We start from the raw sequence: 214,203 nt of genomic DNA on the forward strand, positions 1-214,203 counted from the left end.
ATTCTGTGATTCTGTGATTCTGTGATTCTGTGACTTTGGAGAGCTCAGTGTGATCCCAGCAGGAATCTTCCCCAGCTGACCCTTGTCCTCTCCTCTGTCCCCAGTTATCTGATGCCTTGGCCAACAGCAACAACCCAGCCCCCTGTGCCCCCCCAGCCCAGGGCTGGCCCTCCTGGGGCAACCAGCCAGCAGCTCCTGGTGCCTTCCCAGGGTATCCTGGAGCACCTGGAGCCTACCCTGGAGCACCTGGAGCCTATCCTGGAGCACCTGGAGCATACCCTGGAGCCCCAGGAACCTGTAATCCAGGACCTGGAGCATACCCTGCAGCACCAGGAGCTTATCCTGGAGCACCTGGAGCTTATCCTGGAGGACCAGCAGGACCAGGAGCATATCCAGGAGCACCTGGAGCATTCCCTGGAGCTCCACCAGCAACAGGGCCATATCCTACCCCAGGACAACCATCCAGTGGCCCTGGCTTTGGGCCTTCTGCTCCTCAGGGAGGACCAACAGCTCCCCAGGGAGGACCAACAGCTCCGCAGGGAGGACCAACCCCTCCAATGGTAATGGCTCCATCATGATGAGGGTTTCTGTGCCCTCAGTGGCTGATTTTGCTTGGCCATGGGAAGGGACTGGGCTGGCTGTCCCCAGGGGTGGCACTGGGCTTTTGACGTGGTTTCTTGCTGACACCAAATGCCTGTTGTCTCCCAGAAAGTCCCCTTTGAGCTGCCCCTGCAGGCAGGACTCGTCCCTCGGCTGCTCATCACCATCACTGGGACTGTGAACCCCAACCCAAACAGGTACTGGGGGGTCCAGCTCCGAGGGTGGGGGGATTCCATGGGCACTGCTGGGTGGAGCAGGGGGGCTGGAATTTGTTTTCTATTCCTGAATAACCCCTGCCTGGTGTGACACCAAATATTACACCAAATAAACGTGAAAATGCCCTGTTGCCCTATGGGGTCTGTGGGGTTTTATCTCTGCTATTTTTGGGAAGCCCTGTAACAGATTTCAGGGCTTTTGTGGCAAAAGCAGAAACTCCATTACTGTTTTTGCAGGTTTTCACTGGATTTCAAGAGAGGGAATGATGTTGCCTTCCACTTCAACCCCCGCTTCAACGAAGACAACAGGAAAGTCATCGTCTGCAATTCCATGTTCCAAAATACCTGGGGGAAGGAGGAGAGGACAGCTCCCAGGTTTCCATTTGAAGCTGGAAAACCCTTCAAGGTACCAGAAAAACCCATCCCAGCTCAGTCTCAGTGCAGCAAAAGCACTGAGAGGGTTTGGGCAGCAACGCCTGTGTAAGGACAATGATGCTTTTGCACAGGAATCTGCTCCCAGGGCTGTTTCTGGGGCAGCCACCCCATGTGCTGTCCCTACAGCTCTTCTGACCCCCTCCTGCAGCTCCAGCTGCCCAGGGCATAACTTCTCCCCCGTTCTGGTATCCCCATGGATTATGAAACCCTCTTTATTTACACTGTTGCTCTGCACAGTGGTTGGACAGGTTTCTGTAACGTGTTTTCCCTACTGGCACCTCGTCACGAGGTGTTTTTACCTGCAAAGGAGGTACACAATGTGGAGTCTTGCTTTGAGGGACTGGCACAGGGATGAGGAGGCAGAAACTGGGCTGAAACACGGAGGAGGGAGAGCAAGGAGAGTTTTGGGAAGGCAAAGGTCGCTGGTGTTGCAGCTGAGCTGCTGCAGCAGCTCCTCCACATGCCCCAGGGCTGGACTCAGCTGGCAGCAGCCTCCAGCCAGTGCCAGCCTGCTCGGGGTGTGTGGCTTAAAACTTCTCCTAGGACAAATCCAGCTGGGTTTTGGGGCTGATCTGGGGTTTTTATTTCAGCTCCAGGTCCTTTGTGAGACGGATCACTTCAAGGTGGCCGTGAATGATGCACACCTGCTGCAGTACAACTTCCGTGAGAAGAGGCTGAACGAGGTCACCAAGCTCTGCATCGGGGGGGACATCGCCCTCACCAGCGTGGTGCCCACCATGATATAACTGGGGGGGCTCTGGGCAAACCCTGCTCTTTTATGGTGTAACACAAGTGCCTTCTCACCAGCTCACTGTGAGGTAATAAAACATTTAACCTGTAAAATTGGGTTTAATCATATCTTAAAAGGCACGACACGCTCCAGGCGAGCTGAGTTTTGATGTGGAAGGAGCTGAACTCCTGCTGTAGAGGCAGCAACAAGGAGTTGGATTTCTGTGGAGAGGAACTTGGGAAAGCAGCCTGTGGCATTCTGCCCCTGCTCCTGTGAACAGGGGCAGCAATCCTCTAGGAAGCACAGAGAAAACCTGACAGCCTCCAAGCCTGCCCAGGATGAGGCATTTCAGGAGAGGGTTCAGAGCTGGAGGAAGCAAAATCTCTCTGCTGGACCGTGGCTGGAGAAGCCATCCCTGTCCTTCATTTTTGGGGGCCCAAACCAGCGTGTCCCAGGAACATTTCCCACCCCAGGGAGATCCCATCCCTACAAGTGTTACGTGCTCCATGAACGGGTCACGAGGCTTGTGCTGCTCCCCACTCATCACCCCTGTGTGAGTCAAGAGCAGTTTCAAGGGTGGGGACGTTTATTGGCAACTTCACCCCGTGAGTCAGGCTGGTAAAAAAAGAAAACAGAAGTATGTTCCCTTTGCTGTGAGTCACTGCAGTCTTGTCTGGAAAACAAGAACAGTGCAACAGCCACCACTGAAGTTTCCAAAGCTTTCTCTGACGTGGCTCATGCTGTTTTATAACAGTGACTCCTTTTATGCTTTGAGTGCCAAGTTACAAGCAGAGTCCTTAAAATTTCCAGCAGATGCAGAAATCTAGAGCAGCACGACATTGCTACCACCAGCATGGAGAAGCTGTGGCTGCCCCAGCCCTGGAAGTGTTCCAGACCAGGTTGGATGGGACTTGGAGCAACCTGGTCTGTGGAAGGTGTCCCTGCCCATGGCAGGGGCTGGAACTGGGTGGGCTTTGAGTTCCCTCCCAACCCAAACCATTCTTCAGCAGGAAAGTCATTAAAAGGATCCCTAGAACTGGAGTTAGAAATGAAGAAAATGGATTCCAGCACACATCAGCTTCCTCTCTTTATTCAGTGTAATCAGTACACAGCTTCCAGGTTAAAACTTAACCCCTGGCAGTGGCAGCAACACTTCCTGCTGAGGGACTGAAATCTCTGCTTGGTTTGGGATCAAGGCTGGTGGAAGGATGTGTGTGTTACACTCAGGTCACTGGTACAAGAAGCAGCCCAGTGAGGTATTTGTTAAAAATATAACAAATGGTGGTACTGTAATGCTACTCCTCAAATCCACAGTCTATAGAACTGGCATGATCCTTGTGCACAAATATGTTACAGTCTGGATGGGGAATGCACAAGGAACAAGATGAGAGAAGAGACTGAGCACAAACATGTCAAAAACGAGTAGAAAACATGGGTCTATTAAGATACTGAATAGAAAACTGCATCCTTAAAGGAAATAATATCAATGCCTATTTCAATACATCACCAAGAAAAGGTATTATCTGACTTAGAAATTCTTGTTCTGAGTTAGTTTCTGCTATTACAAATCCAATGGTTACACACCAGGAAAACTTTCCCAGGAAAGAACTGCATGCATCCAACCCTGCCAGAGCTGGTGCTGAGGCAGGTGTTAACACACAGGTACCCCCAGAGCATGGCAGAGTGTTCTGGGGAGGGAACAGGCTGGGTCTCACCCCAGCAGATACAGGGTACAGGCACAGCTGGAGGGGTGGGCACCTTGTAATAACAACAAGTCATGAGGTCAGTCAGATCAGGGTAGAAAAGCTTAAAGGTGAACAGTTTTACAACCTGGAGGAGACAGGAGATACATTAAATGATACCAACATAAAAATGCTTCAGGTTGCAGTCAGAGTTTACAGCCAGATACAGCAGGGATCACCAGAACACAGCCCACTACTGCTGTACAGCAGAGCTTGGTGCATCACAACTGCACCATCAAATGATACACACCCCATTATCACATCCATTACCACGGGTACTCTTCCTCTCTCAACACAGTTCCAGGGTAGCAGACTGTGTTCCAGATACCCTCTGTGGGCTTCCTGTTCATAGAATTTACATATTTTGCACTTAAAGTCACTTTTTAATGATCCCCAGAGGGACCAACAGGAGAAAACACGATGAGGTCACTGAATACTTCAGCTGCTGCAAACTTCTGGGCTTTGGTCTTGACTGGAGTGAAGGGAAGCTCAGCATCCAGCATTGGCTGTGGGAGGAGCCAGAGAGTGGAGTCAGGGTTTGAGGAACACAAACCACAGAGCACTGGAAGGACTCTGATTTCCCCAAGGGTAATTTTGCAATTTGCCTTATTTCCCAGGCATAAAATAAAAAGTGATTACACATGGTCCGTGCTGAAGACAGACACTCCTTACTCAAGTCAGTAATCCATATTTTAAAGAGGATTTTTCACAAGAAAACCTACACCCAAATCCTATTAATTGTGTTAAATGTGAAAGCTTTTGCACACCTGCTTTTCCCTGCTAGAATGTTACTTCCAGCTCTAAATGCTGAGGTGATTAAAAAAGATTTGGGGTAGACTTAAAAAATTCCAAAAGAAAAAAAAAAGGCTGTTAGTGAATATCTGCAAGGAAATTTGCAAGAAACACAATTTAAAGGCTCAATCTGACAAGAATCAGACATTGTCCTGCTACAAATATCTTGATTCATCCTACACTCATTGTGTGCAATAAGAAACACCACTGTGAGCCCAGCAAGGAAACAGCTGGAATGTGGTTTGTATTTGAAGTTATATCAACTGGCTTGATAACATCTTTAAGAGTTTAATTTTCTTTGTGCAGTAACTGAGTCTGCAGCAAAGGTGAACAGTCCTGCAACATGCAGCTTGCCTTAGTCAAATAAACTTGAAGGTCAGCTTACCATATCAAAAGGATTTCTGTCAATGAGTGCCAAATCAGTGCATGAAACATCTGAAAAATCAGTACATAATTAAAAAAAAAAAAGTTAGTCTGATGCTGCCAAAGCTGAAAAAACAGTATTGTTTTCTGTATTCATTAAAAGAAGAAATCCAAACTCTAAACTGTATTTATTTCTTTATATTAGCTTTCTCCCTCACATATCCCTCAGAAACTGTTCAGAGAAATCCAGGGGCACTGTTTGCTCATGTGCAACGTGTGTTTGAGTCACACCAGCTAAGGGAGGCTTTTCTAAGAGCACCCACAAACCAATCTGATTTCAAAGAGTAATACTCAGGTTATCATAAATCCTTAGGATAGCAGAAGGGCCCAGCAATGCCCCCCAAGCTGCACCATGCAGCTCTAAGATAAGCACCTGTCTGATGTGTTTGTGGCTCTCCAGACTGAGCAGAGTTTGTCTCCTTCTCCGGGCTGCACATGATGATGTCTTGTTCCTGTTCTGCAGCAGACAGTTCCATCTCTTCCATGCTATCCACTGCTTTTGATTCACTGCTAGAACTTCCCAGGACCTGAAAAACAGGGATTTTCTCTGTTCCCAGCCATGTTCTTGTTATGTCACACCAAGCCCACATATCTAACCCACAGATTTTATGGAGAGTTCAGGAGAGATGGAGTTTTAACTCCAGGCACTGTGCAAGGCACAGGCAGGCCAAGGCTCAGGGTTAAGGCTGTGACTCCAAACCCAAACACCCTTTAAAGCCTAAAAATCCCTCTGACAGTATAAGGGAAGTTTTTCCACAGGAAAGAAGGTTTTGAACTTCAAGTATTATCTGGTGACTTTTCCTACAGAAAAACCCATCAGCAACACCAAAAGCTTTCCCCAGAGAGTGAAATCACCAACTCTCATTTTAATAGAGAAAGGATGAAGTAAAAGCACTAAGAAAAAATTAGTAACCAGGATTAAAAATAAATTATATATGTAGGGGGATAGAGGGGAAATGACTGCTGCAGTCATGCACAGATCCAAGCAGTAACAAATAAAATTTAAAGACTCCATTTCCAATGAAAGTTACTAAAGGATGATTGACTCCAAAGCACTGACTTTCACTGGTAGCACAGTATCATCTAAATTAGAGGCCACATTCCTGCTTTTTTAAGGCTACTCTAACACAGGCAATGTCACCAAGTCTTCAGAAATTTCAGGACATGGATTTCTGACACTTGGATTAGCTCTTGCTGTACCTTTAAGGAGATTAAGAGCCCAGTGCTCTGCTGTGGAGGATGCTGAGGACTGAGTGCTGTTGCTTTCAGTCAGGGTCCATAAATGCACATAATGCATTATTATATTACAATTATATTGCATTATTATTGTATTACATAATGCATTATTATACTTTAAATGCATTTTAAAAATCCCCACCAGAAAACAGGAGGTGGTGGACTTCTAGGAACATTGCTTCTCCAAGTGACAAGTGTCCCCCTGGAGCAGCCAGGACCTCCAAAACACAGCTCTAAAGAGCAAGGCAAGGTCCCCAAACTGCAGCAGTCCCTACTTTTGTCCACCCAGAGGTAAAAAGCACTGCCCTGAGGAATACATGAGATTTGTAAATGAGGATTTGATCAGAAGTCCAAGTGTCTGGGGTAATCAAAAGAATTTTTCCTTTGCTAGTAATAACAGAGCATGTAAAGCACATCCATGAACAATGCATGACTTACCTTATTTCCCTCTGCTGTGCCAGCAACCAGGCACATTTCTTCTGCAACCACAGAAGTGCTGGAAGAGAAACCAAAACGTTTTCATTCTTCTCAATCATCTTCATCAATCACCTTCTGACTTGTCGAACTAATCTTACAACTTGTTCTGCAGTTTTGCTGCCTTGGTTGGCACTGGTGAGCTACATTAAACTCAAACTTCCTGGGCAAACAAACTTCTACCCCAGCAGCAAAATTACATTTGGGCAAGGCTCTTAATATTTGCTTAAGGGAAGGAAAAGTCACAAGTACTTTGCAAACTTTATCACTGCCAAATCGAAAGGTAACATTTAATGGGTTTTAACATCATGTCTTTCAGTTCCAACTCTAAAATGATTTGTACAAGGTTAATTAAAAGCTGCTTTAGCATGCCTACCTTTGTTCAAGACCTTCAGGGAGTTTATCCAATGGGGGAGTTTGTTCAGTGGGAAGTTGGTCCATTTTCAAACTCTGTGCTGGGTGGAAGCCTTTGAGGGCTGAGGGGGTTTTCTTTGCAGGTGCATCCTCAGGGTTACAGAGAGGAGAAGAAAGCAAAGATCTGGATGATCTTGGATTTGCCAGTTTTCCAGGGGTCCTTGGAAGCAAACCTGGAAAATGTGTTCCATATTTCATTCCTACAGCAGTTTCCAGAAGCTGAAATGAACTGATCATTATGATTCTAACCAGGGACAGACACAATTGTTTTCTGCTTGCTGAATCATCTTATACAAACATTAGATGGAAATCTCATATACACTTGCAAAGAGAAATTGAAATTATTAACTTCCACCTTTCAAATTAGGCAATTTTAATAGAGTTTAAAAGACACAGATTCAGAACTGATGCTTATAACAGATTCTCTGCTGGAGTTGGCTTAAACCAGTGTTGCTCAAAGCTCTTCAGAACTCCCCTACTAACAAGAGGCACATGAAAAGAATTGTTAGTTTTGTCACGAGAAGAGAGATCTGCACACAAAAAAAGGGAATTTAAAATCAAATTATGAACTAGAAATGTGAGAGAAGCAGAAGTACTGGAAATACTGGCTGCATATAGATGTCAATATGATAAGTTGCTGAAATTGAAGTTATATTTTGAGCACCTGTTAAAAAAATAGAACTATTAAACAGCTTTTATAGCAAATGTTACAATCTTGTTAACCACAAGCACAGATTATGAGTGGACATTATTTGCAGCTTTGAAGTCAGCACTGTAAGAGGTTCAGTTAAACAAACAAAAAAAAAAATCCCAATTCCTGTCCTACAATTAGAGGATGTGAGCTGGTATTGACTTTGGTGAAGAGGCTCATCAGCTGAATCTGGGAATGCTCAGATTAGGATTTCATTATTAAATTTATGCTGGAAAAACACAAACCAGCTATTTCACCTCTGTCTAAGCAGGGATTTCATGCTGCCACAACCACTCAAATCAGCACATTCATGTACAGCAGTTTACTTTGGAGCCCTGATGTAATCAGTCACTGGTTGAAACACTGTTCAGTCCTGGATTTGTAGCCAGAACAAATTGTAGCACAATTCCTCTCCCCAGTGAAATGAATTAAACTGTTTGGTACTTTCAGATCACAGAAATCACTATTAAGCTTCACCTACCTGAAAAGTTTTTCACAGGGCTTTCAATCCTGAAAAATCCTGCTTCAAAAACCACTTTTTCTACCTCTGGCAGCCTCTCCTGCTGGGTACCCTCAGCAGCTTCCCCCTGCTTCATTCTGTCTCTCATGGCTGCTTTGACAGACGCCAGGCGGCTCCGGGCAGCAGCTCTGGCAGCTGCTTCCAGCTCAGCCTTGGGCACTCCACTTGGCACTGCCTTCTTCTGGAATGAAAGAAAGCTGGGTCACACCTGGAAATTCTGGAGAGGAGCAATTACACATCAATCTCTACATAGGTGCTGCTGCCACAGACACAGCAAGGAGCAAAAGGAGGCTCAGGGGGGACCTTGTGGCTCTGTCAGGTGGGATTCAGGCTCTGCTCCCAGGGAACAGGGACAGGAGGAGAGGAATTGGATTAATTTGCACCAGAGGAGGTTTGGATTGGATATCAGGAAAAATATTTTCACTGAAAGGGTTGTCCAGCCCTGGCACAGTTGCCCAGGGAAGGGTGGAGTCCCCATCCCTGGAGGGATTTAAAAGCCATGTGATGTGGCACTTGGGGACAGGAATTGGTGGTGGCATTACCAGTGCTGGGGAATGGTTGGATTTGGTGACTTCTCCAACCTCAACAATTCTACAATTTTATGCATCAAGGCCTCTGCCCATCCTCAGCATTCTCTTGTGCTGCCATCCAGTTGTTAAGGTACATGTGTGATGACAACATTAATAATTTTTTTCAAATGAATCTGCAGTTCAAAAATCCTCAATATAACTTTTTTCCCCTAATAAATTCAGTAAGATTTTGGATGCACTGGGATGCAGGGACTCCTAGTGGCAGGGACACAGTGTAACCACAGGACAGACTTCAGGCAGTCAGTGAAGCCTCTCTTGGCATTCAGTTTTCCAAGAGAAGTTTTGTTTTGTACCACCTGAAGAGTTCTGGCATTTATGGGCAGCTCCCACAGACCACAATCCCTCTGTTTTCCCATGCCTGGAGTTTCTTATCCACCTTCATCTCAATGATATGAAGCAGTCTCAAGGAACTGCACAGAATTGAGGCAATGCAAAGACAACTCAATACTCAGTCAGAAGCAATTATATATTTCAAACCAAAGAGTAGATAAAACAACTCACAGCTTATTTTGCAATAAGCACTAACTTATTTTGGAGAGTGTCAGATCCATTTGTGCTTAGAGAAGCAGCAGTTTAAAGCCACCCATGGTGTTGGCTTAACGGGACAACAGTACACTTGATCACTCCCTGCTCAAAACTGGCAGTCATTCCCAAATTCCTGGGTGGTTTACTTCCCAGTTAAGTCAGTGGCCCAGATAAATAGTTTTACATCTGAAGAGTAAGTTTATATCCTAAATTTAAGAGATTTGTTTTACTAGCGTAGACTCCAATGACTCCAAAAAATGCATTGTTAATTCTTAGTTCTAATCTTAGCAGCCAAAAGGGGCAACTAGGACTAAACCCACCAAATAATACAAGAGAGGTGAGGGAGAGGGGTGCACCCTGAGAGGAATTTCACTTAATATTCAATATATCTAAAGAAGCCATGCAAGATGTGCTTTAGGGGCTATTCATACCTTCACAACTGCTTTGCTTGGGACATCAAGTGGCTGCCACTCATTGTCTTGAAGCTTCACCAGATTATCAAATTTTTTATTCACATCTTCAATCTGTTGGTCACATTTAAGGAAAGCAAAAGAATACATTGTAAAATAAACTTTATTCAAACAAGCACAGTCTTCCATCCTGCAGGAAACATCTCTCAAATACTTTTGAAGAAGCAGATCAAACTCTTATGCTCTCTGCAGAGAAGTCAAAACCTGTGACTAGGACAATAACAAATCCATCTCTGCATTTAATTTGACTACTTACAAACTCCTTGGTTGAGTGCTGATTTACAAATACTGTTGAGAGCTCTTTAGAGAATTCAGATTATATTTCATTCTGAAACTAAAGAAAGCATCAAAGGAGAAGAGGAAGGTTCTCTACCACCTAAGCTCAGCCCTAAATAGAGTTATGTAGTTCCTGCATTATTCTCACACTGAAGCATGGAACCTCTACTTTTCAGTGAGCTTCAGGAATTTTCCAAACACTGGGAAGTAGACATTGTGACTGTATCCTCACTCCAAAACAGAGTAAGATTTGGCCACACATATTCATTCCAGAGACACACAAGGCACACGGGCCACAGGAACACACAATAGAAGAACTGGTCCATGAATTTTAAGTCATAGTATCCCAACTGCAACTATTCACTGTCACAGTGTTAAAACAAGGACCTGCATTTTTTACATTAAAGATAATAAATTGAACCAAAGAAGTTTCAATACTTGGTTCATAAATAACCACCAGTTTTATCCTACTAAGTTAACAAGCAAGTACATACCTGAAAATTAATCATATCCCAAAATCCATCCAGGTCTGTACACGTTGTTTTTTTTTCACCTCGTTTAAATTCACAATTGTCAACCAATCCTTCAAACTGTTTGAACCTTTCTCCTATGAGCAGCCTTGTCTGACCAACTGTGGAGCGAATCTGGTCTTTAGCTGGTAGCAAGAAGACAAAAAATACAGGATATCTTGGATTAATAAGTGTTTGAGGAGTCTGGAATTTGTTGTCCCACCTTCTGCAAACTTGAAATTCAATTCAGATGGAGCTTTCCTGTCCAGTGAAATGCTCTGAAGTTGTTTCTTTCAAAAAAAAATTACTCTCTCAAGTCTTAAAGATAAGCATTGCTGGAGTCTATATTTTCCCAGACAAGGGCACTTATTCCACATTAAAAACTAATCTTATTTTTAAAAACCAGCTTGGTTAAAGTTCCTACATTTAAACACTGACTGGCAATAGAACAACTATTTTGGTGTGCACTTTGTTCACTTTATCAATCACCATCACTGCAAAATGCTACACAAATTTTAGGAATAGGAGACTGTATTTTGGGGCAGATCCAACTCTAAACTTTCTCTAGTACAGCTTTGCAGATTTTTTTTGCTGTTTTGCAAAATGTCCTTCTCTCTGTCCCATTCAGTGCCCAGAACCCCCCTTCTGGTGCCTACTGCAGCTGTTTTTTTGCTGTTTTGCAAACAGCACATACATGTCCTCCTCTCTGTCCCATTCAGTGCCCAGAACCCCCCTTCTGGTGCCTATTGCAGCTCACTCTTACCATCCTCTGGAATGTCCAGCTCAAGGTTTCCTTCCCACTGCAGGCACTGAGACAGCAGCCTCTCTGTCTCAGTCCGAAGAATGTTTCTGAAAATACAAGGATAGAAAAAAAATAAGGATTTGGAGAATTTCCTGACTTGTGGTGGCTGTTAATGGTTATTATCCTTTTGCTCTCAGAGAATCCACTGACTCTGAGCTGAAGATTAGATTGTTTTATTTTGCTGAGTGGCTGAGGTGCAATTTCTTTTCTACTGCTTTCAAGCTCATGATCCTTAGGACAAGGTGTTAGTCTCCAGAATTTTATGTTGTTTCTTTGCACTTCAGGTACAAAAAGGAAAACAGGAATGTCTGCCTGCTCAGGTCACAGCTGTCAGACACCAATCACCATTAAATTAAGCTGACCTTTGGTAGAAGTCTCATTATTCATATTAAGAGTTTTCAAATGGACATCAGGGAAGCGAAACAAGTGAACCCAAACCTGAAATAGGGCACATCATGCTCTTGCTCTCTTGTATCATCTGCCTTCACTGCAACTGCTGTTGAGACAGGAGTTGTTTTGTTTGATCTCTGAGTGGAAGTTCTCTCATCTGATTCACCTGCTGAAAAGCATGAAAGGAGCTTGTTCAGAATCTGGTGATAATTAAAAGCATTAGAATAAACTAAATGTGAACTTCCTACCTCCTCCTTTCAAACTTGTGGTCTTTTGCTGTTCTTGAATGCCTTCAACAGGTGAAATTTGGATTTTTAAATTAGGCTTTTGTGCTTTAGTTTCACTGGATTTTTCAAATATTTTGCTGGAAACAAACAAAAGTACATTTAGTTAAGACACATTGAGAAAGTGACATCAAATATGGCTAATTTCACAGAAATGCATAGTTTAGAAGGCAAACCTCCACAGAACACTAGAGAACTCAAATAAATAAATCACTGCAGATAGATGCAGGGCAGAGTCCTTGACAGCTGCTCCTCAAGCATGGACAGAATACTGAATTATATCCATATCTGCTGTTGTGTTAAGTCCACATTTAAGCAATGATAGAAACCATGAGGATCAGGTGTTAAAACACCACAACACTTTGTTACAAAGTGAATCTTTCTATAGAAAAATGGTTTTTTTGCATCCCCACAGAGGTTCACTTGCATTTTAGGCCCCATTAGAAGGAAGACTCTTACACTGGAGATTTTGAAAAATTCCAGACAGCAGTGGGTGTCAAAAAAGCATTTGCCCTTGAAGGAGACATGGGTGTCACAGTGTAGGTTGCCAATCCACTCAGAGGCTGAAACACAAAGTTTTGAGGTGCAAAGGAGCGTGTTCTGGGTCTCCTTGGAGAAAAACTGTTGTTTTCCACTGAGGTTTGTTCTTGCTGAAGTTCTAATGGCACTGAGTGTTTGGAATCAGCTGCAGAACTTTTCACCCCTGGATCCACTCCAGAATTTGTCTCCACTTCATGTTTAGAAGAAATTATCTGTAACAGCATAGAAAGACAAATCAAATCATCAATCAGTCATGTGTTTGCAATAGGCATGGGCTCAATTATAACATGAGTGTCTGAAAGCCATCAGGAAGGGAATAGCTTAAGGTAAATCAGCTCCTAAACCAGCACACCTGGACAGAAGTGATGAGTTACCAGTAAGTCCAACCTTTTTTGATACCTGCAAATCATTCTAGAGACAGAAGTCAACACTTCACTACAAAAAATCCAACAATCCACTCCAGGGGCTAAAGCAGAACACCTTACCAACCAAAACAATAATTAAAAATGACAAATGTATGCTCCCACTGCTAGTAATAAAAGCTTTAAGAAGATAAAATCCTCAAGAGCAGAATTACTGGCTCCTAATCCAGCTAGGACTGTTGAATAATCATAGTTTATGCACATGCTCCAATCCAAAAACTGAAAAACAAGCTGGAATAGGCTGATAGCTGAGGAATGCAACCCAAGACAAGTGCAGTTACCACCACAGAATGTCATTAAAAGAGGAGAAAAAAATTAAACACTAATTCACATTCTTATGAGATGAGTGAGCAGATAGTCACACAGAACACATTTCTGAGATATCTAACTGGGATTGTTAGCTCAAGCCAGCCAGAAAAACTTTGGGTGTTTTTCAAGAAAATATGCATCTTCAATCCACTGAAAGGCTTGTTATACTTCAGTCACCTCTGCTAGGAATGTAAACCCTGAATTTTGCTTTTAGCCAACCTTTCCAAATGAGCTGCCTGTGGTTACCAGCTGGCAGGGACTCCTGCCTGTGAAGAGGTGCTTGTCCAAGGAATATAAAAGTGCTCTCACCACCTGCTTGGGTGTGATTGCACAATCTCAAACACTCTAAAGCACAGCTCCAGTTACAGGAGCAAGGTGGAGATGAGAAGTGTGAGAAGGAAGAGTGAAGCAAAAGACGGAAAAAATCATGGATAGCTCTTGCACAGAAATGCATGAATGCATAAAAAATTGTGGAAGTGATGACACCAAGAACCACAATGACTGCCTTCAGCTGTAAATCATGCACAGAATAGTATTCTACTTTGCAGAGAACAGCATTTTCAGCTCTATTTCTTGGTGGTTCAAAACCTAAAAATGTGTTTATTTCTTAGCTTCTAGAGGCTTATACTGTTACCTGAGCAGGAAAATGATCCATTCAAAATACACTTCAAAAAGGAATGAACTGCACAAATTTACAGCTGCTAGATTAAACCAGCAAATTTTTTTGACTAGTTAAAACATCAGATATGTCATGCAAGAACTTCTTGTCTATTTTAAATCACTGTCCAAATCCTGATTAGTAACCACATCATTCATCAGCCATGTCCATATCCAGGGTGGGATTCTTGGGGTTGTCCTTTGAGGGGCCAGGAGTTGGACTGGGATGATCCTTGTGAGTCTCTTCCAAGTCACAGTATTCTGTGATTCTATATGAGCACTAAATTTGATCTTAATTTTTAAAATATGGCAGTATAAATACATACAAGTCCTTCCCAAATTCTAGCTTATTACTGAAATTACTTTTATGTTCGAGCACTTCAGCTACAATGACACAGTTATTGGCTCTTAAATTAGTTTAACTGCTTTTCCATTTCAACTATAACATGACCTACCTTTATGGGATCAGGTTTGACAGCTTTCTTCTGCTTTCCTACATTTGCTGCCTTTCTCTGTGACTGGTTACCTACAAAAAGAGACACTCCCAGAGGTCAAAAAGGCATCTGATTCATGTAATCTTTCACCAAAACACTGCCATAAAAATCAGTTGCTAAAGATAGAGAGAGAATGTTTTATTTCTTGGGTGGGAGGTGGCTAGAGGGAAGAAATAGCATTGCAAAATTTCATTCAAAAGAAAACCTGGCCTAAGATTTAACAGCCTAGTAACAGATGTATCACCAAGAAAACAAATTCATAAAGCCATCAATCTTCAGATCTTGCCATATAGTAAAAGTCACCTTATTTCCTAACAGATTGGAGAGAGTGTCAAGCCAATTTGAGTTTAGATTTTTAATTTCTATATGGCATAGGAATTCTTTTGGTGGACTGAATTCTAGTAAACAGGCAAACACAAAGAGAAATTCCTCACCTGAAGAACAAAGGCTCTCATCTCTTCCAGAGATATTCCTGCTCACACATTTAATAATTATATGGCCATAAACAGCCAAAGTGCCAATCTCTACCAGTTCTGGCTTTGTTCCTTGACTTTGTAATTACCATGTGGACATGGATGCTCCACACTGATGGCTTTTGTAGGAAGTGTTGGTTTCAACATGTTGATGTTCGAGCTCCAGCCAAGAGTCTGAGAGATGCAGCATTTAGCCCTTTTCTTAGATGATAATTTGGCATGATTTAAATGCAGTCTAAGGTACAGCTGAGTTACACAGCTCTGCCTCACTTACCAGCAGTAGCAGCAGTTGGTTTCAGCACCTGCCTGGCTGCAGAGGCAGCTGCTCTGGTGACTCTCCCACTTGGGGCTGGTTGGGCTGCAGTCTGCAACACTGCAAGAGAGATTAATCCCAGAGATTCCAAGTTTAATAAGGAGCTGCACTCAAGTGATAACTGAAAGTTTCCATTTTGTAGAAATCAGAGAAATGCACCAGCAGTTATCAGCTGCTTGGGTTTGCCAGAATGAACAGGGTTGGGTGGGTTGGGTCAGTTCAGAGCACAGCTTGGCCCTGGCATCCAGGCAATGCACTGAGGGGTCCTGACTCAGTGTGGTTTTACTGCACAGGTCCATCAGTGTGTTTGATGCCATGCACAAAGCTAAGGAATGCTTCCCACTGCCCCCTGCAAGCAGGGTCAAAGCACTCCCTGTTTTACAGATGAAGTTTTTTAGATTAATATCTTTGCCATGGTTATTTGCACAGCTGGAAGCTAAAGCAAACCATTGGTGTAACAAAGTGATGCCCTGGCCATTATATGAAAGATTTCCAAGGTCAGAATTTAATGCAATCTAACAAAGTACTCTTAAGACTAATTGGCTCTGAAATATTTTATAAAACATGACAAGTTCATGCACTGTATTACCCATCTTCATCATTTTCATCTTTGTATTTTAGCACTGTTTCTAACAGGCTTTTAAAATGACAGCACTTTCCTGCACAGACAAATTTCATGGGAGCTCCTTATTCCATTCCCTGCCTGTCTGAAATCCCCACTTGGTTACTGTTAATGCTATTCCTGCCTTTATTGTCAAGCTGGGATTCTGTACAAGCTAGAATGAAAAGTTGGGGAAAAAATCACTGGGTAAATAACTACAACATTGGGTTTATCAAACATTCACTTCCCAAACATTTTTATATTGGTGTTTCAAAGAATCACAGAATGGTTTGGGTTGGAAGGGACCTTAAAGATCACCTCATTCCCATCTCCTTGTCATGGGCAGGGAAGTTTAAGCACATATAATGCATATCCTTGATTCAGTACAAAAGAAATAATCAATTTTAGAAAGAAATAACCAATGGGTGACCATTTTGCAAAAATTAAACAATTTGTTATATCAAACACCAATAATACATCTTTTTTCAGTATTCACCAAGGGCACTACTGAAATTAAATAAAGGTATGCAGCTTGCTGATTTGATTAGATTAATGACGTGAAAGTCATTTCACTCTGAATTACTGAATATCTAGCATTAACATCAACATTCCACATGACTTGGTTATATCTACTTAAGGATATCACTGAGCTATGAAGAGTTTCTGATCCAAAGTAGTCCAATCCCTTAAAGGTGGCACAGGTTGTTTATTTTTAATTGCTGTTTTCTTAAGAAATATCTGTAATTGTGGCACAAAGTGACAGACACAGAAGGCACTTGCTCTTTTCTAACAACAGTCACTACCTGTGATATTCTTCTTGAGGCAAACAGAAACCTCTGCACAGCTCCAGGAGCAGAGGCATCTGGCAGTTGTGCAATTTGCCTACTGACCTGTTTCTTTTCCCTCTCCCAGGGGGAATAATCAGTAACCAGGACTGTCAGGACCCTGCATTCCATTTCCCCCAGCCTATGGAGGCAACAAACTCACGTGATCCCTGGAGCCACACACTTGATAGTCCCCCACCTGCTGCCCTTGGTAGGAATGGCCATCTTAAAATCTCCTCCTTCCTTCCTACACCCAAACACGTGCTGTGGATCTTTCCCCCCAAAAAATACCCAACTTTCAGGTTCAGCTGTATTTCCATACCTTTCTCTTTTTCAGCCACTTTGGCTGTACTCATCTGTTTATGTCCTGCCTGGGTAGAGCGCACACTCTGCCCGTGGGCACTGACCTAGGAGAAAAAAAACAGGCTTTTTGTGAAGCATCAGATTTCCAGAAAATCAGCAGCCCAGTTTCTTTCCTCATCTATCTATCCTAGATTACAGTAAAGGAAAAAGTAAAATAAATTGGTAGAGGGGGCTTTAAAAAGTAGAGAGACATGAAGGATAACTTAAAATAGATTGGCTTAGGATATGTTATTGAGCATTACCCAACTAGTTAATAAATTGTCAGAAAAAGAATGAAGAAAAATATTTAAGCAACAGTTAAAATATCTTAAAAAACTTGACTGACAAACACATCCAGAAAACCTGTGCTCTTTTCTGCTTGTACTGATCTAATCAAACTTGTAAAGGTACTATCCTGAGTCTGAAATTGCATCCCTTTCTCTAAATTTATTCACTGAAACTGTATATATATATATAAACTGTACATATATATATATATATAAAAAACAAACCGTGGAGGACTTAGATGCAGTTGGTATCAGAGTTGGTATCATAGTTTTTCCTTCTTGCATCTTGGCTTTTGACCGAGTCATCCTTCCAGAGAAAGCAGGAGCTGCCTGGAAACATCCCCAAGAAAATGAGAGTTAATAAACTCCTTTTTCCCTTTGTTACAGAGACTGAGCAAGAAGCATAAATGTGAAAAACATGTCTGTGCAAAATGGGTCAAGTGTGAAAGCTTTCAAAGCTGAGTTGACTAAATATGAACAAGTTACTAGTTCTAAAATAATGCAGCTCTTTCATTTGTGGATGAATCATTCCAGTTTTTGAACTGAACATAGTCACAAATACAAAAATCCACATATCATTAGTACTGTTTCCAGCTTTGTTTAGAAAAAAGAATGAGCCAAATTACTCCCTTATCATAACACCAATACAGCATTTGCAAAATAAGCAGTTTATTTGAAATAACACACACATTTGTACACAAACATCAATTTAAACGGAGCACACGGATGAAGCTAATTTAGATATGAAATATTACCACTGTTACCTTCTCTCTTGGCTTTGCTACTGCAGGTTCCTCAGCAGCAAGAGCAAGAAACCCAGGTGCAGCTGGTCTGTAGAGCCCAACCTTGAACACCCCTTTCTTGGCTCTCTCTCTCTGCTCCTGCAGTTTGCGCAGCTCCTTCTCCTCCTTGTAGCGCTGCAGCATCTCCCTGCGCTCGTTCATCCTCTTGGTGGCTGCATTTGGGGCTGTCTCTGCAGCAGACATGCAAGGCAGATGTGTTATAAAATCATGAAGATGGTTTTTGAGCCAACAAGAAGTCAGAAATTTCCAATAAACTTTGCCAGGCTAGAAGAGGAACGTAAGTCAAAGAGCAGAACTGACTGGAATCTCTAAAGTGTTTTAACCCTTCCCACTAAAAGGGAATTAAATTTCAACTTACAAATAGACTTCCCCAAATATCCACCTGAGGACTACTAGAAACTCACTCCCACTTCACAGATTTGCAAGGTTACTGGTAGAAAAATTAACACCTCATCTTCTTATTTGGTTTATTTGTAACAGTTTCTCTATTCAAACACTTGCAATGTCATTGAAAACTCAACTTTAGATACCAAAGTCTGACTCAGGCTGAGAATAAATGAGGCAGAAGTCATATGAAAGAATAAAACCTTAAGATGTTGCCAAATTTGAATAATATCTACCTGAAAAATTAATATCCACTTAAAAGTTGAAATTTATGAAAGATAATCAAAGATAATCAAGACAAATTTATTACATTTTATATTTGATATTATTACATACAGACTGCACTCCAATAATCTTCAAAAAATTACTATCCTCCAATTATCTTCTGCTATCAAAATACTAAAGGTGAAAGTATTTCTAAAAAAACCTGTTGACATTTTAAAATATTAACTTTATTTCTTAGACCATAAACATCCAGGAGAGCCAGGGGGCAGAATTCAGCATATATGCAAGCTCTATTTTCTGAGAGGAAAATAAGTTGTCAAAAACTAGTAATTTTCAAAATAAAATCATACTATGCATTTACCCATTAATAATTTCATATATCATATAAAAATGCCCATTTGCTAAGCATAGTTTAAGTACATGACAGGCTAGAAGGTATTTTAGATTGGAGTTTTTCACATCTTAAAGGACAAATCATAAAGGCACTTCCTATTGAATATTAATAACAAAATACATTCTTTCTTTAGCTGCTGAGACAAACCAGAGCAAAGCTTCATTCACACCACTGGAGCTGGAGCAGTGAGGAGGGTACAGCTGTATTAAGATTTTATTGTCCTGATTTTTAACACTTGACAGGGTTTTAAATCTTCAACTTTTTTGTCAAATTAAAACGTTGACTGCTATTAGGTTTCTGTGATAATGCTACTAAACCTACTTACCATTTTTAACACTTAAAAAAAAGGTCTATAGCAATTCTTTACTTACTCTGTTTCACACTGCTGTTCTCTTGAGAGCACAACTCCCTGGTTTCCTTGAGCTCAGAAATTCCCCTCTCCTTGGAGAGCTGAACATTGACATCTGCCAGCCCCAGCTGCCGGCCCTTTTCGAAGAGCTTGTGCCTGTTCTCCTTCTGAAGGATGGATTTCCTGCGGGCAACCTTGGTCCTGAGGGCTTCTGTACTCAAATCCTTCTTGTATCTACTGGCAAACTGGGAAGTGGCAGCCATCCTGATGACCTTAGACAACAATCACAGTGATTAGGAAAACACTGTCATGATTTGTTTTCCAGTTTTGTTCAAGTTTGTTAATGTTATTACCGATGTCCTGAATTTTTTATTTCTGTATGTGACCAGAGAAAACTCAAATGACAATTTCAGCGATGACACTTTCAGCAATTTCCCATTATTTTTATTCATTGCAGGGATCAGTTTGGGTGTTGAGTGGTCACCAAGTCTGGCACAGAATTAGGAGGGGACACTGCACCCATGCCTGGGATTGGCTGGGCTGCTTTATCCACAGCTGTTTTCCACATTAAGGAGATGAGCAAGTAAATGGCAGGGCTGTAGGACAATACTTGGAAACAACATTCCATTTAGATTAGACCTATCTGATAGCAAGGAATTTTGACATCAGAACCAGGATGTTTCCAGGATGCAACTGCAATACAATAGTGGTTATTTCAAGCAGAATTTTTCCCATCTTTTTTAACCTGAGGAAGCCTTAAGCCAGCTGTCAGCTGGTTTGCACTTGCTGTGCTAACAGTACCTAAAGGAGCTCCAGGAGAGGTGCAGAGGGCCTGGAATGACAGGACAAGGGGGAATGGGTGTAAACAGACAAAGGGCAGGGATAGATGGGATATTGGGAAGAAATTCTTGTCTGTGAGGGTGGTGATGCTCTGGCACAGGGTGCCCAGAGAAGCTGTGGCTGCCCCTGGATTGCTGGAAATGTTCAAGGGCAGGTTGGATGGGGTTTGGAGCACCCTGGGATAGTGGGAGGTGTCCCTGCTCGTGGCAGGGGATGGGAACAAGATGGGCTTTGGGGTCCCTTCCTACCCAAGCCATTCTGGGATTCTGTTATCTCCTGCATCCCCACTGAAACCCATCTTATCAAGGGTTTTCCACCTCAGCCATCACACATCTCATCTTCCACCACTTACAGAAAAAAGCTTTACAGCAAGCAGGGTGACAGAGCTAAACTAAACACACAACAGTTATTAATTAATTGGTAATTGAGTCGTTTACTGAGGCTCTTCATTTCAGGACAGCATGCTCTGATCAAACTGAAGGAACCATCAGTGAACTGAACTGAAAAGCCTTGACAATGGGTATACAGGATTTATTAAATCCATCCCCTTCCCATCTATGTGCCACCAAAAGCCAAAAATTCAACCAGCAGCCTAGCTGGAAAACCCATATGTTAGAAGAAAAAAAAAGCAGCAAAATAGAAATAAAGCAGAAATGAAGTGGATATATTTATGGGAAAAGCAGTCAAGGAAGAAGGAATACAGCCCAAGCCTGCTCAGGTGCCATCAGTGCTGGCAGTGCAAGCTCCCTGTTCCCCACTCCATGAAAGTGTTCATGGAGGGGGAAACTTGCACAGCACCTGCACAACCTCCTGGAATTGCTTAGAACAAACACTGGACAGAAACCAAAATCAGTGCATTGTGCTCCTTTTCTCAGGAGAGAAAAACAGTCAGTGGAAGTTAAAAAGCAAAACTCAGATCAGGGGCTGGATCTCCTCCACACAATCCTGCAAGAGCTGGTCCACTCCAGCACCACCTGAACTGTGAATATCTTGGGCTTCACCCTGCATCTTGCATTCCAGCTTTCAGAAATTGATTAAAAATGCCAGTTAATGATGAGTGCAAAAAACTCCACTGCAGTTCATAGGTCATATTTGCCCTGCTTTACATTTGTGTGATTAAGGGAGGTTAATTAATGAGCATCTCCAAGAATCATATTTGAACTGATTCTGCTAGCAACTACAGAATTAGTTATTACAGAATTGTTAGTAATGACATGGCATTACAGAAAGCCATAAAGAAAACAGTGGGAATACATCTCTAATATCTGTGCCCTAGAAGTAGCAAGCTTTTGAGCTCAGTGGTTGATAAATATTCCTTAAAGCTGCAGTTTAGTGTCTACACTCATCTTTTCTCACTACAAAGTTCCTAAATTTACCCTTAACCATGTTCTTTAAGTACAGCAAGGTTACAGTGAAGTCTGTGGGCTCATTAAAAATGGATGTCATGCTCAATATCCCAAAGATGTGTTCAGAACAAAAATACCTGTCTCCTCTTCTTCCCAGGTCACTGTTCCCGTGGATTATCTTGCCCAAACAGGAGCCTAGAAGATTAATTTGTATTTAAACTGACAAAAACTCAAGTAAAGACTATTAGCAAGAAAGGGACAGAGGGCTTACACAAAGGATTTGTGACAGGCTATTGTACAGTACCAAAAATTAAAACTGACCATTTATTTTGATAAATAACAACAAAGTAAAAGAGACACTTGACCAACAACACCCTAAGCCTCAAAGAGCAATATGAGCATGAAAACATTTAGTGCTCTTTTAGGCTGAATAGTGAGAAAACAGAGCAGGACATGACTATGAGCAAGAAATGAACAGGAATTACACAAAGGATCTGTGACTGGATAACGTACAGTACCAAAACTTAAAGCTGACCATTTATTTTGATAAATAACAACAAAGTAAGAGAGACTCTTTTGACCAACAACAAGCACCATAGAGCAATAGGAGCATGAAAACATTTAGTGCTCTTTTAGGCTGAATAGTGAGAAAACAGAGCAGGACATGATTATTAGCAAGAAATAAACAAGGGCTTACACAAAGGATTTGTGACTGGCTAATGTACAGTACCAAAAATTAAAGCTGACCATTTATTTTGATAAATAACAACAAAGTAAAAGAGACACTTTTGACCAACAACAAGCACCAAAGAGCAGTATGAGCACGAAAACGTTTTAGGCTGAACAGTGAGAAAGCAGAGCAGGAAGAGCAAACATCGCTACTCTAAAAGCGGCAGAGGCTGAGTAAAGCCCGGGCTCAACGGTTTCCAGAGGGACCCCGGGGGTCGGAGCGGGCTGTGGGGCACAGCCAGACCCGGCCGTGAGGGGCCAGCCCAGCACTGTCCCCTCAGCCCCGTCCCCGCCAGCGCCTCCGGGTGTTCCCATCACAGCTTGCAGAAGCACCGCTGCCAGCTCACCGCCAAGCCAGACCCCCGCGCCGGGACCCTTTACGGAGCACATATCCGGGGAGCCACGGTTCTCCGGAGCCCTCAAAGCCCGTCCAGGCTCCCAAAGCCCGCCGCGGGACCCCCGATCCCCCCGGGCCCGCCATTACCTGCCCCGGCCCCGCGCGCCGCGCAGCCCCCGCCGCGTGCCGCCCCGCCTCGCTTTCAAATCTCACCCGCCAACGCTCATTGGCCAGCCCGGACCGCCCGCTCTCATTGGCCTCACCGCGGGAGCTGATTGGCAGCGCCGGAACGCCACAGCGGGATGCTTATTGGTCGTCTGATGGCCACTCTTAATTTCTATTGGCTGCATGAGGAAATTCCCCGCCCAATCTTGCCGCTCATTGGCTAGCGGGGTGAGGGAGGTGAAGCCGCTGAGGGCGCGGGGGCGAGGCCTGCCCTTGGCGTCCCGCGGGGTGCAGGGGGCGCTAAGATGGCGGCGGGGGTCGCCTGTGCCTGAGGGGTACCTGACACCGGTTTGGGCTTGCAAAGCCCTCGCTGCCACCGGGACTCAGGACACTGATGAGCCCTCCCACCACGCGCAGAATCCCAGAACGGACAGAGCTGGAAGGGACTGCAGTGGCTCATCTGGTCCAGTCTCCCTGCTGCAGCAGGGATGTCCCAGGGGACAGGATTGGGTCCGGACAGCTCTGGAATGTCCCCGGTGAGGGAGGCTCCACACCCTGTCTGGTGTCTGTCCAGGGCTCGGTCACTGCACAGGGAGGTTCTTCCTCATGTTCAGGTGGAACTCGTGGGCATTGGTTCCTGCTTGTTCCCCTGCTGCCATTGCTGGGCCCCTGGAGCAGAGCCTGCTCTGTCTCTGAGCCCTCAGGGCTGAGGCCCCTCTCAGCTGGACAGCCCCAGCTCCCTCAGCCTTTCCTGGGCAGGGAGATGCTCCAGTCCCGCTGCCCGGAGGAGCTCCACGTCTCTCCTGAACCGAGGAGCCCAGCAGGTCTGCGTCCACAGCTGAATACCCGCACTGGGTACAATACCCGCATTGTGCCGCCTCCTGAGGAGCCAAACCCGGTCTCACAGGTCTGAAAGGACCACAAACACATTATTAATATGGTTTTCATTAACAACCCTTTATTTCCTGCCATACCCGCCGTTTGCTGGGGTGGGCTGCGTTTAACACAATTCTCAGCTACCGGAGAGCTCTGTGTTTGTTTGGAAGTGGTAACCTGGAAAATTCAAATGCTGGCGGAGGAAACATCCGCTTGGTGGCACTGCAAAAATGGGGACGACGCTTGGAGAGGGGAAAAAAAAGTGTTCGGAGAAGGGAAACTGCTGAGTAGCAGGAGCTGCGGTCAGCGGCAGAGAGCCGTGCCCTTCCAGCAGCCTGAAAATGCGGGATCCCCTCTGGCGTTACACAAATATATCAGTAATTTTGTATGAAAAGGCGATTTTAGGACAGGAATAAATGGATTAAGCACCACAGAAAGAGGACAGAGCTGTTCCCCACAGCAATGATCAGAGTGAGTGGCTCTGGACATTCCAGACTGGAGCAGTTGGGGAAAAGTCACCCCATTTCTGCACAGACTGACAAAGGTTACAGCAAAGGTCACAAATATTGACCATCCAGCCTAATCCTTCGGTCATTTATTTGCTAGAGGTAATAAAATACCAGCATGGAGGTTATTGAGTGCTGCCAAAGTGATGGTTTGAAAAAGATCCAATTAAACAGAACCACAGGAGCTCAGATCTGTGCAGTGCACAGAGCCCAGTGCAATGCAGTCCTCGGCGTTTGCTGGTTTTTCTTACTCCACTTTTTCTCCTATGGCAGTGGAATTTGAGGACATCAGCAATTCTACCTTCTATCAGGGTATAGTCCAGTGATGTGAGCCATGCTGAAACACAAGTTTTAGGGAGAAAGTGAGTTTAGGAGTGTCATAATTTCAACCAAAAATTAGTTGGTTTTTTTTTTTTTTCTTACTGCATACCTGAATGTGCTGAAACAAGACTTTGCTCTTTGGAGCATCTGGACTGGCACCTTTGCTCATTTGCACTCTTGTGGGTGTCCATACAGAATTTGGGAAGCTTTGCTACAGCCTGGGCTTAATCTCAGGAGCTCAAGTAACAACAGAAGTGATAACACAGACGTGGGCCCTTGAGGAACCTGAGTATCTGCCCTGGGTTTGCTGCTCCTCTGCAGGTGTTACCTGAGCCAGGTAAATTGTAGCCAGAATGGGTTTCCTTAAGGTGCTGCAGAAACACCTTCCACTGGCAGTATTTAGGTCACCACAAGGGCCTCAGTGTGTTTGAATAATGCCAAGATTTTAAAGTGTTGCAATATTGCTTAAGATAAAACACTCAGATCAGGTGTTTTCCAGCCAAATTCCTGATTGCTACTGATTTTATTGTGCTAAGAGAAATAAATATATTACCATTTGATAGAAATAAACAAGGGATGTGAATTTCTAAACTCATTATCCTGTGCACATATTAGCCATGCCTGAAAGGCTGAACTCCTTGTTCTCATACAGACCTGATGATTTTATGATAATATCTCATTTTAGCCATAGAGCTTTGAGAGCAAATTTGAATTTCTTTATTTCTTGGCAATATAACTGTCATTATCCCATGCATTTTGTACTGAGGAAATCATCATGTAGCAATCTGCTAACTTGCTCTTTCTGCTCTTCATTCCTTCACATGGAATATTGTTCTTTGTGAAGGTGATTCTCCCCACCCTTGCACAAATCAAGTGCAATATGGAGCATGGAGGGAAATCTATCCTCAAATTTAGCCCTGAAATAATTACATTTTCTGATCATGTTTTTTGGTGGGAGTACAGGTAAATGGAGTTATAAAGCTGTACCCCACACCCACTTGCCTGCAGTCAAAGAAAATCCTCTGTAGGCAAAATAAGACACTGCAGAGGGCACAGGTTGCCAAATTCAACTGATAACCTCCCAATCAGGTATTGAACAGCAAATTGATTATGATGCATTGGCTGCTGTTCCCACTTCTGCTCAGGCTTTTCACCTGAGTGGTTGCTAGGTTAAAAACCAGAACAAATTCTAGGAGCAGAAAATAGAAGTGAAATTCCTGTCTTTGAGCAATGAGGGAACACAGTTAAGCCTCTGGCTCTGTTCTGTGTGGTTTATTTTGCTCTGCAGCCCATTTTTACCAAGAATGGGAAGAATCCACCCCCCAGTGCCTCAGCCTGTCACCTGGGAGGATGCCATGGTCCAAGGTAGAGAGAGATATCTGGACTCTCACCTGGATGAGCCTGGAGAGTGTTTTCTCTTTCCTGGGTATTTCTCCACCACCCAGATCAGCACATACAACAAATAACATCAAATGCAACCTTGACACCCACGGTGTTAAACAGAAATTGTTATTGCTCCAATCCTTCAAAGAGCTCTGACAGACTCCTAAACCCCAACCTGTGGGTCTGGGATCCTGAGCTGATGGAAACACCTACACTGGCTATGCAAAGTGATCTCCTACAGCCCTCATTTGATGTTTCCTTCTCCCTGCTCTCTGCTCCCAGGTGGGAGTTTCCACTTGCCCTTGGGAAGTGTCTCTCTCTGGACTATAAATAGAAGGACAAGGTACCTGACTCTGGAGATTCTGTTGCACTGTGGCAGCTGATACCCAAAAGCTGGATGTTGTAGCACATTTAGAAGCTCCCAGCTTTCACAAAAATGCAAACTAGCAGTGTCAGCATGCAGAGTGCACTTGGGAACACAGCCTGAGTGGTTTTATCTCAGCATATCTGTACATCCTCTGTTATTTAGGGGGTGTTTACACCAAATGTTCCCTGCTGCTACAGATTTCACTCACAAACCTGCTCCAGCACTGCAGGTGAAAGCATCCTCAGCTGGCTTCTTTCTTCAAAGCCCAAGGCCACATTCTTAAGCATATCACACTTCTTTCCAAACAGACTCAACCCTTCTTAGTTTTCTTCCAGAGGCAAAAGGGAGAGTGGGAATGAACCCCAGAAGAAATGCTGGATTGAACCATAAGCCAACCATAAGCTGAACTGAGACCAAACTTTTTTTGTTTCTAGAGACTTTGAGTGGGTTGCTTTGGGGAAATTGTGTTTTTTATCATAACCCTTGAGCAAAAGCAGAGGAAGAAACCACTTAGTGGGGTGGGATTAGATGAAGTCTCAGCAGCAAGAAGTAGGTTTCTGAGTAAGGCCAAGACCATTTTCCTCTGTAAAGAGCATCCTTTTCCCTACATGCACAATAATTCCAGTTTGGTTTTTGTTTTTGTTTTTTTTTTTTTAGTTTTGGCTAAAAACCTGTATCTTTTTCTGGCATGTGACTCCATTGTGTCTCCACTGCCCAGGCACAGAACACCTCCTGTGGAAGCTGAATGGAACTGCTGGAGTTGTGTCTCGTGGTTAAAATTAATACAGCCAGTAAGGGACAGTTTCTTCTCTTGGTTTAGGGAGTACAACACAAGCTGTGAGGAATATGACTGCTAATCAAGATGGAAACAATAGAAGAGCTGTAAGGACTTGGTTAATCCTCTTTGCTGTGACAGAGTTAAACTTCTCCAGGTCTCTGATAAGATAGGACTGGTTTACTTTATCTATTTTTTTTTTTTAATGTTCAAGGCTACTGAAATGCAGAAGGGCCAGATGGCCATTTAAGCTAAACAATGTGCAAAATATTTCTTATATTATCACTAACTGCCCCGAGGGGGTGGGAGGAGAAAGGTTGTTTAATCATTAGAAGTCACTTAGCAGCAAATGGCAGTTCACTGTCTTTATCAATTTACAAAAAAAGATTGGGGCCATATCTTTGTGAGGCCTTTTTCTAATATGACAGGGCACATATTTCATTCCCCTCTAAGTCATCTGGGGATGTCTTGCATCTCACTGCATGTCACCAAACTGTGGGACCATGCTAGTAAATAGGGGTTTTTTTTCCATATGCATTTGATCCTATATCAAAACACAGAATTTTTCCCTGGAACACAGGAAACTACTGTGTCAGCAGCAGCTAAATCCCGTTGTTGTTCTGTGGTTTGTTACAGTTCACAGGAGAAAGTACTGGAGGGGTGAGAACACTAGGGTCTGTTTTCTGTCCTGTCCTCGTCTAGTATTTGACCTTCAGCAACTCATCTCACCTCTATCTTCCCTCCCACCCTCGGTTTGTATATCATGGCCATAGTCAATAGGGGCTCCAGAGACTTTGGGAGGTTCATCTCAGCCATCTGAGACACCATGTAAATGTGATCCTGGGCCTTGGCTAATTAGCTCTGCCCCTCGTCAGGGCTGTCATGGCACAGCACTGTGCTGACACACTTACACTGCTTTTTACCTTGACAACAGTCTCAAGGATCTCCTCTCAGTACTGTATACAGACAGTAAGTAGTGCTACCCTCCAGCAGGTCAGGGAATCATAGAGTCAGAGAATATCCTGAGTGGAAAAGCACCCACAAAGTCCATCCAGTCCAACTCCTGGCCCTGCACAGACACCCCAACAATCCCACCCTGTGCCTGAGAGCATTGTCCAAACACTCCTGGAGCTCTGGCAGCCTTGGAGCTGGGACTATTCCATTGGGAGCCTGTTCAGTGCCCCACCACCCTCTGGGGGAAGAACCTTTTCCTGATATCCAAGCAAAACGTCCTCTGAACAGCTTCCTGCTGTTCCCTGGGGTGGAAAGAAACCAGGCCTTTTCAGCTTGCTGCCTGCTTCCATCATCTAACTGGAAATAATTTGCCTAAATCTTTTAAGGAAAGGGAAAGCTCCTTCTTGTAGAAACCCTTTTAAGTTTAAACTACCATCTGATGCCACCACTTAATTTCCCAATGCCTTCTCTTTGTGTTTCTCTCTTGTTGTCAATACCGTTGGTTTCAGAGGATTTCTGCAGTGCCCTTCTTTTTCTCTCTGCAGGCTGAGACATCTAGAGCACTGCACAGAGAAGAAGGCTGGGGTGGCACTTGCATGACAAATCACTGTGGATACATCTACAGAAGGAACAGCAGTTCTTGTTTGCCTCTGCCAAGGACAGATGACAGCAAAGGGTATTTAGTGATTGTGCTGGGGAGGAAACGTTAGCAAAACAAGCTGGCAAGGCTGGCACCACGCTGGTGGGGTTCCAGCAGGGAGGGACACTCCCAGTGACCTTCGGGGATGGACTGCCCAGGGAGATGGTGGAGTCACCATCCCTGGAGGTGTTTAAGGAAAAAATAGATGTGGCACTCAGTGCCATGATCTGATTGTCAGGGTTGGACTCTGTGATCTCAGAGGTCGTTTCCAACCTAATTGATTCTGTGATACTTCTGGCCCTGCAGTCGGGAGTTCAGTAGGTTTCAAAGCTAGGAGGTTTATCGAACGACTTGTTACCTTCCGTACAGGACCTTACAGATTTTTAGCCCACACTAAATTTACTGGTAAGTTGCCGGTGTCCCCTCAGCGGGCTGGGAACTGGCACCCCAGCGGCTTCCAGTGCCACGTTGGTCGCTAAACCTCGTCGGTGAGCTACAAGGCACACCGGGGAGAGCGGGCAACCACAGGGTCGCCAGCGCCTGCCTTGGGACTGGCTGGCCTCGAACAGGCACTTGCAAGGAGCGAGGAGCCCGGGAAGCGCCCCGAGCCGAGCCCCCGGTGCCTGGCGCGGCGGGGCGGCCGGTGCCTGGCGCGGCGCGGGGGCGGCTCCGCGTCCCTCCCCGGCGGCTCCGCGTCCCGCCCCGCTCCGCCCCGGATTGGCGCGGCCGCCCGGCTCCTCCCGCCGCCGCCGGGCGCAGGGGGGATCCGGCCGAGCCGAGCCGAGCTGAGCCGATCCTGGCGGCTCCGCCACGGCCCGTCCTCTGGCCCCGCTCCCGGTAGGCTCCCGCGGGCGCGGCACGGGTGGGTGGACGCTGGGTTCGGCGCGGTGCGGGCAGGTGGGCGGCGAGCGGCGAGCGGGGCCCGCCCGCAGCGCCCGCGCTCCGCCGGCCATGGCGGCTGCGGGGCCGCCGAGGGGCCGCTGCCGCCCGCAGGACGGGGCCGCGCCGAGGGCACCGCGCTCTGCCCGCGCTCCGCTTGGCTTTATTTTACCCTCTCGCTTTATTCTGTCTGCTGTGATCCCCCCATCGCCCGCGCCTCGCTCCCGGCCTCCCCGGGGGTTTTGTGGTGCTCCTTCCCTGGAGCGCTGCCGCGGCTCTCCCGGCCCGGCGGGTCGGGCAGCGGCAGCCCGGGAGCGGTGCCGTGTCCCCCGCAGCGCCCGCTCACCGTGCGGGGCGCGGAGCATCCCCGCTCCCCCGCGGTTGCGTAACGCGCCCGTCCCACGCGTGGCCGCGGGGACGGAGCCCCCCTGTTTTCTTTTCGCGGATCTTCTTTTAAAAGCTATCCCCTTCCCAAACCGCGTGTTTTCCCCCCAAATTTTGATCTCCTGAGTTGCGGTCACTTCCTGGTGGTGTTTTTTCTGCGCGGCTTCCCCCGTGGTTCACGCATCGATCAGCCGCCCTTCAGAAGGGAGGGGTTGTGAACTCGCTAAACATAAACAGCCATCCGAAAAGAGCTTTAATGGTTATTAGATATTGTGGTAATTCTTGAATGACGCCTTCACGTGGGGATGGCGTAAGAACCTAAGGAAAGGTTAAAAGTACAATTACAGTGGAAGTGATTTCTTCTCGGAATTACTTCCTCCAAGGCCTTACTCGAAACAATAAGCGTAGCTTTTAATTTCTTCAGTAAACCGAGATTATTGACTTGTGCCATGCGGCTCCTAGTTGGAAAAATCTGCTGGGATCAGCCGGACAAGTGGGTCTAAGGCTCGTCCTGCGAGCTGCTTTCGTACAACGCCCAGCAGCCGCGTGTGTCTCTGCTCTGTTTTTAAATAACCGGCTTGGATGGGGCTGCAAAGCCCATCCCCAGCAGCCCGGAGCGTGTTGCGGGCTGTAAAACCCGCCTGCGAGGCCGTGTAAGTACTCCAGGGCTGGCCCTGCCCTGCTGGGCGCTGTCCTGGCCGTGCCACAGCGCTCGGCATCCAGTTTTGGTGGCTGGAGATATCCAGGGGAGCTGTGGAACAGGCGAACGTGCGGCGCAGGCTCCAGAGTCTTAATGAGTGTTTGCGTAGTGCTTCGTGTTTTCTCGGATGAAAGGTTTTACATAATTGACCATTATAATTGTCTGTCACCCCTAGATAAGAGCCAGAAAAAAAAACCCTAAAAAACAAACGTGGAGGTAGGTAGTTGTCTTAAAAGTCCAAAGTCTAAATGCCTGTAGGTTGTGAATGCTGTTACTTCTGGGTGTGGAGACAGCAAAATGACTGAGTAAAAAAAAAAAAAAAAATTATCTAATTCTGTCCTCCTTTTGAGTCATTTGATCAGCATCATCGGGACAGATGACATCCTGCTTGCGTTTGAGCTGCTTGTTCTTCGGTGCCCAGAAGAATTCCTAATGTGACTCTGGTTCTACCGGTGTTAATGTTTTTGTATTTTTTTTTTCCTCTTGAAATCTTAACTGGAAACCTTTTACAGTGTTTTGATTCCTTTTTAATAAATGGCTAATCCCTTGCTGCAGGGGATGGGAGTGTTTTGAACGCAGCATTTTTGGGTCCTGAGGGGAGGGGGAAGGGAGCGCCTTGTGTTGCTTTCCAGCAGCCACCCGCCTTCCCCCAGCCGGAGTGAAAGGGCCTTATTGACTGATTTTGAAGGTAACCTGCCCAATTCTCCTCTTACATGCTAAAACCCATAAATTTGCTGTAGAGCAGAGCCTTTGAGGGGAAGAAATGGAATGTCAAGAAGCCTGGGCTTCATCACGAGCAGCCTGGTAACAAAGGCACTGTCTGTTAATTGCATCGTGCTTATCAAAATCTCCCCTCCTAATGACAGAGTAACAATTTAATAGGTGTGAAAAGTTGTGGGATTTGATTTAATGCCACTGTCTTAAAATCATCCTGCATACTCAGTATGACTAAGTTGTCGCTTTCATATTTAATTGGAGAGTGACCAGAGGCTGAGGAGAAAGCTGGGGATGTTTCACTTGCACTAAATGCTCTTTAAAATCTTTTCCCCATTTGGAGAAGGATTGTGAAGAATTGTGAGTGGCTTGTTAAGTGCTAAGCTGCAGCTGAGTGACTTAGAGGTTATAAAACATCTTTCTGTGTCTCTTAAATTTGGAAGCTCATCTTGAAGCTTGTGCTGCGGGTGTTTATCACAGGCTGGTCTGCAGCTCCAGGAAGGACTGTGGTTTTGGGGTGTGGAGGTAGCTGGTTAGGTTTGGGTGATGTGAAGGTGAGTGCTGTGTGGTGGATGCAGGACACAGCCTGGGTAATAACACTCCCTGAGGTTCCAGGTGTCAACACCTTCATCACGATGTGTTGTTTTCACTTCTCGGTGCCCTGTAGCATAACCCAACCAGCACTTTGGTATAATCCTCACACACACAGAGGTTGTTGTATTCCCAGCAGCTAGGGCATATTTCAGTATTCCTGTTGCAGGTTTCATACCAGGTTTCAGAGAAGAGAGCAGCTTTTCTTGGATCTGATGGTTGAGCCTATAAGGAAAACACAGGACTGATTCTAAACCTATCATGAAAGAGAATATAGCCTGAGAAGCATCTCTCTTGCTCTTGTCTGCTGGGATTTTTTGTCTCTTGTGGATTATTTGGTTACTGGATTTATCACTGGGTGTTCCAATCCACAGATTTGAGCTTTTGAAGGAAATACTGGTTTAGTGAAAGTTGTGGGATCCTCTTCTGTAAGCTCTGCAGGAAGGAGGGCACAGGAATGCTGCTTTGGTATGTGTGGCTGCTCCATTTTTATTTGTACCATATTTTACTGGCTTGTTTTCTAAGCTATTTTCATTCTATTAACTTATTAAACTTTGAGTCTGTTAAAGTCAGTGTGACAGTCTTCCTTTAATGTAGGAGTGTTGTCCTTTTTTTTTTTCAAGTGTCCTTTTTTCACCCCTAAAATACGAAATGGACTAATTGTCCATAGTTCAGATTCTGCCTGTAATTGTGGGATTTGTATTTGGAATTCACATTGTAGTCGTGGATTTAGTGTTTATTCCCCAAATAACTTTTTTTTTGGACTTTGTTGTGGAAGGGGGATATGTGCTGTTTCACTTGCTAATCCTACTGTTGCAGTTTTATGCCTAGAGCATAACTGGAGCTGTGTTTACCACTCTAGGCACTGTGGTTGGTTTATTTAACTATTTTGGGTATCAAACACAGAGAAATCACAGCAGGACTGTCTGGTGTAGGTACAGGATGAGCATCAGTGGTACCATGACCTGGCTTTCCAAATTTGGGTGTCTGCAGCGTCATTGCAATGGGTGTCAGGGAGAGATGGATTAAATATAGCTCAGGTGTGTCCCAACATGTTGCAGCTGCTCCTCCTGTTGCAGTACAGGGCTAATAGGAATGTTTACATAGATCACCTTCCTACACATCCCACGTTCAACCACCTCTTTAGTAGCAAGTTGCTGCTGGGCAGCCACATGACTGCTTCAAGCTGTTTGGAGAGTAGAAATAAACTACAGAGGGACGCATAAATGGCTGTTAATAAAGTGTCAGCTTTAAAAAAAAAACTAGAAATGGCTGACTGGTATCTTGGGGAGCAGAAAATAGTGCTGGTTCTTTTTTTTTTTCCTGTGTGATTAAAAAATAATCCTGCTTTAGAAGCTGCTCTGTCTGCAGTTCACAGTGAAGTGATGGCATTTGGGTAGCAGGGAGGCAGAATTCCTGCCAGTTAAAATCTTGCTGTCCTAATGTGCCATTCCGTGCAGTGCTTGGAAGCTGATATACAGTGTTCTTCTGCCTTGCAGCAAAACAACTAGTGATTAAAAATTCAGCAGATGCTGTGGTTCACTTAACTACTTGTTCTTGCATCATTCAGGTCATATCACACAATTAATGTTGCTAATGTTCGATCTAGCTTTTTTTTTTTTGCTCTAAGAATGGAAATTATCTGAACTACCATGGGATTTACAGAACTGTTTTGGCAGGAATTGGGCTATGCAAAGTAAGTTATTCAGGACTGGTTTTGCCCTTCCCCTAACTTGGAGAATCTTCTTTTGATTTCAGAAATAGATTTGTTCGTGCCAGACAGGGCTGTAATTTCTGCAACTTTTCTGACTTTAAAAACCAAAGTGTTTTCTTTAGATTGCTTTGAGATAAATGAGACTCCCTAGATGAGAAGTAAGAGGGGGAGAGCACGATAGGTGTAAGTGCTTGCTTTCTTACTTAAACTCAGTGTTTCATTTGGCCACAAAAGTGTTTTTGTAAGAGAATTCTCATTTTGTTGCGGGCAGGGTTTCTGCTGCTTTCAGTACATCCACTTTTAACTTGCACAGTTTTGGTTAATAGTATTCAATCCAGGGTGTCACTTACTTGACTTGGAAATTAGCATTAAATTTTACCTTCCCCTCCCTATGTTCCTTTAATTATGTAAGTTTTGGGTTCTTTTTGTAACACACACAGGTTCTAGAAATCTTTTCTGTGCTGCCTGAAAGTAATATTCATGTAGGAAGAGACTTGTAGTTTGTTTTTACTTCTTTTACCAATTTTCTGCTTGGAAGCTGGTGTTTAAGAAGAAGCATATCCACTTTCTTTGTGATCAATGCAGTAACTTGGTTTTGGTTGCCCTCCCTGCACCTTCTCAAGACTCTCCTGCTGTTGCTGGGTGGTGCTCTCTAAACTGGATGGATGTGTTGATATGAGCCTTCATGGCTTGTGCTGTTCTAAGAAAGATAAAATGCAGCCTAAAATTAAAATTGCTGGGTCTTTCAGTATCTTTGAGAGGAACTTGCTGTGGTGGGGCAGCCCTGGGCTGCAGGGCTGGAGAAATTAAATTGAGAATATGGAACACAGGTTGAGTATTTTGGTGAAGAGCACACACGAGGTTCAGCCCTCACTGGAGAGCTGCAGGCTGAGGGGAAGGTTGTGTCTTTTGAAGTGTGAAGGAAGGGGCAAATCCATCACAGGAATGGAAAAGGTGAATTTATATCACATTATATGATGGGTATGCCTGTGAACCAGGTTTTGGAGAAGGAATGGGCAAACCCAGGAGCCTTTGCAGACACATGTTGTTTGGACTTGCAGTTTGGGTGACTTTTTGTGATCTGTCAATTAGCACATCAAGAGGATGTATTTTCAGTCAAGGAAGACATTTTTCTTTGGAAAAACCTGTTTGGACTATTAACTGTGAATGTGCTTTGAGAGAACTTGTCTCAACCAAGTTGTCAGCAATCAGTTTGAAAAATGAAGTCTTAAATATGTAAACTTCCCCCCAGCCTCTGCAGTGTCCTGCTCAGAATGATGGAAAAGGAGGATTTAGGCTGGCTTTTGTGTATTCCTGCTTCCATGAATGTATATATCCAATGTGCTGGACTTCCAGAATTCATATTCAGGATAATATGTTTAATCTTCGATTGCAAAAAAATAGCTTCACACATAGCTAATTCCATCTGCTGGAGAAATATGAGCGAGGCTAACTTCACTTATTTGGGACCTGCTTTTTGCTGTGCTAATTACTATGTATGAACTTTGGAAATTTGCATAATTTTTTGGCAAACTTAAGCTGCAGCCATTTAATTTAGAATTTTTATTAACTTTAAACATCCCTAGCAACTCCTAAGCTACTTCTGGTTCATTTTGTGGTTTTGGTGTTTTACAGGGTTTGATTTTGAAAGCTTCAGTAGCTTCTTTTTGTCTTTTCCTTGCAATGACTGTATATAAGCAACAGCAGCTTGCTGCCATTACCAGTAACTTTCAGCCTCCAGTGTGACACAAAATTCCTTCTATCATTCAGATAAAAAAATTGTTGAAGTTAGGTTCTTGTAAAAAAAAAAATTCTAAAAAAGTAAGCTTAGAAGGTAGGTTTTGGTTGCTCTTCTGCAGTGTGAGAAGAGCACTTGAAATATTTTAAGAGTATATGCATTTCCAAAAGTAACCTTGGGGAAATTGGGGCATATCAAGTCTGGTCCTAATTCTGGTAAAAGCTGGTCTTATGATGTGAATTTTTAAGCTCCAAAGAGTTTGGATGTAAATTCATTGTTGCAGATAGCTACTAAATGTTCTTTCTTACTCAAAGTCTGTATTTTGACACATTTTCAGCTTCCCAAGTTGTCTAGCCATGCCTTTTCCACTTGGTTTGCTTTTGTTTTTGTGACCTCCACCTTTCACTGATTTTGCTGGTTGGCAGTCAGTGGAGGTGGATAATCTGTAAAATACTGAAGCAGTTGGAATTTTATAGCAAAAAATACTGTCTGCTTTATTGGAATGCTGTCATTTGAAGTCAGCTGTTACATGCTGATTTTCTTTTGGAGGCAATAGACTGGATTAATTTTAAAATTTGAATTATTTGTGCCCACTTTCTGCCTCAGTACCATCAGAAACTTCCTATGCTGCTCTGTGCAGTTGCACTCCTGAGCCTTTGTCCCTCTTTTCTCATCCCTCTTGCTCTGTTGACCACTTAAAAATGCAGTTTCTTCCTTGGGATGAACGGGGTTATATTGCCAGACTCTTTAATTCCTCTCTAACTGGCAGAAAGCCAAGCATAAAATCTTCTTCATAAGTCACCCTAGAGGTTTCTTTGTATGTGCTATTATTTTCTTTGCGTGCTAACATCACTGAAAATACTTTTTCATTTTTTCCCTCCCCCCAAGTCTAGACCAGGCATAATTATGTTCGTGTGTATGTGTAGGCTTGAGTGTTGCCACGCTGCAACACCCAATTTGAAGTCCTTGGGCAGTTTAAGACCAAAATTTCTTTTAGCATCAAAGGCAGCGCTATCCCCTGTGCATCTAGGGAGGTGAAGTAATTTTCTGGTGTATCTGAACTTCAAAGACAGGCTCATGGTTTGTGCCTGTGGTCTGCCTTTCTGAGATGTGTCATACTGGAGGCTATATTTTAAAAAAGAGTTTGGACCCTGGGTTCAAGCAGGACTTGTGCATCAGTGATAGTGGCTAGTGTTGGATTGAGGATTAATTATGTTCATGTGCTTCCAGAGCACCCCAGTTCTCTTTTCATTTATGAAATTCTTCATTGAGGTCTTTGTTCTGAGCTTCACCTTTATTGCAAAGTCTAAAAATCCTTTCCATAGTGAAGCCTTTGCTCTTGTGTTTGGCCTCTTAAAGTTTTTGTGTCTTCAGAGCTTCTGTGCTTCCTCTCACCCTGACTGCTGAGGTTGAGACAAGCTCCCTGTAAATGTACATGCAGAACTGCCCCTTTTTCTCCTGCTGAAAGGCAGCTCTTGCTTTGCCATGATGTCTACAGTGATATTTTTCTATTCATTTCCCTTCCTGACCTCCTGTACGTGTCCTGGTGCTGGGGAGAGCACCATAGAGAGGAGGATCCACTGCTGAGCAATGAGGGCATGCAGGGCATGGTGCCTTGAGACAGGTGCCAGCCACTTGGGAAGGGAATTCTAGAAGAAACCTCACCCTTAAGGAAATCTTGTTGCCTGAAAATGGGTTTTTACACCTCAATTTGACCATCAGGGCACCAGAGCTTGCCAGCAGGTGTGGGACAGACTATTAGTTCCTTGCATTTTTTCACTTAATTTCCTCTTTAAAGAAGAAGGATAACACTCTACCATTTTTTTTTCGTTTTTTGTTTTTTGGTTTGTTTTTTTTTTAGGAGATAACTTTATCTTAATAAACAGATGAATGAAATGATGCAGAGTGCTTGTTTTTGTGGGTGCAATCTCTGTGAATCTGCAGCTCCTTCTGAAACTGGGGCTGTGGGAGGATTACTGATAGCAATGAATCCATCTCCTATGGTGTTGAGGAAAAAAAAAAAAGTGGCTGTATTTCTCTTAAAGTGCTTATGGATTTTTTTAGATGCAGTAGGACTGCAGATGTAGTCATATTAAAATATAAAACATCTCACTTGGAGTTGGTCTCTCAGCAGAAGGAGTTGGAGACGTGACTTTGGTAGAAGTTACTGGGAATTCTCTTTTTAATGCAGCTTTGCAGCCTGTGCTGTGGATGGGAGCCCAGAGCAGTCTGAGTCATGCTTCCTCCATGGAGAGGACATGGGATGCCACCAGCAGTGGACTAAACCAGTTTTCCTAATGATTGCTTTGTTCAGCTTTAGCTACTTATGGGGTTGTTAAGATGGTGTCAGCTGATGTGTCAGCTGGAGGCCATGGGGTAAATTGTAGGATAAAGAGCAGTAGTTTACATACCTTTGTAGCAAATGTCTCTGCAGAATTCTGCACAAAAGTGGGTTTTTTTTAGCCCTTTTTCCTCGTTTGGATCAGTGGATGTATGGAGCAAGGAAAGGGATGTGTATGGATTTTGTGGGGTTAACACGGCTTCATCCCTGACCTGACTGACTCCTACAAAGTGAAGGAACCAGTGCATCCTGTAGGGATGGTCCATTTTCTTTGGGAAAATGTTTTAAAGAAATTGGGAAGAACTTAGGGAAATGTCGAGGAACAAGTAAAAATTGAGTGAAATTCACTCAATTGAGTGAGTTCACTGAGCGAAAATTGCTGCATCTCTAGTGGACCTATACAGAGCAAGTTCGTTGATGTTGCTTTAATGGTGGTTTTAAGGTTATTTTAATATTTTTATTTAAAGATTTGGGGAATGCCCCCTATCCCCAGCTCTCCCCTGTGCTCCTTGGGTTACAGATAGAGACTTTACTGGGATATATGTAAGGCAGAGGCTGCTGAGAGAAGCCTTCTCTTTAATTAGACCAACTGGGGTGGAGGGGAAGAGATGAGTGAGCTTTTGAGCCTGAATAAATGTCAGATTGTATTTTATCAGAATTACAGTTTGGAATCAGGGGTTCACTGAGTTTCCATTTGGCTGTGGGCTGTCTGGGGCCTTTTTGCATCTTCCATCTCTTAGCTGCAGTTGTGGGAAAGTTGCATATACCACTTTACAGACAAAGCAGAGCTCTTTAGGGGAAGGAAGAGTAAATGACCCAGGTAAAATGAGCCAGGCTGGAGTCAGTAAAACTACCCAGAATGCCAGCAAGTGATACCTGTGTCTTGAGTTTAATCTATTCTCTTCCCAGTGGTCATGCCCAGGAGGATTAATAAGAGATGCTTTAACCTAAAGCTACTTGGAACAGCAGTGCTTTTTTATTCTCCCCTCTCAAAAGTGGTTTGCTTTTACTAAAATAGCTAAATGCAGGCATGTTAAGCTTAATATATATGTGTGTGTGGGTACCTGAGAAAGCATCCCATTAGAATATCACCTTTGCTGCCAGTCAGGGCCAAGCCAGGCTTGTTAGCAGCTTGTAAGTGACAGCCCTACTTTGCTTTGTGGGTATTTTAAGTGATGAGGGTAGCAGAGCTCCAGGGAGAGGTGATAACGTCTGTGCTGGTTTTCTTCTCGATAGGGAGGTGGCAGAGGAGGAGGAGATAGGACTAATTGCATACCTTCCAATTCCAGTTACTTCATTACAGAATAATCATTGGAGCAGCCCTGCAATCTGCTCTGATAGCAGATAAGTGGCGTGGCTTGAAGCACTTCAATCTAAACAAAACTTAAGTGCTTTTTCCTTTTTCCCTGGAGTGAAACTGTAATTTCGTTATGTGAATGTTAGCCAGGACAGAGTTGTTTTTGCAGCTGTCATGATGATTCTCTGGGCTTTGTGTTAGAGGTATGTCCCCAGTGTATGTAGCAAAAATATCCTAAAATACTGCATTCCCATACCTGGAAGCTTCAGTTGAACGCTCTCCAAATGTTTGCCAGGTGAAGATCTGTTTAGCTTTGACGTTAGATGTCTCAGAGGGTTTAGATATAAACCAGTGAAGGTTTGGATTATATTCCTTTCCATAGCAATACATGTTAATTAGCTTCTCTGTCTGCATTAGGCCCTGAAATAGTCAAGTGAAAGAGCCTGAGCACATCTCTGCTGCTTCAGAATATGAGTCCCTGTGGTGAGGGTGGTCACGTTGAAGCATTGCCTCATTTTGGTTCTCTGGTGTAGAAATGGTGTTAAATGCAACCCATGCGATGCAAAAGAGAAGTATCAGGCAGAGCTGCTTGGGAGAGAGATTTTGCCTTTCTTTGCAATGGGGTAAAAGTGAATTTGTACTCCAGGCTGACCCCTGGGAAATCATAAAATCCCAGAATGTTTAGGTTGGGAGGGACCTTCAAGCCCATCTCATTCCAGCCCCCTCCCATGGACAGGGACACCTTCCACTATCCCAGGTTTCTCCAAGCCCTGTCCAGCCTGGCTTTGGACACTTCCAGGGATCCAGGGGCAGCCACAGTTCTCTGGGCACCCTGTGCCAGGGCCTCATAAAATACCTGGAACTGCTGTTGATGATGATGATGACTTCAAGGTACCTATTTAAGGCCACAAGATCACCCCAGACAAGTGCCTGGACTTTGCAGAGTGCAGTACCGGCCAAACCTTAAACTCTCTTCAGGCTCATTTTTTCTGGACTGCCACAGAACCATTAAATCTGATCCGTTCCTAAAAAGACAGCTGACTGTGCAATCTGAGCCACATAAAATTCTTTGTCTCTGCTTTGGACTTGAATGGAAAAGTAGTTTGTTTTCCCATTAAATTGACCTCAACTGTCGCTGCCCCAAAGGGGGTCTGTTCTTGCAGGCTCTGCTTGGCCGGGAGGCAGAGCGTGCTTGGCTCTCCCTGTGTTTTGCTGCTAACTCACTCCAGGACAACGGGAGGATGGTAATGCACTAAGGCAGGTATTTGTTAGCAGGTTAAATGTTTTGGGAAAGAAAATGTAATATACTTTGTGAAGGTTGATAGTTTTGTAAGTTTTGGTTGTGTTGGTCATAACTTGGCTGATGGGGTTGGTGGTGTAGATCCAACTGCAGCATTAAACTCTGGGAATAAATGAGGTGAAGTTGTGGTGAGTTTCAAAGGAACAAAGAATACAAGGCCTCCTTAATTGAATCTTAGGTTTTTAGGGTGCCTTTCAGAGGGAAAAGCCCAAACATGCTTTGCAAACCAACCTGTGCATTGTGTACTGTAGTGGATCCGTGCTTTGATAGGAACAGTGTGACTTTTTAATGAGATGAACTGCATCATGTTCTTTTTTAAAAGTGATATTTAGTTATTTGTATTGGGGAAAAATACATTTTTGCTGATAGTCTGTAGCTGATCAGACTCCTGCATCCCTTTCTAGCCACTGATGTTGCAGGGACAGGAGGCTGGCAGGTTGGATTGGGTACTGCCTAAATAAAAATGAGGTTCAAACCTGGAGTGTTACCTGGCAGGGCTGCCTGACCCCCACCTGCTGGAAACTCACAGTGCTCTTTGCTCATGGTTTGTTTGGGAGAAGGTTTTAGGATGTGAGTCTCGTGTGGGAGCACAGGTGCCACGCTGCCTTTTTAAGAGTTTGGAGCCTTGACTTTGTAGGGAAAAGAAGCCAAAAAATGGGCTGTGATATATTTCATGCTGGCCAAGCTGCTCCAAGGGTAATCCAGGTGGGAAGGGACTCACCTATGGACAGGAGGTTCAGCTGGGTAGTCAGGAAGCATCAGCAAAGCACAGCTCCTTCCTAAGGGTGAGCAAAATTCCTCCACCTGTAAACACCATCACATACACCCAGCCTTGGCTCTTCTCTGGCTTCTGTTTGTCTTTTAATGGCCATGGAGTGCCTCAGTGTTTCCTTCCTGTCTTCCTGGTGTTTGGCTCAGGGGTTTGATGGCCCCTCTGATGTTGGAATCAGCACATGGGAGCAGGTGGGTACTTGGTGAATGTCCATGGCATTACACTGGTGTGTTTATGGCCTGGGATGGCTGCACTGGGACTTCTCACGTGCTTCCATATCCAGTACTTAGTCACCATCCATCTTCACTGCAGAAAATGAATGGAAGGCAAATTGTTACTGGAGACTTTTCTAGGGAAAAAGTTTTTAATGAGTACCTGAAGGGCCACAATCCTACGGATTGTGTGTGGTGTCATGTAGCTGTGAGCAGGTTTTCCTTATTGCAGAAGCTGGATTGATTCCTCAAGGCTGGATAGCATCTGATTTTTATATGAGGGAGGGGGAAAAGTTGTCTGACTTTAATCTGAATTTACTAGGTACTTAATAAGAAAGACCTCTGCCCTGAGTGACTTGCTCAGCCTATGTTGTGTTGCAGGAGCTCCATGGAGATGAAGCCTGCTGGCTTTATTTTGCTCTGAAATCCGTTTGGCTCAAAATTGCTTCCAGAATCTCATCCTCCCTGGTACTTCAGACTTGTGACTGGGTAACCCTGCTGAGTGTTAAGGGTTGTGGCAAAGCCTGGGTGCTGTGGTGGCTGAGAGATGACACCAGCACATGGAACTTGTCCTTCAGGTGACAGTCAGGGGCACATTTCTGAGAGCTGTCTGCTTCTGCCTGTCTCATCCCTTCATAATCTGCAATTTATATTTAAAAGCAGAGGGATTTAAGTTGTTTTCTGTGCAGTTGTGGCCCGTGGGAGCAGTTGGCTGTCGTGCTGTTTGGCCCTGGAGCTGCCTTGGTGGCCGATTGCGTAAGCGAGCGAAGGTATTTGCAGCAGTCACTTGGAAACAGGGATAATTCAAGTCTCTGATCAAGCTCAGGCTCAAACAGGTTGTGGAATTTATTTATACAACACCACTGGGGTGTGTGACACTGCAGAGCCAAACAAACAGAGGTTCCCAGCCCCAAGGCTTGTGCTGGGTATTAGATAACGAGGGATGGGGTAATTACAGCCAGGGACATGGGTGGAGGGGTTCGAAGTGGGTGAGGGCTGCATCCACGTGGAGAACATGAAAATGTGCCTCATTAATGGCAGCGTGAAGAAACTGAGGGTGTGTCTGGGGTTATGGCAAGGCTGGAGGTCAGCTCTGCAGAAGGAAGTGTTGTCTGAGCTATTGGAGACACGTGGATTAATAAGGGAAAGCGGAAGGAGGCAAAATGAAACCAGCCAGGCGTACGGGGAGGGGCTGCGTTACGTGGAAGCTGACGTGCAACAGCAGTGGCACTCCAGGGGCTTGGGGAATTTGGGTGTCACAGCAGCCACTGGGAATCCACACCCAGATCCCAAAACACGTGTGCTTGATGGGAACAGGGGAACAGGTAAAGAAAGGGGTCCACTGTGGCTTCTGGAGGCTTGTTGGTCCCTCCTCTCTGCTATCTGTGCTCCCTGGGCTCTGGTGGTGCCAGATTGGCTTCTGGCCAGCCACTGGGCTGGTTTTGGGGTGTACTTCATCAGTCAGCACTGAAGACCTTGAATTGGTGGTTCTCCACGTCAGCAATGCATGGGTTTTTGTTCCCATGTGCCCTTTGCTCTGGGCAAACCGGATCTTTTGGGTTTTAGGAGCTGGGTAGTGGTTGTTAATACCTTTACTGTGTCACTAATTTCCTTTTTCCTTCCCTTTTGCTCTTCAGAAATGCCATTCTCGTGAGTGTGTAAGGAGCCTACAGAACTGTAATGTCTAACCCTACATGGAATAACAACTCTTGGAAGGTACCACCCTTTTTTAACTGCATTGCTTTGTTAGAGGTTGGTTTAATGATGTGCTGATCTTTGCTTCAAAGCTTGAAATTGAAGAACTGTGTCTTATGTAATGCTGTCCCTTTGAAAGGGCTGACAGTGCTGTGATCCTCCAGCTTTTGATTTCCAGAAAAACTGGGTGCAACCTAACACTTGGTTTGGGATGCTGAGGGACCATCCCTGTTTCTCTGTGGATGGTGATGTCTTTAGGCAGCTCTGGTGTTGCCTTAGGAACAGATGGTGGTTTCTATTCAGAGAGCTGAACTGAGCTTTCTTCATACTTGGTGGCCATCCTTGGAAACATATTGCCCTTCTTTTTAGTGATGCATGATGGTTTACCCGTTTCTTCAGTTCAGTGACCTTCTGGATTGTCTTTCTTGAGGCTTCTAGGCATATTTATAAAGAATTTTGTGATGAAGTGCAGTTACACTTTAACATTTAGATTGAAATGTCTTGGCTGTTCGTGCTGCATTAACCAGCTCTCAGGCGTTGGCTTGTTCTGCTGTCTGATCCCGCAGTGATGCCATAATACTGAATTTTGGACTGCCCTGTGCATTGCCATGGCAACAGACTGATGTCACACGCTCAAGGACATGACTTCAGTGCACGATCATGCAGAGGCACAATCAGATTTGTGGAGGAGAAAGCTGACTAATGCACATCTCAAAAGCAAACAAGGGGAATGCAGGTTACAGCTGACCAACCAAGGTGCCTCAGTGTGAAAATTCCCCACTTAGAGGAGGGGCTGATTCTGTCTCTAAGACAGGAACAGTTGTCTTGATGGGCTTCTCTTCACCATGGAGAAGCAGAGGACTTGCAGGTCTCCTATATCTTTAAAACAGGTGCTGGAAGAGATCATAATTTCTGGGGTGGGGAAATGCTCTCTGGTTTCAGAACTTTGAAAGGGCACTGCTTTGTTTTAAAATTAAAGAACCTCTCAGTGGTCTTGTAAGCACCCTGAGAATACTTTGACTTGCTTAATGTTGTTCAAACAGTTTAATTGGTTTTCCAAAGCTTTTATTTTATCCATAACATTGGAAGGTGAAAGGGGAACTCCGCATCTGCATTATGGTCACATTTTCCTATATCCTATTAGCAGATTCCAAGATTGTTTAATGTGATCTCCACCCATTTCATTTGGCTGCAACCTTTGCTCCCATGAAAACAAGGCTGATTGTTCTGAATTGCTGTGTGTATGTGCTTTGGCACGGCATGAAGGTACCTATAATAACACAACCATTGTCTGGAAAAAAAGGCAGTTTGCAGTAATAACTACAAATAAAAGGGTGCAGTCCAGGGGCAAGACAGATAATGGTCGTTTTCCCACCCACTGCACAGGGCAGATTCTTAAACATGGTCACCCCTCAGCATGACAGGGCTATGGGCTTTAGCCTGGGATGTGAATACTGGGAATAAGGGACTGAAATATTTGCACGTTGTTCCAAGTTTCTCTTTCCTGGCCCCGGTTCCATTGCTCATATCTACGGATGGGGAGACTGAATGACTTTTGCACAATGCAGTGTTTTATTTGCATGCTGTGAGCAGTTTAACAAGTGTGTGTGTGTGCTAAATGAAGCATTCCCACTTTCAGTGAGCAGCTGATGCATCCTTAAAAAAAAAAAAATTAAAAAAATGCCTTTAGGTTGAACAGTGGGGTTTTGAGGGGTGACATTGTGCTGTGTGCCTGAGCGGATGGTGGGTTGTGCCAAGGCTGAATGTTAACTAGGAATGCTGTGAGATGCAGCAAATAACCAACTCACACTTCTTGGTGCTAAAGTAATTTTTGCTCATCTTTGCACTTTGTGGGATTAAAAAGCTGTTGTAGTGCAAGGTTTGGAGGCAGTGTAATTGTTTGAAATGCTCAGTGTCACAGGAATTGAGACCATTTAACAGAAACTGGCATTTCTTGTTGCAGTTTGGTTGCCTCCCAGGACAGGAAACTGAAGTGGTAAAAAAGAGTTAGAGAAGGAGTTTAACAACCCTCTCTGTAAATCATGATGCTTGAATTCAGATCCTGGCCTTGAGCTGAAAGGACTGGAAGCTCTGCAGGACCCAGTGATTCAAGCTGCTCTGCAGAGAACAAGAAGATAATGGTGATGGACTATCAGGAAGGCAGCCTTGCTGAAAAGAGAGGCTTTGTGATACAGTCAAGGGGAAGGAAGTCTGGAGAACTCAGAAAAGGAACAGATGTTTTTGGTGGTGGGGAAAAACTTAACTATCCCTGTAGTTTGCTCTTGCAGCAGAGCCAGCAGGAGGAACTTGATACCAAACAAAAGTAGGCACACCCAGGATTTAGCAGAGGGATCCTGGAAAGCTGAAAATCAGTGCTTTGGTGCTTTTCTGTTTGACAAATACCTTATATAGTGGCATCTGGCAGATCTAGTAATATATGTGTGTGCAAAGGTGTGTGTAAAACAGCTTGAAGGTGTTAGATGTCTGTCTTTAACAGCAATAAAAGAAATATTGATATATGAAGTGATACTCAGAGTTGGGAGCCAAGAGAGATGCTGTTCTCTGAGAAGGAAATAATGACAGAAGATGCATTAAAAAAGAGGGTGAGGTTTTTTTCTAGGGTGTGTTTATGGATGGTGATGACTTGAAGTGTGATAAAACAGATTGCTGATCCTGTGTATCAAAGTACCAGTGGCAATGATTTTTCAAGCTGTTGAAACTTGCATCCACCAAAAAATATATATCTATTTCATTCTTCCTAATAGGTTAATCCACTGTAATTGGCTGTGAAATCAACCTGGGGGAATTTTCCCATCTGTAAGTGATGCACAGCCTCTTTGCTGTCTACTTGGCAACCCTACCTTCAGATAATTAAAAGCTGTTTTTGAAATCCACTTTTCTTTCAACTCTTGTTTTTCTGCATCTTGCTACTTCTCTGAGAGTTGTCAGTCACTCATCTGGCCAAGGTGTAAAAACCAAGATAATGTGCTTTTAGGAAAGGAAAACTGCAGATGATCTTTTTACTTTAGCTAAAAAAAAAAACCCATAAAAACTACAAAACTAGGTGAATGTGAGGAGCCTTTTAGCATGCACGTCACTGCTGCATTTCTAAAAGTAACTAAACTTTCCCAGTCCATTATGGAAAACTTTGACTTTCAGAGCTCTGGTGCCACTTGCCCTGCTAAAATCAATAACCAGGCTTCCATGGTTCACTTAGGAAGCAGTTCCAGTTACCCAGAAATTACAGGAGTGTTCAGCACAGGGATCCTCTGGTTTCAGCACATACTTTCATTGCTCTGTAGTGTTTTGAGAGGCCGAAGGGTGGGATGCAGCTCCAGTGAATTTCCAGATTCCTAACAGTGTGAGGGACTGTTTTTAATAGTGATGATAAAAACAGCTATTCCCAGTTGGAGGTTTAGTCAGTGGTATAATTATCAGAGCTATGAAATAGTGCAGGGATGGCTTGGGATGGAAAAAACTAAGGCTTGAAACTGATTTTCTTGAGGGAGCTGTTTGAAATTATTTCCTGCAAGCTCATAGAGAATTGGTGAGAGATGTCAAAGGGTGAGGGCTCAAGATGGGTGATTGCTTTGGTAATTCAGGGCTTGGGCTGGCAAGCTGCAGCTGGCTTTTGGGAGAGAATTGGTTGTTGAAAGCCATGGGGATGAGTGGGAACTCTGGAGTGGCACATTTGGTTTGTAAAGTGCTGAGGATTTCCACAGCAGGGTCACAATCCCCAGCTCCAACGCTGGCTCATTTAAACCATCCCTTCTAAACCACAGCTGTGGGCTCCTTATTTTCTGCTTCACTTCTTAGAGATTTGGTGGGGTTTATTCATATTTTCTCATTTTGTCCAAGAAGGGAAACTCTGAGAAGAAAATACTGTTTGTGCTGGAGGGTGCAGTGGGAATATTGGGTTAGAGAGCAATGTAGGTATTTTTTTCCTTTTTCTGTCATGATTATAAAGCTAATTTTTTGGAGCTGTTAGAGCAGAGACCACAAAGATGCTCTGAGGACTGGAGCACCTCTGCTCTGGAGCCAGGCTGGTAGGGCTGGGAATGTTCACCTGGAGAAGAGAAGGCTCTGGGGAGACCTTGGAGACCCTTCCAGTGCCTAAGGGGTCTTGGGAAAAAGAGTGTGACTTTTTCTGTGAGCAGATAGGGATGGGACAAAGGGGAACAGTTTTAAAATAAAAGGAGAGGTTTAGATTAGATATTGGGAAGAAATTCTTTTCTGTGAGGATGGTGAGGCCCTGGCACAGGGTGCCCAGAGAAGCTGTGGCTGCCCCATCTCTGGAAGTGTCCAAGGTCTGGTTGGACAGGGTTTGGAGCAGCCTGGGACAGTGGAAGGTGTCCCTGCCATGGCAGGGCATTAGAACAAGGTGATCATGAAGGTCCCTTCCAACCCAAACCATTCTAGGATTTTATGTTTTCTGTGTTTTTTCATTAAAAAAAAGTTTCAAGTCTTGTAAAACAAACCTGATTCTGGTGTTTCCAGTGGACTTTAGGAAAGTTTGTACTTCCAAAGTGGTTATTAACATGGAAAGGATTGCACCAGAATTATTTCTGGTGTCGTCTTATAGGTCTGTGCGACTGAATTTTGAAGAGGAAATGTGAAAAGGGAAAGGCAGAAGCAGAAAGCAAAAGTTGTCACAGTTCATAAGCGTGCAGAAGTTGTCCTTTACTGAAATTTCAATGCTATTTTGGGGCCTTTCTTTTTTCCTTAAGAATGAATTACAGTGGAATTCGTGCTATGCTTAGGATTTCTGAAACTTTAATTGTGTCAGTTGCTAGGTGTATTGACTACAAAGCTCTGAAAATATCAAACTATTTTTTACTTCAGTAATTCTTGAGTTATTAATAGGGAAAAAAAATCTTTAAAAACAGAGCTGAAAAAAGATTAAAGATCTGTGGAATTGGTAGGTTTCCAGATTAGCTGAGATTTTAAACAGTCCTTTGAAATAATCATGCAATAAGATTTTGGTCTCTCCTGCAGTTTACCAGTCAAAACCCCTGAGTTTATGTGAAGCTGAGTTGGTTCAGCAGATGTTTTGTGCATAATGTTCTCTTGAGAATTTCTGTAAACCCAGGTGATGCTTTGTCGGGGAAGGATTTGTAGCGTGTCCTCTTGGCTGCCTTCTGTCTTCCTCTTGAGCCCTTTGGCCATGGCGTGTCACATCTCTGTGCTTTGGCTGCTCAAAGTCTTTTCTGGTCCCTTTAAACGGGTTCTGTGCTTTTTTACAAGCTGCAAAGCAGTTTAGGGTGGGAAATACCCTGATGCTGCTTTGGGATCGTTCACCTGCATTTGTGTGAGCCCAGCTCTGCTCACCCGTGCCCTGTTCCCTCCCTGTTCTGCTCCTGCTGCTCTGTCTGTAGGATGAGCTCTGCAGGTGCCTGGTTCTGGCTGATGGATATCAGGGCTCCTCTTGGGTCGTGGTGTCATGCCAAGCGCTGTTTTGAGTCTCCTCTGCCTTGCTGTGCTGTTCCTCCTGTCACTGGTGAGGGTTCCAGCTTTGTGTTGCTGGCTGTCACACCCTGGTGTCCTGTTTCTTTCCCTTTCCTTGCGTGACTTCACGCTGCAGGCCTGGAGCTGTAGGAGGGGGGAGCTCATTCCTGGCAGCCCCAAGGATGTCAGAGGGTCCCTCCCAAAGAGGCCTGGTGGCAGCAGAGCTCTGGAGACCTCTGGTTGTAAAGAGTGGCTGCTCCCTGTCCAGGAAATTGGGGCTGAGAGTCATCTCTCCAGAAGGTGTGTCCCCATTGAGGAGCTGTGTCACCAGGTCCAGGAGCTGTATGAGAATGTAAGAAGGTTGTGTGGCCTTAATGGGAATGAGAAACCTCATCAAGTTCAGCAAGTCCAGGTGCAAGGTGCTGCTCCTGGGTCAGGGCAGTCCCAGGTGTGAGTGCAGACTGGGAGAAGTCACTGAGGACAGCCCTGCGGAGGAGGACTTGGGAGTTGTGGTGGATGAAGAGAGGGCTGTGAGCCAGCCGTGTGTGCTCACAGTCCAGAGGGACAGCTGAGTCCAGGGCTGCTTCAAAACTGGTCAAGGGATGTGATTCTCCCCCCACAAAGTGCCCAGAGCAGCTGTGCCTGCCCCATCCTTGGAAATGTCCAAAGCCAGGTTGGGTGGGGCTGGGAGCAACCTGGGATAGAGGAAGGTGTCCCTGTCCTTGACCAGGGGTTGAAACTGGATGGACTTTGTGGTCCCTTCCAACCTGAACCTCTCAAGGGTTCTGTGGAATAGCATGTTTTCAGAGAGCTCACAAGTGTGAATTCCCCCCTGCATCAGAGATCCCAGTGGGGTCTGCACCACCTCTCACAAGAAGTCAGAAGTGAATAAAAGAGGGACACGGGGAAGTGGCCACTCTGCATACAAGGAGGAATATTCCTGCCCCTCCTGAAGACTTGACATTAATAAAAAGCTGTGAGTGATTGTAGTGGGTGACTCCCTGCTGCAGGGACAGACACATCCACCTGGCAGGCTGGCCAGAAGAGGTTGTTGCCTCCCAGGGACTGGATTTGGAGATGTCACAGAAGCGCTGCCAAGAGAGCTTAAAGGTCAAGATAAAGTTCATGAGATTCCTGATTACTGTTGTGGACAAAACAGAAAAATAACATTTATTGATGGCTAGAATAGTAAAATAATAGTAAGAAATAAGCATAAAACCAAAATATTCTCTCTCCATGTGGGGCATGACCTGCTCTGCCGTGGAGCACCCTTTATCCTTCTCTGGCATTGGTGGGGTTTTCCTCATTGTCTCTCTGTCAGGTGTTTTTCACCCTTTAAATGTTTCTCCAGTGGAACCAGTTGATTCAGTGATGGGCTCAGACACATCCTGTGGTGGGACATGAGGAGCAGGCTGGAAAGGGCCTGGGGTAGCCCTGACCTTCTCCAATTAGAACCTCACATTAATTAGTGTTTGGTTGGGGTTTTTTTTTTCTGTTTTCTTTTGGTTGGTTGGTGTTTGTTTTTTTTTTTGTTTTTTGTTGTTTTTTTTTTTGGGTCTTAGATTGTAACCTGTTCTTTTTATGCTTTGTTTTTAAGACAGCTGGAAAGCCCAGTGAATCCCAAACTTATTCAGAGGGTGTGGGTGGTGGTGTGTCCTGTTTGTTTGTGGGTGGGTGGGTTGTTTTTAGATGTTCCTAAGGAATCTATTCTGGTGGAAGTTTGCAGATGTAATGAGGCACTTTGTTCCAAAATGTGCTGTGAAAAATAGTTTGAACTTGTTTCTGCATGAAATCTGTCCTGAAGTTGGGTGTACTTGGATAGCTCTTTCCCTAAGTGCAGAGCAGACTTTTTTTTGTAAACTGCTGACCTGTAAATTTGAGGTTTCTGAGTTCAGCATTTTTACATTGTCCTTCCAAGGTGGAAGATAGTTCTGTGTGAAAGTGTGACATTGGGGCACCAGCAGTGACCTACTTTAGACAAAAGTTTGAGAAGATTTAAGGTTTTTTGACAATTCATGAGACATTGGTACTCAAAATAGCAGAAAATGCTTCTATGTGAGAATAGAGTGGATTCAGGAATATGATAGGAAAAACTTGGGCATTTGTGACAGAAATCATGGAATCATAGAATGTTAAGGGGTTGGAAGGAACCTTAAAGATCATCTCATCCCAACCTCCTGCCATGGGCAGGAACTTCTCCCACTGGACCAGGTTGCTTAAGGCCTTTTCCAGCCTATCCAAATATTTGCAAGTAATGGCACAGTTACTTCTAAAGCTCTTTTTTGGTTCTATTATATTTAATCCAGTGTTCATGCTGCTGAGTAAGGTTTGCTGAATTTGGATTTGGAGACTTTTAAGAAAAATCTGGACGCTTTAGAGATGCCTAATGGATATTGGAACCTCTCAGCCCTGCAGTGGACTGGCAGAATAATCCACGTGGAGGAAACTGCATCGTTTTGCTTTGAGTCTTTCGTGTGTCTGTGTGGGTTTGGTTTGCTTGGGATTTTTTGGGGAGTATTTTTAGGGGGGTCTTTTGTGCCTCTGTCTCTGTTGAAAAAGTATCCACAGTGGTATAGGACAGAGAGATGGACAAAATAACCTTTTTGTGAAGGGGTAGGACTCCACAGAAGTAAATAAAAATGAATTGTCCCTTGTTCTGCTGCACTGTGCAGGTCTGGACCTGTGATCTGGGAGCATGAGGTGGTCTCAGAAAGGAGAATTAGCAACCCAAGGGCTGCCCAAACCAGGTAGAGCCATAGAAACCTGTTAAAGCCCTGTTTTGTCAATGAATTGAGTTTTAAAGCTGATGAAATCAGTGCTTAACATTGAGTCACCTGCTGTGGGGTTTTCCTTGTTTTAGAGTTCTAAAGAAGGAACTGTAGTTATTTATTTGCTGGATATTTACAAGTCAGCTGTAAGTTTTTTTCTGCTGTTTTAGAAGCCATTTCATATCCCATGGGAAGATGTGCAGGAGCAATTATTCCTGTGCATTTTGTGCCACGATGCATGGAGCCTTTTTCCCTATGTAGTGTCCTGTGTGAGATTTTTGCTGTCCTGGTGACATTTTACTTTGTTACTATTGCCAATCAAAAGGCCAGTCCTATGCTGGAGTACACAGATGCAGAGATACACAAAGATACACTTTGTAATCACTTTTGCAACTGAGTTTATTTCTGTTGTGTTACAAGATCCGCCCTGAAACAAGAGAAGGAAACTTTGGGAATTAAAATGGGTCACTAACAAACTGTTCCTGGTGAACTGGTGAGGAATTTCTGTCAGGCAGGGCATGTGATGGTCGCTTTATGAGCTGTCACAACAAAAACAAATCCACCCTCTGCGTGCCAGAGTGAGTCAAGTGCAGTGATCCTTTCCAGCCAGGAGCCCTGCTACCACAAAAAACAGGGTGATGAAATGATTGTTGGCAATCCTAATCTGCCACGTTGGGGTTGTAATAATAATAATAATAATGGTCAGGATTTTTTTTTTAGCAAGCTTATGTTGTGTTCTTGAAAAAGACGGGATTTTTCTTGCAGGTTTTTGACTGGCTTTCTCTAAAGTGGGGCAGGTTGGCTCTCTCCTGGTGCTCAGGCTGATCTTTCATGGAGGCAGTCTGGGTTTCTGCCTCTGGTGTTTGTCCTGAAACTCCCTTTTCACGTCAGTTCTGCATCTTGCAGTCCTTTGCACCCATCTTTGCATGTGCAGGAGCAATCCAGCGAGACCTCAACCTCACAAAACCAGGGCACGACGTCTCCAGAGCTCTGGGAGTGCTGCTCTACTATATTTGGAACCAGCTCTATTGCTTCTATAATAGGAAGGCTTCTGGAAGCTTTCTCCTTCCTCTCGCCCCAAGAAAGTGGCCTTTCAGCTGAGCTTTCATTAATTCACAATCTGCATGGCCAAACAGATGGAGTTTTATAGGCTAAATAATTCAGATGTGCCTCGTGGGTCGTGTGGCCTCGAGTGTGGGGAGTTCAGGGAGGATTTCTGTCCGTGCCCCGTGAGCTGAAGGTGCAGCAGCCACAGCCCCACTCACAGGGGCTCTGCCACCCCCAGTTTGTCATTCGGGGCATGTGACAATGCCAAGGGGTGCCAAGGCAGCTTTCTAGAAAGCAGAGTGATGTGTGAGCCCCGTGTGTTTGTCACCAGAGCTGCAGCAGCACTGCCCACTGAGGGATTTAGTGGTTTTGTTTTCCTCTTGGAGGAGGCAGAACAAATCTAATGAGCCAGTTCTTAACTTCTTCCCAGCTGAGCAGCGAGTGATGTTCTTACCCAATTTGTGCAAGGCAGCTGAAACCTTTCAGGAATAGCTGAACAAGGGAAACACTTGTAATATTATTTTTCCCAATACTCATGCAGGGCTAAGAGGGTGCAGCAGAGCTTGTCTTTATTTTCTTTTTCCCTTCTGAGATTTTCCTTTTGAGAGGACAACTTAGTCCTTCCAACTCTTACCCCACCTAGAGAGAAAGCATGTGAACCACAAATGTGGAGCCTTTCATTCTTTCTTGACGTGGTCTTGGAAGGAAAACAGGTTCTCCCTGTAGTGCTTCATTGGAATAAGCATTTCACATGCTTATCAGTACAGCAAGTAGTGCTGTTTGACAGCCCTGAGGAGTCAGATGTTGCCTTGGAGCCCTACATGCTCATTTCCCTGCTTCTGAAACGCTCTGCACTTTGCCCACGGTGCATTCAGAAGTGTTCCTTTCCACTGAAAGGACCTAAAACCCACTTTGTAGCAAACACATTTTCCAGCATGATTCCAGGTGTGGATTGGAGATGGCTGAGTGCAGTCTGAGTTTCTGAGAACCTTGTCTTGCTGGGCTTTGTGAGTTCCTGCCAGGCCAGGGGTAAATGGGTTCAGGGAGCTGACCACTTTGGGTTAATTCTGCCTGGTCCAGCTCCTTGGGAGGCTTCAGGTGAGAAATCAGACAGGGAGGCAGTGCTGAGAAAGGGGAAGGTGTGAAAGAATAAACAGGCTCAGCTCCTGGAGTCTTTCCTCATCAAAGAGGTGCTGCAGACCCCTCACTGTCTTTGTGGCCTCTGCTGGTTCTGCTTACATGGGAATCTTTGTTTTCATTTGAATTGCTGCTCTGTCTGGTGGGATCCAAGGATGGGAGCTTGGAGGAGCTCTGGGAGGGAAGGGCTGGAGTGAATTTGGTGGGGAAACGAAACCAGGTCCTGCTGCTCTGCCAGCTCTGGGTCCTGGTGCTTGGCAGAAGTGCCATCAGCTGCTTTTGGTGTGGGAGTAGACACAGGAAACTCCCCCACGCTAATTCCAGCTGGAGCCCCTGTGGCAGTTCCATTGCCTTTAGATCAGATCATACCAGATCTGATGGACCATCACAGGGGAAGCTGAGCACACGAGGTTTCACGAGGCAAATGATGCCTGTGATGGCTCCTTTAGGGTTAAAAGGCAGTTCTTTAGGTGTTTCAAATATGTAAATATTACCTGAAGAGTGGTTAAAAAAGAAATGGTGTGTTCCTGTAGGTTTTTGAGGGGCTGAGGACCTGGTGTGTCAATCACCTCATTTCAGACCTAGCCTGGGAGCTGCTGGGGATCCTTCCCAGTGGGAGTGCTGGGATGGGAAAAGACTTTGTGGCAAAGCCTCTTGCTTAGGAGAGTCTGGTGCTGTTAGAGGTGTCCTGAGGGTTGTTTGGAGAGGGAGGGATGACTTGGCTGGGGGATGGCAGAATTGCATGTCTGGTGAATTAACTCTTTTGGAGACAAGGGTCATGTAACAACCTAAGATTGAGCTCCGTTGTGGAAGAATGGACATGGAACATGGCTCTTGCAAGAAAACAAATACCCATATCATATTATAAAGCCTTACCACTGACTTTTTCCACCCTAATGACTGTTTTTGTTGTTAACTCCTCTGAGTTCTGCTCTGAAACACTTGCTGCTGCTTCCTTCTGCATCCTGAGCCTGCTGATGCTTTTGCCCAGCTGATCCAGAGTGACATCCCTATGGAACATCCCAAAGCTTGCCCTGCATGGAGGTGGGGTGGTCAAATGTGTTTTTACACATGTTTTTACCAACAGGGCAGTTGTTGCTCAGATCCAGTCCCGAGGCCATGGCCTCCTTTCAAGAAAGTAAATTTTTTGAGAGGATGTGCCCACCCTTTGAACTGGTTTGTTGATCAGTTACTGTTGCTACAGCTAAAACACACTTGCACTTGCACTAATCAAAATATCAAAAGCTGTGGTGAATTGCTACACAGATGGGGAGACCTTGACTGCAGCCTGGTTGGGTTGATACATTTGTTTTTCTAGGCTGCAGCAGTGCTCAAACCTGGTGATAAGACAGGGAATTTTGTGGGCTCGTTCCCTGAGTCCGTCAGCGGCTGAGAGGATGTGATGCTTTCTGCTGCCAAAACCAGAGTCCTTCCCACATCTTGTGCAGAAAGGCATATGTTTGGGGGTGGTTTCAGAGAGGGAGAAGAACATGATTAGGGTTTTAACTTCCTCTTCTGTTTTGTTTCTCTGTGCATCTGTATTTCAGTTTTTTGGGCTGTACCTGACTCTGTGCAAAACTTAAATCGGCTGCAGCTCCTTCTGCTAAGGATCAGCCTTGGTACAGAAACAGTGGTAGTTAAAAGGCAGTAAGTATATCTGCTAGCTTAAATGCTGGGTTGGGTTTTTTTTCCCTCTCTTTTCCTTTTTTTTTAATTCACAAGCACAGCTTTTTACTCCTCACACAGTAGGAATTTGTCAGGAGCTTGCCTGGCATTAATAGTCTATTTCAACTCTTTTCTATAGCCCAGCAGCTACAGAGGGGGGGAAAAAGCATGCTTTGTATGGAGCTGTGGTTGGGTCTGTGCTGCAGTGCCCATCTGAACTTGGCTGTGTCTATTTTGTCAGCTTCTGCTTCCCTCTGGTAGTTGCTGGTCCCTTCCTAAACTCACGAAATCCCACCAGACAATGCCTGTGCTTGGATCAGGGTTCTGGCTGCTCCTGACCTGAACCACTTCTCTTGATGGTTTTGCTTCTCGAGCTCTTTACTGCAAACAAGATATCTTTGAGTTTCAATTCTTTGTATGGCTTTTTATCTTTTACTTCTCAATTGATCTCCAAAGGAGTGGGACTAGGACAAAACATGTGGTATTCTTAACCAGGGATCCATGGCGAGGGTGTAAGCTGTTGGAAAAGTGAGTGGCATTCTTGAAATGATGTGGTTGCGTTTATTTGGGTGTGGATATAATCATGCTTCTGTGATACAGTTCCTGCTGAGTTTGAAATGCTAGTGTTAGTAAAGCCAGAAGGAGAGCCAGACAAAAGCTTGGAGAAAAGTCAGGATTTCAGTGCCTTTTAGTGATGGCTCATGGGAAAGTAATGATTTTGTGTTTGATTTTCCTAAAGCACCGGGCATATGCTTTTTCTTCTCTGTGAATTATTGTTTGTGAATATATATCTTTACAGCATGAGAACATCAGAAACACCTGGTTTTGTGCCTAGGTTTCACTCATAGAGGTAGGTCCTTGTTAGAGACTCTGGGTAGTCTGATGAAAATGGTGTTTAACTACAAAGCTTCAATTTCTGCTGTTGCTGATCGTGGCAGCCTAATTCCTGGTCTGCCTGAATCCCTGGAGCAGAGGACATGCTCTCCTCCTCCTGCTCTGCCACTGCCCTGCCTCCGTCTCCTCCACCCCACACGTTTCTTAGCCTTGTGTAGAGCTCAGCAGAGATTTCTTCATGAAGACTGGAATGTGTTTATATAATATTTTATATATTATTTTAGGCTCCTGCTACTCAAATATAGGCAAACGCTTAACCTCTTATTCGCCATCGTTAGATGAACTGTGGAATTGCTGTAGGAGACATCAAGTCAGGTGGATCTAAACCAGCTTCTGTTTTTCCTGCCTGGAAGGTTCATCCTTCATCATTTCCCTGGCAAGTGTGGCTACCAAGAGCAGGTTTTCCAGGCCAGGAGTGTTTAGTGGGAGCGTTGTTTGTGACCCACACTGGTGAAGCAGTGCTGGGCTGGGCACAGTGTGGGCTCTTCTGTGTGGGAGGCATTGGGAAGGGGGTGATGTGAGCGGGCTCAGTCTCTGCAAAAGCAGGGGTAGGACAGCAGTAGGAACACTGGGCAGAGCTGCTGAAAAGGAGAGAACAACCTGCTGCACTAAATCACAGCTCCCCTGGGGACACAGCTCCATAGTTAGCATCCTCAAACGGCATTCCTTTATTACGGCATCATTGTGCACAGCCCTCTAGAGAGGAAGCAAACGGTCTCTAAAACAATCTGCTGGCAGCTCAGGCTGGAGTGTTTGAGGTTTTCCAGGGCTCTTTTGCTGTGTCACTCTTCCCTTTAATGTTCCAGCTTGAAGGTTGTTGTTCTTTCTCTATCAAAGTGCGTTAAAGTGCCGGTAAGGGTGTCTGCTCCAAGGACAAGGTGGAGAAGGCAGCAGCCCAGAGAGAACAAGAGATACTGCAGAACAGCTTTGTTCTGGTGTAATCTGTCTTATCTGCATGTGATGCAAAGACAGGGCAGTTTTCACAAGGCTTGGAGGCTGCGTGGTGACATGTTTTCTGTCCTTTTATAAAATCCACCACGTTATTTTGATTAGAGCGCTAACGTAACTCCTGGCAGCCTCAAATCTCACTGCTAGCAGCTACTTCCCTCCAAAAGGCTGATGTGGTGCTAACAAGCAGAGAGATCTTGTGCGTCCTGTTTACATGGAGCTGGGAAGACAGCGTGTTCCGTGGGAGGTGCCAAGGTAGAGCTGCAGTGGATATAAGGTGAAAAAACTCTGTGTGTGTAGACAGGCTGTGGTGGGGCGTGTTCATTTGTGTTTGGTGGTGTTCAGGAACTCCAGGTGCAACACTGGCATGATGATGTTAAGTTCTTTTATATCTGAATATGTATCTTTTATATCTATGCATGTGTAGCATGTTTGTGTTTGTATATATTTATATTTATATCTATTCTCTCTCATGGGAAAGTCCATGTCCCGATCATCTGCTCTTGTGATCTGCTCATGTAGCTCTCTGTTGTTCAGTTTTTAGGTGGCAGAGACACGGTGAAGCTGAGTGTGGGGCAGGCAGAGCTGATGGGGGAGCCTGGGGTGTAGCCCAGGATGGACTGGCTGTGACGACGACGTGCCTTAGCCGGAGAGGTCGTTACCATGAAGAGTTCCTGCAGAGCTGGCCTCCACAGGGAACCGCTCAATTCCACATCCTCCACCTTCCATCAAGTCAAACGGTACGGACACGCTGCCTGCTCTGCCTGCAGCTGAGGGTTCTGCACTGATTTTAGCCTTCTCCTTGTTCTCTCCTGTTGTCTTGTGCTGTCACTCAAATGTTTGATCGAAATTCTGACTTTCGGGTGGTGTTTAAGCAAAACGTTGTAATGGCTTAAGGGCAGAAATGTTCTTTGACGTTTTTATTTGATAATGACAACTGCAGAGTCACTGCAGCTGGTAGTGTACTTGCAGAAATCCTTGGGTTTTCTAGCAACAGCTGTAAATTGGTTTGGGAAACATGACTTTGAAGTAAAACTTAATTGGCGAAAGGCTCATCGGAGTAGGCTTTAAAACATGCAGGCAGCTTAAAGAGAGTGGAAATGCTGGCAGTCATTGTTGTGGTTTGTCTTACTATGGACTAAGTAATTAGATTAGTTTAAGCTCAGATTTTGCATTGCTCACTCTCCTGTGTCTCTTATTAAGGAGAAATGCACGATTGATTTCAAACACTTGTGCTTATGTGACAATTAAGTGAACGCCTCTCACTGTGTCTCCTTATAGGAACACCATGCAGAACAACTTGTCCTCATGCAAATGCGAGGACATGCCAGTTTGTTGGAGTTCAAGCTACTTCAAAATGTGTATTTTTTTAAAAATCCTTTTTCTGAAACCAAGGCTCTTAAACTTCCTCAGTCTGGAGGAAGAGTGCCAGCTTTTTGGTTTCCAAAGGCTGTGTGGGTTTAAAGCAAACTTTTAACCTTTGTTCTTTGTGGTTATGTAGACAGCATATACTTGCTATGTTAGTCTCATGGTAATTTAGTGCTGGAAAAGACTTCCTGGGTCACACAGCTCCTTGCTTTCCCAAGCAGGCTCTCATAATCCCTTTTGTGAACTTAGTCCAGCCTAAAAACATTTACATCTTGCATCTTTTCTTCTTTCCTCCTGTAGATCAAGCCATTACTGAAGATGACAGATCTTGCTGTGCAATTAGGAACCTTCTTTTCATTCCCAGGCTGAACATTCATGACAGTTTATAGACTCATTTGAGTTTATCTTCCTTTATTTGCCTTCTGCCTCAGGACTGCTGCTTATTTTCAGTGGTTTACCTCTTCTTCTGCATTCTGTAAGAAGGGGTTGTACCCTCACCTGTGGTTTTGCTAAGTGACCCAAGTGTTCTCTAGTAGCTTCCTGAGCAGCAATTGCTGCTGTTCTCAGTGTGATGCCCCTCACAGAATATTCTCAGCCCTGGCTAAAAGTGTGTGCTGTGCTCTGGAGCTGCTCTGGCTGCAGGGCTTCTTACAGCATCACCTCCACTTCTTATTTCATGGATGTCTCTGTGGTAGCCAGTTCACCTCAGTTACTTCCAAAATTTGTTGGTGTTCCTCTTGCTGATGCATCACTGCCTGCGTTTCAAAACCCTCCTCAGTTTCTGTTACTTGGAGCTTTGTGCCTCTGCTGTTTTGGAGCTGCCTCTGTTTCTGTGGGTGCAGAGTTAGTGCTGAGGTCATTCCTAACAAAGTCAGATGTTCCCAGGGCTGATTCTTGAGGCATGTCTTCGGTTTCCAGGCTGGTATTTTCTTATTCAGCATCACCTGGGGCTGTCTGCTGCTAAGCCAGCTCCTTTGTCTGTTTTCCCATTCCTCTGCCAATCTGTCTTAACCAGTAAATCTCTTTGTGCTCTCTGAAGTCCATGTGAGGAAGATATAGTAGATTGCTCTAAAAAGATGGCTTTTTTTGAGAACCTTGAGGTTAGTCTGGCATATTGAACTATTCCCTCTTCCCCCTTTTTCTCTGTGTCACATTAATCCTCTTTGCTTGCAAAGCACCTTTATATTGGAGTCAGAATACGAGCCCTGGAGAGGCTGTGATCATTCTCCTTCTCTTTCTCCCCTGCAGTGCCCCCTCCAATGTGCCACATGTTTATTATCTCCTATTGTTGCCTTTCAAGAGGTTTATAAATCCTGTTTCTTGGCCTGCAGTGCATGAGCCTATCTGGTTTGGATTCTAAAACTGGGATGAGCCAATCCTCACAATTTTTATGAAGCTCTCTAATCCTCCCCCTGCCAATGCTCTTGTTCAGATTAACGCCTGGGCTTTTGCCCTCCTCATCACCCTTACCTCCCCTCTTTAAAATTGGTGCAAAGTCAAATTTGGTATTTTGTGTTGTACTCTTGATCTCTGCCCTGCCCTTGCTTGCAGCCCTGTTTCTCTTTTCTATCACAAACTGAAAAAAACCCTTTCACCATTTCTTTGTTGTTAAATATCTCTGCAGTGACTTAACACTGCTCCAGTTCTCATGTTTATTCCTGGACTTTTTGGTCTCTAGACAGAAGTTTCCAAGTGATGTGACCTGAAACTTGTGTCTGCTTCTGGTATCCTTCATAAAGAAGGATCACATCCAGTTGGAGTTGCTTTGAATCTTTTGTTTGGGATGTGGTCTTAATAATGCAAACACCTTCTGACTCCTGGAGAATGCAGTGTGCAGTGGGATCCTCCCCAGCACAGCTGAATTCATGAACCACTTTCTTTCAGTCTCGAGTTTCAAAAGGGCAGCCTGATAACTTGCCTTCAGCTCTACTTTTGCTTGTTTTTATTTTGAATGCTGAGTCTGTTACTGATCGTGTGGTCCAAGGTTAATTTCTGCAACCTCTGATGTGTTCTCATTAGATATGCACCAAAATGAAGGCTATAAATAGCATCACTCTGTGGTGGTTCGTTAACACAAGAAATTTGTTGCACTGTGGTATGAAGAAAGGTCTTCTTGCACTTTATAAATCAGGAAACAAATGAATAAAGGTAAAACACTTCCAGAAGGACACTTGGTACTTACCTGTGCTGCTCTGGGCAGCTTTCAGCAGACACTGTGATATGAAGAAAGGTCCTCTTTATAAATCAGGAAACAAATTAATAAAGGTAAAACACTTCCAGAAGGACACTTGGTACTTACCTGTGCTGCTCTGGGCAGCTTTCAGCAGAAGCTCTATAAAAGCACCATTTTTTGTCTTGCTGTCCCTCTGTGATTTCCCCTCATCCTGTCCCACCACAGCCATCCCATCATCTCTGAGCTACACATTTCTGGAGAGGCTGATAACCTTGAATTCCAAATTTTTCAGTTAATTTTGTTCCCTTCTGCTTTGTCATCTCTGTGTCATGTCTGGTGTGGTTGGGAAGCAGGGCTTTGAGCTTCCTGAGGCTCAGCACAGAATTGCTGCTACATCTCTTCCTTCATGGTGAGTGCTTTTATACAAAAGCCTGGCAAAGCTGTGGCACTTCTTCCTGTACAGAATTTAGGAAGTAGCCAAGGCAACTGTGCTTTACTGAAGGGTGTGGGTGTGTGTTTAGTGTAAAACATGTTCAAAACATTGATGGGTGGGAGCCCTCAAAGTGGAGTGGTCTGTGTTGGGCTTGGGGGTGCATTCTGTCACCCAGAACCTCTGTGCTGCAGATGCTGGGCTTTGTGGGATGGATTTTCTGGCTGTGCTGGGTGCAGCTGTGTTTGGGTGTTGTCTTCCCAGAGTCAGGTTATCTGAGCACCTGATGCAGGTGAACAAGCTGGGGAGGGAGCCAGCATTAGGAATTTGGTTCTTACACAGTGCATTTAGCTCCTCAGCTCTGCTGGGCCAGCTCTACCCCACGGTTTTGGCATTCTTCCACTTGCCCCAGGCTGGCCACTGGAGCAGAGAGCTCTCCTTCAGCAGCCACATGCCTTCTGTTTGCCTTCAAATCCCTCTCTAATCCTTGCTGGCTCTCCCTTTGCTGCAAGAAGCACTTTGGAGGTGTTGGGAGGTGGATCAGGAGCAGTTGCTGCTCCAAGGGGAGTGGGTTTTCAGGAAATCAGATGCTTCCACAGCTGCCAGAGTCAAACCCACCCCTGCTCTGGAGCTTCCCAGCCCTCCTTTCTGTGAGCTTGGAGCCTTGCCATGCTCCAGAACAAACTCCATGAGTGCAGAGTGCCTTCCATCCCGGGACTTTCCCCAGCAGAATCCCTGGAATGCTTTTGAAGCAGATCTCTGTCTGCTTTGCCTTGCCCTGGCAGTGCAAAGGGGATGGAAATGGTACTGGAGATGGAGCCCAAAGGACCCACCAAGCCCTTCCAGAAATAACAAGTGGTTGGCTGTGGTTAACTCCCACTCAGTGCTCAGTCCTTGCTAATTGTCAGTGTCCTTTACAGAGGAGGAAAACTCTATGGACAGAGAGCTGGGATGCCAGGGAAGAGGAATGCTTTGCCAGAGGTGTGGGGTTTTTATTGTTGTTGATTTTTTTCCTTTTGTTTTTTTCTTTTTTTTTGGCTTCTGCCTTGTGTTAGTATGTCCTGAGGGGTTTTTCAGAGTTGTAGTTGGCACTGGGTGTGCAGTCAGCAACGTGAGGAGCTTGTGTCGACTGGAGTTGGTGTTTACAAGGAGAAATCCATAGGAAACTTGGGGGTTTTGATGGAAATTTTCCCCTTAATAAAACCTTCCGGTGCTTTGCCCAGAAAACTTGCAGTGTGAACATTGCTGTTTGTGAAGATCAGGCTTTTTTGTTCCTTGTTCTTCTTGCTGGCCAGAGGAAATCTTTTGGCTTCACAGGGCATCATCAGCGTCCCTGAGCTGGGAGCTGCAAGGGGAATTGAGGCTCTCTGTGGACCTAACAAAGGAGTTGTGAAAACTGAGTCTTTTCTAACAGTTTTGCCTCCAACTCTGGAGTTTCCACTAAAGCAAATATATTATTGTTTTAGGCTGCTGTGATTTAGAACATACATAAACACAAAAGGATGCTGGAGGATTCTTGGCAAGTAGAATCATGGAATGATTTGGGTTGGAAAAGACCTTAAAGCCCATCTCATTCCAAACCATTGCCATGGGCAGGGACATTTCCCACTAGACCAGGTTGCTCCAAGCCCCATCCAGCCTGGATTTGGACACTTTCAGGGATGGGGAGTCCACCAGTGGGTTATGGGTCTTCCCTGGGGTGGGGAGAGGAGGGGTGTGTGAGTGTCTGAGCTCATATAAAGGAATATATTTCTGTATCAACAGTGTGTAGTTACCAGCTTGATAAAACTGCAGTGGAAACAAGCTGTAGTTAGGACTTACAAAAACAGCAGTCTCATTCCAGCAGTGCAAGTATCCTGTTTTTCAGACATGGCTGATTAGAAATAGCAAAACTGGCCCCTTTTTCATCAGCTTAAGGATGGAATAACAGTATAAAGGCAGCACTGCTCGTTGTTTCAGTGCTGATCATTCCTGGCAGAATTCTCTCTTATCAGCAATTTAAAACCGCACATTTGGGATTGAAAACCTTTTATGTTTGCTCCCGTGGACTTCTGAAGAGTTGTCGTCTCTAAAGATAAAATTAGAGAGCTTGATAACTTAAAGGGTGGAGGAAAACAAACAGAATTATTCTGGAATGAAGTGTCATAGGGAATATGTGACTTCACCTTTTAACAACTATTTTTGGTGGTTTTAAATATTTAAAAGCTTACCTGCAGCTGCCACAGCTCTGTGCTTGCCAGCCCTGAGAAACAGGGGAGTCTGTGGGTGGGGACTGGGCTCTGGTTCATCTTCAAAGCAATTTCTGCTGGGAAGCCTTGTTCTAATTGTAGGAGCTAGAGATGAAATGTGCTGCTGATGTGCAGGGAAGAAGCTGTGATTGCCTAAAAGCTCATTCTCAATGTCCACAGCAAAGGGCGTGTGAGGTGGGGGCTCGTTTTTTCCAAGTGACACTTTCAGGTAAGGTCCATTGCTAAGATGGCTTTTAAAATGAAGGTTCTCTTCCCTGCTGCTGGAAAACTGTGAGGCAGGTGGCAGCTGGTGCTGTGGAGTTTGCAGAGCTCTTTATAGCTGTCTGAAGTTATTAGATGAAGGTTTTCTTTAAATCCAGATCCATTAAAACATGTGCAATGAACTGAATGCTGAATTCAAATGAGGCAATTATTCTGGCAGTAAAACTTCTGACTAAGGCATAATTTTGTTATGTAAATTATAACTTTTCAACCTTAAATGGTATTGTTGGCTTAGCCAGGGACTAACTGAAACATAGGAAATATAACCTTAAACAAGAAATCTGTAATAGGTGAGGCAGAACTTTACCCTTTGTCTTTCTCCATAGACCAGAAATAGCTGGGAGCAGCTGAACCAACTCTGCTGGCTGAACATGTCCCCTGAGCCTGTTGGGGTAACCAGTTTGGTTCTGGTTTTGTTCACATAATTCCTGCTCTCACCTCCATGTGCAGCTTCTCTTAATGAAGGGTGTTGAGCTGATTGTCCTGCTGGATTCCTGAAAACTGCTTGAAGAAAGCCTTTTAAAAACAAGCTCAGCTCATCTTTCAAACACCTTGGCACAAAACTCATGAATGAAATTTGATCTCCTGCTCCTGGCTCAGGAGATTGCAGCATGCAAAGTCGTGTTTTAATTGTATTCACCTCTTCTCCCCAGGGTACGGTGGCGAGCAGCCACCAGAGTTTTTCTCTCCCAAGTCTGGGAAATGTCCTTCTGGAAGGGAAGGGAGGGGAAGGCTGCAGGCACTGTTCTCTGCAGCAGTTTGCTGCAGTGCTTCACCTGCTGCTCTTCTGGGCTGGGCTTTGGCCAGGTCACCTCAGTGGCCTGACCTTGCTTCACTGTGAAGTAGAACCAGAGTGAGGCAGCCCCTGTGAAAAATGAGGCCAAAGCAAACTCCAGCAGCCTCGATTTCCCATTTTTCTCTCCATGCATCTATTTCAACGCCCTGAAGTTCTATTTTTATGAGATCATTTTAGTTTTTAGCATCCGACGGAGGAGGCAAACAAAGTAGCTCAGTTGCATTTTGCAGAGGAGACTAAACTGGGAGGTGACCCAATTCCAGCTGCTGGAATTGGCAGGCAGGAGGCACAGGAAGAGAATTAACCCAGGGGCTGGGTAGGTGTGTCTGCAGCACTGGGATCTCTTACCCCACAGTCTCTAGGTGAGATGCAGGTGGTTTTGGCATTATCTGGTTGCAAGAAATTATGATCTCCCTAAAAATCCAGAGGGAAGGAACATGACATCTGCCTTTCCAGCAGCTGCTTCCTGGCCTTCAAAGCCCTGCTTGGACCAAAGAGATGTAGAAAGGTGAACTAAGCCCTTCCTCCTGATGTACCTCCCCAAAATCTGTGCCTGTCCTCCCCTCTTGTCACTAGAGCCAGAAGGAGGAACCAGAGAAAGCAGCACAGCTGCTTCTAGTCCTGGAGGCTTCCTCTGCTTGGGACAACATGACTTATAAATTTGTTGGACTTTATAGACCAACAAATTGAGGTTTTTAGTTAAAAGCTGGTTTTAGGCGAGTAAACCTACAAAGTTGCCACACTTAACTCTCTTGGTGTTGGCTCTCAAGGGGAACATGCTCAGTGCCTGAATGTGTCTGTGTCAGCTCATGATGAACATGGCATTGAACCTGCTGCTCTCCACTCCTGAGCACGGATCATCCCTGAAGAGGAGGCCTTTGAGTGCAACAACTCAAAGATTACCATGGAAACACAACCTGTAGTTAGTTCTGTAATGTGCTTGTGAGATGCTCCTGGGAGAAGAGCCTGGAGTCTCCTGGTGGTTGCATTCCTGAGCTTTGAAGGGAAGGGGACTGTGGAGGTGTGACAGGACAGAGGATGCAGTGTCAGCAGCATCCAAGGGGTCCTTCACAGCTCAGGAATTCCTGAGTGTAAAATCCCCTCCTTGAGAGTGGGTGTCCTCAGCTGGATGTCACACTGCTGTCACTTTGGGAGGGGCATTGATGGGTGCATAAGGACCCTTATGGGAAAGTCACCAAATTTGCCTTTGCCAGTATGCTAAAGGAAAGGTTTCATTGCCCAGAGAAGCTGCGGCTGCTTCATCCCTGGAAGTGTCTAAGGATGGGTTGGATGGGACTTGGAGCAACCTGAGACAGTGGAAGATGTCCTGCCCGTGGAAGGAAGCGGAACAAAATGAGCTTTAAGGTCCCTTCCAGCCCAAACCACTGTGTGTTTTGGGTGATAGGAGGAGATTAGATATCCCCTGGGATCTCTGATTAATATAATTACTCTTGCTAATTTTCCTTTTGAGCTTTAACCACATTTTATCTACTGAAAAGAGTGTGTGTGGTAGGTGATGTCCAGATAAAGCCTGTGACCCACGTGTGCCTTGCAACTGGATCAAGGAATGAACAGGCAGAAGGATGGCTCTAGCTCAAGAATGAGCCACTAGCTATGTTTTCACAACTGATACAACTTAAACTGTAGGATTTCTCCTTGCAAGTGCCTGGAAACAGATTTCTCTAACGGGAAGTTCTCTCCTGCTGCAGGAAGTTCTTCAAGGGTGGATATTGCAGCCTTGGTGGCTCTTTTCCTTTCTCATGTGGTTCCTCTTGAGGTGTGGGCTGGTGCCTGCTCTGGACCACCTTCTCTAATTCCAGACAGGCATATTTTGCAACTATAACTTCTTCCCTCTCTGTTTTTCCAGGGTTTCTGGTATGCACTTAAAGCCATATCTCAAGTTACAGAAGAAAGAGCGATCCCCAGAAATAAGCCAGGATTCCCTGCGAGGCCACCAGGGACCAGCACAAGGAGAAAAATACACCAACTGCACCAAACTGAGCGTTTTCCCAAAACCCTCTCTCGTGACTCCATCTCAAAAGCTTCTGGGGATTATTTATCCAAATACTATGTGCAATATGAACGGGAAAGGCCCGGCGGACGGTCCGAGTGCAAGGGAGAAGAAGAACGCCCTGTCTGCCACGATCCACCAGGGAGAAGAAGGGGAAGGGCCGCTGGATGTCTGGGCTGTGGTGAAACCTGGCAACACCAAGGAGAAAATCGCCTTCTTCGCAGCCCAGCAGTGCAGCAGCAGCACCCGCACGGGCTCCATGAAAATCAAGAGCACGTGGGACATCGACGGGAGAACGGCCAAACGCAGGAAAAAATCGGTGGATCTTAAAAAAGCCAAAATCCAACTGGAAAGAATGAGGGAGGCCAACTCCAGGTGCTCCCAGCCGGAGCCTTTCGCCTGCGGCATCGAGCACTGCTCGGTGCACTTCGGGAGCGACGGCGGGGACGGCGCCTTCCCGGGCCGCTCGCTGTCGGTCATCGAGATGGTGGCTTTCCTGGAGCAGCGGGCCAGCGCCCTGCTGGTGGACTGTGCCAAGACCTGCACGGCCGCCCCTGCCACCAGGCCGGGCGCCCAGCCCAAGGCCCTGCCCGGCCCCGAGCCCTTCTCCTCGGCCGCGGCGTGCGAGGCGCCGGCGGAGCGGGGTCCCGGCGAGCCGCAGGGCGAGCCCGTGCGCGTGCTGGACATGGTGGCCAGGCTGGAGTCCGAGTGCCTGCGGCGGCAGAGCGAGCGCGAGGCCGGGAGCCTCTCCCGCAACAACAGCTTCCGCAGGAACGTGGGCAGGGTGCTCCTGGCCAGCGGCACCCAGCCCGAGGGAGAGGTGGGGAAGGGGGTCCCGGCTCAGGGGGACGGCCTGGGGGAGGCAGGGGTGGCCGAGGCTGGGTATGGAGGTCGCTGTGGCCCTCTGGGTGACACCGAGCTGTGGGATGGCGGCGCCTCTGCCCAGCAGCCGTTTCCTTCGGGGCTGGATAGCCGGGTGGGGAATGTGAGTTCGGGACTTGCCCACGCGGTGTTGGCCATGACAGCTGGCAGGAATGACGCTGAAACACGGATGGAGCCCCCCAGGGCTCTGCTGTCCCTGTGTCCCCCTGCTGCCAGGCTGCCACCGGATCCCTTGCAGAGCAAGAACGCGACTGTTGATTGTACGTCGAAAGAGCCTGTAATTTTCCCAAAGCATCCTGCTAGGAAGGAGCCCTTGTGCATCAGTATATCAGTCACCAAGACAGAGGAAGGGTGCAGGAAGGAGAAGCTCTCCAGTTCTGGTGAGGATTCACTCCCAGGGAGGCTGTTTTTCCTCCAGCGTGAGCAGCCTGCTGCTCACGAGCTGCAGCCACGGCGGGAGGGTCCCCAGGAGAAGCCGGGGGAAGTGGCCCAAAACGAGGATGAAGATGCTCTGGCATCTGGTAGATCGTGTGTCAGAAGCAGTGTCCCTACAGAGCCATCGGCCCCTTCTGTCCCTCCCACAGAAGGGGCTTTGCAAGTACTTGATCCTTCCTGCCTAAAGCGGCAGGTTTCACATGACTTTCTGGAGACCAGGTTTAAAATCCAGCAGCTTTTGGAGCCTCAGCAGTACATGGCCTTCTTGCCTCACCACATCATCGTGAAGATCTTCGGGTTGCTTCCCACCAGGAGCCTGGTTGCCCTAAAATGCACTTGCTACTACTTCAAGTTCATCATTGAGTATTACAACATCAGGCCGGCCGACTCGCGCTGGGTGCGCGACCCTCGCTACCGGGAAGACCCTTGCAAGCAGTGCAAGAAGAAATACGTGAAGGGGGACGTGTCCCTGTGCCGGTGGCACCCCAAGCCCTACTGCCAGGCTCTGCCCTACGGGCCTGGCTACTGGATGTGCTGCCACCGCTCCCAGAAGGGCATCCCGGGCTGTAAGCTGGGTCTCCATGACAATCACTGGGTCCCCGCCTGCCACAGCTTTAACCGCGCCATCCATAAGAAAACCCGAGGAGCGGGAGCAGAGGTGGAAGAGGAATATTAGTGCACAAACACTTTCCTGCAAGATTGTTTGGGAGAGGAGGAGGAGGAGGAGATTCTCATGCCTTGTGCTGTTTACAGTGTATATAATTGTCGTGATTTTTTTTTTTTCCCCCCACAGGGCTATGAAACTGCACATACTCAAACACAAGAGCCTTTACCTTTTAGATTAAAAGAGAGCTTTTAGTCCATCTCTGTAAATAACACTATAAAAACTAATTGTACATACAGAGTCTACAGCTGGCTGAACAAGGTAACCCCTACAATGCAGCTATCCCAGTGTTGCGGCTATAGGTGTGTGTGTTTTTAAGTGTCATGTTTCAAAATCTGTATATCCTGTATAATATATGAATGTTTCTGAGAAGAAACTCTAAATAGGTAAAGGTCAACTTGTTTAAAGAAGCTGCAGACAACTTAACTGGACAACCTGAAGCTTAGACTATAGAACAGATCCATTATAGTAGCGTGGCAGTGGATTAAAAAAAGAAAGAGAGGAATATTATTGTATAGTCAAAATATAAAAAAAGTTCTTGTCTACCTTACCCATGTTGTCTGGTTGGGTTTTTTGGTTTTTTTGGTTTTTTTTTTTTTTTTTACATAAATAAAATGTGCATTCTAGATCTGCCTTACCAGACTTTCTCTTGTAAGACTTTTGCCCCACAATAAAAATGCTGTAAAACACGTGGCAGAAACTTGGTGCTGTGCTGTAGTTCAGACGTGCAATGTGCTTTCTCTAGGAAACCTCTCCTCCTACTAACAAAGGAACAAAACCCCCCCAGATCTCTAGTACTTGGAGAACTCCCTGCTGTAACAATCACAGATTCCAGCTTTTCCTTTCCTTCCTGCCAGCCCTGCGTGCAGCAGAGGCTCCTTTCATTGGGAATTCTGGTGCTAGGTGCACTTTCTGCTCCCCCTGCTCCTTGGCTGTTGTCTGGGCACCTGCCCTGTTCCCTGGATGCTCGAGGACGGAATGTGGGTCCAGCAGGATGAGTGTGGAGTTGCCTTGGCTCTGTGATGTGCTGGAAACTTTGCTACCTTCTCTGTATGGGATTTATTCCTTGTAGAAGACTCCTTGCAGTCCGTTCCTGCTCTGCTGCAGCCCTGGCCTCTCCCAGTGCCGCGGGTCAGCGCTCTGCTCTCCGGGGAAGCTGCGGAGGTTCGTGTCGGATGAACGGCGATTCCTCACGCTCAGAACGGGAGCAGAGCATGGCATCCGTGGCAGAATTTCCCTGGATCCTTTCCTGTCCTGCAGTGCTGTGAGCCAGACCTCAGCCTCCTGTTCCAGCCCTCGCAGGGTGGATGGTTTGGAAGCCTGGGAATGGACCCCGGCCAGCGCAGCAGCCGGGGGAGCAGCAGCCGCGTTCCAGGGAGCGCAGCAGAGCGTGGCAGCCGTGCCTTTGCCCTGGCCACGTCCCTCCTCTCCCCAACTTGGTGCTGTTGCTGTTCCTCTGCCCCTTCTCAGGGCACAGATGGACTCCTGGCTCTCACCATTCCAAATATCTGTCCTGGTGCAAGAAGAGCTGGTGCCACCTTCCCTTGGGGCTCACCTCTGTCCTGCAGACCCCACGGAGCTGCTGGAAAGGGCAGGGATGGGGTGGCCCTGCACCTGCCTCGTCCTTTGGTGATTCATTCTTTATCCTTTGGTGCTGGATCAAGGTGTGGAGAACTGCTGGCTGTGGGGGCCAGGCTGAGCCACCCACCTCCAGCTGCCCTGGGCTCACAGGGAGTGACTCGCCTGCTTTCGGAGCACAAGGAGGACAAAAGGGTTTGAAGGCTTTTGTTCTTTCCTTTAACAGTGGGAGAAGGAAAATCAAGCCCTGACAGCCTGAAATGTGGGTTTGGTGAGCTCAGGCTTTTCAGGGAAGTTTAAAGGATGTGCTGGTTTTATATTTTGCCTTCACCTGCTCCTGCCACCCACCGGGTGTCATCCGCCTCCCCCCCGGAGCTGCTCAGCCTCCCTGCACTGCAGACATGATGACAACCAGGAGGAATGAAATTAGGAATCTAAAAGAAGGGTGTGGCAGCCTTGTAACCGGCTGGGAAGAGGGAGAGGAAGAGCAGGATCCCTCCTCAACCCCTGACTTCATCCCCTAACGGGGCTCAGGCTTCACCCAAACTTCCATCTGCTCCCTCAGCTGCACCTGGACCAGCAGCACAACAACCTCCAGGCTGTTGTTTTGCCAAAGCCATGGGCATCAAAAGCCTCCAGCTTAATTCTGATGAGGGGAAAAGGGAAAGAAGCTGCTTTCCTGCTCCCCCACCCAAGACTCTGGAAAACTTGAGGCTGACAGCAGCGAGGAAAGTCCCTGCGAGGCTGGAATGGAGTGGCAGAGGAAAGTATTTTGTAATTAGATAAGGGGCCAGTGAGGTCATTTTATTTGGAACAGGGTGTGAGATTTTGGTCACCTTTGTTGAACAAGGGGAAAAATGAGGATAAAATAATATCATGAGGCTATTTTGTTCTTGGAGCAGGTAAAGCCAGAGGACAACTTGCTGTCTCCCCTGCCCCATCCCTGCCCTCCCCCCAGGCTGGCTGGGGAGCGTGGGCTGGTTTATACATCATTTATTACATTGTCTGCTGGAACTGTCCCTCCTGCACAGCATTGCTGTTAAAAATTGTTCCACAGAGCAAGCTCTCCATCCAGAAGTGGGTTGGTTCTGAGTGTGAGCTCAGCCATGCTGAGCTGCCTGCAGGCTTTTTTTTTTTTTTTCTGTAACTTTGTAAAATGCAGATTTCTGTTTCCTTAAGGGATGGTTCAGGGAGAAGCCAAGGTCTGATGAATGTTGGGTTTTTTTCCTAAGAAGCAATTAAAAAAAATAAAAATACAGTGTTGGATTTACAAAGTTCAGTGTTTAGAACTGAGGATGAAGGACTGCACCATGTGCTTGACTTCCCTGCCTGGGAGCATTTGGAGTGTCTGGACTGAATTTCCAGATAGGCCTGCAAAGAAGTTGTAATAACATTTCCATTGTCCATAAGCTTCCAGTTTTCATCAAGCTCTGGGGCTCTCCTGGCAGGGGCAGCACTGCGAGAGCTGCCTGTGGCTGAGCCTTGTGGTTGGGCTCTTGCTCCATCCTGGCTGTTCCTGCAGCAGCTTTTCCCTTTGCTGGGCCCTGTTCCCTGTGGAGAAATCCTGGGATGCTGCAGCAGAGCTCAGTTCCCTGTGTTGGACCCAGGTCCTGCAGTGACTGCCCCGTGCCAGCCCCTGGAGCTGTTGGGAAGGCCATGGAAAAGCTCCCAGGGCTGGAGCCCCTCTGCTCTGAGCCAGGCTGGGAGAGCTGGGAATGTTCCCCTGGAGAGGAGAAGGCTCCAGGGAGAGCTCAGAGCCCCTGGCAGGGCCTGAAGGGGCTCCAGGAGAGCTGGAGAGGGACTGGGGACAAGGGATGGAGGGACAGGACACAGGGAATGGCTCCCTTCTGTCAGAGGGCAGGGATGGATGGGAGATTGAGAAAAAGTGGCAGGCCCTGGCCCAGGGTGCCCAGAGCAGCTGTGGCTGCCCCTGGATCCCTGGAAGTGTCCAAGGCCAGGCTGGACAGGGCTTGGAGCCACCTGGACTAGGGGAAGGTGTCCCTGCCCATGGCAGGGGGTGGAATGAGGTGATCTTTAAGGTCTCTTCCAACCCAAACCAGTCTGGGATTTCACATCTGCACAAAACTGCGCTGGCAGATCCGACCTGAGGCTCAGCTCCCACTTCTTGCACGGTGGAAATGGTGCTGAAACCTCACCTGGGGCTGTTTCCCCTTCCCACCTGCCTTTGGCTGGTCCAGGCAGTGCTGGTGTAGGGACAGGCAAGGCAATTTTGTGGCTCTCCTGCCACAAACCAAAGTGGGCAGAGGACAAAAGCTGCTGCTGCTGCTGCTCCTGCTGAAGCAGAAGTGGCCTGAGCATTGTCTGCAGGAGCTGAGCTACGGCCAGGCTTGGCTTTGCCCTGGCCATGACCTGTGCTGGGACTGCCCAGCTCTGTGTGCAGGACCCCCAGCTGGTGCTGCTGCCACTCCTGAGTGTCCAGCAGCCAGGAATCACAGGGCCATCGGTCCTCCCCATCCCATGTCACAAAAAATGGAGTGGGGGGGGTTCTTTCTCCTCTGCTCTCTGTTCACAGCAGCCTGTGAACCACCAGGGCCCTTTCCCATCCCTGTCACTCTGACACTGCTTCACTTTAGTGACTCCATCCTTCAAAAGACACCTTCCTGCATCCTGAAATGAGCTCGTGACGAGGAGCCTTTGCAGGCAGAAGGAATCCATGACCTGCAGAAACATCTCCCAGCACAGGAGCAGGCTCACCCAAGAGGTTTATCCGTTTACATGTACATGGAGGGATGTGTGTGTGTGTGTGTGTGTTGTGCAGGACTCCACCCCCTGCTCCCACGGAGATGCAGTTATTTTATGTAAGAGTATTTTTTTAGAATGGGTATTGCTTATTCCACCGCTGTATGACTGATTGCACTGTAACAGGTCTGGTCCCTGTGATGCTTTGAAGGCTGGAAATTCTTGTGTACTTTGCCCAGCACGGTGAAAAACAAACCACACAGAAGTAACAGTCATAAATATACAACTTTAAAAAAAATTACTGTTAAAGATTTATTGCAATAATACAATAAAATTTAGAAGAAAAAAAAACCCAAAAAAACCAAAAAAAAAACCCCAAACCATTTGTGTTTAGTTACATCTTAAGTCTGGAAGTTGTGAGAGGGGGGCTGTGAGTTTCCCCAGGTGCAAAAGCCACCCTGGGTGTCCCACCTGAGACCCTGCACAGGCACCTGATTTTCGGCACAGGGCTGGGCCCCCGAAATCAGGCTCTTCCTTGGCAGCCCAGATTGGCCACCCCAGGTCACTGGTCACCAGCAGAAGTCCCAGCCTGAACTGAAATTCCCGTGTTCATGCTACACAAAAAGTTTTGTAAACTCTCAGCTGGCTGCCTTCAAATATTTAATAATTATGGATATTCCTGCCCTCCCTCCCTCACCCCCCGAAATAACCTGGGAAACGAATCCTGGTGATTGCACTCAAGGTTTGGACACACACAATTCTTCCTCAGCTACACATGTGCAAAACACTTTTAAAAAAACCACCACAACCTTGTGTTCTGTTACAAAAAAAGGTTCCATGAAAAGCCCCACCCCAACACATTTGAACACCCTCACGGTGCCCTTGTGCACTCTCAGAGTATGACACGGTTGCAAATAAATTATTTTGGAAAACATGGATAGGAAGAATATGGCTTAGAAAAGTTATTGTGTTGGATTTTCTTTCCCTAAGTTCAGTGACAGTGCACGAAGCTGAGTCATGGCCTGACCTTCTGGGGCTCAAAGCACAAAGGCAGCAATGAAAAAGGGACTGAAATGCCTATTAAAAAACAACAAAAAAAGGTATTTAGATGGCGAGGTCCAGTGCAAAATCCACGGGGAAGCAGAAGGGGCTGGGCTGAGAGCCCAGTTTCCAATACTGGCGTGTGCTGGTTGCTCAGAGCTGTGAGTGATAAAGTGCTGTGAGCCAACAGAGCCCAGAGCTCAGCCTGGCAGCGGGGCTGGGGGCACTGGCCCCCATCAGCTGCAGCAGCCCAGGGGCCTGGGCTGTTCTCCTAAAACAAACCCAACTCTTGGAGCAGAGGAGCGGCAGGAGCGAGGCTGGCGTTGTCTGACAACGTGCGCGGTGCTCGCGCGGAGTTAAGGGTCTTTGGTTTAAAAAAAAAAAAATAAGACAAAAAGAAAAGTTAGAAGAAACTACTGACAATAGATGCCCAGCTCAGGGCTAAAAGAAGCAGCTGCCGTGGAGGGGTGGGTGGCACACGGGTGTCACTGCCACACCTGGCTTCCCACCCCTCCTGGGTGGGGACAGGGGCAGCACTGGAGAGGGAGAGAGAAATCCACCACAAACACCCTGTGAGGTGGCTGGGAAAGCCAGCCCTGGAGCTGGGATCGGGCAGGGATGTGGCCTCTGTCACCAAGTCCTCATTAGCAGCTGTGTCCCACGAGCTGCGGGGCAGTGGCAGAAATCCTCCCTCGTGGAGGGAGGGCAGAGGCTCTTCCTTGGCTGGCCCTGTGGAGGAACTGTCCCAGCTCTGAATGTAAACGTTGGAAGCTCTGCTGAGCAAACCATCCGTGGGTGTCCCATCCTGCAAGGCAGAGGAAGAGGAGGAGCCCTTGCTCACCAAGTCACCATTCAGCACCCACCTCCTGGGGTTCCACAAGCCAGCTGTGCCAGGGGAACCAAACCAACTTCTTGGCAGTCAGTAAACAACAAACCCCACCATGAACATACAATAAAATAGGATTAAAAACACATGTAGTGTGGAGAGCGTGTGACTTCACCAAACTGGCTTGAAATGGGGGTTTTCTAATGCTAAAAAGTGGCAACATGGTGTGGTAACCCATGGATATTATTGCAACAATGCAATTCTGTATCAGCATCAAATGTGGGTCTAGCAAGAGAATGTCCAGTGTTTCTTTGGTGTATGGTATTAAGAATACAGAGCCTGTGTGCCTCAGCACAACACAAAACTTCTACACCTACTAGTGGAAACAGCATGAAACAAGCCAGTTTTCTATGGCAAAACTGGGTAAAGATTCACAACCAAATCTAAACCAAGAGCAATTTGCTGTGTGAATTCCCTGTCCATGCTGATCATTTGTATTAAAAATATGGCAACAGAGATTAGAAAACATGTTAAAAATGCATAATTTTCATGTCCTGAATGAAAAAAATTTAGAAATATGCATTTTTGCATTATGCAAGACAGATTTAAAACACACACACAAAGGAAAACCCTATAAGGAGTTAAGAAAGTGGGAACTGCATTTGCACCACTGTCCAGACCACACCCTGAGCAGCCTTCCCTGCGCTCATCCCGATCCAAACACTCCAAAACCTGTTTCTTCTTCAGAAAGTAGAGCTGGAGGTTGCTGGGTCCTTTGCCAATCCTCGATGCAGACAGAACCAAGACACGAAGTGCCCTCGCAGAATCCGTCGGGAGCACGGAGCTAATTTACAAAACGGGGCCGTCACAGTCATCTTGGGGAAATAAAAAGGTTTTCTCCGGTTTACAAAACGGAAGTCTGACCTTTCCTTTGTTCCAGGCACTACTTAACTGAATAGGTAAAGGTTGACTACAGCCCAGTCGGGGAGGGGTTCCTGGCACAGCCCCCTGTGCCCGCTAGCGGTGCCCGGTGTATGCCTTGAACCACGAGGTGACCGAGGCGGCGGCGGACGAGATCATCCCGCCCGCGCTGCTGCTGGCGATGGGCTGGGACACCTGGCTGCTCTGGCTCTGCAGCATCTCCACCTGCTGCGAGGGGATGTCACAGAACCTGGGGCTGGGCAGGTTCTCCCAGTCCGTGCCCAGGTCCGTCTCCTCGTCGCTCACGTGCTCGTCGCCGCTCTCGTCCGTCTCGCCCGCCGCGCTGGGCTCCACGAACTCCATGGAGTCCTCCAGGTCGGCGCTGATTTCGAAGGGGCCGGACCTGGGGGTGAGGATACGGTGCCATCAGTGTTCTCCCACCCCACAGCACCCTGCTCTGCCAGGACACAGCAGAGATGAATGCTCTATCAGCTGGCACAGGAGCTGCAGAGGGAACTTGGTGCCACCCCCTTGGACGTAACACAAACACTTGGCCCAGGAAGGGACAGGGTTCCAGATCACGGAGCAGGAACGGTGGGAGAGCAGTTCTGCTCTGGCAGGGACAGACAAACACAGCAGAGAAGCTACTGGTGATAACTCAGAGCTCTATTGGTGGGAATCTTGGCTTGATGTGGAGCAGCTTTAATTTCCAACACCAGCCCTGGCCAGGCCAAGAGAGCTCAGCTCTGCCAGGCTCTGCAACTCCCAGGTCTGGCACAACCAGAGAGACTTCAGAGTGTCACCAGTGGAGACTTCCCACTCTGCCCCGAGCAACACCTCAAGCTCTTCCTCACTCTGAGACACTGGAACAGGCTGCCCAGAGAGGCTGAGGGGTCTCCTCTCACTCTGAGGTTGGCCTGACACTGGAACAGGCTGCCCAGAGAGGCTGAGGGTCTCCCCTGGAGACACTCCAAACCCCACCACAAAATCACAGAGTGGCTCAGGCTGGAAGTAACCACAGTGGCTCATCTGGTCCAGTCTCCCTGCTGCAACAGGGATGTCCCAGGGGAGTCCCACTTTGGGCTGCCTGTGTTCCACGGAAAAAGGTGGATTCCCCACAGCAAGGAGAGTCCCTGACAGAGTTCACACCAAGCCACAAAACTGCCCCCTGAACATAAGCAGGAATTTGATGGAATCATGGAATAATTTAGGTTGGAAAAGACCCCCAAGATCACTGAATCCCATCATTAAACACAGTAACCATTTAACACAGGCAAGAGTTTATCCAGCCTTAGTGGGAGAAGGAGCCTTAAGCAGTGATTTGTCATGGGAAATATTAATCCAGATAATTAAAGCTTGGTAAAATTATAAGCATATGAAAACAGCAGCATATAAAGGAGATTGTCAGGCAACCACAGGCTTAGGTATCTAAAGGAAAACAAAGAGAGCTGGTTGCTGCAAACTCTGCAGCAGCTGAGAAATTAAAGGCAAACACTCCTCTTTCATAATCTGGAAAGCAATGGGAGCGCTGCCTCCTGGCAAAGCCTTTTGCTTAACAAGGCAACACAAGAAGGAGTCATCAGGGTTGAGGCCAGAAGGGCCCATGAGATCATCTCAAGTGACCTCCTCTCTAACAAAGGCCACTGGGTCCCACCCTTCTCCCTGTCCTGAGCCCAGCAACTCCTGCCTGATGACAGCATCCATCCCAGAAACTCATCCAGCCTTGAGAGGATGACACAAGGAAACAGAATCCCCACCTTCATTCCTGTGGGTAATTAATGTCTCTGCTAAGTGCATGTGCCTCATTTCAGCCAGCTCAGACTCTCTGCTCCCAGTGGGGTCTGTAAAGCCATTCAGCAGCCTGCTGGGATTTTATCCAGCTCTCCTGTAACCCTTTCTTTACTCTCTGCACCCAGCTGATGCATGGGGAGCTCTGTGACACCTGCACAGGTGCCCACTGCAGCCCCTGCACCCTCCAGAGCAGCGGCTTTCCTTTGAGGACACAGCTCTCCATCCTCTGGCTATTTCCAGCACTCTATTTTAGACAAGCACAGATTCTTGTCCAAAATCCTTTACAAAGATGTGGCTCCTCATGTCTGTGGGCTGACTCGGTAGGGATATATCCAGAGAACACAAGGAAGTGAGAACAGGCAGCTCCTCTTAGTGGCACTGCAGGTTTTTGAATAAAACCAGATCCGTACAAGAGAACAAAGCAGAAAAGTAGATTTCAGAACATCACTGTGTTTAAGGGGGGAATAAAACACCAGGCACATCAAACAAATATTTGCAGACTGTCTTGGGCACAAGTGACTTGTGTCTGGGTTATTCCAATGGGGAAATCAGTGTTGTTTGCTTTCTTATACTTAACTTGTAAAAAAAGAAATAAATTATTAAACCTGGTGCGTGCATGCCAGAACTGACGTTCTTTTCATCACGTTCTAAGCTAAGAGAACAGTTGTCTTTAATCTTAATTTACATATAAATGAGTATTATTTAAAGGGTCAGCTTTGGTCTAGGCAGTTCATTGACTGGAAGTATTCTGGGAAAGGTTTGCCTGGGACTCTTTTCAGGGTTTGTATTTCTGGATGCTCTCAGGTATTTGCATGTTGGCAAGGTCTGGGCAGGGTCACACTTGGAGCATGGCAAAGCTGCCTGGCATTTGTGCTGCTGTTCCCTGCAGGGAAGGAGTTCCTGCTCCTGGGTGTAGGGGAAATGAGTCCATCATCAGCTGCAGAGCCTCCAGCTGAGCCTGCCATAGGCAGAAGCACAGCAAACACACGTCTGAAATTTAATTCCCTACTCAGGAGCTCCTTTTTCTGTCCAGTCTTTCCTCCTCCTAGAACTACCCTGATTTCTGTGCTGAGGACTGATCTATAGGCACAGCAGAAGAGAATTTCCCTCACAAGTAACAATGCAAAGGCATCAATTCCAAAGGGATTCAGCCACAGGAGATTTCATATTTTGATTTGCTTACCTGCCCAAGTTCTCGGTGTCTGGGCTGACCAGATACATGAGGTTCCTGAGGGTATGCAGGGGGTGCAACAGATCTAAATTTACATGCTGACATGGGGAAAGGAAAAAAAAAAGCCATGATCAGGTCCTGAAGGAAACCAGCAGGCACAGCTGATATTTAAAAAGCTATTTAAAGATATCAAATGTGCCTCCTCCTTACCTGAGAGAAGCAGAGGTGAAGGATATTAGCATTCAGCTTCTTCACTGCCCGTGTGAACCTGTGTCTGCTGAGATTCTCTCCACAGAATTCACTGTTAAAACACCACACACACAAAAATACACAGAAAACAAAATGCTGTGAAAATACACTTACTGGAGGCATCAGCACTCCATGCCCTGGCTTCCTAACAAATCCTGGAGTAAAAACCCTCGCAGCGAGCACTTGTTCAAAGTCTACAGCCAGTTCTAGAGTGCTGAGGAGATTAATTTTAAACCTAGCAGGACTGTGAGCATTTTATCATCAAGCTCTGCTTGCTCTGGCCTCACCAGTTTGCACAGGACAGGTGGTGTGAACTGTAGGGAACTCAGATCCACCAGAGCCAAACTGTTTCAGATCTCCTTTAAAGTCTTGCATCATTTCCTGTTCCCAACCTTTTCCTTCTGCGAGGGCTGAACACCCAAGCAAAATCAGAGAATCACAAATTGGTTTGGGTTGGAAGGGACATTCAGATCATCTGGTTCCAAACCCCCCAGCCACGGGCTGGGAAAAAGCTGAAACCTTACACAACATTTGTGCTCTCAAATTGACAACCACTGTTTTAAAACACTTAAAAGAATCTCAGCAGCACATCTGGAACCCCTGGCAGTCTGAGCAGGTCTGCAGCTCCTTCTGTGCAGATCCCAGCTGCTCCACACAGACCAAAATTCTAACAGTGCTCTTCATCCCATAGGGGGTTTACTCCTAGGTGTGCTGCCCATGGGTTTTTCATCCCATTGGGAATGACACTGCTGCCAGGCCATATTAAAGCACTTGTCCTACAGCACAGGAGGCAGCAGAGCTGTTCCAGAGCTGCTGGATTGGGCTGGGATTTTGTGAAGCACAGTGGGCTCCAGTAAAATGGAAAGTGCTATTCGTGCACTGCCACATTTCATCTCTCAATTGAGGATGCTGAATATGTCAATTAGAGAGGTGTTATTTTCAACTGTGATGGTTGGTCTCCCTCTCAGGAGGTAAAAAAGGAGGGAGGGACTGCTAACTGTGCTCTAAAATCCTGCTAGGCCTCCCCTCAAACACAAAAATCCACAAGCAACCTATGTTATCAAAAGCTGTTCCAATCCATGACTTTATTCCTCAAACTAACCTGATCTAAGGTCACAGATTCCCCTGCTGTGTTTTTACTTGCCTGTTGCAGAGCTTCTTGGGAAGATTTACATCAAGTATGAGAGACAAAGTGTTAACGAGCTGAGTTGCATAGCACAATGCAGCACTGATGGTATGAGCAGGGTTATTATGTTCCATATCTGAAAGAAATAAAAACAACATGAAATCTTTGTTTTAAATGAAGTCTCAGTGGGTGTGTTAATATGTTCCTGGAGTCTACTCTGGAATATGTCATTTCTAAGTATGGAGAACAGCCTGAATCTAGCAATCATTTCCAGTGAAATCTGTCAGAAGCTGGAAGAAAATAGTAATTCTTGGAATTCCTGTTAAGATGATGACATGTGAACTGTGTCAAAACTGTGAATAATTAACTTTCTCTATTTCACTGTGCTGTGCATCCCAGTGAGCATTTCATGCAAAAGAAGATTTCAGAAGACTAGTCATAAAATCACAGAATGGTTTGGGTTAGAAAGGACCTTAAAGACCACCTAGTTCCAACTGGGCAGGGAATCTTCTCCTAAAATCCCTATTCTGCCATTTATTTCTGGCTCAGGCTGAGAACAAATGGACCAGTCTACTACTCCTCAGCGCCTTCTGCTGGCACCCAAAGTGTCCCAGCTGCCTAAAACCATGCCTTGCCCCTTACCAGGTCCCTGTGTAGTCTTCTTCTCCTCCACCCAGTTGTAGTAAGCAGAGTAGTCCCCGTTGTTGGGGAGGATGATCCAGGGCCCCGTGATGCTGATGCTGGTGTCCCCGTTGTGGTCGTCACACACCCACCTCCCGGACAGGTACGTGGTTCTCCGTGCCTCTGCCAGCTTGCTCACAGTGCTGGAGGTCATGGCATTGTCACTCTCTGAGGACACGTCTGCAGGGTCCCTGCAGGGCCCAGAGGGGTTGGAAAGAAGTGGTTGGGAATGGAATCAGACACACACCTGGCAGGCATTGAGCCAGATTTCACCCAGGGCAAAGGGTTTGTAGGAATGCTTCTGTAAAAGTCCTCAGTCCCAAAAGTACTGTCATTTCTCCTGGAGTTTTTAACTGGCTGTTTTTGTGGAATCCAGGAATGGTTTGGGTTGGAAAGGACCTTATAGACCACTTCTGCAAAACTCTTCATTCCCAAAACTACTTTTATTTGCTCTGGGATTTTTCATTACCTGTTTTTATAGAATCTTAGAAAGGTTTGGGTTGGAAGGGACACCTCATCTCATTCCACCCCTGCCATGGGTAGGGACACCTTCTACTAGACCAGGCTGCTCTATGCCCTGTCCACTCTGGCCCTGAACACTTCCAGGGATGGGGAATCCATATTTTAAGGAAGCTGAACACTGGACATGCAGCTCTTATCTCTCAGTGGGGAGATGCAAGCACCTCCAGATTCAGATTCTTCTGTCCTGGACCTCTATCTGTGGATGAGAACACAACTCCTCCTCCTCCTCCCCACAGACCCTCAGGGAGCCAGACCACCTACAGACTGACACAACTCCCTTCTGGGTGCCTAAAGCCAAGCAAAACGATCCCAAAAGGACAAGCCTGCCATACCTCATGCTTGTCTTCACCTCCTCCATGGGGAAGATGACCGAGGTCAGCTCCAGGATGTGCGCGCGCCGGAGGTTCGCCAGGTGCTCGTACTGCGTTTTCAGGTCGTAGGTTTTTTTCTCCACCAGGTCTCCCAGCTTCCTGTTGTGCTTCTGGATCTTCTCCTTCTTCTCCTGGTGCCTCTGAGCCCTGCGATAATGCTTCTGGTTCTCCTCTTTAATCCTCAGCAGCCCCTCTGTGTCTGTGAGAACAGCAGCAGATGTTAGCCCTTGGAAAAGGAGCTGGGAAGTGCTTGTAGGAAAAGCTTGAGAGAAGCTTTATTAATATTTATGGAAAACAAGATCTATGGCAGCTTAAAACAGAAAACCCTGCTAAACTATTAACTTCTTCCAGCTGCTCAGTGGTATAACTTTTTAATCTCCTCTGGAGATCTCCAAAGAGACTCCAACTGGGATTATTCTTTCCCTATCTTTTACCTAGCTATTTCTGGATTTGGAGCACAAAAGCCAAGATTTCCCAGTTTAATTAAACTCCTGAGGTAATCATCCTGACAGAAATAGCCTGACTGTACATGTTTCTATCGTGCTGGCCAAAAAAGCCCTGCCCTGCTTGCAGCCAAAATCAAGTGCAGATAGCATCTTCATTCACCAGTCCTGGCACCTCTGCTGCTGGTAGTGTGGGTTATTTGGGATTCTCCCATGGATGTGCTCTCACAGCACTTGGATCCCAACAGTGCAGGCTCCTTGTTCCCACAGGGAACACTGGCTATCTCCCTTTCCACTGTGCTCATGGGCTGAAGTGCTGCAACTGCCTGGATTCACTCCACGTGTGAGGCACACTGAGGCTTGGAAAAATACCCTGCAAGAGCATCTTGAAGCATCCAAGGCTGGGCCTGATGATCTTAGAGGTCTTTTGCAACCTTGATGATCCTACAATCTGCTAATTCAGATATAAAATAAATAGCTGCAGTAATGAGAGTCAGCCACCTCTGTCTTTTAAAAGCACAGGGAAAGATTTCTTGTGCTCTCCCCAAGTACAAGTTTAAACTCTCCCTGTGCCCTAGTTTGAAATGTGCCTGCCCCTGCAGACACAGAGGCTGCTCTCTCTGAACATCAGGAATTATTTCCAGTCATCTGATCTGCTGCAATCCATGGTGTGTCTGGTAGGAAGGAAGATCTGGTATGTGGGAGATGCAAAGTCCCAAATTAAAGGAGGTGAGAAAAGCTCCTCCATGAAGATAAGAACTAATAACCCTCAGGTTTATATAATATAAATAAGTGACCCTTGTTAGAGATGCAGTAGAAAAATCCACTTTTCTCTGAGCAATGCCTGAATCCCTATGTGTCAGCTGTAATTCCCTTTCCTTTAAGCAGTCCTGTAACATCAACAGAAAATCAATTAACACTTGCAGTCATATTCCCAAACTCTCCCTTTGCATAAAGACCAGGAGACAGGACGAGGAGGAAAAGGTCCAGCTGTTCAATTTTCACATTCATGTTTGACTTGAAAGGCTACTTTTTCAGAGTGAACTCCCTTCCCTGCAGGTCCAACAGCAATTATTTGGGAGCAGGGGAGACACTGCACTCACATTTCCTCTTCAGCAGTCCCAGTGCACAGACAACTGTCCTGCCCTCTGCACAGCACCTCTGCTTTATGACCCAGTTTATGAGGTGATTAAAAATCTGTCCCCAGGAGTATTTCAGGACACCACTGTGTCCCACACACCTGCACTGCCTGATACATGCAAGCCCAGGCACACTGATCTCTGCCCAGAGAGCTCTGCCAGGGATTTGCAAGCCTGTCTCCTTGAACTGTTCTGCACAGAAAGAAGGCAAACACACAGATTTTAAAACATTATTTTAAGCACCACCACTTATTGAGGTTTCCAGGAGAGTCAACTCCAAAAGCAGGAACCAAGTGTTCTAGAAATGGTTTTTATTTCAGAAAATTAAACTGTGCCACATCCAAGAGCAGAGAAACAACCTTTTCACACTTTTTAATGTGGACCAAAAGTGACCAGGTTGGATCCTGATCTGTTGGCTGCTCACAGCTAGAATTCATTTCTGGTCTCTCTCCAAAAGCAACTGAGCTAACAATAGGTTAGTTGGGCAACAGTCAGCTCAGTTTTAGGTTACATCTGATCAAATTCACTGTGAATCAAGAGAAATTGCAAAAGTTGCAGATAATAAATTCCACAGAAGAGTGGGAAAATGGAGAACTCCACTCCCTGGTTGGTCCTAACACTCTGCCACCTCCAGAGCAGAGCATTTTGAGAAGAGGTGACTAATTCCTTAAAGTCACATTGATTTCCTCTTCTCCTTTCTTCACAGGCAAAAGACAAAAAGTCATAATCTAATCTCCATAACAATAAACTTCTACCCACTGAAAAGCTTGTTTTTCTTCAACTTCCTCCTCTCCAAACCAAACATGAATTTTCTTAGCTGTTCTATTTAATTTCCAATACTCAGACTTTCCTCAGATGATTTGTATCTTTCTTAAATTGTTTAAATTGGACACCAGGCTTCCACTGAAGCAACAGCAACCCCTGGCACAGCAGGATAACTGCTTCCATCTTAAATACAGCACCTATATTAGTTAACCCAGAAAGAGATCTGAACCTTTCTGGAGCAGCACAAGATTGATAATCTTTATTTAATTTGCAATTCCCCAGATCCCTTCCTGACAAATCTCACCACCATCGCCCATTCTGGGTTTATGTTTCTCTTTACAACAATGTGTACCTTGATTTTGCCCTTTTCAGATGATGTTGTCTATTTATCTGCATGATTTTGAATTTGGTCCTGGTCTCCACAGAAGTAATTTCACCATCCAGCCTGGCTTCCTCCATTCCACCCTCTATTCTACTGAGCTATTATGGGAAATACTGAGGAGAACTGAGCCAGGATCTGGCTCCTGCTGAGCTCCACCTGTCTCACCTCCTCAGCTTGACCAGTGCCACCACTCTTTGAATGCAGCTTTTCTAACCTTTTGTGATCACCTTGCAGGGGTTACACCCAGAGCAAATTCTGTTTGCTCACAAGACAGTTTCAGGCAGTGCCCAAATCCAAATTACGTGCAGCTTCTGCTTCATCCTCCACTGCACCACTTGATGAGGGGTTGACTTGACATGAATATCATGACATAAATAACAAAACATGGATTTGACATGAATATCGTAACCAAGTGATGGCTATTTTTAACCACCTTACCTGTCAGTTACCAGCCCCCCTAGGTCTGTGCAGGATGCCTCTGTCACCACTTTGAGGCTCTCCCTTCCTGCACCCTTTGAAAGCAGGGACTGTTTTCAGCTGCTCACACACCCTCACTCCCTCACGTGTTCCCAAGTGCTCCACAGACCACTTCAGCTTGTTCCTTGGCTTCCATAAAGCAAATTAATGTGTAGCTGTCTGTTTCCTTTCCTTAGGCTGCAGTCCTCTCATAGTGTCAAATTGAACCTGGCTAAGCAGCTGATCCCATTTTCTTTGCAGGAAGATGAAACAAAGGCAGCACTGAATGAATGCTTCAGACTTCTCTGTTACTGCTCTCTTTTCTGTTAACTAACACACTTGTCTGCTCCTTCACCTTTTCTTTATCATCCATTTACTATTGTTACTATCCATCCTCCTTTTTAATTGAAAATAATTTTGCATCTCAGCCTTTTTGGTTTTTTCACCCCAAGCCCGTGCTAATTCTTCATGATTCTTCTCAGGTTTTGCCTCTGCTTCCACTCTTTGTATGGCCCCTCTTGAATTTCAAGCCATAATAATATCCCAGATTCAAACAATATGCTTCTGAATATGCTTCCTCTACTTCCCATGCATGTAGGTTGTAAGGAGAGCTGCATATTCTCTTCTGAAAAATGACCCTGCAAATTTAGTGTAAAACAATCCAACGGGTTTCAAAAGCTGAAGTTTCCGAATGGAGCCTACACCTTGATTTCAGTGACTCTTGCTCAAGTAGGATTTTAGGATTTTCAGACAGGTGTGGGTTAAAATTCAGCAGTTTCAGGAAATCTGTGACAGCTGCAGAGCTGTTTGCTCCTCCTTATCAAGAGGAAGTGATCAGAAACACTACACTGAATAAAGCCATCTCTAGGGACACAGCCAGAGTCACAGGCTGCTAAGCATTTGCTCTTAAAGCTGCTGCAAAACCATCTCCATCCAGCTGAATAATGTCTGCTGTTTGCTAATTAAAACCCAAGCATAAAAAGGCCAAAATCCACTCAGTGATTTTTCTTCAAGTTGATTTAGAAAGCGACAGTTTGGAAATTCTCCATTTAAAAAAAAATAACGGTCAAATTCACCTCAACTGATTTTGCATTCTAAGGCACAGGGAGTTTTTCCACATCACAAAAGCACAGGCATTACTCACGTCTTGTCATTTCATCATTTTCTTTGCAAATGGTCTGTTTCAGCTGCTCAATCCTCATCTTGCAAGACATTATTTTCCATCTCTGAAAAAGAACATTCAGCAACTCTAGGGCACAAACGACTTCAAACACGCTGAACTAATGATTAACAGCAAAGCCAGCAGCTTTAGTGCAAAAAGTAGCAGGATGCTCTTGAATGGATCAAACAGCTAAATATTTCATACAGTATTTTGTGCACAGAGGAATGCCACAAACAAAATGAGTGCTTAGCATAAAGTCAATTGGTAAAATAAGTTATTGAACAAGTATCTAGTGAGAAATGAAAAATTCAGACAGCTTGGAACACTCTGTGGGCAGAGCCCATTTCAGTTTTGCTTACAACAGGCTCTTTGGGAAAGCAGCACAATGCCCTCAAGGTAAACTGTAACATTAAACTATGAGATCTAGGAATTGAGAGAGTTTAAAAACCATGGGACACTTAGAGCAACTCACCAGCTGATCAGTTATTTCTTTCCCTTCCATGGCCTTCAAAACACTAGAGGAAAAAACACGATTGAAAGTTTTATGACTATCTGGACTTCGTCTGTCTGCAGCAACAGTGTATTAAAAGAGATTGTTTCCTTTTATGAGATCTCTTAGCTTTTATATCAATTTAATAAATACAACTTACTGTTTTTGGAATTCTCTCTGTTTGGTTTTAAGATGCATCAGCCTTTCTTTCTTTTCTGAAAACCTGGAAGAGATTAAATTCTTTTATTGATATTTTGCACAATTACAGCACTGTAAGTTGTCTGAAAAAGATAATAAAATTGAAGCTTGGGGATTCTCCAAACCTCAGTTATCTGTCTTGATCTGGGGAAGTTAATGGCTAAATGTGTAAAACTCTTGCAGAACTCTAGAGCATGAGTCTCACTGGAATTGCAACAGAGCCTCTAAGCTGGAGAAACATCAGAGTGTCAAACTATCAAACAAACAGCAAATTACTGCTATTTCTAGATTTACAGCTTAGCAAGATTGGTATTTTGTGTGTTACAAAAAACATGGAGTACTTTAAAAACCTTCAGTCACTGGAGAAATTAACAGTACTATCTCACACAGCCCATGACTCAAATGTCTGCTTCAGCTCTGCTTCACTGGACTCTAGGATATGGGAACTGATCAGAAAGGAACTTCTGCAGGATTCATCATCCTGCGTTTTCACCCTTTGAGAATACAGGAAAGCCACATTCTGGCCCCCTTACTGTTCCATAATTAATTCCATTTTTCTCTGCAACACATAGAATTGATGATTTCATCCCACTAGAGCTGTGATATTTGCAGATGCCCCATTCCTGGAAGTGTTCAAGACCAGGCAGGATGGGGCATGAAGGTGCCCCTGCCCATGGCAGGGGTTGGAACTAGATAGTCCTTAAGGTCCCTTCCAACCCAAACCATGTGATTTTGTGATTTTACCGTCATTTCATGGACATTTATGCTTTATTTAGAAGGAATAGTACACTAAGCCTTGACAGGATGACATCTTGGATTTCTCTCTCTGTTACTCTGTGGATTTGATTTCAGGTAAAACTTCAAAATGCTTCATTTTTTTCCTTCAAGTGCTGAAATCTGAAAGCTTGGTGACTACCTTTGGATTCAGAGCATGTGTAACCACCCTCCAAGATGACATTAGCATTAGAACAACAAAACCACTGGCTGCTGCTTCTGTAGTCAAGCAAAAGAATCTGTTTTCCTTCCAAAACAAACCAAAACCAAATGCAGGTGCTTGGCACAAAAGCCAGAGGCCACACGTGAGCTGGAGGAATGTGGTGCAACTGGAGCCCAGCTGCTCAGCCCAGCTCATCCCCTCTTCCTGTGTGTCCTCACCCCAGGAGTCACCCTGGAAATGACAAAAGGCCCTGCATGAGCCTCCTGTTTACCACAGAGCAGAGCACACCTACTGCACCCCGACCTTTGGCTGCCACCAAAAATCCCCTGGCACAAAACACAGAGCTCAGCAGCCACCCAGGGAGAGCGCTGGGGTAATCTGGCAACTCCTGGTTTCTCAGCTGGATTCATGGGCACAGACTCTGATTGAAGAGAATCACCCAGTTCCTGTCCATCACATCAGCAAAAAGCTGAATGATCTGTCAAAGAACACAGGAATAAAGGAAGTTCTGGCTGTGGAGGAAGACAGAAGTATTTGGGAAGCCTGTAGAAATTCCATCTCATCACTTTGGCAGTGATGTCAAACAGCTCCCACCAAATCCTCCAGCAGGTTTCTCCTAAGCAAACATTTCCACTGCTTTATATAGCTCTGATTTCAACTGCACTGCATCCTGCAACTCCTTCTTCTTTATATATCTTTAGCCTTTCAATTTGGCAAAGAAACAAAACTTGGGATGAATTATTATAGGAACTCCCATAAAATGTAAACTGAGAGAACATCTAGAATTACCCATGAAATGTTTCTCTTTCCTCAAGTCTTATCACATTAAGGTGAGATTTTCTGTGGCTGCCTGGCTTATTTCCACATGGTCATGATTAGAGAGAAGCAACCAGAAAGAGGGGCTTCCTAATCTACAGGAGTTGATTAATGCTGAAGGAGCCGAGGGCACTATATTCACTAGAACTCCCCTGCTGAAAAAAATCACTATTCCTAACCAGAACCCATAGCTTGGAGAAATTAGCTGGGCTCAGACGTCACAATTACATTGTCTTTGGCTTTTGCCAGCTGCAGATACACAAAGCAAAGCAGTTCAGCAGTCTGGGAAACACACTCTGAGAATTTATGTACATGACAGGCTGGAGGACACTCCCAGGAGGAAGAAGAACCTCTGAGCTGAGACCAACATCAAGATGCCAGCTTGGCTTTTGAATACACAACACATTAGTCATGAAAAGAAGGACGGCAGTGACTGTTCTACTGGAGGACTTCTGGACTACTCATCCTTAATTGTAGCTCTCCTTAAGTAATTAATCTTAACAGCTCCTCAGTCTCTCCCCCTCACAGATACGGGGTGTGATTTTTGCCAGACAGAAAAACTTCCAATTTTACGGTAGTTCTTCTAAAAGTTAGCACACCAAATAGTCCCAAGAAATCTGAAATAATTAGAACATGAAATTGTTTGTCTTCATATAAGGAAAATTTACAAGAAAATTCTAAAAATAAACCACTGTTGGATACAAGGAGTAATGATTGGTTTCTTTTTATTTAACCACGAAGATAACGATCCTTTTGCTCCATCTGTAACAATTCAAAAAGATAAACGGGAGGCCCAAGTGCCCCCAAACACTTCCACATTCTCACACTGAGCCACTCAGCAAAGCCCTTGTCATGACACTCCTCCAGCAGTGGCTGATCTAAAATTAACCCAGGTACTACTAGAAGGCATAAGATAAATAAATAAACAACGATGGCTGTAAACACCAGCTGAAAGGCAGCCCCTGAACTGCAGCTGTCCCTGCGTGGCTCTGCCCTGGTGCTGCCTGGTCACCACTTCAAACATCTCCCCCTTTCCCAGGGCTCACATCACAAGAAATTCAGAGACACCCATAAAGAGCAAACAAAGAAAGCTGACCTCTTCCCCACTCTTAAATCAGTCATTCCAAATATTAATTAGAGAATGCAAACAAAATGTTTCAGGCACGGTTTAAACATAATCCCATTATCCTTAAAACCCAAGCTTTTGTCCCTACACAGTGTTCCTGCAGCTACTGAGGATATTTAGGTTGTTAACACTGTGTTATTCATACAAGTGAGCTACTCCTTTAATTCATTAAAATAAATTTGCCATTTTTAATGAATTGCACTACTGCAATTAATTAATGGAAAAGTTCTGAGCAGCAGGAGAAACAAAGCCTGGGGAAATGGAGTGTGTAGGAAAGCCCCAGGTAAATAAAACAGCAGTGACCCCCAGGGATGGAACTGTGATGTCCAGGCAGAGAAGGGGGAAAAAAAGACCAAAAAAAAGAAAAAAAGAAAAAAAAATACTTGCTAGCTTGGTAAATAAAACAGCAGTGACCCCCAGGGATGGAACTGTGATGTCCAGGCAGAGAAGGTGGAAAAAAAGACCGAAAAAAAAGAAAAAAGAAAAAAAAAAAAGAAGAGATTTAATCCTTGCAGTTAAAAAACACAAGGTAAATATACAGGAGCCTTTCCAGCCACAGACAAATGGGGCAGTGAAAGCTTCTCAGGAGGATGCAGTGACAACTGTCAGACAGAAAAGCTGATCCTGTCTCATGTGAGAAGATAAAGAGGGTTTTCTCTTACACTGCTGCTTCTGGTACTTTGGCTAAAGCTGCTTCTTTATGACTTCATTTTCTTGATGGGCAAAGACTTCTTAAGCCTTGGTTAATAGAAAACAACAGAGCTTCAACTCTAACAAAGGCTACAATTGAATTTTTATAAATAAACCTGATGTTTAGCCAAAAACTTAAGGCCGCAAAAGAGACAGGAAAAAAAACCCAAACTTGGTTTATATTCCAAGCTCCATATCCAACCTTTTAATAGAATCCGCAGAAAACCCCAAGCAGTCTCACACAACTACACGTTTTCCACCTATTTTAGACAGGCTAAATCTAGTTTGTGGTTCTCCAACACAGCTTTTTTACATTACAAAAGGGAAACCCATCCAGTGACAGACTAAAGTCTCAGTTCTGCAAGCTGACTCACGCTGGCTGACAGCATTTCCCCACTCCCGTGGACGCTGGTGGGTGAAAGGCACCGCTGTCCCCTTGTTCCTGGGGACACCAGGAGCCTTTGGAGCGAGGACACGGCCACCCCACACACTGGTGGCTGCTCGCCACCTTCCCAAAATAGCCCCAGGAATCACTCCCAGCAGCTGCTAACGAGGGACCAAGAACACGGTGCCAGCCAAGAATCGGAGCCCTTCCAGACATGGCCCTGGGGACTTTTGAAGAATCTGGGATGGACAGCAGCGCTGGAGGAGCCGTCTGAGTCATCCCGTGAGGAAATTTGTTTATGGGCACAGCGCTGCTCCAGGGAGAGCCAGCGCTCCAAAAGGAGCAGCATGGCCCACCGTGAGCTCAAGGGGATACTTGTCCACATTTATGGCTACACGCACAAGAAAATGTTTATTTTCTTTCTTATACACCTTTGTGATTTTGCTTAGCGATTTAGAGGACTGCTGTTACAAGGAGCGTTGACGAAAACAACCGTTTGAAACCCGTTTGAAATAACACTGCTCGGGTCTCTGTGCCCCGAACTGCCTGGAGCTCCTGTGGCTACATCGACACGGACACACCTGCACATGACCGAGCGAAACTCGGGGTGACCCCTTAATTATTATTATTAAAACTATTATTATTTCAAGGCTCGTACCGAGGGTCCTGCTGTGTGCGCCCCCAGCCCCGGGCCGGGCCCGGCGGCCCCCGGAGCGTTCCCCACCCACACCCTGAGCCCCCCGAGCCCCGGGACAGCGGGGAAGGGGCACAACCCGGCCCCCATCCCCAGCCCCGAGGCACAGCGACCCGCAGCAGGGCAGGCAGAGGCCGCCCCGCTCCCCTCAGCGCCGCCGGTACCTCTCGGAGTCGCGCCCGTCGAAGAAGACGAAGTCGCCGCTCTGCACGCACTTGGCGCAGGTGAGGCGGCGGCGCGTGGTGTTGCAGAGCGGGCACCGCTCCACCGCCACGTAAAGACCCTCGGCGTCCTCCTCGGCGCCCCGCAGAGCCCCGGGTCCGGCGCCGCTGCCCCCGCCCGGCCCCGCGGGCTGCGGCCGGCGGCCGCTGGGAGCCGCCATGTTGGGGCCGCGGGTCACGTGGGACGCTGTTGCCGGGCAGGGCATTGTGGGAAGGGGCGCTGAGGCGGCGGGCGGGAGCGGGGGAGGGCGCGGGACGGGCCGCGCTCCGCCGGGAAAATCCTGCTTTTTAATAGAAACTGCGCCCTTATGCCTTGTGCAGGAGCAAAGGGAGCACCGCTGGGATCGTCCCGGAGCGACAGGGGTGTTTTATGCGGCTCGTGGGGCTTCACAGCGGGTAGCCGTAGTATAACCAGGCAGTAACGCTGCTGTGGGGACTGCGGCTCCCAAGCGTGTATTTACAGTAACACCCAAATCGCTTTGTCCAAGCGGCAAATACCGATGCACAGCCTGAAAAGCGGCGCAGAGAGAGGTTGCCTCAACCCAGCCCCCATGGTGGAGCGACGATGAGGAGTTAAAGACACAGGATGAAGGAGGGTTGAGGAGAAGGGACCTTAAAAATCATCCAATTCCAAGCTCCCGACCTCGAAATGAACACTTCCACCATCCCAGGCTGCTCCAAGCCCCATCCAGCCTGGCCTCAGACACTTCCAGGGAGCCAGGGGCAGCCACAGCTTCTCTGGGCACCCTGGGCCTCACCACCCCTTTTCTGAGTAAAAAATTCTTTCCTGCTAACTAATATTTCCTAATATGAACCTACTCTCAGTTTGAAGTAATTTCCTCTTCTGTCTGTAGGCAATTAGAGGAGACAGAGTCCACAGAAGCCAGAATAACTTAAGCAATATCCCCATATGCCCCTTCCCAAAAGAAACACAACTGCAGCAAAACAACACATTACTCTTTTTTTTTTCTTTTCTTTTCAAGAGCAATTCCCAGCCTATATCTTCCCCCCTTCCCAGGGTTATCAAACACTAAGCAGGAACAGCACTGTGGAGGTAGAACCAAGATTGTTGTTTTTAAGACAAGAGTTACCATAGCAAACATTAACTTAATCAGTAGCTCAGTGAAAAGGCACAGAACCCATTTCTTATCTCTAAGGCTTTATCTGTACTTCCAAAGAGCACTAATTTTACCACTGAAATCACATGGCAAGCTCTTAAGCAAAATGTGATTTCTTGAAGAGGGCTCATCTTAGATAAACTTTTTTCCCCCCCCCAATACCTCAATAAAACCAGGGTGTTTTCACTTACAAAAGATTGTTCTAACTGAAGCTCATCAGCTGCTACTGCAGCTACAGTGCAAATAAAAGTCCAGCCCATGGTTGTGGGAAGTCTCCAACGTTAGAAAGCAAACAGAAAAGTAAGCCTGTGTTTAAAATAGATTTGAGTGTGGAAATCCACAGTTTGACAGAAACTGATAACAGCTAAGAACAGCTTATCATGAGGAAGTGCACCAAGCTTTTCAAAGTTTGCAGGGAGATAGATATAAAAACACTTGTGAGAGACACATAACAGATACAGAAGATGAAGCTACACCCTCACCGAATCAGAAATAAACTTTTGTGGCAGCAAAACTCAGCCCAGCAGGACCCTGTTTTGAGTTGAGCCGAGTATTTCCAGCAAGGACCGAGGAGGATTTTGGCCTGGCTTACACTTAAGTCATCTAAGAGCAACCTCTAGTGGTGTTTCCAGACAGGTAGCAACACCTTCAGGAGGGAAGGACACAGCAGAACTGTTGTGGCTTGCTTCCAGGGGCTTTCCAGAGCAGCCATGGGATAGGCTTTGCACTGTTCCTGCTCCCTGCACCACGCTGAGCAGGACACCTTCTGAAAAGAAAGGCTTGAGTTCAAACCAAGTACAGGAAACCTCATTGGTTCTGCTCCAAAATTACCAAATGTAGGACCATTGGCTGAACTCTGGTTAAATAACAGAGATAAGTAAGTCATGAGCATCCAAGACTTTTTGTATTTTCCTCAAATCCATTTTTAACAAAGTTCTAAACCAACATGCACCAAACTCCCATCATCTGAGGGAGTAACACAAGTGGGTACCATTTGATTAAAATCTAACTTGTCCCATATCAAATTAGACAATTTAATGAGTTACACCCCTCCACCCACAGATTTTCTAGGTATATCCCAGCAGCCAGGACCTGGAATGTCTCCTCTGTGAAAGAAAATCCTGTACCCTCACACACAAGAGTTTATCCAGCCAGTGGGATCAGAGTGATTCCAGCACTTGTGTTCTAACCACCAAAATCAACTCATAAAGGATTGTGTAAGCCATGTTATACACAATAATACATGTTGAGCTTAAATATGAAACTACAACACTGCAGGAGCAATTCAGGACACTTAGAGCTGAGGATGCTGATTAAGCCAATTTGAAGTGCAGTGTGGATTCACCTGTTCAAGAGGGAAAGAGACACATGGCTTCTATTACAAAATATTTTTAAGTGCCACCTTAACATACATTCTGTTAAAAGTGCATTCATTTATCAAGTGTTTTAACTTGACAGAAATTGTCAGAACTCAGGTGGATTACAGACAGATAATCTGAAAGAAAAGAACATTTCACAAGCTACAGAAAGGCATCAGCATACGTGGCATTCAGAAATGAATCATTTGCTTAATAATCCACAAATGGGTCCAGGAGTGCCCTTGGTTCTGCTCCATGCACAGCAGCACAAGCCCAGGTGTTATTCTGGATTGCTTTGGGAGCTGTGTCACGATGGTTTCTTGAAACCTCTTAAAATGGGGTAGATGTTCTCAAATGCCTCATAGATTTCAGAACGGTCTTTTGCCCCTAAATGGACATTTAAGAAAAAAAAACTCCATGAATTAACAGAGTGCTGAACTTAAACTAAACACAGTTTAAACCCAGTAAGATTAACCATGAAGAAACCCAGAAGACTGAAAGCACCTTGCTATTAAATACAGAATTTCTATCTGCCACCTCAAAGAGCAATTCCTAGCTTGCTTAGCTTTAAGACTAGTTTTGTTTAATCTGTGGAACAAAAAAAACAATTTTCTGCTCTTGACAGGTGCAAAATATTGGCTTTGAAGAAAGAAAAAAATGCATCTGAGCACCACCATGGTGTTATTTGCTTAAGGAATAACAGCTCTGCCTGTTCATAAGGTGAGTGGAAAGGTAGAAACAAGAATTGAAAGGCCCTTCTTTCATACTGGGAGTTGTCCCACAGTTTGAGAACTCTCCTTCTCCAGCTCTGAGCAGCAATTTTAATTTTAAGCTGTGTGTTAGGACACCTTTGATTTCAAATCCTTTTCTGTGGTACTGTAAACATATCTTTAATACCAAGTTTTGCACACAAACTGCATTGCAGTAGGCAGGAACATTCCCTGCCAGCAACACTACTCATGCTGGTCCAACAAACATCAGCTAGAAGCAAACTGCATTTAAATGAACTAAAAGTGGAATTAAGCCCTGCTTAGGTTGAATGTGTAAACCTTTTCTCATGTCCTCACTTGGACACGAATAATTCATCTGCCTTACCACAACTTTTACTTTCAAAAGTAAAGTTACTTTCTTGATTAGGGGAAAAAACCCTCCTCGCATCTCAGCAAATTCAGTTTTGTCATTACAGCTGGGCCCAGGACTCAGAGCAAAGGACTGAGCGTGCAGCAAGGCCATTACAATTAGTGTACCCCAAAAAATGCAAGCATCAGTGGAATGGAACTGACCAGTATAATTTTACTGGACCTAAGTAAATTGTGGACATTGGAGGGGGAAGCATTTAAACTTTGTCCTGAGTGCCCCATCCTTCAGTTGGCTGAGCTCATTCCTGATTTATGGTTGTGAGAATCTCTGGCTAAGGCAGGCACTTCTCTTGCCTTCCCCATGTCTCAAAGCTGTGTTGTGAATAGGATTACCACATTTAGAGCTTCTGGGAGCAAGCACCATTTACCTTTCAGTACATCTGAATAGAAGCATTTCCATGAGCTTCACAAAAAGGATGTGCCAGGAGCTCAGGAATTCACCTTTTTTGAAAAAGTCACCTGGGATCTGAGGTACAGGCATCTGCTGAGCACACTGACTCAGCAAGGCTTTTGCCTCACAACTTTTTTGCCAGTCTGGAACAAGCTCTTAGATCTCCACCCTTTCCTCTGATAATCCCTACTAAATGTTGTCAGTGAAGTGTTTTAAGAAGTTTGTTTCCTGTCCAAGCAATTTTAAATTGCTTATTGTGAGGTTCCTATTTAAGTGCCTGAGTAGTTGCTGGCATGTCAGCATCCTGTTGGCATCCTCTGCATTGGCACGTGGCACCAGGCTTTGAATAAAAAAAATACTTAACATGGAAATCTGAGACTCTGTATATGAAACAATACAAGATTCTAGTGCAACAATACTGATGTTATCTGCAGAAAACACAGATAAAGCTGCAGCAGCCATTAGAAAGATCCCTGAGTGGCTTTACTGTGGCAAGACACTGATTTTTAGTTAATGTTTAATTTAAATGCTCTCAGAAAGTGAAGCAGTGGGTAGAGGCACAGAGAGGCAGCACTTACCAGTCAGTACAACTTTCCCAGACACAAAGATAAGCAGCACTATCCTTGGTTTGACCATCCTATAAACCAGGCCAGGGAATAGTTCAGGTTCATAGCTGTTCAAAGCAAGCAGGTGGGATTAGTAAAATGCAAATGCTGTTTCAGTGTTGTATGAATGAAGTGCTCTTTAATTACAGTAGCAATAGGGTAATTAACCGCACTGATTTTATCTAACTCCCCTGAAAAAGGTTCAGGTCAGGTTTTGGACATCTTGAAGAGAAACCTGTTAAACCCAGCTGGAGCTGGTGGGGGATCTTCATGCTGACTTTTAAAGACTTGTGAGCCACTTCTGATTTGTCATGGCCTTGGAACCTTTCTTATAATCTTCAGTCCTCGAATCATGGCCTGGTTTGGAAGGGGCCTTAAAAGTCACCTCATTCCACCCCTTGCCATGGGCAGGAACACCTTCCACTGTCCCAGGTTGCTTCAAGCCCCATCCAGCCTGGCCTGGAACACTGCCAGGGATCCAGGGCCTGCCCACCCTCATGGAAAATCCTTCTTAATCTGCAAAGAGCCCTTATCAGGAAGCATCCTGTGCAACTAAGACAAGATAACGGCCAATGTAAATATTTAATATATATCTATTCCTAAATGAAATGCAAACTATTAGATGCAGTGCTAATAAAAGACAACTGAATTTTGGCTTTGTCAGTGCTGGAATCCTCCTTTCCTGATGGCAGTATCTAGTTTTGAACAAGCTGATCTCACAGGTACAACATGCCCTCACTCATCTACAGCTTTACTTTCAATTCTTGGCTGAAGAACATCCAAACAGCACTGAAACAATATCCCAGAAACACACAATATACCTGCAATTCTGTATTTTGCAAATGCAGTTTGGCTTCATGCCTGAAGGTTGGAAACCTTATCCCTGCAGACAGGAATTTGCTTTGCTGGTAGTTAAGAGGCCACCTTGGTATTAAAATCCACAGTGGAGCTGATGCCTCAGGTTTAGCTTTTGTATTTTTCAGATTCTGAGCTGCTTTATGTGGGTCTGGGCTTCACATTAGGGGATGGAGAGCTCTCTGCACAGAGCAGGGAGACAAAACAATTCCTGCTCCAGCTGGGGACCAAGGACAAATGATCCAAATCTCAGCCCAGGAGCACAAACCCCGTGGGCTGGAGAGAGAAAAACAAGCAGGATGGGAGTGCAGGGGCTGAGCTGGAATTGGACACTGAACTGCAATGTGCACATGGAGCAGAACTTATAAAAGTGTGAGACCCTGTGACTGGTGATCCATTTTGGGTTCACCTGGGGTGTAGCCCTGGCTGGGCTCTTGTGCTGCCCAAGGTGGATCCATGGAGGCCTTTGAATAAATCCCTGCTTTATTCTTTAACCCTGTCCAGACTCTGTTCTAGGTCAGCCTTCACAAGGCATCAGAGCAAAGGCACAGACCAGGCTCAAGTGGCCTCAGACCCTGCTGCCAGGTGCACAGGGCTGTACCTGATCTCCTCCTACCTGCTGAACTGCTGGTGGGTGAGAACCAAGCCTTCCAGGCGGATGGGGAACCTCACATCACAGCTCCCCACCATATTCTGGATCTTGAAGTCCAAGAACTTGGCAGGGAAGCCGAGCTTCTGCACCACCCGTGCGTATTTCCTGGCTGCCAGCCTCGACTGCTCTTCACTGAGGGAAGAAACCTTCATTGTAATCTCCAAACAGCCCTCAAATCACAGAATCCCAGAATAGCTGGGGCTGGAAAAGACCTTAAAGCCCATCTTGTTCCACCCCCTGCCATGGGCAGGGATACCTTCCACTATTCCAGGGCTCTCCAAGCCCTGTCCAGTCTGGCCTGGAACACTTCCAGGGATGAGGCTTTTCACTGAAGGAAGAGCAAAGGGGAAAAACAACTTATTGACTTATTCGTTAAAATAACACTTATTTGTGCTTTCCTCTGCTCTTGAGGTGGGATTCAGTTTATAGCCACCACTGTGCTAATCTGCACTCCGGAAAAAGAGATCCTGCCGCTCAAAATAGCAAGGCTCCCTCCCCAGAACTGCTGCAGGGAGCTAAAAGGAGTAAGGCACTTGTTCATTCACCTTCCTGTGGTCTGGTTGAACCCACTGGAGATGTTTCATCACTCAGAGGTTCCCCTTTTGAGAGGTTTCTCAGTTCCCCAAAACAGCTCAGCGCTGATCCAGGAGTTAGACTGCAGGCACCAGTACAGTCACCTACCTGGGGTGGTGGTAGGGGCTGGAGGTCTCTGAAGCATGAATTAATTAATTCTAATTGACTGTTTTGGGATATAAAAACCAAAGCAGTCTCTGCTGAACTTCAGGCAAAAAAAGCTTCAGTGTACAGAAATAAACTTTTGCTTTCCCCAATTCCCATTTCCTCTAGAGGCAGTTGTGTTGACTGGTGAACACAGACACTGAAGAGAGACTTGACAGACACAAGTTATGTCCTAAACACTTTAAAAATCAGTGAGAAATGCAAATAATCCCTTAACAATTTCTGGGAATTTCAGCAGCTTTTCTACTGATGTCTGCCCAGCTCAACCTAAATTCAGGGACAGAAGTACACTGTTCAAAAATTGCTAAGGTGCCACCATGAAGAATGCAAGATTTTCAATATCAGTGCTTCACTTTTTCTTGCAATTAGTCCTTTGCTAGATGTTTTAAGCAAAACTTTTCAGACATTCTCCATCAGAATATATGCGTAGCTGCAAGACCCAGACCTTTAGAGGGAAGAGAAAAACCAGAAAAATACCTTTTTGCTCCTGTACAGACCATTTTTCCTGAACTGAAGATAAGGGCTGTTGTTCGTGGTTCCCTGATTCTCATGATCACAGCAGCAAACCTCTACAAATCCAAAGGAAAACCTGACAGGAATTAAGCTGTATTTCTGTTCAGTCTTGCAACAATTAATATTTTCAAAGCTTGTCACAACACATATTTGCTTTTTAAATTTTTCTTTCCCACCCTGAAGTTTCCCAGCCACCTAGGAGCAGGAGAGTTAAGACCACTGTCACAGGAACACTGGGAAATGTTCCATCAGCACTGGGAAAGGGAAGTGAGGGTAAAGCTTTGAGTCCAAGATTTACCTTTGGGTTATACTCTGCATTTCTGGCATGCAGAGCTATGTTCTTCAGATCCAGTTTACAAGCCAAGTTTACAGTTGACACGATATTCCTGAGGAATAAGGGAGGAATTTTCTCATTGCAAAATCCAGCCACTGCAGAGCCACCCCCCAGCAGTATATTCCAATTAATAATTGTCATCAACTGATTTCCTGCCTGTCTCTTCCCCACTCAAGCATTAAGCTACTTCTGGCAAAACTTAAGTAATTCAATCCAAAACTGCACTTTGAGATAGAACAAAGTGTGAAATTTTTAGTCTCTGAATTGTAAGTTTGTGTGTCTTCCAAAAACTGCATCACTGAAGCCTTTCACAACTTGGGATTGAACCATTACTGAATATTTAGAGTTACTACAGCACCTAAAGTAGGTAGGGGAGGGTTATTTTTTACAGGTACAAACTATTCCAGATTTGCTCTCTCCTAGACAGGACAGCATCTTTTAATGAGGTCAGAGATTCTCACACTCAATTCTGTTTCTCCTTTTGAAAAGGCAGAGTGACATCATTTAACCCCTGGAGTCTGCTGTCATCCTTCACATTCTCCTTCCTGGAGGAAATCCTCCTTCTCAATATATTCATATTTTTATCCAATTGTCAGTTCATTTTCTCCACCTCTCCCCTTCAAGAGGAGAAATAAAACCAAACCTACTCCTACAAAAAGCTACTCCTGTAGTTTTTTGGCTTATTTAAGACCAAGCCATGCTTGCTACATTCTCCAAGTGAAAAATCAGAGCAACACCTTGCAGTTTAAACCAAACTCTGACTGTGGTGTGTGTGCTACATAAATAACACATAACTTACTGTAGCTGGGGGACTATTCCAGAACTTTCTGAGGCAGATGTCGCCGGGGTGATCGGAGTTATTGGAGTCAGGGGAGGACACACGCCAGGTGCTTCAGGAGATGGCTGAGCTGCACCTGGATGTGACAAGCTGCTTTCATCCATGAAAACACCACTCTCCTCCTTACTTGGTAGTGACCCATCATGCTCTTTTTGGGTTTCATGACCATCCTCAGAGAGGTTTTGTTCTTTGTTATCTTGGGTGACATCTGGGAGAAAGCTGAGGTCCACGGAGGAGAAGTCTGTATGGAGCTCCTTGGACTGACTTAACTGGGAAGATGCTTGAATTGGAAGTTCTAAATCATAAGGGCTCATAGGAGTGAACAGATGAGGACTAGTGGAGAAGTCATCCTTGAATTAAGAAAAAGTGTCATTAAGGGTTTTGTATTAAAACAATGACTATAACAGGGAGAGTAAATTAAGATTAATCTTCAATGAGAAAGTTTCAATAATTTTCCCCCAGTGTATATTTTAGCAAATACTAGTTTTAAGGTTGAAAGCATGCCCTTTGCTTTTCTGTGAGCATATAAAAATCCAGATAGCTTGTATAATGCATTTTCACCACAGTCCATGGTTTCATCACTCTAGAGAGCTCCTGGGACAGCACAAATTGAGAAATGCAGGGACAAGAGTGGCACTTCACCCTTTACAGCCACTGCCTCACTTCAGCCACTCACACAACCACATTATCACACTCATGAGTTTTTCCAAGGAAGACCGCATTTTCTGGCTGTTTTCTCTCCCATTCTGTATATTATTCCATTTCCTCTCTCTGCTAGCAGGGGACAGTGTCAGCTTTGCTTTGTGCAACAGAGGGCAGCAGCTCACAGAACCAGCAGCAATTAATTCCTCAGCTCCTGGAGGCCACCAGCCTGAGTGAAGCTATAGATGAGAAGATGGGACTAAAAAAAGCCTCAGCACAGTCAGCAGAACCAAGCACACAACACACCTGCAAGTGAGCTCTTTCATACTGATGGCCCTCTTTATCAACTATTTATTATTAAAAGCATCATCATGTCAATGAGGCAAGAGTTTCAGGGCAGGATTTATTCCCTCTCTGGTGCATAAGCCTCTTTCTGAAGGTGGTTTCTGCCAACATCCACAGCAGGTGACAGCTTGGACTAAAGAACCCATACAAGAGGTTTTGTGTTTAATCAGGCATTTTTAGGTTCAAGAGCCAGAAAGACTTGAAAAGTCCAAGCACAAATCGGAACAGGGAATGGTGCGTGAGACTGAGGCCCTCGAGTTGGCAGCAAGTGCCTGACCTCCAGCAGGAGCAGGATTTCCAGATCAGTGCTTCCCAGCCCTAAGCTAGCGCTGCTCTCTTCTAGTCAGCTCACTTGGCAACCCAGCCATGCACATGGGGAGATCTCTGCTGCTCCTTTGCAGTATATCTGCCTGCAGACACTTGGAAAACTCTGACAAAGTGACAGATCCTCCCAGAGAACCCTCACTAGCCTGACTACAGATGCAATCACGAAAGCATTGCCAACACCCACAATTAAAACTGCTTCTAAAACTGACTTCTAAATGCAGAGCCCCACAGAAGATCTGGTGGGGCAGGGTGCTGTTGAATAAGTCTAGGTAGTCCTTTACCCTTTAGAAAAAAGGGTCAAATATGTAATTAACAGTTACAAGTAAAATATTATGGAATCACAAAAATACATCTATTTTAAATAGATATTTTTCAAGGCAGCAGCAAGGAAAGGAAGTCACAGTCTCTGCAAGAATTCCAGTGGACTAAGCATTAGCTGTACAGGAGCTCATTAGGAAGGTTTTGTAGGAACCACAATGTAGAGAAAATGATACAAAAGCTCCCTGTGAGACTACTCACATCATACTAATGGGCATCAAAGAATGATCATAACAGTAAAAAAAACATCCACAAACAAACAACCAAAGCCAGTTTGTGACATTTCTTAAAGAAGATGATAGAGAAACAAGTGGTACATGAGGCTGGAAGTATCACACAGCTGTGAAGTTTTCAAAAAGTAGAGTAAGTTGTATAAAGCAGGTAGAAACAGGAAGCAAATTTTTCTTTCTGATCAGATTTGCACTTAAGAGGTCTGAGGAAAAGCCCTGATAGGGTTAAGTAGTGGAGAATATTTCCTTCTTGTCAGACAGATGCTCAGAGGCTGCAAAAGGGGCACAAGACCATGTTTGCATTGGGCTGGCTGCCAAGGGTTATTGCTATAGACTCTGGGTTAATTAACTTCACCAAGGCCCCACCAACTGCATAGCCTTGGACATCTCCCAGCAGCTCCAGGGAGGAGATTTCACTCACAGATCCTGTCTGAGATCCCTCAGTTTGGGGCAGCTTGAGGGGAAAACAGCCTTTTTCACTTCCACTGCAGAAATCCCTGCAACTCAGGTAGACACAAATCAAATCCAGCTGCCTTAAGCAACAGACTTGGACTATTTTTTTCTTTTCCTCCCTGCAGTAATATCACACACATCTGCTACTATCAAGGGTACCAGCAAACATGAAATATAAAAAGCTCATGAGCACTTATAAAAGCTGTATTATGCATTACCACATTATATACTTTGTGAAAGCACATTCAGAGGGCTTTACCCACTGCCACGGGATGGTCTCTGGATTTAAACAGCTTGTGCTAAGCCTATTTTCTGAGCTGAAAAGTACTTTACAACAGGATGTAAAGAAGTTTTGTTCCCTGAGTAACGATGATGCTCAGCTGTAGAGTCCAGCCCTCTCCCAGTTATTCCTACAACCGCCTGAGATCAGAACGAGTCCAACTAAACCAACACACTTGGCTTTTCCTTTGAATTACGCTGTTTTACAACAGCTTTTCCTGTTGAAAATTAGGAATTTACACATTTGCACAAGGCTCCTTAAACAAAACAGCACCTTTATTCAAGCGTTTCTTTGGAATGCTTCCTCAACCCTCTGAAGAGCACATCTTACTGGGTTGGCTGGGGGAGCAGAAAAGGGAATGATGGGATTTACATGTTGCTTATGGTGGGTAGAGAACGACCATTCCAAACACCGAAATAATGAATTTTTGCACACATTTACTAACCAGAACAGGAGATGTGAGCCTGCTGCCCTCTCGGTGCCCACCCACACCAGCACCGGGCTGACCCTCGCAGGCAGCACCCCACCGCAAGCGTTTAAACGCGGCCGCATCACCCCTCTTAGCAGGGAGTGAAAGCGACCTCCCGCTCCAGAGAGCTCCTCCATAGTCCCGGCAGCTCCAGGACAGCAGGAACCCCCCGGGACAGCGGAATTTCGGGCTCAGCCCGGCAGGATTGCGGTAATGACGCAGTTGAGGTGCGGCTGCGGGGCTGCTCCCAGCGCAGCGTTGGTGGTATAGTGGTGAGCATAGCTGCCTTCCAAGCAGTTGACCCGGGTTCGATTCCCGGCCAACGCAGCTTCCTTTTGTTTAGCTTTTTCTTTTTTTCCCCTCCTCGCTTGATTCTTTCCTTCCTCCCTTACCTGCCCGCTGCCGCTCTCCAGGTACCGCTCCAGCGGCGATACGCCCTCCATGGGCACAGCCACCGACACAAAGCTCCCAACCCTGCTCCTGTGCCGCTTTTAACCCCCAGGGACAGCACTGGGACCACGTGTGGCTTGTCAGGGAGCACAGCCCATCACACCTGGGAGCTTTACCCTCATCTGTCAGCCTTGGAGCCTCTGGTCTGCCTGCACGGCTTTGCCCCATCCTGCAGGATTAGAGAAATCGGGGTTCTCTTCTTGTGTGCTTTACAAGAGCCTAAAAACACAACCTCGAGCCCGAGCTCCTCTGAGCCTGCGGGCTGAAGAAGAATGGACTTGGACCTTGTAGTACTAAATGTAGTTTAGACCTTGCACAGATGAAGCTTTTTAGCCCCTTCTCATGTGCCATGTGCCCCTTAATTTCTCCCACCTGCCTCATTGAGTGCCATGAGGCACATCTGGTCCTTCCAGAGGAGCCCCCACAGCCAAAAGTGTAGACTTCAAACTGAAGGCGTTGTGATGAATTGCTTTATTCTCAGTTGGGTACACTGCTTAGGGGGGGCAGGGAGAATTCTACTCTTTACATTCACTGTCCTCCCCATGCAGGCATTTCCCCTCTGGAGTGTACTTCTGCCCTCTGTGAGTGATGATTTAGAGCCATTCCCTTTTCCCATGTCCCAGAGTGAGGCAGCACGTTCCCAGGGAGGAGCTCATGGCTGCTGGATGCTGTGGCAGTCTCACACTGCTGACACAGTTTGGCTTGGGTGCCACTTGAGTTGATGCCAGCAGTTGCTGTCTGACTTGTCCCTTCTCTCCTGTCCTGTTCCTGTGTGATGGATGGATGGATGGATGGATTTCTGTGGAGGCACAGCTGGGAACACATCCCTACGCCTGCCTGGGCTGGTGGATGTTGTGATCACTGCGCCCGTTGCTCTGCCAGACAGGATTTTGCTGTGAGATTTGCTTACAAACAGCAAGCTGAGCTGAAGAAACCCTTTGGAAGAAGATGTCAAAGCTCAGACATGCAGCAGGTCCTTGGGAGGTGCTGCCAGGCTCTTCTCACTGCTCCAGAGGTGCAAAGGCTTAGATTAATGCCCTTTATCCAAGGAACAGAGCATGGCTGATGAGCATCCTTCCCTCCTCAGCCAGCCTGCTGGGCTTGTTTGTGGTATTTCTGGGACTCACCTTACAAGTGAGTAATAAAAGGTGCCAAATCCTCCCAGCTCCAGAAAAATCCAGCCTCAAGCAGGTTGGTTTACATCACACAGCCTGTCCTGGAGGCAAATCAGGCAGCAAAGCAAGGAGAGGACTCAGAGAGGTTGTGCTTTAAATTAGGGAGGCTGGTGGAGCTAGCTGGGGTCAGCTCAGGATGGTTAAATCTAAAATGTTCCATTTAGGGCTGGCAGGTGATTGGGGTGCTCAGAGACACCTCCATGGTCTCAGCTGCCTTTGTGGGCACAACAAGATGGGGTGCTGAGAGCTGTGCTGGGGGGCTCTGCAATATCAGCCCAGCCCTCACAGCTGCTCCCTGAGAGCCCTGTGGGCTGCCCTGCCCTCAGAAATCACTGAGCTGAGCACAGGGATTGTGCTGAGTGTTGCCCCTGCAGTGACATCGCAGGGGGCCAGGAGGCTGCTGCTCCCCCAGTGTGTGATGCTGCTGCTGTGCTTCAGCTGGGAAGCTGGAGGAGCTCCTGGGGCTCCCCTGGTGTGGCCCTGCCTGTAGCACTGCAGCTGTAGTGCTGTGAATTTCCTCAGCTAATTAATCCTTCATTGCAGAACCCCCTGGAGAGGAGACATGTGCACCCTGAAGCCCCTGGGAATTGATTTGTCTGCATTTTTTGAACCTGAGATTCAGGAGGTCAAATTGTGGTGTTCAAGTGAGTCAGGCTACACCAGAGAGGAACATAAAATACAAATCTCTTGATACTGGTGTTCTTTCTTGCCTTGAATAAGGACAAATGGCAGGGGCACAAGGAAGTGTTGAGATTTTGGGTGAGTCATGGAGTTTGGTGTCTCGGGTTAAATAGGTGAAAGATAATCCATTTGAAGAAGGGAAGGTGTTTAGAAGGCTGAGAGAGCCTCTGAGGATCCAAGAGTCACACTGTGTGTGCAATTCAAGCTTTCAGGGTTGCTTTGCTGTAGGGGAAGGGTCTTCTGGCCACTGCCCAAAGGAGGGGAGGTATGGCTGTGCCTCAGGAGGGCTCTGTGCTCACAGACTCCTCTTCCAGGGCAGGCTCCATGAGGGGGGTGTGCCGTGCTGGGAGCCCCAGGGAGTGAAGGTCCAGGTGGTGGGAGCTCCAGAGAGCAGGAGGCACCAAATCCCCGCAGCCTCCCAACTTCTCTTTGTGTCTCCTTAGTCAGCAGAGGCATCATTCCCTCTCTGCTCCTTCCTTCTTCAGCAGGAGACTGACCCCTGCCATGGGCTGGACAGATGTTAATGCAAAATGTACCACTTAGAACCCATGAGACCTACCTGCTTAATTTCAAATCATCCAAATCAAATGTTAGAAAAGGCAACTATTTTTCCCATACCGATTTTAAAAAAGATTATTTCTCTCTCAAACTGCCTGGTGTTCCACCCACCCCCTTTTTTTCCCCCTCTCCCTGTCTTCTTTTCCTCCCATTTTCTTTCCCCCACCTTTTAAATTCCTTTGGGAAGCAGCAGCCATCCCGATCCAGCCCAGGTGAGTCAGGGCAGGACTCTCAGAGCAGGGAAGGAGCCCTCCCCCAGTTCGGTGACCGGCTGATGAATCACTGCAGTGCAGAGTTACTGTCATGATGAATTGTCATGAGCCTTAATTAGCACATTGGTTAATTTTACTTAGAAAGTTGATGATTAGCTCAACAAGAAGTGCTTTGTGTGTCCTTTGTAAGAGTCATTCAGTATCACTCTTCCTTGGATAACTAATTGGGGAAGGCTGTTCCACAGAGCTCCTGCTAGCTCGCCTCAATCAGCCTCTTCAACATTTCTGTAGCAGGCACTGCTGCATCACCTGGGTGCTGTAATCTCATTTAGGGGATGGGACTAATCACAGGAGACTTCCAAAAACCTGGAAGGAACAAGGAGCAAGTCATTAAGGAACCTCTACCTGTTTAATTCATCAGTGCTCTGCACAGCTGCATTCTATTCTAGCATGCCCTAAATGCCTTGCTGCTTGCTTTGAAGTTGGTTAATCTGGTTTGGCTTTATCTTATCTTTTTTAGGAGCCAGTTTCAGAATTAAAAGCTTGTGACTGACAGTGTTCTTCTTTCTGCTCTCCTGAGCTTTATGCTAAACCTTTATAGCTGTAATTGTCTCAGAAGAGTGGAGCTTGCCTCAGGTATAGCTTCCATCTCCTGGTGCTCTCGCTGCCTGCAGCGTTAAAACTCTGCCTTTGGAGCACGTAGAAGAGCAACTGAGACCTGGACCATGTTCCAAGGAAAAAATCAATATATTATGCACAAGATGTCTCCAAATTCAGCACTTTGTAATTAGTCCAGGAGCCAGCACCCTTCTGTCAACAGCAGGATCCAAGTCTTGTTGCAGAGGTTGTTCCTTTTGTGTGGTTTAGCCTTGTTTTGGTCCCTGTGCCTTGATTCCCATCATGGCAGGGATGTACACAGAGTGAGGTGCTGAGGGGGAACTTGGAGAGGGTCAGAGAGAGCAGCAGGTGAGCTGCAGTCAAGTCAGTGGGAGCAAAGGATCTGCATGGAGCTGGAAAAGCTCTCGAGAAATGCCTTCAGCCCAAAAGGCAACTCAGAGAGAGATGTTGCAGTGCCTTTGGTCTGACAAGTGTGACCATCACCCTCATACTTACCTGTCCCATAATACTCCATTCCAGACCTCATCAATGCCTGGCAGTATCAGCAGATACTGGATTTATTGCTGGGAAAGGAAAGAAGTTGCTATGACTACTCACCAAGTAACAGTGAGTAATTTGACTTTTAATTGTGTATTATTTAACATTATTATTGGGTTGTGGTGGTGTAAACATGAACAGAATCAGGTCCATTGGAGTTGATACCTGGGTCTAACTTCACCTGTGTAAATCAGGAGTAACCCTCTGGCAGAAGTGAGGTTACAATGGCTGGGTTAATCCAGAATCCAGTGTCATTTCCCAGGTTTGCTGGGGGATGGGAAGGGCTGTAACTTCCCATTTACCCCCTAGTGCTGTGTGCCCCACCCTGGATCAGGTGAGGCAGCCCCAGTCACACAATGGTAGGGCTGCCTCTTTGCCCTGCTTAAACTGGGGCTCTCTTACTCCCTGAGAAGGGCAGTAATGGGGCAATTTGATACTTTTTGCAAACATTAGGGGACTCTGAGCATTTGTGTGCTGTGCCTGCCATACTCACTGGAGGAGATCAGGGTGTGTTGGCCTTTGGAGCAGGGAAGAAAATCTTCTGTCAGATGGGAAAGGGGTAAACTGGCTAGAGTAGAGCCATTTTTTTTCTGGCTTCTACAGTTCTATTATGTGCAATGGAGACACTAACTGCCCCCATGTCAGAGAATTGCTGAGAACCAGACCCAGAGAGGATTGCCAGATTTTCCACTGAATGCCAGAGGAAGAAGCACTGTAAGTAGAAGTCATCTGTCTCAACTGAAAGGCTGAATGGTGGCTTGAAAACCGTACAGTTAACTTCATTTAATCTTCCTATCTGTGTCAGGCAACAAACTGATTAAAGGAAAGCATTCTGTGTGTTGTTTGCATAGAAATCCACTCATCCTGGCCCAGCCTCATGTGGGGCAGGGCACAGCAGTCTATTTTTATTTTTCATTCTGTGTTGTATTTAAAACGTGGCCAGAAAAGGGGGGGGAATGGGATGAGGAAGGTTTTAAACATTGGCTGCCACCTTAATTGCAGCCTAGCAATGAATGGCTGCAGGCTTTCTTGGACAGCTCCTGTGTGAATGTCACACACAAATCCAGCTGACACCTGGGGTCAGAAGTATTCTTCTGTGCTTTTTGTTAAGTCATCTTTCCCATTCTTGTGCCAAAGGGTCTGGCTAAATTGAATTGCATTTAAATGAGGTGAGTGTGTGATGGATCATGCGAGGGCTGCTGTTTCCCTCCAAGTTTTGTGACAAATCTCTCTAATGCAAACACCGTGTCTCATACCTTGAGCTCACTGCTGCAATTAAATACTGATCCTTTAAGCCTTATCTGGAAAAACAATATAGTAATAGCAGTCCTGTGTGTTTGCACAGAAAAGGAGAGGTGTGCACGCAGCAGATGCTGGCAGAGCTCTGCTAATTCACTTAGCAGGGGTCACAGTCACATTGGAGACACCAGCAGTGACATTAGCATGTCCAGACCTCCAGTGCAAGCTCTCCAGGAATTAGAGCATGTTCTGTGATGCCTTCGCTGCTGTGTCAGCTGAGCTGTGACACCACCACAGTTTTGATCAGCTTATTGTACAACTAAATGCGAATACAATGAGTCCAAGAAGCGTGCTGACCAATCATTGAATTCCCCCTAAAACTGAGTTTTGGCTGAGTGATCAGCAAGATAGAATGACTGACACTGGAATGAGTCTGCAGGGCACACAGCTCGGTGATTAGTCAGTTCTCATTACCTCTTCCTCCAATTAACGTCAGCAAATCAGTGCTCCTGAATCAACGAGGACCTCAGGAGAAACAAATCTTTCCCAAAACGCTGCCAGATGTCAGCAGAAGCTCCAATCCCCTCTCCTTGATGGTTCTGTACTTTTAACTCACATAATTAACTGTTAACACCGTCCTGTTTCTGTCACTCCAGCCCTTCACCCGTGCTCTGCTGATAAATGCTGTTAGTTTAGCTGTGATGGAGGAGTCTGTGCCCAGCTCTGCTGCCTCATGCTCCTGCACTTCATCTCATTTCCATGCTCATCCCAGCCAAGCAGGAGCCCAGCCTGAGATCCCTTTTGTTACAGCTTCGTCACTCCATTTGGCTCTTCCTCCCTCCTCCTTGCTGTCTTTGCAGTTTCCCTCCAACAGCATTTGGCTTTTATGGTCAGCCTCTGGAAGTGCAATATGAGTTAATTTTCCCCATACTTTCCAAGATACTATAGGGAATATTTCTATATATTTTTGGTGTCTGCAGGCTGTGGAGGAAGCTCACTTGTCACAGTGACCTTCATTACAAAGGTGTTATTTTTTTCCTCTTTTTTTTTTTTCCCCCGTGACTTGTCAGGAATAATTAAATGCTGTGATTTCTTTGGCCTCCCTTCAATGGGCATTTACCCAACTCATAAATACAAGAGTAGCTCCCCTGAAATCTGTTTCCACTCAGGTAGAGTTGTGAAGGTTTGCTCAGTGATGCTCTGAGGAAAACGAGGAACCCAGATGGGCTTGAGTTTGGGAGTTGGTTGTTCTCTAAAACCCAAACAGTGTTGCTCAGATCAATTAAAATTTGATTATTAACCTTAAAAATACATTAATCCCCAGGTATTTTCACAGTCCTCTTTGCTCCAAATTGGCAAGGGCAGTGCTGCTGTCCAAAATAAATGAAGTGTGTGAAGACAGACAGTTTAAAGGCATTGAGGCATTTCAGACCTTTTACATCTCGCTCAGCTTTCACCTAATTTGTTAATGGGTATGTTTTTCCCTGTGGGAAAATAAAACTTTTCTGACATTTTATAAAGGACTTACTAAACCTTCTTTTGTCCCTCTGGGTAAAATCAGTTGAATTGGCTTTTCTGGTGCCTTTCTGTTTCCCCTAGAGAATCTGAGTTGGTTCTTAACCCTTTCTGCCCCCCAGGCCTTATGAACAGTATGACAGAAGCCCTTAAAAGTCTAGGCACAATGTGGGCAGCTGTAGGTTCACTAGGGAGAGGCTTATTACTATGTAAAAAAAAAATTAGATATGTAGGTGAAGAGAAGAATATTTGCTCATTTTAGGTGAGCTAAAATAGAAGCTTGCAGAGCTTAAATAGATGCATGGTGAGTTTGTGACATTGCTGGGAATTTCTGGATTTCCTGGGCCATCAAAGAACAGGATGTGTCCTCAGACCTAAGGATTTGTGAACATTTCCAAGTCTCCAGCCACCCTTGGGACACAGGTGCGTGTCACCACCAGGGATGGCAAACTGGGGACCTTGGTGTGACACTCATTGCTCCAGGCAGGCGGGCACATCCCCTGTGAAACCTCAGACAAAATACTTCCATTTTAACCTACTCTGTGGTGGCAAGAGCAGCTGGGATGGCTCCTGTGCTCTTTGATTTATCCAGACAGGCTAGCAGGGTGTTTGCTGCACGCTTCCTTGGAAGTTTGTTACAGCCTGACACTCGTCGTTCCCGTGATGCCTCGCAGAGCTCAATCAATGTCCTTCCCTGGCTGCAGAGAAGAACATGCTGAGCCAGCCTTGCAAGCTGCTCCAGCCCTGGGACACCTGATCCTCAGGCTGAAAGAGCCCTTGGAGCACGAGGTCTGTCTGATTCTCCATTTCTCACTTCATATTCTCTTTGCTGTCCATCCTGCTACGTTTCAGGTGCTGAGGAGGGACGCATTGTGTTGGTGTTGCAAAGGTTTTTCTTTGCAAAGGAAAATATCTTCATTCCATAGGTATTGATGAAGAATAATACTAATTTAAAATCTGCCCTAGATTAATGTAGAACAGCATAAATAACGAGCAGGTGCTGTGAATGATGAATGGGAGAAAAGGATTTGGACTGTTACTGTTCCACCACGCAGGGAGTGTTTTACAGGGGACAAGGTGTTTTCTGTGTCATTTCTGCATTTGCTTTACTTAACCATAACCATTAACTGTCAACTCTTAAAAAATCATCTTCTTCTAGGATGCCACCAAGAAAGAGGAAGACAATTTGGAACTTGCTTTGAAATATCATTCTCATAGGAATTCAAAGCATGGTTATTATTGTGCTGCTTGGAAAGCTGCTTTTCTGCCCAGCTTCCCTGTGATCCCTTTAGCTCTATCTGATACCAAAGGCTTGAGATCTCCAGATTAGAAATTAAATTCCACCTCTGTGGCCCACACCTGATGACCTGCTGGAGTCACAGCAAATAGGTTTTCCTTTACAGTGAGTGCTTCCAGCTAAAGCTGTTGCTTTTTGGTCAAAAACTTTTTTGGGAAAAAAAAATAATTAAAGCCATGTGATGCAGGTGCAGGAATACTAATTGACTTGAAATTGAGTAGGGATTATTCAGAGTGATGGCAGGCCCTGATCTTGCAGGGATTTAGGTGCTTGCTTTGTTCTGCTGGCATGTGAGTACACAGGATGGTCCTGTCCTGGGGGATTTAGGGGAAGCTGTGGCATGGCCAGGAGCTGAGCAGTTGGGACAGCTGGGTGGGATGCAGCACTTAAAGCATCAGGCAGCAATTCCTGCTGCTGAGTTGGGTGTAAACCACAGCATTTCAGGGGTGAACAGGTCTGGTTTGGGTGTCTGCTGCAGGAACAGCAGCCTGGGGAGGGCAGGAGAGGGATTTTCCCATTGTGATTTCTGCTTTACTTTGCAAATGTAGAGACTGGGAGTGACTGGTGTCAGGCTTGTGCTGGGAGGTGGGGACTGGAGAGCCTTAAGGGAAACTGGCAGAAATCATGATTTAAATGGGATCACTCTGAAGATGTCAGTCACTGAGATGGGCACTCAGCTCTCTGGGTGTCTCTAATTGTGCTGCTCATATTTTGAATGTGATAAAATTGAACAGTACAGTTTTAAGCCAGATTTTTGGCTTTCAAGTGCTATGTTAAAATTATGAAATCCAGAAATGGAAGGTGAATGTAATTTATAATAATTTTTTTTTCCCAGTGAGCTCTGAAACAGCTTTGAACAATTCACTTATTTAGCTGGATTTCCAGCAGTACAAAATGTGACCATCTCAATTTAATTAACAGCATATCTGCATTGTGGTAGTGTGGGGATTATGTGGAGACTGGTAGTAGCCTGATGGATTTTCATCCTGCTCACATACAATGTCGTGGTTTAGATTGTTGTTTTTTTTATTACGAGCTTTTATTCTTCTTGCAAGAATTTCCAGTGTCATTTCTGCTGACAGATGCTTCTTAGGACAGATTTATTTTTATTCCCTTACGGATGAATTGGATCAAACATCTTTTTCCATATAGCTCAAGTTTCCACAATGGAGTTACTCCTAGTTGACTGCTCTGAGAAGAAAATTGTAGTCATTTTTGTGGCCTTCTTTAGTAACAATTGAAATGTTTTTGGCATGTGTGCATATAATCTATTAATTTCCACTTCCTGTTAATTGCAGGGATTCATGATTATAAATAGTATAAAAAAATTTAATGCAAATAAAGAAAGAGAGAGAAAATCCAGCATTTGGTCTTTTTTTTTTTTTTCCCTAGCTGGATTCAGTGAGGTGTTGAAACATGCAGGGTGTTTGTTTCAGGCTTTGATAAGGATCTCTCACATTCTTATATAAAATGCTAAATTAACAATAATCAGCCCTCACGACTTACAGCCCTGCTCAGTGGATAGCTTGCCTTTCTCTCGGGCTTCCTCTGAACCCACAGATCTGAGGGCTTTTTCCCTGTGATCTGAGAAAGCAAAATTCCTGACAAAACTAATGACTTGGGGCTCCTGCAGAATTTTAAAACCTTTTCTTTTCCCCATGAGTGGCTGCCTAATGTGAGTGGGATTTCAGTGGCTTTTTTGAAATTTGCATTATTTCCTCCCTGCAGTCAGGACATTCAGCACCATTTGCCTGCCTGGCTGCTTGGCACAGCGGTGGCTCTCCGGTGAGGTTTTCCACCAGGTTTCCCAATCCACACAACTGAGATAGTTGATTGCCTTACATTTTGAGTAATGGTATCTGACATGGGATTTTAAGGCATTTTCAGGTCCTTCATGCTGTGATGTTGTGGCAAATCTGATGTGAAGGACCAGAGACTTCGGAGCTGGTAGGAAGTGGAATGTTCTCAGCTGAAATCCTTCAGAGCAAGCAGTGACTGCCCAGCAAGGAAATCAACTCTGAATCCTGGAAGGAGGAAGAAGAGAAAGTTGTGAATCACAGAATCAGAGAATATCCTGAGTTGGAAGGGACACACAAGGATCGTGAGTGTGACTGCTGGCCCTGCACAGACCCCCCAACAATCCCACCCTGGGCATCCCTGGCAGTGCTGTCCAAGTGCTCCTGGAGCTCTGGCGACCTCAGGGCTGTGCTCATTCCCTGGGGAGCCTGGGCAGTGCCCAGCACCCTCGGGGGAGAGAACCTTTTCCTGATATCCAACCTAAACCTCTGTTGGCACGGCTGGAGCCGTTCCCTCACTGTCACAGAGGGCAAAGATCACTGCCTGTCCCTTCTGTAGCTGTAGCAGCTGGATTTGCACTCTCTGCTCTTCTATTGCAGCTGCGCTCCTGGCAGGAGGGGCAGCTCTGTCCCTCCAATGCCCTTCCCAGGCTCGTGCCCCCAGTCTTTATCTGTTGGCAGGACCCTCACCCACTGTGAGGCAGCAAATCCCATTCCTGGGAAGCCGTGGTTTGCTTCTGATCCCAGCTGGAAAACTCTACTGTGGACAAAAACAATTAAACATCTGCAGAATCTGCTGCTGCCGAGCCCTGCCACTAGTCCGGGAATTGTTAATATGTGGAAGGTTTGGCCTTAAATTTTCACCTTGGAAGCGCGGGGTGGGGATGCTGCCTTTGGCTGGATCATGTGCTGCTCTCAGCAGTGGAGTGACCGGCCGGGATGTGCTGAGCCAGGGAAGCTCCGGGATGAAGCAGCAAAACGCTGTCTGGCCAGCTGATGGCCGGTCACACATCCCAAGTGTCCGGCCTCCTCCACATCCCCGTGGCCACCCCTCCGGGCCCGCTCCACCTCCCAGGCAAAGGCACAGCTTCCATCAGTCAGCATCCTCCTCATGCCGCTGCCTTTGTTTGCTCCGGAGAGTTTGGGAATGCGGCGGGATTGCAGATGAGTGCCACGCATGGCTGGCCACAGGGGAATGCTGAGCTCACCCCGCAGCTCCACGCGAATCCTTCTTTGATGCCGAGTGCTGCGGAGAGGGTGATTTCTCAAAGATGCTGTGGGACAAATAAACAAATGGCTTGCTCTGAGCAACAGGGCCTGGAAGTCAAAGCAGGCTCCTCACTGCCAGAGGTCAGGAGAAATGATGGGAGGGTGCGTGCAAAGCCCTGGGGTGATGGCAGCCTCCCTGCAGGGATAATTACCTTCTGCCGGTCCTTGGGGACACCTGACCAGCACCAGAACTTTCCCGCTGCTGAGCCAAAAACTCTGCCTTTTCTTGTGTTTTCCCCAACGTGTTTGGGATTCCGGGGAGCTGAGGGTTAATGTTAGCCCCCAGCGATGGAGCTGGACGGGTGCCCTCGGTGGCTTCTTGGGCTGTTTCCTTGTCCCCAAGTAACTGACAGAGCAAAAGTTTCCATCCCGTGGTGGATGGAAACACACCACAGAGAGTGGTCAGCCGCTGAGCTCCGGCAGGAGAAAGCAATCTGCCCTGTGAGCACTTTGGGAAGGATCCACGTCAGAGGGAAGAAGAACTTGAGGCTCTAAGAAGTCAGAGCTGAAAAAAAATCCAGTTAATCTCCCTCCCTGCAGACTCCACAGCTTGCTGGGATGTCACTGAATAAGCCCCTGGTATGTCTGTGCTGCAGGCAGAGCTGCCGGGCATTTTTAAGACATTTAAGGGAAATTGAAGGACAAGCCCTATTCCTGGTCATGAGGAGGTGTCTGGTCTCTTTCATGTCCTGGAGGAGGCTTTGGGGTGTGCTCTGTCTGCTTGCCTTGGGCCCTGGCATCCCACACCTGTGTGAGCTCCGGGAGAGGGAATGGTGGGAACTGGCCGGAACTGGGGGGCTGGATGGGTGATCCCTGTGCCCGGATCCCTGCATGGGACAGGTCTGGGGAGAATGGTCCCCGCGCATGGGTGAGGAGATCCCTGGGGAGACCTGCGTGCGGGAGGTGATTCCCACACTCTGGTGGGGTTTGTGTGGATGTACCTGTGTTCCCTGCATGTGGGAAACTTGGATGGGAGGATCCCTACCTCCGGGAGGTCTGGGTGGGGGATCCGTGGGTGGGCTATGGTGGGGAAATCCCTGGGCATCCCCATCTAGGGGAACTCAGGGTGGGTGATCCCTCAGGATTCCTGCCTGGTGGAAGTCTAGGTAGGCAATCCTCAAAAGTCTAGGTAGGAATAGGTGAGGGATTGCAGCATGGGGGAACTTGGGGATGGTAGGATCCCCGCGTGGGGGGAGCCTGGCTGGGTGATCCCTGGGGATACCCGAGTGGGGAGAGTCTGGGTGGGTGATCCCTGGGATCCCAGTGTGAGGGAGCCTGTGTGGGTGATCCCTGGGGATACCCGTGTGAGGGAGTCTGGGTGGCTGATTCCTGGTGATCCCAGCATGGGGAGAACCTGGCTGGGTGATCCCCGGGATCCCCGCGTGGGGGGAGCCTGGGTGGGCGAACCTCAGGACGAGGTGAGGGATCCCCGCGTGGGGAGCTCGGAGGGCGATCCCGCAGCGCACGGGCGGGCTGCGGCTGATGCACCCACACACGTGGCAAAGCCGGGCGGGCGCTCCCCGCTCCCGGGGCTCCCCCGCGGCCGGGCTGCGGCCGCGCTCCGTGCCGGGCAGGGCCGGGCGGTGCCGGGGGCTCCCGGCCGGGGCGGTGCCGGTGCCTTTAACGCGCGGGGGGGCGGCCGCAGGCGCGGCGGACGTGCGGGGCCGCCTCCTCCCCTTCCTGCCGCCCGCGCCGCGCAGCACCGGCCGCTCCCGCTCCGTCCCCGCAGCCCCGGCCCGGCACGGCCCTGCCCTGCCCGCCGCCGTCTCGGTGAGTCCCGCCCGGGGAGCGCCGCGGGCCGCAGCGGGGCCGGGCCCTCCCGGCGAGGGGCGGTGGGCCCAGGCCGCGGCGGGCCCGGGGTGGGGCCGGCGGGGTTCGGGGGGCTCCGGTGCTTCCCGAGCGCATCTCCCCGGAGCCGGGTGAAGGGGGCAAGCACGCCGTGCCCGCGGTGCTCCCGGAGCCCGCTCCGCTGCGTTAAACCGCCCGCCGAGGGGCGGCCGGGCGATAATTGCCGGCCGAAATGGGGTTTCGGAGCGTTCCCCGTGGCTGTCGGAGCCCCGGGTGAGGTTTGGCGAGAGGCGGCTGCAGCAGCGCCCGGGTGGCCGTAGGAGCTTTAATGAGCATTGCGCTTCATTACCGCGATCCGGGCCGCCGTGGGTGCCCGTGCGGGTGTCAGATGCTCGCCAGTGCTGCTCCCCAGCCTCGTAGGTGATGTTGTCCGTGGTGTTTCATTCCTGAGGTTGCCCGTGCCCTTTGGTACAGCCCCGGTACGGGTTGTGCGCAGCTCTGTGATTTGTCTGGGACAGATTTCTCATGAACCCTGAGGTGTTCATGCCCCATCGCCTCTCCTCTACTCACGGCTGACTCCCTTCTTCCAGCTTGCAAGTTATGGAGAAGGAAAGAGGAGTTAAGGTGGCAAAGCTGCACCTTTTGTACCCGGCTGCCTTCAGCTGATGAAGTCTTTTAATTGAGTAGGTGGTTATTAAGAATAACGTAGCTTAGTGTCTTTTCTGCATTAGACAGTGACAAGTTCTGCTCTCCAGTGATGTGCATCCACCCGTGCGCTTTAGGTTTGTCATTTTATGACCTTTTTTCCCCCACACCCCTGCTAAGGCAGTGCTGTGTATTTTGAGGTCACTGTTAGAAAACCTCAAGATAATTTCTCACTTTGTGGAAGAGGAGCTGAGCTGGTACCCTGCTGTAGCTCTTTTCTGTTTAAAATTCTCCCTTCTTTCCCCCCATGTTCCTTTAGTGTTTCCATTGCTGCCTCTGTCCACCAACACAAATGGCATTTAGTTGATACAACTATTCCATTTAGTGTCTCTTTACCTATGACAAGGCAAAAATCTCTCTCTGGGCAGTCCAGACTGGTTGCTGCAAAAGTTGAAAAGGGATTCAGTTCCTGTGTTCCACCTCCTTTCAGATGTTTTTCCTTGCCTTTTCTCTCGGTGGATCACTATCATCCTCCTGTTTGGCTTGGGCTGGAAGTGTTTCTCTGCCTCGTGGACCTCTTGCCTGTAACTGCGCTGTAATTTCTGCCTCAAACAGGCCATGCAACTCGCTTTACCACATATTTTTTCTCTTGCCTCATATGCTGATGCTGCTTTCTGCATACTGTGATTAAAATAACTTTTGTGTGTAACTGCATCAGTGAAAGGTTGGGGATTGGAAAGAAACACTAATTCTCTGGTAGAGTTATTACCAAATACCTTTTTTGGTAGTTTTTTTTTTACCATCCCCCTTTTCTAGCTGCTCTCAAGAAGATGCTTTCTGCTTTCAGAAATAGCAGCAGTAGGATCTGAAGGACACAATGAGATTTTAATTTTATTCTTTATCCTTTTCTGTCACAAAACCTCTGTCACAGACCTGATGACTACTTTGTTTCTGAAACCCCTTGAAGAAAAGGGAAGGACTTGCTCGAGCCTGTGTAAAGCTGTGGAGTTGCTTGGTTAGCTCTGTAACAGCTTTCATTTGCGTCATCTGCTCTTGCTGTTGGAGATTTGGTGGTTGTGACTCGAAAATGTCTAATCATTTTTGACCCTGGGTGCTGTAAACCTAGGGCTAAAAAAAATCTCCTAGGAACTGGAATTCCCTGTGAATTTCAGAGGTGGTGGCCAGGTCTGTGTTTAAGCTACACTCAAGACCCTGAAGTGTGAGGACACAGGGGACAGGACATGGATTTTATTTTAAGCATCAAACTTGGTTGCTCCTAATCCCTTCCCGTGCTGCTGCCAAAGCTCCCACCTCTCACCATTGACTTTGTGAGGTTTCAGCTCCCAAGTTTAGTTCCATGGTCATACTCCAGTGACGTGCCTGAGTAAATAGTGTGAATGCCCCCTGTGCTGTCCCAGAGGGATGGGGAGGAAGCAGAAGGCAGAGTGGCAGGAGGAGGTAATTCTTCATCCCGCTCTTCTCTCCAAAAGCTGTGCCAGCAACCCAAATCAAGTTTACTTTCCCTGTTTTTAGCACCCATCCGTGCTATGGATGCCTTTCATAACACAACTGCTTCCAATATGAAACTTGATCAGTTTATTCTTTCTCCATCTCTGCAGGAGAGCTGTTGGAGAACCTCCTTGAAGTCGTGAGCAGTTGCTGAATTTCCATCCTCACGGTTCTCGAGGCCTGTTTGTGTAATTTGTTTTTGGTTCTAGTGCTTCCATTTGGTTTAAATGATCGTTTTCCCTCCCTGATGTAATTAGAGCAATTGGATCCCCTCTTGACCCCTTGTTTTCATAGGTTAAACAAGCCTTAAGTCTTTATGTCTCCTTTAGTTGTTGTCTTATTGATATTCTCAGGATTTCCTTGTCAGTGACAACCTTTTGCCTTTACTCATCAGAACCTTTTTAATATAAAAGGAATTTTATGCATCTGTGTTAGCTCTTCCTGCTCTGCATTGGCAAAGCAGCGGGATTAGGCTATTTTTAAAAGTAGGGATATTTTGGAGGGGGCTGATTGCTGCACTAAGCTCACAAACTTTTTGACATTCCTCGGGTGATTGTTTCAGGCTAATGAGACAGGGAGTTGCTGGGCTAAATCTGTCCCAGACAAATCACTTCTTCTTAATGACTATGCATAAACTATGGAGATGATAAATTGGAGAATTACCAGCCCATGACTCCTAGGAATCTGCTTCTCCTCTCATGTTATACAAGATGTCCAAGCAAATAAAACACATGGGGACTTTAAAAAAAAAGAAGTATTTATTTATGTTTTTAGAAATGTAAAAGCTTCTTCCTGTTCGCATGCCTGAACTACAGCTGGTGGCAGGAGAGAGGGTACTTGGGAGCTTTGAAAACTTCCTATTTCTTGCCAGAATGGAGCCTTTAAAGTATCTTCTTACAATGTGGACTATTTGGCACTTTTTCCAGGCTGATGCCTGTGGTCTGAAGTTTGGGAACACATCTGTGCCTGCTGGCGTGGGCACTGCCTTAGAGACTGATTCCTGCTTTTTTTTTTTTTTTTTTTTCCCCCATTTCCAGTGATTTCAGAGCAACAGCAGCAGCCTTTTCATGGATAAGCACCATGCATTGATCTGGACTCTGCTGCTTCCAGCTGAGGAATTGTTTTTTGCCTGGTGGAGGGAAGAAACAGAGTGGATCCAGGTGCTGCTCCAAGATAGTGTACAGGCATCTGTAATTCCTGCCATTCCTCTGCAAGGGTTTTTTTTTTTTTTACCTCTCTGTGAGAACTAAGTAGCACCTGGACTGGGTTCCCTGTGTTTGAACTCGTCCTCTCCTGGTCACTGCCATGCCTGTGTACGGGACTGCTGCATCTAATTAGATTATATTAGAATGAATAAGTGAATCTAGATAAATGAGCTTACGGGGGCACTGCTGGGTCAGCTCAGTCCCTAAATATAGGTCCTGGGCAGAGGGCAGGCTTGGTGCAGGATCTCTCCATAAAGCAAAATTAAACAGAGATCTCCTGGGGGTGCATAAATTCTGCTGCCTTGGCCATCTTGTCAGCCTGGATGCTCCAGTGTCTTGGTATAAGAAATACCAAAGTCCACCCAAATATGAAGGTTCTTTAACTGAAGCTTGGGTGTGGAGTTGGAAAGGGAAGTCATGGCAGTGGAAACTCTAATAATCTGAGGTGCTAAAGAATGCAAATCTCATGATCCTTTTTAATGCTTCCAATTTAACTAGAGGTGAGGAGGTTTTTTTAAAAGTCTCTTAGATACTGTAGAAAACAGGGAAAAAGAGGAATGGTATCCATTACATGAAAACTCTGGAAACAATCTCTAACTGCACTGACACAGATAAAGAACATTATCTCCTTGCCACTATGTGGTGCAAAGAAGTTGTTTCAGGCTTTGTGGCTTCAAGCAGTTTCAAGCTTTTTGGGTGCTTCGAGCCTTGAGTTTTGCTGTGGAATGAGTGTGGGGTGGGAGGGAGAGGAGAGGAGCAGGAGCTGTAAGGGGTAATCAAGAGAGTTACTTCTTTTCAGCTCTCCTCCTTCTTTTCTGCAATGCTCTGTTTTCGTTTGTGCTTTGTGACCACCCTGCTTACCAAAATCCACAGCTCTAAATTGCTGTTGCTGAAGAGAAGTAAAAGTAGTTTCTTCCCCTTTTCTTCCCATGAAGATTTATTTAGAGGAATAGTGTTTTTTTCTGTTTCAGATGAAAGCTCCTCTTTGCTTGTGCATCACTGGGACTGCATTGTAACTTGGAGAAACTGTCTGTAAATCAGTCATGTGGACAAGCTACTCCTTTTGTTGCACTAATAATCCCTATTATAAATAGTCTTGTCCTCTGCTTGCATTTACAGCTCTTTGCTCTCAGGTGTGCAGGATTTTCAGTGGTAGTGAAACACAGAGAACAGCTCTTCTTGCAGGGTTTTTTTCTCTTTTTCCATTGGACACTCATCCTGGCTGATCCCTCTGCCTGGCTTCCTTGTCTGGATCTGCTCACAGCCAGGCAATCCTGCAAATCACTGCTCTGCTGGAGCTGCTGCATCACAGCTCCCCTGCTGCAGGAAGCATCTTTAAGCCCTTTTATTCTGTGAAGTTGAGAAAACAGAGCAAAACTCCTGTTTTCCTTCAGGTTGCAGTTGAATGACTAGTGGAGGAGCATCAGGGAAGAGGTGTGTTGATGTTATCCAGCAAAACACAAGTTCTGATTTTGGGATTACACCTATTAATTGAATAGGTGACCTTCTCAGCCTGCCTGTTTGGTGTCCAGCTTGCTGAGCATGTGTTGAATGACCCAGGGAAAATCAAGCTGGAGTTCAGAATTACGTGGGTGTCAAAGGCTCTTAAAGCCTGGTATATTTATGCCTGTGATTCATGGTGCTTCCAAAAACAATCCAGCTCTCATGCTGCAGAGGGGAAGTACCTCAGTCCAGTGTTATCAACTTATGCTTAGCTGCCAGAGCAGTATAAACTCAACCAGAGTTATTTTGGGCTCCTTATTCTTTTGCTTCCAAATCCCACCCTGCAAGTTCCTTGTAGAAGAAATGCTGGCTTAATTCTGTTTTACACTCTCTTGCATGGTCTGAAAATGGTAAGCAGGGTATTTTATTTCAGGGTTGTGACAAATTTTAGTATATCTCGTTCCTTTCTGTGGTGTGAAAAGGTGTCTTTTATCCGCCTGCTACCACACAGGAAGGAAATTGTTGAGTCTGGGAGATAAAAGCTTTATCTCCTCCCCTGCAAGGGACAAGCTACCCACTCCTAGGCTGGCACTGCTCTGCTCTGTCCTGCCTGTAGCAGGGCAGAGAGGAAAATTTTCATGGGAAAATGTGAGTGGACTCAAAATCTGTTTGTAAGTGCGTAGCTGTGAAGGAAGATGATGACTAAGCTATTGCACAAGGTGCAGCTCTTCAGGGAACTCACTAGGATTGGACTGGATCATGACTGACTCATAAGAGAGCCTGTAATATCAGTCTGCTCCTAATTTCATTATTACTGGTTTGATCTGACCACTGGCCATGACTACTTTTCTTTCCCAGCCAATTTGCTGTGGGGTTTTAAGTTGGAAAGTCTGCACTTGATGACGAGAAATTAAAAAGTCCAATTTATTGGAGAAAGTGAGTGGTTCCCAGGCCTTGGGTGGGAAGTGCTGCGTGGCAGGGGTGTTTAAGCTGATGTCTGGCATTTGGCTCACATGGGTGTTTCTCCATCAGGCACCTGCCCTGTGCTGCTGCCAGGCTCTGGCATGGCACTTACCTGCCCATTTTACAGAAGGGAAAGCAGAGGTCAAGCACTTGCAGGTGAAGTGCCAGGAGGTCACCAGCAGGGCAGCTGGTGGTGCCTTTTTCTTGGTCCCATCTGTGACCTGAACCCCTAGCAGTCAGCTGGTGGGTGAGCTGCATTGTCAGATGGTGACAGGACAAGGGGGAATGGATTTAAACAGAGAGAGATTTAGATTAGATATTAGGAAGGAGTTGTTCCCTGTGAGGGTGGTGAGGCCCTGGCACAGGTTACACAGAGCAGCTGTGGCTGCCCCTGGATCCCTGGAAGTGTTCCAGGCCAGGTTGGACAGGGCTTGGAGCAAGCTGGGATAGTTGCTCCATGGCAGGGGTTTGGAATGTGATGATCTTTCAGGTCCCTTCCAAGCCAAACCATTCTGTGATGGGACATGGAACTGCTTTCCTGCAGCAACCAAGACTGCTCCCATGTGCCCCTTCCTTTCAGGGGCTCTTCTCTGGTGTGGGTGGGAGGCCAGGGTTGGGGTTAGTGATGTTGCTTCTTGCCTCCCAAACAAGGTTTGAAAGGCTGCCTTGGTGTTTAGTGCTGCTTTGCCCTCTAAGTCACCACTTCATGTCACCAATGGACATCCCAGCTTGGCTTTCTCCTAGACATTGCCTTTAGTTCTGTGTGGGGACCTAAAACCAGGTACATGAGACCAGTTGCAGCATCTCTGCTGCTCCTCTCTGCTTCAGGTGTACCTGAGAGCATCACCATGGCTACAGCAGCTCATAGCCACTGGAGCTTTTACAGGGCATTTTCAGGTCTGGGAAGTGATCAGGGTTTAGGGTGCTGTGCCAGGAAGAGCCCTTCCCCCAGGACTAGGTGGGAACTCCTTTGCCTCCTTGAGCTTGCTGTTCTCCAGGGGGACTCTGTGTCCTGTCCTTGGAGCAGGCAGCATCTGCACTTCTCAGGGGGTGTGGTGCTGGGAACTGGCAGAAAATGGAGTTTACAGGTCAGTGCTGTATCTCCTGGCACACCTGCTGACCTTTGCTTGGTTCAACACCTGTTGGCAGCACGTGTGGCCCCAGCTGTGATGGAAAGACACAGGACTGAGCTGCTTTTTCTCTTCATGCTGCCTGGTTTTGTGTTTACAGCAGTGCTGGTGGATAAACATCAAGCTTTACTTCTCCAGGCTCATGGAGAATTGTGCTGAGAAGGTTCCTCCCAACCCTGTTCCCAGTGTGGACAAAGAGCAGCATTGTCCACAAGAGAGGTGGAGGTGGCATCTCAAAGCCTTGGAAAGCACCAAGCTGCCTGGAAGATTTATGGACGTTTTATTAGGATTTTATTGGGTTCTCTGGGCTTTCCCACAGCAGCTCAATGGGAGTACTGGCAATTTTTCCTTGTTGCCTTCACCTAAGGTCACTTCCATATCTTCAGCCTGTGCTACACTACCGCTAGGATTGGGTTGCATGCTAAATTTAGTGAACCTTTTTACAGCTAGGTTTGTGTGTGTAAAGCCAGAGGGTTTTTTAGCAGCTTTTAAGGGGTTAGAGCCTGGTTCAAGATGCCCAACAAGGCCAGGCTTTCTTTGCACAGGTGGCAGCACCCCAGGCCAGGTGTGGGAGGGTTCTTCTCTGCCTCAGTGTACCTCCACACGGGGATTTGCTGAGGTGCAGAGCCCGTGGGAGGGAGGGAGGGCTGTGGAGGCACAATTAGAACTTGCATAACATGGTCTGCAGTCTGGGGCATGTGAGAAGTGCTGGCGAAGGGGTTGGGTTTCAGAAGTTTTAAAGGCTTGTGAAAATTCTTGATCAGATGTTTCCATTACAATCCTGCCTTTTTCAGCCCTCCACCTCCGAGTTTCTACTTATTTTCCTATGCTGTTTGTATGCCAAAAGAAGAATTTTTTGGCTTCAGGTCTAGTGTACCTATTTCTAAGTAGATTTTTTAATCCCTGCTTGGCATTACAGGCTACTGGAGTAATAGTTTGAGATGTAACTTAAGTTGGAGGCAAATAGGTTTAGATCTGTGTGGTTGCAATGAAGTGATTGTTCAATTCTTGCACGCCAAAGGAGGAGCAGATTGTGGGACAGCAAAGCAAAGGGAGTGAGAACCCAGAGAAGCGTGAGAGAAATGACCTCAATTACTCTGCATTTCTGTTGCTGAGCATTTTTAGGCCTTTTTAACAACCTGGCATGTTCTTGAGTTCAGAACAATGCTGAGCACGTTGGGGCGGGTGTGTGTGCTTGTGTTAGGAGACTGTTTTGGGGGCAGAACTCTGGGGTGTTGGGTTCTTGACTTGAACTCAAAAACTCTTCAAAAATGCATTTCACTGTTTCCAGTTTGTTTAGGAGACTCCTGCAGTCTTGGTCTTTGTGGTCACAAGTGGAAAGCACCAGAAAAACTTGAGAGATGTATTTTGAACACACCTTTTGCAGGGTTCTCTGTGGTGTTGCCCAGCTCTCAGAATTGCGCTGTATGTGGGGGTTTGCAGTGAGCTGGACTGTGGAACTGGGACCAGTAAGGATGGCTGCAGCATCCCCTGGGCTGCTGCTGCTCAGAGAAACATTAGCAACCCTCAGCATCACTCACCTGGGGCATCAACAGCTGCATGGGGAAGGTGGTAAAAGAAAGCTGCTTAACTGTGTGGCTCGGGTGTGATTCAAGTGTTAAGCAAGTTTATGGAGGAGCAGGAGCCTTTTCCCGTCTGATGGAGGGGAGTCTGGTCCCCTCTGGGTGTTTTAAGAGGCAAATATTGCCTCGGGGTCTGCTGAAACACTGCACTGATTCCTGAGAACATGTGACCTTCTTAAGCTGCCTGCCAGAGCCTGAAGGATGTGGGTGATGGCACTGTGAGGTGACACCAGCTGTGTCTCATTTCTTGCTGTGAGTGCCTTCAGCAGACTGGTCAATGAAGCACAGAGAGGTTAACAAGGTGAAAAGAAGCCTTGTGCTGTTCAGGAGCACATCTCCTTGTTGTGGAAGCTGGAAGGATGGTGTCTCAGTGGAGCTGTGGCCAGTGAAATTCTTGTTGTAGTGCAGGAGGTGTTTTGGATGGATGATGAGGTGAGCTCTTAGTGCTGCCCTTGGTAAATGAGATACGTGCAGTGTCTCAAAGGTGAGCAGAGAAAGGCCTTAACACTTCAGCTGCCTCAGCAGGGAAATGGCCACAGTTCAGCAGCAATTTCTAAAACTTCATGTTGTGCTTTTAAACAGAGTTAGAAGTTCCTGCTCATGATGCAATTTATACTTTGAAATGCACTGGTGTAACTTGTATGGTGCCAATGCTGCAGGGATTGCTTCTAAAGCCTCTTTTGTTCCTAAACCATTTTGAAACTTTGTTTCTAACAGTATTAACAGCACCACATTCTACAATGTGAGGGATCTGTCTTGGGTATAGAAGTGCTGTCTTTATGCCTGTGTGATAATGTGCTTTAGGATAAATGTTGAAGGACAGCTTTGCTATGGAGCAGTCAAACTAATTCATATCTACAGTGGAAGTTTGTTCAGCCTTCAGCTGGTGCAAATTTCTGCTGGAGAAGAAAGTCAAAATATCAGTGCTGTAGGAAGCCCCATCACCAGCAGAACCTTCTGTGGTCCAAGTTTGGTCCTGAGCATACCTCTAAACATTCCCTGTGTTCAGAGGGTTTGTAAGTAGAGTGTGAACAATGCTTTAATCTGGCAAATGATTTTAAATTTAACGCACAGTTGAAATAAAATCCCATCCTCTTTGGAGTGTCGTTCCTAATGTCACTATGGATTAAAACTCATTGATTGCTACCAGGAAAGGAATGAAATAAAACACAGTGCCCCTGCTGCATGCAGAGGCTGCAGAGTGACCATTACAGCACTGAGCACCTTGCTGGATTGAGCATTGAGAGTGTTTTCCCAACTTGCAGCCAAAATGCAGCCATGGCCCATTGCTGCCCATTTGTCCCCACGCCAGCATTGTCCTCTGGCTTCAGCCCCTCCCTGCAAGGTGGGAGCAGAGGAAGCTGGGCAGGGTCCTGTTCCTTGGGTGCAGTTCAGGGCAGCAGAGCTGTTCCTGCACAGAGGAAGGGAGGCTGGCAAGTAATGCCTGCTCAAGCCTGGCTGTTTGGATTTTCCAGTGTTTTTGTGTCTTTCTGACCCACCACTGTGGTGTAGAGTATTAAAAATAGACCTGCTGATGCAGAGCTTAGCAGGCTGCGTGGGCTGAAGAGGAGGCAATTTCAGCCTTGTAGTACTCCCTAAATTCTAGTCTGGTAGTTGTGCATGTTGGTGATAATTTCCTTTATGATGCCTCTGTCAGTTTACAGGAACTTTGACTTCTCTGTGTTTAGTCTCTGTTCCTCCAGCCACCCAACCTAAATTGAAGCTGCTCTTTTAAAATCTTGGGGTTGAGAAACTAACTGCATGCCCCTGACTTCTAAACTCTTGGCTCATTTGAAAATTTATTATCACTCTGTGAACTTTGGTTGTTTAACTGGTGGATACTTCCCCCCCATTCTTTTATTGTACTGTGTGTGGTGACGAAGAAGAAAGAACTTCCCTGTTGATTTCTGTCTGTTTGCAGCTGAAGAATTGTCAAGACTCAGTCTGAGGATGGGGTACAGCAATCTTGTTTCACCTGCTGCCTTCTGATGCTCTCATTTAGCTACATCTGTGCCACATTGACAGTAGTTTTCTCTTTAGAGACAACTGAAATCACTCAACTGCTTAGACATAATGTGTGCAATAAATAATGTCTTGAGACTTCAGGTAGTTAGAAGAAACCACATGAAAGCATTTAGATCTGATATAATTCACAATCACTGAAGTTTTGATTTCCCTCTGAGCTAACAGCTCTCCTCTGCCTTGCAGCCTGTTCCCAGCACAGCTCAATTTCATTTTCCTCTAGGAATTCAGATAGATGAGAGCATCTGTCTGCTGCTGGCTTCTCCTTTTGTCCATTGCTGTTCAACAATAGGATTGTCGAGTCACTGAGAGGTTAACGAAGCTTTTTTTTTTTTGTCAGTGGTCCAACCTCTTTGTATAGCTGTGTGGAACAGCACACTGAACAGAAATAATGGGAAAATCTTGTTGCTGGAATGACTGGGGCTGTCATTTTGTGATACCAGGGTAAAGACCTGCTTAAGCTTCAGGCTTGTGGTTGTGTTATGGGGTGGCTGAGCACAAATCTCTCTACAAGAACATTAAATGTTAGTTTCTCTGTGTCTCTTTGCACCCAGCAGTGTTGGAGCAAGGGGAGGGAATCTGAACGATTACAGTCACTTCCCATTTAGTATTTAGAATGGTTTTGTTAGGTGCTTTTTGGGGTTTGGCATTGGGAAAAGGATGAATTGTAGCCCTTAATTATGAAGTGTGGGAACAATTGGAGCTGGACAGACAGGCAGCAGTCCAGCTCCTCTTCCTGAGCGAGCAAAGCTTTTGTGCTGTGCCATCCCACTGCACAAATGACCGTGCCGGGCTGGTGCTGGATTGATTGGTTTTGATTCCTTTTAGGAAGGAGTTTGGAAGCTCTAATTTTGGGTTTATCACAGTAGTCAGGCTCCTGCCCTGTTGCTCTGAGCAAGCCTGTTACCGTGACTGCCCCAAAGAACTTCCCGTGGAGGGGGGGATTAAAACCCACTTGTTAAAATTATCCACTTGAACTGGGACATCGGTGGCTTGGCTCATGTGGGTTCAGTGGCAAAGTAACTGCAAGGAAAGATGTGAAGATGCTGTGCTTTGTTCCTGCAGGAAATGGAGAGCTTTGAGGGGGAATTGAGCGTGGGATGATGTGGGATGGGTGGCACTTGGGTGAGCTGTGGCTTGCTGGGTGTCACCTGGGACACTTTTATTGCCCTATCTCTTATCAGCTTGTGGATGAGGGCACCCAGCAGAGCAGGCTGGCAGTGGGATTTACAGGAGTGTTTGCTGGTGGCAGTGCTCCAAGAAACTCTCACCTTTTCCCTCCAGAGCACCTCTCCAGGCTGGGCTTTCCCTACAGCTCAGGCAAAGTGCACCTGTTATCACTCAGGCCTTGCTGCTGATCCCAGCCATGCCTCCTTTCCAGGCTCTCATTCCAGCAGAGCTCATGCTGAAAAATGGAAAATACAGAGCTCCTCTTTGGGATACAACTTCACATTTTTTCTCTCTCTCTTTTTTTTTTTTTTTTTTTTTTAATCTTCCTCTCCTGGGAGCTGCTGAACCTCCAATGGTGGCTGGTGTATGCATGGCCTTGCATTCTCCTGTTGGGAATGTTAAAAATACCAGCTACAGTTTTCCCTTTCCACATACCAAAATATATTAATGTGCTGCTGCTTTGATTAGTCATTTCCTCTTCTTTTGTTCCTTTCGCAACAGGGTAAAGGACAGCGTGTGCACACTTGAGTAAAATCTTGTCTGGTTAAGAAGTCTGAAGCTAGATAGATTCTCTTAGGTTAATACCTGTCTTTGTTGGCAGAAGAATTCTGTTCTTATCCCTTCAATATGCATTCAAAAATAAGTCTGGATAAAGTCACTTTTATGGTATTCAGACTAAGAATATCTTTGTGTGATTTATTTTTGTAGTGGAAAGAAACTCTAATATGAGCAAGATTAATATTCTTAGATGAATTTAATATATTCTTGCAGGAAGACCTTTGGTGATACATTGCTATAGGAAATTTTCCAAATTCATTTATTTTGAGGTTTCTTGTCTTCCTTCTGTGCCATCACCTCGGTGCACACAGTCCTCCTTCCCTGAGCTCCTGTGAGACCTCATTCAGTGTGGGTGGAAACGTGGTGAAAGCAGCAGTGACACTGTTGGGCTGTTCATGGCTCAGTTTGGGGTAGTTCTGGCAGCCTCTGCACCCTCGGGGTGTGGGGGTACAAAGGTTAATAAATCCAACTCGCAGGGACCTGCTAAAGTTGCTCTGAGTGACCTGCTTGCCCTTGAAAGCTTATATTGAGGATATTTTTTGCTTCTCTGTTGCTGTGATTGCCTTAGTGAGAAATTGGGGAGAAAAGCTTTAGCACCAGGTGGTCTGGAGAGCTGCAGAACAAGTGGTAGGTTTAAAACTTCCTTGTGTGCGTGTGTGTGTGGAGGAATTCCAGTGAATAAGCTAAAAAGTTGCCTGGTGAGTATAGTTAAGGGCAAAGTTGAGTAGAAATCCGGACAATCAAGCAATAAATTAAGACTGATCTCTTCTCAGTTATGTCCAAACTTTAGAAACACAACCCATAAACAACATGCCATCCTCTTTAGCAATCTGTCGTGGTTTTCCTGTCGCTGTGGCGCCGAGGGCGGCTGCTCTGCCCTGAATTCAGATGGAGAACAGCTTGTGCCTGCCCAGGGAGGGAAAACTCTGCTGCTGGGGATGTGCAGGAAGAGGATTTTAGCTCTCCTGGGTTGCACAGGCAGGTAATACTCTCGAGTTTTCTCCTTGACTCTTTGCAGCTCTTGTGTATCAAACCCTGGGTTGGTTTTTTGAATGAGCATTAGTCTCCCAGTACTCGGATGCCATTCATACTTTCACAGAATCTGCTAAGGCAAAAAAAAAAGCAAAAAAAAAAACAACTAGAGGCCTTTGCTTCTTTTGTTTCTGTCTCCTCTTATTTTACATTTATTTTTTAAATTATTAACAAGAATTCATAATACAGGAATGTATATTTATATAGTTATATTTGCTGTATGCACTGGGAAGGGGAAAGTGTTCCATTCCAGCTGTTTTCTCTTTGCAGATTGCTGTTAAGGTATGAGAGGAATTTGAGTACTGAGAAGCTACTGCTCATACCTGCTTTCCTCTGTTACAGAATCATGGAATGATTTGGGTTTGGAAGGGACCTTAAAAACCATTTGATTTCCACCCCATGCCATGACCACCATTTGATTTCCACCTTGCACTAAACCAGGCTGCTCTAAGCCCCATCCAAACTGTATTTGAACTTCAGGGATGGAGCAGCCACAGCTTCTCTGGGCAAACCTGTGCCAGGGCCTCACCACCCTCACAGCCAAAAATTTCCTTCCACACTTTGAGTTGGGTGAGGAGATGAAAGGGATATAGCAGCCCTAAATGTCTCAGGAGATGACCTTAAATTTTTTTTTGGTTTTACTTGGAATTTGGGGCTCTGCCTCATTTATGACCAGAGGGTGGTCAAGTGCATCATTCCCATGGGTGCTTCAGGCTTAATTGAGTTAAAATAATAGAGCATGGCAGGGATAGGTGCAGAATGAACACACTTACAGTAATGCAACTTATTCCTGCGTCAGAAAGGGATTAAGCTGTGTTAAGAGTGAGCAAACCCAGCTGGGCTCAGACCTGTATTGTACCTGCCCTGGCTTTTTAGGGGCTGGTAGCTGCTCCCTGAGGCTTTCTGTGGGTCCAAGGTGAAGATTATCTTGTGAATGTCTATTTATACTCTAGACCACAACAGCTGTCTTAAGGCCTCTGTTGAGGTGCAGAGCACTTTAAAGCTGCGTAAATGGCTTTTGTGTGTGGTAAAGCTGAGCTGCTGTGGAGTGTCACAGCAACCTGGATTGTACAAACCCCTGTGAACTTCCCAGACAGCTAATTAGAATAAAAACAGGTGTGATCTGGTCCCTCCCTCCTGCCCAGGTGCTGGGCAGAAGCAGATTTCAGGTGTGGTTGTGTGTGTTTAATGCTTTTGCCTGTCTGACCCAAGAGTGCTGGCTGGAATCTGTACCAGGTTTGTGCTTTTGGATGGGCTCATGTTGCAGGAGATCCCTTGAGGCTCAAAAACTACACGACAGATGGAACTGCTGCTCAGACAGGGAACCTAAGCTCAGCTTTGGCCATAAGTCTGCTAGATTTGGCTCTTATTTGTAGTATTATTTTGGGAAAATTCTGTGATCTTTTTTTCTGGTGCCTTCCTATTTTGAGAAGCATCACTTCCCAGTTCCCTGTGCACGGAAGCGGGCGGTGATTGAAGAGCAAATGTCTGATCTGGTGGAGAGCAGGGAAAGGGGAAATGCTTACCCAAAAGCCTGAGCTGGCTGCTTGGGTGTTTAAATGCCTCTCAGATAGTTCATGGTGGTGTGGGCAGAGCGTGTCTGTACTTGAATGTGTGAAGGAAGGAGCTGCGGGAGCCTCAGGGACTCCTTGGAAGTAGCGATGGGAAGATGCAGACTTGCTGAGTAATTCCTGCTGGAAGAAAGAAACCTTTGATTCTTTACAGGCACTTTGGAAAAATGTAGTGTAAAGATAATTTGTTATCATCTAACTGGGGATAATAGGGCTGTATGTGTGAGTTAGCTGCTAGTGATTTAAAGGGGAAACTTACAGTTTCTGGAGCCTGGTGGAGCCAAGGACACTTTTTGCTGATCCTGACGCACATCGGTTTTTATCCCAAGTAACATCCCCTCACAAATACTGCAAGAAATGTTTTGGTTTCCTAAAACTTTGCTGTGCTGAGCAATGTAGACTCATTTAGGTTGGAAGAGCCCTGTAAGATCAAGTCCAACCATTCCCTCTGCGCTGCCAAGGCCACCACTAACCCGTGTCCCTGAGTGCCACATCCACACAGTTTTTAAATCCCTCCAGGGATGGGGGCTCCACCCCTGCCCTTGGCAGCCTGTGCCAGTGTCTGACCACTCTTTCATTGAAGAAAATTTCCCTAATATCCAATCTAAACCTCCCCTGGTGCAACTTGAGGCCATTTCCTCATGTCCTGTCCCTTGTTCTGTGGGAGCAGAGCCTGAGCCTTTGGCTGCACTCTCCTGTCAGGGAGTTGTGGAGAGCGAGAAGGTCCCTCCTGAGCCTCCTTTTCTCCAGGCTGAACCCCCTCAGCTGTTCCTGGTGCTCCAAACCCTTCCCCATCTCTGTTCCCTTTTCTGGACAAGCTCCAGCTCCTCTACATCTTTATTTTCATGAGAGGCCCAAAACTGCCCCCCAGGACCAAAGGACAATCCCTGCCCTGGTCCTGCTGCCACACTATTGCTGCTGTCAGTCTATTTGTGCCCATGCTTTGGTGAGCCCAGTGGGTGCTGCTGTGCCAGGCTCTGTGCAGTTTGGGATATCAGTGTGAGGAATGCAGAGTGTGTGAGGTTTTCCCCGCTCTGTGCCAGCAGCAGGTGTGTGTGCATTTATCCCCAGCTAAACACAAGGTTGCTCGCTCCACTTTCACTGATGCTAATTCCAGCGCTGGGCTTTATCCTCCAGCCCAGGTGGTTTCAGGGCGTCAGCTGCCGCCTGGTGAATGCCTGCCCTGCCTTATCTTGTAGGAACTTGCCCAAAGAGCCAGGCTGTGGTGGAAACCTCTTGTGGGAGGTACCTGGGTGCTCCCTGCTGCCGGCACTGGGACAAGATCAAGGACATCTGCTGGTGCTGGTGGCGAGGTGGTGCAGCCGTATTGCGCTCCCGGCTTCCTCTCGGCGCTGCTGCAGTTTGTCAGGTGTTGGCTCTGAAGCTGTATCAAAAAAAACACATCTGAAAGTAAAGGCTTTTGTTGAAGCAAAGCTACTCTTTCTGGAATTTAATAAAGAGCTTGTCTGTGTTAACTAACATCAAGCGACTGAGAGCAGACAGAGCCTAACAGATGGTACAAACAGCGGCATGTTTGGAATGGAAAATATTTACCTAGAGGGTATTTGAAGCACTGAGCTTGTGCTCTGCAAATGACTTAATTGTATCAGTGAAATAAAGTGCAGAGCAAGATTTATTGACAAGTATTGCTCTGCTCTTGCTGTCAGCACCTTGGAGGGGGTGTCAAGCACTGTTGAGCTTCCCTTGAACAGGTCTCCTTCCTGGGAAGAGTAGTTTTAACACCTGAATGGCTCAGTTGGTGTTTTTGAGTATCTACAGCTTTCTCCTGTGGCTGCACAAATCATGCTGTCAGGGCAAGACTTGAAATAAAAAATTCAGAGCTTGAAATGCTGTTTATTATGCTTCCCCCCCCAGTCTTTGGTTTGGGGGATTGTTGTAAACAGACCATGGAAATAGAGATATAAAACTATATTATTTAAAAATAATACAAATATGTGGGTTAAATTTTACCCTGAGTAATATGGATGCCACAATATAAAAAGATTAGAAAAGTGTTGGAGAGTACCCAAGGGCCGTGGAAGTGGTGAAGGGTCTAGGGGGCAAGCCATGAGAGGAGTGGCCAAGGTCACCTGGCTTGTTCAGCCTGGAGGGGATGAACTGAGGGCAGACTTGATCCTGGTCTGCAGCTTCCTCACAAGGGGAAGTGGAGGGGCAGATGCTGATCTCTTCTTCCTGAGCAGCAGCAGGACCTGAGGGAATGGCTGGAGCTGTGTCAGGGGAGGTTTGGGTTGGATATCAGGAAAGGTTCTTCCCCCAGAGGGTGGTGGGGCACTGAACAGACTCCCCAGGGAATGGTCCCAGCCCCAAGGCTGCCAGAGCTGCAGGAGTGTTTGGAACGCGCTCTCAGGCACAGGGTGGGATTGTTGGGGTGTCCTGTGCAGGGCCAGGAGTTGGACCCAACGATCATTGTGGGTCCCTTCCAGCTCAGGATATTCTACCACTCTCTCCTGTAATTTTCTGATTTGCCACTGGGATCAAAACTCACAGGTCCATTTAGACCTTCAGCTTTTGTGGCTGCTGAGTGCCTCATGCATGACTTCAAACTGTGCAATTTAAAAGTGACCTGTGAGAAGATGGTGTGTGATTTTATTGGAAGCTGTGCCTTTTCTTTATGTAGGTGTCAGGTGAAGTTCATGTGCGATACCTTAATTCTCCTGTGAAAAACTGCTTGGGTGCAGTTAGTTCCTTGCTGGTGTTCTCTGCACAGGGTGTTTTGGGAATGCTGAGCACTGCAGGGGCTCCCTCCTTCCCAGTGTGGCTCACCTGATGAAGTTAGCCAGGTGTTAATGAATTCAAGCAAGTTTGATGGGTTAAAATCCCTGCCTGCTCCAACAGCTCTTTGTGTCACATCACAGCAGTTCTGTTGTCTTTTTTGTCTTGTCTTGGGACATGAAAAACCCATATTGTTTTTTCAGTAACACGCAGGGCTGCTTAAAAAACCCCAAACTAAACCGACCTAAGGTGTAATTCTGCAGTTCTCCCATATACAGTACCAACACTGATGTTAAATGAATTACCCTGAGGTTTTTCTGGCAGTCCCCCCTTCCTTGAGCTTGAGCCCAGCAGTGCTTTAGTCAGGTAATACAAACAAGTCACAGAGAGCTGGTTGCTCTTGCTGTATGAATGTGGAATAGGCATGGAGTGGCTGAACTTCTTGTTTAATTTCATACCTTGCCTGTGGCAGGTCTGGGTTTAGTTGGCCAAGTTGCTGGGCATCATCTCTGGAAAAGCTCTGGGGGAGGATGGGTTTGGGAGTGAAGCTGTTTTCAAGAGGATCCTCTTTGCAGCTGGCTGATATGGAGTGTGTTCCAAACTGCGTGTAGATTAGGGAGAACAAAAATAATGTTATCTGTTTGAGGAATTTATTCAATCCAGATACAGCTCTGAGACTTCTTGCTGTGTTCCTAGTGACTGTTGGATGGGAGTCTGCTTGCCAGCTTGAGAAAATCCCAGGGAAATATCCCAATTAAAGGAGCTGTTGCCTTGGCTAAATCATACATGGTATCTCTTAAACTGCTTAGTATTTAAAAAAAGGCACCTTGGTACCTGTATTTTCTCTCTTTAATGTTAGTTTTTCAAAGAGGCACAAATCCTGAAGATTATGTGCATTTTGGAACCCAAGCATTTATAGAAGCCATGCTTCTCATGTGCTGGGGCTAAGCTATGAGTGACTCATTAGCCAGATGGAGCTATAATTTATTTCTATCTTCTCAAGTAAGTTAATCCCCTGGACCTAAACTGAATGAATATCCTGTGAAATGTGGTATCTGCACAGGGTGAAACTTGAGATTTAAATTCAGAAAGGCAGAGGGTGGGTTAGGAAATCCAGGGCAGCATGAACTGGCAGGAGAAGTCAGGTGCAGGCAGTAATAGCACACTGGAGTTCAGAAATAGTTATTTTTCTGTGGTACGGGCTCTGTTTAGGGAACAAAAGTGCAATTCTTTTGTTAAAGGCAGGATGGGAACAGTAACTGGGTCTGTGCATGGCCTGGGACAGATGCAGCTTGTTCCCCTTTTTCAGAATGACTGAAGGGATGTTGTGAGGTCTGGAATTTACGGGTGAGACGGGAGCATGTCTGCAAGGGGGGAGCCTGGCACGGGTGCTGGACTCTGAGAAACGTGATCAAGAGCAGGTTGAATATCAAATGCAGATCAAAGGTGAGTATTTAACCAAATCCCTTGAAATTTAAGTAGCTAAAGTTGCTGTGCCTCTGTAGGCAGTAGGGAGGGGGAGTGCAGTGTGATTGCTGCTGGGAGTGCCTTGCTGGGATTGTGGGTTTGGGTGGGTGGGGAGCTGGTGCAGCCACCCTGGAGACTTCAGAGCTGCAAGTGATAAAATCCCATTGCAGCACTTCTGGGGAAGAAATTTTTTTTTTTTTTTTTTTTTTTTTTTTGAGAGTGTCTCCTAACCAGGATGGTAAAACTAAATAGAGCAGTTAAGCTGGTAGGTGAAGGTGTGTCAATGCAGCATTTGCTTTTTTTCTGCTTTAACAGAATAAGTTTCTTCATCCTGTTTATTTCTGCATGGCATAGAATTTTTCCCCCTATGGAGTGGTTCTGTTTTTTCCTAGATGGCTTGTCAGTGTAATACAGAAATACAGAAGTATAAATGGAAATGATGGAACTGTTGTAGTAATTGTAGATTGTCAGAGGACAACTGGAAACTGTGTGTGAGCCAAAACACTGCCAATTTACCCCATGGCAAGGATGCCACTTTATAAAGACATTTTGACAGAGGGTGGTGTGATAGATGTTGTTTTGTCATTCTGCATAGAGCCAGCAGCAGTGGGATCCCCCTGGAGTGAGTTTTAAATACCCTTGCTGGGCTGAGATGAGAAATTAGTCTGACCATCAGAGCAGAGCTTTTGCTTGCTGTTCCTGTGTGCTTAATCAATTCTAGTTACACCCTGAGACTTTTATTTAGATTTAGTGGGTTTTTTTGTTTTTTTTTTAACTGTGCTTCTGTGTGAAAAACTGGATTTGTGGAAGGAATTCAGAGATCAGATCTTCCTTCCTCTGATCAGTGTTTGGGGTGGAAAGGTCTGTGTGGCTCGTGTTTGGCTTTGCCCTGATGAGCAGCAGGGGGACAGGAGCAGGAATGGAGCCTGGGGATGCTCTGGACCTCATCACTGCAGTGTCATGCTCCAGATCTGGAGGATTATCCCATTCTTGGGGAAGTGCAAGGAGCAGGAATGGAGCCTGGGGATGCCCTGGACCTCATCACTGCAGTGTCATGCTCCAGATCTGGAGGATTATCCCATTCTTGGGGAAGTGCAAGGAGCAGGAATGGAGCCTGGGGATGCCCTGGACCTCATCACTGCAGTGTCATGCTCCAGATCTGGAGGATGATCCCGTTCTTGGGGAAGTGCAGGGAGAGGGGAGCAGGGTGGGGGACGGAGGCTCGGCAGAGCTTGTCCAGCTCTGAGATCAGAGCTCAGCTAGTCCAGCACACATTCCCCACCCAGACTAGCTGTTGTCATTATGGATTTATGGCTCCTCTGGAAGCAGCCGTAGCTTTTCAGCGTGTCTCTCCTCTCTGGTCTCGGAGCAGCCATCACTTTGTGGAGCATGTCCTGCCTCGATGGCCATCGTGCTCTCCTGACCCTCTTGAAGAGCCTTGAAGCTCTTGACCAGCACGTGTTACCCTGGCCCGTGCTTTGCCCTGAGCATCTGGTGTCAGATGCTGGGAACTGTGTAGGGTGTGCCTGTCCATGCCATGAGTTCATGGCTGGCTGTGTGCTGGTGTCATGAGCTGTGCTGGGCTCCTTGTGCTTGGCTATTGTAGCTGCTGCAGTAATGTATTGTAATGATCAAGTTAATTACACTTGTGAAAAATCTGCTTAATTACATATTTACTTTGGGGATTAGCTTTTCCCCGTAAGCATTCAATATTGACTCTGGCTGAGACAAATTTTCAAGATCTGCTTCCTTCAAGAGATGACTAATATTAGATCACTTAGTGCAGGGAGCTGAGTTTATCAAGTAGCTGTAATTAATCATTTTGAAAGCTCCAGCTTAGTTTTGAGCATCTGTGCTTTTTTCCCCCCAAAAGACAAGCTTTTCTTCTCATCCCTCTCAGCCCTTCCAAAACTTTCTGTGCTGGATGTAATTTTAGACCCTGTAATTTTCAGTGAGCTGTGTGCATGCAGAAAATAAATACAAACTGGGAGGAGACTTAATGTTAAGACAACTGATGAATAATTAGTGTATTGAAGTGTTAGTCTTTTATTTGGATAGCTTAATAGCCAAATTAGTGTTCCCAAGCCTTGCTTTCTGTGCTGCTCAATGCACTGTACAAATATATTATCACAGGAACTCCTCTCTGTCCAGAAATTATTCTATATAACAACTCTTCCCTCCTGAGCCAGAGCCAGACTCCACACCGAGCTCTCTGCAGTGTGACAGGATGGCACAAGCCAGTTTGTGATAGCAGCTTCCAAACCAGTCAGGAATTGAGGTAAAACAACTTGAAATGAGTAAATCTTCTGCCCAGAGGCAAGGAGAGCCTGCCCTCTCCCTGCACCATGCAGCTTCTCCGTGGATTTATTCCCTGTGCCCTGGGTAGACACATCTGTTTTCATTTTTCAAGCAACAGTGGAAATATTCTGAGCAACCTGGGTTAAATCCCTGCCTTTCATTCCCAAGAGGATGGGTGTCCCAAGGGACTCTGGAGTTGAAGAATAATTTTTTCTTGTGTAGAGGAAAATGGAGTTGTGGCATGTGCTTCCCATGATGGATTTTAAACTGAATTGGTGGATTGGGAATTGCAGTTGCCTAATTAGTTTGGATTAAGTGTGGATTTTTTTTTCAATATTAGGTGATGGTTGGTTTTTTTTTTTTGGGGGGGTTTATTTTTCTTCTTGGAGCAAACAGTCTGGAGAAGATTTGTATTCTTCCTGCAAAAATCCAAGTCTTTTTATAGCAATCAGTCGTGAAATGGGAAAATCTGGCTTGTTTTGACCCCAAAGTTAGGTTTTTTAACCTTGTTCTGACTTTTTTTTTAACTCTGTGGTTCCTGCTTTTTTAGAAAGAAAATAAATATAATGTTTGGGACAAAAATACTGTTTTCAGCAAATTATCCTGGAATCATCTGGTCTGTATAAGTGCCCTGGAACTTTTATACCATCACATGTTCAAAATAAGTAACAGATCTTCCTGTTTCCCCATAAAATGTATGGAATTTTCCTGAGTGTAAAGCTGGGTTTTAGACTTCAAAAAGCAGTTTTGAAAATACCTGATTCTTTATGGCTGACTAAAATTCAGGGCTCTCTCCTGTCTTCTCCTCATTCCACTTCTGAAGCTGTCATAAATCTGGGAACAAAAGGAAGGTGAAATTTAACTCCCGCTTGCCAGGATAAGAATCTTAATTCGTTATATTTGATTTATGAAAGGAAGAAAAAAAGTGGAGTTCTGCATATACTTACTGGTCTTTATTTCACAGCCTCTGGAAGTGCTGTCTCATGTATTTATGAAATCAGAAGCTTTACCTTTATGAAAGTCACGTGGGAAGGAAGAGTGAGGAGGATGAAGAAAAGCAAGGGAAGGGAATTATTCTCTCCCCAGATCAGCAGTCTGGCAAACTGCACTTCTTCCTATCCAGGCCAACAACTTTGAAGCAAGTGGTAAATGATTCCAGAAGCTGTTCCATGGCTGATGTAATTTGGTAATTTTATTAAAGCTACTTTGAGGCTGCTCTGTAACAAGGAGAAATCTTCTTTTATTATTATAATTGGTGGAGGAAATAACACTGAGGGAAAACCTGTTCAAAACCTAATTTTTCTTCTTTTTTTTTCCTTTCTCCTGTAGGTTTTTTAAGAAATCATAGCTAAGAAAAAGCACAATGGAGTTTTACGAGTCTACCTACTTCATCATCCTCATTCCTTCTGTGGTTATTACAGTCATCTTCCTCTTCTTCTGGCTTTTCATGAAAGAGACTTTATACGATGAGGTCCTCGCCAAACAGAAACGGGACCTGAAGTTCCCACCCAGCAAGGCCGACAAAAAGAAAACCGAGAAGAAGAAGAACAAGAAGAAAGAGGCTCAGAACGGGAACATCCACGAGTCTGACTCGGAGAGTGCCCCTCGGGACTTTAAGCTGTCTGATGCCCTGAGCACGGAGGAGGAGCCCGTCCCTGCTGTCCCCTCGGGTGGCACCGAGGCCCCCGCCGGCCTCAGGGAGCGGAAGAAGAAGGAGAAGAAGCACAAGGCCAACCAAGATGATCACGTAACTAAGGACTCGGAAGGATCCAAGTCTTCAGGCAAGAAAGTAGATCCAGTCCCTGTTACAAAACAGCCCACTCCACCATCTGAACCAACAGCAGCTAAGAAGAAGCCTGGGCAGAAGAAGCAGAAAAATGGAATGGGTATCTGATGTTGCATATGCTTCTTGCACAGAACGCCAAAACCGTGTTCTGCTTTTTGCAAGGCCACAGAGTGTCTCTCACAACTGTTCTGCCTGATCTCTATGGGACAAAGCTCCCTTCTAACCTTCTCCTTTTTTTATGAGCTATTGCTTTTTTCCCCCCTGTTTTTCATCTGGCAGCAGTGCTCTGGTTTTCCTCCTCCCGACCTTGCTTTCTTCTACTAAAGATGAAGTGAAACAGAGTAGCTCATTCCTCTGCTTTGCTCCGTGGTTTGGCTGCTTTGCTCTCAATCAAAATTTTGATTACCTGAGAGAAATCAGTAGATAATTTTGCTGTGTGCATTCTGAGCCAGGCTGTGAAAAAAGGGAATCCTAAGAGTGGTTGCTCTGATAAGGGAGGGCATCTCAAGAAACCTCATAGCAGTCTGCAAAATAAATCACTGTAAGTGCAGGCACGGAGAGGTGTTTGGTGGCTGATTCATGGATTGGTGGTTGATTCATTGCTGCCCACCTGCTACACCTCTCTAACTGAATGGAACTGATGCTAAAACTGGTCTGGCTGTTGTGACTGAAATATCCAACCTGGAACAGACCAAAAACTCATCAGAATCACTTCTGACTGTCTTGACCATATCCTCGGCAGGATATGTCTCTGTGTGGTTGTCTTGACTAGGAATAGAAGTGAAAAAAGAATAGAAATACCCGGTTCTAGAAATAAATGAAATCCAGGATATTTGCAGATCCCCTTGTGAGATGCAGGCACAGCAGGTTTGCACAGGGAGTGAGGAAAAAGAATGACATTGCTGCTTGATGTGGTAGATTTTTTTCTTTTTCTGAAAAAAAAACCAAAAAAAAACCCACCCAAAAAACTGGAGAAAAAAGACCCACCCACTACCAACAGAGAAAGTATCCAATCTTGTTTGTGGGTGTTCTCTGCAAATCTCTGTGGCACAGTTAAAATGTGGTCTGCAAGTGCAGTTCTGAGGGCAGCCACAACGAGCTCTTATCCTTGATTACAGGAGCTGACACCAGAGCCCTGTGCTGTGCTTGTCAGCTCTGACAAGAATCTTAATATAGCACAGGCTGTCCAAAATGATAAAAAAATTTCTCACTAGAAACTGCTTTCAAAAAGAACAGTTCCCTAATGGGAAACACTTATTTTCTGCTTCTCACAGTCCCAGTAGCTATTGGGGGTGTGTGTTTAAAGTGCCCAAGTGGGTTCGTGGAGGGGAAAAGTACACTTCTAAATAAGAAACTAATATGGGTAATATGTGCTGTCTGCTCTGTCACAGTGAAATCTGGATTGGAGTTGTTAAACTGTTCCTTGCATTGCCATATGTTCTGCTTGCACATGAGATTCCTGTCTTAAAAATCACTGGGTGCTGTGGCTCTTGACTCTGCTAAACCTTCCTGTTGCTTTGGGATCTCACCTGATCTGGGAATTGTGTGTGTGAGTCTGTGTGTGTATGTATATGAGGATACGTTTGTGTTCTGATTTAAAAGATGTGAGTTTGTTTTCCTGGGATTGGAGAATTTGGTTATTAAAGACCTGCTGATTGAAAGGTAATGCTGAGAATATACAGAAGAGCATATATTGTCTTAATTGTCTGTTGCAGATGATCAAGATAGTAAGACTGATTCTGTTGTATCTCCTGCCAAAAAGCAAGAGCCAGTTCTGCTGCACCAGGAGATAAAGCAAGAAAATGTGTCAGGGAAGAAGAAGGTCTCTGCAAAGAAGCAGAAAGTTGATAATGGTAAGAATCCAGTCTGTGACATAGCTCAGATAAACCTGACTGTTAAACCTTTTTGCCATCCATGCTTTACTTCCTTTTCCTTTGGAAAAGGAACTAGTATTATACTAACTCTTGTGATTTGAAAAAGCAGGAATTCCAGGTAGGGAAGATTGCTGAGCTGGAGATCCCATTAAATTTTATGAACATCTGGTACCACTGAGCATGAGATAATGAATGTTGTGAACCTTTCTGAGCTCTCTTGGATCCAAACATCCACACTTGAATGAGGAGTAATGAACAGACTTTGAGTATAAGCTGAGCAGACTTGAAGTTGCTCTGAGCAAGGCATGTCTGGAACTGCTGCAGTCATTGCCCCAAACAAGACTGCAGTTTTTTCAGCCAGTTGCTTTGACCACATTCCTCTCTTATTGTCCTTTTGTTGGCTGGCTCTTGCTCCAACAGAAACTGTTCATCTTTGCTGTCAAGGCCTTCACTGTTGTCATCCCTTGTTCTCTGCCAAGATGCTGCTTCTTGTGTCCTCTTGGCTCACTGTGCCTCTGTGTCTGTGTGTTTTTCTTTATTTTTTTTTTAATTGTTTTACAATGACTGCTGTTGTGTCTGCCTTTTGGGCACAGGGTGACCATGAAGTTCTGTGAGGCCAGCTTGTTAGCTTCTCAAGAGTCTTCTGGGCTGCTCCTGGAGGAGACACTGTTGCCCACTGTTCCCTTTATGCTTTGGTCAGGTTATCTGTGTGCAGATCTGTCATGGGCCCTGTTCAGTCCAGGATGGAGTTCCAAGCTCTATGGGATTCCTGTATAACTGAAAAACTCCTAAATGATTCTTGGGAAAAGCATACTGATGGGGAACTCAGGATGTGATCACCTTTTATGGATGTTCTTTTGCTTTTCCTGATGGAAATAGGTGCATTGCACTTTTTCAGGGGCACAAACTTGTCTGTACATGGCAGGAAATGTCAGTACCAGCTCAGCAGTAGCAAAGCTGAGCTGTCAGTGCTACAGGGCAAGAGCTCATGCATTATTTGAATGCAAACTGTTTTCTTTTCAAGCCATCTCTCCAAAATGACGGAATAAAAATGAGCTGTGGTGGACATTAGGATTAGCCAAGACACGACTGTGGGGATTTCATACTGCAGAATGTCTCATTGATATTAAATAGGTGTTGAAAGGAAGGGAAGTTCATAAGGAGAGGAAGGGAAAATATGAGGAGAGCAGCTGGTGGTTGTTTCTGCTAGAGGAGAGCTCTCCTCTCTTCTGAGCTTGCAGTGTACCTGCAGGTGTTTGCTGGCTGCCTAAGTGGAGAGACACCAGGTGACACAAAAAGGTCCATCTGGCCTATTCTCCTCCTTTTACAGCAGCCAGAATTTAAGTGTGTTTCATAACTGGCACTTTGGCAGCCAGGAGTGCATACTTGTTCTGCACTGCTGCCCAAAACCCTGCATCCCACCCAATTCCCCCTCTCTCTGTGCTGCTGCCTGGCATCTGTTGTCCATCAGCCCTGCAGTCTGGGCTGGCTGGGGCAGTGATCTGCCTGCTGGCCCATGCACAGCCTCTGGCATCCTGCAGGCAGTGTGGAGCAGGAGCTGGGCAAGCAGCAGCTGCAGCTCTGGCTGTGCCTCTTGCCCCAGCTCTGGCACTCCTGCTCTCCCCTTGCCTGCTTTTGTCTCTGCTGAAGAGCTCTTTGGACAGAGGCTGCTCCTCACCACGGTGATCCAGTGGTGTGGGAGTGGAGGGCTGGGGTCAGGCAGTGCCTCTGAGCACCTCTCTGCATGTTAATGATGCCCAAAACCTGCTCTGACAGATGAGAAATCTTCATTAAGTGCAGTGGAGTCTGCATGCAAAATAAGCTCGAGTGCTGCCCCTGCTGCATGTTCTGCCTAAGTGGCTGAATTCACAGGTGATGTAATCCATGGAAATGCTGGCAGTGAAGTACCAGCTTTTAACAGAATAGGGACAAAAAGCTTTACTCATATTTTAGGGATGCTGAATGATTTCCTCCACAGCCACAAGTGAAGCCATTGATGCCACATGCAACTTTCTTAATAAAGTGAAATGAAAGTCAAATGTAAAGGTTCTTTTCTTCTTGTTAAAATGCTAAAAGACAGCTTTGGAAGTAGAAATTTAATCGAAGCTATTAAATTACTATGCATTAGAGACCTTTATTTAATGGACTTACCTGAAGAGCACTAATGAGTTAAACTGTGAAGGATAATAGAAATGGAGAGTATAATTAACTATTGAGGTTAGAGATGCTTTACTTCAACTCTTAATGTTGTGGCACCTTTTCTAAAAATACTGGTGTCAATTATTACAAAGCTTTAACCCATCCTGTGGACTTATGATTACAGTTTTTGTGGATGAACCTCTTATTCAAGCAACTACTTATATTCCTTTGATGGATAATTCTGACTCAGGCACTTTGGAAAAACGTGAGCCGGTTGAAGTTGTAAAACACAATGTGAATGAGGGCATCCAGAAGAGCAGTGGCAAGAAACTGAAGAATGAAACAGATAAAGGTAAGAAACTGATATTTGAGTCTCTTTCTGGCATAGCCTGTTTGCAAATTCAATAGGGAAGACATGTGGGAAGGGGGATCCTCTCTGATGTGATGTGAAGAAGGGATTTGAGGAAAACATTTTTACAGGATGCTCTTGTTGTGTGTGCTCGTTTCTGCCTTGTCTTTGGCACTGTGGAAAGGGCTCTGTGCCATCTGAATCCTTTCAGCTCTGACTGGGCTTTTGTGTCCCCAGCGAGCAAAGGGGTGATCACAGACCACACAGATGCAGCCAGGGAGTTCACAGTGGAGAGTTCAGACATTGCTCACAGGGATGGACTCCAAACCCACTTTGTTCAGCACAAGCTCTTGGGGTCTGCTGGAGGCTGGAAGGGCAGCCTGCATGCTCTGGGGCTGTTCATGAAGCTATCTGAGGCTGGCCCAGTGCAATACAGAGTGACCTGAAGCAGATTGTCAGTGGAGAGAGTCTGGCAATTTCCAGAGAGAGTCCAGATTTTCCCTTCAGTGCAGTTGGAATTGGTTGGGACAGGAAAACTTCCTTCATACTCTCCCACAAATGCCTGGAGTGATTAATGAGCATTGTGTTCCACTCTGAAGCTTTAAATAGGCCTCTGGCCATCTCAAAGCCTGACAAACTTACTAAGCCACAAGGTGAGACCTCAAGTTTCTGAGCAACCAGAGAGAAGCCAGGCAGCTGAGCAGTGACACCCAGCTCAGCTTTGGGCAGAAGGCTGATTCTTCAGCACTGTCTGGTCACTCACTTCACTCTTTGGAGCCTCTCTTTTTAGTCTTGTCTTCTAAAATACCCCCTCAAAAGTTTCCTGGCAGCTCTTTAATTGGATTCCCACATTCCTGAGGTTCTTGTTGTGCTGCTGTCTCAGTGGCTGCACGTTACTGTCCTGCAGCATCAGAGCCCCTCACATGCTCCTGTCCCTTCTCATTTCCTCAGCATGCTTTGACCTTCTGCATGAACTCCTAATTCTCCTGTGTCAGCTGGGATTTGCCCTCCCAATATAGAAATCTTGCCCTGCTCTAATTGTAAGCTCCTTGGATGCAAGGGCAAGGTTTCTGTGCCGTCAGGGGTCACAGGGCTGGGGCTGGTCCTGGCCCAGCTGGGATCAGTTCCTGGCCTGTGGGCTCAGGATCTTGGCATATTCCTGGTAGCAGCATCACTGATGATGTCACTGCAGCTCTGATGTGAGCTGAAGACTAAGTTGGATTTAGGACTAGGACAGTGTGTGCTGGAATTCCTCAGCACTCCCTCCCCATGCTCTGTCATTCAGTGATTTTATGCTTTGTAATTTCTTTTAGGGCATAGAGTCACTGCTGGTTTTTTGTTCTTCATTTATTTCTCAGACAGATATTTGGGTTTGATGTGTTACTTGATTTCAGGGGCATGTTTAGCACCTGTGGTGAGAAACCCAGACCTGTCTCCATGATCTGTGGGACAATTTCTGACCAAGCATCAGTTCTAAGCTTGTGCTTTTTTTAATTCTTTACATCCCTTCACACACTTTTGGGCACTGGTGAATATTTGGCAGGGATATGGGGTGCCTTGGTCTTGTGCTCCCATTTCCTGGAGTCAGAGGGCCACCTAATGACCTGTCTATGAGCAGCCTGTTTGTGAGCAGTGGTTTTTGTCATAGAAAACAGTTTTGTTTCAGTTGAATTGTGTTTCCTTGTGCGTGTCTCTTTAAACACTTGGTCAGCCATTAAGAGGGGTCTTACTGATTTGTCTTCCTGCTGCTGAACTCTTCTTGCAGCAGTTCCCTCAATCTAAATTTGGAAGTTAATATTTTTGTCTTCCATATATTGTAATCAAAAATGTGCCAGTTTTTTAATTAATTAACTTTTCATATGCGTATTGCTTGTGCAGCCAGGCTGTACTCCAAATTGAGAGCTCAGTTTAAATTATTGTCATGACACACTGGAAAGGACTCTTGAATTTTTCACATTTATGCTATTTTTCTCCTCCAAAATCTGTGTTATGCTTTGTCTTCTTGCTAGCAACACTATAAACGTTACCAACTGTGCAAACAGAGTGGTGGGATTTTCTCTTTTCCCAAAACTATCAGCTGGCAGATTGTTATCGGGTTTAAATTGGAGAGATGTTGTTTTTGCTGAATGTTCATGACCTCTTGCTTCTTGGCATTTCATACTGGAATTAAATATAATGCATAATGATACCCTATCACATAATGTTTCAAGGCAAAATAAATAATTCTGTATGGAGTCCAAAGTAAATAAATCCTCCCTTCTGTGTTGCAGAGAATGCTGAAGTAAAATTCAAGGATTTTGTAACATCCATGAAGAATATGATCTTCTCTGAAGACGAGGCCCGTTGTGTAGTGGAGGTGTTAAAGGAAAAATCTGGTGCAATTCATGATTTCTTGCAAAAGGTGAATGACTGTGGGGTGTGGGGGGAAGACAAAACTGATTAAACACACAGAAATTGGAAGGGGTGCTGTCAGATGAGCTCTGTCAGTGTGATCTGGGCAGTCTGCCTTTGGGACACTCTCTCCAGCTGCTCTGTGCTTGCCTGGCATGCAGCAGTGAGCTGTCAGATGCCTTTGTGCTGCTGTCTGCCACGCCAGGGGTGGCTCTGGCCACTTGGGAAGAGCAGGCACGGCCATGGAGAGCAAGGAATAAAGCAGGAATGCTGCTGCTGACACGTGTGTGTTGGCACAGGGAGGGATGGCTGGTGACTTTTGGGAGTGATCTTTCCCAGATGTGTAAATAGGATAAGCTATGGGAGGAATTCAGAACAAGCTGTGCTTGCCTTGATCAGCTAATTCTGTGTTTTGCAAGTCTATACGGTGTAGTTTGACTTCTTTGGATATTTTTCATAGGATTGTGGGGTACTGCAGGCTTGGAAGGGACCTCAAGGGGTTTGGTGTGGTCCAGCCTCCTACTTGAAGCAGGACCAGCTCTGAGGTCAGCCCATGCTGCTCAGACCTTTATCCAGTCTGGATATCCTGAAGCCTTCAGGGAATTGCTGCAAAACCCCTCTGGGCAGCTTGTGCCAGTGCTTGGCAGTTCTTTTTAATTCTTGTAGCCAGGACAGAAGAGAATGGTGTCCACCAATATCTTATCAATGCAGAATCTCACAGTCCTTGGGGTGGAAGGGAGCACTGGAAGCCATCCAGTCCAGTCCCCTGGCCAAGGCAGGGTCACCTGGAGCAGGTGACACAGGAATGTGTCCATTTGGATTTGGAATGTCTTCAGAGAGGGAAACTCCACCCCTTCCCTGGGTAGCTGTTCCAGGTCTCTGCCATCCTCCAGGGAAAGCAGCTCTTTCTCATGTTGAAGTGCAGCTTTTGTTTTAGTTTGTGGCCATTGCTCCTCGTCCTGTTGCTGGGCACACACCTACTCCTCCCTGCCGTGACTCACTGTGGGTGTCACTTTGTGCTTGTCACATCCTGTGTGTCACACTTGAGCTCTTGCAATCCTGTGTTCCTCTGCAGACTCGGTACCAGAGCAGAAATGCAGAACTGGCTACGTGTCAGTCCAATTAATGCAATATATCAGAATAACAGCACAGTTTGGCCTGGGATGGGCTTCAGGAGGCTCTGCAGTCCAGCTGTCTGCTCAGAACAGGTCCAACACTGAATTCTGAGCAATTTGCTCAGGGATTTGTCCAGTTGCATCTTGAAAACCTCCAAGGACGAAACCCAGTAGTGCTGCCCTTGGAATGGTGTTGCCTGTTTGAGCAGCCACCCTGCTTGCTTTGGTTTTTTTTCTTTTAAAGGAAGGTTTGGTGTTAAAGCTGATCCTTTAGGATAAAAACTAGTTCCTGGGTTTATAGACCACAAAAAAAAGTGGGTTTCTGTAGGTGGAAGTGTGAATTGTGTTGTCTCTGTAGCTCATGCAAGTCCCTGGCAGTGTGTTTGTACTGCAGGCATGCACATTATCACTAAAGGAGAGTTTCCAAACAAATTCAGGGTCCATTTGTGGGACTGACACTTCTTTTCTTCTTCACTTCTCAGACTTCAGTGAGTGAAGTCCAAGTAGTCCAACCTCCTCCTAAAGCAGCACCAGCTCTGAGGTCAGCACAGGCTGCTCAGGGCTTTATCCAGTCTGGGCTTGAAACCTTCAAGGGCTGAGACTGCACAACCATCACACTTCACTGAGTTAAATCTGAGCACAAACACATAGAATTTGTGCTCTTTATTGCATTTATTTCATTTGTAGGACTTGTATGCAAGTAGCAGGACCAGGGGGATTGTTCCTCTAGGTCTGTTCCCTGGAGTATCTCTGAAACTTTTTGTGTCAGTGTGCCAGCAGAAATGTAACTACATCAGCTGGAGGCTCTCCTGGGAAGTGGAAGGAGACACCAGATCAGTGTTTCCTTTTCCCTTTGTGGTGAGATATTTCAAGCAATTTCATTTGTTGGATTATACCTGCCCTGAGCGTGGGCTGGACCAGCTGATCTTGGAAGTCCTTCCAGCCGCAGTTATTGACTGATTCAGCATCTCTGCATCTGTTCCCATTATTTCTCTTAATGGCTCTTCTTTGTTTTCCCCACTGCAGCTCTCTTCCAATGGGAAGCACCTTAAGAGCCCATTTACCCTCTTAATTGCTTTCCATGCTTTCAAAATGCATTTCTTTGCCTGGTGAATCCATTAGTGGCAGAATTGGGTACTAGTGGTGGTGCCACGTGCACCAAAGTGCAGATGGAAAATTTGGGAGCAGGAGGGAGTGTTTCCTCCTCTCAGGTTTGCTCTGCTGCCTTTTAGTGTGCTGTGCCACTACTAGTGGTTATTTTTATGTCATCCTGCTGCAGGCCAGCAAGGCTGAGACAGCTGCAGCTCTGCACCAGCTCCAGGACAAGGAGAAGATGCTCACAGCAATGAAGGAGGAGGCAGCTGTGGCAAAGGAGCAGTGCAAGCAGCTCTCCCAGGTAAATACTGAGGTGTTCATGGGTGTAGAGAGGAGCAGGGGTTTGGAGAACTAACAGCCAGCAAATGCTGGTTTACTGAGCTTACTATAAGCCAAAAGGTGGAATATTTTTACTGAAAAAGCTTACCAAGACACTACATTTGATTTTTACATTGTATTTATGCAGTTTTTATCCAGTAGTTTTTCCAGGGAGTTCAATTTACTGAGACTTGTAAGCTGAGCCTGTTTTTCTTTTCAAATCTTTTAAAAGCACTTCCTTCACCACTATGAGACTGTTCTGTGGATGCAAATATGAAATGTCTTTCCTGCATCACAGTTTTAATTTGGTCCATAGTGTAGCATTCACATGCCTGTGTGTTTCTAGGCACAACAATCATTGGTTTTCTTCAAGAAGGAAGCTACACAAAGTGCAGACTGCCTGCTTACCCCTGGAGGTGCAGCTCTGATTGCTTTGGACTTGGAGGGATCCTGATGCATCACTGTCAAAACTAGTTTATGAAAATTTACTCTTTTATGAATGTTTCAGAGGAAAACAGTTATAGCAGACCAAATAATGAGGCAGATAAGGGAATTTTGGAGTCTTGGGAGAAAGATTGATGTGTTTTGGCTGGTCTGGAAGCACATGAGCATTAGACTCGGGAAGGCCATGTTGTGGGACATAATTTGGGCACAGAAAGCTGGGTGGCCAAAGGTGGGAGCAGAGTGGCCAGAGGATGCAGGAGTTGGGAGATGAGAGGGGAAGAAGGGAGTGGGTGTTGTGTGAGCTCTTGGCAGGACACAGGTGTTTACAAGTGGGATCAAGAGGTTTGGGATAGTCAATGTGTAATTATTGAGAGAAAGGGCTTTGTGATATGTTTGGAGGGAAAAAAGAAACTGGTTCAGGTCTGCAGAATAAAATTGGAGAGAGGGATCTGCTAAGGAGTAGAGGGAATGGATGAAGGAATCTGAGTGTGGGAAATGCAGATGTGGTTGGGGAAAAAACATCTGCAAAGTGCTTGTAAAGGAGAGGCAGGAGCTGTAGAGAGGTAGGAGTCATTGGGGGTGTTTCCCATCTGAACTGGGGAAGGAAAAGCTGGGAGAAAATGGATAAAAGCAAAGTTGCTGCAATGCTGAAGTATCAGGACAAACAAGGGATAAAGCTCAGCTAGACTGATAAAAGCTCTTATCTCCCAGTTAATTTGTTTCTCTGAAAGCACTGTCAAAAGCTAAAGGTGCTTTAAGGTGCAGAGTGATTCCTTCAGGGATCCTGGAGAGGATAAATGAGAGCAAGAGCTGAGTACCTCAAGACTCAGAGGTATTTGGCAAAACACAAACTGGGGAAAAGTTAATCTTCCCAGGGTCTCTGGTTCTGCCCTGACAGGGTAGCTGGGTTATTGAGACTTGCAAGTGAATGGTGGGATTGGTGTAGGGATAGAGGAGGCTGCAGTGTGTCCTGGTGCCCTTCTTTTAATTGCATGTTAGTTAAAAAAAAACATGGAGAAAGATTTGTTTCAAGCTGTCTGTATTGTATTTGCAGAAGTGGCTTAAAACTTGGAGTTTGATCTACAAGACATAATAGCTTTTATTTAAACTAAAAGGTGAAAAAGACTATAATTACTCCAAAGAAATGGAGGTTATTCAGGCTAATAATTTAGAGCATTTAAATTGTGTCAAGACTCCCTGGCAGTGTTAGGAGTTGTGTGGCTGAAAACACCTGAAGCTTGGGTGGTACAAATTCCTATTTGTGTGATGGCAGCTGCTGAAAGCTGCACTTAATGGTTTTGCTTACTACAGCAAGTGCATTTATATTGCAGAGAAGCAGCTCTGTGGATTTCTCAGGTGTCTGGGTTGAATTACTGGCTAATAAAAGATTAAAAAGCAATGTGTATTTTGATCTGAAAGCTATAATATGGCATCATGCTGGTGGGATTCAGGGCTTCTCTGGCCTTTGTAGTGCACTAATAGCCTATCTCCTGTGGCAAAGCTGTTGGCTTTGCAAGCTGCTACAAAGCAATTATTTTGCTCTAAAGTGCTCTGTTTTGTCATGGTGCTTTACCTGTGTTCTTCATTTTGCTAAACTTGGGATGAAAGTCTAAGCTTTGTCCTCTGTGCTATCTGTGGTTTTAGTTGTTAGGACTCTGTGATTTGGCCAGACTTGATAGAAATGAGACTCCCATCTCTTCTGAGACAAAGCAAGATCAGTGTTTAAATTGGCAAACTTTTTAATAAACGTGAGATTTATGGTGATACAGGATCAGTGTAAGGTTTTGGAAGTTTGGTTTGATTCTGTGAATTTGCTGAACAAAGATTTCATGCTGACTTCAGGAAGGTTGTGAGTTCGATCCTCACACCATTAAATGTTGGTTTTTGGCTTCTTTTTTCTCTTGTTGAGGTTGGGATTGAAGGTACTCCAGACGATAGTTTGTGTTCAGACTTAGGTGTTTATTATTTCTCATTTATGTTACAGTTTCACAGGTAGTGAGTTCTGCAGTTCTTCACTAATTAGGTATAAAATGGTTAACAATCTTTTGCTATAAGGTTTTTTAAGGCTAAACTATCTAATTAAGGAATGACACTTAAATAATTTTCACTTTTAATGCAATAACTCATCACTCCAAGTCCGCAGTGCAGACTTTTCTGTCCAATTACAAAATACCACCCAAACCCATGGAGAAGAAGGTGAAGAAGAAGGAAGAAGGTGAAGAAGAAGGACTAACTTCTGCCTTAAAACTTTCTATCTTGCTCTGTATATATATTGCTATATTGTAAACCTCTAAACTCTAAGTTTTCCACCCTGTGATATTACTCACTTCTAGTCAACTACACACCCATAATCCCTGTGTTTATCAATCAATTTTGGAAGCATGTTCCACAGCCTCAGGTCAAATTTTGAAGTGCTCTGCTGGGAGTCAGAGTCTGTCAGCACAGAGAGTCTAAAATTCTCAGCATCCAGAACTCCAGCAACTTTGGTTTGATGCACACTAGCTGTATTTGTAGTTACCTTAAAGACACTTAGCCTTTATAAAGCAGCAGTGGGTGAGTTGTTTCCCTTTTGGTGTCACTTCCACCCCAGGAGCTGGTGGCAGAGAAGGAGAGGAATGGTTTGCTCACGGCCAAGATGCGCGAGCGCATCAACGCGCTGGAGAAGGAGCACGGCACCTTCCAGAGCAAAATCCACGTCAGCTACCAAGAGTCTCAGCAGATGAAGATAAAGGTAAATGCTTTGCCAAAACTCCTGGAGTTGGTGCTCATGCATAACTGCTGAGAAATCACTGCAAAACTTTGTGGCAGCTTCCTGGTTTAAAGGAAAGGGAGTTCTCACAGGTGGCTTTTGAGGTGTGTAAAGCCCAGTGCTGGCCAGGCAGCTGGTCCCAGATCTGGTGACTTTTCCTTCCTGGTGTTCTGCTGAAATGTTACTCAATTAAAGTGTAAAGTCTAATTGAAATACTCAGCTTAAGGGAGCCACTAATGCTGATGATCATTTACCAGCAGATAAATGTCTCTAAGATTATAGTACAGAGTGACAGCATAGCATAATACACATGAAATATCAGTGCCTGAGGGAGTGCTTTGCTGGAAATATTTGAAGAGCAGCCACTTGTATTTTTTTAAGACACTTGTTACTTTCTATTTTAGTTGCTTTGTAATGGAGTGACCTTAGAAGGCTTGTTTCATCAGATTTAAAAGTTTAACTTAGATTTTTCTAAGGAAAATGGCCCATCTTATGCTTAGATTTCATTCTAGTCATTCTGTCTTGTGTGGATGTCACAGCATTAAGCCCAACATGTGACCTTCCCAACTTCAAAGTTGTATCTTCTGTCATGGCCCTTTGGAGAGCAGCATCTCTGCAATTTTGCAGCAGAGGAAGCTTCCTTGGAACCTGTGTAGATAACTGGACAAGGAGAGGGTCTTGCTGCTGGCTGGGAAAGGGGGAAGGAGACCTGGGCACACCTGGGAGACTTCAGCAAGTGCTGCTGTCCCAGGCTGAGCTGGAGAAAGGAAATACAAATGATCCAATGCTTGGTCCTGCTCCCTCTGCTGATGTGCTGCAGCATGGCAGAGGAGCTGAAAATGGTCACAGCTTCCAGTTGGGTGGGGTTTGTGCCCCTGCTTCTCTTGGGATCTTGTTGGCGTTAAAAACTAAAAAAATCAAGGAAAAGAACCCCCCAATAAACGTCCAAGGCCCAGCTTGTTAGGTTTGTTCGGTCAGAACTGGAGGTGGCTGCCCTACAAGGGACTGCTCCCTGCTGCTGGGCTGTTACACAAACATTTATTTGGATTTTCTTGTGTGAGAAAGGCTCACTGATGAATCATCCACTTGATGAAACTGGGTCTTGGAATGGTGTCAACCATATCTACAGACTGGCACTGATAAAGGAAGAGTGTTGTGTGTGCTCAAGGATTTTCAGAGCAGACTTTTGGGCTCCAGGACCAGCTTTGCTGTGTCTGCATATGCAGAGTCCCTTTTTTCTCTTTAAATCCTGTCTTTTGACTTTGTTCACACCATTCTGAACCTTAGATTATCAGGGCTTCTTTCTGCCTCAGCTTTAGAACCTTGCTGAAAATCAGAATATTAGATGAGAACTAGCCTTTTGTAGTTTGCATGCTGTAATCTGTGTATTGTTAGTTTTTTGTTACTTTTCCTGGTTTGTTGAAAGAACAGCAAATGAGGATTATCTAATGATAATTCACAGCATGTTTGTTTTATTTCCCTTTGGAAAAGTGATATATTGGTATCCAGTTATTGATAAATATCTCAGGTCATGTAGCTGAGCAATTGGTATTCTGAGTAACATTTACGTAGCCTTTTAAACAATAAAAAAGGTTGCCTTGATAAATAGGTTGATGCACTGATATAAAAAGAAACCTGTGCTTTGATTTGAGCAGAGGGTCTCAGTAGCACAGTTTAATTTAAGAACTGGTGTGTGAGGAAGGAACAAAGCTCCCCCTCTCCCAAAAAATCCACTTAGTTTTATTTACTAAAATTATTGTGATATCTTACCTACTTCCACAAGCGGCTTTATTTTGTTTTTATTGCTCCTTAGCCTAATCTTTTATAGAATTGATCTTTCTTTCCCCATCAGTTCCAGCAGCTCCGTGAGCAGATGGAGGCAGAAATAAGCCACCTGAAACAGGAAAATGGTATCTTGAGAGATGCTGTCAGCACTTCCACCAATCAAATGGAGAGCAAGTATGTTGGCAGCTCTTTGGAGCTCTGTGTGTTTTTGAGCCTCCCCTGAAGAATTGTTCTGGCTTCTGCTTCTTTTGTTTCCAAGTCCTTGTCTGTCTCTGAATTAGTGGTTAAGCTGGGAACACAAATATTTTGGGCTGAACAGGTAGTTGGTGGTGTTTGCATGGAGCCAGGGCTTTCAGAACAAATAATTGCCTTTTTTCAACTTGAAGCCCGAGCTTTTAGGCTGTGCTGCTGAGGCTTTAAGAGAAAGAAGTGCAGCAGTGCTCAAGCACCTTTGGTGTTTTTGGCAGGGTGTGTGTGTATCCTTCCCCTGGGGCTTTAGGAGAGGTGCTGACTGTGGCCTCTTGAGAGAACAGCAGCTCTAAACTTACATATCAATACCCTGCAGTTACTGATGCTGCTGGGGTGGCACTTGGATTTATTTGCTGGTGTTGCAAATGTTTAGAGAAACAAAAATTGTCTTTTGGGAGTTATGAATTGGGCTGCCCCTGAGCTGGCAGGGAGGATTTTGTGCATTGTGCAGTTAAGAGCTGAGCACCCTGGTTAAGGTGTGTAGAAGACAAAATTGACAAAATACCCTCTCTCAGCTTTATTACTCAATGTCAGGTGCTCAGAGTAGGGTGTGGAACCCTCATTTTATGTGTCCTGTTCATTTAAATGAAGCATCATCATCTTTCAGACAGTTATCAGGAAAAGGCTTTAATTCAAGCAAACTTGAGATAAAAATGAAATGTTTTTTACTTGCTTAGGCACAAAGGGGAGCCTCTTAAAATTCTTCCCTTGGGCTGAACAAATGCATCTCCTCTCCCAGCTGAGAAAGTGCATCAGATACCTCCATAAGTTAATAGTCAGGTCAAGGCCAGGAGGCAACAAATATTCTGAAGAAATGTGTGCAGTTAGTCCAGGAGGAGCAGTCCTCAGCAAGCCAGGATCAATAATCCTTTATGGGAATAGGAAAAGAATGTGAATTTCAATGTGAGACCTTTCCTTATGCTGAGCCTCTTTAGCTGACATCAGCCTGCCCAAATCTTGCCAGTCAGCTTGCAGACCTCTTCCAGGAGCTGCTGCTTGTGCCTCATTGCTGACCTTTATCTCCTGACCCTGGCTTGTGGCTACTGACTTGTGTTGCTGACCAGGAGCCATGGTTCTCCTGCTGTGGCCAGGAGTACCTGACCCTCATCCCTTTCCTAGGATAAAACAATTTCAGTGGGGGGAAAACACCCCAAACCCACCCTTTGGTTGCAAATACAGGACTTGCTGTTGACATTTGAGTAGTAAACCTGTGGCAATGTTTGTTTGTTTGTTTGTTTGTTTGCAGGCAGTCGGCAGAGCTGAACAAGCTGCGCCAGGACTACGCCAGGCTGATGAACGAGCTGGGGGAGAAGAACAGCAAACTGCAGCAAGAGGAGCTCCAGAAGAAGAATGCAGAGCAGGCAGTGGCTCAGCTCAAGGTGCCTGGGGTTTGCTCTGCCTGTCAGGCTGTGCTCAGGGTTTTATCTGAGCTGGGATGTGAGGCGGGTGGGAATTGCTTGAGCTGCGTGTTTCAGATGGGCTCAGCCAGCCTTGGGGTTTGTTTAATGGTTTGGTTCAGTGCACTGGGTTTTGAGTGGTTACAGACCTTCCTGTGAAGTGAAACTTACCTTCCAGGTAAATATCTTTTCAACATCATCAGTTAAGCTTTTTACTTTGCTTTCTGTGACAGTACAATTCCAATTCTGTGAGAGTACAATTCCAACAGGAGTTGGTACTTCAGAGCCATTCATCCAGATGGCACTGTCCTTGTGTGGTTTTTATTTGAAGCTACATGCCTTTGCTTAAATCTATGCCTAATTTTTAAAATAAATATACTTTTTAAAGAGGTAAAATGTAAGTGGACAGGCTTCTGGATGAATCTCTGTTTCTTTGGAAGAAAGTCTTTTGCTTTTTGGTTTTTTTAAGAGGAGAAAGTGTTTTCAGGTGAGAATGTCAATCCAGAGCTCATGATTTCTTTAATATTTGCAGTTAAATTTTACATACCAGAAGTTCTCCTTGCCTTTTGCCCTGGCAGGTGGAGAATTGATATCTAGAGTTGAGATGTTTTAATTACTGAATGCAGATTTATGTGATGCTTGGCTGGTCTGGCTTCTGGTGTTAATTCTGAACTATCAGGGCAAAGATGCTACATTTTCATATTACAGAAACCATTCTGTTAAGAGCCTATAATGAAATCCTGTTCACAATTTGCCTTTCAAATTAATAGGCTGAACTAGTCTAGGAGGAGGATTACAGAGCACTCTGTCTCTCTGATGTGCCCTAATGGAAACAAGAAACAATTTCACTTCATTGCCATATGTTTTGGGACTAGCACTGGGAGATGCACTCTGAATGCTTCAAAAAGAAATTAAAGGTAAAGAAATTAATTAAATTCTTCTCATCAACTCTTTCTTCAATGTGAAGGTCCAGCAGCAGGAAGCAGAGAGAAGATGGGAAGAAATCCAGGCTTATCTCAGGAAAAGAACAGCAGAACATGAAGCAGCACAACAAGGCACGTATCACAAAATTCCCAAATAATGCTTACTGCAGTGAACTGGCTGTTGCCATTTGTAAAAAAGGGCATTTACTGAGTAAATGTCTTAAAGAAAGCTCAGGTGAAGTCAGCCCTGCTTCAGCACCCCTGGGGAAAGTGTTTTGGGATCCCAGGTAGTCTGAATGCTGGTAGGGGAGCTGAGCCTTGGAGTGAGGCTCCTAATCAGCCTCCCCCTTTACAGTGAAAATTATTTCCCCCAAAGTTAAATATTGACTTCTGAATTAAAATCCTGACATTTCTGCTACAGATGTGCAGAATAAGCTTGTGGCCAAAGACAATGAAATCCAGAGCTTGCACAGTAAACTTACTGATACAATGGTGTCAAAACAGCAGCTGGAGCAGAGGATGCTGCAGTTATTGGAGGCTGAGCAAAAGAGAGCTACTGAGAAGGACTCCATGCAAATGCAGATGCAGGTAGTATTCCTCAAGTTTTTTAAGGGTTTGGGCCTTTCACTTTGTGTCTGTGGAAACACAGAAATATCCCTGAAATGCTGTTTTAGTGAAGCTTTCCCACTGAATAAAGGATGAAAAACCCTGCTTATGGAGTGAGACCTTGTGTGTGTTGCTTTGAGGAGGTGTGGGGCCACCTCACACTTGGGGCAAGTCAGGGAAAGGTGCTGATCCCATTTCCCAAGCTGTGAAATGATCCATGGTCTGGGGAGCAGCCTGGCAGAGCAGCAAACCTTCAATTTTTGTGTGATCTCACTCCTCCTGGCATCAGGTGGTGAGAGGCAGTGTGGACATAGCTCTTGAGGGCTTCAGGGAAACCAAATGGATTATGGTGGAGCAGGGAATGTTTTTCCTTGATACAAAACAGGTTCTGGTGCTTCCACTCCAACTGGTTGTTTGTAGTGGGGAGAAAAAAACCAGCATCTTTTGTAAAGTGTCTGACATGTAAATGCTGAACTGTTCTTACTAACATAATCATGGCTAAGAGCTAATCCTAGCAAAAGTGGAGTAGCTGCAGATCTCAGCCTGCTTTTCTTTCTGTGCTCTCTTACAAGGAGCTGATAGAGCAGAATGATGCTTTGAATGCTCAGCTTCAGAAGTTTCATTCACAAATGGCAGCCCAGGTACAGCATGTTCTCAGACTTTCTTTTGTAGTCATGACTTGTGAACTTTCATTAAAAGTAAGACTTTTTGTAGCTGGGTATGAGATGTAATGCTGAAAGCAGAGACTTGTTAGCATCCTCTTTTCTAATGTTCCTTAAACTGTTTTAAAACTTTAAGCTTCTTTTTTTGGGGGGGAAATCCACTTATTTCCTTCCTTAGTGGCTTTCATTTATAACTAAAGGGTATAGTAACTTTTTCAATGTTTTTTGTCCTGTAGCTTTGCATGAATACAATTCTGTCTTGTGGTTCTTTTGGTCTTTCTGCAGTCCTCCTGTGAACCACCTGATTGTGCTTTTTCCCTTGTGGTAGCTCCTGTATCAAGCTGTCTGTTCATTTTAGTGCTGATTTCTGTGCAGAAGCCAAAAAAAAAAAAAAAAAATCACACCAAAACCCCACCAAAACTGCACAATACCTTTCTCAGTTATTTTAATCTTTAAAATTTTGGTTTAACTAGTTTCTTACAGACATTATTTCTGTTGTAAACACTGTGTAAAGCCTCAGGATCACTGGAGTTGCCTCCATGTAGAAGAAGGTCACAGAAATCAGCTCAGAAAGGCTTTGGGGGCACAAGTGGAGGTTGTTCCTATGCAGTTGAGTGCTGCCTTCTTTTAATCATGGATGTGCTTGATAGAATTTGATTAAATTTGACATCAGGCTGAAAATCTGGCTTTGCTTGAAGTGCTTTAACCCACTAGGTGGGGAGAGCAGTGAGGGAAGAGCCACTCTAGATTTCCAGCATCTTCATGGCCTGCTCCTCTCATCCCTTTAAGTGCCTTGGAAATAAATTCCTAGGGAAATTTGACTTTTTAGCTGTGAGTTACACAGGGAGGGTGCTGGAGCTGTGTGTTTCCTCAGGTAGCCTCAAGTAGCCATGAAAATTCAGGGATGTTTTTCCACCATGGACAGTGGGGATGAAAATAACACTTTGGAGAAGGGTGTTGGGGCTGTGTCCTGCTCTGGATATCAGGGGTGGTGAAACTCTTTCAGTTGTTAAAAGGGACTGGAATTGTGAACATGGAAGTTTGCAGAGGTCCCTTGAGGCCTTCAAACCCAGTGTGCTGGGTCTCTCATGCCCTGTTGTGTGTGACAGCCTAGGGACAGGCTTTTTCCAGAGGGAAAAATGCCACTTGCTGCATTTGTGGTGTTGTTTCAGTTAACAACACAACTCCTGATACACTGTGCAGGATTTCTTTTTTTCTTTTTTTTTTTTTTGAGTGGTTTGTCAGCATTATATCCCATAAAGCACTCAGTTCTTGGGAGGGAAGTGCTGGTGAGCCCCATGGCTTTGTTTGAATCTAGTGAAGGACAAAAAAAGACAATAATAGGGGTCTTTTTTCCCTTCATGTTGCACCAGGCCAGAGGGGAAGGGCCATTGCAATGTGCTGGTATTCCTTCAATGTTCCTTAGCCAGGAAATAGTTGGAAGCATCCTGTGCCAGTTTAAAATAACCAGACAAATGCTATTCCTGGCTCAGTGTAGATGGGGATTCTTTGACTTGCTTTACTTCCAGTTATTTGTTTTTATTTTTTTTCCCTCCTGCAGAGCTCGGCATCAGTCCTGGCAGAAGAACTTCAGAAAGTGTGAGCATCCATTTCCTCTGGGATTTGGGAGGTGTTGCTGCCTTTCAGTGCCTGCCACCTTCCCTCCACTCACCTGCAGAGCGTTTGGGAGGCACTGCTGAAGGAAATGTTGCTGTCTGTGCTTTTAACTCCTCATGAGATCAACCTGGGAGCTGGGAAACACCTTCCTACAGATTTCCCTTCCCTGTCTGGCCTCAGGTTTGGAGTTTTGCTGTAGCTCTGAGCTCCAGAGAGCAGCATCTCCTCTGTTGTTTATCCCTGCCTGTGTGCAGGGTCAGTGCAGCGTGCAGGAATGTGCGTGACCATGAGAATTGTTATTATTTGGGCTGTGCCAGGAGGCTTCTCCCTCTGGGAGATGGGGTGCTAGCTGTGCTTCAGAGCTAGGGAATGTCTCATAAATATTTTGGCAAGCAGACAGCATTTAAAATGGAAAAGCTTTTGGACCCAAAGTGTACAGTCAGCAGGATTTGGAGCAGGAGCTGGACTAAAGGGCCAGGGTGTATTTTGGGTTTAGCCTGATGCTTCCTGCACCATTTCCATCCACATCTTCTGTGCTGATCTGTCACCGTTTCCCCCTTGTGCAGGGTTGCAGAGAAGGACATACAGATCAAGCAGATGGAGGACTCATTGGGCAATGAACATGCCAACTTAACCAGCAAGGAGGAAGAGCTCAAGGTACAATAAAAGCCTGTGCAAATGCCAGCTGATCTGGCTGCATGTACAAAATGAAGCCCCCAAGGCTGCTGTCTTTGGGTCTAGGAACAGCCTTTTCTGCTAGGCAAGGCCAATGCTAGATGCTGGGAAAGCTGTTGATAAAGAAACTTGAGGATTTTCCTTCAAAAAATCCCCTGAAACTTCACCTTGGAGAGTGAAAGACTATCTGTGTGTGAACTGCAAATTCATTTCTTTTTTTCCTTCCTTCAGGTCTTACAGAATATGAACCTCTCCCTGAAATCAGAAGTACAGAAGTTACAGGCTCTGACAAATGAACAGGTAAAACAGTTGTTTTGATTTTCCTCCCTTCCCAGTACCTGTTCTGTCATAAATGCAAATGCAGATCTGTTGGCTTTAAGCAAGCTCTGCTTAAGCACATTAATGGTGTGAGGCTTCCGGATTGGGCTAATATCTGATTCCCTGCAGTTCTTAGAGCTGGTGGGAGGCCTAATTCTTCCCCTTCCTTCACCAGCAAAATCTTGTACTTGGATATCCAAGTTACTGAAGCATTTTGCTTGGTTGGTTTAGATTTTCAGGCATGCAGAGTGCAGGACAATTCACAGGAGCGAGCACAGCTGGCTGTGAATATGCAGGCCTGGCATTTGCATACAAGATTCATAAACACCCCCCCAAAAAAACCCCAAAGCCCACAGCTCCCCCTGCCTCACCACAGAGATGTTTTTAGAGCCAAACAAAATGCTGTCCCTGTGTTGCTGCTATGTGGCCTGTTCATTACAGAAGTGGAAATGAAGTGTTTAATTAGAGATAATCCCAGTTGTCAAATGAATCTCTTGGAGATGGTCTTCCCTTTGTATAATTTGCATGCTTGTAGATTGGTGTTGTAAAAGTGCATGAAGACAAGCTTACCCCTTTAACTCTTGATTTCAGTCATGTGCTGGGAGGCCAAATGACTTGTTCTAGCTTTTTAATATTGTGGAATGAAAGGTTGATTGAATCATGTGATGTATCCTAAGTCTGTGCTAATCCTCTTTATAATCCAGGCTGCTGCTGCACATGAGCTGGAAAGGATGCAGAAAAGGTAAATAGCTCTGGGATTTGATAAACAATGTTTATCAGTCTTTTATGTTCTTTTCAATCATGCTTTTTTAAGACTTGGATGGGGAAATGTGTTTAACTGTTCTGCTGTGTCTCAGCATTCACATAAAAGATGACAAAATAAGAACTCTTGAAGATCAGCTTCGGGAAGAACTCGCTCAGATTTCAAACACAAAAGAAGAATTCAAGGTAAGATACAGAACAGGTGTTTTTGTGCTTGTTTTCAGTAAGTTTTCCAGTCTCCAGAGGTTGTGGAGCAACTGCAGAACAGTGAAATTAAACTGACTTTTGGGTGCTTAGGTAAATTACAGTATTGTGTTTGTAAGGCAGGAGCAATGGGGGATGTCACAGCAGAGTGAGAGGTGGGACAGCACAAGTTAAATGCAGTGTCTGAGTTGTGGAGAGAGAGGGCTTTGAATTCTGCAAGAAGAGGTTGGACAGTAAAAACTGTTGTGATTTCCCTGCATTCCACTTGCAAATGTGCCTTTCAAGGCCTTGATGCTTTTGTTTGGAACTTTTGTTGCTTGGATGAACATGCCAAGCCTCTGTTTTCTGTCAGGCAGATGTAAAAATGCTTATTTTAACTCTGCCTCTTTCCACATTTTCTCATAAGGCTGCAGCTGAACTGCTGAAGCTTTTGTTCTGACATCTGGGCTCTGCACAGCAAAGCTGCTGCTTGTTTCTGGGTGGTGTGTGCAGAGAGCAGCTTAATTCCTCCTTGCCCTCTGCCACCTTGGCCCTTTTCTTCTGAACCTGGGCTGTTAGAAACAGAGAGAGAGGTGCTGACTCCATCCCTTCAACTCCTTTAAAGCCTGTGGTGGGTGCTGCTGCTCCTTTGATGTTTCTGGTGTGAGGTCAGTCCCTCTGAAGCTGCCACTGTCACCTTGGTGAGTTTTCTGGTGAGGAACAGAGTGAGTGGGCAGTGGCAGAGGCAGGATGCTTTTGTAGGAGAAGCCTCTGGAGTCTCCTGGAGCTCTTTGAAGCAGGTAGTAAACTTGATTCTTGTATTTAAGTGACACTTTCAAAGAGGTTTTGATGAGAGTCCCTTACCAAGGCTCTGTAGTTTCTCTAAGCTGTCAGAGAAGAGGGAAGAAGTTTGTTCTATTAATGAAATAGGAAACAAAGAACAATTTCAGTTGATTTTTGGAATAAAGCTGCTGACTGACTCCTGTGTGCTGGGTCACAGGTGTATAACCTGTGTGGAAAGGGGAGTGTGAAGATGTGGCAGGCTGGGGGAAGTGGGCAAGTCTCAAGTTAGTGACACTCTCAGAGCTTTGTGGTGGAACATTATAAATGGTAGGTGAGGTGAAAATGAATGTGAGAAGGAATAGGAACGTCCTTTTAGTGTGATGGTTTCTGTAGTAAGTGTTCCCAGGAAAAAGGCCTTAGAGGTGTTGTGAATGGTTATGTGCTGTAATCAGTTCAGTGCTAAAGTAATGGCAAAAATCACCTGCAGGCAGATCCAGCAGTTCTTGGGAGGTGAACAGAGAGCTGAATGCAGATCATCAGCATCGTGATGGTGCAGAAATCCACTGTGTGCTCTCAGCATGAAGATTATGTGCACTGCTGCTCTCTCCTTCCTCCTCTCTTTGATCCCAAACAGAAACCAGACCAGTGCTGTTCTAAATGCTTCCACCTAAGGAAGTGCTGCTTTTTTCCCAGGCACATGAAAGAGGGGAAAGCCAGGTTCAAAACAGAGCTGTGCATTTAATCCTCACTGTTGCTGTCCTTTCCTGCCTGTGTTTTCCCTGTAAGATTTTGGGGCTGGAGTGCAGAGCACATGTCCTGCTTTTTCACTTTTGTAAATCACCAAGCAAGTATTCAAAAAGACAAAAAGCAGTAAGAGAGGAGGATTTTAAAATACTGTCTCTTAAGGGCTGCTGTGACCATTGTATGGAGCAGGAATGCTGGAGGAGAGGCAAAGTCTGTTTGTCCTCCCCATCCACCTCTTCCCAGCCTTCAGTGGGACCAGGTGTGGGAGCTGTGCAAACCTCTCTGCTGCTGGACTGCCAAGTCCTTGCTGTGCACTGAGACAGCTGAAGGGAACTCAAAAAGGGGATCTTGGATGATTTTCTTCACCAGATGAGGGTTTTGTAAGAGGCAGTTATTAAATCTTGACACGATGCTGGTGCTGCTTTAGGAGGAAAATGTGGTTTTTTCTGAGCTTCTCACATTTGGTACTGTCTGATTCTCTGCCAGGGAATAAAGATGGTGAGAGCTGAATTTCTCATGGGACATAAGGACAATACTTTTGTCCTTAATACAGAAGAGCAAGACAGAGAAGGAAAGGACTCTTTGTAGTCTTGAAGCTTCCAGAGAACTCTCTGTAATGACTTCTGTGCTATTTAATTGCCTCTTTGCCATTATGCAGAAGCTGTATTTAGGCTCTGCAGTTCTGAACTGATAAAATACCTCAATTTTCTTCCAGGTTCTGAAGGATCAAAACACAGCTCTGCAAGCTGAAGTTCAGAAGCTGCAGACTCTCCTGTCTGAGCAGGTACAGCCAGTGTTTGCAGAGCTTTTATCAAGTGTCCTCTGTGCTTTTAATTTTTTCAGTGTCTTTTCTTAACCTGGCTGTAGGCTGAGCTGGTTGATGTCAAAACCTGATGCTTTTTTAGGTGTTTTCTCTTCTGTGGAGGGTCAAGTAGGGCAGTTGTGACTGTCTTGTAGACCTAGTCAGGAGTGTCCAAACAAAATCTGGATTTTTTTTTCCACTCCTGAAGGCCTGTATAGCTTAACACAAGCAAGAACTTATTTCTGCAACCTCTCTGACCTTTGGAAGTAGAAAACTTCCAAACATTGTGATGTCTTTTGCCTCCTGTTCTGTGTTTTTACCCCTGGCTCACCTGCTGCAGCCAGACTGGTGCTCACAGGATGCTGCAGCTTCAAAGCTGTTGTGTTGTTCAGCTCCATCTCCTTTGGGATGTTCTCTGAGAGATCCCATATGAACATCCCTGATTTTGCACCACTGTGGATTGAGAAAACTTCCTGAAACCTTGGAAAAAGACTGACAGGACAGGAAACTTTGCCTGTACTCCTGCTAGTCAGGAGCTCCCTTCTGGAGCTGCTCCCTTTCCCCTGGTGGAGAACCAGACCTGCAGCCACTGTTCCCCTGGCTCTGGCTGCTCTGGTGTCCTGTCTGAAGGACTGGAGAAGATTTTGCTTGGAAGCTGGTTTATGTTTCCCATCTGGTCTCTCACAATGTGGTGGTGTTGAGAATCATCAATGTTCTGCTGAGTGAGCCTCAGGTGGAGCTTGTGGTTCTGATAAATGCTCAAAAGGGGCAGATTTTTCAGAGCTGGCTGCAAGTCCAGCAGTGTAAAACCATCAAGGCATTTGGGCTGGATCTGTCCTTCCCCTGAAAGATGGATTTTTTTTTTTCAGCATCAGTATTGGACACATATGCCATGAGGACTTTCTCTCCCTACTTTGTTTTCCTTCCTTTATTAGTGTTATAACCAAGCTTCTGGTTAAGTTGGTGCTTTCCAGTTATTTGTTTTTTAAATCCCAAACCATTATTGATCCAATTAATGATGGCCCTATTTTTTTTTTCTTCATAGACAAACAAAGACTTGATAGAGCAGATGGAAAAAAGGTAAGAAACTTTGTTCTGTGTCAGAAGCTAAAATAAAGATTTTGGTGGCAGTAAGGTTACTGTTGATAGCTAGCTGCCTTCAAAGTTAAACTCTGTTTTTCCTTAATTTTCACTCTTGCTTTTTCAGCATGAGAGAGAGGGATGATAAAATCAAGACAGTTGAAGAGCTGCTTGAGGCAGGACTCATCCAGGTGGCTACTAAAGAGGAGGAGCTGAAGGTAAAATCCCTCTTATTATCTTTTGATGGGGAAATAGATATTAAGTGCTCTTGTGCAAAGTGAACGTTGGAGTGCTCATAGCTCAGTGTGAATTCCTTCTGAACAGGAAAAGCACCTTGTGGAGATGAGGTTGAAACCTTTTCTGCAAGATAGACTAAGCATGAGCATCAGTGGGGTAGAATAAATGCTTCTCTCTGCTTAGTCTAGGGCAGATCTTGCTAAATGCCCTTTGAAATAATGGGAATATATTTCTAGAGCTGTACATTTAATTTAATCCCCAACAAACCTCCTTTTAGGAAAGGGTGTTTTGTAAAAACTTGGTATTATAAAACTCCAGGTTTTTTTTTTCTTAGTTGATAATCTGAAGGGTTAAGTGGATTATGAACTAGTGACATTTCTGGGATGGTGATAAAGTTATTTCCTTCCTGTTTATTTGTAAAGAAGGTAGTGATGAGAAGCCTGGAGAGGAAGTGCAGAAATCCCTGTTTTGAGCTGGCTCTTGCTGGAAATCTGTGTCCACCTGGGCACAGCCAAGACAATGTTCCCTTTCTTAAGGTGCCTGAATTCAGGGGCATTGCTGCCAGCCCTGTGCTGGGGAGGGGTTGTAAACCCTGAGGTTACTGAGCAGGCAAAGCTGTGTGCACACCATAGACTCCTTTAGGCTGAAAAACCCTCTGAGATCAAGTCCACCCATCCCCAGCACTGCCAAACCACATCCCCAAGTGCCACACCCACCTGGCTTTTAAATCCCCCCAGGGATGGTGGCATTTTGCAAGTTATTTGTTTGAAATAATATTTTACAAATTTTTAATAATGCTGACAATGATGTTTAGATTATTTGATTTTTATTCCTGTAGTGCCTTTCTGTACAGAGGCATCTTTTAATTTTTACATATTTTGGATGTTATTATTGACTCCAGAATAGGATCTAGACTGTTAAAGCCCATGGTGTTATATATTTTTTATTTATATTCCCACAGTGGTGAGAAGCCTGTCTGTGGGAGAATCCCAATATTATGTAAATAGATAGGAATAAATGGGCTGTACAAAAGATGGGCTGTAACATGATTTGTTGCATTTGTTTTTCTGACCCCTCTGCTCAGTTACAGCATTCCCTCCTTGCCCTAATTTCCTATAAATTAGTGTCCACTCCAAGTTATCCATGGTGAATAATTAGTCTGTTGAATACTTTGGCTCCAACACCTGCAGAGGGGGGTCTCTTCCAGACTTTCAAAGTCTTTCACTTATTCTAAAAGAAATTACTTTTCTGTCAAGCTTAACACTTTTTTCCCCCACAAATGAGGCTTTCATTATCTGTGTGTCTGCTTTCAAAGGCCCTGCGAACAGAAAATTCATCTCTGAGAAAAGAACTTCAAAGCCTGCAAATTCAGCAATCGGAGCAGGTAGTACTTTTCATCTAAAACTTTTATTACACCTAAACTAAATCTGAAAGAATCTTGCTGTGGTTGCAAAAGTCAAGGGAAGAAGGTGGAGATGCCTTTGAAGCCTGTTGGCAAAGCATCCTGTTTTCTTTCAGCGTTGGTCTGGGAGCTGATGATTCTGTCAAATCTTTCCTTTGCAGAAGTGTCAGAAGCAGAGCAGATGTTCAGGATCCAGTCAGTGCTGCCTGGGGGTTGGTTTAGTTTGAGGGCAACTGGGTTGGTGAGAGGCTTGGAGCACAAACCCTGTGAGGAACCCCTGAGGGAGCTGGGGGTGCTCAGCCTGGAGAAAAGGAGACTCAGGGGTGCCCTCATCACTCTGCACAGCTCCTGAGAGGTGCCTGTGCTCAGCTGGGGCTGGGCTCTGTCTCCAGGCAGCACTGACACAACCAGAGCACACAGCCTCCAGCTGCACCAAGGGAAATACAGGTTGGATACCAGGAAAAAGTTTTTTACAGAAAGGATGATAAAGTTCTGGAATGGTCTGCCCAGTGCGGTGGTGGAGTCACCGTCCCTGGGTGTGTTTAACAAAGCCTGGATGTGGCACTGGGGGCCAGGGCTGAGTTGAGCTGTTGGGGCTGGGTTGGACTGGATGATCTTGAAGGTCTCTTCCAACCCAGGGATTCTCTGAATTCTGTGAGTTTGCCATGCTCTGAAATGGCTGTGGATCTCCTTTTCCAGCAGCCTGGAGCAGCAGGCATGGCTGGCAGGCAGCTTGTACTGCCTCAGCTTCATGATGAATGTTTGAGCTTCCCAGTGTCAATCCACACTCTGCAGGTGTCACTTATCCCCCTTCTCCTTGTGTCTGCTCAGTGACACTGTCACAGTGTTGTCACTTCTGATGTGCTGCTCAGGAACTGCCTTTCCCTGACATCCAGCTCTGCTTGGACACCTCAGGAGGGCAATTAGCTCCTAGAAAATCATGTATGGAAGAGGGGAGGCACAGTGACCCTGTAGAGATGTGCAGTAGTGTCAGTATTAAAGGGCAGCTGATGAAATGATGGTCCTGAGCCTCACCCTCTCCTGCTAAAGGTGGTGTGGGTTTGCTTTTGTTTTCCTGGAACTTGCAGGAAGCTTAGTATTACTGGTTTGCCAGGAGCTGGAAATGAATTTTCTCAGGGGCAGCCAGATAAATAAAATATTAGGCTGCTACATAGTTTATCCAGTGCCAGAGAGCTCCAGCTCTCTATCCTCACCCCTCAGCATTCACAGATTGTTTTGCTCTGTTCTGTTTTTCCTAAGATGAAGCTCTGTTTTTAACAGGTTTCCTTCCAATCACTGGTGGAGGAACTGCAGAAAGTGTAAGTTACTGCACAGATCTAATTTCTGATTAATTATCTTTGTCTTTATTCCATGACTACAAGTGTATTGCTTCCCTGAAATGACTGGCTTCTGACTGGGTGAAGTGTGTGTGTGGCAGGAAGCATTTTCATTTTTGAAACATGTCACACCAGATCAATAGCTGCTGAAAATCCAGTTGCTGCTCTGCTAAGCAGTTAATTTCATAAACCTGGCTTTGACTAGGTGAGGAATTGCTCTGATTTGTCATATAATCATTTTTGTCCAGTAGGCCCTTGAAAAGGAATGGGATTGTCCCCTGTGTGTTTTAAGTTGATAAATACTTTCTGGAGTGTCCAGTGAGGGCTGATTTTAAGTATGTGTCATTCCAGGCACTCTTGATATCTTCATTTGCATTTTTTGACTGTAATAGTATTGATTTAGCATGTGAACTACTGGTTATATAAAGCCAGCTGGTTCTGCACTAGTCCCAGTCTTATTCTTCCTGTTTGTTCCTCCTGCCTGGTCCCACTGTGGATCCCTGAGGCTGGTGATGGGATCTGATGTGATAGAAGGACTAAATTTTGTATATTTGCTTGAGCAGCACATGTTTTTCGGCCAGCTTATGTTGTTTTTCTGCTCTTTTTAAGGATCCATGAGAAGGATGGAAAAATAAAATCAGTGGAAGAACTCCTACAAGCTGAAATCCTAAAAGTAGCAAGCAAGGAGAAGACTGTTCAGGTATCCCTGTGCAATCCTTGCAATTCCTTTGTGTGTTGGTGCCACAACCACATTTGTCTGTTTTACTGCATGGCATTCTACAGTGATCAATCTGTAGCATCCATTTTTGTGGTGTTTTTGTGTTTCCATTGTCCAACCCTGTCTTGTTTTGTCATTGAAAAGGCTTTGACACAGGAAATAGAGGCTCTGAAAGAAGAAGTAGGAAATTCCCAGCTTGAGATGGAAAAACAGGTAAAATACTTCAGTGGCAGCAGTGTGAACCAGCCTTGCCTTGGGTGTGCTGCTCACTCGTTTCTGTTCTAGTGTGTTCTGTTTCACTGGTGAATGTCCTTGGGAAAGGAACTTTTTCATGCTGGAGCTACACTGTTCTTGGATATAAAGCCATAAAAATGTAGGATAATTAATGATGCCCTTCAGAAACCACACACCTCTGGAAGTCTGAGCTTTTTGGGCCATCAGTATGAAATTTGGCAACAATTGCTATAGCGTAATGAATTGCAACATCAGCTCTGCCTGGGCACGCTGTCCCTGTAGTAAACATGAATCCCTGGGGTTTCCTTGGGGGCTGGCAGCTTGGAAATCTCAAGTGCTGAAGTTACTGCTCCTGTTCTGGCTTTTCTGTGTTGCTGGAGCAATACTACAGGCCCAGATAGTAGCTGGTTTCCAGGTAAACCCAAGACTGTTTTTTTTTTTTTCCCCCAGTGCCCAAAAAGAGTTCAGTCTTGGCACAGTCAGTTTTAATTTAGCTATCAGGAATGCAGGGATGGAGGAAAATGGGCTTTTTTGGCATGATTGCTGTCTGGCATCCAAAGCAAGGGAAGCCCACGTTTCCTTAGGGAGCCCATTCTGCAGGCAGCTCAATCCATTGTGCTGTCAGGAAGTGTGCTTGTTTGTGTGGGTTGTGTTTTTGGTCTGCACTCTTTTCAGTCCCTTTAGCTACATTCCAACATGTCACCCCCTTCTCAGTGTTAGAGTTTTGTCCTTTTTAGGCAAAGCTTCACAGAATGTGTTTCCGTCTTGGGCTTTTCCTCCAAAGCAAATTTCCAGGAACTGAGGGAGTTATTTGTGTGTATTTCCTTCCCTGGAACTGTCAGAGCCGAAAAAAAAAAATGCAGTTCAGGTTTGCTGTTTCTGGAATGCTCTGTGAGGGATGCTTGCTCCAAAGGTGATGTATCTGTGCACCTTTTGGTCTCCTGCAAGCAGAAGAGAGATTTTTGGGAATGCCTGGAACTCCTGCTGTGTTGTGGTAGAGGATTGACAGATAACCACTGTCAGGCTTTCACACAGCATTCAAAAGCAACATTCCCACTAAATCTTATGTCTTCAATCCATATTCAGCCTTAGAATGGGAATTTAAGGGAGTGCTGACTTTTCAGAGAGCACCCAAAAAGCACTTCCTTATGCAAAGCTCTCCATGGCCAGGGATGGTCTCTGTGGTTGGAGCTGCAGTTGCCAGTGGGATGGTGGTCACAGTCACTCTCTGCTTCTTCCTCTGTGTCTCCTGTGGGCCTGCTTGTTGTTCCCATTTGCACTGTTTCCTTTGCTGCTTTGGAAGTCACATTTTAAATGTGGGGAATGTAAATAGTTGGAGACACTTGGTGCCTTGTAATTAAAAAAAGTGCATTTATGCTCACTGCAATAAATGGTGCCTCTTTTGAAAATGGTAATTTTTCCTTGTGTTTCTTCATAGAACAATTTTTAGCATTTATGTGCCTTTTTCCATGTGCATTGAACTGAAGTGCTGATTATTTTCTTTAGGTGACAATAACATCACAAGTCAAAGAACTTCAGACTCTGTAAGTGCAGTTGTTAATTCTGGTCTGCCCTGTGCACCCCTTACTGACCCCTTAAATTCAAGTCAGGATGGAGGGGTGTACTCAAGGCATAGTGGAAAACCTGCTTTGGTAACACCTGAGCTGTAGGGGTGGGGAAATGATCAGTCAGTCCCTTGTATCCCCAGCTGGGGAGGGGCAGGGAAGTGTTTTTGGATGAGGAGAGCACACATTTGTGAAACCCCTGCAATGTGTCAGCACAGAGTTTGCTTTCACCTAATGAGCAGTGCCATTGATCAAGGGCATCTCCTGCTAACCCAGGCTGCAGTGGAAGTGCTCACACGTTGGTTTTTAGTAGGTGAATTGTGCTTGTGCCTTTGATCACAGATGCTGCTTTTGTTAGGTGCTGCAAAGCATAGGATGTTTTATTTCCACATGGATGAAAGAGCAAAGGGTTTATGCTGTGTTTGTCTCTGTTCAATGGCACAGGTTGAAGGGGAAAGAAAAGCAAGTGAAAACCATGGAGGCCTTATTGGAAGAGAAGGAAAAAGAGATTGTTAAGAAAGGAGAATGCCTGCAGGTAAGCTGCTTTAATATTCTGAAGGGAAATAAGTTCTGTTGCAGCTTGTCTGGCTGGGAAAAATAAAGCCACACTTCTAACTTTGCTTTTTTTCTATACAAAGGGTCAGAAGGATACAATTGCACAATTGAGCAGTAAAGTTCAGGAGCTGGAGCAACAGAACCTGCAACAACTCCAACAGGTACAGCCTGCAGAGTGGATGTGGCTTGGGAGTGCTGCTTGGTTGAACAGGAAGCTGTTTTTTCTCCTCTACCTCACAGGGAGGATTTGCATTGGCTTCAGCTTAGAGATGTTTTAAATCCAACTTGACTAAGCTGTTTATAGTGCAGAGAGCCCACTAGTTCAGCTGTGTTCATCCAAAACAGGTTTTACATGGCTAGCAAGTTCTGGGAGGTTTTAACTGGGATGATACCGTGCATAAAGAGGAGCTTTGGTGGTCTGAAAGCCTTGGAGCTTCAGACAGTCCCAGCTGTGTCCCAGCCACCTCCTTGCCAGGCTGAAGCAGCATCTCTGCAGGGCTCTGGTCATGCAGGAGCTTTGGCTGTAACTGAATGTAACAGCATCTCTTGAAGTGGTCAGGCTGTGCTGTGACTCCTTCCTGCCATTCCCTGGGGCTGGAATATTTTGACTTTTGATTTCCTGCACTGGACTTGAGAGCAGACAACTGGACAACCTCGAAGCCAGGTGTTACTTAATGGAAGAATTTTTCCAATAAGGTGGTGTTCTGGCTCAGTTTGGATTTTTGTTGATGGTAAAAGGAGGAGACTGAGTTGAACTTTTTATTTTGGGTGGATGTCTAGACACAGGCATTTATCCCAGGGGAAAGATGGAATGGAGAGCAGTTGGCTGGTGTGAAGTTTGGGATGCTTGGTGTAAGCTCTGTTTCTGAAATCCATTATGTATTTAGATATTCTTGGAGCAATGCCTGATGCAAAATTCCTGCTATTTATTTGGCAAGTGTCTTGCAAGCTGTGTGTTGCCCCTTGTGCTGTTAATTTGAAAACTATGCCATCAAAATGAGACTGGCAATTACTTTTTCAGGTACCTGCTGCATCCCAAGTCCAGGACATGGAGAACCTGTAAGTATGCAGAGTAGCAGTTCCTCAAGTGCCTGCTGGGAATATGCATTGAGTTTATCTTCAGTTGGAATGTTTGAATTGCTGTCAGGAATTTCATGGGCTTTGCTAAAATAAGCTATTAGTGCTGGTGGCTGCTGCCATGCCTGGTGTCCCTGCCCTGAGCTGTGCTGCTCCCACACTGGGAATGTGCACCCAGGGCTCTGTTAACAGTGGAACTGCTGCTGCTTCTCCTGTCTAGTGCTAATTCCTCCTCCTGTTCAGCATGTTGGAGGGTTGCAGTGCCTGTGGCTCAGTTGGTAGCAGATCCAGTTTGTGCCATTTTCAGGCTGAGATGCAATAGCCAATTCTCCAGCTCCTGTTTTATGGAGAAATGCTTCCAGGCTTTCCTCTGCTTTGTCTGGCTGCTCCAAGTCAGAGGAAGGTTGTATGAGACTGTGCCAGAAAGGGATCTGTCTGCAAAGCAGCTCCTGGGATGTGCTGCTCTCCCAGCAGAGCTCTGGTACAGCCCTGTGTGGTACCTGAGGCAGCCTCAACACACAAAATGTATTTATCTGTATTTATCTTCTGCTGCTCAGACTGTCCCAGTTTGAGTGGCTGTCCCTTTTTAGCATAGATTCTTTAACATTTTTTCTCCTACTTTAACCCTTTCTCCTTCCTAAACCATCTCTGCAGGTTGAAAGGGGAAGAAGAACAAATGAAGAAGTTGAAAGCTATGGTGGAAGAAAAAGAGAGAGAAATTGCAAACCAAGTAAAACAGTTACAGGTAAAGTTTTGATAGAAGTTGTCTTGAGGGGTGTGTGTATTGTGGGTGTATATCTCTATTTATACATGAGCATATATTGCCTTTTTTCTTTCAACAGGATGTGCAAAAAGAAAACGAATCTTTCAAAGCTCAAATACAGGAGTTAAAGCAGGAGAACTGCAAACAGGTACAGCTTCCAATTGCAGTGTAACTGAGAGAAGTCAAAAGTGAGTGGTGGTAGCTTGCATGAATGGCATGGAAAACCAGGAGTTGCACTGCCCTTGGAAATTCAGGGGCACCTTTGGGGTTGGGTTGTACTGAGCCAGCTTTTCTGGCTGTTGCATATCTATTCCTGCTTCCTTTTATCACATGGATTTGCAGCCTTGTGCTCCTTCTTATGCCTGCTGTGTTCCTGGCCAGAGGAGGCTGCACAGGATTCCCTCAAAGGCCCAGAGTGCAGTTTTCTGGTGTTACAGCAATGCCTGGTGAACAAGGCACATCCTGGTCTTTGCTGCTGCTCTGCTCCTAACACATCTCTGATCTCTTTGTAGGCATCTCTGGCTGTCCAAAGCGAGGAGCTTCTGCAAGTGTGAGTACTGCCAGGTTGTTGAATACATTACAGAATTGATTCAGTTCACTTAATTGCTCAGGAAATTTAGAAATAAATGCCAAATGTACAATATCAGACTATGTGAAGTGGCCGGTAAAAAAGAAATAAATTAAATTACTGTCTGACAGAAGTTGAGCATGGGAGATTGTGCTCACACTGCTAATCCTCAGGTGTAATCTCCTGCAGACAGACAGTGCTGGCAATATGTTGTGCCCACCACAGAAGCAAGCCTTGATTGATGTTATTTTGAATGCATGCCAGCTCAGCTTATGGCTCAAGAGTTAAATGTTGGTGTTTCAAGCAAAAGTGACAGGTTTTTTTTCTTGGAACTTCAGCTTAGCAGAGGGTTGTTCCTATTACAAAATCATCTGGAAATCTCTTCCAGGGAAAACCTCAGGGGTAAAAGTGTGTTATAATGTGGGGCTGAAGCACATTAAATAACTATGTGGAAGCTAATGCTATATTGTGCTAAGAAAATTGCCACTGTCATGCATTTTTGGCTTGCTGAATTATTTGCCTTTCAAGTTAAATGACTTACAAATTGTGGATTAGGTGCTTGAAAGGGAACACTCTCATCCAGCAGGCAGTGCCTGTTCTGTGGTGTTGTACTGGCGTGGGCTGGCTGACTCTACCCTCAGCTAATGTGTTGCCTTTCCCTGGCCTTGCTAAATGTGTGCAGATGCCTGTTGTAGGCAAACAACAGCTTTACAATGGGTTTGCTCAGGCTGAGTGGTTCAGGGAGCAGTGGGAAGCAGGCAGTGCTGCCAAGTCAGTGAAAACAGCTTTTCAGAGAGAGCTGAAAAGGGAAGGGAAGGCAAGTTAGTGTGTGGGAAAGGGTGTCAGTGCTTCACTGGGAATTTCTTCAATGTCTCCTGACTTGTTTGTGGTTCCCTTTGTTAATTCAGGGTTGCAGGCAAAGAGAAGGAAATTGCCGATCTCCAGAGCGAGCTCGCCTCTCAGAGAAATGCTTTTGAGCAGCAGAGGAAAAAGAACAACGTAAGGAAATTCTTCCCCCACCACTCCAGAAAACCCCCAAAAACAACCAAACCTGTGTTCCCAGCACTCCTTGAGGCCTGGGACATTTTGCAGAGAGCTTTTCTGACAGTTGTGTTGTGTCCCTGGGTGCTCCTTTCCTCTTGGGAGTGACTCAGCACACCTGACTTCACTGCTCAGAGTTGTGTCAGCTCCTGGACAATTTGTTGATTAGATGAGAGGAAGGAGACTTGCTAAGGGACACATCCCACAGCAAGTTCTTGGATTTGGATTCAAACCTGGTTAACCCTGTTCAGAAACATGTCCTTTGCCAAGGGCAGGGAGGGTGGGAGGAGGAAAGGTGCTGTGCTCTGACAGAGTTCTGGTCCTTGTGTGGGGACATGGGGGAGGCATTACCTTCAGGGTGCTCAGATCTGGCTCTTCCCATTCCTAAGAGTGGCTAATCCTGATCTTCCAAAGGAAGTGAAAGACTGAGCCTTCCTGCACAGCAGCTGCTGATGGTGCAGTCTGGGTTCTTTGCAGATGGAATTAAAGATTGTATCTTCCATCACAGAGCTGTGGAGTTACTTCCTTGTAATGCATTACCTGTGCAGGGCAGGGGAGTGTTATCTTTTAAGTTATATGGAAGAAAGCTAAAATGCAGGGTGTCTGTCTTACCTATCTCTCCTTGATACCCTGTAAAATCCAATGAATACCAGGCAATAAGCTTTATTTCTTAATAGTCAAACAATCTAAGGAAAATGCACAAGGAAAATATTGAGAACTTTTGAGCAAGGAGTGCTGTTTAAGAGCTGAAATAAAGTAGAGAGCAAGAGGCTGAGTAGACTCAGAAGACAGATGATGAGCTGGAAAGGTAGAACAGAAGGTTTGTTTCCTGCAGATTCACAAGGTCTCAGTACCCTTTGTGCTGCAGGCAAAGTCTGGCTGCTGCTAAAGGCAGACCAGGCCTGTAGATCCCAGCTTTTTCTCAGTTTTATCCAATGTTGTTTATATCCTGTGGACAGCCCTTAGGATTGTGGGCTAATAGAAGTGGTAAAATAAAACTAGTGTAGGTGCTTGCTAGGCTTTTGATGAATTCAAAATGCAACCTTTCCAAAATAACCCTTTGAAAAGGAGATTTGCTCTGAGGGTTGGAAAAAATCAAATCTAAATCCCAAGCACTGTAATCTTATTGCTGCAAGGCCCCACCATCCTTGCTAGAGAGGAGCTGTGAGGCTGCTCTTAGAAGAGCTCTGAGGCTCTCACTGATTGTGTTGACATCTTGTGGAGTACACGTTTGATGACCTCGCCAAGAAAGACACAGGAGCCTGGCACTGTGGCCTTCCCACGTGGATCTGGGATGTGCTCACCTTTTCTGAAATCCCAGAGCCTCCCAGGAGGGCTGCTGAGCACCAAACCAGTTCTCTGTGGAGAGAGCTGCAAACCCTGAGCTGTGTGTTCCCGAAATCAGCGCCGGGGTTTGGGCTGAGGTCTGGTTGCAGGATCAGGGAGGTAAATGTGCACACCTCCATGTCTCCTGGGTCCATGCTGGGTTCTGCACTGCAACATGCCTAACACTCTGTTGTGTAATCTGTGGTTTGGTGTCTGTGTTCCTCACTACTTTTGAAAACTTCCCTCTTTCTTCTTACAAGTGCAGTCAAAGTGTGGGGTCGCTGTAGTGATAACGCTCTGCAGTAATACTTGCATCAGTTTTGGACATGGGGACAGGTTGGGCAGAAATTGGCATTTCCCCCCCCCCACTTTTCATTCAGACTCTTTGAACATCACACTTGTTTTTGCTAGTGTATGTCATACTCCCCAGCAAAATCACCTTGCAGTAACCAGCATTTAAATGCAAATGGTGGAATGTAATGCGAAATATTTCTCTGAATTAAAAGCGAAAACAGTTTGAATATTGGCTGAACTGAAATCATTCTTTCTAAAAATGATTAGGACCTTCGGGAGAAAAACTGGGAAGCAATGGAAGCATTGGCATCAACTGAAAAATTGCTGCAGGACAAAGTGAACAAGACTGCCAAGGTTGTAATGTTGACTGCTAGAATGATGCGTTAAGCTAGAAGCAGATCTGCAGCTGGTTCTTTAAGTGAAATGGAGACATTTAACTTTTACTGCAGTTTAAGTATAATCTCTTCTGAGTGATCATTCATATACTTTCATCTCTGCTTCTTCCTGTTGTCTTTAGGTTGTTTGTTTTTTTTTTTAATGGTTAGTTTGTGGGCATGCTGACTTTTGATTTCTGTTTGCATAATTGTTAGAGCTGTCGTGAATTGTTTTTGATTTGTGGGGAGCTTCAGAAAAGCTGTGCTGGTGAGCAACCTGCTTTTTTCTACTGGGCTTTGACAGTGCTTGAACAAATCTGTTGGACCTGGAAAGAACCAGGACTAAATTATTATTATTAAAAAATCTGGGAGCTTCTCAGAAAATTCTCACCACAGCTGTCAATTTCCTCCTTGAAGGCACGTGAAGCATGACAGGGAATATTGGACCAATGTTCAAAATGATCTGGGATGCGAATTGCTTTGAAAGGAGCTTGTGTTTGCCATGGGACTGATTCAGTGTTCATTGTCACTGTGCAGAACTCAAAAAGAAAAAGCATCCAACTAACCCTAAGACCAGCAGCCAGGAGCAGAGGAGCTCTGCTTTGGGCTTGTGTGTGTGTTTTGGAGCTGTCTCCCTCTGCGCTGGCTGCAGCCTGTCCCTGCTCTCGCTGTGTGCTAACGCTTGCCTGCTTTCTCCTGCAGCTGGAAGACTTCAGCAAACAGCCTTTTGCCCCTTCATGGTAGCTCCTAAATTGCTGCCAACTAACACCCAGCACAGCCTTACCACCTAATGTCTCCTGTCTGTTTCTGTCTCTGAATCTCAACCTGCTCACGCCACCGATCCCTTGCAGTGGAGGAACTCAGAGCAGCCAGGCAGCAGCACTGATGTCAAAGGGAAAAACAATCCCAAATTATCAGTGGAGGATTTGGGCTGACTGCTGCCCTTCTGTGCAGTGTTTCAGGCTTTCTACATTTAAGTTTAAGTGGGAGCCTGAGTGTTGTATGGCTAAACTAACCCAATCTGCCACAAGCACAGCAAGCACGTGTCCTGTGGCCGCTCTGCTTTTAATGTTAAATACATGGAAGGACAGATCTGTGCTGCCTGTGGCTCTGGGTGTTTATATTTGCAGAGCACTAACAAAAAACACCAGGAGATTGTCACACAGCTCTAATAATTATCTCCCATTGCATCCAGGGTTGGGAAAAGAGGATGTAAGTGGCTTCCTCTTAAGTTTTTAAAAGTAATGTTTGAAAGTCTTACTTTCTTGGCCTGGTTCAAATGTGCATTAACACAAAGTTTCCTTTTGATTTTAATTCTCTGTTTTTGAAGTGATGATGTTATCTTATGGTGATTTTTTTCACACCTAAAATTATTGTAAAAGTACAGATTAGAAAATAAAAATAGTTGATTGTCCAAAGTATTTGATTTTGAGCTCACTTCACTTGAGTGGCAGGGCTGGTGCAATCTGTGGATGCAGTTACTCAGCACAGTGCAGTTTGTGTTGTGGACAAGTGAACAAAGGTGTAATTTCTGTACAAACAGGCTAGATTGGAGGAGAACTTCAGAAAATAAAAGCTTAAGCGAGAACAAATGCAAAGGCCAAATTCTGAAGCAATTTGGTGCCCATTTCTGAAGCAATTTACTGCAATTTTAGAGACTATAGCTCCTTTCTCACTTAGAAAAAGACTTCCTGGGTTAAGTAAATTGCTGTGGGCAGAGGAGAGGCTGTTGCCAGGTCGGTGAGTGTGGTGCCCAATGTCACCTGTGCCCTCCTCTTGCTTTAGGAGAAGCAGCAGCACTTGGAAGCTGCCGAGGTGGAGACGCGCCAGCTCCTCCAGAAGCTCTTCCCCAAAGTGTCTCTTCCTTCCAACATGGTAAGAGAAGTGGATCTTCTAAACCTCCTGCTGGGGTCAGGATGCTCTGCTCCTGCTGGGCTGGGCAGTGTTTCCTCTCAGCCCCTCTGTCCCAAGGTTTTTGCAATGGGGTGAGACTGTCTCTTGCTGGTGGTGCCTGTACTTGCACAAGGAGGCAAAGCTGTGGATAGGTTGCTTCAAGAAGCGTTAAAAGAGCAAAATAAAAGTTGTTATCTTGTGGTTTTTATGCCCCAACATCTGATTTACCTGTCTGTGTTATCTGGTGTCTCACTGAGACAGTAAATTTTCAGGGGTGGGTAATGCCTGCTGTGTTTGCTCACTGTCTGGCACAATGGGGATCTGGATATTCCCAACCTTTCCAGAGGAGCTACGGTGCCTCAGTGACAGTTAATACAATTTAGGGGGTTTTATTTTGTTCCCAAGCACTGATTTCCTATTTTATATTTTTGGTGGCTTTCAGTGATTTGCAGGGAAAATGCCCTGGGTTCACGGGGTTCAGATGGGGTGAATAACATCAATTTGTGCTACCTAGAGGTTTTGAATATTCATATTTTAAATTGTTCCCAAATGTGCTAAAGTAAGTGTCCTGATAAAAGGACTTTCTATAAGGTTATAAAACAACCTTCTTAGAGTTATACAGCATCTGCTTGAAGTGCTCAGGGGTTTGGGGAGAGATTCCTTTGAATCTTCAAAAGCTTATGCAGAGCCCTGACACTTGCAGGGAGTCCTCTGTCACCCAGCTGCATTTCATCTCATCCAGGCCCCCCTGAACTGTGTGTGTCTCATCACCTCGTGCTCCTGGGCTGCTGCCAGCTGTGTGTGGCACTGGCTGCACAACAACCAGGGGCTGTGTGTGAGCTCCAGGGACTTGGGGCACTGGGACACTGCTCCCTCAGCAGTGGGGAGGCAGATGTCCTGAGGAGAGCTCTCCTGAGGTTGTTCTCAGCCTTAACTGAATGATTTCCCAACAGAGCCACAGTGAGTGGATATGTGGGTTTGAGAAGATGGCTAAAGAATACCTAAGAGAGGCTTCAGGATCTGAAGATGTCAAGGTAGGCACAAAAGATGGACAGCTGGTGTGTGGCATAATGGATTTGTCCAGTATAAATCTTACAAATTGTGCTGTGGGTTGGGAAGTTCAGGTTCTCAGACAAGTCACAAGAAAATTGTTTTATATTAATTCTAGAGTGGTTTGGGTTAAAGATCATCCAGTTCCAGCCTCTCTGCCCCTCTCCAGAACCTCTGCCTGAGGTTCTTCAAGCCTCATGCAGCCTGGCCTTGAGAGATGAGTCAGCCACAGCTTCTCTGGGCAACCTGCTGTTCAGATATTCACAAAAATGTATTTGCATCTTTGATAGGTACCTTGTGGAATTGTGAATTGATGAAATTGAAAACCTCCATTATCTTTTTTTTTAAGTAATGGGGTTTTTTTACAGTAACTCATGGTTTGTGACTGAGTATTGAGAGTTGTAGGTGAACACTGCACTTGCTGTTACGTTTTCATGGGTTGGACAGACAGACCTGCCCAGGAGTGATACCAGCTTGTTGAAATAAGATGAATAGAACTGAAATCCATCCACTGAGATGTGACTCTTGTGATGCCTTTCCTCCTTTGCCAGGCTATGGAGCAGAAGTTGAAGGAGGCTGAGGAGATGCACATCCTGCTGCAGCTGGAGTGTGAGAAATACAAATCTGTTCTGGCAGAGACAGTAAGTGGGATGCCTGGTCACCTCTGTGATGTTCCAGCTGCCTTTCTTCTGCTCTGAGCTTTCAAATCCCTCTCTCTTCTTAGGAGGGGATTCTACAAAGGCTACAGAGGAGTGTGGAAGAGGAAGAAAGCAAATGGAAGATAAAAGTTGAAGAATCACAGAAGGAACTTAAACAGGTATTTCTGAAGTTGGTTTTTTTTTCCCCTCAGCAGCTAGGCAGGTTCTGCTTGAAGTCACAGAGGGTGTTTGAGTTCTGTGAAGGCAGGTGTGGAACAGCCCTGGCTGCCTGGTTTGATGTGTGCATGGCCAGGGGATGAAAAAGGTGAAACCTGAAACAAGTGTAATAGAATGATTCCTCATGTCAGTGGTATTTTGGTGCTGTGATACTTAGCTTCATGTAAAGGCTGGGTTTTCATTTTTGAAGGAATGTATTTCCACTAAAGGGACTGAAAAATGGAGGATTTGTTTATATCTTTAAATTTATGTCACTATTTCTGTTGTCATTTTTGCAAAAGCAAGAAAAATAAACAGAACAGGTATAAAGTCTTTGACCATTATGATAAATCTGTGTCACAGTCACAGAATCACAGAATGGTTTGGGTTGGAAGGACCTTAAAGCTCATTCAGGTTCAGCCTGGCCTTGGACAATTCCAGGGATGGAGAGTCCTTTACAGATGCTGCAGGAAGCAGCCAAATAATAAATAATAATATTAATGCTGATGGGATAGGAAACCAAAGATTGACTGTACAAGTGTCACATTAATGTGCCTAGGAATATATATATTTTTCTGATCCTGGTAACTTGGGCTCTGTTTTTTAGGTTTTTTTTTCTGAGTATTTTTGTGAGCAGATATGGACTCTTTGTGCTAAAATTGAAGTACCATAGAATCATAACAGTTTTCTGAAAGCTGTTAAAGTGCTGCTCAATCCATTATGGTCAACTAATTACACTTGAAATTGCCTGCAAAGCTTTCCTTTTAGGAAGGTTCTGTTGATAGCAAAAGTGGGAAGAAAAAGGGCTTTTATGTTTATTTTCTAATCTAGAATTAAAGTAGGTCAAACAGCTTTTTTAAAAAAAAGTAATTTCTAAAGTATCTCTGCTTAGTAAATTTGAGTGCCACTGTGTGAGCCTGGCAGCAAACAGATGATTTATAAACATCTTGTTTGAGGGGCTTATAAAGGCTGTCAGATCTGGAACTATAGATGTGCTGCCATCTGCTGCACTTACACAGCCCCAGATAAGGCTAAAAATGCTGGGTTTGGGTATGTGGATGGTGAGTATTCCCAGTCTGGGAAGGATATTTTCCTTACCATGGCTAGTGGACAGCTGGATTAGTGCTTATATTCCAGATCTTTCAGGTCTGTGGTCTCTAAGTGTGTCAAAGAACTTGGGCTGGGAATAGGTAGGAATGGTGTAGACTCAGTAAATTGAATTATTTGAGTGAGCATCCTGTTTTATTCAGCCACTCTTGATTTCATCCCTAATATTTTTAGGATAAAATATTTAGATATTTAGGATAAAATATTACAGATAATTTCCACAACCTTGTGTATTTATGCAGAGTTTGTCTCAGACCAACCCAAGTAAATATCTTTATTTTCCCCCCAAACTGCAGATGCGTTCCGTGGTCACTTCTTTGCAGCACGAGGTGGAGAGGTTAAAGGAAGAAAACAAAGAAGTTGAAACTGTAGGTGCAGGTGGCTTTTTCTTCTTGTCTTTGAAGCTTTATGTTGTTGCAACACAATTTAGGCTTGTGCTGTAAATCTCAACTTCTCCCAGCCTGTGCTGCAATTTAACCTGAGCCTTTGGGGCAGGGTTTTTAAAAGGCAGAGAAGCTGGAAAGTTGTTCTGGGTTTTACTTCTGTACTCACCCACTGGGGCTCTTTCTTGGGAGACTGAACAGTTCACTGCTTGTTACAATCATGGGCTTGATTCTTTCTCTTTTTATCTTACTTTTGATGTTTAAATCTGCAGTCTGATGTTTAAATCTGTGCAATCGCTGGGCTTGAAAATGCTCTCAAAACATCATGGAATATTTGATAGAAATTTACAGCCAATTATAAATCAAGCAAATGATACTGCAAGAAAGCACTGAAAACATCTGTTTTAATTCTGTTTTTCTGTTTCTAGCTTAAAAAAGAGAGAGAACATTTGGAAAGTGAACTAGAAAAGGCAGAAATAGAACGATCCACTTATGTTTCAGAAGTCAGAGAGGTAAACATAATTGTCCAAGCTGTACTTTTTTTTTTTTTTTTCTCCTTTTGGTTACCAGTTGGCTGGCAAACTAACCTAGTGCTTAGCCCCTGTGGCTGAGGAGTTTGTGTGCTTGTGCCTTAGGGTAGAGCAGCACACTAATAACTGAGCAGAAGAGAACGGGCATACTAAGGAGACAAATCCTAAAACTCTAAACTTCATTTCAGCTCAAAGATCTCTTGACTGAATTGCAGAAAAAACTTGATGATTCATATTCTGAAGCAGTAAGACAGAATGAAGAGTTAAATTTGGTAAGAAGCTTGTTGGGCACAAACGAGGCTCCCAGCATACGTCTGAAGCGGAGACTTATTTCAAATCCTGTCTGTTCTGCTAACCTCTTCAGCTTGATATTTTTGTCCATTGAAATCATTTATGTAGTCTGACTTTTACAATTTGTCTCTTTTCTCTGCTCCTAACAATAGCATGTCTGGTTCTTAAGACTTTTTCCCAAAGTCTGTAAGACTTTCATTCCTGAAACTTCTTGAGAAGATTTGCAGTGTAGGCATATGCAGCAGCAAATGTAATGTCCTTGGAGCAACAAAAGTGGTGCTCTCATCAGTTTAACTGCAGGATTATTCTCTGGTGGGTTTTTTTTTCCCACCAAAGCTTTTGAGGATGCAGCAGTGCTGTCTGTGCTCTGACTGTGCAGAGCCTTTTCCATCCTGCTCTGGATGAACAGAAATTGGCCAGACCCAAAGCTGGATGAATTCAGAGTATTCAGCCATTCAGCTGCTGACACCCTGCTGTGGCTGAATGGCTGTGCTGGCTTGGTGCTTGCATGTGTTACGGCCTGTTTGGCTAGAAATGCTTCCAGCCAATAATGCTCCTATAGCAGCTTTCTCAAGAAGGACTTGGATTAATAGGATAGACCTAAGGATGCATGGTTTTCCATTTTGAGCCCTTTCCCTTCTCACTTGTTTCAGTGACCTGTTTTTTAAGGCTGCAGGAGCAGTCAGAGCCTTCCTCTGCTTGTGTTTGGCCAGTGCTTTCCTGCTTTTGAGCCAGAATTAGGGAGGGTTGTTCCTGTTACCATGTCTGTGGGATGATGGGACAACCAGGCTACTGCCACTGATGTAGCTGGGCTGAAATAGCTGATTTAAAAAAATCACCACCACCACAGTAACAATGTGCTTAAGTTAATGGTACACTAGCCTCAGCAAGCAAAGCCTCTCATTCTGAAAGCAAGGAAAATGGGAATTGAGTGCATATCTGGGAGTTAATCAGTAAACACCAACCTCTTTGAGGCAACAATTTATTATGTCTGTGCACAACAAAAGCTTAAAAAGCTGAGCTCCCTGCTAGGGCAGCTTGAGTGCAATGTGATGGTGCTGTGCTGCTGGGAGTGTGAGGATGTGTTAAAAAACCACCTCCTTGCAGCTGGCTCAGGAGTGCTGTCCTGAGTGTGTGTGAGTGCTTCTGCAGGAGGCTGAGGAATAGAAATTATGGCATTTCAGAATGGGTTCCCCACTATTTAAAAGGTGAGCAAGGAAAAAGTGAAACTGCTGAGGAGCTTCCCCAAAATGTGTAAGCCCAGCATTCACCAGCCCAGGTGCTCCAAAGGGGGAAGCCTTCCGAGGGTGAGACAAACACAATGTGTAGGTTTGGAGTCAGTAAAATTCAGAGCTCTGAGTAGCCCATTGTTCCCTCCTTTAATCTCCTGCTGGCTTCCAGGAAGATTGACAGCAGGAATAGTGAACATTAGCACAGCACACTTCAGAGGCACAAATCCAACAAAATTGGCACTCGAGCTCCTTGTTAGCACTTCTGTTTGAGGCTCAAGCCTCAAGTGCTCTGGCTGGTTCTGTGTGCTGTATTGAAGAGCAATCAAAATATCCTTTAAAAAACTGTCTATCCTTTGGAAAGGCTGCAGTTTAAGTACTGACTGCAGCCAGCACAAAGTAGTCATCCCTCTTGACTGAAATAGTTTCACTATTTTGGATTGAATCTAAACACAATCGACAAGTTAATATCCCCCTGTCAGTGATTCATGCCTTGATGTGCCATTAACAGACTGGTTAAGTCAACATAGTTGTAGTAAGTGGTGCTTTGTTAAGATGATAAGTAGAGCTTTTTAGTTTATTCAGCAGTAGAGAGACTGTTTAGCCTGCTCTAGCAAGATGACAATCTTCATTTTTGCATACTTGCTGTGAATTAAGTTGGAGTCTGGGCTGACTCCCTTGATAAGGATGCTGGAGAGGCTGATGCTTCTCGTGGAATGGAGTTGAAAAGTTGAAACCACTTGTAAGGAAGCCAATGCCAACCACGTTTTTGTCTTCTGTAGTTTCCATTCTTTACCTTTATCTTTACAGATGGAGTCTCTCTTCCTTGACTGTCCTGGTAAACCTCATCATACATGTTCACTAATCCCCTGTGTGCAGTAATTGTTAGTAAATCTTACTCCCTTTGCAGTCCTTGTGCACTGGGTTAATCCCTGGGACAGACAGAGGAGATCTGTGTGTGTGAGTGGAACTGATTTGCTTGGTTACTGTTTTGCAGCTGAAAACACAGCTAAATGAAACACTATCAAAACTCAAAGTTGATCAAAATGAGAGAGAAAAAGTAGCTGGTGACTTGCCCAAGGTAAGCAGAGACCTTTAGCAGTTGCACATATAAATGTTAGCAAAACCCCTCAATGTCTGTAGTTTTGCAGTATGGAAATGATGATTTGAAGGAACTTGATTTGAGCTGACTGCCTGGTGGGGTGTCTTGCTCCACTGGCTAGGACTGTAAGAGCTCCACCTGCATGTCAGAAATGCATGAAACTGCAGCTATAATGATAATGATGAAATGATAAAACTGCAGCTAAAAGCTCTGTTTAATCATCCTTCTTGAAAGAGTCGCCTGTTCATGATCATTTTATGCCATTAGAAACAAATGCTGATTTGGGGCTGACAAATCATTCTTTATTTAAAAGAAACCCTGGCCTAACAAAAAGCCCATCCCACAGCCCTCCACCCACATTACAAGTTTTTAAATCCAGTCTCAAATGGCAGAGGGTTGCAAGCTGCTTTACAAAGCATCTGCCCATGGTGACATATCCACTGTAACCCAGGAGACTGCAAATCCTAAAAGTTAGATCTGTGCAAGTGTGATGGAACAAACAGGTGGGTTTCCTGTGCTTTTCCTCAATGACTGCTCCTACAAGATGGGTTGGAGTGGAAAATCTTGAAGCATGAGAGGTCTCAGTGCTGTCTGTCACTCCAGAAACAAAGGTGACATGGGAGAATTGGTAAATGGAGACAGGAATAGCCTGTGGAGTGGCTGGGCTCTGGCTCCAGACTATGCAACAGCACAGTATCAAATTGGGCTGAGTTCTTCCAGGATTGGAGTGGGAAATGCTGTTGGGGGAGCATACCTTGTCCTGGACAGGGATAGGTGATCACAAAAGCATGGACTCTGCAACTACCTTGTTCCTTCAGCACAGTATCAAATTGGGCTGAGTTCTTCCAGGATTGGAGTGGGAAATGCTGTTGGGGGAGCATACCTTGTCCTGGACAGGGATAGGTGATCACAAAAGCACTGGAGGAGGTGAGAAGCTAAAGGAAACTTGCTGTAATAAAGAATTTAAAACATTTTGCTCTGGACAGTTATGTTGGGTGTTGACATACAAAGCCATCTGTGCTGATGTCCATGGTTCATGGTGTATCCTACATAAATACAGAGCTGGGGTTAGGATTTTGGAGACCTGCACTCCTGCTCTTATGAAATTTACTGCATGATTTTTACCTGATAACCTGATGTGAGACTATTAAAGCTCCCCTGTAGGATTGCTCTCAGATGCAGACAGGCTGACATGCAACATGCTGATTGTGAGGAGACATGTCAGTCTTGGCAAATGGGTTGGTCCCTGGAGCAGATCTGGCATAAAACAGATTTCCTCCTGAACACTGATTTCCTGTGTCTGTAGTGCTCTCAGGGAGATGGGGCTTTTCTAATTGTTGTGCCTTCCCTGTTTCTTCCTTTTTTTTTTTAATGTGTCTTTTTTTATCCTGTCTTTCCCCTACAGGCTCAAGAGTCTTTGGCAGCTCTGGAGAGAGAAATTGGGAAGGTTTTTGGGGATGCCAATGTTATTGAAAACAGCGACGTTTGCACAGACTCGGTGAGTGATTCCTGGAGCTCGTGCTCAGGGGCCACTCAAATCTCTAAGTGGCAACTTTGGGAAGTGAGGTCCAGCAGAGGAACAGGATGTTTGGGGCTTTATGAAGATTCCAGCACTACAGCTTGCCAGGGTGTCAAGGATTCACTGGGAATTTTGCTGCTGTCTGGATCGTGACCTCCTTCCTGTGGCTCAGATTTGCAAGGAAGGAAGGGAGAGATTCTGGGCTTTTGGTGGGTTTTTTGTTTGGTTTGGGCAAAAGTGGGGAGATCCCCAAACTTGTCCCTTCTAGAAGGGAAAAGGGAAGCCAAAAATAACTCTGCTGATGACTAAGTGGGCTGAAAACACTGTTGGGTTGGCCTGTCTGACATGAGTAATGCCAAAGAAAGGCAGTCTTGCACAACCTGCAACACTCAGACAGAGATTCTCCTGCCAGAACATGGTTCCTTCTGCTCCTCTGCAGCTGTGGCCAAGAGCCAGAACTTGATTTCAGCTGGTTCTGGCTCCTGGGAATTTTTGTTGACCTTCATGTGGCCCAGCAGCAAAATGTTGTGAAGATGAGCTTCAGCCCTGAGTGGTGTGGGTGGGTGACTCTGCAGGCTGCTGGTTTTCCTGTATCCTCCAGCAGTGGCATTCCAGCTTTAGGGTCTGGAATTGGGTGGCAGTGGCTCCCCTGAGCCTGTGGGTTGCTGTGAGCACATCTGGGTTTGGAGCTGGTCCTCACAGCATTGCCCTAAAGACACCACCTGCACAGGGGCTGGGCTGGGGCTTTGTCACTGCCTTTCTCCATCCCTGGCAAACAGAGCTTTCACACCAGCCTGGAATAGCTTTCCAGAGGACAGTTGGGAAGGGGAAGGCTGAAGGAGATTCTCTCCCAGCTCAGTGGTGCCAATGGAACTCATTCCCTTTTTTCTTCTGAGGGACAGAGTGGAAGGACCCACTGTCCTTTGATGGGGGAGAGAAGCATTTGCTGATAGCACAAATAATTTATATCAATTCCTTTTAGCTGCTGAACCTAAGTGGCTTCATCAGCTGAAAGAGGAAGCTCGGGGTCCTCTGAGGAGAGCTGCAGGAAAGCCTTTGTAGTCATTAGCAGCAATGAAATGGCTTTTCCAGGCTCATCCCTCATGGATGCTGATGGACCCCTGTGCTGGGCTCAATCTGGCTGAGCCAGGGATGCAGCTGGGCCTGTGAGACTGCAGATGTGCCAAGCCTGGGAGCTGATTCCTGGAGGATGGGAGGGCTGCTGAGCCCTCCCTGTGTTCCCAGGGGAGGCCAGGGGTTTTTGGTGCTGATGCCTTGTGAAGGCTGACCTAGAACAGAGGCTGGATGGAGCTAAAGAATAAAGCAGGGATTTATTCAAAGGATCTCCTCAATGGATCCACCTTGGGCAGCACAAGAACCCAGCCCAGGCTAGATGAAGCCAAAATGGCCACAAAATGGACAACCAGTCACAGGGTCTCTCACTTTTATAAGTTTTGGTCCATTTGCATATTGCAGTTCATTGTCCAATTCCAGCTTTAGCCCCTGCACTCCCATCCTTCTTACTTTTCTCTCTGCAGCCCACGTTGTTTGTGCTCTTGGGCTGAGATTTGGATCATTTGTCCTTGGTCCCAGCTGGAGCAGGAATTGTTTTGTCTCCCTGCTCTGTGTAGAGAGCTCACCATCCCATAATATGAAGCTCAGAACTCCACACTGAAACAGCCCAGAACCTGAAAAATACAAAAGCTAAACCCTGAGGTATCAGTGCCACTCAGGTGCTGTGTCCCTGTCTGCAGCAGGCTGGAGAAGAGCTCCTCAAGCCAAAGCCCAGCTCTCAGCTGTGCCTTCATGGCCTGTCCCTGTGCTGCATGGGGACAGCAGTGCCATCAGCCGTGGCATCTGTGGCTGGTGGCTCTGGGCAGCCCTCCTGAGCTGGGCTGTCACTGCATGTGCCCTGTGGTGGCCCAAACGTGCTTGTTTGGTTTAATTGCCTTACCTCACAAAACCCCTCTGGCTCTCTCACTGCTCTGCTCTTGCTGCACATCGTGGAGCCCAGGTTTCTGCCAGAATATCCATGGCTTTATTCTGAAGAGGAGTGTGGAAAAACAGTCCTAATAAACCTGCAATTAAGCCTTCATTAGTAAAAATACATTAATTGTCTAAGCAGCACTCTTGACAGGTAGCCATTGGCAGAGGCTGGAATTAGAACATTATCTTTTCTCCAAGCCTTTTCTGCTGCCTTTTTTTTTTCCCCTCTTTTTGAGGGGAGAAAAGGAAACTGTCTCCCCAGAAGCCTAAAAACCCAGCTGAAAATAGCTCTGAGATCAAAAAAGAAAGTCTTCCAGCCACTTCCACCTAGCAACAGTGCTTCTTTTTTTTTTTTTTTTTACTAAGAACCTGAAAACACATGCTTGAAAATGAACATATTTGTTCCTTCTGGGTGCTGGAAGCAACCCACAAAATTGAGAAATGATACTTGCATAAACCCTCAAACACACTCAGAGTGTTTTCTTTAGACTCCTTTTCTTTCTATTTAAAAATAGACCATTTGGGGTTTCTAATCAGCTGCTTTGTCACTTATGGGACCAGCTGATGACTAAAGGGGGCTTTTAGTGTGCTTTAAGGAAGTCATTTAAATTCAGCAGCTTGCTTAGGCACTGAGCTTATTTTCAGGCTTATGTGCAGTCTAATGTGCTTTCCCTCCAGATCTCAGTGCAGAGCAGTCCATCACTGGAAACTGGGAATGCCACGTGTGTGAAACAGCCAAGGGAATCTGTCCCGACAGTTCAGCTCCTCTTCTGGCTGCTGGGTCTGAAATCACAGGGGCTTCCCCACTAGATCCTCTTCCTCTCTTCATCCTCATCTCCCAGAGAAGTGGATCACAGAATCCCAGACTGGTTTGGGTTGGAAGGGACCTTAAGGACCATCCAGTTCCACCCCCTGCTGAGGGTGGGGACACCTGCCACTGCCCCAGGCTGCTCCAAGCCCTGTCCAACCTGCCCAGGGATCCAGGGGCAGCCACAGCTGCTCTGGGCACCCTGTGCCAGGGCCTCCCCACCCTCCCAGGGAAGGATTTATTCTGTTTTTCTGACCTAAATTTCCCCTCTTTCCCCCAGTCCTGGAGAGCACAGGGCTGGGGCTCAGCAGTGTGAGGCAGCATATATATATATATATATATTTATATATAATAAGCACTCCTGGCTTAGCAGGAGCTGCAGGAGGACTGTGCTGAGCCCAGATCCATTGGGATCTAGTCAGGATTGGCCCCAGGAGGATTTGGGACGTGTCTGTAATTCATGAGTGAACACTGCCTGACGTTAGTGAGGCCACAGAACAGAAGGGAGGTGCAGTGCATGAGGGAGGGAAGGAGGAGCTGTTCCCAGAGAGGGGCTGGCAGTGCACTGGGGGCTCCTTCCCTGCTCCTGCTGCTTCTGTGCTGCTGCCCAGGCACCTCACTGCTGCTCAGAGCTGGATTAACTCATCTGCTTCCTGCTAATTGCCTTCACCTTTCCACTTCCATCAGTCTCTGTGAGATTGCTAAGCCAAGTCTGAACCTTGACAGACCTGACTTTCTACTTCAATAAGGGTAAAACAGGTTAAGGCCACCCTAATACAGATCCCAATGATTTTTTTTTTAGAGTAGAGAAATGTTTACCAGTTGCACAGGAGTAAGAGCTGTGCTGTAGATTGTTTTGTTCTCTTGTCTGAGCCTGGAGTTGTTCCTGTAATGGTGCAGGTGCTTGAGTTTGATTTACTGCTCATTTTGCATTTCCAGCCAAATGGGAGCAGGGAAAATGGCCCTCTCTGAACTCCCTCTAATTTCCCTGGAGCTCTGGGGAGAGATTTGCACCCGCATTATGCATCAGTCTCAGTCTGTGGGTAACACCAGAGAGGGGCTGACGGATGCTGAGAGCCTGCAAAACCCCTCTGTGCCCCTGTGGAGAATTGGGTACTACTGCATTTGCTGGCACCATGGCAGAGTTGCTTATTTTTAGCTGTTAAATTTCAAGGAAAAGCTCTCCTGCAGGTGGTCTGCATGTCTGTGTTCTGAGCTGAATAAGGAGCAGTAAGGTGGGTGTGTTGGATGTGGAGTGCTCTGTGCATCTCTGGAGGAGTTAATCAATAAATATAATAAAACAGGCGTTAATCAATAAATATATAATAAAACAGGGATTACACAGCACTGTTAGCCCAGCAAGGCTGACAGGCAGGGAGGCAGGAGGGGAGAGTCCATCTTCAGCTGTGACACTTCCTGATTAAGCAATTGTTGAATTCTTAGAGAAAAAAAAGGCTTTTATTTTTGTTTCAAAACACAAGCTCAGCATTTTCATTTCAGCACAGGAAACTTTCTAGCTCGTGGTGGCTTTCATTTTTCATTTTCTCTTTGTTTTCTCGTGCTTGGACTGTTGTTTGAAGCCTTCATTTAAGTCCGGGTGTTGCTGGCAAGGGGGAATTTCCCAGGGGTTTGGAGCAGAGGGTGAATCCAGGGATGGCTGAGGGTGTGGATTTCCAGGCAGCTGTTCCAAATGCTGTTTCACAGCTGGAGCTGCCTGGGGCTGGGATGTTGGGTACTGCTGAGGACACCATCCCACAGCTCCTCAGTCACACCCAGGCCTCGGTGGTCCAGGAGTTCTGCTGTTCCAGCTCTGGGGTCAGGAGTTGTGCTTGTGATGCCTTGTGAAGGCTGATCTAGAGCAGAGGCTGGACAGAGATAAAGGATAAAGCAGGGATTCATTCCAAGGATCTCCTCCATGGATCCACCTTGGGCAGCACAAGAGCCCAGCCAGGGCTGCAGCCAAGATGAACCCAAATGGTCCCAAAATGCACGAGCGCTCCCGGGGTCTCTCCCTGGGATCAGCTCTGCTCCATGTGCACATTGCAGTTCAGTGTCCAATTCCAGCTCAGCCCCTGCACTCCCATCCTGCTTGTTTTTCTCTCTGCAGCCCACGGGGTTTGTGCTCCTGGGCTGAGATTTGGATCATTTGTCCTTGGTGCCCAGCTGGAGCAGGAATTGTTTTGTCTCCCTGCTCTGTGCACAGAGCTCACCATCCCCTGATGTGAGTCCCAGATCCACACACTAAAGCAGCACAGAATCTGGAAAATAGAAGATCTAAAACCTGAGGCATCACCTCTGCACCCTGGCCTGTGTTATAAACCACATCTGTGGGGTTCAGCCAGGCTGGTGGGGAAATAACCTTTGAGCCTGGATCAGCTGTGGATACCTGCATGATTCCTGGAAGCAGGGAATGCTGGAGTCCCAGGCAGGCAGGGTAGGAGCTGGATGTGCAGATGATTCCCTGGAACAGGAAAGGGCTCCTTGACTTTGAGCCATGTTCTCCTTAAACGTGGCCATAACCCTCTGACTGACAAGAATTGTTCCCTTCTGCACCACGAGTTGTAATTTTATACAGAGGATCTAATTCTGGCCTTTCTTCGTAATTAGATTGTAAATGAGTTTTTAATGATTTCCTTTTTTTTTTTTCCTTCTTTCAGGAATTGAGTGATAAAAGGCGAAATGTGGTGGTGAATCTTACCCAGGATGTGGGTCACCTCAAGAAGCTGCTTGTGTCAGTAAGCCAGATGCTGTCAAAGGGATGAGGACACTACAGCCAGGTGGGTGTGGACAGTGGCCCCCAGTTCAGCTGTTGGGAAGGCCACTGGTGTGTTATGGTGGGACTTTGTTCAAATTACCAACTCTCATGTCAGAATATGAGACTTTTTACAATCAGATCACAGAATCCATGAATTATTAAGGTTGGAAAAGCTTTCTGAGACTGGCTCCAGCCTTTCCCCCAGCTCTGCCAAGGCCAGCACTGGCCATGTCCCCAAGTGCCACGTCCAGGGATGGAGATTCCATCGCTGCCCTGTTCTAATGCCTGACCCTGATAACACTTTCAGTGAAGAATCTTTTCCTAATCCTCATCCAAATTCCACATGCAAATCATAAAAAGCTCCTGGTAGGCACTGGATTTGTTCTCTCTGGATGCACATGTCAATTAGCTGAGACTAATCTTCTGTCCCTCATGTAGGCATGTAATTCCACCCCTGCCTGCTACTTCCTGCAGGTTGCCCTGAGTTTTGTTCTCCCAGAGCCTTTTTTCCTCTTTCTTTGCTCCACCAGCAAACTGTCTGCACTCCCATGCCCTGATTGCTTTGGGATGGAGGATATAAAATAACCCACAGCAGTGGCTGGCTGGGAGTGTCTGAAGCACCAGCCTGCCACGAGCTCTTCATCCAGTTACAGACACGTGGACAAGGCTTTAATTGTAATACTCAGCCAGCTTGGAAACCTGGACCTTTGTGCTGATTCACAGAATTCACAGAATTCCTGGGTTGGGAGAGATCTTCAGGATCATTGAGTCCAGCCCAGCCCCAACAGCTCAACTCAACCCTGGCCCCCAGTGCCACATCCAGGCTTTGTTAAACACACCCAGGGATGGTGACTGCACCACCTCCCTGGGCAGCCATTCCAGAACTTTATCACCCTTTCTGTACAAAACCTTTTCCTGATATCCAACCTGAATTTCCCTTGGTGCAGCTGGAGGCTGTGTGCTCTGGTTGTGTCAGTGCTGCTGGAGACAGAGCCCAGCCCCAGCTGAGCACAGGCACCTCTCAGGAGCTGTAGATAAAGTTAAATAACCCAGAGTCAGCTGAAGGTTGGATAAGCTCAAGACACTGAACTTTTTAAGGAAGCTGATGCAGATTTGGGTCAGAACTGGGAGCTGTTTGTCTTGGGAGGCAGCACTGAATGAGGAGTGTCAGAGCTGCCTTTCACCTGCTGAGGATGGGATTTGTTGTATTCCTGATTCAGGAGCTTTTTATGCTCCTGCCTTTGTGATGCAGGGGCAGCAGAGCTGGCAGAGGGTACCTGGGTGTTCAGGTGGGAGGGAGGTGCTGCTGCTCCTTGGCCTCTGCTCTGGGAGGCTGTTCCTGCTCAGCCTCCACCACCAGGCTCCTTCCCCTGGGCTTCCTCGTGCCTGACACCAAGGAAATGCAGGCAAGGTGCTGGAATGATGGAATTATTATATCCCTGCTTGGGAGGCTGCTCCTCTGACCTGGTGATTTGTGTTTCTCTTGCAGAGTGAAATCACGGGGGAATCGTTCATTTGAGGATAGCAGAAGGCATTGTATTATATTTTGCCAAATTAAAGCCTTATTTATGTTTTCACCCTTTCTACTTCGTCAGAAACACTGAACAGAGTTTTGTCTTTTCTAATCCTTGTTAGACTACTGATTTAAAGAAAAAACCCCAACTCTGTAGACACCTCCAGAGTTTAGTTTTATAATAAAAACAAACCTGTTTGGATAATTAGACCTTTACATTCCTGGAGAGACAGTAAACACATAATCTTTTATCTTATTTTGCTCAATAAAACTTGTTCAGAAAACTCCAACGTGGTAAAGTCACCGATGGGAAATGACATTTTAATACTGATGTTGTACACTGTTTTACTTAATTACATTTTTGGGATTAGCTGCCTCTGACTTCAACCTCAAGTAAACACTCCTTTTTTTTTGTTTTTTTTTTTTTGGTTGCTAATGTAATCAGTTTTTGTAATGGTGTCAGCAAATAAAGGGATGCTATTATTCAAGGTGTTCCTGCTCTCTTCTTTCAAGTGAGTTTGGATGACTCAGGTGAGGTTTCCACCTCTCCCCTCCCCGAAATGAGCATCAGGCTGCACCCAATGTGCTTGTTTTTGGGCAGAGGAGGAGGCACCAGCTTGAGAAGAGGCAAACTTTTGTTCTAAAGAAAAGGTCTTAGGGTTTTAAAAAATAAAATAAATCCCCATCAAAGTGCCATGTAAATTGTGGTTCTGTGCCATGTGTTGTCTTTGGGAAAGATCAGGGAGTGCCGGGGGAAACAGCTGGAAACAGTGGATGTGGCAAAGCCAGTGGTGAGCAGAGTGTGTCCATCTGCCCCAGATCCACCCCCTGGATGGCATCTGGGCTGGAAGGAGTTCTGGGAGGGGGTTTGGATGCTCTGGTACCTTGTGCTTTGTTGGGAACAAGTGTGGGGAGGATCTTTGGGACAGGAATTCTGCTGGAGGTGTGGGGAGATCAGGTGGCCCCTCCTCTGTATCTTACAGGAACCTCTCAGTCCTGTGGGATTCTGCAGTGGGTGAGGTGGGGGGTGGTTTGGTTTTTCAGAACACTTGAGGATGTGATTGTCTGTGGGAAGGCAATAAAACAGGGGTCAGTCATTAATTGGGGGTTAATTGCAGAGATGAAACAGATCAAAGTGCTCACCCTGAGCTGTTCACACTCCCCTCTGTGCTGTTTTTTAGTTAATATTTGGCCTTCTCCAGGCAGGAGGTAAAGAAGCCTCTTCCTTACATGGTTCCAGTGATCTGGATCATGCCAGGTCCTGCTGAGAGCTGTGAAATAGCTCAGAAGAGGGAGAAAAAACCTGGAAAATGTGGTTTCCTCACAGCAGGAGCTACCCCTGGGCTCCAGCTGTGGCCACTGAAGTGTTGTGTTCCATGGAGTTGTTATTCCATGGAGTTAAAACTCAAATGCCATTAGCCTGACTTGTGTAGGTGTTTGATGTGGAAAGTAGAAACACATCCCTACAACTGCAGATCCAAGGAAAACCTGAACCCTGGAGGGTCTCCACACTTGCCCTGGTTGGGGTTTGAGGCTGGTCCTTTGGCAGGTGTCTAAACACCTAATTTGGGGTGTAATTGGCAGTTTAATGGATGCATGCAGTTTTGACTGGTTTAAAATGGTTTAAGAACATAACCCAGGAGCTTCAGTGGGGATGGTTTGGGCTGGGGGTGTCCCTGTGGCTCTGGTTCTTCCCTTGGTCACCCATGCTGGGAAGCTCCTCTGAAGCATCATCCCACTGGGAACTGGGCTCTGCAGGTAAGGTGATGTCCTTTATTTCCTTCAAAAGGTGGTTTGCAAATGCTGGAGGTGCCTCATCGAATAAATAAATAAATGCTTTTGGAAGGGACAGCAGTGCCTGGAGAGCCTCTGGATCATTCCTGTGTCTCCAGGCTCTTGACTTTGTGTGGGTTGAGCTGCAGAGCAGGGGGTGAAGGTGCTGCTGCAGTGCTCAGCTGAAAAGGGGAGAGATTTGCAGCATCATTCCCTTTCTCTGCTGGCAGGAATTCTCCCTGGAGAGGACGGGAGATCTTTTCGTTTTGAAATTTAAGCTCAGGTTTTGATTTTGCTTTAGGGGATGTACAGAGGTGTTAGAGGCAGCTGTGGAAAGATCCCCTGGAAAGCTCAGCTGAGCAAAGCCTCATCCCCTCTCTGAAGGGTGAGGAGAGGTCAGGCTGGTTCCCCAGGAGCACTGGGAAGAAGGAAGGATGCTGTTTCATCTCGCTGTCCTCTCCAGCCCTGCATAAAACACTGCTCAGCCAATTTGATCACTGAGAAATCCCTCCTGCCCTGAGCATCTGCTGGGAGAAAATGGGATGAGAAAAAATAATTTTAAAAGTGTGGGAAGCTGATTCATCAGTGCAAAGGTAGGGCTGGATCCTGGCATGTTCCCAGGATCTCTGCAGAGCCCCAGCCCTGGTGCCCAGCCAGGCAGGAGAGGAACAGGATGGTGTCTGCCTGCACTAGAGGGAGACAATAGCTAATGGATACAGGGATGCTTTGCTTGGAAAAAAGCCCAAAGTGGGATGTTCAGATGCTGGCAAATGGATTTTTCCTGGTATTTATTTATTTTTTTGGAGGTGATTTGCCCCAGGAGAGCCTGTGCTGGGTGTGTGGGGCTGAGTGCTGCCTGTGGAGCCTGGCTGCTGTACAAACCTGGCTCCTCCTGCTTTCAGTTCAGCATCATCCCTCAAAATGGGAATGGTGATGCCTCAGGTTTGAGCTTTTCTATTTTCCAGATTCTGAGCTGCTTTAGTGTGTGGATCTGGGAACTCCATCCAGTCTCTGTTCCAGGCCAGCCTGCACAAGGCATCATTGGGAGGTGCAGGGGAAGGCTCTGAGCTCTCTCCCTGAAGTTGTGCTGCCCCTCCTGAGTCCCTCCCACCCTTTCCTGGCTGTATCCAGCACTGGGGAGCAGCAGGTTGTTTACCCAGGAGCTGCTGCTGCCTTTTCTCAGGCACTGACTCACTCAGCTATTTATTCCTGTGATTAAAAAAGGAAAGCTCATGCAGCTTTAATTCGACCCCAGATAATTCAGCTGATTTTGCCATAAAAGCCCTCAGCAATGACACAGCTGTGTGTCCTCCCGGGGGTCCCCATGTCCCCCATGCTCCCTGTGTGACCTTGGCTTTCTCCTGCAGCTCTCTCAGGGATGGTTGCACTTTGGTGGTCACCAGGGCTCTTGCCAGGCTGGTTTTGGCAGAGGGTTTGTGCTGGGGGGGATCTTCTGTGGGTCTTGGTGGAAGCTGAGTGGAGGGAGCTTCTGCTGGCTGAGTGGGAATTCCTAAGGGAGCATCCAGAAGGTGAAAAACTCCATTTTTCTGTCAGGCTTCAAGGTTAAGCATCATCTTCCAGCAAAAACTCCTCCACGGGCCCAGACTGTGTTTGTGCCCTGGCTGCAGGGGAAAGGTTTTGGGGAGAAGCCTCTGGTGGTGCTGTGGGATGTAAAGTCTCCAAAAGCTTTAAAACAAATTGGAGATGACTGCTACCTTTCCAGCACTCCAGCTTCCTCTCATCCTGTTGGAGATGTCACAAATCCCTGGGATGCCCTGTCAGCCCTGGCTGGAGCAATGGGCAAGGGGGGCTCCTGGGAGGGAGACTGAACCAAAGACGTTCACAGAGAGTGTCTCCTCTCCAAGACTTGCTTAAAATCAGGCTGGACTCATTCCTGAAGGCTCAGGTTTTGCTGAGAGGCAGATTTTGCTCTGCCTGCCACAGGGGCAGGACTAGTCTGAGAGGTGGCCTCCTCTGGAGCTTCACCTGGATGTCTTGCCCTGTCAGAATGCCACAGCAAACCCGTCAGCAGAAGTCTTGAGGAGTTTCCCAAGCCTGCAGGAATGAGCAGAAGTTCAGGAGAAGCCATGGGAATGGCCAGGCTTGCTCAGGAGCTCACTGGGGGAGTCACCTGCGGTGTGTCCCCTTGCAAACCCCACCTCGTGCTGCGACACGTACAAAACATCTCACTTCTGCTGGAATTTCTGTGTTTCTTGTTTTCTCAAGGGCATGTCTGGGAGGGTGCTGAGGTGGCTGCTGGCAGTGCCCTGTCCTGATGCCCCCTGTGCTGGGGATGGGTGCCGGTTTTGCTCCCAGCTGCATCCAGAGCACAACCCGCACGTGGCTCCTCGGTGGCTGTTTGCAGCTTCCTGTGGGGATGCTTCTATTTCTGGAGTGGTTGCACCTAAAAATACATCTTCAGGCTCCTGGGGAAGCTGCTCTGCATCATTGAGGAGCTAATTAAACTGGGGGAAACGCAGAGCCCTCCAGCAGGGCTCGTTCCATGCTGCTGAAAATGTTTTGGATTTGTTTTTTTTCCCGTTTTTGCAGCGATCCACGTTCCTCTTGCACTGCCTGGGCAAGGTCCAGGGGCTTCTCCTTCCTCTGTTGGAAGGGCAGGTTTGCACCTGGGTGTTTGGCCATTGTTGTGGCTTTTTTTTTGTGCAGCTGTGACCCCCCCAGACCCTGAATTCCAGCCTCAGCCTGGTGTGACCATGGCAGTGGAGAAGGGATGGGGGCCTGGCAAACAGCTTTGAATTTCACCCTGTAAAATTCTGCACATCTGGGGTTAAAATCCACCTCAGATGTGCTGAGGGTCCCAGTGAGCTTTGGATCTCCAGCTTGGCCATCAGCAATTCTTTATATTAACACAACCACTGTCAATTGTGGCCCTGGGTCCTGTTGGTGTCACTGTGGGACCCAGAGCCACAAGGATGGAGACTCCGAAGGTTCATGGCCTTTGTGATGTTCTCACAGGATCTATTTGGGCAAAACACCCCTCAGCACCTCCACCAGGCTTAAAGCAGGGAAAATAAAGACCCCCAAGACCATTTCAAAGCCCAAATTCAGAGCCAGAGCTGAATTCCTGAATTCCTGAATTCCTGCAGCACATCAATGCTGCCCAGGGCCATCCTGGAAGAACCTGATCTCTTGCTTAAGCAAATGGGCTCATCCTGATCCAACCCTGTAGAAAACAACCTGAGCTGCACCAGGCTGGGGATACAATCCTTTAAAATCAATAAATATTTCAGGAGCAGAGGGAGCTGGTCTGGATCAGCAGAGCTGGCCCTGGCTGGTCATTATTAATTCAATGGATGCAGGGGTGAATTGGCTGAGGAAGCACAACAGCTCAAATTTTAAATGCTGCTTCCCCCCACGTGGCTGAGATGATTTGCTGGATCTTCAGTGACTCAGAATGGGGGCCCAGCCTTCACCCAGGTGTTAAATACAACAAAAAATGGTTATTTTGGACATGCCTCAGTCTGGGGCCTCGGTCCCTGGGTGTGTGAAGCTGTGACAGCAGGACTTTGGCTCCCAAACACTCAGCTGTGCTTTCTAGGGTGTCTGTCCTAAAAATCCTGTTTTGGGGCCCTGTGATGGAGTGAAAATCTTGGGTTGAGGAGACTCCAAGATGCTGGCAGCCCTGGCTGAGCAGGATCAGTCCCAACCCAGCGAGGCATTTTGTTACCCAGCTGAAACAAAGAGAAACTGATTCCTCTGTCCTCTCAAAGGGCTTCTGAAACCTGATGAGGAGAACCAGCAAGAGCAGCCTGATTGTTGGTGTGTGTGAGAACACAATGGCTCTCTGGAGAATGAGTGTTTGTAGGCAAAAAGCCTGAAAATGGGACACTCAGGGAGCAGGAACTTCTAAATATCATGGGATACAGAATGGTTTGGGTTAGAAGGGACCTTAAATATTGTCCTTAACTATTGTCCAGTCCCACCCCCTGCCATGGCAGGGACACCTTCCACCATCCTAGGCTGCTCCAAGCCCTGTCCAGCCTGGCCTTGGCCACTTCCAGGGATCCAGGGGCAGCCACAGCTTCTCTGGGCAACCTGTGCCAGGGCCTGCCCACCCTCACAGGGAAGAATTTCTTCCCAATATCTGATCTCTATATTTTATATATTTTATATATTTCTTTTAGATATGTGTAATATTTTATATTATTTTATATTTCATATATTTTATTCTATATACTTTATATATGTATAATAGAATGTAAATGTACCCCCCCCTCCAGCTGGGCTCTGTGCTGGTTTTGGGGGATGTGGGGTTGCTCTGTGGCTCTGCAGCTGTGTCCCCACGTGGCAGGGTGCCCTTGGTCTGGCCCTGTGCCCCCTTGGGAGGTGCCTTTTGAAGAGCTTTGCAGCACACAGTGTATTTATTTGAAATGCACATGCAGGTGTTGCTGCTGGGCTGGGGGGGCTGTACAGGCAGAAACACAAACTCTCCCCAGGTTTTCTTTGTCCTGGGATTCCTGTTCTTGCTGCTCAGGGTGAGTTTATTGCAAATCTTGTGGTGTTTGACAGGTGAATCTCTGTCTGAAGGGTTCTTTTGGAAGCTGAGGCAATTTCACCCCCTGTAGCTGGGTAAAGGGTGAATCCTGTGGGACTCAGAGCAGGAGAGCATCCCCTTAAACAGTGCATGTTTAACGTGCCTGGTGCCAATAGAGGGGCTCTGATCCCACCTGAACACCATGTCCATGTCTTACACATACATCTCTACAGGTGTGTGTGTGTTTCACCAGTAAGGGGTTGGAGTTCTGTGGTCCAAGGCCAGGCTGGACAGGGCTTGGAGCAGCCTGGGATAGTGGCAGGTGTCCCTGCCCATGGCAGGGGCTGGAATGAGATGATCTTTAACCAACCCAAACCATTCTGTGACTCTCTAAGTCCTAATTTGCAGTTAAATCCTGCCTGAGGATGCATAAATCCAAGCATAAATTTTTTTTCCTCACCTTTTGCTCCAAATCCATGTCCCAGGCTCATCTTTTACCAACTAAATCCACCTTTCAGCATTAGCCTTTGCCATCACCCTGCTTCCCCAGGCCCTGCAGCTGACAATAAGCTGCTGTAACAGCAACCAGCATTAACACAAGGGCTACTCTTAATTACAGGAGCTGCTCTTTATCTCCCCAGCTCTGTTTGCTGCTGACAAAAGCCTGCTCAGGAGGGGGGTCTCTTGTTAATAAGCTGCATGTGCACCCCAGCAGCGATATATTGATGTATTTTTAATAAATATTCTCCTTTAAAGGGCCACATATGTATTCTGGGCTAATCCTCTCATTACAAGATCGCGGGGCGGCTCCGAGGTCGGGGAGAGTGTGCCTGGCAAAGCTGGATTTCCTATTCATGGCTGGTGCCTTAGATCTTGTACTTCCTGAAGGGGAGAGATGATGAGAGCAATAACTACTCGCTGTGCTAATTATTGTCATCCTTGAAGTTTAGAGGATGGAGGTGCATCGCCTCAATTAAGAAAAACGGGGAGCGATAACCCGATAATAGAGAAGCCTTTCATTAATCAGTCCCCCTGGAAATGGGAGGCTCTGCCGAGGCTTCTCCCTCTCCACTGCCACCAAATGCCTCTGTTAGGATGGGATGACGGGGAGGGAAGTGGGAATTAAGTGTTGGGATGGTGGCAAAGGCTTGTCCTTGGCAGGAATCCTTCTGGCTCTGTGCCGGGTGGGTGCAGGGGCCACGTCCTTTTGCTGCCTGAGCTGGAGCAAACCTGGAGTTAGTGGGATGGAAAAGCACATTTAAGCCTTCCTCTCTGCTGTTTACCTTGCTCTCCCACTCGGGTTGCAGGGGCTTTGGTTTGGTTAAAATCCGATTAAAGCACTGGGTTAGCATTTGCTCAGCGGCTCTGTGCGCACCGGGCACCTCAGCAAGGGGAGAAAGGGCTCAGCCTAAAGACTAAAGCTAAGCCTGCACAGGCCAGCAACCACACAGGCTTTGGACTGCTGCATCCTCATTTTGTCAGTGTTTTCCACTTCTGTTTTCCCTACTTTCATCCTTTTTCTCCCATGAAAAAACCTCTTTTAATGTGAAACCTCCGAGTCTTTTCTTCTGCTGGCTGGGGAGGATGAGGCATCCTGGAGGGAGAGAGGCTTTTAAATCAGGCTGGTACTTTGCAGGATGAAACATTCCTGGCTCTGTAACAGTGGTTTTCCTTTCTGTGGTGGCTCTGGATGGATCCCATGTGAAGGTTGATAAAACAGCATCACAAATCCACAATTTTTTACTTCTGTCTTCCCAAACCAGAGTGCAGACAATGAAGAGCATCTTATTTAATTTCCTGAAATATTTACACCTTGCATGGAGCAATGGTGGGGCTGGTGTGAGTCCCCTGACAGTTTTCAGAGGGTTTGGATGGTTCACATCTCTTGCTACTTGGGTTTAAACTCCTTGGCTACCAGACATGGCAGCAAGTGGTGGAGGCAGCCTTGGGGATGGGACAAAATCATCCTGGAAGGGAATTTAGGGAGGTGTGAGCTGTCCCCCACCACTCTGCCAAGGCAGGAGTGAGGAGTAGAACCCCTGGGAGAGGTGTGATGCTGCCTTTTGCCTTTTCCCAGTTGTTTTAGTTCGTTTTCCTCATCATCAGCTGGAGATGCATCCCACGGGGAGCCTGTGCTGCAGCACCCACACCCCCATGGAGCTCATTTTGGGGATGGGGACAGGCTGCCACTCGTGAGGAGGGTTGTCCCCACCATCCTCTTGGCTTGGGATCTGTTGAGGGGGAAACCCTGTGGCCGCATTTCTCTTCACAGGGAAAAGCAAGGCACAACTTCCCAAGGATATTTTCTGGGAATCGCAGCGAGGAACCTCAGAGAAAGAAAACACAATTCTTATCTCACTTGCTGTGCCTGTGTTGTGCCAAAGCAGAATGGAGATTGTCCACCCAGTGATGGTGTTCTGTTCCCTTGGCCTGCCAGGGCCAAGAGTGTGTGTGTGTGTCTGGAGAGCCGGGAGGTGAGAGCAGTGCTGTGCAGCTGTGAGCAGAGTGAGAGCTTGGTAGGCTCACTTTGGATGTAATGCATATAGTATAGCATAATAAAGTAATTAATTAGCCTTCTGATAAGATGGAGTCAGGTGCATCATTCTCTCCCCAACGTTCTGGGACGCCCTTGAAGCAGTAACAAAACCCTGGGTGGGGAAATCACATTTGTGGCTGCTGCCTGCACCCAGGGGTGCCACTGGTGCTCTGAGAGCATTTGCTGGGTCTGGGGCTCACACACATCCTGCAGGGATGGCGTTTTGGCAGCACTCCGTTGTTATTTTTTCCCCCTTCCTCTCACGGCAGGGAGGGAGCGGGAGGGGAAGGATTGCCGGCTGTTCTTTGCGGAGGACGCCCAGCACCGGGGGAGGAGGTGGCGATGGAAATGACTCATCCGTCTAGCGGGTCCCTTCTCCCCAGCGCCGCTCCCACGCGGCAAGGGGATGGCTCTGCTCCTTCCCCTCTCCTCCTTCCTCCTCGGGGAACAATGGAGCTGTCGGAGCTGTTCCCTCTGCAGCCGGCTGCTTGCAGAGATGCCTTCAGGGGGAGCGGGCTGGAAATCTGGGGTGGCACCGTGGCCCTCCGGTGCTGTCACACACCCCTCAGCCCCCGGGGATTTGTGGTTTTGGGTGTCACCTCAGGGGATATAAAAGGGTTTTTGGGTAGGGTAAGGACAAAAGCTCTCCAAGCCCTCTCCAGCAGCCGCCAGCCCAGGGCTGGGCAGGGTGTAGTGATGCTCTGCCAGCTGCTGGTGCTCTGCAGCATGGGGTGTCCTGAGCCATGTGTGCTTTCCATGGGTTTAAGAACCATCCATGAGCTTATCCTGTCCCTGATGGAGCTCCCTTAACAGCAGTGTCCCCAGGCAAGGAGATCCACTAATCAAACACCCACACTCCTAGGGATCCACTGGTAAATCCTGCTGGCCCTGTTCTTGCAACCCCAAAGGTGAACAAAGCTCTTAAAGCCTGCAGGATTTGTTCCAGAAATTCCTGGTGCGTTTCAGCAGCTCCTGGGAACTGATTTCGTATTTTGTACAAATGTTTCCCCGGCCCCTGTGAGCAGAAGGCGAGCGAGCAGCTCGTGCAGCAGCTGTTGGTGTCACAGCTGATTTTAGCCCAAATTTGGCAGCTCTGAGCTCAGAGCCTGCCCAAAGGCTTCAGCTTCTCAATCTCTCCCAGCAGCAGGTTTGGATTTCTGCTTGGGTTCAGACACCAGAATGAATCCCAGGAGTTTGGAGCAAGTTGTCACCAGCAGGCACAGAGAAATCAGCTTCAGCTTCTCCTCAGGGCTCCTGTGTGCTGCTCCAATCAGCTGTCCCAGAGGTTCCAGGTGCTCCAGGTGTGGGAGAGCCTCCAAAGGTCTGGCTGCGGGGAGAGATGCAACAGGACAGGTGATCACAGCTGAGCCAGTGGTGCTTGTTGTTGAGAGAACCTGTTTCTCCATGTTTCTCCATATCTGAATTCCCAGCCAGTGCCAGTGGTGGCTCCTGCCCTCCTCCAGTGTCTGCTGATGCCTTGGCAACATCCAGGGAGCTTTTTAGCTCTGGGACTTTGCCAGTGACATTTTGGGATTAGAGGGAAACTCCTGCCCATGAACACATGGCTGAACTCCATCAATACCATGAGAGCATGGGCCACAGTGATCTAATTCCCACATCCATGCATCCATCCATTCCTCATCCATGATCCATCCATGATCCATCTCCACCCATCCTTCCATCCATCCATCCATCCATCCATTATCCATCCATCCATCCATCCATCCATCCATCCATCCATCCATCCATCATCCATCCATCCATCCATCCATCCATGTGCTCACAGCTCTTTCCCCAGCCCCAGAACCCTTTGCCCTTTTGACCATATTGCACTCGGAAAGGTGAGCACCGGTATTATTCTCCAGATTAAATTTTGGGGTTTATTTATTTTTTATTTACAAATCATGGCTCCATCCCAAAAGCCCATTGTGGCCAACAGCAGGCTGCTTGTGTGGCATCCCTGAATAGGAGGGGTGTTATCCCGTCCCCATGACAACCAGCATTTGAATTAAGAGCCGTCTACTCGGAGCAATTTGCCGTCACATGGTTCGGAGGAAACACTTTGAAACCCTTGTAGTTCTTTTCAATAGCCTTGATTGTTAGCGTCTCCCAAACTTAATCATTAACAGGGCTCTGCAGCAGATAATTACTGTGATTTGCATTTTTCTGCCCCACACGTGACCAGCTCAGCCCTGGGACCCCGCTCGCCCTGAGCTCCTTCTCCTCCTGGAGGAGGCTGGATAGGGAATTTTTGGAGGTTGGATGAGGGAAGTGGGTGATGGATTTTTGGCTGGACTGAAGGATTTGGGCAGTTGGGGCAGCAGCTGCAGTGCTCAGGCATGGATGGTTTGGAGGGGGAGAGGCTGAGCCCTACTCCGAGATGACATCTGCGGAGTGACCACGGGATGTTTGGGACTTTCTCTCCTTCCCTGGAAATATCCAACCCCCTGCCACCTTTCCTTGACCACGCAGAGACATGAAAAAGGGGTTTCAAACAGATCCTGGTGCTCTGCCTAATTGTAGGGTTTGGTGAAGGGCAGCTGGGTGCTGACTGTGCTGCTCAGTGCCTGGAGGAGCCAGCCCTGGCTGCTCTGACACCAGCAAGAGAAATAGAAATTTAATATACAAAACACAGATTTGTCCTTTCAGGGGTTTTGTGTTAATTTTGGGGTAGCTTTGGTTTTTTTTTTTTTTTTTTTGTTTTTTTTTTTTTTTTTTTTTTTTTTCTTTGCTACTCAGTTTGTATTATCCAGGTGAAGATGAGATTCATTTAGCATCCCACGGCAGTACCATCTGTGGGATGCTCCCAGCATCCCTGAGTGCAGCGCTCTTCCCCCGGCCACGGTGGCAAACTGGGAGCACTGGTGTGGTGCTGGCTCAGCCGAGGGGCTCCCGGCAGCAGCTCCTTGTCCCGAATGGATGGGATTTGCATTGTGCAGGAGCGGGTGGCAACAGCTTCATTTGCAATTTCTGTGCCTGCCACATGTCCCTGCAGCGGCAGGTTTTAACAGCAGGCTCAAAGAGATGGGGCCTGGCTGGCAGAACAAAATGGAACAGGCTTGAAAGGGGCTTCTACACCTTCAAAATTCACTTGGGTGGATGCAACATCCCCTTCCCATCCCTCCCTTGGGAGTGAAGCAGCCCAGACTCAGCGGGTCAATAAAGCAATTTGCACCCTCCTACAGGGCCATCCATCAAGTGACATGATTACATCTCCACTGGTTCCAGGGTATAATGTAAATTATGTCACAGTGATAGGAGTGTTTGAGGATTCATTTCCTCTGTCTCTGGAAATACCTTGCCCCTCCCTGCATTTATGGGGACTCAAGGGTAGCATTATCCCATGCCAATAGTATTTCTCTTTAATGTTCTTGTTTGATTAAGGAATATTTGTGGCTTGTTTTGCCTTTAGAAGGGAAACCCTGATGGTTTTTTGGCTGGATGAGTGATGTGTGGAGGCAGTGCTGGGCTGTGTGTCAGCAGGGTGAGCATCCTGTCCTGTGCCAAAACTGCCACATCCTGTCCCTGCCTGCAACTGCTGTGAGATTTCCCTGGGTTATCACAGCATGGTTTGGGTTGGAAGGGACCATTAAAGTCCAAACCCCACGACAAAAACAGCTGTAGATCAAATCTGTGTCCAGCAGAGGAGCTGGCAGGGAATTTGGTCCCTACTAATTCAGAGAGCTTTTTTCCTTGCTGAAAAGATGTTGGTGCCTCCTCTCTCCTCTGTTTCTTGACCTCAGCTTCCAGAAAACCTGCTCCTGGGTTATATCCCACCCTCACACCTGGGTTTCTCACCCTGACAGATCAAGGACTTCACAGAAATTCTCTTCCCAGAAAGGTCCTGCTGCCCTGACAGGTCCATGTGTTGCTCCTTCCCAGAGCACAGATTGTTTCAGTGTCCTGGCTTGTAGGGCACTGGTGGGGTGATTCTTTGCTTCCATCAGGTCTGGAGAAATCACAAGTTTTATTTTCTTGGCCCTTATTGTAGAATTATTGAATGTTTGTGTGGAAGGGACCTTAAAGATCATCCAGTTCCACCCCTCTGCCGTGGGCAGGGACGCCTTCCACCATCCCAGGTTTCTCCAAGCCCTGTCCAACCTGGCCGTGGACACTTCCAGGGATGGGGGATCCACAAATTCTCTGGGCAATCTTTAATCTTCCTCAGCCTGTACTTTCCTCCCCAGCTGAGGAAAGGGGCTCAAAACCACGTGGCAGAAGATTTGGGGATGGGACATCCGTGGCTTCTTTTGGCTGAGCAGGATGGGGTGTCCATGCCCTGGGAAGGGGGGGGTCTGGAATGACCCTGCTGGTGCCCAGTGAGTGGCTCTGCATGTGCCCTGTGCTCCCAGCCTCCTGAAGGAACATCCTCATGGCCCTGGCTCTTCCAGCCCTCCTGACGGGGAGGAGTGCAGCCAGATGAGCCAGCTCCTCCTCTTCCTCTGTGTGTGTTTTGGGGTGAGAAGGGGCAGAGGAAGCCTCTTCCCCCTCCCCAGAGCAACGTGTGGGGCTGGAAGGAGATAGTTTCAGACCACTGGGAGAAACCAGGCCTGCAAATCCTTCCATGGTTTCACCTCTAGTGGGGACTGGAGATGGTTTGGCTGGGGGAGAGGGGTCAGGACCTTGGCTCTGTCTTTATCTCCATGTAGCCACTGCCTCCTGTGCTGCCCTGTGCTCTGCAGCAGAGATGGGATGGAGTGCCAGGCAGCAGGAGCAGCCCTCCCTGCAGCCCAGCCTCGGGCCTGGTGGCTGCTCTGCAATTAAAAGATTTTGCCAATGAGAGGTTTAATTAACTCTGGATTTCTAGGGCTGTAGCCACACGTGTGTGTTCTGCAGCCAGGCCTTTCTGTTGGATGAGTGCAGTATTTTAGGGACTTGAAAACCCCAAACCACCAGTGATGGTGATCCCACCACCCCCTGGACAACCTGAACCAGGGGATGTGATGCCTCAGGGTTTGGCTTTTCTGTTTTTCAGGTTCTGTGCTGCTTTAGTGTGTGGGTCTGGGATTCATATCAGGGGATGGTGAGCTCTGTGCACAGAGCAGGGACACAAAACAATTCCTGCTCCAGCTGGGCACCAAGGACAAATGATCCAAATCTCAGCCCAGGAGCACAAACCCCGTGGGCTGGAGAGAGAAAAACAAGCAGGATGGGAGTGCAGGGGCTGAGCTGGAATTGGACACTGAACTGCAATGTGCACATGGAGCAGAGCTGATCCCAGGGAGAGACCCCGTGAGCGCTCGTGCATTTTGGGACCATTTGGGTTCATCTTGGGGGCAGCCCTGGCTGGGCTCTTGTGCTGCCCAAGGTGGATCCATGGAGGAGATCCTTGGAATGAATCCCTGCTTTATTCTTTATCTCTGTCCAGTCTCTGTTCTAGATCAGCCTTCACAAGGCATCAGTTATCATAAAGGAAGGTCTGGGGTTGAGCCCTGGCTGTCCTACCCATCTCCTGTCAAGCCTTTACTAAATAACTCCTTTACTCTTGGTCCTTCACGATTTTAGATGGCCAACCCCAGCCCTGCACTTTTCAGGGTGTTTGAAGGAGTCTGGTGGAAGGGAATGGATGTTGGCTTGGCTGTGGCAGCCTAACAGGAAAAATCTGGTGGCAAGACTTGGGGTGATTAAAACATTTCTCTCCTTTTCACTTAAAAGGCACAGACAGGGCTTTTCCTTGCCCATCCTGCTCTCCAGGCTGGTTGGGAGACCACCTGCAGGAAGACTTTAGCCTCTTCAACCTGAGCCAATTTTGAGTTATTAAGGCCACAAAGCTGCTCCTGGAAACACGAGGCTCTCACTTTCACTGCACCCAATATTTTTAAGAGGCTCAGCTGAAAACAAAACCCCTTTTCCCCTCCAGTGTTGTTTGGTTTGTGGCACTGTGGGATGTTTTTGGTTTTTTTTGGGGGGGGATTGAAACAGATATCCTTGGGAAGAGCTGTAACCCACTGACCTGGAGGGGATGCAGTAACATCCATGGAGCACCCTGCTGTGGGAAGGAGTTAACTGGGGTCAGCAGCCTCATTCCCTCCCCCCCTGCAGCTGATAAGGAAAAGGAAGTTGATATTTGTGCCCCTGGGGCAGCCTCGTTAAATAAGAAAATAACAAATGGAAAAATGACACATTTCTAATGGTACCCCACTTTCCTGAAGCGACAAATCACCAGCTTGGGCTGCCTCTCCTGCCATGCATCTGCTCCTCTGCTCAGCTGTTTTGCAGGGATGTGGGTTTTTCCTGGTGAACAGGCTCACCCTGTGCTCTGGGAACACCCCAGTCTTAAGCTAAACGCACTATGTCTTTTTTTTTTTTGTTGGCTTTTTGTGGTACCAGCTATAAGCTTTAATGAGATTCATGGGGTTCCCAGCCTGTTGTTCTCTCTTCCCTCCATCCCCCAAGCCTTGAGCAGCTCCTCCAGCTCCTTCTTCCTGCATCAGTGATGCCAAACTCTGTCAGCACCTGCAAGATCCTGCTCAAGAGGGATGGTGTGTGCTGCAGTCACTCTGGATTTACCCTACAGCGACTGAAAAGCGACACTAAACTCTGGCCCCCACAGCTGAAGGAACTTAAAATCACAGAATACCAGGATGGTTTGGGTTGGAAGGGACCTTAAAGCTCATCCTGTTCCACCCCCTGCCATGTTCAGGGACACCTCCCACTGTCCCAGGCTGCTCCAAGCCCTGTCCAGCCTGGCCTTGGGCAATTCCAGGGATCCAGGGGCAGCCAGAGCTGCTCTGGGCACCCTGTGCCAGGGCCTGCCCACTCTCACAGCCAGGAATTCCTTCCCAAAATCCCATCCATCCCTGTCCTCTGGCAGTGGAAGCCATTCCCTGTGTCCTGTCCCTCCATCCCTTGTCCCCAGTCCCTCTCCAGCTCTCCTGGAGCCCTTCAGGCCCTGCCAGGGGCTCTGAGCTCTCCCTTCAGCAGTGGGTGAGGGTCATTGCCTCTGGGTGCCCAAATTCCCCTAAAACAAGCCCTGGGAGCTGCTTTGCCTCCTGCCCCTGTGAGCTCTGGCCAGCAGTGCTCTGTGCTTGCCCTTCCCCAGGCAGCAGAAGCCACCAGGGCTCTGTGTCTGGAATCTGCAGCCCTGCGGGAGAGAGAAATGAGAATTCCGGGAGAGGGTTGTTAACATCCCCCAGGATTTATTTCAGCCACCTGGACGCTCTCATTATTACCTGCGGGTAACAGATAAATGAGCATTTCCACGCAGCCAAAGAGGTATTGATCAGGGCAGGGCTGATCAATGGGATGCTGTTTTCCCTGTCCCAACCCCTGGGGATTTTGCCCATCATTAACAGCCACAAGCACTCAGACAACAAGAGCCTCTTCTATTACTCTAATGCCAGGCCAATCTGAGAATTAATCGGGATATTTGGAAGCACCTTAACTGCCTGTGCTGATACCCAACCCTGAGTTTCCCTCCCCTAATCTCCCCCGGGCAGCCGGGATCTCCCCCAGGTCCCGGCTGGATAATGCTCCTAAGCTGGTTACAGTGAATTTGCATGAATAAACAGGCAATTCTGCCTGAAAAGCAACTTCATTAACGCCCAGTGATAATTTGAGCTTGCTTATTGCCTGTCCTTTGAACCCTAAAAAGGGAAGATTTGGAGCAACACTTGACTTTGTGTTTGGGGTCACAGGAGCGATCCAGCTCCCAGGCAGAATTTGCCTCTCCAGAAATGTCTTTTCCTCTTTGCTCTCCTCTACAATCACTCTGCCAAGGTGAATAATTGTCCTGGAATGTTTCCTTTGTGGGAAAAAGGTTAACTGTGCTCACGGATAGCCAAGTGCTGGCTGGCTGAAAGGGGACACACATTGATTTATTTGCTGCTGGTTCTCAGCACAAGGGGTCTGCCCAGCCAAACCCATGCCTGGAAACCCAAGTGGAGCTGGGATGGGGAGATTGCTCTGGGGAAAATGGTCAGATCAGGGTGGCCCTGGGGATGCAGGAGGTGGAAATGGGCCAGGGAATATTGGAATGGGGGGATGAACATCCGTGCCTGGGCGGGAGGTGAAGGGGAGCAAGCAGGACAGGGATGTGCCTGTAAAATGTAAAAATGTACAAATGTAAAAATGATTGGAAAGCTCTCCCACCTTGCATGGTGCAGCCATGGAAATGTCTGTGCAACCACAGAAAACGAGAGACATTTTGGGGAGTGGAAGAGGAGGGGCAGGAGAGGGCAGGGAACCCCGGGGGATGGAGGGCACAGTGGGCAGGGTGACACGGGGGACACCGGGGACAAATTCAGCTCCCTGCCCACGTTCCCTGGATGAATGAACTCTCATGGATGTGTGGGCTCTGCTCCACTGCTCCTTCCCAGCTGTGCCAGGGCTGCCAGCTCGGGCTGGGTGCATTCACCTTGTGGACCCAGCCTGTGCTCAGAGCATCCACCTGGGCTGGCATACATTGGGATTGGGAGAGACTTCAGGGATTCACCTGGATACAGGCAGCATCAGGTATATAAAGCAATAAATGCTGTCTGCTTTGGGAATTTTAGCACAGGCTCATCCCTTCAGCAGGAAATTTATTAGCCTGTGAACAAATTGACCTGGCACTGGTGGCTTTCAGCCTCGCAGCCAGCCCTCCAAACCTCCAGCCAAGGAGCATCCACGCAGCGTCTGGGCAGTGTCCTGGCACGAGCAAGGGCAGAAACACCCACTGAATTCCCAGGAGAAGCTCAGTCACTCAAGGAAAAGGTTCTTTTTTTAACTCCCAGGCTCTTGGCTGCGTGTTCTTGCACCTGCTATGTATATCAGCAGCACTTTTGGGCAGGTTCCTGCATTTAAGGGCAGGCACTGAGCCTCGTTTTAGGGGTTTTGGGATGACTCTCAGACCCCAACACATTCTGGTTTTGACCAGGTGCTGGCAAAATGCCCATAAAGCCATTTCCAGGAGAGGGCTGCCTTTCCTTTTTCCATTTATCTCGGACATTCCGGATTTATTTTGTTGATTCAGGCAAAGATCTGACTGTGCCACACCAATTTATTGGGGTTTTCACCCTGGCTTCAGGATTTGTGACGTTGTTATGTCTCCTTGCACACGTGCATCAGTCCAGGGCGATTTTTACACTGCTTGAAAAATGTAAAAATGGTTGGAAAGGATTCCCATCAGAAGCTCTGGCCAAGCAGGTGTCAAAGAATTGTGGGGGCCATGGAAGAATCCCGAGCTCTGAGAGGAAAGGTGCTGCCAGTGAGGGGACAATGAGGGTCCTGCTTCCTTTTGTTGCAGCTCTGCAGTGCCCCAGCCTCCCACATCAATTCTGCCCCGGTGTTCACAGCGAAATCTGGGGCTGGGGCAGGGCCAGCACTGCCAGCAGGCATCCTCTGTAGCCACATTTCCCTTCACAGAGAAAAGCAAGGCACAATTCCTCCCAAGAATATTTCTGAAATTTACATTCTCCGAACCAGTTCTTATCTCACTTACTACTCCTGTGTTGTTCACAAGCAGAATGCATCGTAGAAGATTGTTTACCTAAAAAAAAAAAAAAAGATAATTAAATTCTAGCGTGAGTATTTCAATTCACTAACCAATTGAATCCAAGTGTGTGTGTGTCAGGACTGCTGGCTGACAGTCATGAGATACTGTGCAGTGGAGTGCAGTTGAGTGCTCAGCAAATTCAGTTTAAATGTAATGCAATATAGTATTAAAAAATTTTTAAAAATAATATAATATAATATAATATAATATAATATAATATAATATAATATGATATAATAGGTATAGTATATAATATAATTACTATGATATGATATGATATGATATGATATAATATAATATAATATAATGTAATATAATATTTAACCTTCTAATAAAATGAAATCCTCATCATTCCTCTCCTTGGTCGGGGACAAAAATATCTACTATATTCCTGCAGGCACAAGGAGGATAAGGAGTGTGGCTCAGATCAGGGAAAAGCCGGAGGGATTGTTCAGGGGGAAGCCAGGGTCCGGCGAGGCTCTGCCCTTACCCAGCTGTTGTGCACATCTGTAAGGCTCCACCCAGCGAAGAAGAAAGGCTGGAGTTTGTCCTCAGTTGCCCCGAGTGATCCCGGGCTGGCAGCGGAGGCGCTCCCGTGTTTTTAAACATTTCAGTGGCTCCAGGGAGTGTCCCCTGCCAGCAGGAGCATCCAGGGAAGGGGGAAGCGCAGGTTTGGGTTGGAGCTGGCTGCGTGTCTTTGTTGCAGGAGGGGGAGGAAGAGGAGGAGGAGGAGGATGGCTGGGCTGTGCCGGGAGCCCAGCTCCCATCTGGCTCCCTTATCACGGCCGGCACAGCCTCGCGTGTCACATTGGGATGTAAATCGCATTAATTGAATTCACTTTGGCTGCGCTTTTGGGAGCAGACAATGACTGAGTCAAAATCTCATTTACATACTGATAAGACACAGTTGAAAAACGATGCCTTCTAATGAATAAAATGTGTGTAACTGGTCCAGCTTGATATTAGCATTAAAGTGTTAATCACTTTGGCATACAAGTTTATAGTGCTGAGTAAATTTGTCTTCAAAGGGTCCTGAAACAGAAATCTATGTTTCTGGACTACCATAGCAACATATAGACGTCTTCATTGTATTTCTTGGTCAGAAAGCAGATGCCAGCTTCTAATTAAAGCCTAATTTGCAATTTGTGTCCTATTCAGTGTTTTCATGGGAACTTTGATGGCTGATACAGTGGTAAGCAATAACCAGCAGCAGGACTTGAAAGCAGAGATGGAAATTCATCCTCCCCGGGGGCACAGGAGCAGGTTGGTGTGTCCCTGGCCCAGGAGGCTGCTTGCAGGGAGGGAAGATGGAGCTCATTCCACGAGCCAGCCTCGCAGGGGCTGGTGGCCACCCTGCTCCAGGCAGCTCTGGCCCTCCTTCTTTGAAGACAGATGGGAAAGGCTCCTTCCAAACTCCCAATTAGAGGCTCCAGATTAATGATGCTCATGAAGGTCTCTCGTTGCACACGTTCTCCAGCCCACCCGCTGACCTGGAGCAGCTCGTGCTGCCCACTCTTCCTCTGCCACATATCCATCTCCTCCTTTTTCTCCTAATGACAGGCTCAGGAGCTCTGACAGCGTTAATATCAAGGGTAATTAGCAGCAGCAGGTCTGTGGGTGCCTGGAGCCCTGGTGGGAAGGTGTCCTGTGGAGCTGGCTGCCCTGGCAGCAGAGGTGTGAGGTGCCAGCCCCAGTCTGGGGGAGGTGCTGCTCCTGATGAATGCTGAGTTTGATTCTGCTGGCCAAGGGTTTGGAAAGGACCCTGAGGCTCAGATCCCAGTGAAATCCAATCGTCCTTCGAATTCCTTTGCCTATTGCAGCTTCAGGCACTGGCTGAGGAGCTGAGCCTCCCAAAAACCTTCAGAGCCAGAGGCATGAGCTTTCCTGGAGCTGCTGCCCAGCTGCAGAGCGCCTGCAGACCCTGGCTGTGCTGGGCTTTTCACAGTCCAGACCATGGCACCCCAGCCCCACTCCTGCACCCCTGAAAGTGTCTCAGGATTCCCTCTGGTCAAGGTGATCCTGAGGAGCATTAAAAGTCTCTTTTCCCCAACCCAGCTGTCGAAGAAGAGATCAGAAGTCTTCGGCTCGCATTCTCAAGGCTGTTTATTATTTTTTATCTATAACATTTTCTGTCTGGCCTGCCGAGGTCTGTTCTGCAGGTCAATCCAAGGCACACTGCCTGCCCATGGGGCTGGTGTTGTCTTTTATACTATAAACTATGTATTTGATATTTACAGTTATTTTCCAATACCTATCACCTGTGTTAGACAGTGACTTTCTACTCTACACCAATCCCAAAGTGCCACCATCACCAAGAAGATGGAGGCTAGGAAGAAGAAGGAAGAAGGACAGGACAATGCCCAGATTCATCCATCTTGTCCCTAGACCCCCATAGTAAAATTCTTTAAAATTCCACCTCTCACCCTGTGACAACTACTGTGATGCTACTTAAACTTTTGTGACCTGTAATTCTTCATATAGAGTTGGTAATTTGCTCCGTGGGTTGAGATCGAATTCCCAAGTGTCTTTGGCTTCCTGCCAGGGTCTCTGAGCCCCTGCCAGGATTTTGAGCCATCCAGGGCATCCAGAGGGATGTCCTGGGTTCTGACAAAAGTGGGGTGACAGTCCCTTGGTGTGTTTTGGCCACGCCTCCGCTCCTCACAGGGTTTGTTACTGATAATAATTGATGTAGCAGCAGATCCAGGGGTCAGTGGTCACAGCAGAGCTGGCTGAAGGACCACAGGGGACTCCGCCTTGACAAGGGGACAGCTCACATGGTTTGGTGTGACATGTGCCACTGTGCTGGTTGTCCCCACACCATCCTGGGACAGCTGGGGACAAGCCAGCAGGGAAAAAGTGACACTGGTGTCCTTCAGGAGCAATACACACACCCCAGATCAGGAATCACAGCAGTGCTGGAGGGGAGTATGTCTGGGGATCTGTGATCCCCTGCTCTGTGAATGGGATTTTCCTGGTTCCTGGTGACTAAATGAGCCCTGGAAACGCCTGGAGGCAGAGATGCCATGCTGGGCCCATGCTCCAAAGCTGCACCAGCTTCCAATAGGGAAGTCTGTCCATGCCTCTCTGTTGGCTGCTCCTTCCCACCTCGGCTCAGATTTTCAGCTGCAATAAATCAACAAGGTTCCACCAAAGCCAATTTCATGTCAGTCAGTGCTCTGACTCCTGGTACTCAACTTTCCCACTGAATTTATTCCCTCCATAGGGTCCATGTGCTTGCTTAAGTCCTATAATCCATCATGGAATGTTCCTGCTTTTAGAGCAGACAAAAAAAAAAGAAAAAAAAAAAAAAAAAAAGAAAAAAAAAAAAAAAAA

General features: G+C 46.2%; 6 protein-coding genes and 1 non-coding gene across 26 annotated transcripts in view; 4 read left to right on the forward strand and 3 right to left on the reverse strand.

Moving 5' to 3' along the window:
* The window catches only part of LGALS3 (galectin 3), a 5,987-nt gene extending 3,880 nt beyond the window's left edge, over nucleotides 1-2,107 (forward strand). For both annotated transcript variants that reach the window (XM_041477092.1, XM_041477099.1), the window contains exons 4-7: nucleotides 105-560; nucleotides 709-797; nucleotides 1,053-1,221; nucleotides 1,841-2,107. In XM_041477092.1, the coding sequence (XP_041333026.1) occupies nucleotides 105-560; nucleotides 709-797; nucleotides 1,053-1,221; nucleotides 1,841-1,996 (870 nt within the window). In that variant the 3' untranslated portion in view covers nucleotides 1,997-2,107. The remainder of the gene's footprint in view (nucleotides 1-104; nucleotides 561-708; nucleotides 798-1,052; nucleotides 1,222-1,840) is intronic.
* A 947-nt stretch (nucleotides 2,108-3,054) lies between these two features.
* Nucleotides 3,055-22,976, reverse strand: DLGAP5 (DLG associated protein 5). Of its 5 annotated transcripts, none has more exons than XM_041477032.1 (20): nucleotides 22,935-22,976; nucleotides 21,859-21,916; nucleotides 19,558-19,807; nucleotides 18,145-18,353; nucleotides 17,606-17,722; nucleotides 17,074-17,158; nucleotides 15,288-15,386; nucleotides 14,502-14,572; nucleotides 12,578-12,870; nucleotides 12,083-12,198; nucleotides 11,883-12,003; nucleotides 11,406-11,491; nucleotides 10,628-10,788; nucleotides 9,819-9,911; nucleotides 8,234-8,453; nucleotides 7,024-7,234; nucleotides 6,612-6,669; nucleotides 5,311-5,464; nucleotides 4,900-4,949; nucleotides 3,055-4,228 (listed from the first exon to the last, which is right to left on the reverse strand). In XM_041477032.1, the coding sequence occupies exons 3-20, from the start codon at nucleotides 19,796-19,798 to the stop codon at nucleotides 4,106-4,108; spliced, it is 2,508 nt and encodes an 835-aa protein (XP_041332966.1). In that variant the 5' UTR covers nucleotides 19,799-19,807; nucleotides 21,859-21,916; nucleotides 22,935-22,976; the 3' UTR covers nucleotides 3,055-4,105. The 5 variants fall into 5 exon arrangements, with proteins under 5 accessions (XP_041332966.1, XP_041332989.1, XP_041332982.1 ...); XM_041477055.1 differs by lacking the exon at nucleotides 22,935-22,976 and adding an exon at nucleotides 22,798-22,919 and having other exon boundaries at nucleotides 11,883-12,000; nucleotides 17,606-17,710; XM_041477048.1 differs by lacking the exon at nucleotides 22,935-22,976 and adding an exon at nucleotides 22,798-22,919 and having other exon boundaries at nucleotides 17,606-17,710.
* Nucleotides 22,977-29,493: 6,517 nt separating this feature from the next.
* Nucleotides 29,494-71,136, forward strand: FBXO34 (F-box protein 34). 5 transcript variants are annotated; one of them, XM_041476438.1, is made up of 5 exons: nucleotides 29,494-29,611; nucleotides 43,054-43,132; nucleotides 55,056-55,155; nucleotides 57,553-57,755; nucleotides 66,160-71,136. In XM_041476438.1, exons 4-5 carry the CDS (start codon nucleotides 57,679-57,681, stop codon nucleotides 68,294-68,296), a joined length of 2,214 nt encoding a protein of 737 aa, XP_041332372.1. In that variant the 5' UTR covers nucleotides 29,494-29,611; nucleotides 43,054-43,132; nucleotides 55,056-55,155; nucleotides 57,553-57,678; the 3' UTR covers nucleotides 68,297-71,136. The 5 variants fall into 5 exon arrangements, with proteins under 5 accessions (XP_041332372.1, XP_041332388.1, XP_041332378.1 ...); XM_041476444.1 differs by lacking the exon at nucleotides 55,056-55,155 and having other exon boundaries at nucleotides 29,531-29,611; XM_041476454.1 differs by lacking the exons at nucleotides 43,054-43,132; nucleotides 55,056-55,155 and having other exon boundaries at nucleotides 29,504-29,611.
* A 1,724-nt stretch (nucleotides 71,137-72,860) lies between these two features.
* Nucleotides 72,861-91,332, reverse strand: ATG14 (autophagy related 14). The gene is made up of 10 exons (XM_041476749.1): nucleotides 91,109-91,332; nucleotides 86,259-86,321; nucleotides 86,081-86,123; nucleotides 85,591-85,672; nucleotides 81,223-81,460; nucleotides 80,330-80,559; nucleotides 79,706-79,823; nucleotides 78,523-78,613; nucleotides 78,325-78,410; nucleotides 72,861-75,753 (listed from the first exon to the last, which is right to left on the reverse strand). The coding sequence occupies exons 1-10, from the start codon at nucleotides 91,324-91,326 to the stop codon at nucleotides 75,447-75,449; spliced, it is 1,476 nt and encodes a 491-aa protein (XP_041332683.1). The 5' UTR covers nucleotides 91,327-91,332; the 3' UTR covers nucleotides 72,861-75,446.
* A 2,616-nt stretch (nucleotides 91,333-93,948) lies between these two features.
* TBPL2 (TATA-box binding protein like 2) lies at nucleotides 93,949-103,213 on the reverse strand. Its single transcript, XM_041476955.1, has 7 exons — nucleotides 103,163-103,213; nucleotides 99,668-100,056; nucleotides 98,833-98,920; nucleotides 98,499-98,590; nucleotides 97,248-97,415; nucleotides 95,750-95,844; nucleotides 93,949-94,028 (listed from the first exon to the last, which is right to left on the reverse strand). The coding sequence occupies exons 1-7, from the start codon at nucleotides 103,211-103,213 to the stop codon at nucleotides 93,949-93,951; spliced, it is 963 nt and encodes a 320-aa protein (XP_041332889.1).
* On the forward strand, nucleotides 103,026-103,097 carry TRNAG-UCC. Its single transcript has one exon. It is a non-coding gene; the product is annotated as a tRNA-Gly (tRNA).
* Nucleotides 103,214-115,720: 12,507 nt separating the features above from the next.
* Nucleotides 115,721-193,233, forward strand: KTN1 (kinectin 1). 11 transcript variants are annotated; one of them, XM_041476679.1, is made up of 45 exons: nucleotides 134,802-134,915; nucleotides 138,199-138,379; nucleotides 138,564-139,120; nucleotides 140,736-140,873; nucleotides 143,218-143,385; nucleotides 145,653-145,783; nucleotides 148,168-148,284; nucleotides 151,336-151,476; nucleotides 153,347-153,453; nucleotides 154,775-154,907; nucleotides 155,893-155,980; nucleotides 156,270-156,436; nucleotides 157,027-157,095; nucleotides 158,678-158,715; nucleotides 159,300-159,390; nucleotides 159,640-159,708; nucleotides 160,431-160,468; nucleotides 160,584-160,674; nucleotides 162,914-162,982; nucleotides 164,046-164,080; nucleotides 164,208-164,298; nucleotides 165,633-165,701; nucleotides 167,001-167,038; nucleotides 167,666-167,756; nucleotides 167,919-167,987; nucleotides 169,515-169,552; nucleotides 170,018-170,108; nucleotides 170,212-170,289; nucleotides 171,150-171,187; nucleotides 171,860-171,950; nucleotides 172,048-172,116; nucleotides 172,481-172,518; nucleotides 173,445-173,535; nucleotides 175,465-175,551; nucleotides 177,357-177,446; nucleotides 178,418-178,498; nucleotides 179,066-179,155; nucleotides 179,239-179,331; nucleotides 180,772-180,843; nucleotides 181,287-181,370; nucleotides 181,577-181,660; nucleotides 183,906-183,989; nucleotides 185,416-185,508; nucleotides 190,981-191,100; nucleotides 192,568-193,232. In XM_041476679.1, the coding sequence occupies exons 3-44, from the start codon at nucleotides 138,598-138,600 to the stop codon at nucleotides 191,083-191,085; spliced, it is 4,068 nt and encodes a 1,355-aa protein (XP_041332613.1). In that variant the 5' UTR covers nucleotides 134,802-134,915; nucleotides 138,199-138,379; nucleotides 138,564-138,597; the 3' UTR covers nucleotides 191,086-191,100; nucleotides 192,568-193,232. The 11 variants fall into 11 exon arrangements, with proteins under 11 accessions (XP_041332639.1, XP_041332647.1, XP_041332596.1 ...); XM_041476662.1 differs by lacking the exons at nucleotides 134,802-134,915; nucleotides 138,199-138,379 and adding an exon at nucleotides 115,723-115,887; XM_041476697.1 differs by lacking the exons at nucleotides 134,802-134,915; nucleotides 138,199-138,379 and adding an exon at nucleotides 115,723-115,887 and having other exon boundaries at nucleotides 143,284-143,385.
* The last annotated feature ends 20,970 nt before the right edge of the window (nucleotides 193,234-214,203 follow it).

Source organism: Pyrgilauda ruficollis, unplaced genomic scaffold, assembly GCF_017590135.1.
Source record: "Pyrgilauda ruficollis isolate IOZ18807 unplaced genomic scaffold, ASM1759013v1 scaffold110, whole genome shotgun sequence".
In the NCBI taxonomy this organism is placed as follows: domain Eukaryota; kingdom Metazoa; phylum Chordata; class Aves; order Passeriformes; family Passeridae; genus Pyrgilauda; species Pyrgilauda ruficollis.

Excerpts from the sequence above, each read along its gene's own strand:
- DLGAP5 (XM_041477032.1), bottom strand. The coding sequence starts at position 19,798 with ATGGCTGCCACTTCCCAGTTTGCCAGTAGATACAAGAAGGATTTGAGT. Across the intron at positions 6,670-7,023 it reads CCTGAAGGTCTTGAACAAAG|CACTTCTGTGGTTGCAGAAG; the intron begins GTAGGCATGCTA and ends TTTCTCTTCCAG. Across the intron at positions 4,229-4,899 it reads ACAGAAATCCTTTTGATATG|CCAATGCTGGATGCTGAGCT; the intron begins GTAAGCTGACCT and ends CTCCTCCCACAG.
- TBPL2 (XM_041476955.1), bottom strand. The coding sequence starts at position 103,213 with ATGGAGGGCGTATCGCCGCTGGAGCGGTACCTGGAGAGCGGCAGCGGG. Across the intron at positions 97,416-98,498 it reads GTCTGTACAGGAGCAAAAAG|TGAAGAGCAGTCGAGGCTGG; the intron begins GTATTTTTCTGG and ends TTCTTCCCTCAG. Across the intron at positions 94,029-95,749 it reads TGGGAAAGTTGTACTGACTG|GGGCAAAAGACCGTTCTGAA; the intron begins GTAAGTGCTGCC and ends ATGTCCATTTAG.
- KTN1 (XM_041476662.1), top strand. The coding sequence starts at position 138,598 with ATGGAGTTTTACGAGTCTACCTACTTCATCATCCTCATTCCTTCTGTG. Across the intron at positions 143,386-145,652 it reads GAAGAATGAAACAGATAAAG|AGAATGCTGAAGTAAAATTC; the intron begins GTAAGAAACTGA and ends TCTGTGTTGCAG. Across the intron at positions 185,509-190,980 it reads GCGACGTTTGCACAGACTCG|GAATTGAGTGATAAAAGGCG; the intron begins GTGAGTGATTCC and ends TCCTTCTTTCAG.
- FBXO34 (XM_041476438.1), top strand. The coding sequence starts at position 57,679 with ATGAAGAGTTCCTGCAGAGCTGGCCTCCACAGGGAACCGCTCAATTCC. Across the intron at positions 57,756-66,159 it reads ACCTTCCATCAAGTCAAACG|GGTTTCTGGTATGCACTTAA; the intron begins GTACGGACACGC and ends CTGTTTTTCCAG.
- ATG14 (XM_041476749.1), bottom strand. The coding sequence starts at position 91,326 with ATGGCGGCTCCCAGCGGCCGCCGGCCGCAGCCCGCGGGGCCGGGCGGG. Across the intron at positions 86,322-91,108 it reads GACGGGCGCGACTCCGAGAG|GTTTTCAGAAAAGAAAGAAA; the intron begins GTACCGGCGGCG and ends AATCTCTTCCAG. Across the intron at positions 80,560-81,222 it reads GAGGTGAAGACAAGCATGAG|GGACCCTGCAGACGTGTCCT; the intron begins GTATGGCAGGCT and ends TGGGCCCTGCAG.